Source organism: Mytilus edulis, chromosome 10 (genome assembly GCF_963676685.1).
Source record: "Mytilus edulis chromosome 10, xbMytEdul2.2, whole genome shotgun sequence".
Taxonomy (NCBI): domain Eukaryota; kingdom Metazoa; phylum Mollusca; class Bivalvia; order Mytilida; family Mytilidae; genus Mytilus; species Mytilus edulis.
In genome coordinates this window covers 4,802,207-5,045,685 of record NC_092353.1, presented here as the reverse complement: position 1 = coordinate 5,045,685, position 243,479 = coordinate 4,802,207, and the positions used below count along the sequence as shown (strand labels likewise).

General features: G+C 32.2%; 14 protein-coding genes and 1 long non-coding RNA gene across 19 annotated transcripts in view; 9 read left to right on the top strand and 6 right to left on the bottom strand.

Annotated features, from left to right (window-relative positions):
- Window positions 1–7,833: 7,833 nt before the first annotated feature.
- Window positions 7,834–18,989, bottom strand: LOC139493191 (IgGFc-binding protein-like). 3 transcript variants are annotated; one of them, XM_071281383.1, is made up of 10 exons: window positions 18,852–18,989; window positions 17,902–17,978; window positions 17,077–17,148; window positions 15,833–15,920; window positions 15,196–15,290; window positions 14,526–14,594; window positions 14,012–14,228; window positions 13,376–13,624; window positions 11,210–11,329; window positions 7,834–9,133 (listed from the first exon to the last, which is right to left on the bottom strand). In XM_071281383.1, the coding sequence occupies exons 5-10, from the start codon at window positions 15,235–15,237 to the stop codon at window positions 7,899–7,901; spliced, it is 1,932 nt and encodes a 643-aa protein (XP_071137484.1). In that variant the 5' UTR covers window positions 15,238–15,290; window positions 15,833–15,920; window positions 17,077–17,148; window positions 17,902–17,978; window positions 18,852–18,989; the 3' UTR covers window positions 7,834–7,898. The 3 variants fall into 3 exon arrangements, with proteins under 3 accessions (XP_071137484.1, XP_071137483.1, XP_071137485.1); XM_071281382.1 differs by having other exon boundaries at window positions 15,196–15,920; XM_071281384.1 differs by lacking the exons at window positions 15,196–15,290; window positions 15,833–15,920; window positions 17,077–17,148; window positions 17,902–17,978; window positions 18,852–18,989 and adding an exon at window positions 14,989–15,186.
- Window positions 18,990–27,213: 8,224 nt separating this feature from the next.
- On the bottom strand, window positions 27,214–33,720 carry LOC139493196 (uncharacterized). 2 transcript variants are annotated; one of them, XM_071281388.1, is made up of 8 exons: window positions 33,606–33,720; window positions 33,398–33,433; window positions 32,836–32,912; window positions 32,182–32,253; window positions 30,733–30,829; window positions 29,048–29,145; window positions 27,906–27,971; window positions 27,214–27,391 (listed from the first exon to the last, which is right to left on the bottom strand). In XM_071281388.1, the coding sequence occupies exons 1-8, from the start codon at window positions 33,625–33,627 to the stop codon at window positions 27,263–27,265; spliced, it is 597 nt and encodes a 198-aa protein (XP_071137489.1). In that variant the 5' UTR covers window positions 33,628–33,720; the 3' UTR covers window positions 27,214–27,262. The 2 variants fall into 2 exon arrangements, with proteins under 2 accessions (XP_071137489.1, XP_071137490.1); XM_071281389.1 differs by lacking the exon at window positions 33,398–33,433 and having other exon boundaries at window positions 33,606–33,692.
- A 1,737-nt stretch (window positions 33,721–35,457) lies between these two features.
- On the bottom strand, window positions 35,458–38,616 carry LOC139492324 (IgGFc-binding protein-like). Its single transcript, XM_071280537.1, has 3 exons — window positions 38,564–38,616; window positions 37,713–37,748; window positions 35,458–36,753 (listed from the first exon to the last, which is right to left on the bottom strand). The coding sequence occupies exons 1-3, from the start codon at window positions 38,580–38,582 to the stop codon at window positions 35,486–35,488; spliced, it is 1,323 nt and encodes a 440-aa protein (XP_071136638.1). The 5' UTR covers window positions 38,583–38,616; the 3' UTR covers window positions 35,458–35,485.
- Window positions 38,617–50,391: 11,775 nt separating this feature from the next.
- LOC139492214 (uncharacterized) lies at window positions 50,392–54,441 on the top strand. The gene is made up of 3 exons (XM_071280397.1): window positions 50,392–50,523; window positions 51,822–51,962; window positions 54,281–54,441. The coding sequence occupies exons 1-3, from the start codon at window positions 50,451–50,453 to the stop codon at window positions 54,439–54,441; spliced, it is 375 nt and encodes a 124-aa protein (XP_071136498.1). The 5' UTR covers window positions 50,392–50,450.
- An 8,912-nt stretch (window positions 54,442–63,353) lies between these two features.
- On the top strand, window positions 63,354–65,711 carry LOC139492323 (uncharacterized). Its single transcript, XM_071280536.1, has 2 exons — window positions 63,354–64,023; window positions 65,173–65,711. The coding sequence occupies exons 1-2, from the start codon at window positions 63,396–63,398 to the stop codon at window positions 65,550–65,552; spliced, it is 1,008 nt and encodes a 335-aa protein (XP_071136637.1). The 5' UTR covers window positions 63,354–63,395; the 3' UTR covers window positions 65,553–65,711.
- A 1,305-nt stretch (window positions 65,712–67,016) lies between these two features.
- On the bottom strand, window positions 67,017–79,297 carry LOC139492322 (uncharacterized). Its single transcript, XM_071280535.1, has 5 exons — window positions 79,242–79,297; window positions 76,495–76,583; window positions 73,124–73,306; window positions 70,042–70,132; window positions 67,017–67,295 (listed from the first exon to the last, which is right to left on the bottom strand). Exons 2-5 carry the CDS (start codon window positions 76,559–76,561, stop codon window positions 67,097–67,099), a joined length of 540 nt encoding a protein of 179 aa, XP_071136636.1. The 5' UTR covers window positions 76,562–76,583; window positions 79,242–79,297; the 3' UTR covers window positions 67,017–67,096.
- Window positions 79,298–93,845: 14,548 nt separating this feature from the next.
- Window positions 93,846–104,882, top strand: LOC139492213 (spondin-1-like). Its single transcript, XM_071280396.1, has 6 exons — window positions 93,846–93,981; window positions 96,591–96,731; window positions 98,525–98,662; window positions 99,780–99,917; window positions 101,084–101,230; window positions 103,954–104,882. The coding sequence occupies exons 1-6, from the start codon at window positions 93,846–93,848 to the stop codon at window positions 103,956–103,958; spliced, it is 705 nt and encodes a 234-aa protein (XP_071136497.1). The 3' UTR covers window positions 103,959–104,882.
- Window positions 104,883–108,629: 3,747 nt separating this feature from the next.
- On the top strand, window positions 108,630–109,076 carry LOC139492212 (myb/SANT-like DNA-binding domain-containing protein 3). Its single transcript, XM_071280395.1, has one exon. The coding sequence runs from the start codon at window positions 108,630–108,632 to the stop codon at window positions 109,074–109,076; it is 447 nt and encodes a 148-aa protein (XP_071136496.1).
- A 3,583-nt stretch (window positions 109,077–112,659) lies between these two features.
- Window positions 112,660–161,016, bottom strand: LOC139493195 (connector enhancer of kinase suppressor of ras 2-like). Of its 2 annotated transcripts, XM_071281385.1 has the most exons (21): window positions 160,881–161,016; window positions 157,797–157,960; window positions 157,004–157,227; window positions 156,664–156,793; window positions 155,982–156,098; window positions 155,333–155,392; window positions 154,765–154,833; window positions 152,534–152,802; window positions 139,575–139,858; window positions 134,157–135,127; window positions 128,318–128,385; window positions 126,690–126,756; window positions 125,952–125,990; window positions 123,648–123,696; window positions 122,017–122,171; window positions 121,072–121,148; window positions 117,130–117,198; window positions 116,295–116,395; window positions 115,559–115,780; window positions 114,776–114,993; window positions 112,660–114,207 (listed from the first exon to the last, which is right to left on the bottom strand). In XM_071281385.1, the coding sequence occupies exons 1-21, from the start codon at window positions 160,951–160,953 to the stop codon at window positions 114,058–114,060; spliced, it is 3,576 nt and encodes a 1,191-aa protein (XP_071137486.1). In that variant the 5' UTR covers window positions 160,954–161,016; the 3' UTR covers window positions 112,660–114,057. The 2 variants fall into 2 exon arrangements, with proteins under 2 accessions (XP_071137486.1, XP_071137487.1); XM_071281386.1 differs by lacking the exon at window positions 125,952–125,990.
- Window positions 161,017–178,073: 17,057 nt separating this feature from the next.
- LOC139492210 (uncharacterized) lies at window positions 178,074–179,252 on the top strand. Its single transcript, XM_071280394.1, has one exon. It carries the CDS (start codon window positions 178,074–178,076, stop codon window positions 179,250–179,252), a length of 1,179 nt encoding a protein of 392 aa, XP_071136495.1.
- An 834-nt stretch (window positions 179,253–180,086) lies between these two features.
- On the top strand, window positions 180,087–181,403 carry LOC139492209 (uncharacterized protein F54H12.2-like). Its single transcript, XM_071280393.1, has one exon. It carries the CDS (start codon window positions 180,087–180,089, stop codon window positions 181,401–181,403), a length of 1,317 nt encoding a protein of 438 aa, XP_071136494.1.
- A 21,476-nt stretch (window positions 181,404–202,879) lies between these two features.
- Window positions 202,880–209,913, top strand: LOC139493190 (uncharacterized). The gene is made up of 3 exons (XR_011656942.1): window positions 202,880–203,033; window positions 208,981–209,067; window positions 209,832–209,913. It is a non-coding gene; the product is annotated as an uncharacterized lncRNA (long non-coding RNA).
- Window positions 209,914–211,144: 1,231 nt separating this feature from the next.
- LOC139492208 (myb-related transcription factor, partner of profilin-like) lies at window positions 211,145–211,525 on the top strand. Its single transcript, XM_071280392.1, has one exon. It carries the CDS (start codon window positions 211,145–211,147, stop codon window positions 211,523–211,525), a length of 381 nt encoding a protein of 126 aa, XP_071136493.1.
- Window positions 211,526–214,930: 3,405 nt separating this feature from the next.
- Window positions 214,931–215,758, bottom strand: LOC139492207 (putative nuclease HARBI1). Its single transcript, XM_071280391.1, has one exon. The coding sequence runs from the start codon at window positions 215,756–215,758 to the stop codon at window positions 214,931–214,933; it is 828 nt and encodes a 275-aa protein (XP_071136492.1).
- A 20,071-nt stretch (window positions 215,759–235,829) lies between these two features.
- Window positions 235,830–243,479, top strand: part of LOC139493189 (perlucin-like protein) — a 16,333-nt gene continuing 8,683 nt past the window's right edge. Inside the window, exon 1 of the mRNA XM_071281381.1 lies at window positions 235,830–235,872. The gene's annotated coding sequence lies outside the window, so the exon portion shown is untranslated. The remainder of the gene's footprint in view (window positions 235,873–243,479) is intronic.

Here is a 243,479-nt window from a genome sequence, read left to right as displayed (position 1 = left end):
TTTAGAACATCTAGATTTAAAACAGTGAATTGAAACATATGAAGCAGAGAAAACGTTTGTTTATATTTGACTGATTTGTGTTTGTTTGTTTCAGTGTCAAATATTTCATGCATTTTTTTAGACGATTTAAAAAAAAATTCAATTGACATTTTGAATTTTCCACATATTTTCATGTTAGCTTATTTTGAATGTCTTATAGTTTTATTAAACGACGGTTCATAAACTTTTTATTGTTCATGTTATTCGAAACACTAATGATTTATTTCCTACGCATTGTCGGCCTAGGCAAGATTTTATACCTGACTTGTTGAACATTATTGTTTTCGATGCTCCTTATCTAGAATATTGATTTAAGCTCCTAATGTTTTGATTCTAGGGCCACTAATTACTTCTTAAACTGTCGAAACACTTGTCAGACGTATTAATTGTTTTTTAAATTTTACAATCTAGCATTCAAACAGGGGAATTGAACATCAAAATGTATGCAATAAACTCGTTAATCACAAACATTTCGATTTCTGTATATAAACCCTTGATTTATAGAAAACATAACAGAGAATCTTGTTGTCAGGACAATCAGGTATAAATCAGATTGTCATGACTACATACATTATTTTGACTAAATTCGTGTATTGTCTGTTATTGTTTTGTAACATTTTACTATACCAATAAACTGTATCTGATAACAACGGGTGTATATTTATCAGGTTTCATCAAACATAGACATGTTCAGCTGTTCTTTTCAGATACAATCGATTTTGATTCTTATTAGGATTTTGTGCGAAATCATAGTTACATTAATATATCAGATTACAAACCTTGTTCCCCACAACCAGCATCATTACATACATTATGCGTACAACATTTATGACATTCTTCATGTTCCAAAGATCTCCTCTTCGTACATGTCTGTTTACCAAAAATAATATAGATTACAGTTCTTTCACATGCATCAAATGTTTGTTATTTATCTGCCTATGTATGTTTACTTTTTGTTTATACTTTATCAAACATCTTCCAAATGCGGAGTATCATCACAGTTTTGCTGAGCATACTCCTATAATAATTTCCATTGAATACCTTGAACTTTTATGTAGCAACATTCCATCTAAATGCAAAGTGAAAGTGTTTACGAAAGAAATGATTAAGCCACCTTGACTAGGTTAACTGTTAAAACAACTTACTACCGCGGTCATCTTCAGGAATCCCGCCATCCATTTCATGTTTATGAGCATCACCAACGATATCTTTCTCTGGAAATAAACTTGGCGAGAACAACAAAACATTTTCTATAAGAACTAATGTTATCAACTGTTCATTGTTATATCATCGGCTTTTTGTACGGTACGTTTTTGTTTTGCCTTACGTTAATGTTAATATGGAAAATAATGATGATAGAATGAATTAAAAAAATATATTTCAACCAACAATTAATTTACATTTCAAAGATAAATTGAAGCTCACAGTATTAGAATCACATCCTAGATTGTAGATGGTCCCACCTGATGTCTTCGAGTATTTCATAAAGCTACAATACTGAAATAAAAAAAATGTAACTAAATTGTTAGAGTATATAAACAGACACCATATCAATTGAATGTTTTAATGATAAGTTAATCAATGAGAATTGCTATTTAATTTAATTCAACCACGTCAGTTAAACAATTATTTTTTTTTTCTAAAAGAAAAGCAGAGTTTATGTATTACTGAAAAATTATTACACCAGGGTTTTCGATATCACAAACTAGTCGAAACATTTACTAAATTTTATCATCGGTACAAGGACATCCTTCGTAAAGAAACGTCAACATGCAGACTTCTTATACGTTCAGGTATTTCACATCCAGTCTTTTATGGTAATATTCTTTACAAAGCACAAAAATGTCAGTATTCACCTCGAAAGCTAACAAAACCTGTACACAGACCTATAATGAAAGGATATAGTTACGATATTGTTGTCAGATCATTAAAGATTGCATATTTTGGCTTTAATATTGATTCACCAATAGGGTCTTTGCATCGGAATTAAACACATTTATTTAAAAACCAGTTGTTGGCATGACACGGGTTATGTTCTTCTCATTTATATTTTATGATGGTATAATACTAAACCCCTAACGGGAGGGATTATGCCTGATATTTATATGATAAAGACATAATCTTTCAGTCAGTTTAATTGTGGTCTGGAGTTGGCATGTCAGTAACTGCTAGTAGTCTGTTGTTATTTATGTATTAATGTCATTTTGTTTATTTTCTTTTGTTACCTCTTCTGACATCGGACTCGGACTTCTCTTGAACTGAATTTTTTACAGTGCGTATTGTTATGCGTTTACTTTTTTTCATTGGCTAGAGGTATAGGGGGAGGGTTGAGATATAAAAAAAACATGTTTAACCTCGCCGCATTTATGCGCCTGTCCGTTGTTAGTCTTTTATGATTTTCAATTTTAGTTTCTTGTGTATAATTCGGATTTTAGTATGGCGTCCATTATCACTGTACTATTATAGATATTTGTTTAGAGCCAGCTGAAGGTCGCCTCCGTGTGCGGGAGTTTCTTGCCGCATTGAAGACCTATTGGTGACCTCTGCTGTTGTCTGTTCTATGGTCGGGTTGTTGTCGTTTTGACACATTCCCCATTTTCATTCTTAATTTTATTGATGTGTAATTAGTGTTTCACAAGAAATTCAAGTGTCTTTTATTTGTCCGTTGGGGTGTACATAATTTACCTCTCCATCACCACAGGCTTCTACATAATCACAAAATCTCGGATGTGTAATACCTTCACAACTGAAGCATGTTAAACCTGCAAGTAATACAAATCTGTGTGTTTGTCTATGATTATCAAGTTCTTAAACAATGTATCACTGCGACACTATATAAGAAGAAATTTGAATTGGATAAACATTACATGTATTTAGAATTGAGAATAGAAATAGAGGGATTTGATTTCATTTGAATTATATCATCACAAACTATAAGATAATACTGCAGTCATTTAAAGGGCAATTGGCCGTCCATTTTACGAGAATCATTAATTGAATTCACACATTTCTTATCTAACATACTAAAACGTATAAACAAATTAATGAGAGCCAAAAAGACAAGTTGACAATGCATAAACTTGTTATAATTCATCAATAATTTATGCGTATTTTAGACCAGACGCTATTTAGAATGGAAAAGGGCATGTTATAATCTTTAAATATTCCACTTTTATAATTTTTTGTTTATTTCTTAGCTTATAGCCCTAAAATGAAATTGAACTAAGTATTTAATTCATTAGTTTAACATGCGTTCTCGTCATTTACATTCAAACGTACCTGCGACTCCTTTCAAATAAACTGCCACTGTGACAAAACAAACTACAAAAAAGCTAATTATAACTAATAAAGGTACACATACTGTATTTGTACATATTTGTTTTTGCCTGTACTGAATTCCAATATTGTCAAATGTACCAATATATATCATTTAACTGATATAAGAATAAGCAGGTGTGGTATGATTACCAACTATACACCAGAGGTCAAATGACTTAGATGTTAGACATTATTGGTCCACGTACGGGCTTCAACAATGAGCAAAACCCAACTTCATTTGGTAACTTGATTTAAATCGAATTTGAATTTAATTCAAATGTCTTTAAAACAATGTGGAGCAAGGGGATATTTGATAATTCGTAAGTGGGTAGATCGTCTTTAACCGTGAATGTCAAATTGACTTGATATCCACTGATATACTGATACACTCCAGCATGTATGTAAATGGACGTTTTTAGGGTTGTATGCTGTTTGTAATTATTAGCTGTTTTACGTCTTGTATTGTTTTATGTTTGATTACGTTCTGTACAAATATAAAAAATGAAGATGTGGTATGATTACCAATGAGACAACTCTCCACAACAGTCCAAAACGACACAGAAAGTAACAACTATATGTCACCGTACGGCCTTCAATAATGAGCAAAGCCCATACCGCATAGTCAGCTATAAAAAGCTTCAAAATGACAATGTAAAACAATTCAAACGAGAAAACTAACGGCCTTATTTATGTACAAAAAATGAAGTCAGGAATATAACAGTTGTTATCAAATAGTTCGTTTCTATGTATATTGCATGTATTTACTGCTACATATCATTTTTGAACCAAGTTTTCCTGTAACAAACGTGATATTTATTTTGTAGACCGCTATGAGCACCGTTTGCATCCAGCCAATATAATGTTTAAACAACCTTCTTAGCCGAGATTTTTTTTTAATAATAAACCATAGTCTAGCCGTCTTTCCAGTCTCCCTAAATTATCAGCACTTCGTATGATAATATAGATATATATATTCTTACGAAATTCTAATAATAAAATATATAAGAATTTGACAGAGGAAATCTACCTGAAGCTTTTGATTTTGGCGATTTTTAATTTTATCATCCCATAGTTATTGGACTTAATTCATGGACAATTGCATATGTTTTAATATATTGCGAAATATACTGTGGTATGTTTGCGAGAAAAATTTTCAAGGGTTAAGATTTGATCAAGGTAAGCTCCCTTTCTATTTTCTTGATATTTGCTTGTTTCAATCTAGAGTAATATGACTTTGTTAACATTTTCACATATTGTGCGCTAACTCTGGTATGCTTGTTTGATATCATAAATGTTTATACAATAATATAGGTTGATTAAAAAACATAAACAAACATGCCGAAATCCAAGGTACTTTCATAAAAGGGGGAAGTCCACAAAACCAGACAAAAAAAGCCCAACCTAGACTATATTTCCCAACGGAACGAACGGATAACAGCTGTCATATTCCTGACTTCAGAAGCCATTTTTCGGTCTGAAAAAATCAGAATTGTGACCACGATCAATGGTTATCTATGTCAAAAATATTTCATCAGTGTAAACATTATTGATGATGGCGTCTGTAACACTTTATCATTTCGAACCATTGGTTTTACATGTTACTTGTAAGCAGAACAAAACTATTCTGTGAAACTATACTTGAATTAAATGGTAGAAATGTATTCAATATTATTGTGCTATATATATTTTATTTGCTTTGGATTTCAAATATTTTGGCCACGAGCATCACTGAAGAGACATATATTGTCGAAATGCGCATCTGGTGCAAGAAAATTGGTACCGTTAATTTTATTACTACCACTGGGTCGATGCCTCTGCTGGTGGACTATTAGTCCCCGAGGGTATCACCACCCCAGTAGCCAGTACTTCGGTACTGGCATGAAAATACGGATTTTTTGTGTTATTAAAATTTACTGTTACAAAATGATAGAAATTATTATAAATTAAGGAATGTATCTCCCTCATGCAAAGCTCTGATTCCTTTCACGGATTTGGCTATACTTTTTGGACCTTTTGGATTATAGCTCTTCATCTTTTATATAAGCTTTGGATTTCAAATATTTTGGCCACGAGCATCACTGTAGAGACATATATTGTCGAAATGCGCATCTGGTGCAAGAAAATTGGTACCGTTAATTTTATTACTACCACTGGGTCGATGCCTCTGCTGGTGGACTATTAGTCCCCGAGGGTATCACCACCCCAGTAGCCAGTACTTCGGTACTGGCATGAAAATACGGATTTTTTGTGTTATTAAAATTTACTGTTACAAAATGATAGAAATTATTATAAATTAAGGAATGTATCTCCCTCATGCAAAGCTCTGATTCCTTTCACGGATTTGGCTATACTTTTTGGACCTTTTGGATTATAGCTCTTCATCTTTTATATAAGCTTTGGATTTCAAATATTTTGGCCACGAGCATCACTGAAGAGACATATATTGTCGAAATGCGCATCTGGTGCAAGAAAATTGATACCGTTAATTTTATTACTACCACTGGGTCGATGCCTCTGCTGGTGGACTATTAGTCCCCGAGGGTATCACCACCCCAGTAGCCAGTACTTCGGTACTGGCATGAAAATACGGATTTTTTGTGTTATTAAAATTTACTGTTACAAAATGATAGAAATTATTATAAATTAAGGAATGTATCTCCCTCATGCAAAGCTCTGATTCCTTTCACGGATTTGGCTATACTTTTTGGACCTTTTGGATTATAGCTCTTCATCTTTTATATAAGCTTTGGATTTCAAATATTTTGGCCACGAGCATCACTGAAGAGACATATATTGTCGAAATGCGCATCTGGTGCAAGAAAATTGGTACCGTTAATTTTATTATTCACACAGCTACTAAAAAAAGTACTTCAACAGCAACTCCAAAACCTTGTTTCGTATGCCTTTAAAATGCTGGTCCCCGAGGTTATCATCAGTACAGTAGTCCTTACTGCTGGACTGAAATTGTTGGCTACCACGTGTTCTTAAAAAAAATCTTTCTTCCAGTCTCGTTTGTCTTGAAACTTATCAGTATAGTCAAAATATAGGAAGGAGCAGAATAACAATTTAATTTTTCATAATTCTTTGATATGAAAAAAAGTTACCTGATGATAGCGTTTCATTGTTTACATTGAAAATGAAGTCATAACTTAAATAACGTCACAACTAAAATCCCTAACAACAGGTCCACAATCAGAAACGTTACGATATTTTCGTGGTATTTTTTTAACAGATTTTGATTTTTAAAGATGTTTGAATTAAAACAAATAATTCATACGGACTTCGTCCCGTTTCAAAGGTAATGCCTGTATCACATTATGTTTATACTATCATTGGGTCGATACCACTGCTGGATGGTTGTTAGTTCAAAATGGGGTTTTAACTCGGTAGTCAGCACTTTGGTGCTGACATATGTTTACAAAATGTTGTTCTTTTATTTTTGGTTAGGAAAGCAATTGTGATATCGGATCAATTTAAAATATGTACAACTTGTTTTCAAAACCTATTATTATGGTGTATTTTTGTATGATGATATATTTGTTATGATAACGAATACATATGTTTGAACATATATAAGGTGTGAAAATATTTCTCAGGATGCTAGATATATTGTCAGGTGGGCAGAATTCTCTAAGACTCAGTGTTTCAAATTCTGACAATGACATTGATGGTACAATTTACATTTAACCAGATAGCAAAGGACGAAAGAATGGGTCGTGATTGAGATATAGATTCTTACAATGAATCACAACATTCTTTTGTGAATACATTTTTTTGTGCAAATATCCGTTTTCAGAAAATGGCAGTAAAGGTATTCTAGATGATACGTTTTGTGATAGGCCAAACATAATTAGCCAAACAAATCTGAATGTGGTGTCTTTGTAGATCAGAGTCAAACGTGTCAGTTTATTTCGACTTGAAAATGTCCGCTTGAAATTTTCCGCTTTTTGTTTAAACTGTCACGATAATTTAGTTTTAGAAATATTGTGTATATTTTGCAGTTTTTAAAGGGAGGCTTGAATAGCTATCACTGCCGTACATAAAGCTAATTACCAGCAGCATCTAGACAACTTGAACCTGCTTTTGAAATGCAACTATTCATTTTAACAATAAGTTAAAATAATAAAACATTGTCAAACACTGTGCAGAAATGTTTATTGTTTTGACTAACACTACTTAATTTGAAACTGATTTGGTGAGGACGTAGTTTGAAGCGATTAAAGTATAACGAATTATAATTGCAGAGCGAATACAGTAGGGTTTTAGATTAATAGACATGCTTCATAGAGCATATTTATACAATATATTTCACCAAACAGTTCACATTTGAAGCATTGAGTATCGCAAATATAATGGAAAAGTCTTAAACTACCACTAGGTTACATATGGCTTATTACTTAGTAATTACACATATGGATTTGAAGGATGTAAAGATGTCGTTATACCGCAAACAGTTCAAATTCGTAAGTGAGGAAGTATTTAAAACAAGATTTAATAATAGTTCAGCACTGACTGGTCAACAAAAACGTTATGACTTGATGCTATGGAGCACCATTATTAAACTGGAAACCTGCTGGGTACGCATAGCCCTGGTGTGTTGTCTTTCCATTTATAATTAATCCGAATGTTACGTTATTCACTTGTGTGAGTGTGTGTAAACCACTCCTCGATATCTCCTTAATCAAGATGCTATACGTTTGTCCTGACATAACAATGGATGACTTTTGTATGAAAGACACCAACAAATATCCGTCATATTTAAGTCCGACGACAGCATTTGTTGGTATGATAACTGTCATGTAATAATTATTTGGTTGGTAACCTGGTGGAAAGTCGGAAACGACTACAAACTGGTATTCTGCTTTAAAATGCTGTACGGCAGGCAGAGTTACCATCACAGAGTCGTAGGATAGACCATTTGAGTCACAGTATAGCTGAACAAGGATACCAGTGGATGATCTGATGGTTGTTGGTTTGTAATTAGTAACCTCCAGATACTGCCCTGCTGTTAGATGTTTGATATCAGATTTAGTGTTATTACCCTGCTGGATCGTTATACTGGAGGGACTGTCCGCGAATATCCTATAATTGCATTGCGAATTATACAACACAGGAACTATAAAATTTCTGCCAAGATGTTTGTGGGGCAAAATCATTTCTGTCATATGGTTTGAGTATTCGTCGTTCATGAAACTTAATTTAACTCCGGACACAACAGCAACAGGTTTGGTTGATGAAATTATTGTACCACTCAGATCATTGGTGGATGATAAATAAAATGTTTCATCTTTGAACATTGTTATATTTAATAAATTACCTGGACGGTATGTGTGTCCATTATACTTTAAGTTACCAGACTTCAATCTTAAGTTAATCGAAATAACAGTATCATTACTAGGAGCAATAATTCCAAACTCGGACATATCGTGAGAGAAAGATGACACTATATATTTGCTGCCAAGTCCATTCTGGGGAATACCAAGATAGCCCTCTGTGACTACATTTGCATAATTCATTCCGTATATTGATACTGGAACGTCACAACTAACAATTATGGCTTTATGTTGTATTCCCTGAGTCGTCATAAGAATGCTGCTGTTTATGCGATATTCACTTATACTGTCGAATGTTACAGGCACTGATGTGTTTATATGTAGGTACGGAATACGTATCATGCATGTTCCATTTTGATTAGTAATGATATACAGCTGCGCATATGCAGGAGGAGTATGAAAGCTCGCCAGAAAAGCCAGGTGAAATATTGTTCCATATGAATCTATAATGTTAAAAGAAGATTAATTCAAATATTTTCTCTTCTATAAAGATTTACAAACAAAAAATGACAAATGCCACTGCTTACATTGATATATGTATTTGTATTATTGTTAATGTACTGATCATTTTTTGTATCAGTAATATTTCCTGATACCTATGTTGCAACAGTTGACTAACTGAATGCAAGACTTTAAAATCCATGTCCTTTCTAAGGTTACCCTTTTATTGATTAAACTGTTATAAATACGTAAAACGTTTTTTTTTTTTTTATAGACATGGTAAAGTTAAACGTTTATTCATAATTAAGTTTTGATATTGATATACAGTCGACTCTCGTTATCTCGAAGTCAGCCGGACCATTTCAGAAACTATATCTCGATAAAATACGTGTTGACTAATGCTGTTTACAATCTAATCATGATTCTTTATAGTTACAGCTATAGTTTTAGAGATATTTCAAGAAAAAAAAATTAACGTTAAATTGGTGAGATTCTGTCAATTTACGTGGTTTGGTATTGCATGTCCAACAGTATTTGATGTTTGCATTTTCCTATGATGGCAAAATATTATTTCAATTTTTTCTACAGGTTTATGAGTTGTATACCACAATTTTTATTAGGGCCCCGCCGACGGCGGGTCGCCCTATAGTGATCAGTCTGTCCGTCCGTCCGTCTGTCCGTCCGTCCGTCCGTCTGTCCGTCCGTAACACTTTCGTGTCCGCTCCATATCTAGAGAACCGTTATGATTTCATACTTAATACTTAACATGATTATTAACCAACACCAGAGGGTGTGTCATGTTGTATGTTCAACTTCCTAGGTCAAAGGTCAAGGTCAAAAACTTTGGTTTCAGTTGACAACCCCGTGTCCTGTGGTGAAGATCGTGTCCGCTCCATATCTAGATAACCATTATGATTTCAAAGTTTATACTTGACATCCATTTTAACAACCACCAGAGGGTGTGTCATGATGTATGTACAACTTCCTAGGTCAAAGGTCAAGGTCAAAAACTTTGGTTTCGAGTTGACAATCCTGTGTCCTGTGGTGAAGATCGTGTCCGCTCCATATCTAGATAATCATTATGATTTCAAAGTATATACTTGTCATACATTTTAACCACCACCAGAGGGCGTGTCATGATGTATGTACAACTTCCTAGGTCAAAGGTCAACGTCAAAAAAACTTTGGTTTCAGTTGACAACCCTGTGTCCTGTGGTGAAGATTGTGTCCGCTCTATATCTTGAAAACCGTTATGATTTCAAATATTATACTTGACATCTATTTTAACCAACACCAGAGGGTGTGTCATGATATATGTACCACTTCCTAGGTCAAAGGTCTGTCTGTCTGTTGGTCTGTCCATCGCTAACAAATTTGATCCACATTATATTTTGAGAGGACAGCTGTTATTATTTTATACTTTATACCTGACAAACATTTTCAACTTAACATATATATTAACCAACACAAGAGAATGTGTCATAATGTATGCATCCTAGGTCTAAGATCAGTCTGTCGGTCTGTCCATCTGTTCGTTGTTCTTAACAAATTGTGTCCGCTCTACCTCTCGAGAACCATTAATATTTCATACTTTATACTTGGTGGGTCATAATATATTGAAGGCATGATTCTAAAAATATGTGACAAATATCAATTGGGCAGCACCTTTAAACATATTGTTCAAACATCAATCCATATATCCAGAAGTCACCTTAGAGTAGTTATCAATGAGTTCACATCATGCAGTCATATCACTATTATACTATGAAAGTAAGATGAGAATATTTATCAGTTTTAACTTAAAATCTTAGATCAAAATCACACATGAGACTATGTAATAACTTCAAATAATGCTTCATATCAGATTATCCATACAACTTATTTACCCCACGTTATTGACAGCGGGGCCCACAGAGATGGCTCCCATCTCAATGATATCTAGTTATTCTTCATTTATTTCATTGTCATTTGAAATTTTATCTTTAACCACTTCTTTGACACCAACGACGTTAATGTCAATTTTCAAATCTAAAATTCTTTGAAAGATTAGAGTAAATGATAAAAAATCTAAATCATACCTGAATTCTGCTGTTCACAGTAACTTCCGTAATAACTATACAAACATTTACATTTGAACCAATCACCGTCTTTTATACATACACCATTATTATTACAGGGGTTCTTTGTATCACAAAGGTCTGAAAAATATAGATAAGTCTTCAGAAGAACAGCAAAAGATATAATAACATTAACGGTACCAATTTGCCTGCACCAGATGCGCATTTCGACAATACATGTCTCTTCAGTGATGCTCGTGGCCAAAATATTTAAAATCCAAAGCTTATATCAAAGATGAAGAGCTATAATCCAAAAGGTCCAAAAAGTATAGCCAAATCCGTGAAAGGAATCAGAGCTTTGCATGAGGGAGATACATTCCTTAAAAAGAAATAAGAGTGACATTCAATCTCATAGGTCAAACATACACGTCGGAAATATTTTAAGGTCTTAAACAATCTACAGTAACAGTTTCATACATCTTTTACAGTGATGTACAGAACTACGATAAAGTCCTCAGTTATCTATACACCGGTTTAGAGAACAAAATAAATCTCCACACTTATGTAGTGATTTTCAGATCATAGAACAAGTCATCAGATATCTGTACAGCGGTCCCGTTTACAATTATCCCTTACAACGGTCTACAAAGATAAAGTCACTAGACGTCTATGACAGGAGTTTTCAAAAACAAAGATAAGGTCTATGGGTAGCTATTACAGATGCAGATATAGTCTTTCGTGAAAAAAGCAGCCTTTCTATAAAAAAGAAGATGTGGTATGATTGCCAATGAGACAACTATCCACAAAAGACCAAAATGACACACACATAAACAACTATAGGTCACCGTACGGCCTTCAACAATGAGCAAAGCCCATACCGCATAGTCAGCTATAAAAGGCCCCGATAAGATAATGTAAAACAATTCAAACGAGAAAACTAACGGCCTTATTTATGTAAACAAATGAACGAAAAACAAATATGTAACACATAAATAAACGACAACCACTGAATAACAGGCTCCTGACTTGGGACAGGCACATACATAAATAATGTGGCGGGGTTAAACATGTTAGCGGGATCCCCCCTAACCTGGGACAGTGGTATAACAGTACAACATAAGAACGAACTATAAAAATCAGTTGAAAAAGGCTTAACTCATCAAATGGACAAAAATACAAGTGGACGTGGCCTGGTACTTATACATTCCGACACCAAAAGACACAATGATTAGATCTGAGAGTACTCGCAGTTATCTGACAGCTAGTTCAAAGCAACTAACAACTAATAAAAAAATCGTGCAACTAAGACTAAACTATCAATCCGTACACATCCAACATCCAATGGATTTAGTGTAAAGACGTCATAAACAGCAAGAGAAAAACATGACCTTGTGCAATGCCAAGTTACAGCAACACGAACCCAACCAAAAAACTGAAGGTGATACCATTTCCAAGGGTAATCAGATCCTGCCCCACATGTGACCTCCGCCGTGTTGTTTATGGCAAGTTTAAACATTAAATTCGTCGATAACTTTCACTTTATGTAGTCACAATCGAGTTAAAGACGATACTGCTCCGACAATTAGGACATTGTCACCTGTAATGCAGACATTTCTTAACGGTAAAATTGTAATGGCAATCGTATGATTACATTCAAAGGGATATATACAGCTCTTTACTGCAAACCATTGGTTTATATATAGCTTCTTTGTAAGGAGTGCCCTTCATAAGGAAATTATATTAGAAAACAAAGGCTTTGGAATGTTGTTATAATTTGACAATATATATATTCCATCTGCAGGCACTACTGGTTTGTTGCTTCATATAATTGAAAGTTTGCAATAGGAAATAGTGATTTTCTTTTTGTCGTAATGTTAAGTTCCCGACCGACCATCATTGTCAATTTATAGATATGAGTCAAGATAATAGGCAGACTAAACTGTTCCTATCTTTGAAGTACTTTACTATAGATGTGTACAGTATAGTCACCAAGCTTTCAATTATCAAGTGGTTAGGCATTATTGTTATAGCGGAAAGTGCGTTTCAGGAATATTGCTCTTTTTCCCAAGCTAGCTGATTATTGTTTTTTTCGTGAGAATAAGGCTAACATTCCCGCGCTATCAGATTATTGTTTTTACATAATAATAATGCCATCGACAATAATCTGATTGTTCATTTTAAACTCACCACAGTAATCACATGTCTTTTTACAACCGGAATTTTTCACTGTATCTGGATCCTGGCAAATGCTGAATGTCCTGTTTAGATAATCACATTCAGTGGATGTATCTGTACACTGTGACGTCATTGTCGTCGTGGGGATACATCTTCCGCAGGATACAGGACAAATATCGATACCATGCTGGTCATCACAAACACCAAGCTTACTCACCAGGTAACCACAGGTTGAATGATCCTCACAATTGAGACGTTTGACTAAAGAAATATACAAATAAAATAGGCATTCATATAATACATATGTTTCATGTTCCTTCTTTATCTAAAACTAGTTTAGTGCACAAAATATAAAGTTAGCTGCTTGTTTTGAAAAATTTACTAAACTGATGCATAAAACTAAACATGAAAAAATCTGAATAACATGAAACAATATCAATGTGCTTACTTTGTGTCCCGTCAATTACACGTTAATGATTGTTCCCTTGTTCTCTTGATGTCTTCGTCTCTTTTTAAAGTAGAATTACAAATAAAACTTTAAATACATTATATTGTTCCAATATCATTAGATGTCTTTTAGATTAGTGTCTCCTATGGTTTCTGGCAATGAAGTTAGCATGATATTCACCACCCCGAAATACATAATACCTGTTGTCTCTGGTGTTGTGACTTCTATGGATGTCTTTTTTGTTGTGACTGATGTTGTCGTCTTTGTTGTCGTGACTGATGATGTTGTCTTCAAATCTATACTAAATTCTGTATTACATAAATCTCCGGCACAACATCTTTTACCGTAGCCTGGTCTTAAGCCGTTTATCTCTCGTTTCCCAAAAATGTTACCCGTTCCTGCTACCATGTCACAGGCCTAATATTTATAAGTTAATTAAAGTAAACATAGTTTTGATAGAAAAGTGGCAATTTGAAAAAAATCGATGTTTTTGGCAAATGCAATTCTTTGCATTCTTAATCTTTACCTGGTGATTAAAACATGCATGTTTTAAAACATGCATGTTATTAGCACACTAAAGCTGTCCAAGCCATTATAACGATAATTAGAGATTTACTTTATGTAATTAGCTATTGAACTTTATATTCGTTCCTGATAAACAATGGTTCAACGTAAGTATATTTAATATTAAGTAAATTGTTCCCCATAACTTACATATTTTGTCTGACATCCACTATTGAAATATATTTCACCATTCCTGTCATTAGATTCAATGATACAAAGCTAAAATATAAATTGTAAATGACAAAAAAGGAAAATCAACATTATGTAAAAAGATAAAATGGATAGAAGCAAAACAAAGTTTTACAAAATAAGTTAAAAGAAAGATAACAGCTATGATTTTAAACTGTCAACACATTATACATTTTTATAAAAATATAGAATGCTCTTTTAGGCCATATCCTAAGAATTATCTTTTGGCAGTGTTGAACTTGAAGTGAAGTGTGACCATTTTTGTGTTGAAGACTTCCATTGTGACTCTTTGATAAAGAAACGTTGTTGAGTTACTGATCTTTTGCATTGGGTTTGTCAAGTGTTTTCCCATTGCGCAGCAGGTATAATCTATAAGAGGAATAAGTTATAATACATTGCATTTAGAAATTAAAAAAAACTACACCTTTGCTATGAAGCTAATCAAAATGATAAACGCTGAAATTGGTCAACATTTCCCTGTGCAGTTTCGTATTCGTCTGTTGATAGTTTAAAGTACTTTTTAAGTTTTGTATCTTTACAAGTTCATGTTTGTTTGACAGATTGTAGATAACCTTTATTTGGTTTATTTTATTGCTTAATAACTAACAAACAGTGCATGTATATATCTTACCTCATTTAATGGACACGTGGTAATTGTTTTACACTCAGTCATACTGGAAAATCCTGAACACTTATAACATATAGGGCCACTGTTGCGCGTAATTCCTAAATATGTTTACAATAATGGTGAAAAATTAGCTAATTAAGGCAGCGTATTTTCAGTTTTGTTTCATTCAATTCGTGGTCTACACTTTTTATGATTGTGAATTGTAGAATCGTAAATTTAGTTTTAAATTTTTCAAAAGTGAGATCATAAAAGTTAAATCTCTCGTGTCTACGAAACATCACGACAGTCATATATGATTTAAAAGTTGAACTTGCTTAAATGAAAATTGATATAAAACCAGGCCGTCCTTTAAAATGCATTCAACTGAAACTTTTCCTTTTTCGAACGACTTGTACAAATTCTGAATAGGGTATCTTTAAACTAGTTGCAACTCTTTCAGGTTTCTCTGAAACTTGAGGTTTTGGCTGTTTTCTTTTGAAAGTGCAATTGTTATTGACACTCACAAATTAAGATAACGATTTATATATTTGAACGTAATCTTTTTAATCTTTGGGTCTCGGACGCATCCGATAGATAAAATTCCAGGAACAGGTTTCGTGAGAACATAATACGTTATCATATGTTTATTTATTCTACTTGCCTGGTTCTCCACAACCAGCATCATTACATACATTGACTGAGCAACATGTATGGCACTCCTCATGTCCCAATGATCTTTTTGTACAAGTCTGTTGACGAAAATAACATGAAGAATAGAAGAACACAGTTTCTCTAAAATGAATATTTGTCAAGTAATAAAGTCTAGTAAGGTAAGTGACCTGTCGAGGTTTAAAAGTGTTCTTACAATGCTCTTCAAATGTTTACAGGACATTTGTTGGGTGTATACTTTTGATATTCCAATTGTGAGCCTTCCGTTTTATGTACAAACATTATAGTAACACCTCATTTGAAATATTTTATGAATTCGCAGAAGTTCTTATTCTATCCCATAAATAAGGGTCGCTGCTGACAAGGGAGCTATCAATTCGCAATTGAATTCATCTCATTAAACGTTTGTACAAATACAACTCTCAGTACTGATTAACAGTTACGTAAAAATCTGCAGCGGCGGATCACCAACTCGGTATTACATTATATTTATTAGTATAAACATATTATAATTATATTTTACTTGTCGAGATAAATACAACAAGTAACTCTAGTTCAGCAGCAACTATTTATCCTTTCAGAGCAGTTCATAAATTTTGGACGGCTAAATCCTGAGGATTCATAAATTTGTATATATGCCCTTTTTCTAAAAAATTTACATATTACTAGTACTTAATAACTAAATGTTTTTTTCTGATATAGTGAAATATGAAAATATAAATAAACATAAGATATTGTTAGCTTACAATCTTTAAACAGTTTAGAAACATGAAAAATGAAAACTACAACTATATGTCAAGCACAACTAAAACAGTAAGAGATAAAAACTTTGTCATGTATACTGGAGACAAACAAACGCCAAAGTAGGATGATCTATATGAAAATAACAATCAAAACCAAGGAGTAAACAAAGACTCACAAAATCAAAGGACATTTATTCAATATATAATACAGCCTTTGACAAATTATCAAATTATCAATATATGTATTTTGAAATTCTTGACTTCAAGTATAATATTGAAAACTCTTTGATATTATTATTACGCCTTGGAAGTTTTAGACTGCACTTGCAAATACACAATATAGATATACTTATATCACTTGCGCTATGAATAGCCTAATTGACCAGAATTATCTTCAATGGTTGATCTAATGAACCTGTCAATGATATTTGCCTGCTCATATATTTAAGGCTAACTCTACAAAATCTTAACAACTTAACTATTAAATGCTTACTGTATTAGAAGCGCAACCAAGATTGTAGGTGACCTCGCCCGGTGTTTTCAAGTATTTTGTTACGCTACAATACTAAAGAAAATATACTATTGAATTAAAACACAATATTACTACTTAAGGAAAAGGTCTCATCTATTTTTTAACACTGTAAAATAGCTTAACTAAAGTTTTCCTTTAAAGATGTATGTTCTATTTGTTATACAAATTCAATATCAGAAATACGTGGCCATTTGGTAATATCATACATTGATAGATTGAAGACATTCATATTAAATTGGAAACACAATGTTTGTACTATTTAAATAGACAGTGTGTAAACTTCTTTTTCGTTTCTGTTAGCAAAGCAATACAAAAAAAGACTGTCGTTTACTTGGCAATATAAAATTTTTAACAATAATTTGAGCAGAAAACAGGCTTTATAAATAACAGAGATAATTGTTTAATAAGACAAATTAATCGCACTGGAAATAAGTACACGGTAGACTAGCAGATGCAATTATTCTAAACTTAAGCTTTAACAACCCCCTTACCTTTTCACGAATGTGACCTTCGGAATTAGACTATTTACCGAGTTTGTAATAACAAGAGCAACAAGACGGGTCCCATATGTGGAGCAGGAATTGCGTATCCTTCCGGAGCACATGATATCCCCCCAGTTATTAGTGGGGTTCGTGTTGCTTAGTCTTTAGTTTTCGATGTTGTGTACTATTGTTGTCTGTTTGTCTTTTTCGTATATAGTAATAGTGTTGACAGTTTATTTTCGATTTATGGGTTTGACTGTCCCTGTGGTATCTTTCGTCCTCTTTTATGGGAGACATATTTTACCTCCCCATCTTCACAGGTCTCTACATAGTCACAAAATCTCGGATGTGTAATATCGTTACAACTGAAACATGTTAAACCTGCAAGTGAAAGGTATTTATTTGATTAATGATATTTGATATGGAAGTTTTTAATCATTGTAACATAGAATTAATCAATTTCAGAAAAAGGAAACAACTATTAATAAACATGATAAGCAGAGATTAACTTTTTTGGAAATAGCAATACATATATATGAATACCTTTAAGGATGTACTTAGGTGAGGTTTTGGAATTTGTGTCAAATGTTCGGACTCATTGGTGTTTTTCCATACCATACAATGTTAAATATTTTGCCCCATAACACCCATTTATTTTTTCGTATAAGACTTGATAGCTCATGAAAGGTCATTTACCAAAATTTTAGAAGATTCTTGATTTTCTTACTTTTGTTTTAAGACCCGAATAATACCAATGCAAATATAAGGTAAAAGTCCGAGTCAGCCTTTTCCCGCCATATTTTAAATCTCAAATATCTCGAAAAGGAGGTCTATGACCTATCAATATTTTTAGCTTATCTTTATCCTTAATTGATGCTCTACCAGCTTATAGTATCAATTTTTAATTTCTTAAATTCTTAATTTTTACCTAACCTCACCTAAGTACATCCTTAAGTTATAAAATAGTTATCAAAGGTAATAGGCTTATAATTCAATACAGACTAAGTTGGGAATCTGATGCACAGTAGTTGTCGTTTGTTTATGTAATCTCACACTAGTATTTTTGGAACCCTTAATAGCTTATTGCTCCGTGTTGAAGGGCCGTACATTGACGACCTATAATGGTTCACGTTTATAAATTGTTATTTCGATGGAGAGTTGTCTCATTGGCACTCACACCACATCTCCCTGTATCTATAAACGAAGCCCAACGGAAAGAAATACAACTTTGAATTTCATCTTAATTTTACGTACCAACTATTCCTTTAAAATAAATTATTAAAAAACACACTACAAAAAAAAAGAAGTACAGATTAAATTTAAAAACAAATGCGCTATCCAGCAATGAAAGATATTTTTGTATTCATAGACATTTATTTTTGGTATATAGTGATTTTTGTACTACAATAATGTAAGGTGCACACGCTATAACAAAGTAATTTGATGCATATTTTGGTCAAGTATAACCAACATCACAAATAGTTTTAAAGCTTTTGATTTTGTCTTTTGATTAGGGACTTCCCGTTTTGAATTTACCATTTTTTTGCATTTCTGTTGAACAGAATCCTATGTTTGAATCTATATCATTGATTTTTTAATTTTTTTTACGTCTGATAATTCAATACAGTGACTACTCTAACAAAAGGCTGATCATAATTCCGATATGATATCTATGTACCTTCGTTATATTGTGAACTAAATTGTTTGTCATGTTATGCATATTGCTCATTAATTCGATCATTTGTCTTTGTTAAGCATCTGTTGAATTCTTGAAGATGAAGATAAAACAATGATAACTAAACGTTACAAAATCCACAGAAGTTATGATCTACTTCTTATACTAACTACTCTTAAAGCGGTACGTCTGAGGAATAAGTTGAAGTCCGCAAGAAATATTAAAATGTACCGCTCAATATCACAATGACCTAGTGAGTTTAAAGACCATTTGAAGTCTTCGGTTACTGACATATTATTGCTTGCAATTCTAATTTTTGTTTGTTTGTTTATATTTATCTCTCTTAATTAGTCCTACAAACATTCGATATTTGACTTTTCTTGCATTTGGAACAATATTTTTTCATTTCCTGTAATATTCAATTCTATCATAGGCTATGATTTTCATTTAATTTCAGAAACGACAGTTAAAGGAAAATAAAGTCAACTTACATAACTGTATTGATATCATTCCACTAAGAGATTTTAATAGAAGTATTTATTATCGTATTTTTCTTTATCTATCTTGAATTAGACCTGTGAAATTTGTGTCACTTCTATAAATTGACGGAACAATGTACACAGCACTATACACAGTTATTCAAATAGTAGATAAGTCACATAACAATGCAATAGTTAAAGTAGTACTGAAGTTAATATTAGTAAAAAGATCCTTTGTAATTGAAAATATTTATTTTCACTTGATCTGTCACACAAAACTTGAAATCAATGCTACATTATCTATTGAATTCCTGACTCATCATATACCAGCGTTCATCTGAGGCGCTATACTAATTAATAAAGTTGTCTTGCTCTAAACTTTACAGTTATTGTTTTGTAATTTTAGAATCTACTTACATAAAGTCAGTAAATTGATTTAGTGATGATATACTTAGTAACCTGAATTTCCTTGCCATAAAAGCAGAATAATACGACCTATCAGCAACGCCTGTTAGACACATAATATAAAAACCATTATTTGAAGGCAAAGAAGGAAAAAACGATTAAAGCGTACATTTAGTTTTGAATCATATTGTGGGGTATATTTTGGATTCAGACTTTGCACAAATTGGTTTATACAAGTTCTGTAAAGCTTTTTGCACCGAGAGCAGAATGTCTACGTATTAAACATTTTGTTAAATGATTTGGCTGCAAAGAGTTTTCGCACATGATAAGTCATCATCTTTATAAGTAATCACCTTAATGAGTTTGACTGTCTCTCTGGTATCTTTCGTCCTCCTTTAATGTCAATCAGAGACTCTAACCTATTTTATACCATTTGAAGAACTACTTCCATATGTAAGTATTATGCTTATTACGCTTACATTTTTCAAAAGCATGTTAATTTTTTTTCATTAAATGATTCTTGAAGTTATTTCCTACATTGACACAATTGTAAAAAGAAAAAGGAGATAAAAATATTGTCAATTAAAACTTTGAAAGTTAAAGATAATGAAATTACAATACTTGACCCAGACACACGAGAACTCGGCTGCTCCGGAAGGGTAATCAGTGCCTGTTTCACTTAATGTATTCATTGTGTAATATCTTATTTGTTAAAGCATATAGACTAAAACATAACATAACAAACAACCAAACTCCAGGGAAAATTCAAAACAAAAAGTCCAGTCCATTGTTAAAATCGAAAGATCCAATACATCGAACGAATGGAAAAAGAGTAAAATCACAAAATACTGAACTCCGAGGAATATTAAAAAAGGAAAGGTATTCAAACGGTCCAACGATTTACAGAAAAGAGCGAAGATTTACAGAAAAGAACCGAAAAGAACCGAAAAGGGCCAAAAAGAACCGAAAAGGACCGAAACGAATCGAAAAGAGGATACATATATATTTATTAAATAAAGTTAAAACAATGTATATATATATACGGATTTTTTATATTATTAACAATTCTTCGTAATAATAAATTTGATTGCATAATTCAAAATTTAGATTGTGCATTTATAAGGATATGTGAATTTACAAAAAAGAAACAATATAATTTGGTTTTTTATTTATATTTTTTAATACATGTATGCTTAATTATCATTTATTTTTCATCAAGGATTTTAATCTTATCATTTAAATATTTGTTTTTATCAGAAGGTATGAAAACTCCCAATCAAAGTCATAATTTGTACAAGTAAACTATTATAAGTCAAAATACGGTCTTCAACAGGGAGCACACACCAAACAGCAAGTCATAAAGGGGCCCCCAAAAATGACTATTGAAAAAAACATTCAAACGGGAAAACCAACGGATTAATCAATATAAAAACGAGAAACAAGAAACACAAACCACATCAACAAACGACAACCATGCACTGAACATCAGGTTCTTAAATTAGGACAGGTGCAAATATAAATGCAGCGGGTTTAAACGTTTAAATAAGCATATTACATGTTTTTAATAATACGCAGTAAAAATAAATGAAAAGCAAATATTATCGTAAGCTAAAAGCTGTTGTATGTAGACAGGGTATTATATTTTGTACTGAAAAGCAAATAAACAAGAAGAAAGAATTCATTCCAGTAGATCCTCAGCCCGCCGATAAAAAAATCGCGGAAAATCAGTCGTAGCTACTCCACTCTTAAGCAACAGTCATACAGGAAAAGAGTAACATGGGTCGGAAAAGCATTTCCTTCATTTGATATCAACTTCAATGGACAAACTCTTTTGGGTTTCGACAAAACATTTAACATTTGTGACATTCATGTGACACCATCTGTTTTCAAACAACTTTCTGTCACAAAGGTTGAAACAGGAAAACCGCCTTTATTTGTCGGACCCATGTTTTTACACGACTGTTCGCATTTTGATACGTATAGTATTTTTTTCTCGCATCTCAAGACCAAACTCGAGGATGTGGACACCTCGGAATTGGTCATTGGTTCCGATCAAGAAGGATCTTTAGTTAAAGCCATTGTCAAAAGTTTTCCAGAGGCAACTCATGTATTATGTACATGGCATTTGAAACTAAAATTTCAGAAAAGATGAAAAATGGAGTTGAGATGCATAGAAAGGACAGATTAGATATCGAGCAACGCATTTTTGGAAGAAATGATATATCTAATGCAGACGATAGTGCCATTTTTGAAGAAAAGTGTGAAGAACTCGACGAATTCTGTATGGAGAAATTTCCATCATTGAAATGCTACTTTTCAACGGTTTTGAAGCCAGGGAAAATATATGAGCCGCAAATGATTTGCAATTTGCTTATTTCCTTCTATTACAAAAAAAAAATCGATATCCTTTTCGGTCCTTTTCGGTTCTTTTTGGTCCTTTTTGGTCCTTTTCGGTTCTTTTCTGTAAATCGTCGCTCTTTTCTGTAAGTCGTCGAACCCGTATTCAAATGGTACAATCAAAAGCAACTGTTATATTCCTGACTTTGACAATACTTTTTCTTATGTAGAAAATTGTGGATTTAAACCTGGTTTGATTTCTTACCAAGCTTCTCACTTGTATGAGAGTTGCATCAAATTCCATAAGATTGACAACGATGTGTAAACAAAAAAAAACATACATAACAGGTTAAAATGTAAAAAGTAAAAAAAAAAAAAAGCCTACAGCATACAACATTGTGTTATAAACTTAAACGCTATCAAAACAAACAATATGTAACAAAGATGCACAAAAATTCATATAGACAAAGCATATGTAAGAAAAATGTCATATTCCGGACTTGGTAAAGGCGGCATTTTCTCATGTACAAAACTGAGGAATGAACCTGGATTTATAGCTCGCTAAACCTCTAACCTGTATGACAACTTAAAATGACAACGACGCGTTAACAGAACAATCATACATAATAGGTAAATAAAAAAACATAAAACAAAAGGTTATATTGTTCATGAAATAACACATTTACAACCACTGGGTCGATGCCACTGCTGGTGGAGATTTATTTCCCCGAGGGTATCACCAGCCCAGTAGTCAGCACTTTTTGTGCTGACATGAATTATCATTGATATGATTATATTTATAAATTAACTGTTTACAAAATTTAGATTTCATGAAATACTAAGGCTTTTCTACCTCAGGCATAAATTACTTTAGGCCACACCAATTTAATTTCTTGTTCTACGGATTTTTGGACTCCAAAATTTGGGGCGAGCGAGCGATTTGAAAATTTTAATAAAAAAATATTTAATTTGCAAATTTTTGAGGCGAAGCTTGAAAAGTAAAGGCGAGCGATTATAATTTTTTTTTTGTAAACATAAAATAATAGGTTTTGACAATATTAAAACTTGATTTATCACTTGTACTTTGACATTTCTTTAATTTTTGAAGAATTTTTCCCTGTTCACAAAGAAATAATTAAATCTGGTCTATGTATGTGTGACTGACAATGAGACAATTCTCCATCCAAATCATAATCAGTTTGGGGGCAACCCCTTAGTGTTATAAATATCCCTTTTACATGTTTTATGAGGGATCACAATATAAGTTATAATATATTTGTTTGTACAAAAGGGCTCATATTTTCTCATAGAACTATATATCTATCTGGTATTAAATGGTCAAAACATGTCCAAGAATTTTGTAATATTCCTGGACTTTAACCATGTTAACACATTTACTTTTTAACAGTTTAATATTATTCAAAATAAGTGGACCCCTCTTTAAGAAAAATTTGTTTAAAATATGATGTAACTCTCCTCTTTTTGAGTACAAAATTCTAAGTGTTCAAAGGTTTTGTATAGAAGAACTACACAAATCCTTGGTATTTCTATTTTCTTTTCTACATCAGTAAAATGAACCCTTGTCTGAGGGAGGGTTGTTCTCAACCTGATAAAAACAAACACAGGTCAAAGTACGGCCTTTTACACAGGGCTTTGATACAGCAAGCTATAAAGGACCCCAAAATTATTAGCGTACACAATTCGAACAGGAAAACCAACGATCTAATTTATATATCCAAACGGGAAAATACCAATGAACAACATCAACAAACGATAACTGCTGAACGACATGCTCCTGAATCAATCAGGACAGGTGCATAAACATGCTGAGGCTATGGATAGTTTTGTTTCGCCAGCATACAATATAATTGCAGTTGAAGGCAAATCCTTCAGAAGTTCTTTGTACTTTATTCTAACAACGATAATTTTTTGATAGGGAATATAAGTAAGGGGGAAAGAAACCAATTTTTTGTTCTTCACGGAAATACCCGCTGTTATAACTTTTTATCGCAGCACTGCAGGTTTCATGCTGAAACAAATATTCCACAGATATTTACACAGTGTGGTGGGTGCTTTTATGTTTAAAATCGTTATATACAGGTTAGACTGTGATAAATTTAACAAATGTTGATATCTTTTTATAATATTTACAAAAAAAACGGTGCGGGAAATGGACATGATTACAATTCCGGATGCGGGAAGCGGGAATATAAAAAAAATAAAAAAATTCTGTTTTGAAAAAAATATGTGCGGGCAGGTCCGTCGAACAAGGGATCAAATTGGTGTGGCCTTAGCTTGATTTTGCAAAACTTTAAGGAATTTTGTTCCTCAATGCTCTTCAACTTCGTACTCAATTTGGCCTTTTTAACCTTTTTTGGATTCGAGCGTCATTGATGAGTCTGGCTTATATACCAAATTTAGTCCTGGTATTTATTATGAGTTTATTTACAACCACTAGGTCGATGCCACTGCTGGTGGAGATTTATTTCCCCGAGAGTATCACCAGCCCAGTAGTCAGCACTTTTTGTGCTGACATAAATTATCATTGATATGGTTATGTTTATAAATTAACTGTTTACAAAATTTAGAATTTTTGAAATACTAATGCTTTTCTACCTTAGGCATATATTACTTTAGCTTGATTTGGCAAAACTTTTAGGAATTTTGGTCCTCAATGCTCTTCAACTTCGTACTTTATTTGGCCTTTTTAACGTTTTTGAATTCGAGCGTCATTGATGAGTCTTTTGTAGACGAAACGCGCGTCTGGCGTATATACCAAATTTAGTCCTGGTATCTATGATGAGTTTATTTGTATGCATAAAAAGAAATGTTTAAGATAGAATATTGAAATAAATTTGAGAAGATAGGTTTTATAAAATGTTTTGAGAAAATGAAAAGGAAAAATGGTGTCACTAAAAGAATTATTTTCCCTTAAATGGAATGTGATTTTTGTTTAAATATTTTGTATAATACAATAAATCACCAAGTTTTCTTAACATAAATAAATGGTCTAACCAATAAATTGCAAATGTCTCCAAATTTGAAGGCAAATAACTAGACCGATTTTGTACTGTTAATGTACAATCCAAGATGGCGGTATACCAATCATCTACCTTAATCATTTTAACGAACCAATGTTTAGCAAGGAAGCACAAAAAGGCGTATATCAAATTTAACAATCTCATTCATTGCTTTTTTTATTATACGAAATTAAGCACTGTGACCGAATCCTTACCCTGACAGGCACATGGTTATGTAAACATTAACATGATGTAGCTCTTATCACGCGTTTGACGTACACCAGTTGATCAGCATATAAACGTCACACAGGTAGATATAAAATAATTTCTCGTTTAAAGTATTAACAAAATACAGTCTATTGTTCTTTTAGGCATATCCTCTGCAGAATTTAATTTAAAAGTTTACCTTGTTCTTCTTGCCACTTGTCTATATGTTTATTGTGAATTTCTTCTAAAACAGAGCATAAAAACACCATAGGGGCATACAAAACTCATTAGTAAAATGAAAGACAAGAACACAAAACCTATCATAGAAAAATAACACAATGGCGGGATGTATAAGTACAATGTCACGTCATTTGTATATATCTGAACACAAAAAGTCATAAAGACAAAAATAACTGTCATATTCTTGAATCGGTATATGAATTTCCTAATGTAAAAAATGGTGAATTGAAACTGGGTTTTATAGCTAGCTACAATTCTGACAGTCGCATAAAATTCCATTATATTGATAACAATATGTGAACAAAATAAGCAGACATAATAGGTAAACATGTCAAAAATTTGGGTACAACAAACGTCTTAGTAATCTACCTTGAAATCACCAAAAAGTTTCAACGACAAAAGGTTTTAATATTTATCATCGGAAAAGAAGTCTTTATTGCTAGTAAAATTGTAATAATGAAAGTTCATTGCTAAAAGAGTTTTTAAATCGTATTTTATTTTTGGAGGATTTATCATATGTTTACAGAAAGGAGTAGGTTCAGTAAGACCCCTTTTTGGCCCCAAAATATAGCAGTTTTAGAAAATTGTGAAAATGTAATCTTTAAGCTATATTTTGGAAAGTAAAATACTTCTGCTACATAAATATGAGCTGTTTTTGACAGTGCAATGGACAAATATCGCGTTCCAGCATCATTAAGTCATGCTAAATTACTGAAATCTTCAAACTTTTAGCATTTTGGTTAATTTTTAGACGGTTTCCGTCTAAAATGAAAGTGGCCGCATTCGTGTTCATTTATAATATTGAAATGTAAGTTGTATTTGATGATAATACAAAACATATATAAAGGTTGAGGATGAACACGGATGCGGCCACTTTCATTTTTGACAAAAACCATCTAAAAAGTGACGTTTTATGGCATATTTGATAGATTTTTTATATTTAATTTAAGCTTGAATCAGAGCTTTTTTAATGACTAAATTAGTTAAAATCTTTCACGTTAACTAATCGAATCAATTGAAATAGACACTTAAGTGTTTAAAAAATGTCCAAAAACTTCGATGAACCTGAAATTTGAGGCCAAAAAAAAACCACTCCTTTAGCTTCAGCTACATTACGTTTCGAACATTTTATGTTACAAACAATATGATGTAAATGCAATGTAGCTACTCCATCTATCGCTGAAAAAAAAACGAGACCCCCCCCCCCCTTTTCCCTTAACTTCCAAAAAAACAAAACAAACCAACACTCACACAATTAAAGTAAACAATTTAAAATAAACAAAACAAAAGCCGGAAGATTGTTTATTTGATATCTGTACAATTCGAATTGCACAGGTTGTTATCACAGCATTGGTTACATCCTTGCTCTCTTCGTGTCTCCTTACGCCTTCTCCCAATTATGTTGTTGAATCCGCTATACTTTTGACAAGACTGAAACATAATAATTGATACAAATCTACCATTTTCTACATCAGAAAATGCCTGTACTAAGTCAGAAATATGACAGTTGTTATTCATTCGTTTGACGTTTTTCAGCTTTTGATTTTGACATTTGATTAGGGACTTTCCGTTTTGAATTTTCCTCGGCTGCCAGTATTTTTGTCTTTAACTCTTTATATATATTTTCGTGAATGCATTTTGTGGTAATTGAAACATAGTTGGTTGTTATATCTCTCTTTTAATTGAAGGTGTTTGGTTAATATGTTAATTAATTTCAGTGTGATTTGTTTGGCTTTAATACATCACTATATTAATGAAAATGGTATCAAACGGTATCATATGTAAATCAAAAGAACCTTAGCTTTTTGGAACTGCAAATATTATATTTGTAAAATTACATGTCTTAATTGTTTTACAATTCAAGATCACAATTTTTTTTAAATGAAGTAACATACATACATAATTACAGAATTATAAGTTTGACATAAACTCATACCTAACTTACAAGTCGTGTTCTACAGCCACTCATGTACACCTTTATATATCCACCAAACGAATAAATAAAGCAAATCTATAAAACAAACATATTATGATTTAATGAAAATTTTGTATCATCGTACAGTATAAAAAAGAAGATGTGGAATGATTGTCAATTAGAAAATGACATAGAAATTTACAAATATAGGTCACCGTACGGCCTCCAAGAATGAACAAAGCCCATACCGCATAGTCAGCTATAACACTAATTTTAATCCTATATGTAATTTTTCTGAATACTATTAAAAATTATATATCGATTTCGCATTTAAATCGATGTGTCGGTTTTGTTCACGCATCGTTGACAATATAATGGAATTTGATGCTACTGTCATACAAGTAAGAGATCTATAAAACCAGGTTCAATCCACTATTTTCTACATAAGAAAATGCCTGTACCAAGACAGAAATATAACATTTTTTATCCATTCGTTTAATGTGTTTGGGCATTTGATTTTGCCATTTAATTCGGGACTTTCCGTTTTGAATTTTCCTCGGAGTTCAGTATTTTTGTGATCTTACTTTTGTCATACGCAGAGCAATCTAGACACAAAAATGTTCGCATTATATAAGATAGTATAGTATCGCTGTACATCACACCTGTCTGCAGTATTAGACTTTCAGATACAATTAACTTTAAAAGTATGCTTCTTTTTCTTAACCTTTATAACTGTCTGTTTTCGTATAACACACAACTGCATAAGACAACAACTTATATACTAACCTGCTCAGTTCCAAAATTGTCGACGAAATCATGAATGTTGCCAACTAACTACGCAAAATACGTCGGATTCAATTGAATGAAAATGTTTTATCTATTGTTTTGGGAATCATAAGGTGTATTGTCAGAAACTGTCTAGAAGGAAGCAACGCACATTTTCTTTTGTGTGCTCACTTTAATATATAAGTGTAATTGATATGTTTTGTCTCTTTCGTGTATTTTTAAGATAAATTTTGATAACAATTTTTATCTTAGATATGTATAAGCCCATGTCATGGAATATTTAAGCTAGATATGATAAATATCCTCCTCAATTATTTAACTTTTTACAACTGAATCTCTTGAGAATACTTGCTTGCCCATCAATAGAACCTGTGTTAAATCATTACCTCATTCGCCTGACACAATGTCACCGTTTTACAATCTGTATGGTTTGGTATAGCTGTACACTGGTAGCATATTGGACCAACTTGATTTATTTGTATCCCTAAACGATACAATTAACATTCTAAAATTTAATAAACGTTTACAGAATGACGATCCAAAGAAGCATAGATGAAGTTCTACACAAGTATGAACAATCACAGGTGATTATAATTCGTACATGACTATAACAGCGGTTTCATGGGTAAGAAAAATTAGTAAAGCTTAAATATAAATTTAACATGTGCTTGTCCCAAACGAGGAGTCTAAAATACATTAACTGTCGATGGTTTGCGCTGTGCAATATTTATTTTAAGTATTAATATGGCCATAAATATCAAAGGTACAAGGATTATAATTTAGTAATACAGCTAATGTGATCTATTCATGGGTCAGAAAATCCTTTTGTTTTTTGAAAATTTTTATAAGTTTTGTAAACAGTTGATTTATAATTATGACCATATCGTTGATATTTCATGTCGACACAGTACAGTAGTCAAAACATCGACAGGAAGCGCCGATATGATTACTTACATATCTTTCTAAACATCATAAAGAATCTTAGGTTCACCCTCTCTCATGCACAGTAGATAAAAGTGGATAATGTTATTCTGTGTATGTCCCTTTTAGCTCAATACGTACCCAAGCACGTCTATATATACATATGATGATTTCAAATTTCATTTATTTCCCATCCTATCTTATGACTATAAACCGAAAAGTTCGTTTGATGCTCCAACAGTATAAAATGTTAGATTAATATTATACTAGGAATATTATCACATTTTACCGATATTACTATTGTTAGGTCTAGACAAGTAAATTATATAACCTTTTCACTTAACACACTATGACAAATAAAAAAGACCTTAAACTAAGATTTACAATGCATACAATGACCCAAATTCACCTATAATATGAGACGAAAGACAAAGTAAAGAATAGTTACACTAAGGATTTGTTTGAAAAAAAATAAACCGTGACGCAAGTAAAAAAGACAATTTAAGGTAGATGGGGTGTCTAAATTAGAATCCATAGAATTTTTCAATAATTTGCCAAAATGTAGTTTATATCTTGCATGTTTAAAAACATAAATAAAAAGAATGGGTCACCGTACTTATTTTCACACTACAGGTTGTGCAAAATTGTCAGATTTTGTACAGATTATGCATGGAAAACCCAATTTTGCGCCATTAAACGAAAACTACACCATAGAATTTTGAGGTAAAATATGAGAAGATAGCTCCAATATTATGCTTTCAGATAAGAAAATGAAAAAATGGGGTCACCGGACTCGTTTTCTTGCTACATAGTAAAATTGGTAAATTCCTAACACATTCTATTGTAAAAGTAACACTATCTGAATTATCTGCTCTTGCATTTGAGTTGTCTCCCCTTATTTGGCAAAGTTGAAAAAAAATGATTCAAACAAAAGTATTCGTTTTTTTGAAAAATACAACCATAAATATAATAAAACATGGCATTTTCTATATCACAATGAAAATTCTTACACATGATTTACCTTCTAATCTCAAAATTTGCACATTTTATTAAAGTTCTAGACCTTGTTTTCTGGTTTTTCAAAATCCAAGATGGAAGAAGACACCCTATCTACCTTAAACATTTCTAATTGTTATACTCATTCACATACCATTATGGCCACATCCATTTTTATTGCAGACATCTGTAGTACAACAGCTGTGACAATACGAGTGGATATCAGATCTGCGTTGTCTGCTTTGACAATCCTGAATGGAAAACAAATGTTTACCTTCGTGTCAATTACTTATCGCAAATTGTATTAACTTTTAAAATAGTATGAGGAAGATGTTACCTGTAAAAGGGGACGAGTTCAGAACAATTTTGTTTTTGAATTCAGCATATTTTAACTTCAGAATCTGTTATTTTTTTCCATTTAATTAGTATATATATATATATATATATATATATATATCATTTTATTTTGGATGTAACGCGTCTTCTGATTGGCTGACGTCGTTTTGATTATCGTATCATAGATACAATTTTGTCATGAGATCATGACGTCATCAACGTTTTTTCATGGTTTACACCCTTTTTAGATGGACTTTAGAATTAAATGATAAGAAATAACTGTAATATTTTGTCTGTCTATTCGAAATAACATAATTATTCAGTGTGCACCACATTTTTTATGTTATTTCTTCAGACAGAAAAAATACTATAGTCATTTCTTAAATACTTTTTTTTATTCTATTGATTTTCATACTGTAATTGGGGAGCTCGTTCCCACATTTATAAATTCGGTACTGAAATGATTTACAACAAACCTTTCTAAAATTGTCCGTTTATAAATTTAGAAGTTATAAAATAATTAAAGTTTTGAGCTTTAAGCTTTCCTGATGAAGGTTAAGTCTATAAAAGCTCTTCGGATGCACGAACTCAATAACGTGTTGTTTTCATTTATTCCATTGGAACATCAAGAGGAAGGTTCGGATGTAACGTTGTCCCTTACCAAACGCATAATACGAAAAAATTATGTGAATCCGTATAACCCAAAAGAAGGAAAGATTGGCAGCATATTTGCCTATCTTTGAAATAAATGTGAGTGGCCAAACTCAATGTTAGACAAGATGTGCTTTACACATTTGTTTACTCTCTTGATCATGTTGATATAAGTTCTAAATGTATTTCAATGAAAGTAATACAGCGAATGTCACCAGTACAGCAGAAAATACTGAAAATATCGTGGCAGCTGCGTTTATCCATCAGTGTCTCAATCTTTTGTTGAAATATATTAGGTACTGGGTTTTTCGGTTCAATGACCAAACACTTGTTTTATTTCCATATAGAGAAATGATATTTATAATTAGATAGTACTATAAACAAATTTGAGGGAACTTTTCACTCATCTCCTATAATGTATAAACATGTAATAAGTCAGTCTGTACCGTGTATTGTCAGTTGTCGTTGCAGAGTAAACGGTGTTGATGTTAGTCTGTTTGGTTTTTCTGTTAACTTATTTTAATCTTTTTGCGTAATTGTAATGTAAAGATATTGTTATCGCTATTTCTAACTTATCTGTATTTTGTATTAATTTCATAAATTTATTAATGCTAACCGTGCTGTTAACACATCCAAGATAGAAGTTAGATTCTCCCGACTTGGTCACAACCTTTGTCATACCACACGTCTATAAAATAATAGAACTAAAACATATTTTTTTGGCAATAGAGTGCGAAGTTTCATTTGTATACTCGAACCAAGTGGCCATACTTATAAAATATTTTTCTAGGATCATTTATCGATATTAAATGCTCTTCAACTTTGTACTTTGATATAAGAATATGTGGTATGAGAACCAATGAGACAACTCCTAATCAAAGTAAAAATTTATAAAAGTAAACCATTATGGGTCAAGGAACAGCCTTCAACACATGTCTTTGGCTTAATAACTATTTTGATGTTAACGTCACTGATGAGTTTTATGTAGCAGAAACGAGCGTCTTGCGTATTAAATTATAATCCTTTGATAACTACATGTATCTAGGATCACATTATGATTTCTGCGTTTTTTGAACAAGCAATGTTCGATAGCTTTTCCTTTCTAGATTTGTTTTTACCTGAAGCGTTAGTTTAGAAAAACGTTGGACACACCGAGATCGACCAATATGTCCATTTGCTCTAACCTAAGTTAGCTAAAGTTATAGCTTATAATAAATATTCTAAATCAGAACTATGATATATTCTACTTCATCAAAAATATCTTTCTAACCTGTCCCTCCGAACACTGTTCAACTTTATCACAATACCACGGATCATGAAGTCCACTACATGTAAAACATGTCAACCCTATAAAAATTAAACTGTAATAAATTTATAAAGTTAAAGTATTCCTAAAGTTTTTTACGACCAAGATATCATGAAAAGGCTTTTACATCAACCTACAAAAATCGAATTTTAATCAAAATCATTGTACAGTACGTGTGTACTATGAAAGTTTAACATTACTATAACTATTGTCACGAATTCACAAACGACATTTCCTTGTTAAAGTTCAATCCGGATAGGTACTAGTATATATACACTAACTTATAAATACATGCGTAAAATAATGAACAATGTAATAATATCGATATAATTTGTTCATTTACTGTTCTGATTCAAATATTTATGAAAAATTGAAATAACGTTAGAAATTCCAATGATTTAAGCAACTTTAGAAAAGGTCATAATTAATCTACAATAATATATATTGATAAAAATTAGACCACATGATGTAGTCAATGTATCGTTTAATCATAGGAGTCTTATAAAAAAATATACATGTGACTTACCTAAAATTGTTTTGACTTGCATCACTGAAAGTAGATCTAAAAAAACAAAAAATCCCAAAACTATCAATGCATTTACCAAAAGTATATGCCATAATCAAAGATAATCCTAAAAATTGGCTCATACACCTATCGGCTCAAACCAACATTAGTAGCTCATTTAAAATTCACATGTATTTGAATTTGGTAAAAAATTATAACTATAAGTTACATGCAGTTAGTAGTAACATCATTGGCTGTTCTTGATTGACATGCAGGTACTTCTAATGTTAATGTTAAGTCTGATTATGTTCAAGAAAAGATTGTGTTTGACCTTCACATGTTTCCTTTGGTTCACCACAAGTTGTTGCGTAGTAAATAAACGCAGTTTTATCATATTTTTACTTTGTAAATAAATCATATTTTGTTATACAGATTAATTGTTTTTATAAATCACAAAGTAATAAGTTTATAGAAAATAAAAAGATGTGGCATGAGTGCCAATGAGACAACTCCTAATCCAAATCACAATATGTAAAAAGCAACATAACTATAGGTCAAAGTATGGCTTTCAACACGGAGCCTTGAATCACACCGCCAAGGAAACTAAAAATTGTTCCTAGAGAAAACAATTCAAACAGGAAAACCAACGGTTTTAACCTATATATAAAAAAAACGAGAACCTAGAAACACTGAAGAACCACATCAACGAACGACGACCACAGAAACAGGTTCATTTAGTGTTAATATGCAGACTTTATGCTTGACTAATAATTATTATCACTGGTAGGACTTAATAAACTTCCCAATGCATCTATACTTTATATACGCAATCTGAATTTGAGAAATATCTATTTCATCAATCTTAGATTTATTTAATAAAATCGATAAAAATAAATAAACATTTGTGATTAGATATTGCACTTTATTTTCCACTGTAAATATATACATAATATTTTAATTTCCATTATATGACGTCATTGAAAAATAGTATGTATGATATATTGACGTTCATAAATTGAAACCTATAACAAAATAAAAAAGCAACGAATTTTCATATACAACTTAGTCTTTACTCTATGGCTTGCGTCATTATTACTAAACTATATAAAAGAGGGACGAAAGATACCAAAGGGACAGTCAAACTCATAAATCTAAAACAAACTGACAACGCCATGGCTAAAAATGAAAAAGACAAACAGAAAAACAATAGACAACATGACACAACATAAAACACTAAAGAATAAACAACACGAACCCCACCAAAAAGTAGGGGTGATCTCAGGTGCTCCGGAAGGGTAAGCAGATCCTGCTCCACATGTGGCACCCGTCGTGTTGCTTATGTGATTACAAATCCGGTAAATAGACATATATGGGACGTAGCTTTGAATTGTATAAGTCATGCAAAGTCATTAGCCATATGGAAATTTTAAACTCAACCAATACACAGTGTCTCCACGTCATTTATCATGAATACAAGTAGATATGGGATTTATATCAATGATACAGCACCGTACCAACAAAAGAAATCTAGTAGATAACAATAGACAGGCGTTCATGCAAAATATGTCAAAATCTACAGTTGATGTCACAATCGATGAAAAGATGAACAGGATTGTGACGGTTCAGTCTTGTTACTGTGTTGTACATATACTGCTAGGTGTTACTTTATTATGATGGGTAATGCCTGGATAGTTATACTTATTCAGTCGTCGCATTCCGTTAGAATTATAACAAGTCTGATAATTTTGACACCGCAACGACATACATAACCCAATAAAGAAAAAAACATGTATAGGAAAAGCAATTATTTTTATTATGTAAATATAAGGTGATTGAGGCTTCTCAAGTTTATCTTACGAGTCAAAGAATAATAGTGATGGGGCTAATTAAACTTTTTGTCAATACTGAAAACTTTCTGTCCAATAAAGGCAACAGTAGTATACCGCTGTTCAAACTCATAAATCCATGGACAAAAAACAAAATCGGGGTAACAAACTAAAACTGAGGGAAACGCACCAAACATAAGAGGAGAACAACGACACAACGACACAACACTACAATGTAACACACACAGAAACGGACCAAGCATCAGACAAAATCCCACGACTTTTATTGTGGATTCATTTTAAGTCCTGCAGGGTAAGCATATCCATCTAATGGATTTCGTCCATACACGATAAGTCCGAATGGAACGCTATCGGCATGATGCATTTCATGAATTCCAACATCTAATTCATGCGAAAGGATAGAGTATTTTTTTCCAGCTAGTTTAATAGTTGATTTTTCATTAAACATAATTCCTTTTACTCCGTCTAAAATCAGATCATGTTTGTCGTCTGCTGTGATTATAATTGTGATAAAAAAGTTATCTGGCGGAAACCTGTCAAGTGGATAGTTCGAAACTACGGTAAATTGATAACTAGTTTTAAAATGTTGAATACTTGGGACTGTAGTCATGGCATAATTACACGTGCTGTAAAGTTTGGCACAATATAACTGTACAAGAACTCCTGTAGAAGATTCAACGGTTGATGTAGTAAAGTTTGAAATTTCCAGAAACTCCCCTTTCACAAGCGTTTTAGTATTTCTACTTGTTGAGTTTTGAATGGTTACAGTTGCGTCGTCATCGGCTAGTACTCTGTAAAGACAAAAAGAATCGTATAACAATGGGACAACAAAGTCTTTCCCAAGCTGTTCACTAGGGAGAATCATTTCCGTAGTGTAGTCTGTATATTGGGAAGATCTGTTTATGCTGATATCGCCTCCAGAAACGACCGCAACTGGTTTGGTTGATGTAATAATTGTACCACTGAGATCATGTGTATTTGAAAAATAAAATGTTTCATAGGCGTTAAGATTGACAGTTAGAGAATCATTCGATTGATATGCATGTCCACCAAAATACAGTACACCATTTTTAATTTTCAGAAACAACGTAACTGTGGTGTTGTTTTCTGTACATACCACCCCAACACTGACGTTATTAAGCATTATTATTGTGAAGTTAATATTACTATACGTGGCTGCGATGTATCTTCGTCCTAAACTTTTGTATGGTATCGCCAGGTACCCTTCAGAATATGCCATGTAGTAATTCATTGCATATATTGACACATCGATATCACAGCTAACTTTGACACCTTTCATTTCTATTCCAGTGATATTCATTTCAATATCTTTGCTGATATTGTAAATATTTTTACTACTGCCATTAATAGCTATTGTTTCGCTGATATTGAAGAATGGAATATTTATGATACACGATCCGGAATCGTTTGCGACTATATTTAATTGAACATAACCATTTGGACCGTTGTTGTCTAAAAATCCTAAATAAAAGTCCATCCATGGTGCTTGCTTATCATACACACGTTTATCTGAAATATACACAAGCAGTCACAAAACATGCTAATGTAATGACTTTAACTAAAGACAGTTGAATTCCAAAATTCATATTGTATACAACGTGCTATTCAAATTGCTATCATTAAGACAGAATAATATTACGGTTTGATTATTGCTTCGAAACAAAACATACAATACAAAACGTGACTTTATTGAATACTTATATTTGAATATTCAACATACATGTATACATTTACATGTTTATACACTTATAAAAGAAAACTGAAACTTGGAAGTATGTAAACCAATTGAGTTATCTGTAAATGTCAAGGAAAAACAATACAACTGCTAACATATGAAACTAATATTTAATTTGTTAGTTAGGTTCGTATGATATAAGTACACGAAGCACCAACATATCCCCTACTTCAACATTCAGCTTGTTTGCGGGGATAAATACCAACATTTTGTTTACTATTTCGTGCAAAAAAACCTTAAATCATTGGTGTAATTGTTCGACAATTTCACCAAAAAAAAATTTATACATGGAGGAAATATTTAAAAATGATAGATAACGTGCGTGTAATGATGTATTCACAGACCTTAACGTATGCCTTTTAGATAACAACATACCAAATGAAATGGTCCAACTCAGCGTAGTTGGAGATGATTCTGCGTGGGTCATTTAATTAAGACATTCTATTTTCAGTCGTCTGAGGTTTTACTTTCGCTACTTTCGGTAGTTTTATTCATCAAATTCTAACCATGAAGGCCAATATAGAAACATGTGTCGTGGAAACGGTTGTTCGTATCAAATGTTAATGTTTAGTTGTGCAATAATTCGGAATGAATGTTCTATAATAAAGACGAAAAAACATATATAAAATCATTTGTGTTCATAAAACAACTATACGGGAAGATTGGCTGTTTCAAGATGATAGCGACATCCGATGCACAGCACAACAGTTTTTGTCAGAATAAAGCAACTCACCATGGACTGTATCAACATAACATACGAAACATAGCACTGCAATAAAGAATCATAATCACTCAACATACAATATAAAGAATTTAAAAGAAAGAGTGTAGTTTTACACATCTGACACACAAATGGATACAGAGAATTAACAAGGATCAGAAAAAACAAATACCAAATAACATACAATCATAAAAGGGTGTCTATATGCCTGTAGTCTTTATAGAGATTCTGAACACACATGATAACAATAACACTAAATTAATCTTAATCTTTATTAATTTTGTTAAGCACTATTCAAGTATATAAAAACAACATTTATATATAATTGGTTTATTATATATATTGATAAATTGTAAATTTTTAAACGGCTGATTTTTGTGTTACGTCAATATAAGAGATGTTAAAACTATGCAAATACTGACATAAGTGCATTTGAATTTTTAACAAAAGTTCGGGTGATAAACAGTTAGCTTGGTTGTAGAGTAATACACCCAGGCGTATTATCTGATATCCAGTGTGTTCATACGGTAACGAATAGAAAGAAAGTTGAAAAAAGTAAGAAAATGATAAATCGGTGCGTCCCGTATGTTCATGTAGATATAATATATGATAAATGTTTTGTTGTACACAAGTGATTTATAAAAACAATCTGTCAATTCTTCCTACCCAATTGACCTTCAAATAAATGAATTCAGTGATTTTTACCGTTATTTAAATAATTATGATGGAACTATATTCATCAACTTGATTAGGATAGGGATACTTATCAATAAGTAATCTGAAATCCCTTTTACAACTTAAATTTAACCATGGTAAAGCATTAACCGCCTACTTCTTATTTTCATTTTTAAAAGATTACTTACAGTGTAAAACAAACATCATTTTCAACAATGGCTAAGGACATTCAATATTTGTGTGACAAACTTAAACTATTCTTATCAACAATTCGTATATATGTGTGTAAAGTTCAACAATTCATATAGAATAGATATGATAATAAGTATATGTCATATAAACACCTTGAAGATCTTTACACTGAATATCATCTTGAATAAAAATAGGTTTTATGAACCAAAAATGAAGAAAGAAACAAAACAAAACAAAACCCAAACTAGTTTTGAAATGAGACAATCGTTCAAGTTAAATTAAAAGATCGGAACCAAAATTAATGAATTTATCTTAACCGGCCTTAATCTATTAGGGTAATCTTCTAACAGAACTTTCCTATTATCAGTATAAAATACCATCTAAAATATAGGTGTTGTCTGCTTGAGATATATGCCAATGTCTTTAATCTTCTTTGTATTTCACGTGCGATGGTTAAACATCTTTATTTTTTTTAGGGAAAGTTTTGTATTGTATAGAACATAGTCCTCCTTATAAAGACTGTTAATACATATTTTTATTCATATCATCCTATTAAGTAACTTAGCAAGTTTGTGCAAACACAGGAATCTCCAAGACAATAAGAGAGTTCTTGGTCCAGCAAGGATGTTAGTTCTTGATTTGGTACTAAATCGACTAATTATAAGTTCTGAGTCTCTGAGTATTCATTACTGACGTAAAATTTTTTAACATATGCTCTTGGTGTGTTTTGTTGTAAACACTCCCTGTAAGTATTGTCATGTACCTTTTGTATATGTAAGCCTTACCCGCAGTTTTGGTGAGGTTCGTGTTGCTTAATCTTTAGTTTTCTATATTATGTCTTGTTTTTCTGATTGTTTTTTTTTTCTTTTTTAGTTATGGCGTTGTCAGTTTATTTTTTATCTATGAGTTTGAATGTCCCTCAAGTTTATTTCGCCCCTCTCTTGTATTATGTTTATACATAAGAAAATGGCTGTACCAAGTCAGGAATATGACAGCTTTTGTCCATTCGATTGATACCCGCTGTCTTACATCAAGACCAAATGTTTTCATAAAAAAGTATTGAAAAGAAAAGGTTTTACAATCACACCCTATAGTGATGAAATTTCTGAAGATAGTTTTTGGATATTTTAAGCATTTTTAGAAATGAATTTACCCAAAATCACATCCTATAGTGATGACATTTTTGATGATAGTTATTAGATATTTTAAGCATTTTTAGAAATGAATTTACCCAAGTGTAAGATTTTTAAATTGTTTTTATAAGAGGACTATCGAAGTGTTAAATAATAAATTAAATCTGCATAATTTAAAACAAAATTTCAACCACTGCCAAAATAGTGACAGATGTCAGCTTTACATACTGTCATTAAGAAATATAAGTTTTAAATTCATGTCTGTTGCTCTTTTCATGTAATTGAACTTCAGAACTTGGCGAAGGATGTAATAGAAGTCATTTTCATTTTTCTATTGTTTATAACCTTGAATGAAGCTTCTTGTGAGAGTTATTTTTTAAAAAGATATATTTTAATAACTCTAATTTTGATTTAGGGGACATTTACTTTTGATTTTGAAGAACATTGCTTTTACACAAATCCTGTTGACAGGAAACATATATTTGGTATAACACTGTTCCTTTTTATTATGAAATGATATAGTGGCATTATTGTATCTTTAATACTTTCTTGATGTCCTTAAAAAAAAGTGTCCAATGTTTTTGTGTAGTTTGCTGTTTGTCCGATAATTCTGCTTTCGGCCCATTTAAAAATGTGCATATTCAATTTGAACTTTAAAACTCCAAGAAGTCCGTGAATTTAGACAGGAACTCTATTTCACTCTCTAAATGATTGGTATACGACAAATCTGTTTGTATACAAGTCTGATCAATATTTTCTGAATTTCCTGTTGATTAAACCTAGCAAATATATTTTAACACTAATTTTCCAATAATTTCATTTTCAGATGTTTTGAATGTGTGTATCTTAAATGTCTAAACTGGGTGGTACATTTATGTTTTTAATGTTGAATAAATATTTTTTTTGTAGTTTGGAGACATTAACTTCTAGATTGGTATCACCACTGTTTAATTTCACAAAGAGGGTAGAAGCTATCGAAAAGTAAAATCACAAAAGTATCGAGCTCCGAAAAAATCGAAAACGGTTCCTTATCAAATGGCAAAATCAAAAGCTCAAACACATTAAACGAATGGATAACAACTGTTACAAATAGGGGTACAGCAACGCGAACCTCACCGAAAACTGGGGGTGATATTATGTGCCCCCGGAAGGTTAAACAGATCCACACCATAGCCTGGAACCTCGTTTGTTGCTCATGTAAGAAGACAAACCCGCTAATAAGTATAATTTGGTTTGTCACATTCAAGGACAGGGGAACGGGATTGCAGTTACGACAATTGTACCATTTCCGCAATTATCTTTGAAATGGGTATTCCATAACAGTCAACCAACGCGTAATGGCAATTCTCTATCCAGGAAATCAAAATAGGAAAGATACGCCCTAGACATTGCTAGAACATCAAAAAGTATGCGAAATGTACTCCATATGCAGACGCTGCTTTGACATATTACCTAAATATTTATAGTGAAAAAGTTTTTTTTTCTCCTCTTCTTTTCATGTTAATAAAGCACAATTTCCATTTGATAAGAACAAACTTAATTAGAAGTAAAAATAAAATGAAATTGATAACATTATGCATTTTTGAAATACAAAAAATGAGCACGGACGTACTGAATAATGCATTGATGTTTGCACTGTTAGGTATTACATAGTAATGTTATATGGAATGAAAATTATCATACTTTTCGCATATATTGTAATGGCCTATTTAATAATTATATATATGTTCCTTTTTGTCTTGCTGATATTGTAAATATATCATTCATAAAATTTGCATTTAAAATTACGGAGATGTAAAGTACAAAAAACAACAATTAAGTATTTGATAATTCATTGGTGTTTGCACAGTCAGGTGTTACATAGTAATTTTATCTAGAATGGAAATTAGCATACTTTTGCATATTCTTATTTCAATGGCCTGTTGAAAAATTATATGGTCCTTTCATTCTGCTGATATGATAAATTTATAACCTATAAAATGTGCATTTAAATTACGGAGTTTTAAATTACAAAAATAAATAACAAAATAAACAACAACATGTTAGATAATGCTTTGATGTTTGCACTTTTAGCTATTACATAGTCATTTTATCTGGAATTTGAATTAGCATAATTTTTGCATATTGTTTATCTAATGGCGTGTAAAAATAAATATAAGTTCGTTTTATCCTGCTGTTATAATAAATTCCTTGGTGATTTCAACCTTCACATATGCATTGCAACACATCGTCCGTTTGTTCAATTTGTCAGCAACAGACCTTTGTTTAAAAAAAACCTTATATTTATTGAAGTTAAATTTAAATTTACAGTTTCAACCATCTGATAAGTCCATCCAATTGTTTCCCTTTTTAACCTTTTCAGGACTGTTAATTATATTAAGGGGTATATGTAGTGTCAGGTAAATTAACATAATCTGGATTGAAACTTGAAACTTCAAATCATAAAAATCATCAGTTAAGGAACAAAGTAAGCTAAAATTATTGATGGAACTCTTTTTGTTTTTAAATATTCGATATTTTTAAAAATAGCTGGAAAAGGCTGACTCAGACTTTTACCTTATATTTACAAAACTACGACAAATTGATAAATATTCATACTATTGACATTTTCACCTGTTATGTTTAAAATTGAAAATGGAAATGAGGAATGTGTCAAAGAGACAACAACCCGACCATAGAACAGACAACATCAGAAGGTTACCAACAGATCTTCAATGCAGCGAGAAATTCCACCACCCTTAGGCGTCCTTCAGTTGGCCCCTGAACGAATATATATATATACTAGTTTGGTGATAATAAACACCATACTAAACTCCAAATTGTACACAGGGAACTAAAATTAAAAATAATACAAGACTAACAAAGGCCAGAGGCTCCTGACTTGGGACAGGCGCAAAAATGCGGCTTGTTTGTTTTTGTTCACACATCGTTATCAATATAATGGAATTTGATGTTACTGTAATACAAGTAAAAGGTTTAGCCAGCTATACCACCAGGTTTCATACACCTTTTTCTACGTAAGAAAATGCCCAATACATAATTCTACTCATACTGTTTTTGAATTTAGTTACTTTATCAGAAAAAAATATATGTTTCTCGCAGACAACGCAAATTATATACATTAACTCGACACTGAATCTAAACACCCCAAAATAAAATGGTATGTGAAACGACTAAACAGATTTCCTAATATAGATAAAGATGAAATACGAAGAATAGGAATTGTGCACACTGAAATAAGATCACTAGTGGTTAGTTCATTGGACTACTAACACAAAGGTTCCTGGATTTCAGGGACTGAATTTCCGGCTCTCCCTTGACACAATTTGCGAGTATGGTCTTGAGGAAACGATGATAGTCCGTCGGAAGAGGACGATAAATGGCTGACCCATGTTAAGAGATATCCATATCTCTTGCACGTTTAAGACATCATTGTAGATTTCGAAAAAGAGCAGGCTAATTCCGCTACAAGGCAGCACTCGCACCCGTAAAGTGGAAAGGGATTAATATAAGTTGCAAAATCTTGTTTCCCAATCCACTATCAATAAATATGTTTAAACTAAGATCAGAGATAAAGCCCTATGTAAAGTGTAATAAAAACAAAGTATAAAATAATTGTTTATTAAATTTGCTTGCATAATAACATTGAAGTTGAAACTAACAACGATGACGTGTATCCTTTCAACGCCGGAAATAAATAATACTTGACTACTTTCGCACGCCACGGACTGATAAAATAATATAAAAATTATATTGATAAAGTGTATGTTAATCATCCTTTTAAGTAACTTAGGAGTTTTGTGCTACTGAATAAAGTGCTTACAACGTCCTCTAAAATGCGGCAAACGGGAAATTCAGCAACTTATATCTCATTAGTGTCTCTTGCCGTTTATACTATATCTCCCTCAACACGACTTTCATTCATTGTACATCGTTTCAGGGCTATCATTCATTGTCCGCCTTAAATTGTCGTCACTTTTTGTACTTTTATTTTAGCAGTTCTTTAATGTTAGCAGTAAATGTATGATTTGCCGATCTGTTGCCTTCAAGCACTGCTTAATAGACATATGTAGAATGTTGAAATGAGCATCGTGTACAAAAAATGGTGCCATTAATATTATAAATATGATAATCTTAAATATAAATGCATCACCTGGAACAGTCAATTCATTAAGTAAAAAGTGTAAATATCTTTGTTTGAATAAGACACAACCCTAGTTTACCGATATTTGAATCTAGTAGCTTTTTGTTTTTGAATATACAATAAAGAGAAAATTACTGAGAGAATTAAAGCAGATGTGTTAACCCAGATAGACTCCACCTGCTTGGATTCACCACTTATAATACAAATTCCGACTCCAGTCAAAATATTCCGATATAGTTATATGACAGATAAAGTTCTCCGGTAGGTTATGCAGACTCTCAGGCATCCCGAAGTTGTTTTGTAGGAGGCATAAGATGTTTCCAGTTCGAATTCAGATGGCTCATATTCTTGTGTAGATCAACGCACAATTGCTATTTCGCTCAAATTTGGAGTCAAATCTTTTTCACATTAAGAGTATATAAATCAAAGTAAAACTGACCTTTTGTTTTTGTTTGGTGGGTAATTAACATGTGTTTTGCGTCGCACTGTATAAATTTAGGTGTGTAATTGATCAGGTGTTGATTTAAAACATCATTCGTGCTCAAAAGTTCTGTTGGTTTATTTATCGTTTTCAGTTTTTAGGTTTTTGATAGTTCTTTTATTCCGGGTTTCGTTCGTCTCTCATTGTACTACTCTTTTAAGTAGTGTTTGTACAGTTACTTTTTTTTTCGATGGTATTGCATTCTTTGCTCACAGTTTTACTTTGATGACAAATTGATTCATGATCATCTTTTCTGAAAACATTATCAGTGCTTGAATAATCACCATAAATGAACATATAAATTATGTAGCAATCATTTGCACATTTGTGTGCAGATACAATTTGTAAGTGATGTTTTGGTTTATTTTTTCCAAGTGGACACCCTCGAATGGATTGCGCTCTGCTTGCTCAGATACTACGATACAAAGTTATCGTATTTCAGAATCATGAGTTACACCAATTTGCTTTAAACACAGGAATCTCCGAAACGATAATAGAGTTCTTGGTCCAGCAGGGATATTAGTTCTTGATTCGGTAATTAATTGACTTATTTATGTTCCTCTGGTATCTTTCGCCCCTCATTTGTATACCATCGGTCTCATTTGATATTTTTGAAGTTTGATTTAAATCAGATTTTTCTCTGTTGAAATCACTAATCGATACAAAACAACCATAATCGTCTGCAGCGGCGATTATTTTAGTATATTAAAATTGATTTAAGAATGGATTGTGTTGATGATGTCTTTCTAATAACTACAGTCTAACCAGGACCAAATGGTTTCATAAAATTAAATGAAAAAAAAGTGTTACAATCACATCCTATAGTGATGACATTTCTAAAGATTGTTATCAAATTTTTATGTATTCAGAAATGGATTCACCAAAGTGTAGAATTGTTGAAATCCTAATATAAGGCATAGGAGATTATCAAGGTGTAAAATCAGAAAATAAAGCTAGATAATTTTATTAGATGTTAGATTTAGTTAGCGTCATTTAGAAATACACGTTTTAAAATGTGTGCTTCTCTTTTCATGTATTTGAACTTCAGTGCATGGTAAATGATTTAAAAGAATTCATTTTTCATTACTTTTATTTTTCTGTTTATAACATGTAATGAAGCTTCATGATAGAGTTCGTTATTTCAAAAATATATTTCAATTGCTGAAACTTTGATAGATAGGAATATTTAATTTGAATTTTGAAGATTATTGTTTTACACTAATCCTGTTGACAGTAATGATTGTCAATATGTTTGATATTACACTGTTCCTTTTTATTATGATATGATAACGTGGCATTTTTTTATCTTTTGAAATACTAACTTGAAATCTTTTAACAAAATTATCCGATGCTTTTCGTCTGATTTACTTTTTGTCCGATAACTCTGATTTATGTTTATTTATAAAAATAGGCATATTTTTGTAGGTTCCATTTGATTTTGTTTTTGCACTAGTCTGATCAATATTTTCTGAATATATCGTTGATAGAGCCAATTAAGCAAATATAATATAATACTAAAGAGGATTTGTTCCAATTGTTTCATTTTACAGATCTTTGAAATGGGTATTTCTGAAATGTCATACTGGGTGGCACAATTTTTTATGCTTAGACAAATTCCCTTTTAAATTTGTATAACCACTATATTAAATTTGACAAAAAGAGGGAGAAGATATAAAAAGGATATTAAAATGAATAAGTAAAAAAAGCTGATAATTCCATGACTAAAGAAAAAAAGACCAACACTAAAATACCTGTACACGAAACCACATCATAACAAAACTAAAAACGTAGCCAAACAAACCCGCCAAAAATGGGTATGATGGGAAGGTTAGCAGGTCCTTCTAAACATCTGGAACTTGACGTGTTGCTCATGTAAGATAACAAGCCCAATAATAAGTCTTATTCGGTTGGTGACATCTGAGGACATTGGCACGGGATTGAAGTTACGTCAATTGACACATCACCGCTATCATCCCTGAAAATAGCATTTCATAACAGTTTGCACTGTTAGGTATTACATAGTTATTTTATCTGGAATGTAAATTATCATAATTTTCGCATATGTTTTAATGCCCTATTTAAGAATTATTTATAAGTTCATTTTATCGTGCTGATATTGTAAATCTAGCATTCATAAAATGTGCAATTAAAATTTAGAAGTACAAATATCAACAATTAAGTATTAGATAACTATTTGGTTTTTGTAGTCGGGTATTACAGAGTCAATTTATCTAGGATGAAAGTTAGCATACTTTTGCATATTTTTATTGCAATGGCCTGTTGAAAAATTATATGGTCCTTTCATTCTACTGATATGATAAATTTATAACCTATAAAATGTGCATTTAAATTACGAAGTTTTAAATTACAAAAATTGACAAAAGAAGGAACAGCAAAAGTTAGATAATGCTTAGATGTTTGCACTTTTAACTAATACGTAGTCATTTTATCTGGAATTAGAATTAGCATAATTTGTGCATATTTTGTATTTAATGGCGTGTTACATAAACATCAGTTCGTTTTATCCTGCTGATATGATAATTTCCTTGGTGATTCCAACCTCCATATATGCATTGCAAAATATCGTTTGTTTATGCGTATTTATTCAATTTTTCAGCAACAGACCTTTTTTTAAAATGTAAACTTATAATCATTTAAGTTCAATTTTCATTACTAAGAATACAGTCATTTTTGTTTCGTTTCATTCATCTAAAAGTCGATGCAGTTGTTACCTTTTTTCACCTGTCCAGGACCGTACATTAAATTAACGGTTTATTCCTGATTGTCCCACGTTTAAAAATTTTAGAGTTCTGATTGTCCCACATGAAAAGTTCGGATTGTCCCACATTATTTTATGAAGTAAAATGTTCTTAGATAAAAAAAAAAAAAAAAAAGGTACATGTAGCTGGTTTTTGTTTTGTTTAGTAAACAAGAATCAATTATTGCACACTAAATATTAATTTTATAAAAGTATAAAATAATAATTTTACAAAAGTATGAAAAAATAATATTTTTTCAAAATATGAGATAAAAGCACTTTTAATTTAGAAAATAGGATATTTTTGATTTATGAAATATATCTACAATGTTACATTATTTATAAAACAAATTTCAATACTGTAATTTTAATAACTTACATTTTCTCCATAAAGGTTGTAAATAAATATGGAAATAATGCTTACAATTTTAAAAGGTATAAACTCATTTACATTCTACCCTCTACACGAACTTGATGATGGAGAGATTTTTTCACTAGTATTTGAAATTTGGTAGGGAAGTCAAAGGAAACTAATACAACATTCTCTGCACTATTGAAGACTGCTAACACCCAATGTCAGATATACATGAACTTAACAACTTTCTTTATTGATAATGAAGCTGCTGTCTACGTTTTTACCAGATCTGCCTTTCTAAGAATCACTATTGCTTTACCATATTCCTATTGTCTTTGTCATAAAGTGCAGTCATTAAGACTGGTCTCAAACTATAAAGAGTACCAGACATCCATAAAAAAAATAAGATGATGTTTTATGATTGCCAATGAGACAACGATCCACTTGAGACCTAATGACAATGAAATTAAAAATTATAGGTCCATTATGAGTAAAGCCCATACCGCATTTTCAGGTTTAAAAGTCAGCGATATGAAAAATGTAAAACAATTCAAACGAGAAAAAACTAACGACCTAACTTCTGTACCAAATAATAAATGTAAAACAAATGAGTTACACAGCAACAAACTACAACCACTGAATTAGTCTCCTGACTAAGGACAGGCACATATAGAATGTGGCGGAGTTTAACTTATTTGAAGGCGCCAACCCAACAAAATAACCCGGGGCAGTGTTATTATAGTTTAACAGAAGAATTAGCTATACAAATTAGTTGAAAAAGGCATATCTTATCATCAGATGGATACAAACAGAAATGCATCTAACCAAAATACAGAGTGGACGTGGACGGCTACTAATACATCGCCAGACACTAAGAACTGATCTGAGAGTACTCGCTGTTACTGACAGCTAGTTCAAAGCCAATAATATCTATTTAAAAAAATTATGCATTTAAGACTAAAATTGTAAATATCATTATTTGTTCATTTTTTAAATATAATATTTTATAAGTAATATTGATTAGTAACCTCTAATTAACTGCTACACAATATACTATTAAAAACAAATGTAATCACTATAAAAAAGAAATCCCAATTGTCCCACAAAATTTCATTACATTTTTACCTGTAATTTCAAAAAATGGGACACTCGGGAAGACACAAAATTAACAAATGTATGTAGTGTCTGGTAAATTAAACAAAAATCTGGAGTTAAAATTGAAACAATAAATCAGAAAGAATTAGTTGAGGAATAAAGTAAGCTATAATGATTGATCGAACTGTTTTTAATTTTTAAGATATTTGATTTAAAACAAAATAGCTAGTAAATTCAGGTTTTTACCTTATATTGAGAACACTACGACAAATTGAACAAATATGTATACTAGTAAGGGATTTAGCCAGTCAGGTTTAAAACACCATTCCTAAGTTAGAAAATTCCTGTACCAAGACAGGAATGTGACAGTTGTTATACATTCATTTGATATATTTGAGCTTTTGATTTTGCCATTTGATTGGGGACTTTCCTTTTTAAATTTTCCGCGGAGTTCGGTATTTTTAATATTAACCTTATATTTAGCATTGATAAAATTCTCATTTTTACATATTTATGTATGCTTGAGTAAAACAATATCATCAAATATCTTCCTGTTTTACTGGTGTTCATACGATTCATCTATTTACCACCTATATTTACCATAACTCACTATAACACAGTAGTTGTAGATATCATTACAGTGTATATGGCAGATACATACTGACATGCATGTTATAATTATCACTGGACAATAAACACACATCTATTATCATAGTCTTCATCTCATTATAACTATGTTCTTGCTAGAACTGTAGGAACTATTCTTTTGAAAAAAATTTGGTTTCATGCCGACATTTTGAATTTTTCAACATATTTTTGACTCAACAAAACAAAAAACAGAGGCATGAAAAAAAGACAGATATCGTATAATCTTCCATACACACACAACAATTCATATACTAACCTACTTAGTCTATGTAGCTGTAAAATGACCTTATTAATTGATTAAAACAGCAACTTGAATTGCCAGCTTTCGGAGCCCCTTTCTTGATTAAACTTCGCCAGGGCAAAGCAAACCAATACATGTAAAGAAAAAAATTTAAATTATGTGTGAAATAAATTAGCTACATGAACAAAAGAGACATTAAAATATAGTTAAATTTATCTTAGGTTAAATTTACCTGAGTGATTTGGAATCTTATAGTTTGCTTAGTATTGTCTTAATTGATCAGTTGGGAAATTTGGAAAGAAATTTTATAAATCATATAAGTATCAAACTGCTAACTAATGAGCTGAAGAAACCCTAAGGGTCTAACAGAGGACCATGATTTATAAAAATTAAAATAACAAAAATACCGAATTTCTTGGAAAATTCAAAAGGAAAAATCTTTTATCTAATGCAAAATCAAAAGCTCAAACATTTCAATAACTGTCATATTCATTACGTAGCACAGGCATTTTCTATAGTGGAAAATGGTGGTGTTATAGCAAGCTAAACCGCTAACTTGTTTGACAGTTATATAGAATTTCATTATATTGACAAAGATGTGTTAGCAAAACAATAGTCATAATAGGCAAAAAAAGACCATGTCTTGTAAATAAACTGGAATAATAAATGAATAAATAACAAAACTAGATATCTATCTTCATTTATTTCTTTGGATGCATGATTTTCTTGCAATAATTTTAAAAAAGTCATCTACTTATTATCTAGTCTGTATCGTGTGTATTTTTATTTCATTTTACGGGTACCTTCTTTACTTCACTTTAACCCCATATTTGTACGGTTCACTGTATCTGTCTATCATATCATCAACAAAATATTTTTAAATTTAAGAAGACAAGTTACTGAAAACCAAATGAAAACTCCAATGATGATTTCTCGGGTAGCGTAAATCACTGAGAGCAACGCCCCTAACTTTTATATAAATATTAGCGGGAAACGAATGAGACATTTACGGCCAAAGAGAAATCAAGATGCAGCAATCCTTGTATGTTCAGTGGATTTTATATGCGATATGTTTTATGGTTCTCTTATTCAAAGTTGTAGGTAAGGTGGTTTAAGTTACAGCAGATGTAGATTGCAGTTGTAGTTAATTTTGCTAAACAAAGTATGATTTTTTTTTAGGAAAATTAATCTTAAATTAAAAAAAAACAAAAACAAAAAAACTTGGTTGTCGTGTGTTTATGCGTTACATATTTGTTTTTCGTTTATTTTTTGTACATAAATAAGGCCGTTAGTTTTCTCGTTTCAATTGTTTTACATTGCCATTTTGGGGCCTTTTGTAGCTGACTATACGGTATGGTCTTTGCTCATTGTTAAAGGCCGTACGCTGACTTATAGTTGTAAATTTCTGTGTCATTTTGGTCTCTTGTGGGGAGTTGTCTCATAGGCAATCATACCACATCTTTTTTTATATATATTGTTAAAGTTTTGCTTGCATTTTATTTCTCCTCGGGCAAACCTGAACAAGTGTTAAATATGATAATTACTTGTATTCCCTTCCTTTGCAACCAATCAAATGTTCCGTTCTAATATGATTTATAAATCATTTAAAATATTCATATCTTTCTAACTAAGTGTATTATTGTCATTTAAGGAAATTGCAATTTTGAGAAGAGAAAATAGAAATAGTTTTTATCAATATCGTTTATGCATATTGACAACATCCAACCCAAAGCCATAATAAGTATAAAAAGATTAAATGCTTTCATACTATACACACAGCAAGTTTAAACGTTTGAATGCTTTAATTATTAATACTACAACACTTCAAGTTAATACTCTTTCACACTATCAACAAAACAAGCTTGAACGTTTTGTTTATTTTAATGGAGTATTCTTGCATTTATTTGTACTGTATCCCTGTCAAGTGATGTTGTCATTTAAGTAGTATTTTTAAATAGTTTTTTTGCTAACCATAAAACCAGGTTCATTCATTTTTTCTTTGAATGTCGAATAGTTCGTTTCTATGGTTATTGCATTGGCGTGTTTTTGCACTTCAGTGTTTATGTTGTTTCCGTTGGTATCCTCTTATAGTTGATATGTATCTCAAAGATTAAGTTTATAACCCGGATTTGTTTTCTCTAAATCGATTGGTGACTTTTGAGCAGCGGTATACTACTTTTGCCTTTATTTATACTATGCTTATTACAAAAAAGTATCGAACTTAAAGAAGGGAAGTAATAAAAACAAAATCAAACAATATCAACTATCAGATCGATTCTTCTCGGTATACACCGCTAGTGCATGTATGTTTATGGTAGAGTTTATGTTATTATATCTGTGGAGTATTGGCTGCACAAAAGAGCAATAGTGGTTATAAGTTATATGTTTTTTTCCTCAAGAGCCACTACCATGTGTTCTGAGTGAATGGAGTAACTGGAGTGCACCAGATGACCTTGGAACTGTTTCCAGACGCAGAAATGTTATAACTCTTGCTACTGGTAATGACGAGGAATGTGGTGATCTTCGGCAATTAAGGAAAGGTTTGTTCGATTATGAATATATCAATATGATTTGTTCTGACATTGGCAAAGTATTTGAACATCTTCTCCAACGTTAACGTAATAAAGGTGTATATGTATCTTTTTAGTATTCTGTGGTAGAACAAATAGCGTGAAATATCATATTTAAATTAAAAAAAGAGTTAAGATTTTCAGTCTTAAAGGACGTTTTCTTCAGGTGTAGTTCGTAAATTATTACAACATAAGTTAATCCATGACCAAATATCATATATCGATATTTAAGAGACAAATCAATAGAACAAAGAAATGTTGAAGTAAATTTACTTCAAAAGAAGCAAGACCAGGTGCTTCCACAGGGTATGTAACTCCTGATAGGAACTCTTCATATGTATTCCGAATCAACACTGAATCAAATAAATATTATGTAAACTGCCAACCTATATATAAAGTAAATTCGAAAATGAAGAAGTCCACGAAGCCGGACAAAACTAAAAGCTCTATGTTATCAACCAACAGAAGGAATTGAAAGCAGCAGTCATTTTTTTTTTACTTTTTACATGTACATGCTTTTACTGAAGAAACAGGGGAGTTAAACATAGTTTTGTAGTCAGTCCCACTTCCTATGTGCATGCCGTTATTGTTTTTTTTATAGTTTCGTTATAATGAAACATTGAGTAGGTTCGGTAAGGGCCATATTTATTTGGTTTAAAAATGTGTCAGTATAAAAAAATGTTTTTAGTTGATGAAAACACATTCGAGAAAATGAAATAGAATTATTTTTGTCAAAGTTTTATTCGGATTTTAACTACCCAATTTGGTCCAAAATAATATTTTTGATATTGTCATTGTATTTACTATGATTCATTTTTATATTTTTTGGACCTTATCGAACCTACTCCTTTGGTAAGCAACTTAAACACGAATGTGACCTACTGAATCATACTATTTACCGGATATGTAATGACTTAAGCAACACGACGGGTGCCACATGGATCTGCTTACCTTTCCAGGGCACAAGAGATCACCACTAGATTTTAGTGGGGTTTGTGTTGCTTAGTCTTTAGTTTTCTATGTTGTCTATTGTGTACTATTATTTGTCTGTTTGTCATTTTCATTTATAGCCATGGCGTTGTCAGTTTATTTTCAATCTATGAGTTTGAATGTCTGTTTGGTATCTTTCGCCCCTCCTTTAAACAGATTTATTTGATTAAATTAGCCGTGAGTGGGATCATGCAGCCAATATTATGTTATAAAAAAGATGATGTGGTATGATTGCCAATGAGACAACCGTCCACAAGAGACCAAAATGACACAGAAATCAACAGCTATAGGTCACCGTACGGCCTTCAACAATGAGCAATGTCCATACCGCATAGTCAGCTATAAAAGTCCCCGAAATGACAATGTAAAACAATTCAAAGGAGAAAACCAACGGCCTTATTTATATAAAAAATGAACGAAAAACAAATATGTAACACATAAACAAATGACAACCACTGAATTACAGGCTCCTCACTTGGGACAGGCACATACATACATAATTTTGCGGGGTTAAAAATGTTATTGGGATCTCAACCCTCCCCTAACATGGGACAGTGGTATAACAGTACAACATATGAACGAACTATAAAAATCAGTTGAAAAAGGCTTAACTCATCAGCTGGACAAAAATACAAGTGGATGTGCCGGATACTTGTACAACCCGGCAATAAAAAGACACTAGGAACATATCTGAGAGTATTCGCAGTTATCACAGCTAGTTCAAAGCCACTAACAACTAATAAAAAAATCATGCATCTAAGACCAGTATTCTTCATAGATGTCACAACATAAATAATAGAACAACATAACTGACTGAAAAGTTCAAACAAACATACAAAAGTATGTGTTTCAACAATGAGACTAACATATAATATAAAGGTTCAAAATCTCGGCATTACAAGTTGTGAAAAAACCAAAAGGGATACGCAAGAGACAGATTAATGAAAAAACAAAACGAACGCAAAATATGTCGCATAACAACATACGAAATCCATTATTTAACAAGTTCCTGGCTTTGGACAAGCACATAAAGAATTTTACAGCTAAATCTAACAATAAACTAAAACTGTAATTTAAAAAAAACACTGACTCATTAAAACGGCATTACGCACATGACAACCTAGATCAAAGGACATTACACATTTACTGACCTATCCTTTTTAAATGGGATAAAAATCTGGTTGAAATGCACATGTAAGGCATTTATAATAGATCCGTTTATGGAGTTATATCTGGAGAGTATTGATTGTACTGACGGTAACCAGTAGTAATGAATTATATATATTTATATCACTAAGAACCACTACCGTGTGTCCTGAGTGATTGGACAAGCTGGAGTGCACCAGATGCATCTGGAATAGCTTCCAGATATAGAAAAGTGATTAGAGCTGCTCTTAATAATGGAGAAGAATGTGGGGACCTTTTGCAGTTTAGGAAAGGTTTGTTTAATTATGAATAAGTCAATAAATATCTAGTACTTTCACTTTGGTAAAGTATTCGGAGATATTTTCTTAATGAATAAAATGTTTTGTATTTTTATAGTACTTCAATCATCAAATAAAAGAACCATTAGCACGGTACTACATATCTGTATAAAATAAAACCTTAATTGGTCCTGTATAAAAGGGAGTTATATCAATCAGATTTGTGATTTGTTGATTAGGACAATAGTTCGATAAACACGATGAAGAAGCGACAAATCAATATAACAATGGAAGGAGGAGTTAATTGACTCCAAAAAGAACGAGACCGGATGCGTCATAAGGGGATGTATCTCCTGATAGGTACTAATCACTGTTGTTTATAGTTTCGTTATAATGACAACAGTTATCATGCAGCCAAAATTGTGTATACCAAATCATGTATTAAAGACATACAATAAAACTACCGGAAAAATCAAACATGCATACAACAGTACAGACAATGAGACCATCCTATACCATATAGTAAGGACCAAAATCCCAGGAATACAAAATGTCATGCAAATGGATACCAAATAACAACCAAAGACAACCACAGTGTCTTTGGACAAGTACATAAAGAATAAACAGCTAACTTTTACAGTCATTGAAAAAATGGTGCTCAACACATAACAACTGCAATTAAAAAAAGTCATTATACATTTTGAAATTTTCTTGTATTTCCATGAAAAATTTATAGAACATCGGCTAAATATTTCAAATCTGAAAATAGAATCTGCAGATGTGAAAATTCACGTCCGAAGCAATTTTCTGGATTACCTTCTGTAGATGTTTCTGCATAAAAAGGTATTTTATCCAATATATCTAAGATTTGTAAAATAAGGCAAGAGAAGCTTATCGATGATCAAATCCGATCAATATATCAAGAAAAAAGCGCGACCCGGGGGCGTCAACAGATACTCGTCTCCTGATATGCATGCATCACCAGCAGTGCAAATAAACAAATATTTTTAAAATACAAAACTCCAAAATAAAGTAAAGACGGGGACATTTGTAGAAAATGAAAACGATATACTTGAATTGATAGAGTGAATCTCAATCGTTAAACAAAAACAAAGATTTTTTTAAAAAGTCATGTATAAATAGTAACAGACTAAAAAATATCAAATCACACAAATAGTAAACATGTTATAATTTTTATTCAATATCTAGACAATAAATGAAAGACAACACAAGACCATCTTGAATGATGACATCACCATAAGGAGTTGATTGAAGAAAAGATGTACAGAAGAAACATATATAATCAGAATATTTTATGAGATCCTATTAAAGGACAGACTTCTGTGTATATATATATACATATATACAGTTTTAATTTTACGGCATTTTTATATATATATATATGTCACTGACTCAGACGTACTTATGAATATAATTATTTTCTGTGACTGTATCTTACATTAATTTGTAGGATCCTTTACTATAGATAATTTAGCTGATCTGTAACAATAACATCTTCATGCCTTATATATCATGTACTGTAGTACGCCGCTAGATTAAAACTGACGTGGAAAGGTAACACATGGCCAGCGAAAGCTCTTTTTTTGAGAGCCCAGGTGGTCGTGTGGTCTAGCGGGACGGCTGCAGTGCAGGCGATTTGGTGTCACGATATCACAGTAGCATGGGTTCGAATCCCGGCGAGGGAAGAACCAAAAATTTGCGAAAGCAAATTTACAGATCTAACATTGTTGGGTTGATGTTTAGACGAGTTGTATATATATATATATATATAACTTGTACATTGAAAATAAATGAATAAATAATTATACCAGATTGTGTTTTAAATTAAAATAAAATATAATATTAAACTTCTAAACATAAACGACATCACTACTACACAGATATAAGAAGATGTGGTATGAGTACATACATATTTAGTTTTGGAATGCAGATTTTGTTCTATTTAAAATCAAGTAATAATCAATCTTGAAACTTTCATATTAACATTTTCAAACTAAATGGACATAAAACAAATATACTGTTCGGACTTTTGCAATCAATACATGCATTATTTAGAATGGAATTCCTTTTCTTTTTGTATGCAGTGCATTCAATAAAAAAATATTTGTATCGATTCTTTAACATTGGCCTTTCGAAACACAGTCAGGATTCTACTTCGTCAAAATTATCTCCCCATTACGCCAGTTCATTTTCACAATCGTAGAAATGGAATCCAATGTAGGGATCACGCGCTGCCAATTTTGCTCTTGAAAACCGATAAATTTATCCACAAAAAATATAAAATATAAAAATGATAGAATCTGAAGCGAGATGATATATCAAATACTCTTGCTTTGTACGTTTTAAGGTTCATCATAACCTTTTGGCTAAAATGGCCGTTTTTACACCCCAAATTTTACTCTAAATACAGACTAACCTATACACTTGCAACAGTTTTAAGGGATGGCAGGAACTAGATATATAAATTTTAAATGCATTTTATGTTTCAGAAAATTATAAACTTTTCTAGATTTTGCTATCCATTTTTTTTTCGTTCCTGCAGAAGATGCTAAAATTAACTAAGTAGTGAAAACGATTGAGAAGCTCCCCTCATTTAATCAATGTTGTGAGTAGTATTGATTTAAATGGACAATAGATCGACAATAGACACCTGTAAACAATAGGTGATTTAACAGGTTTAAACGGTGTAACTGATTGGACCGTATCAAATGAAACTCGGGTGTTTGTTTATTTTGCTATCTTCTGCAGACTGGAAAAAAATGAACATCAAAATCCAGGTAAGTTTTTAATTTTCTGAAACGTAGACTTCATATAACTTTTATATATCTAGTTCCTGCCATGCCTTAAAACTTTCCTGGATGTACCAGTTTGTCTGTACTCATAGTAATTTTGGAGGTGTAAACACGGCCATATTTTTCAATTCCTTATGATGAACCTTAAAGACAATATATATACACCTCAAACACGCCCTAACATAAAAAGGTGCACTCGGTTTTCTTTTTGCAATACAATCGTTACCCATTTTTTTGGATTTTTTCTTGAGACACATAATGGAAGGGCAGGCACGAAAATTACTGAACTAATAGATTGATATGTTCTCCGTCCGTGGTAAAAAAAAATTGAATCAGAGGTTATGCATTTTCTACATCTGACTTGATATATACCCATGTTGTCGACTTGATATTAAATTGTTCCGCATTACTATGTAATAGATACATTGAAAATTTATGCAAATGGTGTTTTTAAAAGTAAACACTTCGTAATTGAAAAGAAAATTGTCGTTTTATTTGTTTCTGTTAACTTTTAAAACTTTTGTTACTATAGTAAACATTACAGTTAGCATTTATCGCCTTCTCTAACAAAGAACTTCGATTCTTTTGTTCTATTTCAACTGGGTTTCCGCCTGAAACAGCTAACTGATCAACACTTATTCTAAATTAATTTAAACGATTTTGCTTCTGAAATTTATTAACTGCATAGGAATATGAAAAACGGCCGTCGATGGGTTTTGTTTTATTCTCTTTGTTTTGTAAATTGTATGTACAGCATGTGTTTGTGATATACGGCTCGTTTTGGTCCACTATTCTTGCATGACAATGGTTGTTTCCTTGGTTGTCTTATTTTAATCGGTGCATGTTTGTTCAGGATATTTGTAAACGTATCTTCAAATTCTTAGTATGAGTGGTTTAACTGTTCAGAAGTAGTGTCATTTTCTGTGAGTTGAACTTTAATTCGGTTAAGATCTGTATTAAATTTATCCACATCAACATTGCACCTTCTATATGATATATACTAGTATTTGCTATTTTGGGGCATAAATTTTACCCTTTATTGTAACTGATATAAGATTATGACAATCACTCATACCTGTAGATTAATTGTTGGTGTTAAAACACATAGTTTCCTTGTTTGTGAGTATAAGATCAATAACAAATTGTGGGTTTGGATCTTTTCTTTAAACAATTTTGTTTTCATTATTATTTATTGTGATAAGTTGAAAATATCACATAGAATATTTCTAGTTTGAAATTTTTTTTTACTATGTAACATGTCACAGTTACATGTTAGGTCACCAAGTACTGAAAAAATATTGTCAATATCATAATATATTTGTCTTCGTAAACTTATCTAAAAAGTAATTGCCAGATACTGATGGGTGTTTATAAATACCCGCCATTAGCCATTGAGTGTTATTAAAGTTTATATCTAAACTAATGTTCTATAAACTATCAGATTCTTTGTCCGCTTTACGACTAGATGTAAAGTCAGAAACATGATGCCACTACCTTGTTTGTTTCTATCTCGCCGATGAAGTTTCTAGTCATCTACCTTGAACAATTAAACGATAGTTCAAGTTTTGTTTTCTACAACTATAAGGATATAAACGATTTATCATAATTATATACAGTAGTTCATCAATATCATTGAGCTTTATACCTTGTGCTATTTATATAAAAGTCATAAGCAACCGTTAAACTGCCCGATGTTAATAATGTATATAATGTTTTTTGTTGTTCTGATTTTTAATTTTCATATGGTTGTACATTTTTGAGTAGCACAACTGTTTAACATACGAAAAAAAGTAAAATCACAAAAACTCCGAGGAAAATTAAAAACGGAAAGTCCCTAATCAATTGGCACAGTTAAAAGATAAAACACATCAATCGAATGGATAACAACTGTCATATTCCTGACTTGGTACATGCATTTTCGTATGTAAAAAATGGTGGATTGAACCTGGTTTTATAGCTAGCTAAACTTCTCACTTGTATGACAGTCGCATCAAATTTCATTATATTGACAACGGTATGGCAATTCTATTAGAAAAATGGCCTATGAAAGCCCAAGAGTATTTGAAATATATGCAAAGCATTCGATTAGCGTCGTCTAGGGAAATTAATAATGGTTGGGCGTGTATGATGATCAGTACCGACTAAAAAAAGAGCGCTTCCCATCATCTTCCTGGGGCGTCATTTATCAGGAATTAGGGGTTTTGTGCGTGGTGACAGGGAATATCAATCAGTCATCGTCTGTAGTCATGAGCAATGATTCTCATCCCTCCTCGAATTATCAATCAGCAAGGAATATGACTTAAATATATCATGGCCTATACACATTGATGTGTTCACATGTTTTATAGCTTACTTATCGTATTCTGGATTAACATCATCTACAATCAATACATATGATACTTATCCGGGATTAGCCATAAATCATAAATGTTTAGGTATAACTGACATAACATGTACTTTTATAGTTTCTAAATGTCAGAGGGAGTTCGAAGGAAGAGTCCCAAATTATCAGGTATTCGCGCTCCTGTTACTTTAGAAATTTTGCACAAAATTATACGATCACTCCCATCTGTTTGCTCCTCTCATAAATCTTGTCTGTTCGCTTTTGCATTTAGTCTTGCATTTTTTGCTTTATTTAGAATAGGTGAGATCACGGCCGATACGAGTACACATATCGGAGCCCACCAATTTTCTTTAACAATCTGTCATTGAAATTTTCAAATAATAAATATGAATTGCATTTGAAGATTTTGCAGTTCGAAAGCTGACCAGAGAGGTACTTCAACAACTTTGATTATTCCTCAAAGGGAAGCAAATATTTGTCCTGTGAGCTGTTGCGTGCCTTATGGAAATAAGATACCCTGTTTCTGACAAACCCTTGTTTTAACATTTTAATTGGTCTCCATTGACTCGTTTTCAGTTTATTTCTATACTTAAGAAATCCCCTTTATTTTGTGGCGTTAAAAACCACATTAGATCACAATTGTTTAGAATAGGCGGAGCATCCCAGTATAGCAGAATGGGGGCTTCGGAATCTGAAATTAAGAAGTGGGGGACGGGACGTTTGGTTTTCTGATGCATTCACTAGTTACATTCGGATTTGATAGATTTATAGATACGAAGATCTTCGAAGCTGTATTTTAATATGTTTTGTAAAGGTTTAAACAGAACAGTAAGCATTTTGTCATTGTAAAACCCCGTCAAGTTTTGGTCATGGGATCATCTTTTGTATATTGGGCGGTCAGAAGCGTTAAGAGCAGACCAGGGGGTCAAAACTAAGGATTACAGTCAAAAGGTTATAATTTTCATTGGGTTGGTCAGCGAGGGATGAAATGGAAGGGAAAAAAATGTTTCCTTCAGTTGAAGAGAATCTCAGATGTTATCCACCTCCACAAATTTTGATCATCCATTTGAGTTCTAAGTTTTGGGTTTAATCAAAGGAAAAGAGCTTATTGACCAGATCAAGTTGGACATTATGCGATTACATGTGTTATTGCAAAATCTCTTCTTAGTGTGGAGTGAAATTTTGCCTCGTAGATACTGGCACTTGTCAGACAATCAGGTGGCTATCAATTCGACTCGTAAACGAGTTAATGCAATTGTTCAATATATTCAAGAAGAATTAAATCATGGCCTTGTAATTTGCCATCCAAATATAAAAGCTCAAGATAGAGGTTTATTCCGGGCTTGACGAATTGCACTTGTCAGATGAAGGTAATGATTTTTTTCTTAAATAATGTTCAGGGAGCTTAAGAGTATTTCCTAATTGATGAGTCTATAAATTATATTTCAGTACGGTGTAGTAAACTCGTTTCGTTGGGGATGAGAGTGTATAGACCTTCTCATTTGGCGGGATCTGGCAAGATGACAGGGGGTTCATGACCCTATAATTCTACGTTAGACCATATGTTAAAATATTCTACTGTGGTACCACAGGGAAGTTGTGTTTTTTTTATAAACGGCTTTTTCTTGTTTACCAGAGCGGCCGGTTCATCACTGTTACCAGTTTTCAATTTTATCCTCCGAGTACCGAGGAAGCGTTATTCAAGTTATGGCCTAGCGTCAGTGTGGGTGGTGCTCCTCGTTCACTCTAATTTTCCTTATAGGAACTTTTCTGACTTCTGTTACCAGAAGAACACCTACTTGCCAATATTAAAAATGCCGGCGGTTTGTATAGTTTTGCCAGGCCTTGTTTACTGTTTTTCCCCTGCGGCCGATTTGATTCCACATAAGATTTCTTGATTTCTTTAGTATAAGGAGTTGCGGAATGATTGCCTATGAGACAACTCAACTGTAAAACAACGTTGGTATTATCATCTATAGGTAACCGTACAACCTTCAACAATGAGCAAAACCGTTACCATATGCGGCCTGTTTTATTCCACACAATATTTCTTGAATTATTTTAATCTTTTACTAATAGGTAAAAATATCAATAATATAGCAGTGAACATTGTGCCATAATCAAAAATACGAAAGAACAGTTACCATATAATTACATTAGATGTATGTTTCATTATAATAGTTATTCTAATTGGCTAACTGCACATCACGTGTTTTTCCTTAAGCAATTGCATTACACAATTACACTTATCATTCATGATAACATGTGGTCCCACAATAGTGCACAGGTAAATTAAATAAAAAAATGATAAAATTCGTGTTTTCATGATCCTAGCTAAAAATGTATTTATAAGTATTGAATGCTTCTTTTTGTAACTTCATATAGGTGTAGAAGCGATGACCGTGCGCACATTTGTAGAATGAAACACTTCCGCGCTTCATTCAAAATGTATTTCGGTCAACGCTTTTACACCCCAATAAAGTTACAAAAGAAGCATTCAATTCTGAAATAAAAGGTGTAATGATGCAGAGGAGAAGAAGTTTTTGAGTGCGTTTGACGTTTTATTTAATTCATTAAAATATGATCCATTGAAATGCGATAACAATGGTTTTTACAGTAGTTCTCCTTCTTATATTTGATGCGTTTCTCTCAGTTTTAGTTTGTAACCCGGATTTGGTTTTTTTTCTCTATCGATTTATGAATTTCGAACAGCGGTAAACTACAGTTGCCTTTATTTACAGAACCAACTGTCGGTTCTGATAGTTTGAAGTACTCTACTTCTGGCAAATTCAAACATTTCTAATGAAACCAATATGAAGAAAAATTCAAAACGAAAAGTCCCTAATCAAATGGCAAAATCAAAGGTGAGACCTCGTTTTTTTTTTAGTAAAATACATATGGTATTCTTGCAAGGTCAACATTTTTGACAAAAGGGTTTGACTTCCTTTCATGGTCTAATCTGTATTTCAGATACTATAGGCAGTACGTCAACTATTTTGTTGCAAATAATAATTGCCCGATTAACATTTCTGAATGGCAGTTTCATCTGACCATAGCATAATTTTCATAGTTCATTAGTATTTGTTAAGGTGAATTTCGTTATCACAGATACAATAAGCAATATGTCAACTATATATGGTGTATGGAATTATTGCAAGACGTCCATTTCTGTATGAAAGAGCTCATCGAACCGTAACCTCATCCTCATGGTTCATTGGTTAGGTTTGTTACAATATACAATAGATAACCTATATTTGGCATATGGACTGATTGTTAAGCGTACATATCCTTCAGAGACAGGGTTTATCTGACCTTTATCTTATTCATTTGGATTATCAGATGAAATACTTGTTGTATAATCTTTTTCTTACACGCTTTCAACATAAATTCAATTACGAATAGTAAAGCATGCAAAACATTTTAGCGAATGCACGCTTATTTATATATTTGAAGATAAATAATTATGTTGTTATTGAAGATAGTATGAGAAAGGTGAATAATGTAATTGGGAATGCATCCACTGGTGGTTTCAACTAGGAAGTTAAAATGGGCCAAGGACTGTCGTGTGACTGAAAAATGTGATTACATCAACTATCATTAAACAAATATAGATAAGTTATAACTTTAGCAGTGCAAAATTTAAACACAGATACTGCATGTTGTCAATAGACAGGTCTTAATTAATGATACAGGAGCAAACAAATAACCATTCGTTAAAATGCTGAAGTTTTTTCTATTAATAGTGTTTCCATTTAGTAATGGATTCCTTTTGGATACTAATAGCATACAGTCATCGGGAGCATTAACATCTGGGAATAAACAATACCTGACAATGTCTGACTTATACGACACAAAAACCGAACTTCAAAATGGCATAGACCAAGTAGGCCGTGAAACGAAAAGTCTTCGGCATGATGTTGACAATAAATTTACTATCTTCACATCGCAGGTTCAACAGATTCTCGCATCATATAAACAAGAAGTAGACAAACCGAAAAACACAACGGATCTACACTCTGAGTTTAATGAACTTATGCAAAATCATACAAAACTTCAACATGAATTTGAAACTTTGAAAAGTGAAAATGCAATTCAACAGCAAATTTTATTAACAAACCAAAATAAAACGATCGAACTTGCAAAACAAATTGTGGAACTGAAAGGTTTAAAGAATATTCAACAACTTGGTGATTTACACGGCATCCAGCAGGAGATAAAGCAACTTCATTCGCAAACACAATCGTTGAGTGTTAATGAACGCGCTAGAAGTCAGGATTTTCAAGCTTTATATAAGATGACCTTGCAAACGGAAGCTAGCGTCAAAGAGCTAAACAATGTTACCGCATATCTTAATAACAAAGTAAAGGACTCAAACATAACGCTGCTGTCAGCTCTAAGAAAGAATGTAACAGATTCACTATCTAGTCTTAAAAGAACAGTTTTGCACAACGATGAAAAAGGTATCAGTACATTTAAATACGACTGATTGACGCATAAGTATAGAATAGAAAAGAGCAAACACACACATTCAGTACTATAGAGTTTAGGCCTATATGTATTTGAATTAACTATCATCTCATTTGACTTGATCTTTGATGAAAAACGCAAAAATCGGAACTTCTTTGTATAAGTCCGTGCAATTGTGTGTATATTAAAATTAAATTACACCACGAGTAAAAAAGTACGCGTCGAACACAGGATTCTGATTAGAGAATATCGTTGTAAGCTTTAGATATGAATTTGTAGCAAAATATGCTAAAATAGTAAGTAAACCCTAGCGTTTCAATTGCACGAGAAAAAACAAACAGAATATTCATTTGCAATATCATCGTTCTTCAAATAAGTTTATAAGTCAATAAACATTTACAGCCATGAACGTAAATAAAAAAAACAGAACAATAAGTTTCTACTGTTGATTCATTTATTTTCGTGAGTACCCATTTTCGTGGATTGAGAAATGTCGTTAATCTTTGATTTCGTGGTTTTGCAAAAGTATGCATACAAACATATAGAAAATTGGCAATGTGTTGATCATTTAAATTCGTGGTTCACCTGTACGCACGTTATCCACGAAAATTGCTATCCAACGAATAACAATGAATCCACAGTATGCTTTTAACATGGTCTTGATAAGATTGGAAATATGCATGGGTTTTAATTCATTGATTCTGAAATAAAACTACGACTCTACCACAAAAAAATACGAAATTAATTTGAACGGAATTGAAAAGATTCGAACGAAGCTTTTATCATTTAAACGCAGAAAATTGCATTATAAGCTGGAACAGTCATACCTTAACGCCTTACAGGCATTATAATTATGTTCAATATTTTACAACTCTCGTGTATAACATAAACGCTTGATTGTATAGCTGTTTACTGCGAACAATTATGATCATAGTTTTGATTTACTCGAAGACACATATCAAGATAGAAAATCTTACATTACGTAAACGCTCTATACCCACCATGAGATATGTTTCACTAAACCGTAACAAAATGTAAATAACAATATCATGTGTATACAAAGTGATCTTTCTCAATTTCGATCTTAATCTAGAATTAAAGCATTGAGCAAATGAATTCTTTTTTCTCTTTTTTTTTTATAGTTGCAATGACGGCATGTGTAAAACGAGATACCACTGATAAGCCATCTAGACATGTAGTCAAATTTGATGATATATCAACTTCGTACAATATCAAGAATATATCAGCTATAAGAAATATTGGAAAGTTTGAAATCGAAATTGATGGACTGTACTTAATTTCAGCCAGTATTTTTTCCCGTGATCAAAGCAATTTTTCAATTCGCAAAAACGGAGAGATGATTGCAACTGGATATATAAGTTCATCTGGTAGTGTAGTTGCAACGGCTGTTGTTGCCATAGATCTTAAATGGAATGATGAAATATGGGTGCAGACGGAAGCGAATTCTTTTATATACAGTAATTCCCGAACTTCTTGCCTTACTTTAATAAAGGTGAAGTGATTAGACACTAATTTCGAGAATGTTACTGTTCTTAACATAATACATCAATTGTGAATAAATAACATCGATTGGATATTTGTCTTTATTGATTAAACATTGATACTCGTATAATGCTAATGAAAAATATCGTTGTGTTTTTTGTTATCGAACATTTATTTAATGTAGTTAAAATATTGCTATCTGAATAATTTAAGTACACTTTCGTTTTACAGTTTGAATTAGCCTCTAAAAAGTTATTTCAGTCGGTATTTATAGTTTTGGACATCTAGTTTGTCTTTCGTTGACGTGAAGGTTTTCATTGCCAGTAGTAGTCAACATTTCTGTGTTGACTTGAGTTACCATTGATATGTTCATAATTATAAATTAACTGTTAATAAAACTTAAATTTAAATTTGTGAAAAACTAAGGCTTTTCTACCTCAGGAATAGATTATCTTAGCTGTATTTGGCAAAACTTTATAGGAATTTTTGGTCCTTAATGCTCTGAAACTTCGTACTTTATTTGGCTTAAGCCGCTTTTAAAACATTTTTTGAATCAAGCGTTACTGATATGAGTCTTTTGTAGACGAAACGCGCGTCTGGCGTAAATATAAAATTTTAATCGTGGTATCTCTGATGCGTTTATTGGCAACCACTGTGTCGATACCACTGCTGGTGGAGATTTATTTCCCCGAGGGTATCACCAGCCCAGTAGTCAGCACTTCTGTGTTGACTTGAGCTATCATTGATATGTTCATAATTATAAATTGACTGTTAATAAAACTTTAAATTTAAATTTGTGAAAAACTAAGGCTTTTCTACCTCAGAAATAGATTACCTTAGCTGTAATTTGCAAAACTTTTAGGAATTTATGGTCCTCAATGCTCTTCAACTTCGTACTTTATTTGGCTTTTAAAACATGTTTTGATTCGAGCGTCACTGATGAGTCTTTTGTAGACAAAACGCGCGTCTGGCGTAAATATAAAATTTTAGTCCTGGTATCTATGATGCATTTATTTGATATGTTCACCTCTTTCCAGGAATCAAATTCTTGGTTGTACTTTGTGATTTTTATAAGTCTTTTTTCCAATAGGATAATTTTGTGTTTGCGGTAGAATATTGATAATCTGGAGTACAATTATTTCCAACTTTTTCAAAACGGAACGATTAAGAGCTTAACACGTTGTATGGAAACCTATCAGATGTTAAGGACCGTATTTCTAGAGGTCTTTAGGAATTTGATATTACCGAAAAGTATGTGTGTGGTCGAACCTACTTATATCATTATGGTCAATTCACCACTTATAATGTTCCCATAGTGGAAAAAAATAGTATTATATTCATTAATAAAAACAATTAACACATTTTTTTAAAGTATAAAGCAAGGGCATTATGTTGTGAGTAGATAACACCAACAAAAAAATATTCAAAACTCTATAACCGGTTCCCATAAGATTATTTTGTAAGAAAACAATACAACAAATGCAATGTTTACAATGCACATTAAGTTGAACCTTTTATGATACATGTTTACAGCCACTGATAAAGGTATAAGTCAATCAACGTTCAGTAATAAGTGTTCTTTGAGTGAGGATAACCTGAGTAATTATCTTGAAGTGAGCTAAGTTTATGTTTCCCTATATCAGTTACTGGTGTTATTGGTTTATTCTTCCTCCATACTCCTGGATGTTCACCTCCTTTACCATGGTAACCACCTTTGTCCTTTGTCAGAGGTTTACGGTCTTCAGCTTTGCTCTTTCTTTTACTGCAATGAATGAATGGTAATTGATAACATTCCTACTGAGCCTCGTTTGGGATATTTACAGACAAAAAACTCGAATGCTTCTTCAGAAGTTCTTTTTAAGGGAAATGTATTATTGTTTGCTCAATTTAATTATATTTTGTTCGCTCAATAAAAATATGTTGTGCGCACACATTATCATTTTGTGTGCTTAATATAAAAAAAATAATAGTATGTTGTCAATTTGATATTTTGTGCGGTCAATAATATTCAGCAAACAAATTGATAATTGAGCGCATAATTTAATACATTGTCCTTTATCGGTACTTACAAAATTTTCTATGTTTGAAAACATCATTGTGTTTTGCATTTTCGTTTCAAACCTTCTTTAGTTTTAACAATACCATTCAATCATTGCCAATCAAATAAAATTAATGAAGCAATGTTTATTTATATGTAATAGAATGATAATGCCTATCTTTGGGATTAAGTACGAGGTCTGGCAAGTAACGGTACCAATGTTAATACACCTGTAAACGTCAACATCGATGGTAAGTCAACACAAAAGGCACTCTCTTGTTGACCTTTTTGTCTTTCTATTGTAAAAAAAATTATGTGGTATGATTGCCAATGAGACAACTCTCTACAAGAGACCAAAATGACACAGAAACTAACAACTATAGGTCACCGTACGGCCTTCAACAATGCGCTAAGCCCATACAGCATAGTCAGCTATAAAAGGCCCTGAAATGACAATGTAAAACAATTCAAACGAGAAAACTAACGGCCTTATTTATGTAAAAAAAATGAACGAAAAACAAATATGTAACACATAAAAAAACGACAACCACTAAATTACAGGCTCCTGGCTTGGGACAGGCACATACATACATAATGTGACGGGGTTAAACATGTTAGCAAGACCACTACCCTCCCCAAGCATGGCACAGTGGTATAACAGTACAACATAAGAACGAACTATAAAAATCAGTTGAAAAAGGCTTAAATCATCAGATGGACAAAAATACAAGTGGACGTGGCCGGGTACTTGTACATCCCAACAACAAAAAGACACTAGGTACAGATCTTAGAGTACTCGCAGTTAAATGACAGCAAGTTCTAAGCCACTAACAACTAATAAAAAAATCATGCATCTAAGACTAAATTATCAATCCGTACACATCCAACTTCAAATGGATTTAGTGTAAAGACGTCATAAACAGTCAGAGAAAAACAGACCTTGTGCAATGCCACGATACAGGTATCAACAGATGTTTGTTCCATGAATGTGTATATGTATATATCATACTGGTAATATTTAATTTGCTTTTAAATTACTGATAACAAAGTCAATATTTATCCCAATGAAAACAATATTCAATCATGATCGTATTACAGTGTTGAATTGGTAACCTTTAAAAATAAGTTTATTTAAAGGAGTGATAAGTTAACCAGGATCATTTCTAAATTTCCGGGCACGTTTAACATCATTTCTGTAAAGATGAGGATGTGCTTTTCCGTTTGAAATAAATTTTTAGGTACAACCAAACGACAAAACCAAATCTTTATATTTATGGAACATTTTAGTAAAGGTTTTAAGTAATTTATGGTAACGATATCCCTGGCTTAATAATTTACCAGTAATACGCAGATTAGTAATACGTTCGTTGAAATCAAAAACATCACAACAGCCACGGGCACAGCGAACGAGTGGTGAAATATAAACACCGTAAGATGGTGCAAAAGGAACATCACCATCTTAAAATGGAAAATTAACAATAGGGAACGAAAAATCGTCCTTTTTGTCATAAATTTTAGTGTGGAGTTTCTTGTTTAAAACCGAAATATCTAAATTTAGGAAAAGACAGTCAATACCGTTTATGTTTGATTTATCTAAAGTAAGTTCCTTCGGGTAACTATCAGCAGTATATTGAGAAAATTCTTGATTATTTAACGAAAAAATATAATCACGATAACGGTAAGTGTTGTTGAATTTATCAATTACATGCAATTTCGACGAGTTGTTACGGAGTTTAGTCATAAACTGTTATTCATAACAGTACAAAAACAAGTCTGCTATTAAAGGGGCGCAATTAGTGCCCATAGGGATACCTACAACCTTTCGATAAACTGTGTTGCCGAAACGAAAAATTCATCTCGGCTGATATTGTTAACACGAGATAATACATACATATACATGTACCCTTGGTAGGTTGTATGGATTCAGTATGTACATTTTTACGTACCATATACAAGCAATAACATTTTGGAGAATACATGGAATTACAATGTATAAACGTACCATAAACAATAATTAAACCTTGGTAGGATACAGGGAATCAGTATGTTCGTTCTTCAAATAATTAACCCTTGGTAGGATACATGGAATCAGTATAAACGTACCATATACAAGCATATATCCTTGGTAGGATACAGGAAATCAGTATGTACGTACCATATACAAGCATACACCCTTATACGATATAGAGAATCTGTATATACTTACCATATACAAATAAACACCCTTGGTAGGATACAGAGAATAAGTATATACGTACCATATAAAAGCATTAACCCCTTTGTAGGATACAGATAATCAGTATATACGTACCATATACACGCATTAACCCCTTTGTAGGATACAGATAATCAGTATATACGTACCATATACACGCATTCACCCCTTTGTAGGATACAGATAATCAGTATATACGTACCATATACACGCATTAACCCCTTTGTAGGATACAGATAATCAGTATATACGTACCATATACACGCATATATCCTTGGTAGGATACAGGGAAGCAGAATAATTGCGGCAACAACACAAACAAGGTATACCCACCACTTTAATATCTCTGTAATAAAATATAAAATTTAAATATTAACCTTAGGGACCGGTCAAAATTTATCGTCACATAGGACCGGTGCAAAAAATAAAAACATTTAATAAAAGTTACAACCCTATCGCTTTCTGACTGAACAAAAAATGATGTCCTATGCCAACTTAGTAATAAAAAAGTTGGTGTCCTATCCTACTTTTCCAATGTATTGTAAATAAAAGTATACTTAATAGAGGCATTTAACATATGTTGTCTTTATAATATGATCAAAAGCAACAGTTTCATGTTTTATTTTGTTGATTCACATACAATTACAGGCATGGCATTATCATAAATTATACTATGAATATAGCATTGAAAAAAACAAAGACATTGCATAATGCAATCAAACCACAAATAGGTGTTTGTTAAACTGAAAAATTAATGAAGCTGCATGTATCTTATATAGAATTTTATGAATACCTTTAAATATTAATTATAAAAACAAGCTCCAGGAGAAACATGAAATTCAATAGCATTTGGTTGAACTCTCTATATATATTTTAACCTGAAGACCCATAGGTTGCCTTGGAATGTGTTTTTTATTAGGAATGGTAATAATTGCTTTAACATTTTCCCACTTGCAGAAAATGTACCTGATGTGACCCCCGAATTTTTGCTACTTTGTTGGATGATGTAATGTACATGATGTACATGACGTATGTTCAAATGTTGCACTTCACCATATAAGTGAAATTAAATTTTACAGCAAAACAACAAAAAACTAAATGACATTGGATTCAGTAAGCTTGATATATATCTAAGATAGCTGCATAGTTTGATGAAAATCCAAGTTGAATTTAAAAAGTTATAAAAAAAATTAAAGTGTACTATCTCTATTTTGTTCGAACTGCAAATTCTAGCTTTTTTGACCTAGATTAATTTAATTCTTGAATTTGACAGCAATACAACAAAAAACTAAATGAAATGGGATTCAGTAAGCTTGATATATATCTAAGATAGCTGCATAGTTTGATGAAAATCCAAGTTGATTTGAAAAAGTTATAAAAAAAAAAATAAAGATGCCTATCTGAATTTTTATAATAATAATTTTTATTTTTACATATTGTATATTATACTTGTTATTTTAAGTTTTGTTATAAATGTATTAAAAATTATTTCAAGGTAATCGTTTGAAAAAAAACTTGTGTCCTATGGATATTATCTGTGAAAAACGTGATGTCCCAACAAAAACGATTCCGGAAAAAAAGTATCTGTCCTACTGCACTTTGCACCGGTCCTATGTGTAGATAAATTTTGACCGGTCCCTTACTACATGAAAGTTTATATTGTCAACTTGTTAGTGCTGATGTTAGTGTTGAATGAGCATACTACACGTTACACGCGTTTAAAATATACTTAATAAGATTGATTGAATGTTTAATTAGTGTTTAACGACAATTTAAGCACTAGTGGCGGCACGTTTTTTTATATGTGGAGGGAGCGTGACACGTGTGGGTATTGCATATTTAGATAAGCATAATGTTTTTTAAAAGCAAATGCCAATAGTTATCAAAGGTACCAGGATTATAATTTAGTACGCCAGACGCGCATTTCGTCTACATAAGACTCATCAGTGACGCTCATATCAAAATATTTGTAAATCCAAAAAAGTACAAGGTTGAAGAGCATTGAGGATCCAAAATTCCAAAAAGTTGTACCAAATACGGCTAAGGTAATCTATACCTGGGATAAGAAAATCCTTAGTTTTTCGAACAATTCAAAGTTTTGTAAACATGAAATTTATAGAAATGACCACATTATTGATATTCATGTCAGCACAGAAGTGTTGACTACTGGGCTGGTGATACCCTCGAGGACGAAACGTCCACCAGCAGTGGCAACGACCCAGTGGTGTAAATAGTTATCAAAGGTACAAGACAGAGATCACTCAAGAATCTTGCTAGAATCAAATATTCTCTATCTAATGTTCTTAATCGCTTTTGAATGGTTATCATTAACAGAATCATTAGAATGTATTCGAATTGTGATTTCGTGAAAACAAAACATTACACGTATACATTGTACTGCTCGCATTTATTGCAGTATACCATACAATGATCACAGAAGACTTTACAATTGATAATGTTCCTTTTTTGCTAAGTTAGCACCATCGAGAATTAATAGGAAATACTTGTCGGCTCGGGGGCAAAAAATGTGTTCGAATATGCTGACATTAACATTATACCAGTACCACGCACATACGTTGTGCCATTCCCGTACATTTTATGATTCATAAATGTACGTCCATACATTGTACCACACCCATATATTATACCACGTGCATGCATTTTATCACATACATACATTGTACCAGACCCATGCATTGTACATACGTCCATACGTTATACCACGCCCATACATTGTACCACACCAATACATTGTACCATACCTACACATTGTACACCACACAAATTGTCCTAAAGATACGACCGCAAATTCATTTTGAAGTCGATTAAAACTGAACACTACAAAACATTCTGTTATATAGGTTACAAGAGCGCAATTATTTGTTAACATTTTACCGGCAAGTTTGAGATAGTACTCAGAATATAATCCTGTATGGCTTCTGATAAGATGATACAGGGTTGAAATTACTTTTAATCTAAAGCTTGTCTAATCAGGTTTAAAAAATGCAGAAAGTCATATTCACATTTTACAAAGTATAGAAAATATCTTCCATTTATGCACGTCGAAGTCATTAAAAATATGCCTTTTCATTAAGCGAAAAAATAGACGAGCTTTTTCAACTGTATTTTTGTCAATTTTCCCGCATGACCATTTACATTTTTTTGGGTAGTAATGCAACACTGGTATTTCGAGTAACAAGAACTGCTATCCGTTTTTCCATAGATTGTGAAGTCTTCGAGAAAAAAATACGGAAAACCACTGGAACCCTATGGAAAATGCATTACGAATAATTGCGCTCTTGTAACCAATACATACATGATGAAGTGATTACAATACCTGCTGAAATACATGATGGTAGACCTGGAACCCAACTGGTACCAGAACATGTCAGGTTACCGCTCCCATCTAACTTATAACCGGGTATACATAGAAACTCGTAGATCTCTCCTGGTGTGTACGAGACTTGCGAGACTGTTAACGTGTAGGCATGTTCAGGTGGCGAGGGTTCACTACATTGACCTTAAACAATATAGATAGCATCAGCATAGTCATTACATACATGTACATGTACAATTGCAAATTTAATTCACATCAATTTCACGTGAATTTAAATTTATGTGAATCTCATTTGAAATTCTCATGAATTTCACCTCAAACGAGCTTATATGTGAAACTCTCGTAAAATCAGTTTATGTGAGTTTCACATGAATCTCATATGAAACGCGTCAATTTCAATTTTGTTCACGTGTACTTCACATAATTTTTTTAAATAAAGTAATTCAAACAACAACTTAATTTTCAAATTTAATTAAAATGATGAAAAATACCAATTTTTTGTTGAAAATTTAACGTGAAATTCATGTGAAATATTTCACGTGAGAACTATGTGGATCTCAATTCACGTAAAATTCACATGAAAATTTTAGCTTAAGTACATGTATACATGAGCTCGTTTGAGGTGAATCGCACGTGGAAAAATTTTCACGTGAATCTCATGCGAGACTTATGTGAAACTCACGTGAGCACATTTTGCCTGTGTAGTACGAAAACATGTAGACATATGAATACTTAGTCATCTGAACCAAAATAAATAAATAAAATAAATAAATAAATAATCTTTATTTCAAGAGGATGATCCCATTAGTTAAAACTAATCTTCCTGAGAGTCCTCAAAATAATAATAACATATTTATAAGTACATAGAGTATTATAAAGTTATATTATACACAATATACAATTGTATTTAAATAAGAGATTTCTTCAAATAGAGCTACTGCACCAAATAATCAGACTTGAGGGGAAAGTGGGAAATGGTTAAAAAGAACGAAAAAGTTTTGTTTTGTATTAGTTCCACTGAAAGTGTCAAACTATAATATATGATTTTTTATTATATACTTAGTAGTAAATACAGATAAATTGTATGTGTAATACAATCAATGGCAAGCGTGCTGTATCAGCCACCCGTGATGATATCGATATCAGCACGGTTGTAAAAGCTTTATCACACTTTTAATCTGTATGACATCACATCATCGATTGCAGTCACTGTTGCAAAGGCTTTATCAAAATCATAATCTGTATGACGTCATGTCAAACCTATAATCTGTATGACGTCATGTCACATAAAAAACATCTACTTGAGATATATGTATATATAATAAAGTGTATATGATATGGCTTTTTCAATATCACACACCGTATTAACCCTTAACCAATATAATCCCTCGAGCAGAGCTCTAGGGATTATATTGGTGTCTCGGGTTGATACGGTTGCGATATTGAAAAAGCCATATGATATTCTCTATAAATCCTACTGGCATGATACTATGAATTATAAAAATCAAAACACTATTTAACACTTATGGTGGTATGGGAGTCTAAACTAAAAATGATAGAATTTGTTCATACGTTGCAAAAACGTAGTGAATATTGATATATGTTCAAAAATATAATAAAAATTATAGTTCACCGCGCATTTTCTCAAGCTACAGGTTGTGACAAAACACATTTTATATGGATTATACAGGAACAGAAATCTTTATGTGATTAGAAGTTAAATTAAATGATAAAATTGTTAAACAAAACAACTAAAGATAGCTTTTAGAAAATGCTTTGAGAATATCAAATGAAAAGATAGGATCACCGTTCGTTTTTTCCGGCTAAAATACAAAACAGCAAAATTCCAATTAGATTCCTTCAGAAAATGCACTCATTCAGAGTTACCTCCCCTTAAAATGCCAATTTAAAAAGCAAAAATATCAAGCAGTAACAATCTAAACTTGTAAAAATATTAATATTCATAAGTTATCTTATAAATTTGTTCTTTTAAATGGAAATTCACATTTAGTGATCTGCATTCCTGCATCAAATTTTGCTAACTTGATTGAATCTGGACCTAAGAGTCTCTGTTTTTTTACAATCCAAGATTGCGAAAGACACCTTATGTCCTTAAAACTTAAGTTTAAAATGTTAATGAAACAGTAACCCAACGTCAAAACTTAACCCCTGGACATCTAGAGGACAAGACAAGTCTTTATCAATAAACGTTTTTTTTTACAATATAGGTGAACATACACGTGTAATGCCACCAAAATATTTAAGTCACATCCGGTTCCATACGAAAAAGGTTCGAACAAATATTCCCTTGAATTTGACAGTTTTAGGAAATCAACCTAGTATTTTATAGCTGTAAAAATTTCCTGACTCATAAACGTATGTCTTGGTTGTTCCAAAGCACCATTATTTTTTTATTTGGTGTTTCTATATAAATATAAGATATAAAAAAAACTTTGAATCCGCTGCATTTGTGTGCGCCTGTCCTACCGGGTTTGTAATAACATGAACAACACGACAGGTGCTATAGACTATTTTGGAAACTTGAACTTACATAGTTACTCATTAGACAAGCTTGTACACAGAAAAAGGGGGTGAAAGTTTGATTGGTTAACTACCAGTGATGGTTATTTTCTTATATGCAATGACATGTTTTGTGATATGTTGTCTTTAGTACTTGAAAGGATAAAACTTCACTCATTCCAAGTATTTCTTTATCTCAAGATAAATTCTGCACAGATGTTAAACTATAGTTTCAGGTCGGGTGAAGGTTTGCGCCTATCAAAAACTTTAAATCCGCTGAATTTGTTTGCGCCTATCCTACCGGGTTTGTAATAACATGAACAACACGACAGATGCCATATGTGGAGCATGAGCACCTGAGATCACCCCTAGTTTTTGGTGGGGTTAGTGTTGCTTAGTCTTTAGTTTTCTATGTTGTGCCTTTTGTACTATTATTTGTCGGTTTGTCCTTTTTTTTTTAGCCAAGGCGTTGTCTGTTTATATTTTGATCTATGAGTTTGATTGTCCCTCTGGTATCTTCCGCCCCTCTTTTAGGAATCTGATGTTCAGTGGTTGTCGTTTTGATGTGGTTCATAAGTGTTTCTCGTTTCTCGTTTTTTATATAGATTAGACCATTGCATTATCTGTTTGAATGGTTTTGTACATTTGTGTGTTCCTTTATAGCTTGCTGTTCGGTGTGAGCCAAATACGTACTTTGACCTCAAATGATTTACTTTTACAAATTTCGACTTGGATACAGAGTTGACTCATTGGCACTCATACCACATCTTCTTATATCTATATACCTCTATAAATTGGAAACCCTATAGATAGGCGTATAGTTCCGGTGAATAAAACCTACAGTTACTTACCAGAGGTCGCTGTGATACTGGCACTAAGAACAGCAGAAAGCAATACTATTTTCAAATAATCTAACATTTTGTTTAATCATCTATAAATCCTGAAAAAGGAAAATCCTTTTAATTAGTTAAAAATGTGGAATACCTTGATACTCCGAGATGTCGTAATAATTCAACTAATTACATTAAGATAAAGAAAGAAAAAACAAAAACTATGCAGTGAGTTGTTATTTATGGTCAACTCTTTTCCTTAAATAAAAGTTATATGTAGCTTAGCTGATATATGGCAAAACCAATATGCGTTAAATCGAAACCTTTGATTAAAAGTCCATTCATGATATGATCGTTAAGTATCACGTAGTCTTTGAACACATCATAGATATACCAGGTTTCCTCAAAAGTATTTTTACTCAAGGTATATACTGCAATAATTATTATTAATGAGATGCATCGTTTGAGTTATCAATTAACAAAGTCTTAAACAATCGTCAGGCCGGGACGGAGGAGGGGGTTCACTACACTTAAAAAGGTGATTTTACATGGACGCGGTTATCAGATTGAAATGTTGTTTATCAATGCTTTTTAAATATGTTTAAAGTCTAAATCGCCATTTTGTATAGCTAACCCTTCTTTGAATAAACAGTAATTAAAAAAAATATTTAAGTGACAAAGAAGGCACTCTTTCTTAAATTACTCTTCTGTCAGACTATGTATAATTGATTTTTTATCAACCCATAATCAGCTATCGTTTTATTCAGGTAAAAAATTGAAATTTCCCTGTAAGCAGAATAACTGGCAAACATGTCTTGTCGTCATTCAACTACAAAGACGAAATGGGAGATAACTCTGTCATTGGGAAACTTCCCGGTTGATCAAGATACGTTCATTACAACGATACACCCTAACATATTGAACTTAAACAAAGATAAATTAATGCCAGCGTTAAATACGTTAATAATAAAGTGAAAATAGACAGAAGTACAAAACAATGCCAACATTAACTACGTTAACAATAGAATACAACTAGACAGGAAGTACTAAACAATGAAAACACATTGATTTACAGCATATTAATCTCAGTGCAAACCTTGTGTGTACATTCAAACCCATTCTTTTTGTCGTTTAATTTGTAGTGAGTTAATTGAAAAAATAGATTGCGTGAAAATACTCTTGAAAATCGACTTGTCGATTTGGTTTTGTGCTGTTCAATTTCAAATATTACGACAAGAACATTTAAAATGAAATAAATATAAATTCCGCTTTTTAGTTCGGTGAGCTATTGCCATCACTTGGCGTCCGTCGTCGTCTGTCGTCGTCCGTCTGGTGTAAACTATTTTAAACTTTTTTCTACTCTGAAACTGCTGATCTAATTCCTACTAAACTTTAGCTGAATGATCCTTAGGGTATCTAGAATAAAGGTTGCGTTTTATTTTCTATTTCGTCTAAAATCATGGCCACCATGGCTAAACATAGAACATATGGATAAAATGTAGTGTTTGGCTTATATCTCAAAAACCAAAGCATTTAGAGCAAATCTTACATGGGTAAAAGAGTTCATTAGGCCCCGAAATTTTCAAATGAATCTGATAACCCATTGTTGGGTTGCTGCCAATAAATTGGCAATTTTAAGGAAATTTTGCAGTTTTTGGTTATTATTTTGAATACTATTAATGATATAGATAAACTGTAAACAGCGAAAAATGTTCAACAAATTTCAATTGACCCCTTAAGGAGTTGTTGCATTTTTAGGACAATTTTTCACAATGTGTTTATCATGTTATCTAACTTTAAAAAATCTTCTCCTCTGAAACTACTAAACCAACTCCAAACAAAAGTTCACCTGGATGCTCCTTAATGTATCTAGAACAAAATTTGTGTTTTATTTTCTGTTTCGTCAAAAAACATGGCTTAAATAGAACATAGGGATTAAATGCAGGCTTATATCTCAAACACTGAAGCATTTAGATGAAATCTGATTGAGGTAAAATTGTTCATTAGGTAAAGTTCTATCAGCCCTGAAATTTTCAGATGAATATAACAACCCATTGTTGGGTTGCTGCCACTAAAGTGGTAATTTTAATGTAAATTTGAAGTTTTTAGTTATTGTCTTGAATATTAATAATGACAAAGATAAACTGTAAACAGCAATAATGTTCAGCAAAGTCGGATCTACAAAAAAGTTGATATGATCAAAATCGTCAATCGACCCGTTAAGGAGTTACCGCCCTTTAAAGACAATTATTCTGAATTTGTTCATCTAGTTTGTTTGCTTTAAAACTGCTGAATCAATTTCAGCAAAACTTAGGCTGAATTAGTTTCAGAATATCTAGTATAAATTTTGTATTTCTTTCCCTTATACGTCAAGAAACATAGCCACTATGACTAAAATTGAACACTGGCCGGGGGGGGGGGGGGGGGGGGGAATGCAAAATGTAAGACACTCATTAAATTTAATATATATTGAAAAGCAAAATTATCATTGTGGTAAGAAGTTGCATAGAATATAACAGACGAGCGAATCAGACTCTTGAGGGCCTCTTGTTTATATGCTAGACAATACGGATATTTAATATGCTACATGTATATGTAGTTAAGAAAGTAACAGATCATAAGAAAACATGTTTAACTCTAAACTGACTTACAGTCTTTCCTCTAACTCCTAAATTTCGCATGCTAGCAATTATAATATCTATGAGCAAGTCTTTGGACTGAAGTATTATTATGAATATTATATTTATGATAAAATGTAAAACACTTACCATATTTCTGTTTAATGGAGTTGGTATATTTTAAACGTTATTTCTTTAGATATTAGTTGTGTTTACATAATTTAAAATTAATCCCTTATAAGCTGGTCATTACAATTTAAAGTCGACACGGTAAAAAGACTTAAGTAAATTCATTTAAAAATTAGTAATTTGACCACTTGCTGTTCAATATCTAACATAAACATTTGTAAACATACTAAATACGTATCAGGCATACAGTCTAGTATTCTAAACAAAAAAAGGAAATAGCATTATCATAGGCGGATACAGATTTTTTTTCACAGGTTGTCCCTATAAATACAAACTTCTAAAACGTTTCATTTTTTAAAACTGATTTTTTAAGTCAGGAAGTTAGTTGCAAAGAAACTATGTCAACAAGTGGTGTAAATCATAATTACACGTGCAAACCAAATGGATTAACTGTGTTATACATCAAAATATATTCCCTTGGTCTTCTTCCGACCGTCAATAAAATGCTTATCAGAGTCAGCCTGTGCGCGAGGTATAAAATCTTTTCAAGTTTATTTCCGTTTTGTAAATTCCATAAGTAAGCTTTAAAAACGGTTTCCCGCTTAACCTTTGTAAAACTAAAATATGTGGGTTTTTTTTAGTTTTAGATTTTTTTTAAATTTTGCAAAAAATACGATTTTTTTGTAAATTTTTTTCGAGGAGGGGGATGTTATTGACGATATTGTTTTCAGAAGTGATGGAAATTGTGTTTGTAGTGACGCAGGTGTTGTCTGTATTGATGAACGTGTTTTCTGTTCTGACAAAAGTGTTGTATGTACTAATGAAAGTGTATTATGTATTAATGAAAGTGTTTTATCTACTGACGATGTGTATTATATACTAATAAAAGTGTTGTATCTACGAATGAAAGTGTTGTCTGAACTAATTAAAGTGTTTTCTGTACTAATGAAAGTGTTTTCTGTACTAACGAAAGTTTTTTCTGTACTATTGAAAGTGTTTTCTGTACTAATGAAAGTGTTTTCTGTACTAATGAAAGTGTTTTCTGTACTATTGAAAGTGTTTTCTGTACTAACGAAAGTGTTTTCTGCACTGATGAAAGTGTTTTCTGTACTGACGAAAGTGTTTTCTGTACTAACGAAAGTGTTTGTCTGCACTGACGAAAGTATTATCTGTATGTTTAAAGTGTTGTCTGCACTGACGAAAGTGTTTTCTGTATGTTTAAAGTGTTGTCTGTACTGACGAAAGTATTTTCTGTATGTTTAAAGTGTTGTCTGTACTGACGAAAGTATTTTCTGTATGTTTAAAGTGTTGTCTGTACAGACGAAAGTATTTTCTGTATGTTTAAAGTGTTGTCTGTACTGACGAAAGTATTTTCTGTATGTTTAAAGTGTTGTCTGTACAGAGAGAAAGCCTAAGTAGGGTTGGCACTGTAGATACAACGACAATTTCAGGTTATGAGTTATCAACAAAAGTTGACTTGTAATTTCTTATGGTGACTCAAGTTTAATGGTTATTCTAAAACGATGTTAAGTCACCTATGTAGCTAGTTGTCGGATAAAATCACGAACATATCTATTTTAGGAAACTTTCGTTAAGTAACATTCTGTAAGATTTAAACAGGTTCTAGGACAGCTTAGCTGATATTGACCCTGGTTTAGAACCATGCACATAGAGTTCATCTTCATCATTAATTAGTGTAAAATTTAAAACGCCCCTCTGGCTACAAAATTTAAATCCTTGTATTTATGATTAGTATATTCTACCTATTTGTAACATCATTGTAAGCAAATCAACTTTAGTTGAAAGGCCACCTGCTACTAGACATTTCTATTAAGTATTGGTTTTTGTTTTATTGTACTACATTTTTTTCTTTAAACTTAAATAAAATAATAAAAAAGATACATTTTTGTTTAGCCAATGAACTTGGAATGATCTTTTAGCTATAACATTTCATATATAAATGATTTAATTTCTTTAGAGTTATAAGTTTATTCCGTTTCGGCGTTTGTGTCAGCTGAAGCCGTTTCATATGTAAGTAACATAACATAAATTAAATGATAAGTAATAAACTTCGCATCACCGTACATTATTCCTTGGAAAATAGCAGTTTGTCGTTGTCTTTTTTTTATTTTTTTCATGTAATTAACTGAAGGTTTTTAGATTTGTTCTCATCTTAGTTTTCAGAATATGGTTTGCTTTGTTAGACGCAGGATTTTGATCACTCACGTTTATCTTCTCCCATTTCATAGATAGCTGAATTGTCGGGTCATACGGTATTCGGAACCTATTGTCATTGCTGACGAGTCGTTCAATGTCCTCCGTGTTCCCTCTTTATATATAGCTGACTTGGTCATACGGGCTACATGAGCTATTTTCATTGCTGACCAGTCGTTCGTCGTCCTCTGTGTTACCTCTTTAAAGATAGCTGACTTGGTCATACGGGCTTCTTGATCTATTATCATTGCTGACCAGTCGTTCGTCCTCCTCCGTGTGTCTTCTTTATAAATAGCTGATTTGGTAAATAAAGGCAACAGTACGTACGTAGCACATGTATACCGCTTTTCGAAAGTCATAAATCGATTTTTTTTTAATCCAGGTTACAAACGTAAACTAAGGTAAACACATCAACTTTAAGAGGAAAACAAATAAACAACTGAAACACTGAAGTGCAACTAAAAACCAAAACGACAGTATTTTTAATACGGGCTTTGTGAGCCATCGTCATTGCTGTCCAGCCGTTCGTCGTCCTCCGAGTGCCCTCTTTACTGATAGCTGACTTGGTCATACGGACTGTCTAGTAGATATAAAAAGACTAATTGGAGGACGATGTTCTCAGTGCCAGAATTTATGATAGAAGAGACTATTTTAATTTTGAAATGATCAATTTTCCCCACCAAGTAGCAATAAACAAACGTCACCTTCACCTGCATATGGAATATACATTTCCTAACTTATTCGGTAATCAAGAGCTTGCAGCTCCTACTCAGACTTTTTAAAACGTCATTAATGTCTGAATAGAAAGTTGATTAACCAGGGGTATATCAAAGAACGTCTCGTCCTTTTTCTCTAAAAGTTCATCGGAAGGTACCAAGACCCTGTTGATAAACATTCTGTATCAACTTCACAAATAATACACGATGGTCTTGAAGTATAGATTTTGGGTACTGACGATGTTAATCATCTAAACAAAGTGTTATAATATTCTTTTATTTGTCTTTATGTATATTCCTTTTACTTTTTAGTCTGTATTTGATGATATCTATTTGGCGTGACTCTGTACTTATACATCCCTCATTGTGTTATTGTTCTATGTTAATTTTTGTATTCGTGTCTTTCAATTTAGCTTATGTACTTTGTCTGTATTTCTTTTTGTGTTTCTTTTAAACGTATAAATATAACGTGGCTCTGTACTTATACATCCCGTCATTGTGTTATAGATATATGGTAAGTTTTGATTTTTTGTCTTTCATTTTTTGATAATGTTCTTTGTCTATATGCTTTTTTTGTGTTTCTTTGATACATATACCGTGGCTCTGTAATTATACATCCCGTCATTATGTTTTATCTTATTGTAAATTTTGTATTCTTGTCCTTCATCTTAGCTAATGTGCTTTGTCTATATGTCAAACTGGCGTCTTTGTTACATATTTGTTTGTTTTTATAGTGATAGAGATTTTAACACAATGTTGGCTGCCGTTCCCCTATTTGTGACATTTTTACCTATTATTATACTGTTTGTTTTGTTCACACATCCGTTGTCAATATAATGGAATTTGATGCAACTTGTTTGTTTTTATAGTGAATAAGATTATAACACCCTGCTGACTGCTGTTCCCCTATTTGTGACATTTTTACCTTAATTATACTGTTTGTTTTGTTCACACATCCGTTGATTATATAATGGATTTTGATACAACGGTCATACAAGTGAGAGGTGTTGCTAGTTTTAAAACAAGGTTTAAAATGAATCCACCATTTTCTACATAAGAAAATACCTGTACCAATTCAGGAATATGACAGTAGTTATCCATTCGTTTAATGTGTTTGATTTTGCCATTTGATTAAGGACTTTCCGTTTAGAATTTTCGTCGGAGTTCAGTATTTTTGTGATGTTACTTTTTGCAGAACATTGAGGACCTAAATTTCCGAAATGTTTTGTAAAATACAGCTGACGCAGTCTTTTTCTTGGGTAAAAAATCATTTCAGAAAGTATTTCAGAAAAATTCAAGGAGTGTCATTCTTTTGTTAAAGGCAGAATCAGGCCTTTGTTTTTCTCATTCAACATTGTAACAGTTATAATTGATTCAAATGTCATATTTGCCTGTTTTTCAGTGGACTATGATGCATTTGATTTGCTAATTATTAAAAATTATCTTAGTAAACTAAAGCTGCTAATATCCACATCATTTATAAATAGTGGATAAATGTTTGATCAAAACACATACAGATTTTGATAATAATTGAAGAAGTTTCATGAGTTTTCATGAATTAAACTTTTAACCTGATATTCACTTATGACCTGAACATGAACCAAAAAAAAATGAATAAACTTGATTTAAAAAAAATGCGATATTAATTTTTCATATAACAAGTATCCATAATCAACATGGGAAAAAGTCACAAACTTGATTATAATTTCAATTTTCTCTTTGTATTTTTTTTCTCCGTCTTTTTATCTGTGACTTAAGATTTTATATTGAGATTCCATACCATTGTATGTATTATTTATGTAAACATATAATGTATCTATGTTTTGAACTCCATCTTAGCTTCGAATATGCAGACTTGCTTGAGAAATAAAATCTGTACATCGACTGGTATTAATTTTGGTCGTTTTCTAAAAAAGCTATTGGTGTGTTTGGACTAATTTTCTTGAGGAAGCAGCTTAAAAGAGCTATTCTATATTCAGTTGCAGTCATATTTGAGTAGGAAAAGAAACTGATATTATTTCTTTTAAGGATCTTTGAAAGAAAAATAATAACCTTTTATAATAAGGTTTATTTTTACTATACTTATAGTAAAAATCAGAGGAACCGGCTCAAGCGAGAAGAGTAATTTCGTTTGGATGACTAACGATAATCTATAAATATCTAAACAAAAATATGATGCCAACTTTTGCCCGCGAGCAATGTCAAACTTGCCCTGAAGGGTGTTTAGAGTTTGATAGCATAACAAACATATTAATAAGTTGCAGGGCAAAATTTTTCAAAATATTGAATATGAAGATCTATTCCTCCTCCCCCCCACAAAAAAAACAACAAAAAATTGATAAAATTACTACTTCAGGAGTAACTGCCCCTAAGTTCTTTTTCCCTGTTTGCATTTGTTTTGTCGTAACCTTGCAAATTATAAAAGACACAGAGAAAAAAAGTAAGATCTAATAATAAAGCTAACATAATCAAAATTATCAGTAAACTCCACCAATGAGTTATTGCTGTCGAATTACACGTTAGCCAATAACGAAGATTTATTACCATTAAATGGAGTTAATACTTCATTGGGGATTAAAAATAACAGTAGTGTTTGCTCAATAATTGTCATCCCTCTTCTTCTCTTTTACAAATACAAAGTTGAAGACCAAAGAGTGACCTGTGATTCACATCTTTGACTCTATTTTTGTCTTAGGTAGAAAGTTTACTCATTTGCAACATACCACATCTCCTTAAATATAACCACAGACAAGTGGTACCAACATGTGTGATACAGATATTTCATATTAATATTACCTGTATCATTTAACTGCACCAATTGGCACATTTTAATTAATGTCACTTCAGTGATGTTCGAGACCAAATAATTGGAAAATCGAAAACTAAAACATACTTTGAAAAGATATATCTAAAATAGACACAGGACTCACCAGTGACACTCGAGTCCAAAAATTTGAAAAGGCTAACGTTAGTTTTCTCGTTTTAATAGTTTTACATTTGTCTTTTAGCCGACTATGTAGTATTGGTTTTGCTCATTGTTAAAGGCCGTACGGTGACCCATAGTTGATAATTTATGTCTCACTTGGACTCTTGTAGAGAGTTGTGTCATAGGCAATCATACCACATCTTCTTACTTTTACAAAGTAAAAGAACATTGAGGACCCGACATTCCAAAACGTTTTGCTAACTACAAGTAAGGTAGTCCATTCTTGTGATAGAAAATCGTAAGTACCCAAACACGCTCAAGGAATCGGAGAAGTGCTTTAGAAAGATAATTTAATACGTCTATCACTCATTTTTTTTTAGAGTAGACTATTGGTAACTATTTATATGAAAAGTTAGATAAAATGAGACGGTGGTCATGAAGTTTATGTAATGAAGACCTTTCGTTAAAAGAAAAAATTGTTTCGTAATCTAATGCTACTGTTGAAACCAGATCTTATTATATGTAGCATATTGTAACATGTCTTCTAAGAATACCGGTTTGTTTATATAACGGTTTTTTGGTATATTGTCTGACAATTCTCTCAAAGGTATCGGGTTCCATTTAGGTGTGAAATAATCCAAGGTATAACGACCTTTTAAATTACTACTAACCCCAATAAAGTAGGGTTTACCAAAGAAAGTAAATACTTTGTAGTCAGTTAGAGTCCCCTTATAACTTAGATACTCTTCGAACATACACATAGGCATTATATCCTTGTAGTAATATTCATACTTTGGCCTGTATACAATGTTTAACCAATATGCTACAGTTTTATCAAAACGTTTTAGTATGATGAGGACAGACTGCTTCGGTTTTGACGATTATTTATTTTTCGCAGAATTTTCACCAACACATCTTAGCTGTAATGGCTATTTTTGTACCATCAGTAATAGACAGATTTTACGATCTTGTGATGGAAAATCCTTCACAATATTCCGATCCAGAAGATGTATTAAAATTGATAAACGTTGAAGAGAGTGTAGACATTGAAAAAGCTTTGTAAAAGAATGACTAAATACGTCTCATTTATTCGATGGACGTTAACATTTTCTTCTTCATTTAAATACATTGAAATTAACGGAAATCAGAGTTATTTTATATGGGTTATATAGAGAAAACTGAATTTGTTAAAATTTACTGGGAAACTTGCTTTGTAATGTTTATTTGTTATTTAATGTTCAACTATTTAGGATTATATTTCGTCCTTCTATTTTCAATATATATCAGCTTTGATAAATGTTTGGTTATGACTATAAACTTTCATTTCTCCGTACTATTTGATGGGTCTTAGACCTTTTGCATTTCAACGATGTAGATGTAGACTTTTTGTAAAAAAATATTGCTGTTTTCAATTTAAACTGTATACCTTACAACAATATTATTTTAATTTAACTGTGTATATTATTCTATTTGGCGGCATATATTCCAGATTATTGATGTTTTTTTTTCTGAAATTGTTTAACATCTCACAGCGGTATACTGTTGCCTTTTATTTTTGCATCCATTAATGTATTGATTTTGTTTTAAAATTGTGACATAGATCAAATTTATTAGCTAAGTGTATGCTATATGTCTTTTGATTGAGTTAAGCCATTTCAATTGCTATGTTAAAGTGTTTCTTTCTATGTTGAGACCATTGTTTCAGATAAAGGTGAAGGTTGGTACCTATTAAAATGTTTAAACCCGCTGCATTCGTTTTCGCGCGTCTGGCGTATATACTAAATTTAATCCTGGTATCTATGATGAGTTTATTTACAACCACTGGGTCGATGCCACTGCTGGTGGAGATTTATTTCCCCGAGGGTATCACAAGCCCAGTAGTCAGCACTTTTTGTGCTGACAAGAATTGTCATTGATATGGTTATATTTATAAATTAACTGTTTACAAATTTTTGAATTTTTTGAAATACTAAGGCTTTTCTACCTCAGGCATAGATTACCTTAGCTGTATTTGGCAAAACTTTTAGGAATTTTGGTTCTCAATGCTCTTCAACTTTGTACTTTATTTTGCCTTTTTAACTTTTTTGGATTCGAGCGTCACTGATGAGTCTTTTGTAGACGAAACGCGCGTCTGGCGTATATACTAAATTTAGTCCTGGTATCTATGATGAGTTTATTTGCATCTGTCCTAAGACAGGAATTTGATGTTAAGTAGTTGTTTTTGTTGATATGGTTCATTAGCGTTTCTCTTTTCTCGTTTTTTTTTATATAGATTAGACAATTGTTTTTTATAGCTTGCTGTTCGGTGTGAGCCGAGGCTCCGTGTTGAAGACCGTACTTTGACTTATAATGGTTTACTTTAATAAATTGTGACTTGGATGGAGAGGTGTCTTATTGGTACTCATGCCACATCTTCTTATTTCTATTTTTTATTAATTTCATAAATATCAAATGCAAAAAGGGGAAAACGGGCCTTATTTTCTTGAAAAATCCTTAAGAACGCAAATTATCAAATTCAGAATAATTATTCTCGCTTGATGTTACAATGATATTTTTACAAAGTTTTAGATACATTTAGAGATCACCCCTAGTTTTTGGTGAGGTTCGTATTGCTTATTCTTTAGTTTTCTATGTTGTGTCATGTGTACAATTATTTAACACAAAAATCGCCATTCTCATGACGAGGATGATCAGGAACCTGTTATAGTAGCTTAATATTTTATACACAGCACAAAAACGTCGACATTCACCTCAAAAGTTAACCAAACATTTAAACAGACTTAATCAGTAGGTATATAGTTACGATATTGCTGTCATATCATCAAAGATGAAAGATGGCATGTTTAGGAAAAACACATTTAATATAAAAATCAATTGTTGGGATGGTATGAGCTATGTTCTTCTCGTATATTGTACAGTCATAGGACAAAAGTCAGTTCTCACTCAAAAATTGTCCTATCATTTCAACTAAAATAAACTAAAAAAAAAATCAATAAAACTTCAGACATTTCTGCATCTTATGGTATCTATTTCATAAAAATCGCCCAAAGAGCTACTTCGTAATAATTTTTCGAAAAATACCGATTTTAGTTGAAATGATAGGACATTTTTTAAGTGTGAACTCACTTCTGTCCAACGACTGATATGATGATATGAAACTAGACTCCTAATGGGAGGAATTGTGCTTGATATTCATATATGATGAAGACATAATCTTAAATCAGTTTAATGTCTGGAACTGGCATTTCAGTAACTGCTAGTAGTGTTAATTTTTGTATCATTGCCATTTTGCTAAGTTTCTTTTGTTACTTATTCTGACATCGGACACGGACTTCTTATGAACTTAGTTTTACGTCTTGCTTTATGTTTGTTTATTATACGTTATTGTTCTCTTCGGGTCCTTTTACAGTCGAATAAACAGTATAGGATTTTCTAATTGTTTGAAAGTTGTACGGTTGCATATAATTGCTTACATCCACTTCATTTGAACTCTGGTTGACAGTTGTCACATTGTCAACCATACTACATCTCCTCATTTATATACGTCTCGGTTAAGAATAATTCTATTAGTTGTTCAAATGTTACCACTTTAGGTGTCTATTGATGGCTGAGAGATGGTCATAATCTTGATAAAGATTTTTACTCTTTTCACCTACGTAGCTCTACAAAATTCAAATTGAATGAATCTGCTTAAATTCACGCGTACAGTAATACGTTATTTTCTAAAATGTTATTTTCAAAAGTTTGATACAGAGATTATTTTAAAAATCGCTTATGGTTTTGTAAATACTGTTTTTGGTCAGCGAAATAATGAAACGAATATACAGAGACATACCGGTCGCCATATTTTGTTCGTCAATTCTCATGTCATAACTGTTTTTAAAAAACAGTGTTATATTATTTTCCAGCATTTAAAGACACAAGACAAACTAAGCTGGCACTATGTTCTGTATGTTGATTATAATTTTGACCGCCGGCTTTTTACAAGAAGTTTATGCTAGTAGGTGTACTGCAGAAGAACTATCTATGTGTTCTTGTGAAGGAACAAAAGTGTTTTGTGAATTTGCTGGTTTGACAGAAATACCTATCAATATACCCAAATCAACAACCAAATTGTAAGTCTTTTAAATATGTACATCGTAATGCAGGTAGTTTCATCAAAATGATAACAATTTAAAAAAATAATACTTAGATTGATGACGTCACAATCGACGAAAAGAGGACGGGATTATGAACAGTTCTATCGTTTAGTAAGCATTTTAAAATATTTACACATACCCTAATCGTATATTAGTATGTGTGTAAAAAAATAAAAAAAAAAATAAAAAAAATGTAATTGTTCAACGGAAGTTTAAAATGGAATTATTATTTTACCCTAGCCTGGTGATAGAACAACCAACATTTTACTACTGTTTGTTTCATGATATAGTTGTTATTTATTTTGTAGATACCTAAAAGGAAATTCTATTACTGCAATAACATCCGCCTCGTTATCCAGATTGACATCGCTTAATAAGTTGTAAGTACAGTGTTAGAATATGAAAATTATGAATATTTGAAATCACTTTGAAATATATCTATAAAACTATAGATATTAAAGTCATTCACATTTGACCTAAAATAGTATCGTTTCCTTCATGCATATTTGATATTATGTATAATTTGAGTTACTTTCTTTTATATATAGTAAATATAGTTACTTTTTCAAATAATGATTTCTAATTGCTAATGTATGGTTTTTTTTCTGTTGGAAAGACACTTATTGTATAGTCGAACATTACTACTGTGAGGGCAGAAGTTATTAAAATGTTGACTTTTTTAAAATTTAGAATTTTGAATATTGATTGGTTTTTTTTAACAAACATAGTATACATGTTAAATACATGTGTTACACGTAGCTTGTATAATCTTGAAATTATGCAGACAGTTCACAAATATCATTTAGTCTAAAATCGAGTACTACACATATTTGGAAACAGTTATCTCACTGATTATCAATTGGATGATGCATGTTAACATTAAATGTGGTGTGACTTAGATCTAATTAAAAGATACAATGTTGTAACAATTAAATAATTCACAAATTTTTTAAATGAACGAGGACTATTTGTTCTTTGAACTGATACTGAGTTTTGTGAATGTATGTTTAAAAAGAAGATGACTTAATATTTATTTGAATACATGTATATATTTTAATGGAGATGACTTGATATATAAATACCTTACAGAGATTTATCGAATAATGACATTTCAAGTGTAGAAAGCGGTGCATTTAACAGTCTTCATTCGTTGAAAAGTGTGTAAGTACTATCAACAAATATGCAATTTTGTTTTATTTATATATATGCAGATAAATATTTCAGAACATTTAGTCTGTAGTTCATTACAGTTAATATGTATTGTGATAAACATCAACTGAGATGGATATATAAAGACAACATATGTATTTGTTTCTTTTGTCGTTTTGTTTCTTTAGTTGCATCTAGGCTTTATGATTGCCTTTAACCACAAGTTAACAAGGATTGCGTTCACCATCGTAGCAGATAAATAATGCTACGTAGTGCTACATAGATTTATGACTATTGAACGTGTAGCTAGACAGCTGCTATCAATATATACGTAGCAGCTAGGCTAGCTACACGTTCAATAGTCATAAATCTACGAATCCCTAAGTAGCCGGTACGATCTTGAACGAGACCCTGATGATAAGTATGATCAGTATCTCGGTCCAAGAGGTGCACCCGTTATAACATGTATTGTTCGCATAAAACATGGATACAATTTAATGTTACGGTGTGAATATCTTTCCAATGTTGTAACAGGGCTATACCAAATAGAGGCAACAATAGTATACTGCTGTTTAAAATTCATAAACCGATTGAGAAAAAAAAATAATCCGGTAAGAAACAAAAACAGAGGGAAACAAATCAACTGTGAGAGGAAAACAACAAAACGACTGAAACACTGAAAAAAGGGAAATCACAAAAGGACTGAACTCCGAGAAAAACTCAAAACGGAAAGTCTTTAAGAGTGCAACAAAAAAAACAAACGCCAATGCAACATACATAGATAAGGGAGATAACAATTCTCAAGCATAACTTGTAAACCAACAGTAAAACATTACGGTTAAGTATCGGGTCACACATCCGCAAAGATTCTCACTGAAGAGAACTGGTGATATAAATACTAGTCGTCGAAATCTCTTTAAATTATAATCATCTACAACTTTTCGGCAATAATACAGGTCTTTTATATTACTGTGTTTTCATTATGGAATACCTCAATAAAACATTGTCAAGTATTCACAATCTGAATTCCTCTTATCATGCAATAAACATAGCATTTCGTCTCATACTGAATGAAAAAGTTGAAAAAAAATTCAAATTTGACTAAAATTGCCATACATGATTTATACTGATTAAAAAGTATATCCAATTTACAAAAAGTAAAAAAGAAACGAATGTAAATACCTGAATAAAATGCATCGGCGTTGCGGCAATTACACATTCTTGATTTGCAAAATTTTTACTTTTAACGTTTCTGATGAAGGTACATCCAAATAACAGCTTCCGAAATCTTGAAATGCGATTATTTTTCTATTTTCTCGAAAGTTTTAAGGTCATTTTTGTTTTATTCAATGTTATGAAAACTGTTGTTTCAATATTACATATTAACGTAATTGTTTCAATGTAGTTCCTTAAAAAGAAACCCATTGGTATGCTGCAAGATGACCAATTTGATTAGATGGGCATACACTAAAAAATTGTGTATGTTCCTTGGCACATGCACTTATTATAACATGATCACCGACATCCGCAAGTTTGACACAACACGCTGTTCTTATCTAGGTAGGTTTATTAACTTTTATAAGGGATTAGGCAATGACATTCACGGTTCTGATATAATGACTTGTTAAGACTGTGTATTGCAAATGCAGGTAGGTTTAGAACAAAATATAATGTCAAAATATATTATTTAAGCTTCCCAATAGTGAACTATACATTTCCTATTAACAATATTCGAGTATTGCTTGCATCCGTACTTATTACTCAGTTCATACGATACTGTAGAATTTACATTTCGTATCAAGATTGTTTCAATGACTTGTTGATTGATTGGTGATTGATTTTCGCCTCATCAGGACAAAAAGATGCAATATCTTTTTCACAACGACAGATATTTTCATTTTTTTAAAAAAACCACAACTCGTTCTCTCGTCCTCAAATGTGAACTACTAAATTAAACTTTTCATCACATTTGTACTTTTATGAGTAACTCGATGGGTGCCTCATATGGAGCAGGTGTACTTTCCTTTTTGGAGCACCTGAGCTTTTACACGATTGTTATGGGCCTTGTTGCTAACTTTTCTGTTTCCAGTGTTGTTTTTTTGCAAACTGTTGTTTCTCGTTTTGTCGCTTTCTTTTTTGTTGGAATTGCGCCATTTTGTTTGAGATTGATGAGTTTTATTATCGCTTTTGTATTTTCCGTTTCTCTTGCGTATATTCCATCGGTTGGCCAAGTGACTTGAATGAAACAGAATGATAAACCAGCTTCACACACTGCATTATGAAATCAGTGGATATATGCTAGTTGATTATTTCTAATATAAAAGTTGATTAATTATGGTCTCTATTCGAACAATAGCGCAATCAACAAATTACTACTTAAACCAACAGTTTATATTTGCAGTCTGTTTTAGCTCTAAAATAGTTTGATTAAATGAATTTACTTGAAATTTGCCAGTGTTTTATTTTGTGTATATAATAGTATTTTAACCGTCAGACTACATATAGAATAAGGAGACGTAGTATGATTGGCAACTAGTATAGTTTCCGTTTGAGAACAAATGACGTTGAATGGAAGACACTAAAGGATATCGTAGTACCTTTGGACATGAGTAGAATACATACCGTGAAGTCAGCTATAAACTGTGAAACAAATCAAGTTTAAAAGCTAACGATAAAACAAATATGTCAGATAGCAAACGTCGACAACGACTGTATTACGGACTCCTGACTTCATAGAACAGACACAATATATAATGTAGTGAGGTTATACGCCCAACTCATTCCTAAACATAATGATCAAGTTAGTGTTTTAGATTTATCAATTAAACGAGTTTGTTCAAAATGTGTAATTCATAAAAAACAAAGGAAAATCTCTGCATTAAAGAAATGATTTGGTGCGTATAAGCATAGCTACATCCTGTCGATAAACTTGATTACTGAAACGTACAAAATCTTGGTCAAAGAGAAAAATTACATCTTTAATAATATCATTACTATGCCAGTCGGTTTATTTATATACTAGACTTCAGATAGGTTTAGGCATACCCATCTTTCATTCGTTCATTGAATAAGTCTTTCTTACTTTACTTGAATTTTGTTTTAATGGAGAGTTACACACTCGCAAATATGTTAATATCTCCACATTATTATATGTCTGTCCCAAGTAAGACGCCTGTTACTCAGTGGTCTATTTTTCGTAATTCATTTAGTATTTATGCGGTTGTTGCTTTTCTCGTTTACATTATTTCATATTTTTTATTTTTCCATGGCCTTTCATAGCTTACTTTAGCTTACAATGTACTGCTAATATATAGTATGTCAATTGCTTATTTATAAAGGTTGTACGGATACTTCTTATTGTTTCTTAAACATGTTAAATTTACATCAATTGATATCTGATGGATAGTTGTCTCATTATTTTTATATTCATTGAATCCATTTCAACGTTTTACTGCTGTGATGTTAATATTTTCCAGAAGCAATGCCTTGTATAATGAGTGCATGGACTAACTGGCAAGCACCAGATGCCACGGGAACTATATACAGATATAGAACTGTAGTCAGACCTCCCTTAAATGGTGGCAATAAATGTGAAGAACTTTTCGAACTTAAGAAAGGTAATTTTTGATACCTTCACCAGACAGAATAATAAATCTTCATCATCATTTTTCAAACCTGGATAATACTTTGTCCGTACTTTTATTAAAAGTATAGGTTTAACAAGGCCACTGCAGGCTATCTCCTTAAAATTGAAGCTACACAGATATTAGTTGTTTGTCAGGTTCATGTGACGATGAGATAACTATATTAGATTTATATACTTTGAATTGTAAAGGCTTCAAAATATACCAAACACTACACTGCAAATTAAATGAAAAAAAACAAGATGTATTTTCTATAACACAAAAGACTATTTTGCTACATGAATTCTTCACATACAAAAATAATAACATCATGACAAAAACGAAAAAGGTCGAAAAGAATAAGTCCTCAAAACTTAAACTGAGCAAAGCCGGGTTAATTTCAGACGCTACAGAAGGGTATCAAAAGTACCAGGAATATTATTTAATACATAAGACACGCGTTTCGTCTACATAAGACTCATCAGTGACGCTCAGATCAAAATTGGTAAGAAGCCAAACAAGAACATAGTTGAAGAGGATTGAAAACACAAATTTCCAAAACGTTGTGCAAAATACGGCCAAGGTAATCAATTCCGGGGATAAGAAAATAAATCCTTAGTTTTTCGAAAAAAATCAAAGTTTTGTAACAGGAAATTTATAAAAATAGACCTTATAATTGAAATTCATGTCAACACTAAATTGTGACTACTGGGTTGGTGATAACCTCGGGGACGAAACGTCCACCAGCAGTGGCATGGTCTGCTCCATTAGTTGCATTTGTCACACTAGTAAGCATAACGTCTGTGATAAATCTCATTTGACGTTGTCACAATCGATGAAACAAGGACGGAGTTGTGGTTATGACAATTGGAACATATCTGTAATTATGTGTTATACAGATAATCTTACTTTTAGATTAAGAATTCCTATCTAGATATGAACCAAGGGTTTACACAAAAAATGTCATTTGTCACTGGTTGTCTTTTGCAATGAAGGAGGGAAAATATCTATATCTGAATATAGAATCGTGAAGTGTTTCTATATAAAAGGAATTTTTATGAATATTTCTATGATTTGTAAATTTACACAAAAGAAGTGTATCGATAACATTTCATATATAACAAGATACACATCAATATAACAAGGACAAGGAGTGATTTGACCCCAAGAAACAGCAAGACCGGGTACGTCATCGGGGAAGGCGTCTTATCATATGCATTCATCACACGGAAGGCGAATCAACGCTCAGCAAAAACAGGGTGATTGAAAATATCAAATTCCATAGTAAATTCGAAAATGGAGACGTCAATAAAACCTGACAAAATCAAATGCTCGACTATATCAAATAGCAGAACGAATAGAAGGCAAGTGTCATATTTCGTTAGTGGTACACAAATATTCCGAAAAAAAATGGTGAGTTGAGCTCGGTTTTATAGCTAGCTATACTTCCGTCTTGTATAATGATTGTTGATAGTTCAGCAATTTAACAATTGAGATGCGCATCATGAGAAAACATAATCGAGTAACGTGAGAATAAGCGTAATATTGCAGTAGGATTTGTTTGATTATACCTCATAGATGCTTAAACATGCATAATTGTACCAGAAAAAAGACGGAGTAATTCAAACAAACTAACAAAAATATATGCTTCAACAATGAGACCAATCCATCACGTAGTGTGCGGCACACAATATTTAATCTAGACTACAATCTGTCGATACCTGTATCTTAGCATTGCACAAGGTCATGTTTTTCTCTGACTGTTTATAATGTCTATACACTAAGTCCAAAAGATGTTTGATGTGTACTAATTGATAATAGATGCATATTTTTTTATTAGTTGTTATTGGCTTTGAACTAGCTATCAGTAACTGCGAGGTCTGCACTTATTGTCTATTTAGTGTTGGGATGTACGAGACCACCTTTTTTATTAGATATATCCCATTTGTATCCATCTAATGAGTTAAGCTTTTATTCAAACAATTTGTATAGTTCGTTTTTATGTTGTACTGTTACACAACTGTTCTATGTTAGGGAAGTGTTGGGACCCCACTAACATGTATCCCCCCGCCTGCAATTATGTGGTTGTCGTTTATTGTTGTGAAACATATTTGTTTTTCGCTCATTTTTTGACATTGATAAGGTCGTTAGTTTTCTCGTTTGAATTGTTTTACATTTGAAAGTTCTGGATCTTTTCAAGTTGACTATATGGTATTGACTTTGATCATTGTTGAAGGCTGTACAGTGAGCAATAGCTATTAATTTCTGTGTCATTTAGTCACTTGTCAAAGAGTTGTCTTATTGGAAACTAACTTATTGGGGCCTTTTATAGCTGACTATACGGTATGGGCTTTACTCATTGTACTCACCGTACGGTGACTTATAGTTGTTAATGTCTGTGTCATGTTGGTCTCTTGTGGACAGTTGTCTCATTGGCAATCATACCACATCTCCTTTTTTATGTTATCTTTTATAATGGGTAAATGTTTAGTCGAAATGAACTTCTAGTGCAATAATACTAGTACCGTTAATGTTATCCTACATGTTCAGAATTGTTGGTTCTACAAATAAACAGTGGTTATGAGTTAAATTGTATAATTTAGAACAAATGCCTTGTATGCTGAGCGAATGGACAATTTGGAGTTCAGCAGATGCAACTGGAACAGCTTCCAGATACAGGACAGTCATTAGACCTACTCTTAATAATGGCACAGAATGTGGAGACCTTCTGGAATCAAGGAAAGGTTTGTTTAATAATGAATATATCAATGAATAGATAGTATTCAGTAAAAACAAACCTGTATTCTAACATACTGAACTCCATGGTCAATTTAAACAGGAGAAGTCCATAAAACCTTACAGAATCAAACGATAGACTAAATTACTCCAAAGAAGGTATTAAAATAACTGCCATATTCCTGACTTTGTACAGGCATGTTCCGAAGAAAGTGGTTAGTTAAACCTGGTTTTATACCCTTCCACTTGTATAACACTTAGTATATAGTTCCGATTTAGTTACATAATTTAACCGTAAGAATTTACCTTACAACAGTAACGCGCGTCTGGCGTACTAAATTATAATCCTGGTACCTTTGATAACTATATGCTATAAAAAGGCAAAGTCAGGAATCGGATGTTCAGTAGTTGCCGTTTTTTTATGTTAGTTTCTCGTTTCTCTATATTTTTTTTTATATAAATGGGACCATTGGTTTTCCCGTTTGAATGGTTTTACACTAGTAAGTTTTGGGGCCCTTTATAGCTTGCTGTTCGGTGTGAGCCAAGGCTCCGTGTTGAAGACCGTACTTAGACAGACATATAATGGTTTACTTTTATAAATTGTTACTTTGATGCAGAGTTGCATCTTATATATTAATATCAATATCTATTGACTCAACAAATTGACAACCTTTGTCAAATATAAAAACAAAGAGATGTGGTATGAATGCCAATGAGACAACAATCCACCCACGTTTGCTTAAAATGGATGTAAGCAATAACATGAATAATATGCAACCTTACGGCCTTCGGCAATGAGAATACCCAATACTGTAGAGTCGGTTTTTTTTTTAAATAACTATTACGTATTTTCTTACAAATCCTATTTAAAGCTGAGTTTATTTTCGTACTGAATCTGTGATGCAGTAACATTGGTACTGTTAATTTTATCATATCTTTGGAGTATTAGTTACATTAAATAAGGTTGTGGCTGTGTTTTATTTTTTTATTTTATCATATAGCACAACTTCCATGTATCCCGAGTTTTTTTTAACATATATTAATCATGAAGATGTACCTGATTACAGATTAGCTAAATATCTATCGTAAATGATCGTATGCTAGTCACAGAAATAAGTATTAATAATACGTCTAAACAATTGACAACTCTGCAACAGAACCGTCTATTACAGTACAAGTGAATGTGATACACGGCTAAAATCACATTCTTTGTTCATTCTATATTCATAACTACTCAAAATATCAACACAACAATGTTAAATCTGCAAATTTGCGGATGCCAATTTTTATTCTTCCTTGGTTACACTTAACGAACCGTATCAAAAAGAACTGTCATATTTCTGACTAAGGACAGTTATGCTCATGCTCCGAAGATGTTGTGAGTTAAACCTGGTTCCGTAAGCCTCCCACTTATGTGATACTTGTATATATTTCCGTTATAGGGACAAAATATTACCGTACAATTAACCATAATAGAATTTAAAAACGGTTGATTTATCTGATTTCCACCAAGCACATAACCATTATGAAATATCAAAACAAGGAGACGTGGTATGATTGCCAAGAGACAACTATCATCCCAAGTTTTAAAAAAACTGGATGAAAGCAATTGTGGTCAATCATACGGCTATGAGATACCCAATACCGTATAATCGACTAGAAATAAGCATTACATAAATTATTTATGGGTCATACTGAACATAATGTGCAGTAAGATTGGTATCGTTAATGTTACTGCATCTGTTGAATACTAATTGCACTAAAGAAAACCAGTGGATATGTGTTATATTTTATCATTTAGTACCACTGCCATGTATCAGGAGTGATTGGTTTCCATGGAGTCAAGACGCCACAGGAACGCGTACTAGATACAGACTTGTACTTAGACCTGCTATTAGTGGGGGCAAGGGATGTGAAGACCTTCTGCAAGGATTGAGAGGTTTGTTCAATTTTGAATTTACCTATAAAGAAAATATTATCGTCACTTTGGAAAAGTATTTAAAGATTTTTTCCGACTCAAGAAAGCTATTTTCATAACTCTATAGTAGTGTAAGGGTCAAATAATGCAATATAACCATTGGATTTCAAATATGAATCTCCAAGTATTTGTGTATCAATTTAGATATGTATGATTTATAAAGTTAGACAACATAAGTGCAATGTTCAAATCTCATTTATCAATTCAGAAGACAAAAATAAATATAAAAAAGGGAAAGAAAATCGTTAACTCAAAAAGAAGCCAGGTACGTCAATATGGTACTTGTACACTCAATGCAAATCAACACTGTAATATAAACCATTGAACCGAATGGTCAATTTTCAATGGAGAGGTCCATAAAACCTGACAGAATCGAACATTAGACTATATATCCTTTAATGAAACGTCTTGAAAACAACTGTCATCACCTACTTTGGACAGACATGTTTCGAAGATGTTGTGAGTTAAACCTGGTTTCGTAAACCTTTCACTTGACACTTGTATATAGTTCAAGTAAAGTGACTATTTTTAACCGTAATGTTTAACCATAATATCAAATGAGAAAGCTGGACTCAACACAATTGCCACTAAACACATAACATCCGTTATTGAATTTAAAAACAAGGGGATGTGGTATGATGGTCAATGAGACAAATATCAACCAAAATTCAAATGAAGTGGATGTAAGCAATTATAGTCAACTGCATGGCCTTCAACATTACGAAATAAAACATACCATTTAGTCGGCTATACATAACCATTTCATATTTAATCTTTTAATAGCTAATTCTATATGATGTATACAATGGGATGTCGTATGATAACCGATGAGACTCAAGTTTAAATGAAGTTGATGTAAGCAATTATTAATAGACACGCGTTGGGCCTTCAACAATAGGTAAACCCCGAACCGTATAGTCGGCTATAAATAACCTTTATATTATATACTTATGTATATGTGTATTGTCATCCTGAACCTGTAGTGCAGTATCATTGGTACCGTTCATGTTACTACATCTGTTGAGTACTAGTTGCACTAAAGAAAAACAGCGGTTATATGTAATATTTTATCATTTAGTACCACTACCATGTATCACGAGTGATTGGTTTCCATGGAGTCAAGACGCCACAGGAACGCGTACTAGATACAGACTTGTACTTAGACCTGCTATTAATGGGGGCAAGGGATGTGAAGACCTTCTGCAAGGAGAGAGAGGTTTGTTCAATTTTGAATTTACCTATAAAGAAAATATTATCGTCACTTTGGAAAAGTATTTAAAGATTTTTTCCGACTCAAGAAAGCTATTTTCATAACTCTATAGTAGTGTAAGGGTCAAATAATGCAATATAACCATTGGATTTCAAATATGAATCTCCAAGTATTTGTGTATCAATTTAGATATGTATGATTTATAAAGTTAGACAACATAAGTGCAATGTTCAAATCTCATTTATCAATTCAGAAGACAAAGATAAATATAAAAAAGGTAAAGAAAATCGTTAACTCGTAATTTGTTCTGTTCAAAACATTGTGCAAAATATATCTTTCAAAACATTGTGCAAAATAGATCTTTCAAAACATTGTGCAAAATAAAGAAATACGTGGCACGAGTTTTTACATGTTCAGTGCTATAGAATTTTTTTCAAATAATGTTTCATTGCATACAATGAAATAACCATCACTGGAATCATAATTATTGATTATAACCACTATTGCATTAAAAAAATCATGATTTTTTAAAATAAAATCCATTGGAGATTCACTAACCCTCTATGGGTACATAGAGGGTCAGTAGCGAACCATATAACTTATAATATCTTCAATGAGAAAATCCTATACCGTACAGTCGGCTATAAATAACTATCACACATTAACTAATCTTATATCATGGATACGTTAATAATATCATATATGTATAGTTTTAGTTGCATTTATGAAAACCATTTGATATATAAAGGCAACAGTAGTATATCGGTGTTTAAAAGTCATAAATTGATAGAGAGAAAACATATCCGTGTCAAAAACTAAAAGCAAGGGAAACACATCAACAGTTACTATAAGAGGAAAACAAAGAAACAAAGGGAACATCGAAGATCATCGAAGTGCAGCAAATATAAACGCTAGCACAAATAGAAACGAACTATTTGATAACAACTGCCCTATTTCGGACTTGGTACAGGACATTTTATGAAAAAATGGTCAGTTGAACCTGGTTTAATGGCTAGCAAAACCTCCCGCTTTATGACAATGTTAAAAAATATCACTAAAATACTACGTGACAGAAGCACAGCACAAATACACGCAAGAACATTCATAACAGAGAAACGCGAAACACATAATATAATAGAACATGTTATATTTTATTATATTTTATTATCAAGTTCCACTGCCATGTATCCTCAGTCCCTGGTCACCGTGGGGTACACCAGATGCAAATTCAGTAGGTTTCAGATCCAGAACTGTAATCAGACCTGCTCTTAATAATGGCACGGAATGTAATGGGAATCTTCTGGAAAGTAAACAATTTAGTAAGTTTATTTTGAATATTTCAAAAATTCATCCAAAAAAAACCAGTTTACAAGCTGTAAATGCACGCGATTTCGCGGGTGTGTTCTAGTAACTTTTGAAACGTAATAAAGACGTTCTCCATCCTAATAACTGTCTAGCAGTTAAAATAGCAAATGATAAATAGCATGATATGTCATATCTGAATATTATGTGTGTGTTCCTGTCTTCTATTATATCTAGGATCTATAAATAAAGGCAACAGAAGTTTACCGGTGATCAAATCTCATAAATAGATTAAGATAATTTATAAATTAAAATAACAAAGGAAAGAATTGTATAACCTCCAATAGGAGCGAGACCAGGGGTGTCACAAGTTACTGGTCTATCTATATACATGCATCACCAGCTTAAGATATATCAATACAAATTTTATACAGTAACCTACACAAGCAAACGCTACTTATAAAATACTTTCAAAATTCTTTTAACTGATTAAATAGATGAATATAACTTGTTCACATTAATTCATAAATAATTGATTAACATAATTCATTTTGATTTACAAAGGTACTATATGCAAGTGTATAACTAAAATAAAAGAGTTGTTCGATCAATCTTGTCTTAATTCAAGGGCAAAAAAAATGTCGGAAATTGGCAGTTGATGATTAAAATAGGGTATCAAGTTTCTTCAACTCATAGACACACACAATATTTTTCATGTTATCTCTAAAACTTAAAATTTTGCACAATCTCCAAATCCGGAGTGATCGCATAGATCCAGTTATTTTGACCTTAAAGAGAATGAGTTAACAAACGGCAGAGGCCTCTTGAAGTTTAATTACTCTCCTGTATATGTAAAACTAATAAAACTAAAAAACCCTAACACATTTGTGCATTATGTATTGCCAGTGGATAGAGGGGATGCTTTACATGGTATTGATATTTTAGATATTCAATTTGCAATTAATGACCAATAATATTTTTGGAAACCCTTCTCCTGGAGGTTAGAGGTAGGACTATTTTTTATTCAACATTTATAAAAAGAGAAAGGATAAAATTAGAAAATCCAACTGACTGAGGAAATACAAAATTTTTAAAATAAGGTACAAAGGACAATCTTGATGAAATAGAAGCCAAAAAATATCAACTTAGAATTTTGAGACAGAACAAAGTTAAAGGTCAATATGTTATGTCAAGAATCAAATGGACTGAAGAAGGGGAGAGGACAACTAATTTTCTAATTGGATTTTAGATATAGTTCATATCGAAATTCCACTTAATTTGAATATTGCCATTTTTTGCCCCTATGAATTTTGTAAATTGAATTTTATCAAAAAATGAAGTTATTATACTGACAAAGTACTTCGTTTACAGACCTAAGATGCAAGATATCAAAACCTTATATCAAAGGTCTTCGAAATTACATAAAAGAAAACTTGATTTTAGAGAAACATATTTCCTCAAAATATTTAAGTGTGGAAGAACACAATTTTTACTGGAACCCCTGAGCTAGGCTCACTGATTAAATTTAAAGGCGGTAAGTGCATATACATATGTGTATATCAGTATTTGAAAGCATTTGTATAAAAAGTAAAATCACTAAAATATGGAACTCCGAGGAAAATTCAAAACGGAAAGTCCATAATTTTCTATACTATTAATCCATATGCATGTACATATATTTCTTGCACTACTATTACCACTATTTTTAAATAAATGAACATGTTTTTACGATACGTAATCCATAGGTCTCATACTGTTATTACATAGAATGCTTATTATGATTATTTATTTCACTTGCTTAAGTATTGTGCCACAAGATAAATATATGCTGTTAATTCATGAAGAAAAAGATAATTATAAAAAATAGAAAATGGTGGACTAAAACCTGCTTTTAAAACTAAATTAACCACTCATTTGTATGACAGTCGTACCAAATTCCATTATAATGGCAACAACGGGTTAGCAAAACAAACACAATATTATAGGTAAAAACGTCAACAAGTGGGATGCAGCAGTCAATATTGTAATATATTCTTAATCACTATAAAAACAAATAACTGCTTGAACAAATGAAAATAAAAGATATTTAGACCAAGAGCATAAGCAAAAACGAAGGATATAATTTCAAAATTGACCATAGCACAATGGCAGGATGTATGCGAGAAATATCTGTTTGGGTGCTCCGTATGAAATTTTCTTATGATTTATAATTTTTAAAATTTAAGCAGATACTGAAATGAAATTTTGTACACTTAATCAGTAAATCATGAAATTAGTTCTATACTTGTTTTATTTATTTCCGGCGGGTAAATAATATTATATTGAGACAGTCCTCAAACTTTACGGACAACACTCGTAAGTACTGAGCTACGTCATAAATATATAATCAACAATTGACTAACCAGTAAAGGTTGAACAAAGGAAAAAATGAGCATTTTACACGAAATTAAGATGATAAACAAATGCCAGTACCAAGAAGTAATACTTCAAAGCAATCTTGTATTATTTGGAAGCATCATACGGAATACTTATTCCTAAGGATTAAGTAAGAGTGTTTCTGTTTAATTATTTGGGAAAATTTAGAAAATTACAAACTTCAATGTATATAATAATCGCATGAGTGAATCTCAATTTTTTAATAACAAAAATAAAACAATGACTTTAGTAATATATAAATTGTAACAAGTGCAAAAAATATAAAATCGCACAAAAAGTAAACATGTTGTAATTCTACTTTCAGCATAAAGTAGAGCCATGAAGAATGGAAGAACTATACACAAAGAATATTGGCTAATGACATCACTAACCTACAAATAGATGGATTGCGGAAAACTGTATAAAAATTATCTTCAAGTTGTTTCATGAATTGGCGGGATTTTACATTACAAATGTTTGTGTACATTTATATTACAAGTTTTTTTTTAATTGTTTCTATGTGTCTCTTCTTATTCTTAATTAATATGTATTTTGTGTTTTCTATCTCCGTTTAAACATGTTTTATTTTTCGTGTTGATCTTTGCTCCTTATAGGGTTATACCTCTAATAAATATATACTAGTCAACAAAAGAAACGATACACGACTTTTTTTTCAAATTAAAGATGAAGTTTTACGTTTATAGGACTAATATTGAAGGTAGTAATATTTAATGACCATGGAAATATAAATCCGTTCTCATGACGTCATTTGGCGATTATTTTTTTTTGACAAAAATTTACATAAAACGACAATTTTAAAAACAGAGGTTCTAACTGATGATGCCAACCTCTCATTTAAAGAGAAAGACAATGTTTGCCATCAATTCTTTTTTAAAAATCGTACAGTTTCTTTGTTTATTTTTAAAGCAAAGTTCGGCCCCACAAGAAATCGTTAAAATGTAAACATTATCAATTGATTTACCATTGACAGTATGTGTACAGTGAATTTAAAAAAAAAAACGTTAATAATTTTAAAACTAATCCGAAAGGTTCCAAATTTACAGTGTGTTCTAAAACTTTGATTTGAGACGAAAACATTTTTTTCTTTTTTGGCATTTTTGAGAAATTAAAAAAAAAACACACTATTTTTACCAAAATTTAAAAAAAAAATAATATTTCAACCCATTAGTGACAATATGAACATTACTTAATAAGCATATTGAATATTTTTAAACAAATTTAAAATTTATTTAGTAATTATGTGTCGATTTTGTGTCCAACTTTCCGCAAAAATAATTTGCACCCTGTGATCGTTTACATGGAATTTAGTTACTTCCCGACAGGTTTTGATTTTCATTATCATATGTGCATACATTGTAAATGGAAGCTTTTTAAAATAGTGTATCTCATTTTGTTTTAGTTTTAGTACTATTTGATGAATTTTATTCTAAAGTCGTGTATCGTTTCTTTTGTTGACTAGTATATGTAAGTACCTGAAATGTGTAACGGGTTTTGTACTAATGTATGTTAATCTATTATGATGGATTGAGGGTTAAACCATGGGTAACTGTTGAAATGGATTTTAAAATGTCTTATTTGTTTTTTGTCAATAAAAATCGGAATCAATTTCATGCTTTATATCTTTTATAAACGGCAATACAAGGAAGAACATTATATGTGTACAACCATCAGCTATACGCAGGCATCATTTTCTCAAAAAGGTTTTAAATGCCGGAAAGGAAAAGTCTAGCATACCATATTTTTATACCTCAGTCAATCCTTTGGTCAGGTTTATTCGAGTAATGCAACTTATCACTACTTGTCTTCAGCTATATATCTACCATTTTTTTTTTATAAATATATATAGGTATCGATATAATACTGATCTATTTAACAAACACAACTGTCCTACATTTAGTGGAAAGGCCAATTGACAAGTACAAATCTGTCAAATTAAGAAAAAGAAAAAGAAGATTTATCGATAATTAAAATTAAAAAAATAAATTCACAAGGATAATAATCTTGAAACCTGTTGTGTGTTTTCATCTTACAATTCAACGAGATGAAAATAAAAAAGGTGAATCCTAAAAAATGTTATAACTGTGACGTTAGTTAAGTGAGGGTACCCATCAGGCAAAAACAATATCAATCAGACAAACACAACCCTTCATTAACTGATTATTCTTTTGTTTGATTGATGTTGTGCTGTTGCACAATCGTCAATGATCAGGGATTGGTTTTTGAGAACATTTTAATATTTCAATGCCTGTCATTTTCTGTCCAAATGAATTGTTTATGCTTGACCAATGTCAGTTGCTGTAGATCAAATTTGATTTTCATCTTTTATTATCTCAAAAACAAATATGTCTGAACGAAATCAGGAACCAGTTATTCGTTGCTGTCAATCATACATGTTTTTCTTCTACTATTTTCGTGGTACCAAACAAAAATACCATTCTTCTAAATTCATTTCAAATGTGTCGTCTCTGAAGTCTTTTTTGATTTACATTGATCAGGAACGTTCATAAAAAAACCACATATGGGCTAACACTCAAAATTGTCATCCAAAATACAAACCAATCAGTCTAATCCTAGTTTTCTTTTACCTTTTTTTAAACCATTTTTTAATTCCTTGAAACTTTATAACATAAGACAAAGTAATCATTGAAGATATTCCGACTATGACTGACATGAAAAAGTATAATCGATATGGATTCCGTGAACTGACGTTAGTTCGTACATTGATAGTTCTTCTTCTTTTTCTTCGAATGTCCTTCCAATAATAGTTTTGGTAGTAGATAAGGTTGATGGTGTTGATGGCTCTGAAATTGCATCATTAATTGTTGATATTGAGCTTGCATAGTATGCATATGTTTTAAGCGTTTACAGTTCTAAATGTCTAATTCTGTGCTCGTTTAATTTTTGTTCAATAAGTTGGCTACAGAAGTTGTGAAGATGCTGGTTTTGATAAGCACTATTTATTGGAGACTGACATTTATGTTTGAAGGCTCAGTCCAATGGTTATTTTGTTGTCTGCCTAAATTTTGCGATTTTTGTAGAATCTCTACCGTAGAGGTAAGCCTTTCAATTTGTGTCTCTAAATACGAGATGTATGCCTTATCTAGACTGATTTCTACTTTGGCCTTAGATTTTGTCCGTTGTTTTTACCTTCAATTTTGGGAAGATCATTTGCTTCTTGTTGAATTCCACTTTGATCGACATTTTTAAATATTTTTATTTAATGTATTTATTTCATTGATCTCATGATTTTCTGTAAGATGAACCTGTTGTTCTGGAGTTTGTTTCCTGATTGGTGGATCTATTACAATATTATCAGGCTTATCAGTCTCAGTATTGATAGACTTAATTTCCCTGTTATTATGCAGTGTTTTCACTATAGTGAGGCTATCATTATGTTTTTCAGGTTTTCACTACATATGTGGCATAAAAAATCATTTTGTCTAAATATTAACAGATTTTTGTCTGAGATTCCAGCACATGTAAAGTGTAGCCATAGAGTACTTTCACTACATTCTATTGTATCATCATGCGAGGGTTGTTGGCACATTGGACAAAGATCTATAATTTGAAGAGATGTTTCTTGTATAGTTTCAATGCTTACTAGATGGTAGTTTCTAGAAGTTTTCTGCTTTATTTGTAATGTTTCCAACTCTAGAGATGTGTTGGTTGCATTTTGTTACAAAGTATGTACATTTAAAGATGACTTTTGTTTTAATTCCAAATTTGCCAAAGTTTGAAATATATTGTTATTTATATCATTTAAATCATGATGTTTCTGTTTTATTTCATTACATAGCTGAGAGTAAATTTCTTTCACAAAGATCCCATTTATAAGTAACTGTGAGGATGTATGGTAGAAATTAATAGTAAATTTCTTTTGTTTTCCTTTGGAGCCATCTTAACAACACTGTCCCCTTTGTTATCCACAGCATTACGTTCTTCAGTTGAGAAGGTTTCCATATGGCTTGTGAGAATTAAAGGTATAATTTGTTTTGCAGGCTCATATTTCTGTTAACTGACAGTGCATCGTTTGAAGTGTAAAGCGCAGATGTACGTCATTTCTAAAACCGGATGTTTGCTTAATGGCGATAAAGATCACAAATCCGCATAACTTTTTTTTTATTGAAGCGGTGTGCTGACAATGTATGAACTAAAGAATTGCTCAAATCTCAGTCCAATAAACAAGGTTGTTAATTTAATTTGACCTTTGATCAATTGAACTCCAAATCAAAAGTTATCTTTTCACTCCAACGTGCTTTATACAACAAATACTGGTAAAATACTCAATTATTGCACAAAAGATATTGTCTGGCAACGAAACTTTTCCTTAAATCTTAAATTTTTTCTATTTATACATGTACATTGACAAAAAAAATCAGATGGGTCTTGTTCTTCTAAGGAACATCCAAGGAACATTCTCAAGAAAAGTTAGGTGAAATTAAGACTACCCAAATTTTACAATAATGATCACAACCAACAACATATGTGTCCTTCATTCGAATCTCAAGAAACAACCATTTTCTGGGTTCAATGATCTTTTCCAAAAAATGTTGTAAAATCAGGAAAAATGTACCAAGACTAACTTTTGAACATAATGAATAATTGAGGAATCTAAACTTCCTAATTAATTTATAATGTGAATGTGATGTGAAAATAAAGAAGTTACTTTGTATTAAGTTATACATTTTCTATTCAAAATTTGTAGTCACATATGAGTCTTTTGTAGACGAAATGCTCTTCTAGTGTACAACATTTTTATAATCCTGGACCCGGTTGCACGAACGTCAGTTAGTTTAACTAACTGTTAAGCCTTTAACTGTTAGTTTAAATTTTAACTGCAAGTTACGTAACTATTGATTAAAAATCCGTTGCACAACAGTTAGTTACGTTTGAGTTTACTAATTTATGTTTAACTAGTAGTTTGGTTTTTAACAATCAGTTATGTTCGACCTCGCGCAATTTCGCGTACTTTTGGCAGACATGGCGTCTAAGAGAGAAAGGCAACCAAACTGGAGCATCTCAGAAATAACTCTATTACAAGAACTTGTAGAAAAGGATGAGTTCGTGTTAAAATCAAAGCAAACAAACACCATAACAAATAACAAAAAAAATAAAAAGTGGGCAGAAATATGTTCTAAAATTAACGCAATGGGACTTCAAAAAAGAACGATGAAGCAAGTAATATATAAATGGGGAAACTTACAACAGAATGCAAAAAAAATATATAGTGAAGTAAAAAAACAGAGGAAATTGACTGGAGGAGGGCCGGCACCAAAGCCACCATCAGCCGTGGAAGAAAAAATCATTGAAATGATGAAGGACAGGCCAAATTTTAGTGGAATATCCTGTGGTTTTGAGTCCACTATGATTCCACTATGCCTCCAGTGTTTGAGAGTACGATTATTTTATTATGCATATGCTAAATAACTTAATATGAAATATACAGATACACGTATTAGCTAGCCAATCTTTCTTTATTGTCATGTATCTATTTGTTTTGTTCAAAAACGCTGGGGTTACAGTAATTTTAATGACGTCACAAAATGCAAAATTACCACATTTTTTACGATTTCGAAATAAAAAAGAACTTACCTTTCAAATACTGGTTATTCCTTCTCTTTATATGTACTCAATCTAACCAGAGCAAGCGATTATTGAACACACTAAATCCTTTTTTTTTTCCTTTAGATTGCATGATTACAAGTTTGACGTTTTCTAAAATCATACATATGAACATGTTTATAGTCATTCTGACTTTTAACTGAATGTCTATCGATTAAAAAATCTGAATTTCCAGTAAAACTCGAGTGTATAATCCAACTCCAATGTTGACATTCCAATCATGCACACTTATATCAAGAACATGACGTGACGTCATCTTTTAAAACGTGTGTACACAGAAGAGGCCACCCAAATTAATTAATAGCCGAGTCGAAAGTAAAAAAAAGTTAGCCCTTCGTGACTACTTCTTATACAAACATAATGTATATATAAATAAGAATACATGTATGTGGTATGAGTGCCAATGAGACAACTCTCCATCCAAGTCACAATGTTTTGAAAAAATAACAATTATAAGTCAAAGTACGGCCTTCAACACGAGCATTATAGTCTAGATGTTTTATGACAATAAAATTGACTGATTGATTGCTTATATAAAAATCTGTTAAGTTTTAAGATCAGATGCATCTTTTTCTTTTTTATTGTTTTCACGTTGTATGAGACAATAAATAAATACAAATAAAGCTTTCGTCACAACACAAATTTCTTTTGCATCGCCTCGGAACAGGGGCAACCGTGGGACGACCCAAGGGTAACTATGACCATAAGGGTGTGGATGGGGGTTTACAGAAAAGAGAATAATTGGCAAGAATGAATCACAGAAAGAATACGGAGAGAAATGGGCAAAATATTTAAAACAGAGAATAATGGGGAATAAGAAATAAAGAATAACTGCAAAAAAAATGGGGTAACTTAATATGGAGGATATATATATATATATATATAGAGAGAGAGAGACGGGGATGGGGGCGTTGGTGGTGGTGGGGGGGGGGGGGGGAGGATATGCGAGTGTTCGAGTTGGGATGGGATGGGAAGGGTGGGGTGGGTTGATTTTTTTGAAAACAAAATAGTTTGCTTCTACAATTTTGGAAAATTTCCGAAATTTATAAAAAAAATGTTTTTCCATCATAGTTTACTTGCTTCAACGGTATAATTGAAATAAAAAAAATGTTTTTGCCTTGTTGCGAAAGAAAATACTTGTTTTTCGCCAAGTGTGTCGCGGGGGTAAAATCCATGCCCCTCCTCTAGAAAATCAAATGGTTGCTCCCAAAGGAACCACAACTCAGACATCGTTACTTGTGCTACCTATCTCTTATAATTGTTAAGATAATAGCCAAATAAACTCGGGGGGGGGGGGGGGGGAGGGGGGGCTAAACGGTGCCTGACTCAATTAATTTATCATATATACAACATAGCATACCATCTTTCTTTTAATATACCACTTTTTACATTCGCTTGACTGTTTTTGCAGTTGGTGTGGTAGAGAAAGCTAAAAATATGCATGCAGAGATTCAGAGCTACTTAGAAAATTATACTGAAAGGTACAATTTACCCAGAGCAAATGATGTTCACCTTATACCTTTCTTGGAACCCTCAGTTGAGTCTAGTTACTCTGAAAACCAGATAGATGAGCTTGTGAACTTTCTTTGCTCAAAATATCCAAGCCTGCAAGATATGTCGTCAAGGGATATTTCATCTCTAATACATAACATTGTACAGTTCATAGTTAATTACAGACAAGGAGGTAATATCCTTGTTAATGCGATCAATATTATAGACTCGTAAAAACCGCGGTTTGCTTGTTGTTGAAATTAAAGCTTTTGGTGTATACAAAGAAGAAAAACTCTTGCTGAAGTATACGTAGATTGGGTTAAAGCATTAACTTTTACTTCTTGTCGTTATTCACCGGCTGGTGAACGCTTAAATTTGAACACCCCCCTAATAATATTGCTCGAGACCAAAAATCCGATCCATTCATGTATTTTTGCATATAAATTATGACCCGTTTATATAATTGGGGGCTATAATTAAGATAAGTTAAAATATTAGAAAGGTTTATTCCAATTATGGTCTCACAAGAAGCAAATTACAATTTTCAATCATAATTTAATATACATTTACAAGTTACACAGAACATTCACTGTGTTGGTGTGTGTGGAATTATATACTAGGATAGATTGTGGTGGGAGAGATGATTAAATCCATGTTTGTAGTCATTTTTCAATTATTTTTTGTAATGTTTACGTTTGAATGGAGACTTTTCTTACCCTCAAACTGAACAGTACACATATATAGAGAGAGATTTTCTTTGTTACTAAGAAAAATGAATCTTTGTCTAACTCTTACAAAAAGATAATATTCTAAAGAGTATACCTGCATTTCAACTGAAATTGGCTGACTCCTTCTTGAGGTGTGGGACAAATCATTCCGTAGCAAATCTGATATAAATTGGATTGATTTTCTTTTGAATCGAAACTTTGATCGTATCTGTATATCACTAAGGGTGGCAAGCTCTATCCTATCGCGATATACTCGCTGTTTTCGAAGTGCAAAAACATTACCAAACAATAACTGGTTTTCCATCTTTGATTTAAACTGACTGTTAAATATTTAATGTTACCCCTCGGGCTTAGTTAAATCTGTAACTTAACTGGGGGAACTAACTGTCAGTTTACTGCTTGTTAACTTTTGTGCAACGCTTTTAATCCCTCGTTAAATTAAACGTCCCGTTAAAGCCGAGATAACGGTTAGTTAAATTTAACTAACGTTCGTGCAACCGGGTCCAGGTATCTATAAATGATGAGTTAAATTCTAACCCTTCATGAATCTCCTCCTTTGATGTTTGCTGATAATTGGGCTCATCAACCACAGTTCTTATTACTGGTGATCTAAATGTTAGGTAGCAATAAGCCCTTTAACAGGTTGATATGTATTTGGTTTTATTTATTGCCTGTCTCAATTTCACTATGTTCCATATAAGTGCTGTTGCTTTGCTGGATGTATTGGTTGTTCAGCAGTGTGATTAGCTATCATTTTTGTTTAACTAATTACCTTTAAGTCATGTGAGTAAAAAAAATAAAAGATGTGGGATAAGACATGTGTGAACAGGTAGGGTTGAGCGCTGACAAACAGATGTAACCCCACCACATTCTTTCTGTGCCTGTCCTAATTCAGGAGCATTTAGTACAGTGGTTGGTTGTAGTTGGTTCATTTCTATCAGATTTCTTTTCCCGTAAATTATTTCGTTATAAATTAGGCAGTTTGTTTTCACATTTGATTGATTGATATTTTTCATATCTGACTATTTGGTATGGAGTTTTTCTCAATGTTGAAGGCCATACTGTCACCTGTAATTGCATACAACCACTTCATTTTAACTCTGGTGGATAGTTGTCATATTGTCATTCATACCATATCTCCCTATTTTATATAAAATATCAAAAACACCAATCTAACAACATTTATTGGTATTCAGCTCCCTGTCAAAGGGATGACAAAATATATATTAAATAATTAATCCTTAAACAGATAACAATATATAAAACACATAACACTTTTACACTGCTATATTTGGTTTTAGTTTAAATACAACATTTTAACTTAATTTTCCCTAAAAATGTATTTGTATCAAAACAGACTTAGTATTGATATTCACAGACACCTATAAAATTAAAATCAACATTGGAAAGGTCAATGGAAGTAACTGATATAATATTGTACATAAAAGCTGGAACATTTGTGAAATATTTTATTCCTAATTTAATATACACCATTAAAAAAAAATACCAAGCTAAAAAACTTAGGAAAGGTTTAGCATTCTCTTTTTCAACAGATTTATTTGTTCCAAATACAAGAAGTTGCTATTTCCAAAATCTATCTAATATATTTTTTATACTGTAGCTAAACATAGCTACAATTGTAACAACTCAAATGCTAACACAAAATCCAAAACAAAAAATCCAATCCCAAAATGAGCCCCATAGTATGAATAAAAAGTTACACACAATGACATTGACCATTATATCAATTTGTTACTATATTTGGTATAAAGACAACAAGAAGCCTTCAAGTTTCAGTTTGAAATAATTTAGCAGTACAGCTCACTATATAAACTTCCCTAAATTAGAAATGAACATTATTCAATTTATTGTATCAAGTCTTCAATTTTTATTATGCATTATTTAATATCAGATGAAAATTTGGCAGCACACTTAATTGATAACAACTTCATGATTACGTAAATAAAACGATAAAAAAGTCAGACAGTAATTTGGTCAAAATTTATATAAACATTTTTAAGATAGAATAATGGCACTCTTCTATTTCATTACAGATGCCATAAAAATTGTAGTTGTAAATAGAACTATAATTGCAAATTCAGGGGTCACCACACTTTAGAGTTAAAGGAAAGGAATGCTCCCAGGCAGCCGAACAGGATAAGTGAAGACCCAAGAGGGAGACTTCAGCATCAGGGAGAAGTTAAGCCTCAACACGTACATATAGTCGCTCACTTTGCCTGGTATATTGACCCCTGCATAATGTAATATTAAAGTAAGTTTTATTATCCCCCCTGAGGAACAGATTACAACATCTAACACGACACATGGAGGAAGAGAACGTAAACATTATATGAAATTCATTACTTTATTCAATTTTCACACAATTTTGCTTTCTAACAAATCAAAAGACCACTTATTTGTTGAAGAAATTTCCAACCCATGTACCCATAATAATTTTTCTATAATCTGATCTGTGTCTATGTGAGTTTAGGCTAGTGGTTTGGCAAATACTCAAGTACATGAATTTCATGAAATGGACATCCCTAGTAATAACATAATAAAGTCTTTTATGAGCTTTCTTCATCCGAATCTGACTGTGTAGGTAAAGATCTCATTGAAGCAGACAACAGAAAATGGTCTTGATATCTTTTTAATGTATCTGCTCCCATTCCATCTACTAAAAGTTTATCAATGGCTTCTAGTTCTTGTTCTTTGGCCTATAATAGAAAATTCCAACACTTGACATGCAAAATCATAATATATTCCAGCTGCAGCATGTTCAATTAATTGTTGGATCTGTAAAACAATCTTAGCAGATAAGGACTATATCATCTGTGATAAGGAATATATCAGAAATTGATGCGACTGTCATACAAGTGATAGATTTAGAGCTATAAAACCAGGTTCAATCCACTGTTTTCTACATTTGAAAATGCCTGTACCAAGTCAGGAATTTTCCTTTGAGTTCAGTATTTTTGTGATTTTACTTTTCATTGTGTACTTATCTAAGATAAGGACTATATCATGATGCACTGATTTAAGATAAGGACTATATTATGAAATATTTATATTGATTTAAGATAAGGACTGTGTAATGATTTAAGATGTAAAGTGGCATGAAAATAATGTTGACATATCAGTCATCATTAGGACTATACAAATAAATCTTCCATTTTTGTTTTGATTTGTTTTCTTAAAAGTCTGAAGCTCTAACTTTAATGTACTTATTAATCTAGTTTTCTTTGTTCATCTAACTTTTCAAAATGAAAAATGCAATAAACTAACCTTTAATGTTCTTTCTAAAGAGTGAAGTTTCTTGACCTTTTCCACCTGTACACCAGAAGGTAACCCATCTCCAGAACTCTCAGATTTTATTGCACTTCTTCTTTGTTTTTGTTTATCTTTGCCATCAAATGTCAAATTTTCACTTTCAATTGTACGATAAATATGTGTCAGATCGTCAGTACTTTGTGAAAACCCCGTTATTGTTGATGATTCTGAATCTGAAATAACAACATTAAGATTAAACTTGTTATAACCTTATAAATGTGTGATGTGGACAAAATATTTAAGCAATCCCTCAAAAATTGCTTTGGAACAGTAGCATAAAACTCAAGGCAACAAACTTATAACACAATGTGCTCTGCCATAAAACTTGCCGGTATTTAGGAAAAGTCTGAAAAATTATAAAACTCTACCAGGTTAGCAAGTTCCAAATAAGTTGATTTAAACAAACAATATTTCTTTATATATAGTGTTATAAGAACTCTTTAACTGATGAATCTGAAAAAAATATGCCTATTTAAAGTATCAGACAATATTTGACTATGAAATAAAAATATCACTTTTTATAATGTAACAACAAGTATTCTGCAATCAGAATCTATAACTTAAACCAGAAAAAAATCAAAGAATGAAAAATTATCTTAAAAATAATTAATGATTCTTACTATCAGAGAATTCTGTTGGTACACAACTGTATAGATACTTATTATCAGAGAATTCTGTTGGCACACAACTGTAAAGATACTTAGAATTCTGTTGGTACACAACTATAAAGATACTTACTATCAGAGAATTCTGTTGGTACACAACTGTAAAGACTGCCTGTTGTGAAAGATGAACAGCCACTTCCACGGTTCCTAAACACAACCTCGTCTTCTTCACTAACGGGTAACCTTGACCTTATATCAGGCGACCCATGACCACTAGAGTCTGTATCTTTACTAGTATTGCTAGTGTTGGCTGAGTCTAGCGTTTCATCATCACTCTCACTAAACTCGGCAATATCTGAAAAAACAACAAGAACTTTCAGCGGTCACTAATGCTACCTCTGCTGTTAATACAGATGTAGTCGGCTCACAGAAAGTTTTTAAGTGCTATATGTCAAAATGCATCAATTCAATCACTAGAATGGTTGTTTCTGACTTTTAGAAAGCATTGATAAGTAGTTCCTGAGAAAAATGCAAAAAGGAATTTGAATAAGAATATACAAATTTTTTTTTCTTGAAAGGTAAGGGCCATAATCCCCAATAACAATCCAAACCTTTGTTGGTATGAAACCTTGTGGTACTGTACAAATACATAGAGATCTATAGAGACTAATACTGAAGTTATTGTCCTGAATGCAGCTGAAAATAAATCCTAAATTTTTTTGGATCCTTTTTTGCCCTTAAATCTTAACCAGTTGTCTTCAGGACAATAACTTGAGTATTAGTCAATAGATCTTTGTGTATTTGAGGAAATATTGAATACTCTGTGAGGTTCTTCTTTTTATAGACAACAGCTACTAAAAAAGACCTACCATTATTGTCATTAGGCCGTCTAACATGAGGAAATATAGCATGCTCTGTGACTTTCTTCTCATCATAAGCAATAGCTGCCAGGCCCATTTTGTTCATCCATCTGTAGAAATAAACAGATATTATATTATTCATATTACTAACATTGTAATAAACATTTTGTTCAAGCAGACAAGAACCAATACTGTGGATTTATCTTTCTAATTTGTCGGATACCAATTATCATGAATTTTTTTAATTCAGCTGGTCTTTTTTAATTCAGCTGGACCAGTAAACTAAATGTTTCACATATTTTATCAACTTTCTATAGGCTTCTTGTATGCTAACCATGAAATCAGATTTCCACAAAAAAGCAAGATTTTCTCAATTTATTAAAAATATTACCAATGAAAATAATTGAATTCACAGTATTTGTAATTGATGGAAAAGAAATATAGTTTTTAAAACATTTATTAGATTCATAAACCATTCTTGCTTTTTACAGAACTTGGACAGAAGCTTCTTACAATAAAAAGATAGTAACTAGAGAAAAATTTTGAATATTTTTTTTCCCTTTTTTGTTGAGCCTGCTACTACATGTAACAGCAAAAGAAGGAAAGACACTGTGTTCCGCAGAATCCTTACAATTTTTTACAAATTAAAACTGCAAATACAAAGTATATCTGAAGAAAAACAAGGACTATGTTATTCTCCAACTATATTGACTTTTTTTGTCCTGGCTTTTTGTGTCACTGGCTTGATATATAATGTGTGAATATCCCCACTTCTATTTTTATTCATATATCATATATAAGAAAATAGATACCCTTTCCTCAAAATAAATCTTCCACAACTTACTTTTTCATATCCTCTTGTCTGTCTGATGAAAATAGAAATGATGTTCCTAGGTTGTGGATTTTAAATGCACTGAAAAAGAATAGTGAATTTGTTCATAAAAGAGTTAGAAGCAGTCTTCTTTTATTAAGACATGCATATGATGTATAAGAAACCAGCTGTCAGACAAAAGAGGGATTGAGGGGTCAATTAATGTTATGGCTGGTCGACATTTTCTCTCTATAAACTAATTCAACTACAGAGCCCTTTACACATCCCAGCAGAGTATCAACACAGCAGAGGATAGTTCTGCCTGAGGCATCAATTCAATATGAGTACATTTCAAACACTTTGATATTTACCAGAATTAAAGCATACATGTTTGGCGATATAGAAAGTAAAATGTTTTCCCTTAAACTCTAGATTAGGAAATATTTGATATTGCAGATAATCTCTTTTGTTATATTCATCATGTAAATTAGCCGTACTCTAAGTTACTCTAACCGCCTGCAATCAGCTTGACTTTAATTTGTTTGTTTCATATGATATAAAAAATTATTAACATTTACATTGTATTTAATCATTTTTTACAAGGGAACATGTAAGTCATGTAACATCTTAGTCAGGTGATCTGGGGCCTTGTGACAACTATATTTCTTGGGTGCATCCAAGTGAAAAGTTTTGTATATGAAAAAGCTGCAATTATTTGAATACAAAAAACAAACAAGTAAAGCAAAATATGAACTAGGTATAATCTGACAAAAAAAACAATACTTCTTTTGAAGATAGTTCATATGAGGACAAAAACTAACAGGAAATAATGTTTAAATGCTACACTAGATAGTGTATAAACTAATTACTTAAAATAATACTGATTGTTTTATATGATCTTCTACTACTGTAGCCCATATCCTCATGCATTGGTTTCATTAAATAAAATAAATGGAGAATGTGGAGAAGGTGTCCATGGGATATAAATGATCCCCCCCTTTTTTTTTTTTTACATATAACATTATAAAGGGACATAACTAGAAAACTGTTAAACTGGTACATCCAAATTTCAACTTGATCTGTGTTTTATGGTAATATATATACAAGTTCCTCAACATTAGGTTGAGACAATCTAAAGTTAAAGAACAGAAATAAGTTTTGGGACATAGTGAAACTTAATTCCACCTAAATAGTGGCAGGGGTAAAAAATTGGTTTAACATATATATATGTGCAGGAAGACATCATGTCTGTCCTGATCATTTTAGCAAGAATCCAAAAAATCTTTGATCTTGATCCTATTTTTAAGACTCAAATATATAACCCTAGTCAAAAATCAAGCCCATTACCTAACAACCCTAACAACATTGTTACAAGCACAACAAAAATAAAAAAATATCCAAATAAAGAAGTGACATGCTAAACTTCTACAAATATAAAAAACATCTTTCTCTGCTTATATATAGTTCCTGAATTCAATGACAAAATAGCATTCATGATCTTCTCATTCTTTATGTCTAATTTTTTAAATGTCCAAATTTTCTCTATACTTATGTTTTTTTATCATAACCAACTTTAAACTTAAGACAAGAGTGCACACGCTGAAATGTCTCGCCTTCTATACTAATCATTGATATTATGTTGATAGTCCTAAGTATAAAGCTAAGCTTTATTACAACTGTCACATAAACTTAACATTAACCAAGATAACTAAACAAAGACCAATGAACCTTGAAAAAGAGGTCCAGGTCAGATGAACCATGCCAGGCAGACAGGTACAGCTAACAATGCTTCTATACAACATATATAGTTGACACATTACTTATAGTTTAAGAAAAATAGACCAAAACACAAAAACTTAACACTGTGCAATGAACTGTGAAAATGAGGTCACGGTTAAATAAAACCTGCTCAACTGACATAAAGATCATAAAATATTTCCATACACCAAATATAGTTGACCTATGGCATATAGCATTAGATAAACTCAAAAACTTAACTTTGACCACTGAACCATGAAAATGAGGTCAAGGTCACATGACATCTGCCCGCTAGACATGTACACCTTACCATCATTCCATACAACAAATATAGTAGACCTATTGCATATGGTATGAGAAAAACAGACCAAAACACAAAAATTTAACTATAACCACTGAACCATGAAAATGAGGTCAAGGTCAGATGACACCTGCCAGTTGGACATGTACACCTTACAGTCCTTCCATACACCGAATATACTAGCCCTATTGCTTATAGTATCTGAGATATGGACTTGACCACCAAAACTTAACCTTGTTCACTGATCCATGAAATGAGGTCGAGGTCAAGTGAAAACTGTCTGACAGACACGAGGACCTTGCAAGGTACGCACATATCAAATATAGTTATCCTATTACTTATAATAAGAGAGAATTCAACATTACAAAAAATTTGAACTTTTTTTTCAAGTGGTCACTGAACCATGAAAATGAGGTCAAGGACATTGGACATGTGACTGACGGAAACTTCGTAACATGAGCAGATGAGGCATCTATATACAAAGTATGAAGCATCCAGGTCTTCCACCTTCTAAAATATAAAGCTTTTAAGAAGTGAGCTAACGCCGCCGCTGTAGCCGCGGCCGCCGCCGTAGCCGCGGCCGCCGCCGGATCACTATCCCTATGTCGAGCTTTCTGCAACAAAGGTTGCAGGCTCGACAAAAAAATGACAAGCTAAAGATCTTGTATGGGTATGTACAGAAGTATATATAAAGAGGTAACAACATATGAGTTTTATCTGCTTGTGTTGTTAAGATGCTGTATCAAGTCAAGTTTATCTTACAGTGTGATACATTTCCTTCAATTCATATACAACAAATACAAAATGTCATTTTTTTTTCACCAAAGATCATTCATGTATGAAAAAAAACTTTAAAAATATTTTATATAATAAACTACTAAAAATTATGCTTATCTAAATACTGTTAACAAACTTATTTTTGCGACCTATATGGGAGTAGAAAAAAATAAAGCAAATATTAATTGTTGCGAACATTTTCTTATTAACTTCACTAAACTACATGAAGTAAACAAGAAAATTGAGAAAAAAAATCACCACAGATAGACTTGAAAGGGATAAAGGGGAAATAAAGTATCCATAAAAAATGTTGGTTTACAGTAGGAAAACTGATTATCAGTATTTTTGTACATAGTATTACAACATACATATACGTGATCTATTGTAATAAGAAATAACTTTTAAATCATTTGTTTTTAACAAAATCAAAATACCGTAAGTGAAACTACATCTACCTCTGTTGATTGGCACATGCTAAGCAAACAATAAACATATAAATACAAAGTACGAGCAAACAACTATCTATAAACAAGATCTAGTACTTACGTACTAACAAAGGAAGCAGAAAATAAATTGATCAACAATTACACAATCAGTTACTATAGGTATCTATTCTATTGTAAGTTTGGAATGTCAGTATGAGTTAATGGGAGGAAACTAATAAGCAGACATTATTATTAAATATATTTAAACTCTTGAAAGGAGAATGAACTATTTGGTCCCGAAAATTTAACAAGATTAAAAAAAATCATTTTAAAATACAGCTATAAAGCTTAATTGTCAAACTATAAAATGAAAACTTTCTATAAAAAATAAAATAAACACATCTCAACTGTGATGTCATTTTATGTGACATAACATGGCAATTCATCAGATTTTCATGAATAGGTTGAATCAACATATCACACCTAAGATGAGATTTATTCATATTTTATCTTATTAGAACTCACAAATAGATTTCTTTTATTATGAATGCTATTGAATGATATTCAACAATATACAAGCCAATCACAAAAGGCACTTAAATTATCAGTCATCATAAGGCTAATGAACAAATCAAAAAGAAAAGGCACTTATCTGATCATCGATGCTAAGAATTATGCATGTCAAACAGAATACAGGGGAGATGAACCACTTACTATTTACTGGTTTTGACCTCTGGAGCTGGGGAAACTTGGAAAGCAGGTAGATGTATAACACCCTCAGCCTTCTGATCCTGAAAAACACAGATTTTATGTTGATTAACAAGCAAGTAAATACTATATCTTGTTTGGTAAGAGTTTACAATTGTAATGGTCTAGCTACATACAATGGATGATGTCACAGACTTTAGAAGAGTTATACATAACTTAACACACTGTCCTGTACCAAGTCAGGAGTATGGCACTTGTTATCATATAGTTCCTTTGTATGTATGTGATGTTTGTTTTTGTTACACTTCAGGTGTTTCTGTTGTTCCATTCTTCTTACTAATATTTGATGTGTTTCCTTCATTTTAAGTTGTAACCAGGGTTTTTTTTTTTTTTTAATCAATTTATGACTTATAACCATTTTATTTCCATGTATCTGTAGAAGAATATTCTAATTGTAGTAGGATTGCTTTGCCACATTGGCTTTGTCTTGTTTCCTTGCCTGTTCACACTACTGATAATTCTTTATTATTCGTTGGATACCAATTTTTTTGGGTTTTGTGGGTACAGGTGAACAACAAATTCAAATGTTCAATAACTACAATATTTTCAAAAAGCTTTGTAAACAGATATTTGCAAACTCACAAAATCAAATATCCATGAATTGCAAGCTTTCAGAAATCCACGAAAATTAATACCCACGAAAATAAATTAATCCACAGTCATTTACCTTAGCTGTATTTGGCAAAACTTTTAGGAATTTTGGTTCGCTATGCTCTTCAACTTCGTACTTTATTTGGCCTTTTTAACTTTTTTGGATTCGAGCGACACTGATGAGTCTTTTGTAGATGAAATGCGTGTCTGGCGTATATACTAAATTTAGTTCTGGTATCTATGATGAGTTTATTGAATGGTGTATCTAAACATCAAAAGTAACGCCCTGATTCATCTTACCATTTTGTTTTTATAGTAGAAGAGATTATAATTTTTCATCACACACCATCTTTTGACCCACTTAGAACTGAAGGCTCCTCCTCTATCACTACGTTTCTTATACAACCAACCCTCACAGTCACCCTGACCTAAATCTTTACACGAAACTCGACGATCTGAAAATAGACAACATTTAGCAATACTCCACTATTTTCAATTTAAAAAAATACACCAAACACATTTGTTATTAATGCTTTACACAGGGTTGATCCTAGTCAACCAGCATTAACAATGCATCCATTAATTATTTCATATTGTAAGTTAATTACATTAGCAATGTGACAAACGAAATTTATGGGAAATTGCACAAAACTCAAAGTTATCTGTTCTGATATCATGCACATCCTTTTTTTCCCTTCAGCCATGATTTTTTAAAGTAAGTTTTATTGAATATTTCAGTTTCTAAAAGCAGATAATACATTAAGCATGAAAACAAAGGCCAGCTATATATCTTTATAAGTTTATATTAGAAGTTTGAAAATGAATAAAAAAACATAAATAATCAATTGTTGACTACTGATATCAGTTGATAGTATGCTATATTAACCCCACAGCTATTATATTCCACAGAGACTTTATCCTTTGGAGATATCTAACTCTGGTGTGGATAAATTGTTGTACCAACTTCATCAAAAGTCCACAAATATTCAGTTATATGATTTTTTTTAATTCATTTTCAAATGAATGTCCATACACTCCTGAGATGATGGCTACCCAGTCCAAATTAAGCTAACTTGCAGCCATATGAACATCAATGCAATGATCTATTTGTTAAATGTCAATAATATAATGTCTTTATATAATATATATATTGAATTTCTGACTTTTTATAGAAAAATACAGTCTGAGTGGTACAAATATAATAAAGTGTTCTATGAGTTTGATTTTCTATAACAATGATTTTATGTTTTATAACAACAGTTTCAATGTTCCACATATTCCCAATCTAACATAAAAAACAGCATTCTATAGAATCTTGCATTTCAAATAAATTATTTATCTATATATCTTTGTTGAACTTACCTTTACATAGGAATGCTTCATAATTTACCAAAAACAGAACAAGTTACTATAGTAATGAAAGGCTATGCAACATTCAAAAAAAATATTTTTAATTAAATACAAGGAGCTGTTGGCACACACCAATTAGAGAGCAAAAAAACAAAACAAACCCAAAATCAGATTAAAAGATCAGAGGCAACATACTCTCTTCAAAAAGAGATTAGGGTCTAAACAAAATCTGAAGTTTAAATAAATGTGAGTAAAATATCTTTTAGAATTATACAGGTAACACATGTGGAGCAGGGTCTGCCAGCTGTTCCTGAGCACCTGAGGTCACTTTGTTTTTTATGGGGTTTGTGTTGTTCATTAGTCTTTGATTTTCAATGTTATTAGATATAAGAAGATGTGGTATGGGTGCCAACGAGACAACTCTCCATCCAAATCACAATAAATAAAAGTAAGCAATTATAGGTCAAAGTAACGTCTTCAACATGGAGCCTTAGTAATTTTCATTTTTTTGACTAGGCATCATTGGTTTGTTTTTGACACATGAGTTTGCAATTTTCTCTGTTTAACAGGACTTTACTTACTTAAATCTGTTCCTCCCCTTCTTGTTTTCCTCCTCATTGTCACATTATGCTGTAAATCAATACAAAACATTGTATGAATAAAGTTAAGTTAATTCAAGTAAATATAATTTGTTCATTAGACTCAATCAAATCTTTCATATAGAGCCTCAGCTCAGTTAAGTCAGTGTATCAGTATTGACATAATTTACCACAAAACTTTGCTTGAATTAACCATTGATAAATCAATATATCATGACGAACTACAAGGTTCCAACTCCTTCAGGAAAAGTTGACTTTGATGGCTTCTGACAGTTTTTCAGGGAAAATTTTGGTCATCAAGCCTTTCAGTTGCTATTCAAGCTTCTCATTTGGTGTTAAAACCACTTGCATTTGTTAACAACTTATATATAAAATAGAAGATGTGGTATGATTGCCAATGCGACAACTCTCCTCAAGAGACCAAAATAGAGTAGAAATTAACAACTATTGGTCACTGTATGGCCTTTAACAATGATCAAAGTCCACACCGCATAGTAGATGCCTTTTCTGATTTTAAGCTGCTGGCTAACTGCATGTTTCAATGACATATACCCACATGTGCTTTTCATGATTTTTCAACAAAATAGATGTAGGCTTATAAATAATCAGAATAATGGGCAAGGAAAAGCAGTCATCAAACAAAATCTTTAAATCTATGTCATCATAATATTTATTTTTACAGGCCGAAAATTTATTTTCAACAATGAACATGATGAACAAGAATGTGTCCCCAGTTCATGAATGCCCCACTCGCACTATAATTTTGTATGTTTAGTGGACCATGAAATTAGAGTAATAACTCTAAATTGGCATTAAAATTAGAAAAATCATATCATAAGGAACATGTGCACTAACTTTCAAGTTGATTGGACTTCAACTTCATCAAAAACTACCTTGACCAAAAACTTTGACCTGAAGTGGGACGAACTGACAAACGTACAGACCAGAAAACATAATGCCCCTCTACTATCGTAGGTGGGGCATAATAAATTATATTTCTTTTCTACATTGGCTAGATGTATAGGGGGAGGGTTGAGATCTCACAAACATGTTTAACCCCGCCGCATTTTTGCGCCTGTCCCAAGTCAGGAGCCTCTGGCCTTTGTTAGTCTTGTATTATTTTAATTTTAGTTTCTTGTGTACAATTTGGAAATTAGTATGGCGTTCATTATCACTGAACTAGTATATAATTGTTTAGGGGCCAGCTGAAGGACGCTTCCGGGTGGGGAAATTTCTCGCTACATTGAAGACCTTTTGGTGATCTTCTGCTGTTGTTTTTTTTTGTTTTTTTTGTTTTTTTGTTGGGTTGTTGTCTCTTTGGCACATTCCCCATTTCCATTCTTAATTTTATTTGTATTTTGGATGATTCAGTTGTTTTTCATATTCTGATGTCTGTATAAATGACATATTATGTCTATTGAAGTGACCTTAGCATGCTTAGTGACCTTAACAAAACAGGAAATCAAACAGGATGTTGTATCTATAATCCTACATATACAGATTTTATCAATGACTTAAGTATTTTCATAGTATCTATACTACATATAATACATTATAATCAAGCTGTTAAGATTGAAAGTTTCAAAGGAAATCATAATCACTTCAATACATTATATTCAGATCAATTAACATGCTATAAAGCAGAATATTTATCCTTTTTTAGGAAAAATTCATTATGCATTTTTATTTGGTCAACTAGCCTTCAGATACTCAGATACTACTAGTATAATGGTAAACTTTTATAATAATTAAATGAATTAAAAAGAATATTGGACTTGGTTTACTGCCAGTCAGTCTACACAAAGCTGCATTTAAAAATATATTTTTTGTCAGATATTGGCTTACACTTCATGGAAAACTGAAAATGTATAAGTCTAGGGCCAGTGTATCATCTGCTAAAAGGTAATTTATCTTAAAATAAAACACAAAAAAACATTATTAAATTATTCAATTTTATTTATTATTTCTAATGAATTTTAAGATAAATCTGTCCTGTTGCCTTTTTTTTTATCTGTTGTTAAATTTAAAACATGAATCCAATAGTTCTACCAGCTGTTAAAAATGTAAAACCAAATTCATTATTGTAATTCACTAATAAATAAACTAATATTCTGATGCTAAGATAATAGAAAAAACAAAAATCAATTTCAACAGCTATTCAGAATTAAAAGCAGAGCATTTTAAAACGTTTTTCTATGCCATTAAGCCTAGTGTGAAAGTCAGTCTTGGAAATTAATTTATAAGCCTGCAGTTACGACTTTATTTTCACTGTAAGCACAATCTCACCAAGGATCTTATCATTGTGTACTTCTTTGTAGTTCTGATCTAGTAAAGTGTACTAATAGTGTTAGATACAAATCTATTTACAAATCAACTATAAAAATTCCATGTTTCAGGGATATATAATATCAAATTGTTTTATTAGCCTCTCACAACAATAGTAATTTACTTTAAAATTGAACTTTGGATCTTGATTGAAAAGTGAACAACATGAGATTGAAGCAGAATCAATTTCAACTCAACTAAACGTCCCATGCTTTTCCCTTCCCAACTTTTACATGACTACTTATTGATATGTTTATGTTAAATTTCTGTCCAGAAGTTTGTATTAATTGTTTTGTATGATGTTTGTTGAGTCTTGTTTTTGTTTTTTTACGCCCCTTTAAGCACTATTTTTGTGTCCGTCAGTTTTAATTGGTGGAGTTCTGGGAAAGAACCATCGACCTTCCTAACTGACAATCCTAGTCAATTAAGATTGTAGTTGAGAGGCCACGTGTTGGATACAAACTCACAACCTCAGTGTTGAAAGGCTAGTGATACAGAAGTTCAACTGCTTTAAAGACTTCTCAGCAACTTAGGCTGGGTTAATTGGGTGCATTTAATATTGAGATTTTTTTTAAATGGAAAAAAATGCGAGATTTTAGGAAATATACAGATATATGTATCAGATATCAAAATGCAAGTTCTACACCAAGTTGCATTAATAAAAACCTCTAAAATATTTGTGAATTTCCAGTAGCTTACCTCCATCTGTGGTGCTTTGTTGATAGGTATTTTCTGAGGAACACCTCCCACTATTATTGTTGTATAACTGTAATTATAAAAATACCACTGATTATTTATCTATACCATCGAAGAAGACATAAATCAGGATGTTATTTTTTTCTTTATCATTATTTCACATAGGTGTTCTATATATATAGCAAAGGTATTGGTTTTACACATTGGTGACCCATACTTGCTTACTTCCATATCATTTGGTTTCTGAGGTCTTATTAGCCATCATATCACATCTTCTTAATTAATCTCAGTAACTGTGGGTCTAGGATTTTCCTACAACCTGCTGAAGTTCAATTGATGTTAAATGAAATGCTGTTAAACATCCAAAAAACACAAACACCTCTCTGTACATAATGATATGATAATGAAATGCTAATGATACGTTGAAATGCCATTACTGACTCCCCTTTAGCTGACCTAATCACAAACCTGAACATCTACACTAAGCAAAAGTGAATTAAGTCAGTAGACCATGACTGAGGATAATCTCAATGGGAATGAAATGTGCCAATGCTTATACAAATACAAACCAAATATACATGACTTATCATAGGTTCCCCTTAAACTAACCATGAATCTCAACCTTCCTAACAAACTGCTGACACTGCAGTTAACCTGATAAGCTCTTCAATATTTGATGCTATAAAGAACTTAGCAATAATATACTAGATTAGCTGTGATACACTAAATAACAGGAGAATATTCACATAGATGGATAAAAAATTAACTTCCTTCAAAAAATTGAAGTGCAAATTCTAAACCTAGGTCCAAAGTATTTATATTCCATAAAAGTTCTCAAGAGCTTATATTTGTATTGTTATATGTGAATCAAATGAAAATAGTACCCATATTCAATCAGAACAAAACTCAGCATGATATGTAACTAATTGTTATACAATAATACGAAAAAACACAGCGCAGTTTATCTGCATAGAAGGATCACAAGAGAGGAGAGCACAGCTTTTACTTGAAGTTTTGTCCAATAACAAAATGATGTAAAATATATGCCATCAGATACCTATACTAACTCTAGATTTTTAGAGTGTAACTTTATCATTATACTCACCAGTGCAGTAGCCTATATATAAAAAAGAAGATGTGGTATGATTGCCAATGAGACAACTCTCCACAAATGACCAAAATGACACAGAAATTAACAACTATAGGTCATCGTACGGCTTTCAACAATGAGGAAAGCCCATACTGCATAGTCAGCTATAAAAGGCCCCGAAATGACAATGTAAAACATTTCAAGTGAGGAAACTAACGGCCTTATTTATATAAAAAAATGAACGAAAAAAACAAAAATGTACTACATAAACTTAAACAACAACCACTGAATTACAGGTTTCAGACTTGGGACAGGCACATACATACATAAAGTGGCGGGGTTCAGTGGTGGATTCAGAAATTTTTGGGGGGCCCACTGACTGCCTAATAGGGAGCTGTTCCAGTCATGCTTCAGTGATTCCCTATATAATCAACCAACATTTTCCCCCTCTAAATTTGCCTCTGTTCTTGATTCTTGTTTGCAGGGAACATGTTTGATAATAATAGGAAGAGTACACATTTCTTTATATTTATAACCATACCTGACTTGACTTTGGTCATCACTGTTAGGGTCTTTATGCGTAGAATTTCCTTCACCTTTTTTATTCTCCTACAATTAAAATAGTTTTCCTGTAATATGTGTAATATAACTATAACTTAAAATCACTTATTCTGTTGTAATTAACACCTAATTGTTAAATATGTGTAATAATCCGTTGAATCAAGATGATATGATGTATCTGGTTTCCTGGATGATGTTAACTTTGTCTGGTATATAAGTATCTGCAGTGTCACACTCCTTTAATAGGTCAATGGCCTTACTACTTAGATTGTATATTTCAGGAAATTATTGGACAACTCAGGTAGATATCACTTGTAATATATTCAATAGAGAACAGTTTACAACTAATTAATGAAGATATTTGGTTTCTATTGGTCTCCCTGGTCGTTTTTTTTTCCAGACATTTTCCTTTAAGTATAAAGATAAATAATGACATTTGAAGTGCTGTGATGGCAATATTTAACTCTTTCCCTTGTATAGGGTCAGCTTCTAAAGAGATCACATCCAGAATAGTTCAAGTGAATTTCTCTGTTGTAATTTTCTAGTAGAAAGTATAATTTTACTCAATATTCCTAGAAAAGACATACCTGAGTTAAAAGGTCTTAACAATTTATAAATAGAATTAATAAATATTCCCTCAGTGTATTTTCAGCTTACATTTAAAGACATACTATACTGAAAATATCTCTTGTTGATCTTAACTTATGAAATAAAGCAAATTTTTATAGGCACCAACTATAAGAATGATTGAGTTATCTTTCTTGAAACAATTTTTATTTTTGAGGTGCTCTTTTATTTAAAGGCTTATGTAGACACAGTAATGGCAAACCTATTTAGAAAGATAATTTGTTGGCACAAAACACATTTGAAATTAATTGTTTTTACAGATTTGACGTAAAGCAGTGTTTTTGAATGAGTTCATTGCAATTTATTTTTGGGTAAATTTATTTTTCCAGACATCAGTTTCAAAAGGTAAAAAAAATACAAATTGTGTTTGTATGAGAAATCTATTAAAATCTTACACTGACTGACCCATTCTGTTTCAATGAATAAATTCTAAGGATCATTAACATCCCATAGCATACAACCTCTCACAAATACTTCAGTTTGTCATTTGGTCTTAAACTTCTCTAGAACAACATGCACAGTACTAGTGTCACCAGGTATAAATGAAGATTTTGTAAGAATTTATTTTCTTTAAAAGCTTTAGGTGATAAATGAAAATTATATCAGAAATGTTCTCTATATTTAAATAAATACAAACTTAGAATTGAGAATAGAAATGAGGAATGTGTCAAAGAGACAACAACCCGACCATAGAACAGACAACAGTCGAAGGTCACCAATAGGTCTTCAATGCAGTGAGAAATTCCTGCACCATGAGGCTTCCTTCAGCTGGCCTCTTAACAAATATATATATACTAGTTCAGTGATAATGAATGCCATACTAAACTCCAAATTATACACAGAAACTAAAATTAAAAACAAGAGGCTCTCAAGATCCTGAATCGCTCACCTTGATTTATTGGCATTTATCTTTTGTTTAAGAGTTTAAGTGTCCAATTTCACCATAGTTTGCTAGGTTGGTTGGAATCGGTTCAGTAGTTTCAAAAGGTGAAGATTTTTTAAAGTTTGAAAACATGATAAACAAATTGTTTAAATTGTCCTTAAAGGACAATAATTCTTTAAGGGGTCAATTGACAATTTTGGTCTAATTTACTTATTTGTAGATCTTACTTTGCTGAACATATTTGCTGTTTACAGCTTATCTTTATCATTAAGACTATTCAAGATAATAAAACACAAACTTTATTTAAGATACCCTAAGGATCATTCAGCTTTAGTTTGGTTGGAATTGGTTCAGTAGTTTAAGAGGAGAAGATATTTGAAAATTACAGGACTGATATAACGTTACCTTATGAACACTTTAACCCCATGTCAGATTTACTTGACTGCTTTGGTTTTTGAGATACAAGCCAAAAACTGCATTTTACTCCTATGTTCTATTTTTAGCCATGGTGGCCATGTTTTTTGACGAAACAGAAAATAAAACACAAACTTTATTTAAGATACCCTAAGGATCATTCAGCTTTAGTTTGGTTGGAATTAGTTCAGTAGTTTAAGAGGAGAAGATGTTTGAAATAGTTTACACCAGACGGACGACGACAGACGACGATGGACGCCAAGTGATGGCTAAAGCTCACTGTTCCTTTGGAACGGTGAGCTAATAATACAAGACTATAAAGGCCAGAGACTACTGACTTGGGACAGGCGCAAAAATATTGCGGGATCAAACATGTTTATGAGATCTCAACCCTCCCCCTATACCTCTAGCCAATGTAGAAAAGTAAACACATAAAGATTGTGGCTAAGTTTGGATAAATTTGGCTCAGTAGTTTCAGAGGAGAAGATTTTTGTACAAGGTTACAAAAATTTACGAAAAATTGGTAAAAAATGACTATATAGGGCAATAATTACTCCTGACATATTTGTAGATCTTACTTTGCTGAACATTATTGCTGTTTACAGTTTATCTCTATCTATAATAATATTCAAGATAATAACCAAAAACGGCAAAATTTCATTAAAATTACCAATTCAGGGGCAGCAACCCAACAATGGGTTAAATTGTCAGATTCATCTGAAAATTTCAGAGCAGATGGATCTTGACTTGATAAACAAGTTTACCCCATGTCAGATTTGCTCTAAATGCTTTGGTTTCGGAGTTATAAGCCAAAATCTACATTTTACCCCTATGTTCTATTTTTAGCCATGGCGACCATCTTGGTTGGTTGGCCAGGTCACCAGCACATTTTTTGAACTAGATACCCCAATGATGATTGTGGCTAAGTTTGGTTAAATTTGGCCCAATAGTTTCATAGGAGAAGATTTTTGTAAAAGTAAACGACTACGGACGACGACACCAGACGTCGGACGCCAATGCAAGTGATGAGAAAAGCTCACTTGGCCCTATGGGCCAGGTGAGCTAAAAAGCAGCCTAACTGTTTCATTCAATCCGACAGCCAACACAAGAACTGGCTGCATACTATGACTTACAGAGCATCTATACTGTTATAATTTCATCTAATTATTTCCTTTTTTGTTGGACGTGTTGGAAGTTTGAAATGAATTAGATAATTGACAATGTTCAAAGACAACTTATATACTTACTTAAAATATTTATAATTCTGTCTTAGTATGCCTCACATATATCCAATGAAATTTGAACTCCACAAAAATCATGTAAAAATATTCACAGGCTTCAATTTCACAATAAAATTAGCTGTTTGAAGTCACATTTTATCCATTTATCAAATAAATTTATTTTAACACTAAGAATTAAAATAGTATTGAATATATCCAGAGACATATAATACATGAGAAGATTTCATCCCCAATGTTTAAGGATCTACGGTATTATCTCAGTAATTAACAGACACAAACTTCCTGTTGTGATGAGATTAACTTGTACTTGTAAATATACATATTATTGACAAATGCATTGTTCAAAAATAAAATTTTAAACCATAAATTTCCCTATAAGTTTTGACAACTTGCTCAACTTTCAATTATAGTTATATATTTTTGACATATATAATTTTATTACTTTTAAATAGAAAATTTCCAATGGGTTTAATCAAAGTACAAAGTGACAACTTTACTTTTTACATATTCAATAAGGATATAAATAACTGCACTTGAATGCTGGTTACGAATAAAGGCATATCAATGATGCTTCAAGTTAAACGAGGAAGTAAATTGTAATGTTAATAATCATGCTGATGGTCTCAACTTACCATAGTTACTTTACACAGGTATATTTATTCCTCTCTCATTAAATTATAAGGAAGATGAAAGTTTAAAAAAGCTTAAAAAGTGAAGGTCACTAGTTTTTAATCGTGAAGCTTTCTGATTAATCATCCCCTATAAATAATTATACTTTAATAGTTTTCTGTCTAGATTATCTTTAAAATATAACAATACCGGGATGTACATATGTACATGTTCAAGTAGGGGAAATAAAAGAGAAATAAACTAGCTCACTGTTTCATCAAACTGCGGAAACTTGCACTATAGCGAAGGAGAATTTAACTCCTCCCCCTTTTACAGTGGGTGTGAGAGTATTTTAACATGTCAGATTGTTCACGTTGTCCATGCTGCTTTATAAATTCCTTTTTCCCATATAAAATGTAAGTGTAATCCCCATTGATTTTTAAAGGGAAAAAAATGTTTCTTCAAAATCTTTATATAAATCAAAGTTTTTTTTACATTTTAAAGCGAAATTGTTTTCTCTGGACATGCTGGTATCAATCCCTACTGGTTTAGATCTAACAGATATTCCTTTAAACTTAACATTTGACACATTTATCACAAAAAAACCCACTTTTAAATGTTATAAATGGATACTGATTTTTTAATTTTTTTTTTATATCAATGATAAAAATATTTCCCTAACTTGATCTGCTTTTTAATCAAACAACTAAAGAATGAAAGGCCAGGCATGTAATCAGTGTATTCTAATTATTGTAAGAAATGTTTCCCTTTTGTATTGATTTTATTACCAAAACTTAACATTTAAATGTTTCACTAGTTTACTACTGTGTCTTTATAATACCCATATAAAGCAGTTCAAATCAATGTTAATTTCCTTAATTTCTTTTATGACTTTTTTTTAAAGGAAATTACTTAATCTAACCTTAAAAAGTAACCAATAAGTCCATTCACAAAGATACCGGTATATTATTATAGTTGTTAAAAAAATAGAGGTAATTCTTCGAAACATATGTCACATATATACAATGCAACCAGAATCAACTATTTAATTAACACTACCATTAGATATTTAATGTTGCTCACCAACCAATGTTATAAAGGGTCTATTTTCTTTTATAGTTCTCAGGGTTATACATTTGTAGGTTAAAAAAAAACATTGGTGAAGATTGTCATTAAGGAAAGTGCAATAACTCCAATAAAGGGTCGACTGTTAATTATTGCAGATCTTGTCTTTCTTATAATATTTACTATTTAAAGTATCTATATATTTATATTTTTTCAATATCATAGGTACAAAGCCAAAAAAATAGATATAAATCATTGACTTGTAATATTTTATAGAGCAAAAAGGACATGAAGTTACCCATGAATAATGTCTTTGGTCAAAAGTGTTTCACCGAGATACCAAAGTCCCCTACTACATTGAACTTCCTATAAAAACAACCTGAACTATGAAATTTTTTTCAAAAACTAACTTGATGTTCAATTTTCAATGTTAAACTCACAAATGTGTACAGTTTTTATTATATGTCATTACTGGGAAATCATTATTTGTATACAAATATTGAAATTAAGTGTCTTTTTTTTCTTACATATGATATCCATATGATCTTTTCCTACGGAAAAAAATAATAGTCTTTTAAAAATGACCGCCATAAAAATGTAAATAATAAACATATTTCAAAATTATCGAAAGACTCTAACATGTCTAATAAAGAAATTCTATAATTGGACAAGAAATATTTTCAGTACAATTTTTATTAAAAATGTGTTTTTATATCAAATAAAGAAATTTTAGATAGATGAAACACATATGACCAAAGACTGTTTTTGCTTCTTAAAGTTTCTCTATGAAGATATTATGCAAAAAAGCAAAAAAAGGGTAAAAGTTGAAATTTAAGGACAATAACTCCAAAAATGAGTAAATGACAATTTCAACCATTACATTTACATGACCTAATAGGTGTTGGTCTTGCTGCTCCTTTTGCTATATTCATTCAAAGATTCATCCTTTGAACCCTGTCACAACTTTATCCATTACTTACCCGATCTACAGCAGTGACCGAGTCTAACTTCCTGATCTTGACCAGTTGTGGTTCATTTTTATGTTTATGTTCATGAGCCAATGTTGTTCTAGTATTCCAATGTCGATCGTAATCAACAAATGTAGCATCTAAATCTTTAGGAGCTGAGTTTGGCAATGATGATTGTTGTTTTTTTAAACTGCCACTCAGATGGTTGATGTCTTCATTGTTCTGTTTTCTGGCATTCCTTTCTTCATCAATATCATGGACACCTGCAATATTTTTGTCTCTTTCAGAATTTTCTTTCCTAACATGTTCTGTTTGAAAATTATCCCTACCAGAAATCTCTTTTTTGTCATGTTCTTTACGTGACTGAGATATTTTTTTGACTTCCTCCTGAATTTTTCGCTCTAACTCATTGTGCTGAGTTTGTTTTTTATTGTCTGATAAGCTTTTTTCTTCACAGATTTTCTCTTCTTTTTCTTCATTATCACAATGTTTTAAAATGCCCTTTATCGTTTGAGTTACTTCCTCCCCTCCCTTATCCTCTGAATGTGTATCAGAGCTGACTTCCTTATCACAACCATCATCTTTTACCAAATTATCAAAGTCAGCCTCATTATCATTCTCATCATCAATTGTATCATTTTCATTTGCTGATGTTGTCAAAGTTGAGATTTTAGCTGTTAGTTCTGTCAAAGTTTCTTGTGACGATGTCATTGAGAAATCGTTATTCCATTGTTCGTCCAGACTATCCATGGAGTCGCTGACAACACACCTGGGAGGAGTTTGAAAATGAGATGGTACCTCAAGTAATGCTACCGTCTTTTTCAAGTTTTGAAGTGTCCTAGTGTTATCAGCTTTAGAGGTGTCAGACTTGACACCATACTCCATGGACTGAGGAACAGATTTGGTCTGCTTGTAATCCTGTCTTTTCTGTTGAGCAGAAACCTTGTTCTTGTCACCAAACTTTGAAAAGCCGTTTTCATCACCTAAAATTGTAAGATATTTTTATTTACTATCAATATATTCTGGGAATTTATTGACAAGGCATCTGTTAACTAAAAAACCTGTTAATTTATTTGAGATGTTAAAAAGTATGTCTATTAATGTGGCAAAAACTAAGATTTTATCATAAAATCTATGAAACTAGAGGCTCTCAAGAGCCTGTGTCGCTCACCTGTTACTGTATTTACTGATGTTGGCCATCTTGGTTGGCAGGCAGGGTCATTAGACACTTTTTTTAAATAGATACCCTAGTAATGATTGTGGCCAAGTTTGGTTAAATTTGGCCCATAGTTTTAGAAAAGAAGATTTTTGTACAAGTTACAAAAATGATGAAAAGTTGTTCAATATTGACTATAAAAGACAATAACTCCTTAAGGAGTTCTCAGACAATTTTGGTCATGTTGACTTATTTGTAGATCTTACTTTGCTGAACATTATTGCTGTTTACAGTTTATCTCTATCTATAATAGTATTCAAGATAATAACCAAAAACTGCAAAATTTCCTTAAAACTACCAATTCAGGGACAGCAACCCAAAACAGGTTGTCTGATTCATCTGAAAATTTCAGGGCAGATAGATCTTGACCTGATCAACAATTAAATCCCGTCAGATTTGCTCTAAATGCTTTGGTTTTTGAGTTATAAGCCAAAAACTGCATTTTACCCCTATGTTCTATTTTTAGCCGTGGCAGCCATCTTGGTTGGATGGCCGGGTCACCAGACATATTTTTTTAACTAGATACCCCAAAAATGATTGTTGCCAAGTTTGGTTAAATTTGGCCCAGTAGTTTCAGAGGAGAAGATTTTTGTAAAAGATTACTAAGATTTACGAAAAATGGTTAAAAATTGACTATAAAGGGCAATAACTCCTAAAGGGGTCAACTGACCATTTCAGTCATGTTGACTTATTTGTAAATCTTACTTTGCTGAACATTATTGCTGTTTACAGTTTATCTCTATATATAATAATATTCAAGATAATAACCAAAAACAGCAAAATTTCCTTAAAATTACCAATTCAGGGGCAGCAACCCAACAAAAGGTTGTCCGATTCATCTGAAAATTTCAGGGCAGATAGATCTTGACCTGATAATCAAGTTGACCCCCATGTCAGATTTGTTCTAAATGCTTTGGTTTCAGAGATATAAGCCAAAATCTACATTTTACCCCTATGTTCTATTTTTAGCCATGGCGACCATCTTGGATGGTTGGACGGGTCACCGGACACATTTTTTAAACTAGATACCCCAAGGATGATTGTGGCCAAGTTTGGTTAAATTTGGCTTAGTAGTTTCAGAGGAGAAGATTTTTGTAAAAGTTTACGGGCGACGGACGACAGACAACGGACGCCAAGTGATGAGAAAAGCTCACTTGACCTTTCAGGAAACAGGAAAATTTGCCAAATGAATCTCTGTTTTAAAGATAACATGATTCTAACATGGAAACTGACAAAATTTTATGACCAAAATATAAAACAATTGTGGGTAAAAACAAATTGATTATTATCATTTCTCTCAAATCAGGATCCAGGAAAATGTAATATGAAAATTTAGTTATTTGTCAATATTATCCAAAATATACTGAATTAGTTTAGTAAATAAAAAATCTCTTATGACAAACAATGTCAATATTTATTATATCTTAGTCTTTTTCTTCAAATCGTTTGAATATTGAAAAGTAAATAAAATATGTAACTATTATGATACTGTTGAAACTTCTACTAATAAATGTATGGATGAAACTTAAATTTGCACAGCAACGATAGCTACTGGTATAAATAAATTGTTCCATAGCCTGAAAAGAAGCACAAGTAAATTAAGGATTGTTGATAAAAATTAAGCCAAGTATTTGAGACGGTATAAGTTTTGATATTACAATGTATGTAGATTATAGTTGGTAGATTAGGATACAAGCTAAGTGGTGGCATAATCTGGTCAAAGTCAGATCATGAATATGTGTGAAAAAAATTACCAAACTTTTAAGGCTCCTGAATATAAAGGCTAGACATATTTAGCATGTGCTGGGGTTTAACATGTTTGTGAGAGCTTAACTTTCCCACCGTGTATCATCAGTACACCGGATATAGGTACTAACCAAGCGGGCATGATCGATTTTGACCTTACAAGGTAACGAAGATCTTTGTTTTGCTTTATCAATATTCAATGTACATTTCTCAACATTTGAAATTCCTGCCCCCAAATAATTTTTGCATCGATTTTTTCCTATTCATAAAACAACTTTGATGTTCAAATAAGAACAATAAACTTGTTCATGTGCAAATAGTTGTGAAAGTCAACACCCACTTTCAATTTCCATACAGTTGTTGAGACATTTACATGTTTTATCTGAAAGAAACCTAATACAGGGTAACAGTAATGGTTACCAATCATAAACTTACCTGTGATTACTCATTCCTTGAAACTTTTTGGGTAATAAACGAGTATGAAAATAAAGTTTTTGTGTACGGTGTACAACAACTTAACTATGCACCGTACATAAGGCTTTATGTGGTCAACTAAACACCGTACACAACGCTTCTTTAGGGATAAAATATAGAAAAATAACATGTGTATGAAAGATTTCAATGCCAATTATTGAAATAGCTATACTTATTACACACACATATTGACCTTCTATCAGAAAAAGAGTTGCAATGAATATAGAATTATATCAGATGAGACGAGGGCCAACTTCTTTTACAAGTATTTGCACATGCTTTTAGTAGTCCCTCTTGTTTTGGGAAAATAATGAGACATCTCTAATCATCAACCTACGACCAAATCATTTCTTAAAACAGCAATTATGTTTAGATTGAAGTACACATTGATATTATGTGACCAAAACAAAGATTTTCGTTACCGTGTAACATCAAATTCGCTAACGCCCGCTTGGTTAGTACCTATATCCGCTGTACGATGATACACGGTGTTTCCTCAAATCAAGAATCAGTGCTGTAATAGCACAACATCAGAACAAAACATAATAAAACACAACATATTATCAAAATTGAAAAGGAGCTTTCTTCCATCAATACTTATGTTGTGTTCATATTTAAGTTGTCATACCATAATCAAGTATTCACAGATGGAGGAAAAACTTCAGTTGCTGGGATTTTATAGAGGGTAGGTTTGAGAAGGGAAAAAATATTTTTTAAATTTAAGATGATTACAACCTTATTTTGTCATCAATGGTTTTACCTACAGAGATGCAAAAAATTATCATACCAAATAATCTATGTTCAAATACCACCTTGACCCTTCCCTAAGGTTTCTGTATACCAGGGTCGGGTTCAATATCGTAGCAGCTACGTAGCGGCTACGTAGCTGCTAACAATATTTATGTTATAACTAGCTAGTCTATAGCTACATGTTCAATAGTCAAAATCTACGTAGCACTACGTAGCTGCTACGATATTGAACGCAGCCCTGGTAATGGAGCTTATAATTTGTTCAGAGGGATGTGTACAACCCCAACCATTTTTATTCCCTTAGATTTCTGCATACCTGCAACTAAATCCAATTCTATCTGTGGGATATGTACTATCTTAACCCTTTCCCTCTGATGTTTGCATACTAAAAGCTGGTTCTACGGTAGTTCTTTTTGAAGTGTAAGTTTGAATTCCTTCAGCCCCTGATCTACCCCCTCATAATACTGCATACCTGGAAATAATTTCACTTCTATGTAAGGTATATGTTCTCCCTTAGACCCTTTCCTTATAATTTACCCCAGGATGTCTGCAAACCTGGCCCTAATTTCAATTCTATCTGAGCGACTTGTACCACCTAATAAGCACCTTTCCCCTGATATCTGCATACCAGGCACTTCTACTTCTTTTTGAGGAGTAAGCATGCACCCCCTCAACCCCTTTCCTATCCCAATATTCCTGCATACCTGGCACTAGATCCAATTCTATCTGAAGAATGTGTACTACCTCTGCCCCTATTCCCCCTATCTCTGAACACCCGCCACTGATTTTATTTACTGAGGGGTCAACTAATAATGCACCACAAAAACCCATCACTATATTCATAGATTACTGCATACCTAATACCAGTCACTGGTTCTTTAATATATCTGAGGGATATGCACACCTTCATCCCCTCTTTTACCCCAGATTAATTTACTGCATACCTGGTACTGTTTCTAGTTCTATCTGAGGGATGTGTACCAATTTTACCCCTTCCCTACCCCCAGATTACTGCATACCTGGTACTGTTTCTAGTTCTATCTGAGGGATGTGTACCAATTTTACCCCTTCCCTACCCCCAGATTACTGCATACCTGGTACTGTTTCTAGTTCTATCTGAGGGATGTGTACCAATTTTACCCCTTCCCTACCCCCAGATTACTGCATACTTGGTACTGTTTCTAGTTCTATCTGTGGGATATGCCCCTCTTTAACCCTTCCTTACCACCCATATTACTGCATACCTGGTACTGTTTCTAGTTCTATCTGAGGGATATCAGATGCAGTAATAGTAAATGACTTTGGTCTGGTTGGTGTATCTGGGTCCTCTATGATCAGGAGAGTTCTACTAAGTGTTGGAGAACCACCGCTGACCGTGGCACGACGATGTTGTGTGTTAGTTACGACAGGAAGTGTGTATTGTGGAGATTCTGAGCCACTACGGAATACGTCGTTATCTGTATCGTTACCATCATCAGTTATATCGTTGATATCCTCTTTGTCATCTGAAGCATTCTCATTCTCATCTCTAAAATAAAACACATATCTTTAAAAGTATACTCATCAAAACATACCAATTGTTATTTTCAGTGATAACAAAATTTACACATGTGGCATACAGCTATAGACTACTACTACATAAAAAATCAGTGTAAAGTCAAATCAGACAACATTGTATATTGTATCATAATAAGATTCAGATTTGTTTATTATTTTTATGGCTAACTTAATTTAAAAAGGTTTTAATTTTCAGACTTTGAATCTACTATGACAGCTGACAATAGAGTTGGTCCCACTGAAGATCAAGACAGTCCAAGGGTCTAGAATCCTTGTTTCTTTGAATTATTTGAAATCATGTAGACTTAAATCCCTTATTACAAGTAAAACTCCTTGTTTTTAATAACTTGATCTATGCCTGTGTCTTAAGTACCGGTATCTACAATATGTACATGATGTACAAACTTTCTTTTTCTTTTAATTTTTTTGACATTTTTTTGTACCCTTTTTTCACCACAGTTTTCTATAAATGTACACTTCATATTTCACCCCTCCCCTGATTTTGTCTGTTTATTCTTTCCATTAAATTAGGTAAAGGGAAAATAACATGAATTGATAAAAGTATCAGCTGTAGAAATGATCTGAATGAGAACATTGACACTCTATAACTTACCGTACAACTATTAACACCTGAGTAAAGATCTTCGTAAAGATTAAATAAAACAATATTATACTTTTCAATATAACAAACCTACCTGATGTAGAAAGATAAAGGTGGCAATTATATCTCTGATCAAAAATATTTCCCCTATACACCAGATATCAATAAAATCACTTGTATAATCTATATAACTTATCTCATATATAGGTGATACAGGTACAAAACATGTACTTCTCTGTTTATCACTAAAAATATTACTTACAAAAAAGATAATGTGTTCACCTGGAAAAAAATTAAATTTTACCTCAAAAGATACATTAAATTTGTCACCTTTTCCACACCTATGATCAGTAACTATTTCATCAATATTATCAATGGGGCAGGTACTGAATTGACAACAAAAGATGTGTATCAATTATTAAAACAGAGTTTACCTTTAGTAACCTTTAAATCTTCTAATCTAAGTGTTGATACCTTACAACATATTAGGAGCATTACACACACACATCGTAAACAAAAACACAGATACATGGATGGATGGACATCAAATGTTGCTATCAATCAAAATCAATTGATCATTGAATACACATCAGCTATAACTTTGCACATTCCAATTCTAATGTGAAAACTGTTAGTGCACAGCCTCAAACAACTTTAAACAACTTAGTATCTATTTGTATTAGTAAAAGGACATGTAGGGTATACATACACAATCAATGCTTCAGTTTGTAACCTACTTTTAACAAAAACTTTGACCTGATGAGGGATGGACACATTGACCTTAAACATACTGACCCCTATAATCCTAAGCTAATACCAATATGTTAATGATTGTTACGCATCATCATGATGATAATTCATTTTGCAAAATAAGAATCAAACAGAACTTAAAGAACCAACATTTGGTCTTGAAAAGTGGGTCGACAGGGAGGTAGCTGATTTCTGTGTACATGTATATATATACATGCCCTTTCATGTTTTTTTAGTTTTTGTAATTAGTGCAACATGCTTTCTATCACCTAGCTAACACTATTAAATTGTCTTTCTATCTTAATTCACTGACACCCTTACCCTTTATTTCCCCTCCAACACCCTCACCCTTTTTTCCCCCTCCAATAAAAGGATACCCCTATTTGTACATGAAAGACATCCTCACTAGAACTGTAAGTTGCAGAGTCTCCAATTTAACAAATACAATGTGTAATATTTTAATCGAAATAAAATAAATATTAGTTTACCAATGAATTGAATGCGACAAATACTTAATCTTTTTGTCAAGTGTCAAATTACTAGTGTAAGACAAATATTCTTAACTAGGAAGTGTTCCATCTCTACAAAAACTTTATCCCTCACATATATATCATATGACTTGCAACTAAACTTCCCTAACTCTTAAATATGTAATGCTATATTTGCACAGCTATTTGGATATTAATAGTATAACAGTATAAATATTCAATTTACATAATATCTTTCATATTGGGGACGACATAAAAAAATCAATGAAGGATAAAAAACTTAATTCAAATAGTTTGGGGGTGGGGGTCTTAATTGACATCGATTTTATATATATCCTTATTCAATGGTCAATCAATTATTCCCAAATTAGGTTAAGAGGGGGGTAGGGGGGTCAGTGAAAAAAATATATGAATTAAGTTTTTTATCCTACATTGAACTTTTGATGTCATCCCTTACCAACATACTTCAAAAAGGTAAAAAAAACAATATTACAGTTTTGTACTACATCAGTATCAGATTTGATCAAAATATACATTTAGTATAGTATGCTGTTCTTTTGCATGTCAGAGCATCAAATTGATTTAACACTGTCAATTTACATTGATTTTTTTTTCATTAATTCAGTTATATTTGATAAGGGGCATTTATTAAATTTACTTATCTAAGGGAAGTAACTCATGATTTAAAGCTAAAACTTTGATATATATCTACAATGCAACTTTGCAAATAATTTATATTTTCAAAGGGATATAATTCCTTAAAAAAAGTTGGTTATCACGGATCTTACAATTTGTTTGAGAAATTGTTGAAATAAACCTTTGATATGAATTTTATAAAAGTTGGGCAGAAATTGTATGAGTGAAACCCAATAATACCACTTGGATGGCCTAAGGGACAATCATGCTAAGATATTCCAAGCGACATATTTCCTTCAAAACTAGTACAGTAGTATTAGATTGGCACTGATTTACTAAAATATCCATGACACAAGTGATATGTATACACATTAAACCTTGGACATAAATTTCTTTGTTATGTTTTAAAATCAGGCAATATCTGATAGATTGATACACAGATAGATACCACATTTTATATTTTACAGTTTAGACAAAAAACATTTACCATATTTGTTTACCCATTCTGAAAAATATGAGAGATTTAGAAATTGACAATTTGAACTGCCTATCTGTTCAAAGGAGATGAAATATTTTGGTGCTCATTAGTTGTGCATGGTGTAGACCAGTTTCTTTAGTCTGCAGACTTTAATCAGTTTATTCCATTTTCACTACTGTGGATTCATGTATGTTAGAGGGTGCCAAATAATGCATGAGGAAAACTTGGAATGTCATGGGTATTTGATTTTGTTGTTTTGCCAAAATTTCCATACAAGCCTTTAGAAAATTTGTAATTTGTTGAAGACTTAAATTCTCTTTTCATCTTTACCCACAAAAGTTGGTATCTCACGAATAATAATGAATCCACAGTTACGTTCAATTAACTCAACACATGTACATCAACTAACATAACCAATTAACTCAACACATGTACATCAACTAAGATAACCAATTAACTCAACACATGTCCATCAACAAACATAACCAATTAACCCAACACATGTCCATCAACTAACATAACCAATTAACTCAACACATGTCCATCAACTAACATAACCAATTAACCCAACACATGTCCATCAACTAACATAACCAATTAACTCAACACATGTCCATCAACTAACATAACCAATTAACTCAACACATGTCCATCAACTAACATAACCAATTAACTCAACACATGTCCATCAACTAACATAACCAATTGACCCAACACATGTCCATCAACTAACATAACCAATTGACTCAACACATGTATATCAACTAACATAACCAATTAACTCAACACATGTCCATCAACTAACATAACCAATTGACTCAACACATGTCCATCAACTAACATAACCAATTGACTCAACACATGTCCATCAACTAACATAACCAATTGACTCAACACATGTCCATCAACTAACATAACCAATTAACTCAACACATGTCCATCAACTAACATAACCAATTAACTCAATACATGTCCATCAACTAACATAACCAATTAACTCAACACATGTCCATCAACTAACATAACCAATTGACCCAACACATGTCCATCAACTAACATAACCAATTGACCCAACACATGTATATCAACTAACATAACCAATTAACTCAACACATGTACATCAACTAACATAACCAATTGACTCAACACATGTCCATCAACTAACATAACCAATTGACTCAACACATGTACATCAACTAACATAACCAATTGACTCAACACATGTCCATCAACTAACATAACCAATTGACTCAACACATGTCCATCAACTAACATAACCAATTGACTCAACACATGTCCATCAACTAACATAACCAATTAACCCAACACATGTCCATCAACTAACATAACCAATTGACCCAACACATGTCCATCAACAAACATAACCAATTGACTCAACACATGTATATCAACTAACATAACCAATTAACTCAACACATGTATATCAACTAACATAACCAATTGACTCAACACATGTCCATCAACTAACATAACCAATTGACTCAACACATGTCCATCAACTAACATAACCAATTGACTCAACACATGTCCATCAACTAACATAACCAATTGACTCAACACATGTCCATCAACTAACATAACCAATTGACTCAACACATGTCCATCAACTAACATAACCAATTGACTCAACACATGTCCATCAACAAACATAACCAATTGACCCAACACATGTCCATCAACTAACATAACCAATTGACTCAACACATGTATATCAACTAACATAACCAATTGACTCAACACATGTCCATCAACTAACATAACCAATTGACTCAACACATGTCCATCAACTCCATCAACAAACATAACCATTTAACTCAACACATGTCCATCAACTAACATAACCAATTAACCCAACACATGTCCATCAACTAACATAACCAATTAACTCAACACATGTCCATCAACAAACATAACCAATTAACTCAACACATGTCCATCAACAAACATAACCAATTAACCCAACACATGTCCGTCAACTAACATAACCAATTAACCCAACACATGTCCATCAACTAACATAACCAATTAACCCAACACATGTACATCAACTAACATAACCAATTAACCCAACACATGTACATCAACAAACATAACCAATTAACCCAACACATGTCCATCAACTAACATAACCAATTGACCCAACACATGTCCATCAACTAACATAACCAATTGACCCAACACATGTCCATCAACAAACATAACCAATTGACTAAATACATGTCCATCAACAAACATAACCAATTGACTCAACACATGTCCATCAACAAACATAACCAATTAACCCAACACATGTATATCAACTAACATAACCAATTAACCCAACACATGTACATCAACAAACATAACCAATTAACCCAACACTTGTCCATCAACAAACATAACCAATTGACTCAACACATGTATATCAACTAACATAACCAATTAACCCAACACATGTCCATCAACTAACATAACCAATTAACCCAACACATGTCCATCAACTAACATAACCAATTAACCCAACACATGTCCATCAACTAACATAACCAATTAACCCAACACATGTCCATCAACAAACATAACCAATTAACTCAACACATGTCCATCAACTAACATAACCAATTAACTCAACACATGTCCATCAACTAACATAACCAATTAACCCAACACATGTCCATCAACTAACATAACCAATTGACTCAACACATGTATATCAACTAACATAACCAATTAACTCAACACATGTCCATCAACTAACATAACCAATTAACTCAACACATGTCCATCAACTAACATAACCAATTGACTCAACACATGTCCATCAACTAACATAACCAATTGACTCAACACATGTCCATCAACTAACATAACCAACAAACATAACCAATTGACTCAACACATGTCCATCAACAAACATAACCAATTAACCCAACACATGTATATCAACTAACATAACCAATTAACCCAACACATGTACATCAACAAACATAACCAATTAACTCAACACATGTCTATCAACAAACATAACCAATTGACTCAACACATGTATATCAACTAACATAACCAATTAACTCAACACATGTACATCAACTAACATAACCAATTAACTCAACACATGTACATCAACTTACATAACCAATTAACTCAACACATGTCCATCAACTAACATAACCAATTAACCCAACACATGTATATCAACTAACATAACCAATTAACCCAACACATGTCCATCAACTAACATAACCAATTGACTCAACACATGTCCATCAACTAACATAACCAATTGACTCAACACATGTCCATCAACTAACATAACCAATTGACTCAACACATGTATATCAACTAACATAACCAATTAACTCAACACATGTCCATCAACTAACATAACCAATTGACTCAACACATGTCCATCAACTAACATAACCAATTGACTCAACACATGTCCATCAACTAACATAACCAATTGACTCAACACATGTCCATCAACTAACATAACCAATTGACTCAACACATGTCCATCAACTAACATAACCAATTGACTCAACACATGTCCATCAACTAACATAACCAATTGACTCAACACATAACCAATTGACTCAACACATGTCCATCAACAAACATAACCAATTAACCCAACACATGTATATCAACTAACATAACCAATTAACCCAACACATGTCCATCAACAAACATAACCAATTGACTCAACACATGTATATCAACTAACATAACCAATTAACTCAACACATGTACATCAACTAACATAACCAATTAACTCAACACATGTACATCAACTTACATAACCAATTAACTCAACACATGTCCATCAACTAACATAACCAATTAACCCAACACATGTATATCAACTAACATAACCAATTAACCCAACACATGTACATCAACAAACATAACCAATTAACTCAACACATGTCCATCAACAAACATAACCAATTAACTCAACACATGTCCATCAACTAACATAACCAATTAACTCAACACATGTCCATCAACTAACATAACCAATTAACCCAACACATGTCCATCAACAAACATAACCAATTAACTCAACACATGTCCATCAACTAACATAACCAATTAACCCAACACATGTATATCAACAAACATAAGCAATTAACCCAACACATTTACATCAACAAACATAACCAATTAACTCAACACATGTCCATCAACAAACATAACCAATTAAATCAACTAACATAACCAATTAACCCAACACATGTATATCAACTAAAATGTACATCAACAAACATAACCAATTAACTCAACACATGTCCATCAACAAACATAACCAATTGACTCAACACATGTATATCAACTAATATAACCAATTAACTCAACACATGTACATCAACTAACATAACCAATTAACTCAACACATGTACATCAACTAACATAACCAATTAACTCAACACATGTCCATCAAGTAACATAACCAATTAACTCAACACATGTACATCAACTAACATAACCAATTGACTCAACACATGTACATCAACTAACATAACCAATTAATTCAACACATGTACATCAACTTACATAACCAATTAACTCAACACATGTCCATCAACTAACATAACCAATTAACCCAACACATGTACATCAACAAACATAACCAATTAACTCAACACATGTCCATCAACAAACATAACCAATTGACTCAACACATGTATATCAACTAACATAACCAATTAACTCAACACATGTACATCAACTAACATAACCAATTAACTCAACACATGTCCATCAACTAACATAACCAATTAACTCAACACATGTCCATCAACTAACATAACCAATTAACCCAACACATGTATATCAACTAACATAACAAATTAACCCAACACATGTACATCAACTAACATAACCAATTAACTCAACACATGTCCATCAACTAACATAACCAATCAACCCAACACATGTATATCAACTAACATAACCAATTAACCCAACACATGTACATCAACTAACATAACCAATTAACTCAACACATGTACATCAACTAACATAACCAATTGACTCAACACATGTACATCAACTAACATAACCAATTAATTCAACACATGTACATCAACTTACATAACCAATTAACTCAACACATGTACATCAACTAACATAACCAATTAACTCAACACATGTACATCAACTAACATAACCAATTAACTCAACACATGTACATCAACTAACATAACCAATTAAACCAACACATGTATATCAACTAACATAACCAATTAACCCAACACATGTACATCAACTAACATAACCAATTAACCCAACACATGTCCATCAACTAACATAACCAATTAACCCAACACATGTACATCGACAAACATAACCAATTAACCCAACACATGTACATCAACAAACATAACCAATTAACTCAACACATGTCCATCAACAAACATAACCAATTGACTCAACACATGTATATCAACTAACATAACCAATTAACTCAACACATGTACATCAACTAACATAACCAATTAACTCAACACATGTCCATCAACTAACATAACCAATTAACTCAACACATGTCCATCAACTAACATAACCAATTAACCCAACACATGTATATCAACTAACATAACAAATTAACCCAACACATGTACATCAACTAACATAACCAATTAACTCAACACATGTCCATCAACTAACATAACCAATCAACCCAACACATGTATATCAACTAACATAACCAATTAACCCAACACATGTACATCAACTAACATAACCAATTAACTCAACACATGTACATCAACTAACATAACCAATTGACTCAACACATGTACATCAACTAACATAACCAATTAATTCAACACATGTACATCAACTTACATAACCAATTAACTCAACACATGTACATCAACTAACATAACCAATTAACTCAACACATGTACATCAACTAACATAACCAATTAACTCAACACATGTACATCAACTAACATAACCAATTAACTCAACACATGTACATCAACTAACATAACGCTTTTTATCCAGCTATCAGTTGTACAACAGGAAGATCTATCAAAAAGATTTTTTTACAAAATACCTGCATCAAATAAAACACTGACACTTTTAAATAACAGCCAAGAACAATTTGGTATATTATTGTATAAAGCAAACAGCCTGATCTTTTTTTTTCAATTATAATATATTTACTTGCTAGAAAAGTATAATATGTAAACAAATAAACAATATAAAAGAGTTCAAATGTCCCTTGTGTTGCACATACATGGGATATATGTCATCTGTCCAAAGTTCTTTAATTTTTTTTCTGAATTTTTTAAAAGATATTTTGAGCTGCAGATCAAATATGAAGAACTTTTAAAGTATTGGTATTGCATACTCATACGTATACAGAACAAATGGATACAGATAACGACAACATTTCATGATCATTGTTGTACACAGAATGAGATTGATAAATGTATTTAGGGAAGGAGTGATGAGTAACACTTCAACATCCTTTAAATGATTGTTAATAAAAGACAGAGTAGAAAACACTTTTTTCTCCTTCAAACTCATGATGTGAGAATCTAAAGCAGGGCTTCCAAAAAATATTTGAGCCAGCCAGACATTTCATATCTGATCCCGATTTTAATCCCTTAAGACTTAGTCACAAAAGGCAATTATGGTAATCAGATGGCCATTCCAATGATTGACATTACATTATAAGATTTTATTAACTTTACTTTGATATGATATGATTTTAATGTTCGGATGCAACTGTTAAATTGGCAGTGCATCATTCAAAGTGTGCACATCAGCGTGCTCATATCTGCCTTAGACTTTTTATTTGTGCAAAATGACATTGTCAAAAACTTTCATTGTTCTAACCGATTGTTGACTTGACAATGGTAGAACAAGGACCATCAACGGATACGTAAAATCCGTGTACGTTTACAAAGCATGAAGAAGCTGTTTCCACGTTATTTCTTCAACAAAATACTTGAAATGAACGTTAGATACAGTTGTCAATGATAATTTTAGCATTTTTGAAGAAATGTAGGATGCATAATTAAATTTCCCACCTGTGCACATGCACACACGTGTTCTAGTTCATACGACGTAGTTCAGATCTGTTCTGACGATTTTTCAATTAAAACCTTTTTAAATTTTTCATCTAATCATGTTGATAAACTAATTTCTAATAATTTTAATCTTTTGGACTAAATCAATTAGATACAAACCGCTGAAATGTAAGAAAATAATTGTGAATAAACCGATCAAATAATATGATGTCCAATACTGAACATAGTTCACCTGTCACCTGAACAGGTAGATTTCAGCTGTCCAACTACTAATTAGCCTTGATTAAAATTAGAAAGTATTGAAGTAGGTGTTGTTTTGATAGTAATTAATCACCATGTCACATTTATGACCGGAACTGTGTTGATGTTAAAGGCAAAAGGTTGGGTCAAAAAGATCGTGAATTATGTAATCAAAGCCTTAAAGGCTGTAAAAGCAATTGCTGCCATGTTAATGTTTGGGGACTTTTATTTTTCATCCACATATATACAAGAATTAAACCTGACATGAGTGTTGTCTAGTTAAAAGTAAGAAGGTTTTAACTTTATATAAATAAAAGACTTTAGCAGAAAGTCATTTTTAATATGTTTTATATTTCACAAGGAGACAACACGTTTACCAGGCTAAAGTTGGGGTCAAATATACATGTGCTGAAACATATAACTCAAAAAGAAATCATCATGGATTATCCCCTGGTAGTGTTTGTAACTTCCTTGGCAATAATTTCCTTTATTGATTTAATTTTAACAATTTTCATTATTAATTTATATTTAACCATTAACACAAATGATTAAGTTAAAACATTTCAACTTTCCACTAATCCAGACGCAAATGTTAAAAAACGGGAAAGAAATAAAATATCTTACAAGACATAAACATGTAAAGAATAAATGTATATTTCAGCTTAATAAAAATATTTTCATAATGTTACTTTGTCATCATTTTTAAAACTAAGTTCCAAACATTATTGCTCAGTTGATATGTGTCCTTCTGATGCGGTACGAGCACAGGCACTTGTTTCTATCCATAGGAAGGTCGATTATCCATATAAATAGTTTTATATGGATAGTCGACCTTCCTATGGATAGAAACAAGTGCATGTGGGTACGAGATAACTACAATTCTCATGCAATCCCGAAAAGGGGGGGGGGGGTCATCACAGACAAACATGACATTAAATCGTTATCACTGAACTAGTATATATATTGTATAGGGGCCAGCTGAAGGACGCCTCTGGGTGCGGGAATTTTTCGCTGCATTGAAGACCTGTTGGTGACCTTAATTCTGCTGTTGTATGTTTTTCTATGGTCGGGTTGTTGTCTCTTTGACAAATTCCCCATTTCCATTCTCAATTTTATTATACGAACAAGAACAAACAGCTCTACGTTGCTTTGATATTTATCAATTTTCAGGAAACATTGCGAAAAATGATCTTCAATATTTCGAAAACATGTGAAATAAAATTGCTAACACGGTGGACCGTCGAGTGTCAACAAACGTAGTAGACTTGTTCACTGAAAAGACGAGGATAATGGTTTCATCTGACATTTGTTATGCAAACCCAGTTTAATTTGATCATGATATTTAAAAAGACGTACTTTTTTTCAATCTATGTATTAATAAACTAGAAAATTCCAAATTGTAAATATCTCTTCATCTGGACCGACTTGGCATCTACTACGTTTGGACGGGTCCATTTCATTAGTAAGGTGATCGATAAATATTACGGAGTTTTGACAGAAAAGGAAAACGAACTTATTGTTATGTGTTTTCAACAAGGGTTTCGTTCCGCTAAATTATTTGCGCAAATAAAGTTTGTCTATTTTTAGATTACAGGTAATAATTTGACACTACGCATTAACCTGTGTAGTGATTTTGATTTTACGATAAATGTATGAATGAACGATAATTTTATGAATGAACAAGAGCACCTGACCTCTTAAAGAAACACAAATTTAACATAAAAAACCGTATTTATTAGGAGATAATTCAGTTAAATTTTCAATACTAAATCAACAACTGAAATGAATCCATATTTTGTTGAAACATCGTACGAACGGCGGAAAACGGAATCGCATTTATAAAAATGTACTTTATTTCTCTCGGACTTCTATGTTATTTGATAGTCAAACGGTTGACCCTTTAAATACAAAAATACATCTACAAGAACATATTCTGAAACTTCTTAAATCCACTAACTTTTTTTTAAAGTTTCAAGCTATGTATTGCATTAGAAAACATACATAGGTGTTAAAGAATGACAGACCAGGAGCCTGTTTAACAAAATACTATGGCTTGATCTGGGCGGAGTCTCTGATCTGGGTCACAAAGATGGCCATACGCGACGGCATAAAAGCAATTGCTTTAAAAATGACTGAAAAAGCCTTGAAAACTAAAAAGTATATGACCGTTTCATGCTTTGCCCAGTCAGAATTTTACCGGACATTATACAAATGACCGGAATATATGACCGTTTTGGAAGCCCTGATCTAAAGCAATGAACATTTAAAGCTTCTTGCTATATGCAAAGCAAGAAAAAGAAATGACATGTAATGCTCCTTGCATAGTGATCATGCTCAGTGTCAGGAAAAATTAAGTGCTGAAAATTGCGAACATATAAAAGTGATGATAAAACTTTGAACTCACCCTACAACAGACAACAGGTTACTACCAGGATTGACAAATTCCTGTAGAGATGGCCGTGCGTTCTTTGGTTCTCCTTCACGAGATCTACGTTTCTTCAGAGATTTAGGCAGAGTAGAGATCTGTTGGGCATGGTGTTTGTTCATCTGTTTACGTTTGTTGGGAACTTGACCATATGGGTTTATATGGTGAGGGCGTTTCTTTAGTAACAAGTTTACCTCTTTTGGTTTTTCCTTCAGAATATTGACAAGTGACTTCAACTGCCATCCAACCTGAAGAGGTATCAAAGCGTAATATTATTTCAATTAAAGTCTTTAAATAATATTGTTTAAAGATATGAACAGAGAACAAGAAAATCATTATAAACACTGTTCCTTTGCATTGAGTTTGCGAACAGTGATTACAGATTTTCCATCAGAAATGTACAATTATTACCACCAAAATGATTCTTTTCCTTTTTATATGATTTTGCATTTTAACATACAAATAATTCAATGGAATATTGTACATTGTTTTATCCACACTCCTTTTATTTATAACAGGATCCACCTTTTACAGTTAATTTTTGCATTTTTAATACATTGTATTTGTAATATATTGCCATAACTATACAAGTTTTACTAGTTACTTATCACTAAATGCTTTTTGTCGATGTGCCATGGAGACCCCAAATAACAAAATGTTTAGTTTCAATAATAATGTAACTAAAATAATCACCACATATCTACATGTATATAGTTGTTTAACACATCTAAAAGAGCAAGGGATTATCTCCCTTTGTACTAAATTAGATTAGGACAAGTATGTCATTGTGTCCCTAGTACATGGATGCCCCATCCACATATTCATTTCTATGTTCAGTGGACCATGAAAATGGAGTAAAATCTCAAATTTGGCATTTTTAAAATCAGAAAGATCATATCATAGGGAACATGTAAACTAAGTTTCAAGTTGATTGGACACTTCATCAAAAACTACCTCTACCAAAAAATTTAACCTGAAGTGGGACAGACGAACAAACGAAAGGACAGACAAATGGACGCACAGACCAGAAAACATAATGCCCATAAATGGAGCATAAAAATGAAAGCCTACAAATCCAAAGTTGACTTTCTTACTTATGTTTTAGGAAAGGAGTAGGTCCGGTAAGGCCCATTTTTGGCCCAAAAATATAACAGTTTTACAAAATTGTTAAAATATAAACTTTTAGTTATTTATTGGACAGTTGAATGCTTCTGCTACATAAAAATGGGCTGTTTTTGACAATACAATGCACATATATCGGGTTGTAGCACCATTAAGTCATGCTAAATTACTGAAATCTTCCAAATTCTATCATTTTAGTTAAATTTTAGACGGTTTCCGTGTAAAACGAAAGTGGCCGCATTCGTGTTCATCCTTAATATTGCAATGTTAGTTGTATTTTATGATAATACATAACATATATAAAGGTTGTGGATGAACACGGATGCGGCCACTTTCATTTTTAACAAAAACAATCTGAAAAGTGACGTTTTTTGGCATATATGAGAGATTTTTCATATTTGAGCTTCAATCGGATCATTTTTAATGACTTAATCAGTTAAAATCTTTCACATAAACTAATTGAATCAAGTGAAATAGACACTTAAGTGTTTAAAAAGTGGTCAAAATCTTAAAGATGAAACTGAAATTTGAGGCCAAAATGAGTCCTTACCGGACCTACTCCTTTAATCATATAAGTGATGACATTGGTTTATTGTCTACCTTTTGTCATTTACATGCATGTAAAATTACTACTAAATCATTCCTTCTTGTTATCTTTACAATGAATGGTCTTGAAATTATCTTCCCTTACAAAATAATAAACTAAGTGAACTTGATTGATGACAATGTAGTCCATTGTTGAAACTATGTTATAAAATTATCTCCCCTTACAAAACAATAAACTTAGTGAAAACAATTGATCAATGATGACATTGTAGTCATTTATTGAAACTTTGTTATACAATTATCTCCCCTTACACAATAATAAACTATGTTATAAAATCATCAATATCTCCCCTTATAAAACCATAAACTATGTTGAAACTATATTATAAAATTATCTCCCCTTATACAATAACATAAACTATGTGAAATGATTGATTAAATCGTAGTCCATTGAAACTATGTTATAAAATTATTTCCCCTTACAAAACAAATAAACTAAGAAAAAATAACTTTTGGCAAAGTAGTCCTTTGTTGAAACTTACAACAGTTCTGTTATTGACTTGTATAACTTCATCCCCTTTTTCTATCTTCCCACACAGATCTGCTGGAGACTACAAACAGTAAACAGTAAATTAACAACTTTATAGTATAAGTTCTTATAGAATCTTTGTTTTCCATAATTTTGCAACATAAAATAATTATTCTTCTATGCCTTTGCCTTTTTTATGACAGTATGAACTGATCGGATGCTAGTTCAGTTAAATTCTACTTGGCAAATAACAGCCCAAATAAGAATGTTGATTAGATTCAATAAATAATGTGCAAAACAATTACATACAGGAGGATTACCCAAGTTGTCTATAGAAATAGCTCATGAATTGTTATTTTGATATTTCTATAAAATTGATTGCGTGTTTTTGTAATTGATTATATAAGTGTTGTTTGTGAAACTAACTAATACCATCAGGAAATGTTACATATCGATCATTATTCAATACAATGTTAAAATAATTGTCATATTATCTTGTCTCATTTACACAAAAATAAAACATTAAAAAAAAATTATCTAAATTTAGAGTAGATTGAGGAAATATAAATGTGATGACCTACCATTTCCTTAATTCCACCAACTACATGAACACCATAATACACTGACTGTATAGTTATTCCCTGAAATATAATATACTTATAGCAACACCAAATCATCAGAAGGCTTTTAAGGAAACACACATGATCATGATGATTAAATATTATATAAATTTAACTGATACTTTGGTTCCTCAATTTGTAAATATTCAAAAAACTGTTTTTCAATATGTTACAAATATATAGATACCAAATACATGGTTGCAGTTTTCGAGCATACAGAAATTTATCTTATCAGTATTAGTTTAGAATAGTGTGTACCATCTGATATAAACAACTTTCAAATTTGTGCATTTCTCGTAAATATCATATGTACAAAATGTAACAATACTTGTTTTATTACATCAAAATTAAAACCAATTGTTAGATGGTATCATTTAAGATGATCGACCTCAGGTCAACCTAGTATGTAACTCATATAAAATAGTACATCTTAATTCACAAAAAAAAAATTGTCTAAATGTTGAATAAAGGTATAATCAACTGAAATAATCTGAATACAGTAATAAATTTCAGTAACAAAATGCAGACCAGTTCATATAACATACCATTCAACATATTTGAACACTTTTTCTCTATTTCAAAAATATATATTTGCTAAAAAAAATCATACCAGTTCTTCTCCTGGTTTCTTCCTAATGATGGCTATCTCTAATGATGTTGGCTGTATCACCAATGGGTCTCTGTTCTTAATCACTAACTCATCACACACCTTAGACAAGTTGTCACACTGTTAAATACAAATCATAAAGTCAATAGAAGTTAACAAAATGACTAAACATGTTCAAAGTACCCTGTGATTTTTCTGCCATCACTGCTGTCAGTGATAAGGTGTGATACTGAATCCCCAAAATTATATCAGTAAAATACAGATATTTAAAATGAAGAAAAACAATTTTTCATTTTCCTCAGACATTATTTTTTGATCATAAAAAGCATTTTCTATGAAGGTTTGACAAAGTTATAAATGTTGAAGAAACATGACTACAAACTGTAACGGTATGTTCTTATTAAGCGTTTCTTGTTTCTCATTTTTTTTTATATAGATTAGACAATTTTTTTATTTGAATGGTTTTACACTTTCCATTTTGGGGTCCTTTATAGCTTGCTGTTACGTGTCAGCAAAGGCTCTGTGTTAAAGACCTTACTTTGACCTATAATGGTTTACTTTCACAAATTGTAAATTAGGTGAAGAGTTCTCTCATTGACATCCATACCACATCTTCTTATAACTATTAACTGCCGAGGATATTTTTGTCTTTTTCTATATTGGTAGAGGTAACATTTATACTTACTGATTTGATGATATTATTTTCTATATCAGTAAGCTGTGTCTCACGCTGAGAGTTAGACACTAGTTCTATACCAATCTTCACAATACTGTTCCTAACTAGACATAGTTCATAAATTGCCTCAAATGGTGTTCTGAAAATATACAACACATAACTATTTAAAAAAAACATTATCCATTTACTTTCCATTCCATTAATTAAAGTGATAAATTAAGCTTGAGTTTATTAAGTGGAAATAACTCTAGCAGAATTACACTCAAGATTTATAGGAAATCAACAAATCTATGAGAAAAGCAGTTCATACCTGCAATGTATTATTTCACATTCAAATACCAAAACTCACCTGTCAAGCCAGTTGACAATACTTTTGAGACTGGTGATAAGATCCGACACAGAGGACAGAATATTGACAGACAGTTTATCATGTGATGTGGAATGTTTAGATACATTGGCAGCATTAGGATTGTTTTCTGATGAGCTAGCCTGGACCTCTCGCTGTAAACTCTTGGCTTTACACCCAAGCTGTAGAGCAAGGTACTGTAGGTTCTCTGTGTCATAACCATACCTCTGAAATAAAATGTCTGAGTGTTAGATCATCTGAAGATGATGTTCATCTAGTAATAGAAAATATTCAGCCTTGCATAACATGCATAAGTAGAATGTTTGAAAGGCATCATGATTTTTTGTTCATGACCTCTTATAATTATTTACAAGTATTGGTTTTGTTCATAGTTGAAGGTCGTAAGATACCTATAATTACTTTGTTCCATGTTTTTGGTCTCTGCAGGTGGACATATAGTTGTCTCATTGACCATTGTACTACATCTCATTATTTTTATATAAAGTATATTGAAGGAGCACTAATCATCTACATTTTTATACCTCTCTCTCTGTTCAAATTACTGTAAATGTCACATTTGATTATGTACATGTATTATGTCCTTAGTGCAAGTTAGATGTTAACCCACAAACAAATGAACAAGAACACACATTAAGAGATTAGTGGTTTTATACCCAAACAGCAGGCTGCATTTTTTAATACTATACACTGCATACAATGTATATTCTGTGAGTGATGCTCATAAGTAGCACTAAGACTAATTACAACAAAGAATAATCTACGTTATAAACTTTACCAATGTTTTAAGGAGATCAACAGCTTCAAGAATAAGTTCCTGATGACCTAGTTTGTTTATTCCTATTTTTTCTAGATCATAGTGAGTCAACATTAACAGTTTCCGTCCCCCTATGCCATGCTCTAGTATCAGATCAGCATACTGGGGTGTGGCTTCATCCAAACCTACAAAATAAAATAATTATAATGATATCAACATAGAGGAAAGAATGAGTTGAGAAAAATACTCCTAAAAATTAAAATGTATTTGTTCCGTAAGTACTTAATCACAATTCCCTAATGATGGCAGGTCTGATTATCAACTTCAGACATGACAATATATATGTTTTTTTCTTCTGTTCTTATACTATCTGTCTGACAGCTGTTCTCTACTTCTATCATATCATTTAAATTTATGAATTATGAATTGTAAGAAAGTCGTCTTAAATTCCAACAGATTCCCAACTTTTGACTAAATAGTAAATTTGGGCATACTAAATGAAAATATCAAAACTCAGTTGAGTAATTACATTACATGACATCGTAAAATTAGATATCAAACAATCATCTGGTTCCCTTTTATAAAGTTGCTGTTACCTTTATCATGTTAATTGCATTCAATTATTGACAGTTATGACAGTATTTGTATTTTAAAAAACTTTTAAATAGTAAAATATTTAATCATTCACTTTTCATTTTTAGACGGAATCGCACCTCCCTGGTCAAATAATATCATGAAGTATGGAGTTTCATGAACTGCTTATGATCAATTTATATATAAAAAAAACTTGTCTCATAGTCATAGACACTTTAAAATTTCTGTACAAAAATTGAATCTAATACCACACTGAAAATTCCTCAATAATTCTTTAAATAAAAAAATTCAAAAAAATAATAATTGAATGATTTGTCATGTACATGTATGTCAGAAACTTTGGATGTTTCTTTAATAAATGTCACATTCATTCATATTTATTGAAAATTATTTTATTTTTGTAAAAGTTGATACAACCATGCATTTTAATTTGGCTTTTCAAAATATAAGAAAAGTAAGTTTAAGAACAGTGATCATGGTGATAGATTTTAAGAGTGGACAACAGATGTTTATCATTTGATACATGTATCATGTGTATGTAAGTGTTAAATAACATGTATTTACGTGTACATGTAGGTTACAGTTTTATATTACATTTATTTACGTGTACACATGTATGTAACAGTTTTATATTACATTGATTTACATTACATGTAGTTGTTTTTTCCATTTGACAAATGAAGTACATGTATTTACCAGTACCCTATTCATTGTCATCAGTTTGTCAAAAAACAAATGACATGTAAATGTTTCCCCCTTCATGTTATGGAATTTGCTTGATTCCTTGTTATTGAAATTTTTAATAAATTCCATGTTTATTCTGTACTGAAATGTTCTGTGCTGCGCACAACACTTTCTATTATTAATTACATGTACAAAGAAAATAGTATATTTTCAATAGAATGGACTGTGCCGGGCACAACACTATCTAACCAAAATACATTGTATGGAAAGTGTTATTAACCGCTCAAAAGATTATTTTTTTTTATAATACCAAATAAACATGGAATTTATTAAAAATTTTAGACACAAGATTGAAGAAATTATGCATTAAAATTATTCCAAGTTCAAATAATAGCCTGTTTTAACATGATTAAGTCAATCTTCTTTAGTTACACATTATTTGCTTCCTTTAAAAATTCAGATATATGTTTTCTCTGTTCCATTTGGTACTGGAAACAGGAAAATAATTCCTTCATCAGTAAACATTTATAATCTATGTCTTGTTGTAAGTTTCCTCCTGTGACATAATCTTCAATTTGTTGAAAGGCGGTCACTATGTGGTAGAATAGAAATATAGAATAAATTTACTTCAGGTAATGTCAGTTATACCAGATATTGGGCTGAAAGTTTTCATTCATGAATTATTTCATACATGGGATTTTTTTCTCTTCAATGGGAGGACGGGAGGAGATCCCTGAAAACGGGATTATTGTAGTCCCGTCAGGATGGTTCACATGTATGTAGTGGACCAAAACAACCAATGCCAAAGTAGTGTAAGGTAAAAAAGACATGGGTTTATGACTGAACTGTTTCAAAAGCAACTGATACCTTTAGAACTGGCAAGTTGCATCTCTGGATTATGGTGTTAATCTAATGATTATTCATCATGCACATAGCATGGATTATGGTGTTAATCTAATGATTATTCAGCATGCACATAGCATGGATTATGGTGTTAATCTAATGATTATACATCATGCACATAGCATGGATTATGGTGTTAATGATTATACATCATGCACATAGCAGGGTTTATATTCTTATTAGGAACATTGTTATCTTCCAGTACTTAGTTAATATGCATTCAATTTGCAATGGAAAGTTTATCAAATTATGTCTTGGAAAGCTATTATATTTTTTTTTCCTTTGACGCCTTACAGCAGGTCATAACACCACTCATATTTCAGTTGGACTTAGAGTGGGAGGAAGGCATCAAAGTAAAAATTTAAAATAGCCTTCCGAGACATCATAATTATTTGGACTACCATGAGGGGGGATAGGACCTTTATCGGGACTCCGGGATCGGGTGTTTTTAAGCTCGGGATTTCGGGATTGACCCTTTCGGGATCCGGGAATCTTTTTTTTCGGATTTCGGGATGGCGGATTTGCTTTATCTAAATTCAGGACCTCAGGATTTCGTTTTTTTAATTCCGGGATTTCGGGATCAAGACCCCTCCTATCCCCCCTCTACCATGTAGCCATCACACCAACCTGTGAAATATTTGCTGCTGGGCATGAAACATCAGATCATCATTCAATCAAATCACACATGACCGGCAGTTAAGGGATAGATAGTAAAAAAAAATAGAGTTATTAAAAAAAAATATCATCCTGATTGAATGAGAGTGTTGTATTGGCCGATTTATAATTTAAAATTCCCACTGTCACTAAGAGTGCAGGGAAATCCAGGTGTGTGATTTCAAGTCTTTCAGAATGCACCAGTTGGTCGTACGTAACTATCAAATATAAATGGAATCCTACTTCACAGACATGACATATATTCTATACCTTTGATCCAATCAGAAACTAATGCTGGACTCCAGTTTTCGTACAAAATATGATTGACGAATGTCATCGCCATTTCGACAGCTGCATTAGCATAGTCTTTTCGGACTTTTTCGCTGTGCGAAGGTAAAAACAATGTACACCCGAACGATTGATGTAAATAAAAAGGGACATAACTCATTTCCCGCGTTTAATCAATAACAACTTTCTTTTGCCAAGAGCTGACTCAAGAGCTTCAACACAACTTCTTGGTTCTCATTTGTTACATGTACTAAATTATTAAATGTTTTTGAAATTAAACAAGAAGTAAAACACTTTGATAATATGTAATCCATTTTTCAAATTCATTTGAAAAACAAACTCTAATTTAAAAAGACTTTGTTTGCCATAATTAAATTACAAAACTTTACTGCTTTGCTGGTCCTCAATGCTCTTCAACTTCGTACTTTATTTGGACTTTTTAACTTTTTTTGATTCGAGCGTCACTGATGAGTCTTTTGAAGACGAAAAGCGCGTCTGGCGTATATATAAAGTTTAGTCTGGTATCTATGATGAGGTTATTTAATGGAAAATCAACAAAAAATCATATATTCAAATTATTAAGATGTGAAGACAATCAGGTTCTTAATGCTGTTAGAAAATGTGTTCAAGTCAATATGAGTTATCGGATGTAATAAATTTCTAGGAAAAAACATAATATTATTTAGGCAGACAGGACCCCTTGATCTAGATTATAGAATTTTTTATTTTTGTATACTATGATAAACCAAGGGCTTTTTTTTACAGTCTAACTGTACTATAATTTTGTATTAGTATTTAAGTTCTATGGAGCTGCCAATTAATTTTCCTTTTCCTTATACATGTATTCTCCATGATATGCCCCTAGTGAGCCCACACTTTTTTTAAACCACCAATCTTTCATATATGGGGGTCTGCAAGCATCTAATCACTGATTTTTCAAAATATGTAATCGGATAAAAAAAAAAAGTAAGAATAATGTCAAAGTGTTACTTGGCCACGGTTGCCCTTGCAACATAGTAACCCAGGCAGCACAAAAACATTTTATTGATATTTTTAAAATATATTGCAAAATATCACCAAAATATCATTCAAAAACATGTTTTTGACGTGATATGTCTGGCTGTACTCATGTGAATAGCATATTTTCTGGAAATATTTGTTCTGAATGTTTAAAGAGCATTATTTTTAAATATCTTGATTTTATATTGAAATAACATAATTTTGATATAATTCAGTTTCAATTGAAAATATCCAGACAACATCTTTCAAACATCTGGACAAAATATTCTTCTAATGTCTAGGATATGTTTTATTGATGTCTACCTAATGTTTTTTTTAAAATACAGTCTGTCAACCTTATTCTCATTTTAATATAAAGTTGAGGCATTGATTTGAATGATTATAAGTCAATTCATAAATTCTACTGGTTGATATTATAATATATATATTCAGTAGATTAACAACTTTCAATTGGAGAGAAAGACAATTCACTAGTGTCAATGATGTGTTGATATACAAGAAAATGAAAAAAATGAAAGTATATTCAAATTGTATTTGTTGTTTTGGGCTGGTTTTAAATATTTTTTGTTTGTGGATAAAATTATTCAATTATTTAGGTAAATACATTTAAATGACTACACAGATTTGAAAATGTTAGATAAAGAGAAGAAAGAGCACATTTCTTGTTAGAACATTGGAATAATATAATTTTCAGGTATGTGGTATAAAGGGGGAGATAAGTACCTAATACGTTAGCATATTGTTGGCACAATGTTGGCTTATATATTTCTTTATTGGCATGAAATATCAATGATATTTTTTTATAAACACTGTTTAAAAAACTTTGAATTAGGTAAAATACAAAGAATTTTCTAGTTCTAGGCACAGATTATCGTAGTCCTATTTGGTATGACTTTATCATTTTGACTTTTTACTGGGTCCTCAATGCTCTTAGAACACAATCGTTATTCGCTAGATAATTTTTCATTTAAGTTAGATTAGAATTGTTAAGACTTTTCTATCAAAAATGAGGAGACATTCATGTTAATCTGATTAAAAAATTATATAAAAAATATTTTCTTTTTTATATCAAACATCATTTACTTCACACAAATATCACTATCAAACATAAGAGAAACATTTGTTGTACATCTTACAAATATCAATTAAAAATATTATGTAAAAATGTTTATAAAATATTTCTTTTTTCATATCAAACATGTGCTTCACTCAAATATCACTGACAAACATTTGGAGAATATTTCTAGCATACATCTTACAAATATCTATTAAACATATTATCTTAAAACTATTATGAAACAGTCTTTAACTAATATTTTCTAAATAAAATCGAAAAAATATATTGTTATGATGTTATTGAAATATTCATTAGATATTACCATTTTTATATTTTTGATTAGGACAAGAAAAGTATATTGATGTTACATCAAAAAGATATTTTATTTTACATCAAACCTATGCTTTACATAGATGTAAATCAAAAATGTTTTATAAATATTTCTTTTACACATCTAAAATATATATATATTAAATGTTATATAAAAATGTCCATCAGATATTGATTGAATATTGCAAAGAAATATCTCCTGACATACAATTGTTCTTATTTATAAAACTGTCTATTTAACGTTTTAAAAACATCAGGAAAGAATATTTATTATTCATTATAAAAAAATATTTACAAAAAATGTGTTTATATTAGCAATCAAAACATTGGGACGAAATATTATTGTTAAAATATCATTAATGCATAATTTGTGATGTAAAAAAAATGTCTTTAAAATATTTTTTGGTAAATATTTTTGAAAAACATATATATAACCAGTCAATAATATCATGAAAATATTATGTGTTAGCTTGGAAATGAGTTTTCCGTACATTTTAAGGAATTTAGCATCGAAAGAATAACTACTTTGCAGTCATTTGGAGACAAAACCAGATTTATTTAATGCAAAACAAAACAGTAATTTTTTGCTGAATATTGTCACAACCGCAGAGGTCATTTTCATAGGATTTAAGAGACAAGTTCTACACATTTTGCATAAACAAAATATACATTTTGTATCCACCTCCATTTAAGCTGTGGTTATAAATAAAAAGTATAAAGGCTTCTTTTCAATTAATTATATCATTTTATTGGGGTATTGCTTTCTTGTAAGCAGCAAAACTCTTATAAGAACTGCAAGTTCCAAAAAATCGTATCACCTGGGAGATATATATTCCATGCGTAGGAGCTGCTAAAAATATTGGAAGGTTCGCAACTGGGAAGATAAAATCATCTCTTTTGTCGTATATTCCATGCGTAGGAGCTGCTAAAAATATTGGAAGTTTCGCAACCGGGAAGCTAAAATCATCTCTTTTGTCGTATATTCCATGCGTAGGAGCTGCTAAAAGTATTGGAAGGTTCGCAACTGGGAAGCTAAAATCATTTCTTTCGTCGAAAAGTTTTGTTTTTCATTGTCAATTTATAAATGTTAGTCAAGATAGGAAGCAGATTTGACTGTACCTGTTGTATCCTTTATATTTCAAGTTTGGAGAGATCGATTAACAAATTAACAAGAAAGTACGATTTGAGAGTACTCGCAGTTACTGACAGTTAGTTAAAAGACAAAAAACAGTTAATAATAAAAAATCATGCTTCAGAGACTAACATCAACTAAACACATCCCAGGGATTTAGTGTTTTAACGTCATGGACAGTCAAAGGAAAAATGACATGTGCAATGGTCTTTTCTTTCCTCTTAAGTATGAAGTAGCAGTATGCCATTTACGCAACACATTATTTGTTGCATAGAATGCAAGGTGACAATGAATGGTAACTTACGATAGTAAACTGGTCCTAGATCAGTGTTGACGGTGAATTATAACTGACGGTAGTAAACTGGTCCTAAATTAGTGTTGACAGTGAATTGTAACTGACGATAGTTAACTGGTCCTAGATCAGTATTGACGGTGACGTGTAGCTGACGGTAGTAAACTGGTCCTTGATCAGTGTTGACGGTGATGTTTAACTGACGGTAGTAAACTGGTCCTAAATCAGTGTTGACGGTGATGTGTAATTGACCATGCTGACGGTAGTAAACTGGCCCTAGATCTGTGTTGACGATGACGTGTAACTGACGGTAGTAACTTGTCCTAGATCAGTGTTGACGGTGACGTGTAACTGACGGTAGACAATTTGTCCTAGATCAGAGTTGATAATAAAGGGCTGCGCTTTAGCGCATGATACGCCCGTTACTCTTTTAACTTGTCTTTTATGCTTTAAATGAATTTATATGATCAACTAGAAATATATATACAAATCAAAAGGGATGTTACATTAATAATATTCACCAAAGTTTCATAAAATCCCCCTTTTTTAAGTATAAAAATTCATTACTTAAGAAAACGTAAAATCTAAAATTTATAAAAATTGAAAGGGAGCTTATGTCAATAGATATAAACAATTTATTAAAGTTGCATAAAATTTTGTGAAAGTGTTAGTTATTGTCCCAAAATTGGAAAATCCCCCCTTTTTTAAGCATAAAAATTCATAACACCGAAATGTAAAATCTGAAATTTATAAAAATTGAAAGGGAGCTTACATCAATAGATATAAACAATTCACCAAAGTTTGATGGACATTGGTGAAAGCCTTTTTGAGTTATTGTCCGAAGTGTTGAAAATCCCCCTTTTTTTTATGAATAAAGCCCCATAAATCCAAAACTTAAAATCTGAAATTTATAAAAATTGAAAGGGAGCTTACATCAATAGATATAAACAATTCACCAAAGTTTCATGGACATTGGTGAAAGCCTTTTTGAGTGATTGTCCGAAGTGTTGAAAATCACCCTTTTTTTTATGAATAAAGCCCCATAAATCCAAAACTTATAATCTGAAATTTATAAAAATTGAAAGGGAGCTTACATCAATAGATATAAACAATTCACCAAAGTTTCATGGACATTGGTGAAAGCCTTTTTGAGTTATTGTCCGAAGTGTTGAAAATCCCCCTTTTTTTATGAATAAAGCCCCATAAATCCAAAACTTAAAATCTGAAATTTATAAAAATTGAAAGGGAGCTTACATCAATAGATATAAACAATTCACCAAAGTTTCATGGACATTGGTGAAAGCCTTTTTGAGTTATTGTCCGAAGTGTTGAAAATCCCCCCTTTTTTATGAATAAAGCCCCATAAATCCAAAACTTAAAATCTGAAATTAAAAAAAAAACGAAAGGGAGCTTACGTCAATAGATATAAACAATTCACTTAAGTTTCATGGAAATTGCTGAAAGCGTTTTTGAGTTATTGTCCGAAGTGTGGACGACGGACGGACGGACGGACAACGGTATACCATAATACGTCCCGTCTAAAAGACGACGGGCGTATAAAAACACTGGACATTTTAAATTTGCAAAACACTCATTTGCAAATCCGCCGCCGCCTCAAATAAGAGCTACAATGTCATGTATATAACCAAAATGTGCGGAATTACATGGGATTCAATAATTTCATTGGTTTTCTACTGTTATTATTATATTTATTTTGCTATTTGATTTATAAAAACATGGGATTTTCAATATCCCATGGGACAGGGCAAAATCCCATGGGATCGACCATTATCCCATGGGATTTTTTTGGGTCCCATGGGATAATTGTTGTCCCATGGGACAAAAAAAATCCCATGGGACTATAATTATCCCATGGGATTTTTAATATCCCATGGGACAAATTAAAATCCCATGGGATTCAAATTATAAATATATAGATATAAATATACAGTAATGTGTATGTTACAATGTATTCTATTTGGTAGTAAATTGTTATAAGATGAATCTTTTTAATTGAATATCTTTTTTCTTTGGAAATGTTAATTCAACATAATGTTCTATAACTGTTCAAAACTAAACCTTTAAACAACAAAGTAGATAATGTGAGTATCAATATATGTTTATTTATGAATTATAGAATACTTTCTTGAAACACTATTATTTACCATTTGAAATCAATGAAAAACTCTAATATAAGGCTGAACATACTAGTGCTGTAAATTCAGAAATTATTGCGTGCATTTATTATTGGATTTTTGTCATTTAAGACTAAAATGAGATTTTAATTTTTTACGATTTTGAAATCAGTTTAATTCATATAAAATATTTCTAAATGGGAGTTTAAATTATTGCGTTTACAACTGTGTTGCAATTTTTGCAAATATAAACCCTCACAATAATTCTTGAATTTACAGTAGCTATTTAAGTAAATCTATTTTTTTCACAATATCCCACCACACAAAACATTAATAGTTTCTTATCATCCAGCATTGTGTGATCTTATAGTCCACTTTTTGGTCATTCAGCACAGAACATTGACATTATTGTGGTTTCAATATCTTTTGGTATTTAAAAGAACTTTAAATCATTGACTGAGTGATGAAAATAATAGCTGATCCAACTTTTGTCTTTGAATTTTATTCTGGTCTTGTTTCTATGTTTCTTCCATTTATTCTAGGTGATGAATTTCAATCCTTCTGAAAAAGAACCAATAAAATCTGAAGTATTATATAAAAATTTTTGCATACATGTAGCAATAATATGATTTTTAATAAAAATAGCTATGCGGCATGGATTTCACTGATTGTTAAAGGTTGTCCAGTGTCATCAGTTGCTAACCTCTTACATCCTTTGGTCTCTGATGGAGAGTTGTCAAATTAGCAATATACCACATCTTCCTATTTTAATTACTACCGGTATATAACAATCAATTAATTTATTCTTCTTTATAACATTTGGGTATTTTCCCAAGTTATATATATATCATATATATAAAGATCAATGTTAAAACTTTAGGCAATTATAATAACATATTCCATTATTCACTAGAATTTTCAATATATTATACAAAATGCAGACAACAGAAACAATATATCTTTAAGCTTTTGAAGATCTGACAGAGTTCAATTTGTGTTTTATTTCAATGTAAAAATACCTTGAAATCTTCGGACATATTGGAAATTATAACATTGATACAAAAAAAATATATATATTGTTTTATCCTTATTTTTTGTGTTGTTGGCTTGCTGTCTCATTTTACAGTTATACATACATCAATAATCTTCTTCTTTATTAAAAGTAAATATGGGATATTTTTTATTTTTATAATCTGAAAACATTATATTTTTATCGAATAACTTATTACCAAGTTCACAAACACCAATGTGTTTGTCAGATACTAATTTTAAGACATGTATAAATGTTCCAGACCATATAAGTATTTGGACCATAGGTTTTCGGGTAATATAGTATACTCTTACAGTCCGACCATATTCATACAATCAGACCATTTGAGTATACCCGGTACTTGTACTGTCTAATACCAGAGCTCAACCAAACATGTATTTTTATTTCTACTGCAATTTAACTTTTTGTATTAATCTATTAAAGATTTCAGTTATGTTGATCTGTAATGTATATTTGTTTCTAATAAACTTGACCAACTTCTTAAAATTGGGCAGACTGTACGCGTAGTCTAAATACTCATATGTTCTGGAACATAAACATGATTAACAAGCATTCAACAGGATGTCATGCTAAAATCCCTTAATATTCGTACTAAATTTTGAGTATATATACAGAGGCGGATTTAGGGGGGGGGCAGGGGGTCCGGCCCCCCCCCTTTTTGGGAAAAAATTTGGTTGCTTATATAGGGAATCACTGAAGCATGACTGGAGCGGGCCCCCTCTTAGGTCAGTCAGTGGGCCCCCACTTATGAAAATTTCTGGATCCGCCACTGATATATGTAAATCCACAGGCTACTTACTGAAATTCATGGCAAACACTCACCAAAAAATTAAAGAGGATACAATTTAGAGGAAGGACTGGACAGATGAATGCACAAACACTATTAAAACAGAGCATAAAACTTACCAAAAACAAGATGTTTTACATTTATTCTTCAGAAGCAGGAAAATTGAAAAGTTTTTTTTTCTTTCTCTGTGGTCCATGGTATAAACTTTAAATTCATTCATGCAAAATATGAAAATCCGCAAAAGTAGACCTTGAACCTCAGCTTATCCACATTTTGACTTTTGAGCTGCATATTTTTTTTTCTTTTCATCTTGCTGACAATCTACATGATCTAAACATAAAAAAATGATAAAAACATAATTCTAGATTAACTTTGTGTTTTTATTTTTGTTGATACAAACAATTTTTCCAAGCTTAAAAGGAAAACATCATCACAAAAAAGGAGGTCATACTAACCTCCGAAATATTTAAACAAACCAAAAATATTACTTGATTAAGATCTTGTCATAAATTAATAGCATTGATACTCTTATTTTTGAAGACCATATATATATATGTCTTTTGCATACTTATATTCCTTTGTACAACAGTTACATATAATGCATATTAAGATTGATTCCGAGGACTTAAATGTTAAATTAGCATGATTAATTTTACAGTTTCTCAGCTCAATGTGTACAATATGAGAGTATCTTGCAATACTGTATTCTGATATTCAGAACATATTGTGAGGTTTTTATTAATGCAAATGAGAGCTGTATATCATTCTCATTTCTGAGACATATTTATGAGCTGAAGACCAGTGCCAAAATTTCCTCACTGCATTGAAGACCCATAGGTGACCTTCGTCCGTTGTCTGCTCTTTGGTTGTGTTGTTGTCTCTTTGACAAATTCCCAGTTTCTACTTCCCATTTTATAACATGTATGCAGATTTTTCGTAAATTACAATAATCAATCACGCAATTCTGTCCATTATTTATTTGTTATTGAAAATAAGCAAAAATAAATGCACACAAAATTTAACATTGTTAATAAAGGCTTTTTAAAAAAAATCCAAAACAGTTGCTTACACCGTTAATTTCCTTGTTTGATTTATTTCATATTTTTAAAGCCTTAATAGCTAACTAGATGGTATGCCTGGATGGATCCAGCCATTTTATAAAGGGGGTTCCCTGTTCCCAACCCAAGATTTAGGAGGGGTGGTTCCAACTATATGTTCCCTTTTAAATGCATTGATTGTCCAAAAAAAAGGGGGGGTTCCAAGTTGAACTTGCAACCCCTAGAATCCTCCCCCTGTGATCCAGAATTTTTTTTTACTTAACCACTGGGGATCTCAACCATTTAAAAGTTTTTCAAACATGTGAGGGTGGGGGTGACCCCCCATAGACTCTCCCTATATTTCATTTGATGTGTTTTATTGTTCCATACAAGAACATATATGGTTTAGGGGTGGGGATCTTGACCGCCCCTTCACAAGATAATAGCACATTCTCAAATTGAACGGGGTGGGGTGACCCCCCGGGACTTCCTTTTAATTTTAATTGATTTGTTTTATCGTCCCATTCAATAATATATATATGGTTTAGGGGTGGGGATCTGGACCGTTTACAAGATAATAGCACATTCTCAAATTGAACGGGGATGGGTGACCCCCAGGGACTAACCTTTAATTAAGTCTTTCCACTTTTCTGTGGAAAGACTTATTGTTTTTCTTCTGATTATTATTTTTTTTTTTTCCGCCAAATTTTGTTCTTGCGATAAATGTTTGTATCGCAATATGTCGCTTAGATATTTCTCATATGGTATCGTATAGTTTATGCGCTTTTAAATTTCACCCTGCTAAGGCGAACCATTTTCTTTGTAAGAGTTATCCCCCTATTCACTGTTTATCATCTGTGTGCATCTCCTCCGTAACAAAAAAAGATAGCGACAAAATTCCTTTTACAAATTGTTTGTTACATCCTCAGTTATTTTTGGCCCATTTGGATCGAAGCGATTCGATGAAATTTTATAGGAGTTATCTACCTTTACAAAATAAATTTTCGATATGTTATTTTAACTCATAAACAGTTAACCGTATAACCCTGGAATGTTTTAATTTGAGGCCCCTAGGTCCTAACTAAAAAAATTAGGTCAAGGTCAAAGGTCAAGGTCAAGTTCTCAATTGTGACTTTTGCTTGTTTTTGCATTTTCTCCGACACTTTGAGAGATACATATAAAAGAACAAGTGCAAAATATCTGCTCTATTGTAATGAAGATATGCTAGATTTAGTCTTATACAATTGAAAGGCATCTTAAAGGAGTTGGTGCCCCTGAAATGTCTTGATATGAGGTTATTTGATTATAACTTCAATTAAGTTCATTATAAAGACATTTGACCTAGTACAAAAGGTTAAGTGACAAATGACCTTGAAAAATGGCTACCGGAAGTGACCTTGAAAAAACCGGAAGTAGTTTTTTTTGCAATTTTTTCACATAAAAGTACTCAGAATCCATATATTTTGTCATATGGATACATTAACTGATTACTGAAGACTAAAAATGACTTCCAACAAACCGGAAGTGGCCAATTATCTCCCACTCTACATACAAAAGTATATAGAACTATATATTTTTGGAATCAGTGTGAAAGAAGCTATCATATGAGACCGGAAGTGACATTCATTTCACCGGAAGTAGCATATTATCTCCCTTATATCACTCATTAATATAATTAAACCATTATACATCGCATCAGAATGAAGAAACTACCTTATTAAAATTTCTTTGATGTGGAAAGACTTTCAATTGTTCTTTGAACAATTGTTTTTTAATTTTAATTGATTTGTTTTATAGTCCCATTCAAGAATATATATGGTTTAGGGGTGGGGATCTAAACCGTTTACAAGATAAAAGCACATTCTCAAATTGATCGAGGTGGGGTGACCCCCAGGGACTTCCCTTTAATTTTAATTGATTCGTTTTATTGTCCCATTCAAGAATATATATGGTTTAGGGGTGGGGATCTAAACCGTTTACAAGATAATAGCATATTCTCAAATTGAAGGGGGTGGGAATTACCCCCAAGGGACTCACCCTCATTTCAATCACCCTGATATGATCTGATATAAATTTTAATGGTTTTATCAGAGACATATAATACATTGTATTATATGTCTCTGGTTTTATCACTTACAATAGGAATTGGTTTAAATTCCCCAATTAATTCTAGTCGGTCAAATATATGAATAAATTGATTTAACCTTTATACCATTAATATCAACATATTTCATTTTTGATAAAAAAAAAAAAAGGACAAAAGTTTTCTATGTGTAGAAATTGATAGTTACTAATTTGTGTGCTGTCAAATTCATAGCATGCCGGTGGCTGTTTTCAAAGTGCTGGTTTTTTTTTATCACCCTCGTTGTTTGCGGACTAACGATTTAGGCCTGTGGTGGATACGTGTTCGTGCATTAATTTTTTATACCTTCTCAATTAATATTTTCAAATACTGACGGCAAGACATTAGTGTTGTAATGTATCAGTGTCTTACTTGAGACCAACGTGCTATTTACATGTGCGATCGAAAATGCAGGGGAAGGAAACTTGTCAATTGTGTTTATTTTTAATCCAAAATAAAATAAGCCGCCGTAAAATTAATTTTGGGTAAATTCCTCAAATTGATGCAAGAGGGGGTTACACTAATGACTGGACCGAATGACAGGACCGAATGACAGGACCAAATGAAAAATGCTAATAACTTTTTCATTTCTCAAAGGATTGATCTGAAATTTGAAATATAATAAGATTTCATCATTTGATAAATAGATTTAAGAAAAAAATTAAAAAGTTTTGTAAGAAACTTTAGAAAATGTGACATGACCAACTTTGATAATGACAGGACTAACATCGAGAATAGTAGTGTGTTATGAGACTGCCCTCCGTAATCTCTCCCACAATTTTAATTACGGAGATTACGGAGCCCGTAATCCCCTCTAATCTTCTTAAGCCAGCTTATAATCCCCTCTAATCTTCTTAAGCCAGCTTATGGTACGATTTAAAGCAGCTTATGATGCAACTTTAAGCAGCTTATTATGCAATCAATCGGATAAAGATAATCCTTATCTTTTAATCTAGATTAGTGCTCCTCAATGTTTTTGTTCCTTTAAGCACATCATTGTGCAATCAATCGGATTAAGATAATCCTTATCTTTTAATCTAGATTAGTGCTCCTCAATGTTTTGTTCCTTTTTTTATCCCGATAAGAGTTAACAATTGCTAATTATAATCTATTTGTTTTCGGATTAGAGAACCGAGTATTAACCCTTTTAATCCTGATTAGGATAAACAAATGCTAATTATAATATATTTGTTTTCGGATTAGAGAAACGACTCTTAATTTATATCCTAGATTAGAGGAATCCCTTTTGATAATTAACCAGTTGTTTCCAGACAATCAAAATCCAATTGTTTTCGAACTTAATTAGCGGATCCTTTGTTTGAATAAAGGGAATTAATTGTAACGGAAGGAGAGACAGGCTATTTTTTATTTTTACAGGAAATACTCTACACAACAGATTGTAAGAGAGAAGAAATATTAACAAACCGCTAACTGTATTTTCTAACAAACTAGTTGAGATAAGGATATTTAAAAAAATGAAAAAAGTTTTTCTTTCTTTCTCTTTGTAAATTCTTGATATTATTTTCTTTCTTTTCTCAATTAGTTTGTTTAAAAATAAACACCTCGTTGTCTCATCTATATATAGTTTCTTTTAACACAAAATAATAACACATTTCATGTATTAATCATTTATTTAAAATATTCTAGATTGTATTTGGTTTTTTTTTAGTTAAAACATTTAAATTGTAACCATTTTTTTCTCTTCTTTTTTATTGTGAATATACTGTTTATGTCTCGTTGCACATACATTTTCTTTTGGGTTTCCAAATTAGTTTCTGTCTTTTTTGTCTTTTTATTTTGTTGGATGTATTCATTGTCACTATCTTCACTGTATTCATCTGTTTCTTCTTTCTCCTTATTTTCTTCTTCTGTTTTCTTTTCTTTATAAGAGGTAGACTCGAATCGTACTTTGTTTGTTTTTCTACGTTCCTAAACAAACGAAGTGGAATGTTAGTAGACTTCAGAAATTGGTAGAATTGATGTATACCAGCTGTTAGTTTTCTACGACCAATTGGAACTGTTGAATCACGTATCAAGTCAACGATATGAGTGTTTGAAATAACTTTTCCGTCAATGCAAACTTCACCTTGTTCGTCCCACTTAATAGATGGTTGTTTTTGTAAGTAAAGCAAAAGTCGCAAGGCTTTGTCTTTATATCTAGATGGAAAAGTGATATTGATTAACGATTGTAAATCATCATGTAACGGTTTCTGGTCATAAGACAGATTGTGTTGGTCATTGTCTCGAGGTGGAGTGTCATTTAACACAACTTCCGCTTTCGATTGATCTTCGTTTTGTTTTTGTAAGACAGCCTCGAATTTATGTTTAGGAATAAGAATCATTTCCTTCGTCATTTTAAGTGAGCAAGCACAATCTTCACTACTATAGGAATGAGATTTGATCGATACTTTAAAAGAAGTCTCTTTCGATGTAAACGTTGGGTGTCCTCGGCAGTGATTTTACGAATAACCGTTTTGTACTCAAACAGTTTCTTTTTATTTAGCGGAGATAGTGTAACGACTCCATGTAAAATGTTGTATATACATTCTAGTAGGATCTTAAATTGTTCGTTATTCATCGTTTTTATCATTGCGAGTCTTTGCTGATCCTCAGCGGAAGCCAATAAGGATAAAAAATTAACGTGTCTAATCACTTGCTTACTCATAGCTTTTTAAGTATTATTTCGGAAGAAAAACCACACAGTTCTCTCCAATGAATATATTTGTTCTAAGTAAATAAAGTTTGTCTGTGTGAGCGCTCACATCAATCGTCAGGTATCCGTATTTTGTTTTGGTGGCGAGTTCGTAGGCCGACATGAAATATTTCACCTGACCTGGTAAAATTTGTTTAGCAAGTACGGTTAACTGGTGTTGATCACGATGATTTTTTAGACAAATAATGTAAGATGCATTTAGGGAAATGGTGCGCATGAATTTACCCGGAGAATGATATAAATTCTGAGTAAGCATTAAAAGACTTATGTTTTGATGATGAGATTTTACCGTAAATAAATTTAAAACTTCCACATCGTTCACTGCTGTTGCGAGCAAATCGTCTAAAACCAGAAGCATATGTTCCCTTTTTTCTGACCATGCATCCACTTGATCACTGCTTGGTAAACCTTCATGAAAATTTATATTGTTTATTTCTTTTTCCATACTTGTGAATAATTCTTGATAAACAGAATAGCAATATACAATTTTTACAGGAGGGGTTGAAAACATACCTCCAGCTTGTTTAATTATGCGAAAAGTCAACATAGTTTTTCCACTTTGTGTCGGTCCCACAATTAAAATAGAACATGGTGCTTGGAAAGGTAAAAGCGTACGATCTCCACTTGCCATGGTCTGAGTTTTTTCAGTTTTTATTTTCCCACAAATGACTGAAATAAAGTTTAAGTTCGAGTTTTATATGTTTGATACATAAGTATTTTTTGTTGATTTTTCTTTTTACATGTATTTAGTTTCTTTTTTTATATTTTGGTATGGTTTTTTTTACGTTTTGGCATCCGTGTTCCTTTTTGACGTGTTAAGCTTCCGTTCTCAACCAACAATGCAAAAACTGTTAAAAATCATTTGACCACAGAATATTGAAAACCAACATTGTAAAACCAAATCGTGAAAGAAAAGCCTCAGTTCTACCAACAAATTTCAAAAAGAAAACAAGCTAAGTAATATTTATTGAACGCACAAAATTTCAAACATGAATACAAGAATATAAATAATAAATAAAATTACATACAATGTACAATATATGAAGAAATTAAAAAAAAAATAAAAATGTCATATTAAGTGTTCACGTGATTTGATTCTTTTTTCCATTAAACGGTAAACATTGTCTTTTATTGTTTGACTACGTAGTCTGTCCAATACGATCACATTAAGTATGAAGTAATTGCACACAAATTCTGAAGACATGTTCAGTTTTTTTACGTCTTCTCTGAATTTAATCAACACATCTAAAAGTATAAACGAACGACATGCTGTTTCAAAATGTCTTTACAAGTGCTCCTGCTCGCTTTTCATCAAACATTCGTGGTTATGTTGACTGGGGTGTTCAACTTGGCAACCAGAACACGTTTCTTTCGTTTTCTTTGTAATCAATTCCTGTAACACCTCGGCAAAAGAATAGATCAAGACTGTAGTTAGAAGCTTCTTCTCCATGCCCGACATGGCGATTGTTCTCAAAACAAATGAAGTTTAGTGATCTTCAATAAAAGAATGTAGAAACACTATACTCTCTTTCAGATTACACAATTTTAGCCACACGTCTCTGTTGATTTTGATTTTTTTACCCTTTACAACGATATGAATGAATGTCTTTTGCTGTAGTCGTCTTCCTGTTTTCTTAATAATTACTCTAGTCTCGTCGTCAATGGTAAACACAGCTTCTCTCTTCAATAAATTTGTGTCGAGGTGTTCGTAATCACATTTGGTTGCTTCTCTCACCAAATCAATTTGACACTGAGTCATGATGACTGTGGTGTTTTTATATACGGTGATTTAAATACAGGTATATTCATGCGTAGGGTCATACCATATTCGTGCATGCATAGCCATGTTTTTTTAATTAAACTTTTCGGATGGATGGATTTGGTAAAATATATCCAATACACCCACTCAATAAACTAATCCATAATTCAGTGTTTCCATTTTGCATTGTTATATTAACAAGTGATGCTATAACAATTGTTATTACAATAATTATTTGACAGAAATACACGATTTCTGCTTTGGGAATATTTTCTCCCATGAAGCGCCAAGTCGTTTGTGTGCTCTCCGTATTGCTTCTTGTCTCTTCCATGTTGCTAAGTATAATAAAGGAACCACGTCGCTTATCACTCATACCTTTAAATACGTTTTAAAAAAAGTCAATTTTTTTTTCTCTTTCAATTAATTATAGGTAAAGAACACATTGGAAAGAAGATCCTTCTTCCACTGTTCAATTTGCTTCTTTTCCTCACATAAATGATATAGTTTAATAAATGTTTGTTTTTTTAACTTACAAAGATATATATACATTCTCCCTTTTCGCTCCTCGAACACGAAAGCGTTATAAATCATCTCTATCTCATTCATTATTTGTATTAAATGGAAATTATGAAAAAAGTCTTAAAAAAGGGACTAAAGATACAAGAATGACAATCAAATTCATAAATTGAAAAAAAAAATATCTGACAACATCGAGGATAAAAAAGACGAAAAGACATCGTTTGTTAAGCGTACAGTGACGAATATTACATACATATTCACTGGCACATGATTTACTAGAATACAGTTTCGCACCTCACGTGTATAAAACGTACAGTGACAAATATATCATATAGCACATACATATTCATCGGAATCATTAACGTTTGTTAAAATTACAGTGACAAATATTACATATTGAACATACATATTCATTGGTAAATGATTAACTAGTATGAACTAAAAAAAAAACCTTATTATTTAAAAACACCCAATCATTTTAATTAAAATCAAACAACAACAAGCATACCAACAAATTATACACTCTTTTTTTTTTAATAAATTGAGTGGTCTTTAATTTAAATGGACCTTACGCAGTTGTGTAAATCTTTTCTTCATTTCTAAGCGGTGTGTAAATATAAGTGCATTAAAATCACGACTGTAAAAAAATATTAGATATAAATTATTCGTGGTCTTCATAGAAGAATAAAACAATTGTGCTATGTTACCCAATCTCCATGTTCCAACTGGACAATTTGCTTGATGGTCTTAAATATCTTTTCATACTTTTTTCGCTAGACAAAGTCAGAAAATGTTTTTTTACTTTCTTTTCTTGTTTCTATTTTGTTTACTATTTTTTTTTATTTAGTGTGTGTCTGCATTTAATATATTTTTTTTATCTTGTTTTATATTTGTTTTGAAAATAAAAAATGTACATATTCTCAACTTGTTATAGTTTAAAAGAAGAAAATTAATACAAGCATTAAAAAACTCTCCAACTCTAACTAGTAGTTTGTTTTTTTGTTAAATATTAATAACAAGTGTTTATTGGTGATACTTTGGTGGAATAAAGACATTGAGACGTAAACACACGTGCATAGTGATCAAAGGTACACACTTATTTATTATGGTAAAATGAGGACGGTAAATAGAATTTTATTGTACATTTTCACTGGTTTTAAAATCCTCATTTTTATGTATATTTCTCAAGAGTTTGTTTGGATATAAGTTCAGTATAACACGATGGATGAAGAAGTGAACAATCTTTTGACACCAATTTATTACAATATAGAAAATCCGAGTTCTTTTTCCTCAGCTAGCAAACTTTATCACATTGTTAATGCGGATGGGAAAAAAATTGGTTACCACAAAATAAAGAGATGGTTAAATGCACAAGACAATTATTCCTTACAAAAAACTCCCAGGCGTTCTTTTAGAAGATTACGTGTGTATACAACAGGAATTGGTAACTTAATGGACGTCGACCTAATGCAAGTAAGTAATTTATCACAATGGAACTCTGGATATAATTTTATACTAGTTGCCATCGATTGCTTTAGTCGACGTCTTTGGATGCAACCATCAAAGAGTAAAAAAGGTGTTGACATAGCCAAAGCTTTTGAAAAAATTCTGCAAACAGCAAAGGTAGACAAGATCCGCTCGGACGTTGATGGATGTTTCAAGTCAAAGGTTGTTCAAAAACTTTTCAAGGAAAGAGGAGTGCGACATTTTGTAACTAAGAACGAGATAAAAGCAAACTATGCAGAGCGTGTGATACAAACCATAAAAAATAAATTTTATCGTTACTTTACTAAAAAGAGAACGTATCGGTACATTGACAATTTACAAAAATTTGTAAAGAGCTACAATGCAACACCACACAGGTCCCTAAACAATATTGCACCCAACGACGTTACACCGGAAAACGAAGCGGATGTATGGGTTCAACAATACTTGAATAAAAAGAAATCTCCTGATAAGACGAGTCGGCCAAATACCAAAAACCCACAAAAACTTAAAACCGAAGCAGATTTGAAGAGAAAAAGAAGATTGCAACAGCGGAAGAGTTACAAATTTAAAATCGGTTCTCTTGTTAGAATTGCTTATACGCGACACATCTTTGACAGAAGTTATAGTCAAAAATGGACGGATGAGATCTTCAAAGTTGTACGGAGATTTAAAAAACAGAACATCAAGATTTATAAATTGAGCTCTTTTTATAACGATGAGGAAATTTCTGGTGAATATTATTCTGCTGAACTTCAGGCTGTTGATAAATCAGATGAATCACTCTGGGTTGTAGAGAAAGTTCTGAAAAAGCGTAAAAGGCGAGGAAAGACCGAGTTTTTATGTAAGTTTCAAGGTTGGCCTGATAAGTATAACCAATACATTCCCGAGGAAGACATTCAAACATTATCATGACAAACGACGATATTGACGAGGATCACATTATTTTCTTATTCAACGATCAATCAAATAAGTATTATCCTGAAAATATACCTTCAAATTTCAAGGTTCACCTAAGTGACACGTTGTATTTAGAAGGAAAGTGGGAAATAGCTGTTATGGATTTTTATTCCAAGGAGAAAATTTCAACTGTTAAAAAAACCAAACACGAACTATACATTTTTTGTGACGTATGTATGGGTGTAAGTCTGTTTCACAATGAGTTTTCACTTTTACGACGTGTATTTCCTACACCAAACAATACTTGGAATTACGTTTTTTCTAACCCTATTTTCGTACCTGTGAAAAAAACTGAAATCCGCGACTTAGAAATACATATTTTCGACGAAAGTGGAGAACAAGCGTCATTTTTAAATCAACGTTTGTCCTGTACACTACATATTAGAAAAAGAAAGGGGAAGTGTCAACGATGAATGCAGACAAAATGTACATTCCAAGCATGGAGAAGTGGTCGAAATATTATGAAAATGTTGTGCAGGGGAATAACAAAACGTATATAACGCACATTAAAAATACCGGACGTAATGGGTCTTTTATGATACCTATTGAAAATCAAAAATCGCCGTCAACCTCGTCGAAATCTAATGAAAAGTACAATATTCATCTAGTTAGTCCAAGTGCGCAAATGGTCGAAATGGCTAAAGAGTCTTTAGAAGATGAGGGTTTGCATATAAAAGGAAAAAAACGTAAACGAAAGACCAGTCATAAGGCAACCAGCAGTGGAGTTGGTGTATGCAAAAAGAAAAGAGAACCAAAACGAGACGTTTTTTCAGAGTACATGAATTAAAAATGGCTTTACTAACATCACAGAACAACTTCACAGAAGCTATTCCGTCACAATTAGAAGTTTTCGAGATACCTCCATACCAGTTAGGAGTTGAGTCAATTTCGTATGAAGAATGTCGGCCTACATCACAAGTAACAGCCTACAACCCAATAGAATTTAATTTGTGTGCCCAGAACGGACTAGAATACATCGATCTCAGACGGTCGAAACTGTATGTTAAGTTGCGTGTAAAACATAGCAATGGAGACAATATTGCTATAGATTCAAAGGTGGCACCAGTAAATGGATTTTTCTATGCACTTTTTTCTCAGGTCGACTGTTACCTACAAGGTTCACTGGTATCATCAAGTAATACCAACTACGCGTACAAATGCATGATGAAAACGCTACTCGATTATGGACAAGATGCAAAAGCATCACAACTAACGAGTGTGTTGTTTTATAAGGACAGAAGTGGACACATGGACTCATTTGATACTAACACGGGTCTTTACGAAAGGAAAAAACTGATAGGTAATTCTAAGAGCCTTGATATGGAAGGAATGTTGTTTCACGATCTTTTTGAAATGGATCGTTACTTATTAAATATGGTTGAAGTAAAATTGAAACTTTTCAGAAGTAGACCGAGTTTTTGTCTAATGTCAAGCGAAGACGATGCGGACTATGATGTTGTCATTGAAGATATTGTCGTTAAAGTGTGTAAAATTAAGGTCAATCCAGCTATCATTTTTGCTCATTCGGAAGCATTGAAATCAACGAATGCTAAATATCCCTATACAAAAACAGTAATGAAACATATTACTCTCATGATGGGTAGTACGAATGCAGTGTTGGAGAACATTTTCCAAGACGTGAAACCAAAACGAATCATCATGGGTCTAACTTCGACAAACGCCGTGAACGGTGATTATCAACTTAATCCGTGGAATTTTCAACATTTTGACTTGCAACAAATAACTTTGTACTGTGATGGAGTTCCTGTAGATGGAATTCCTTTGAAACTACAATTCAACGAAGACAAGGGTGCAACAAATGTTGCAGCATACGTTAAAATGTTTGAAAACTGTGGAAAGTGGGGCGGAGATGCGGGGAATGAAATAACTAGATCGGACTTCAACAATGGATATGCTTTATTCTGTTTTGATTTACAACCTCACTTTTCAGATGCCAACTATCTGTCACTGGTAAAGCAAGGAAAAGTAAGACTTGAATGTCATTTTGCATCACCCTTACCAGAAACTGTCTCTTTACTCATTGTAGCCGAAAACTCTGGCTATTTTGAAATAACGGAAAATCGTCAGATCAAAGTAGAACACTAAATTCATATAGTCCATCAGCTGGTAAGGCAAAATTTCAGTTCTGTGTTACACCCCCGGGTACCGCAATTTTTTAGTATAAGTCTAAAGAGTAATGTCTGAAGAATATTTTAAGAGGTGTTAGACTTTTGAAAAAGTGTCCAAAAGGGGTTAAAAGGGGTCTTATTTAAGAGTATATCAAAAATTTTGTTTCACACATATATACAGAAAAAAGAAAAAATAACCAAGTATTCGGTACAATTACCCTTATTAAGTTGAACAAATCATATCTTATTGATACGGAGGCTAATTTGTATTTAATTTTTAAATCGTATAGGACCAAGACAAAAAGGGGGAGGGTTATATCCAAAATGCATGATGTTGAATGAACCAAAGCATACATACTAGTTTTCTTGATAAAAAAGGTAAAATTTTTACATTGAAACATAGAGCATCAAGTAACTAAATGCAGTTGAACAAACTTCAAAGGTAAGAAAGGGAAAAAAACATGGAATCAATGGCAAACACAAACATAAACAATGTATATCACAGTCATTATTGAAAAACACACATAGTACTAAAAAAATAAAAGAACTGTCAGGGTTTCAAGATCTATATTAAAGATCTTTTAACAACAGAATCACCACTTTTTAAGGTCATGAAGAAGGTCAATCCATAGAATCATCTTCATTTTCGTCAACGCCATCTACCGAATCATCATCACCATCATCTTTATCATCTTCGTCGTCATCGTCAGCCATATCAACGATTTGATTATTCTTGTTGCTACAATCACTTGTATATTTGCAGCCATCTGTACAGGATAAACCGTGTGGAATACATGAACATCTTTTGGTGGCACAACCAACGCAGCTATACATGAACAGCTTATCAGTATCAATAAAGCATCTAACGCTGGCGGTTGGTCTATCCAATTGATGCTGATCAAATCGTTCTTAACAATCCAATCAGGGTTGTTTGGCGATGGAACAGTGTTGTGTTATAGAGTAGATTTCCAAATCTTTGCCTGAATGTTGAATCGTTTGATGTGCTTTAACATTGCATCTTTTGTTGGGTCAGTAGATGACAATGAATGTTTTTTGCATAGCAAAACAAATCTGAATTCATTGATGTTATTATAATCGTATCCATATATAGCACACAAAAACCTCTCGAGTGTTTTGACAGTTCTTCACCTACCTCTTTAAAATATTCACCAAAACGGGATAGACCTTCTGAAAACTCCACTGAACGATTCAAAACGCCAAATGCTTTGCTTTTTCCCTTACCAGACAAAGCACTAACTGAATCACAACCACTAAAGGCGGGAAATCCTGTCAGTGCTCTACAAACATTCTCCCCCATTTTTGCGCACATTGATTGCACATTTAATAATCTGCATTTGGAAGACGTACCTATCAGAAGAATAATATTTGAACTGATGCGATTCCGAAAATAGCAGGCCAAAACTTCCACATCTGATTGATTTTATTACAATGGGATCGTAACCTTTGTCAGCTGCGTGTTTTGCACGAAGAAACATTTTTGTGTCGGCTTCTTCCTGTTTGCTTAGAAGCTCAGTGCATTTTACACTTGTCATTATTTCATTTTCAACAGTGATACAAATAAATCTATTCCTTCAAGTGTATAAAATCTATAGGATTGTTTACTCCATTTCGACACAAGGATTAAACAAGAGCAACTTTGTTTCTACCAACTGACAACAATTTCTTCCATTGCCCAGGACACGATTGTGATGGTCTCGAAATTATTGTTATGATTTGCCCTCCCAAGGACCTGTGATCCCGTTCTAATTTTTTTTATGGATATTGTGGGATACTGATCAGTGACAAAATCAATGCGGGGAGCTCTATTTGAAACTGAAAGGATGGTTTTAAAAACAACATTTGCCAAACAGAAAAAGTACTTGGTATCCTTGTGATTGATTGAATGACTGCCATGCCATCAAATATCCACATGCTTGCTTTCATCAGGAATAGCTTGCATTTGTTCAACGCCCTTTTCTAAAAGACCAGCAAGGACAGATTTATTTGTCTTTACTAGTGTACCATCAACGTTTGCGAGGTTTGGCATGCCACAAAACCAGGTTCAACCCACCACTTTTATTCCCCTTTAAAAGTGTCCTGTACCAAATCAGGAAGATGGCCATTGTTATATTATTGTTCGTTTCTGTGTGTGTTGCATTTTAACGTTGAGTCGTTTGTGTTTTCTCTTATTTTTGAGATATTGGTATCAGACGTGGCACGGTACTTGTCTATCCCAAATTCATGTATTTGGTTTTCTTGTTATATTTGTTATTCTCGTGGTGTTTTGTCTGATGATTGGTCCGTTTCTGTGTGTGTTACGTTTCGGTGTTATGTCGTTGTTCTATTATATTTAATGCGTTTCCCTCGGTTTTAGTTTGTTACCCCGATTTTGTTTTTTGTCCCTGGATTTATGAGTTTTGAACAGCGGTATACTACTGTTGCCTTTATTTGCAAGAGACTATGGAAGAGGACCTTATTCAAACTTGAGGACCTCTCGCATATCCAACTGTCTTGTCTGTGCTATTACTCTATATCTACTTTCAATGTGTTGTTGTTCATATATCAGTTATTAACTGCTTACCTTTTATTTCCTTTGTTGAAAATGTAAGCAATGATTGTCTTTTAATTGGTTTGAAAATGCCGATAGACTTTTGAACAAGCCGTTCACTGATGAAATTGTCTGATGCAAAACTTTCCCTTTTTATAGGCGTCGCACATTAATTCAGAGGAAGAAACAGTGCCCGATGACAAGCCTGATAGCTGCTCAGATGTCTCAAATGGGTTTGTCCACCTTTTCAGTGTTTGAACCAATTTCAAAACGTCAGTTTCATCTCATTTCATTCGAGTTTTGTCAAGTTCTGTTTGTGTGGATGTTTCAGGATTAACTATTCATGCCAAATCTCGACATTTTGATGATATTGAAGCTCTTTCATGTGCATTTAGCAACCAACGTTTAACAGAACCTTTATTCAAACTGAAACCAACAACGCCATCTCTTGTTTTGGTATCTCTGTTCAACGTTTGCTCGATTGTTTGGTCAACTGGAGATCTAGAAAATCCATGAGAGCTTCTCTGAACACAAAAACCACCAGATGAAAGATATACATGGGCATCAGGATATGTATTTGGCAGATTTTGCATATGAAGCAAATAGACTGACATGTATCGGGAATAGTTTTGACGTAATATGCGAAAAACCATGGTAACATTTTTTCAACACATGCCAAATGAAGTTTCTAATTACCTTCCCTTGTTGCTCTTATAAATACCAATAAAAGTTCGACCATTTCTATGTAAGAATTCCAGAACTTTTTCATTAGTTCCTCACTTAGATTGCAATAAACACTAAAGGCCTCAAATAGTTTACCAACATAAGGTGAAATTAGCAAGGTTTTTAAGTTGTTTTCTGTTAAATTTTGTCTGATTTGAGCTTAGATTGACAGAACAGATGCTGAAAATTAGGATCGAGAAATTCATTCTCATCATTTGAATTGAGCCAAGAACCAAATGCTTCCCAACGTAATCGTTCAAAAGCTTCAAAAACAATTTTGAGCAATCGCAGCGCTCGATTATAATGTTTACCTTCAAATACACCAGTCAAAGAACCTGACCCAATAACTCCAGACTCCAACAGGAGAGCGCCCAGCCCTGCATCGCCAAACCGTTTCCAAATGACTGTTATAAAAGCACATGTAGTGTGACAATATGTACAAAATTTATAAAACAATAGTGAACCAATATATCCAATCAAGAAGGAAAGAAAAATGATAAAAAGCACTATCAAATGAGGAACAATGTATATATTACGAAAAGAAAATAAATAATAACCAGATGGTATGTCAAATCGACATAATTGTGTGCCAACGAAAGTAAAAAGTCTTAACAAATTCCCCAACTGACTATTTGACCTACGTTCAAAGCAATGTTTATCGATCGAATGACTAACAATCTTAACTCAATCACCACATAGCTAAAACACAAAATGTAAAAAAGCACACCTTTATTGAGTTCGATAGAGTGCACCTTTTCAAAACGCTAAAAATTAACTTTAATTTGTAATTTTTTCATAAATATTTTGTTACACATTTACTTTATAAAATAATTTGACTCACAAAAACAATATAATCGATAATTAAATGTTTGTTTTCAGTTGCAAATTGATAAGCTTAAAGTGCGTATATGTGCACTCAGGTATGAATATATTGTCGACTGAATCGAAGACGGTAATTTGATGATTTCCGGTATTTTACGAGTATTTGCACGTACATTATGTTTTATTGAATAATTCATATTTTAGACCATATATACATACTGTAAATAGTTTAAACATTGCATACTGGTCAATTTTAAAGTTTTATTCACAAAAACGGATAATTGTATTACGAATTTCTTCATGAAATGAGAAAATATGCCTTAATTTTAACCCAAAAAATCGGATTGTTTGTAATGTAAATACACACTTTTTTAAAACAAAAAATCTTTAGTTTTACATTAAATATGATAGTTTTATATCTGTTTTAGTTGTTTTAACCTATACTTTATTTTTTTTCAATCGCTTAATATTAAAAATTTTAATTACAAATTACTTAGTCTCGATAGCTAAATAAGGGGACCATTGTAAGGGACGTTTTTAAACCTCTTTTGGACACTTTATTTTTGGTCTAACACCTTGTATTTTATTAATAAGATACTGAAGTTGAACTCTATCAAAAAAAATCGCGGTACCCTGGGGTGTAACACAAACTCCTTAACTAGAGCGCTTTTGAAAACTAGCTGATGGACTAATACCTAATACTGTTTGTTGTATTTTGTCCTATTTAGATTATGTTATGACACAACCACATTATATGACATTTCTTTTTCTGTGTTTAATATTTCTATTTGTCTAATAAACATTCAAATATAATTCTTTTACTTGTTGTTTTTTTTTTCTTCCTGTTCGTCTTTTAAAATTTCTTCGTTATAGAACTGGTGCATTTTTTTAAGTTTTTTTTTTACATTGTTGCTGGTCATTTACCTGCTTTCATGTAATTTATTAAGTTTGAAAACCAACTTGGAAATTTTGTGCAAGAGTGGTAAACATTCATTTAATTAAATGTTTTTCATCAAAACTTAAACACAACCAAAAACAAACCAAATAAAAAAATATACGTTTGTATCAAACATATAAAACTCGAACTAAAACTTTGATTTCAACGATATGCGAAAAAAGAAGAACTCAAACCATGTCAAAGGGAGATCATTCACTTTTACCTTTCCAAACACCTTGATTAGAGCGCTCACACACACAAACTTTATTTACTTAGAACAAATATATTCATTGGAGAGAACTGTGTGGTTTTTCTTCCGAAATAATACTTAAAAAGCTATGAGTAAGCAAGTGATTAGACACGTTAATTTTTTATCCTTATTGGCTTCCGCTGAGGATCAGCAAAGACTCGCAATGATAAAAACGATGAATAACGAACAATTTAAGATCCTACTAGAATGTATATACAACATTTTACATGGAGTCGTTACACTATCTCCGCTAGATAAAAAGAAACTGTTTGAGTACAAAACGGTTATTCGTAAAATCACTGCCGAGGACACCCAACGTTTACATCGAAAGAGACTTCTTTTAAAGTATCGATCAAATCTCATTCCTATAGTAGTGAAGATTGTGCTTGCTCACTTAAAATGACGAAGGAAATGATTCTTATTCCTAAACATAAATTCGAGGCTGTCTTACAAAAACAAAACGAAGATCAATCGAAAGCGGAAGTTGTGTTAAATGACACTCCACCTCGAGACAATGACCAACACAATCTGTCTTATGACCAGAAACCGTTACATGATGATTTACAATCGTTAATCAATATCACTTTTCCATCTAGATATAAAGACAAAGCCTTGCGACTTTTGCTTTACTTACAAAAACAACCATCTATTAAGTGGGACGAACAAGGTGAAGTTTGCATTGACGGAAAAGTTATTTCAAACACTCATATCGTTGACTTGATACGTGATTCAACAGTTCCAATTGGTCGTAGAAAACTAACAGCTGGTATACATCAATTCTACCAATTTCTGAAGTCTACTAACATTCCACTTCGTTTGTTTAGGAACGTAGAAAAAACAAACAAAGTACGATTCGAGTCTACCTCTTATAAAGAAAAGAAAACAGAAGAAGAAAATAAGGAGAAAGAAGAAACAGATGAATACAGTGAAGATAGTGACAATGAATACATCCAACAAAATAAAAAGACAAAAAAGACAGAAACTAATTTGGAAACCCAAAAGAAAATGTATGTGCAACGAGACATAAACAGTATATTCACAATAAAAAAGAAGAGAAAAAAATGGTTACAATTTAAATGTTTTAACTAAAAAAAAAACAAATACAATCTAGAATATTTTAAATAAATGATTAATACATGAAATGTGTTATTATTTTGTGTTAAAAGAAACTATATATAGATGAGACAACGAGGTGTTTATTTTTAAACAAACTAATTGAGAAAAGAAAGAAAATAATATCAAGAATTTACAAAGAGAAAGAAAGAAAAACTTTTTTCATTTTTTTAAATATCCTTATCTCAACTAGTTTGTTAGAAAATACAGTTAGCGGTTTGTTAATATTTCTTCTCTCTTACAATCTGTTGTGTAGAGTATTTCCTGTAAAAATAAAAAATAGCCTGTCTCTCCTTCCGTTACAATTAATTCCCTTTATTCAAACAAAGGATCCGCTAATTAAGTTCGAAAACAATTGGATTTTGATTGTCTGGAAACAACTGGTTAATTATCAAAAGGGATTCCTCTAATCTAGGATATAAATTAAGAGTCGTTTCTCTAATCCGAAAACAAATATATTATAATTAGCATTTGTTTATCCTAATCAGGATTAAAAGGGTTAATACTCGGTTCTCTAATCCGAAAACAAAAAGATTATAATTAGCAATTGTTAACTCTTATCGGGATAAAAAAAAAGGAACAAAACATTGAGGAGCACTAATCTAGATTAAAAGATAAGGATTATCTTAATCCGATTGATTGCACAATGATGTGCTTAAAGGAACAAAAACATTGAGGAGCACTAATCTAGATTAAAAGATAAGGATTATCTTTATCCGATTGATTGCATAATAAGCTGCTTAAAGTTGCATCATAAGCTGCTTTAAATCGTACCATAAGCTGGCTTAAGAAGATTAGAGGGGATTATAAGCTGGCTTAAGAAGATTAGAGGGGATTACGGGCTCCGTAATCTCCGTAATTAAAATTGTGGGAGAGATTACGGAGGGCAGTCTCATAACACACTACTGACAGGACCAAATAAAAATGCTAATAACTTTTTTGTTTTTCAAAGGAATTATTTCAGATTTGAAATATAAAATGGTATGTCATATTTTGAAACCAAAATGTTATAAAAAATATAGATTTATTTTCAAAACTTTCGAAAACGTGACATGACCATCGCTGCTTGACAGGACCAACCTCGACAATGACTGGACCAGATGAAATTGCTAATTTCTCTTTTATTTCTCAAAATATTTTTCTGAAATTTGATATATAATAAGATTTCATCATTTGATAAATAGATTTAAGAAAAAAAATTAAAAAAAATTGTAAGAAACTTTAGAAAACGTGACATGACCAACTCTGATAATGACATGACCAACACCGACAATGACAGGACCAAAGTAAAATGCTTATAACTTTTTTAATTTTTTAAAGGAATTCTCTCAGATTTGAAATATAAAATAATATGTCATATTTTGAAAAATAAATGTTATAAAAAATATAGAAAGTTTAAACGTGACTTGACCATCGCTGACTGGCAGGACCAACCTCGACAATGACAGGACCAGATGAAATTGCTAATTCCTTTTTATTTCTAAAAAATATTTTTCTGAAATTTGAGATATAGTCAGATTTAACTATTTTATACATAAAAATAGGAATAATTTAGGAAAAAAATATTAAAAGCTTGCTGTAATGTGACCTGACCAACACTGACAACGACAGGACAAACCTTGACAAGGACAGGACCAAATAAAAATGCTATTCACTTTTTAATTTTGAAAAGGAATTATGTCAGATTTAAAATAAAATGTGATCTCATCTTTTAAAACATCAATTAAAGAAAAAAAATCTAGATTTTTTTTTTTTGCGAAAACGTGAAATGACCATAGTTCCTACTATAGAAATCCTGGTTGAAATTAATAATAATTATTAAAAAACACACATTAAGATTGAATGATTTATAAGTTTTTAGAAAATAAGGGAAAAAGCTAACTTTATTTATCTTTGGTGTAAATATTTATCATATTAATTGATATTTCACACATGCTATATCTTAACTCTTTAACTATGTATTTGGGTTGAGAATAAAGATAATTCATTCATTCATTCATTCAAATTATTTTGTATATTAATTACCGGACATAATCCGAGAATGTAGGACAGAAAGTCACAATTCATTTTTTCTGATTATTTTCTTTGAATAAAAATTGCTTATTTCTAGAAAAATATTTTTGTATTTTTCTTGAATTATTGTATATAAACCAACTTTGTTAACAAAATTTATCCAAAAAATATCAAAGATGATCAAATAATTGTTAAAAAAACAAAATGTCAAAATGGCTTGGCACTTAAATGGCTTCATGGTGCCAAGAAATATATCTTTTGCATGATTAAAATTAAATAAATCTTCATTTTTCAAGTATAATGACACATTTCCTAAACTTTAATATGAATATATGTATTAAAAAGTAAATATTTCAAGATATTTCTCTTATATATTCAAACAATTGTCAACAAATTATTGTGACTTTTTGTCCTACCAAATTTGTGACTTTATGTCCTGTGACTTTTTGTCCTGTGACTTTCTGTCCGTTTGAAAACAATTATAAGGTAACAAACAAAAGGTGTGACATAAGCCATAAATAAGTTGATAAACCCAATAAAGATTGTGATGACAGTAATTAAAATCACATAATAGTTCATGTCGTTGTTTTATTAAATATTTTCAGAACATTAAATAATTATTTCCATGTATGCTTGAGTATATGCAGGGTATATATAAATAAACAAATAAACATTTCTTGAAGTATGCCCGACCCTTGCATGCATGATTTCTTGGTAGTTTCAAATATTTTCATAAAATATACTGAATCAAACATTTTCACGGACTACTTTAAAAGGTTTGATACCTTTTCAAAGTGGCTTAAATTGGGCTTCATGATGTCAAGAAATATTATGATGACAATTCAATAAATCTGAATTTATCTATAGTTTAATGAACAATCTCTTAAACTATAAAATGATTATATGTAATTACATATAAATATTTCAAGATCTCTTTCTTAAATATAGTGATCATTCGTGTCTTTTTGTCCTGTGACTCTGCATGTCCTGTGACTCTCTGCCAACATACGTTTAGCATGTTTAGTAGCTAGGTCAAGAATTTTAACCACCATAGAATATATTTTCCTGAATTTATAAAATATATCCAGAGACATATATATGTCTCTGATATATCTTACTAATTATGGATCAGAATTAAACAATTTCAGTAAAATCATTGGCCAGATCATAGCCGATGTTGGTCAGGTTTCACAACCGCAAGCTTTCAATACGTTTTTTTTTCTATATTTTTCTTATATATATGATGTGCAAAATGGTCTTAATTGTCATTATTTCAAATTTGAGAGGAATTTTCTGACAAATGTTATGCATAATTAGCATTTTTATTTGGTCCTGTCATTAATTGTCGAGGATTGTCCTGTTATTGACAACGTTAACCAGATCACATTTCAGCAAGCTTTTTATACCTTTTTCTTATATTTATGTATAAAATGGTATAATCTTCACATATTTTAATTTCAGAGAAATATTCTGCGAAATAAAAGAATAATTAGCAATTTCATTTGTTCAGGTCATTGTCGAGCTTGGTCATGTCAGTCAGCGATGGGATCATGTCACGATTTTGAAAGTTTTTGAAAATAAATCTTTATTTTTTATAACATAAATGTTTCAAAATGTGACATATAATTTTATGTTTCAAATCTGAGATAATGCTTTTGTAAAATAAAAAAGTTATTAGCATTTTTATTTGGTCCTGTTATTGTCGAAGTTGGTCCTGTCATTATCAAAGTTGGTCATGTCACGTTTTCTAAAGTTTCTTACATATTTTTTGTGTATTTTTTTTAAAATTTATTTGATAAATGATAAAATCTTATTATATTTTAAATTTCAGAAAAATATTTTGAGAAATAAAAGAGAAATTAGCAATTTCATCTGGTCCGGTCATTGTCGATGTTGGTCCTGTCAATCAGCGATGGTCATGTCACGTTTTCGAAAGTTTTTGAAAATAAATCTATAATTTTTATAACATTTTGGTTTCAAAATATGACATACCATTTTATATTTCAAATCTGAAATAATTCCTTTGAAAAACAAAAAAGTTATTAGCAATTTGATTTGGTCCTGTCATTCTCGATGTTGGTCCTGTCATTATCAGAGTTGGTCATGTCACGTTTCTTACAAAACTTTTTAATATTTTTCTTAAATCTATTTATCAAATGATAAAATCTTATTATATTTCAAATTTCAGATCAATCCTTTGCGAAATAAAAAAGTTATTAGCATTTTTCATTTGGTCCTGTCATTCGGTCCTGTCATTCGGTCCAGTCATTAGTGTAACCCTGCAAGAGGCTTCTTTTTTTTAAGCTATAATTTTAATGACTTACACTTTTTACCATTATTCTCTTTCTTTCACTATTCTTTATTCCTTTTTTTTCTTTGCCCGTTATTCTCTATTCTGTTAATTCACATCCACCATATCCTCTTATGTGGACTTTCGGTGGTTTATTTTTTTAGTTCTGTGATAAGTCAATATTTCATGCAGGTTCATGAAATAATGGTTTTATGCATATCAGCCAAGATTGTGCGTGGAATTTTAATAAACAATTCAACACCACACGTTATGTGAATTTGATTAAAATCGATGAACATGAATTTGACAGCTAGTAACCCTTTTACAGGTAAAATTCAATTAACAAATTCTGACCTACTGGCATTCAACACCAAATTACCTACTTGCTGTATATTGATAAATGTGATTGTATGTCAATACCTCAACATCGCGAATACGCCATGTGAGGTGTTGGTTATGTGTGCTACGGGGTCACTGGTGGCGCCTTCAAAACAGAAAAAAAATCCAAGTAAAAAAGTGTGGAATTTTGTTGCTGAAAATTTAAGTTGTAAATTCCGTTCAACTGCTAACATGTAAGTTCGATACGAAAATAGGATAAAAAGCATTCGAAAAATTTGTGATCAGTAATTATTTTTCGAATAAATGAAGAGCAATGGGTTAAAAAAAAAACTGAAGAAGAAAAGTAAAAGGTAAAAGAAAGTCGTTGAATTAATTATTTTACAATTGTTTAAATATATGAGAGAATGTTTTAAGCAAATTGTCTTTATTTACAGATAAATGTATTTAAGTTCAGGAAATGATTTATTCTTCTGGCGGCTTCAAACATTTTTTTATCACTAACTTATACACAAGGAGACAGTTTTGACTTTTGGCAGCATGAACCGCAGTTAATTAGCAAACACAAATTTTAAAAGACACAAAATCGTTTACAAATAAATTGTATAGAAGGAAAAAAAGGGGGGGGGGGGGTAATACGCTCACATACTTCTAAAAAGATATTTGCATATGAAAGCTGTCTAAAGATAATTTTAAATTATTTCAGGAATTTTGAAAAAAGAATACATATATATATATATTATATTATATATATATATGGTTCGAATCCCGGCGAGGGAAGAACCAAAAATTTGCGAAAGCAAATTTACAGATCTAACATTGTTGGGTTGATGTTTAGACGAGTTGTATATATATATATATATATGATCCTATATGATATATAAAAATTGTTGAGTTAGATTGCTGACAAATGATAAATACATTGTGTATGAAAATAATAATATAACATCTACACACGCTTGAAAAACACGTGTCTCATGTCTATCTCTAGATTCACCTTCCGTGACAAGGTAACACTACGACTATTGAAGTTATATTTTAATATAGCGGATGTGGTCGAGTGGTCTAGAGCGCTGGACATGAGGCTAAGCGATTGGTGCTGTAGTGTATCAAAGGTGTGAGTTCGAATCCCGCTGAGGGACGGACAAAAATTTGTCAGTATAAAATCTAACTCTAACACTGTTTGGTGTAATTTTCAGACTTATATAAATATTTGCATTAACCTTGTATCTATATCACTCTTAGATCCAGTGGACATGTATATTGTATGGTTTGTCACTTGTTTAGACTTGTTTGTAAAATATACTTATTTCTGGTGACTGTATAATGAAATGAATCATGATCCTATATGATATATAAAAATTGTTGAGTTAGATTGCTGACAAATGATAAATACATTGTGTATGAAAATAATAATATAACATCTACACACGCTTAAAAAACACGTGTCTCATGTCTATCTCTAGATTCACCTTCCGTGACAAGGTAACACTACGACTATTGAAGTTATATTTTAATATAGCGGATGTGGTCGAGTGGTCTAGAGCGCTGGACATGAGGCTAAGCGATTGGTGCTGTAGTGTATCAAAGGTGTGAGTTCGAATCCCGCTGAGGGACGGACAAAAATTTGTCAGTATAAAATCTAACTCTAACACTGTTTGGTGTAATTTTCAGACTTATACTCATGATCCGTCATTACCAAATACCTTCAAGTTTATAAAATCGAATTTTCCGATTTTACATCAAAGTGAAACAATGAAAAATTTGGTAACAGAAGAATCGATCATTTATAGTAGAAGACAACCGAAAAATTTGAAACGCCAACTTACAAAAGCGCGATTTGATATAGTTAAGAAGATATCATCCGTACAAATTTGTGGCGATTCACGCTGTGGAGTATGTTCCAGAGACAATTATATTTACTTAGAAATAGGCAGTACGAAATATTTCAAAAACGGTAAGAAATTTACAGTAAACGCAAATATGACTTGCAAATCAGAAAATGTAATCTATTGTATAACATGTGTCAACTGTAAAGAAAACTACATCGGTCAAACAGGAAATAGTGTGTGTGAACGGGTCAGGATCCATAAACAGCAAATACGGCAACCCGAGTACAGACAAATTCCGTTGAGCGAACATTTAGATATTTGTGCGGGAGGAAAATTCAAATTTTTCCCGTTCTTCAAATGTACAGAACCAACAGAAGAATACCGTAAAGAACTAGAAAGAAAATTTATAAAAGTGTTTGACGCCAAGCTTAATGCTTAGTAATTACATGAACAATAACGTTGCGTCATACTACTAATATTTTACGAACAATGACGTTACGTCATAATACTAATGTGTTCCCCATAACGACGTTCATAACGACGTTCATAGTCTTGAAAAGTCCCAAGATGGATGAAAGCGCTAGACAATGCTGCTTTTAAAACTCTTTTTGTGTATTTAATTTTTAATATATAATTCTGTACACCGCTTGAAAAGAAACTTTTTTTGTATATATATATATATATACAGTTTAATTTTCGACGTCTATACTGTTACAAAAAAAGGTGATTCATTTTAAAGATTTGGTACTTCAGTTTCGACTCAAAATTTCTTTTTGAATTGTTAGATGGCAAACTATTTAGGATAAGATTGTATCTGTTCTTTAAGTAATTATGGTGATATTGGCGACGAGATTCATTATATTATAGCAAGGGCTTGTACAAATCCTTGATTAAAGAATTTCAGCAATATAAATAGACGAAAGTAGACAAACAATTATAAAGATCTCCAAGCGGGCCAAATTGTACATCGAAAAAGATCTATATTTCTAAACGTTTTTAAATGATATATAAACTTGAATAGAAAATTTCCCAACTATGTGAAGATTTTTTATATTTCTAAACGTCTTCAATTATTACATACCAAAGAAAAAATTATTTAGCATATTCATATAATTTTATATTTTTTTCCAAGTAAACTTTTTTTGTAAAGTTTACTTCTATGTGTTTATAACCATCAACAGAGACACATTCTCTGCCATCACCAATCAGTCCTAATCATTAAAGATCAATTGACAAAATTCAAATGATGATTGGTTTTGAATATGATCATCGGTCATCCGTGACGTATTCTAAAATCCCAAATAACGGCGCATGTCGATACGTTTTGCATTTGCGCCGATTTGCACTTCATTTGCGCCGATTTTTTCTTTCATTTGCGCCGATTTTTTTTTTCATTTGCGCCGATTTTTTTACAGGTAAATACAGGTAAAATACAGGTAAACTACAGAAAATATATAAGAATATGTCAAAAAAAAGGATTTCCACTTGTGTTCATGTCTCTGGAGGTAACAATGTGTAATTAGAGATGAAAAGACCCTATTAGCGTGCATCTCGTTTTGTTTATATAGATTAGACCGTTGGTTTTCCCGTTTGAATAGTTATATACTAGTAATTTTGGGGCCCTTTATAGCTTGTTGTTCGGTGTGAGCCAAGGCTCCGTGTTGAAGGCCGTACTTTAACCTATAATGGTTTACTTTTTTAAATTGTTATTTGGATGGAGAGTTGTCTCATTGGCACTCACACCACATCTGCCTTTATCTATGTACCCGTTCCAGCGCTCGGATAATACCCTGTTACTTATTCGTTCCTTATTCGCTTTTAATGCGCGGGGTAAGTATACGTTACACCTTGAAATAAATCGTTTTTTAATTGTGTTCATGTCTCTGGTGGTAACAATGTGTTCTTAGAGACGAAATGACCCTATTAGAGTGCATGTACCCGTTCCAGCGCACGGTTAATACCCTGTTACCTATTCGTTACCTATTCGTTACTTATTCGCTTAAAATACGTTTGTTGTACGTTGCACCTTTTAGAAAAGGATTTTCACTTGTGTTCATGTCTCTGGTGGTAACAATGTGTAATTAGAGATGAAATGACCCTATTAGCGTGCATTTACCCGTTCGAGCGTACGGTTATTACCCTGTTACCTATTCGTTACCTATTCACTTATAATACGTTTGTTGTACGTTGCACCTTTTAGAAAAGGATTTTTAATTGTATCCATGTCTCTGGTGGTAACAATGTGTTCTAAGAGATGAAATGACCCTATTAGCGCATATGTACCCGTTCCAGCGCTAGGTTAATACCCTGTTACCTATTCGTTACTTATTCGCTTTAAATACGTTTGTTGTACGTTGCACCTTTTAGAAAAGGATTTTCACTTGTGTTCATGTCTCTGGTGGTAACAATGTGTAATAAGAGATGAAATGACCCTATTTGCGTGCATGTACCCGTTCCAGCGCTCGGTTATTACCCTGTTACCTATTCGTTACCTATTCACTTATAATACGTTTGTTGTACGTTGCACCTTTTAGAAAAGGATTTTCAATTAAGTCCATGTCTCTGGTGGTAACAATGTCTTTTTAGAGATGAAATGACTCTATTAGCGTGCATGTACCCGTTCCAGCGCTCGATTAATACTCTGTTACCTATTCGTTACCTATTCGTTACTTATTCGCTTAAAATACGTTTGTTGTACGTTGCACCTTTTAGAAAAGGATTTTCACTTGTGTTCATGTCTCTGGTGGTAACAATGTGTAATTAGAGATGAAATGACCCTATTAGCGTGCATTTACCCGTTCGAGCGTACGGTTATTACCCTGTTACCTATTCGTTACCTATTCACTTATAATACGTTTGTTGTACGTTGCACCTTTTAGAAAAGGATTTTTAATTGTATCCATGTCTCTGGTGGTAACAATGTGTTCTAAGAGATGAAATGACCCTATTAGCGCATATGTACCCGTTCCAGCGCTAGGTTAATACCCTGTTACCTATTCGTTACTTATTCGCTTTAAATACGTTTGTTGTACGTTGCACCTTTTAGAAAAGGATTTTTACTTGTGTTCATGTCTCTGGTGGTAACAATGTGTAATAAGAGATGAAATGACCCTATTAGCGTGCATGTACCCGTTCCAGCGCTCGGTTATTACCCTGTTACCTATTCGTTACCTATTCACTTATAATACGTTTGTTGTACGTTGCACCTTTTAGAAAAGGATTTTCAATTAAGTCCATGTCTCTGGTGGTAACAATGTCTTTTTAGAGATGAAATGACTCTATTAGCGTGCATGTACCCGTTCCAGCGCTCGATTAATACTCTGTTACCTATTCGTTACCTATTCGTTACTTATTCGCTTAAAATACGTTTGTTGTACGTTGCACCTTTTAGAAAAGGATTTTCACTTGTGTTCATGTCTCTGGTGGTAACAATGTGTTCTAAGAGATGAAATGACCCTATTAGCGCATATGTACCCGTTCCAGCGCTCGGTTAATACCCTGTTACCTATTCGTTACTTATTCGCTTTAAATACGTTTGTTGTACGTTGCACCTTTTAGAAAAGGATTTTCACTTGTGTTCATGTCTCTGGTGGTAACAATGTGTAATAAGAGATGAAATGACCCTATTTGCGTGCATGTACCCGTTCCAGCGCTCGGTTATTACCCTGTTACCTATTCGTTACATATTCGTTACTTATTCGCTTAAAATACGTTTGTTGTACGTTGCACCTTTTAGAAAAGGATTTTCACTTGTGTTCATGTCTCTGGTGGTAACAATGTGTAATTAGAGATGAAATGACCCTATTAGCGTGCATTTACCCGTTCCAGTGTACGGTTATTACCCTGTTACCTATTCGTTACCTATTCACTTATAATACGTTTGTTGTACGTTGCACCTTTTAGAAAAGGATTTTTAATTGTGTCCATGTCTCTGGTGGTAACAATGTGTTCTAAGAGATGAAATGACCCTATTAGCGTGCATTTACCCGTTCCAGCGTACGGTTATTACCCTGTTACCTATTCGTTACCTATTCACTTATAATACGTTTGTTGTACGTTGCACCTTTTAGAAAAGGATTTTTAATTGTGTCCATGTCTCTGGTGGTAACAATGTGTTCTAAGAGATGAAATGACCCTATTAGCGCATATGTACCCGTTCCAGCGCTCGGTTAATACCCTGTTACCTATTCGTTACTTATTCGCTTTAAATACGTTTGTTTGGGGAAGGATATTAAAAATCGAATAAGTAACGCATAGGTAACGATAGGGAATAGGGAATAAGTAACGAATAGGTAACGAATATGGAATAGGGAATAGGTAACGAATAGGTAACGAATAGGGAATAGGGAATAGGTAACGAATAGGTAACGAATAGGGAATAGGGAATAGGTAACGAATAGGTAACGAATAGGGAATAGGGAATAGGTAACGAATAGGGAATAGGGAATAGGTAACGAATAGGGAATAGGGAATAGGTAACGAATAGGGAATAGGGAATAGGTAACGAATAGGGAATAGGGAATAGGTAACCAACTTGACGTCCATTAAGTACTTAGGACAACACTTGAAAGTTCCATCTATAAAAATTGACGAAATATCGTTGCAGAGACAAACAAGATTCAGGTGTGAAGAAAAAAGAAGTATACCTTTCTCGCGGTCATTGGCTAGCAGGAACTTTTCCGACTTATTTGTCTCAATTACCATGAAACCAGTAGCGGTATGGACGTCATCTCTAGTTTTTGGTAAAACAGGTGTATCTTTACGACGCTCTCTGTAAACAGCTAGTGATGCATTCTTCAAATCTTTAGGTACAAGATGGCTTTCATTCATTCCCTTCAAAAGAAATATTAAATCAATGATAAGTCGATATGAATTATAGTTTTACTGTTTTACAATTTAACGACATTACAAGCAAGTTAGTCAGCTAGTCAACTTCATTTTAATTCAACATCTTATATAACAGTAAAAAATAGGGTCAAAATACTGAAATGCTTACCTGTAACTCAGTCCTGACTATCTTTGAAGGTCTACTGGATACATCTACAGACTTTTTCCTAGAACGTACACGCAATTCTCTAGCTTCTGTCTTTCTGTCATCTGCTACATGATTATGCTCGTTTAGTGTTTTGACAATACTCATACCATCAGAATCCGTGGTGACTCTGGCTTTACATGAATTGATGGTACATCGGTAAGATATGTTACCGTTTTTCAGGACACTGACCTTCCGATATGTATGGCTATCAATAATTAACGAATTTACTCCTCGGCTCGTTTCGGTGTGCAAAATGTCCATCGTGTTACAACGATGTCCAAGAACAATATGAAATAAAACTAACTTAAAACCAGATTTTACCAATATACCTTCAAGGTAAAGTAGATGTAAAAGTATAAACTTACCTGTAACTTACCTGTAAATCCAATTAGTAGAAAATATAAAATCGGCGCAAATGTCAATATGAAATCGGCGCAAATGAAAGAATGCAAATTTTCAAAATCGGCGCAAATGTCATACGCCCAGATAGATAGATAGTTTATTAATTATCGTCTCGCCATTTAAATTTCACCAAGGGGTTGAAGCAATGAAGGACTTTATAAAACCAAGGATGTGTATAGTTACTATACAAATCCTTGATAAAACTATGTACATGTACTTATTAATATTTCTATAACAAATTACAAAAGCGTTTAGTGTAAAAATCATCGATTTATAATTTAAATGTCTCTTTTTGCCTAAGATATATTTGCAGGTTTTGGCATTTTTGTAAATACCATTAATGTATTGGCATCCCAATGCAAAACACAGGTGACAGCCGATTCAAACTTAAATAACTTCTTTAAAGTTGGTTTTATTTTATCAGAGACATATAATACATGTAATATATGTCTCAATACATGTATTTATGTCTAAAATTTTATCAAAACAAAAATTACAAGATTATGAAATAAGTTATGAATCGAATGAATACCCTCAACACTAAAATACATGTCCTAAGTGACTTTTTATGTCTTGTGTGCACCGAGGAGACCCTTGACGGTTTTTAGACGTACCATTATTATTTATGCATATATTTGAAGCATTTTGTTCATAATAGGTATTTATATGTGTGTATCAGACAAAATGACTTCCCAATTAGCAGAGGCGGATTTAGTTTTTTTTCCAGCCCCCCACCCCCCACACACTAATCTTGGAAAATGGGAGATTATATAGGGAATCACTGAAGCATGACTGGCAGGGACCCCTCTTAGGCCGAGTCAATGAGGGTACGTCTAAACACCGCTCAGGACCTCCTGAGTGCACTCAGGACATACAAAGTGCACTCAGGACCCTTTTTAGTCATCGCATTTGCACACAGGATGGATGTATATATGCGTTACATGCTGCTTATCGAAGAATTAAATTTTGGTAGAATTTGAAATCGAACTTAGATAGATATGTTAATTTTTTTTAAATAATGAGGGCACGTGTCACTGATTACACAACTACTGAGCCGTGAATTATCCAATCAACAAAATTAATTGGATTATCTTTATTGATGTTTATGAATTGTGAACAGATATATCATGTTAAGGAGGGGTATTTGCGAAAAATATCAGTCGAGAGAATGTTAAATTTCGCGAGCCGTAAGGCGAGGGAAATTCATTCTCAAGACTGGTATTTTTCGCAAATACCCCTCAAGAACATGCTATATCTGTTTAATTACACCGTATGTCTAAAACGCATTGATGATCGTGACGTTACAAGCGTCCAGTCGGATAGAGTATTTTTTGGCAAATACCATCACTGGGGTAAAGCTGATGACCGTAACTGCATTCACGGTCATCCCAAGATGTCGGATGAAAAACTCAGTGAATTAATTGTATGTAATATGGAGAGAAAAAATAAGATAACCCATTCGATGTTCTTTGTATTTTTCATTTTTACGGCTAAATTATTTATTTTGTGTTCTGGGTCCCCACTTATGAAAATTTCTGGATCAACCACTGCTTAGTTCTAGTTATCTAAGGTCCTAGTGTGAAATATAACCAATAGGAATTGGTCTTTTTAAACACTTCTACATAGGCCTAGTACATGTATACGTTTTGTCAAGGGTTGGACGGTTCATTACCGACTGTGCAAGGGCTGTATAGCCAGTCAAGGTCGTTAAAAACTTCCATTTGTTGGTTCATGCAATATTGAAATTATGTTTACTCAATGCGCAGTTAATAGTTATACTGAAGTTGATATTTGCTACTTTTCTTCTTTATTTCATATAATTGATTTTTTGATTTTTTTTCTTCGAAAAATTTGTGGTGTTGAAATAGGGAATAGACACAGATACCTAAGCACATTTAACAAAAGAAATTTTGTGTAATGTCATCAATCTGTATTACACGTAGACAGGATGTTCTCTAGAAAACTTTACGTTATACACACCGAGTACACGCACTGTAATCAGCTTTGCAACAAATCAGTTGACTGACCATGGCATTACAGTTCAAACAGATTTTCCGCAAATCAAAATGGAATATATATACATATATACATATTCATTTTTATATCTTTAAAATTTAAAACTTTAAAAAGTACACTTTAACAAAATTATGAAATATAACGAATTAAACAATTTAAGATAGTATTTTAACAAAGTTGAAGATATATAATTTTACAACGATCCTAAAAATATCCAAACAAACGATAAATCTAACGATATGAACTTACGCAGTTTTATATTATAAGACTGACACACACCAGTTTGCTAACTCAGTGTGCTGGGCCAGGGTGCTGGATGAGGTGTTGGAACTTGATATACAACATGTATCATTAAGTTACAGTTCTGTTAAAATTTGACTGCCTTTTTACAGGGAATTTCTATTCTTACTGTTAACAGTTAGTATATACTGTTCCTGGCTTAGAATGATTCTCTGCTCAGCAACTGGTGCGTAATTAGCATTTTATTCAAATATCTTGTAGCAGTAAAAAACACAAATTAATGTATTTTTCAAATAGCTTTATTCAGCTTAATAATTATAGCGAAAAACAGCGAACATGGGGAAATAAAATGTTTTTAGTAGCCTTATTATTAAATCTTCAGGCCGGCGAGTGTGATCAAATAAAGAGGTTCTCCGTAATACTTGGAAAATCTTATCTGATTCAGGATCAATTCATCGGATTGGGTGCATTTTACAAGACAAATATAATCGTATAATATAATCAAAATGAGGATGTTAATTTGATGTATGCCTTTTTGTGCTTCTTCGTTACATTTGTTGTTTTTATAGTGATTAAGATGATAACACAATGTTGACTGCTGTACCCCTATTTTTGACATTTTTACCTATTATGTCTGTTTGTTTTGTTCACGCATCGGTGACAATATAATGGAATTTGATGCGACTGTCATACAAGTGAGAGGTTTAGCTAGCTATAAAACCAGGTTCAATCCACCATTTTCTACATTTGAAAATGCCTGTACCAAGTCAGGAATATGACAGTTCTTGTCCATTCGTTTTTGATGCGTTTTGTTATATGATTTTGCCATGTGATTATGGACTTTCCGAATTGATTTTCCTCTGAGTTCAGTATTTTTGTGATTTTACTTTTTACACTCCCCTATCACCAGTGGTTCTTTGTTTTTAGCTGACATTCTGAAAAAAAGGTGTGTAAGTGTTGACTCGCAATTTGCATGATTAATAACAGATATCGACTCGTTACCCGGACTACTGCAAAAACAATAATTCAGTTCACTGATTTAGATTGAAGGTAAACGGACAGAAAGTCGCAGGACAAAAAGTCACAGGACATAAAGTCGCAAATTTGATAGGACAAAAAGTCACAGGACAAAAAGTCACAAACAAATTGTTGACAATTGGCCCATGGTTTGAATATATATGAAAAAGATCTTGAAATATTTTCTTTTTATTACATATATTTATTTTTATGCAGTTTAGCTGCATTATGCGAGCACCCTAGATTTGTGTTCTACCCAATAAATCCTGAAATACTTGCCATTGTTATTATCTAGCTTGCTACTATGTTATATATAACTAATTGAACACTTTTTTAATACTTTTTATTCTGGATTACAAAAAAAATGACCAGAAAAACCTTAAATGATCGTCGATTTATCCAAAAGTTTTAAAGTTACACATAGGAAGTAGTGCTTATTAAGAATCCTTGTGTAGTTCATTATGACTTGTGCTTTTAGCTAAGATGTCAAAGAACAATTGTATGAAATATTTAATCGCCGAAAATCTCTTAAGACAAGTAGTTTAGATTTCCCAAATGACAAAAGTCGTAGGAATATTGTTTGTCATCAATACGTAGTACAACTACGTCAGTAGTCTATTATATAATAATTTCAACTGTTCATGCTGTTGGCGGCAATTTCAAATTAGAAAAAGAAATTTTCGTAGCTTTTCAATTTGGAGGCAGGTGTGCAAATTAGCGGTGGTCCGAGGTCCGCGACCTTCCACTTTTGCAAGCGGAATTTCGACTAGGATAGTTGGTTTCTAGCTACGCCCGACGTAGTCACCTTACATTTGAAAGAAAATAAGAAATTACTTTGCAAACCTTTTCACCATGTTCACCAAAGTCTCCAATTAAACGAGCTAAAAACTTATTTTTATCATTATTATTCATGACGGCGATGTTCATTTTGTTCAACCGCTAGCTTTATACAGAAAATCGCCGACAAATATTGTATAAATTCGAGTAAAATCGTATCTGATTGACAAAAACAACATTGTAAACACATAACAATGGCGGCCGTGAAGACAAAATTTTACAAAATCGGATCCGATTCCGGAAGCGGATAAGGGTAATTCCGGGTTTGGCGATCATTTACAAAATAAATCCAAGCAGGTGAAAAAATACATCTATGCATGGTAAATGAATATAAACACTAGTATTGTAAACCAAAAGATATATGTAAAAGAAAGAAAAAGCAGAAAAATATTTTATTCAGAAACTCAAAATTACTTTTTGACAAATTTTAATTTAAAAATCCAATACAACGTGACAGCTGGGAACAGTATATCTAACAATATACATGTTCATGGTCACAGTCTAAATTTTCTTTATAAATGATAAATGATGATAACGCATGTGAGATGCTTTTAAAGTGTAAAGTTTACTGCAATTTCGAGGGGTTATTTGTTTTTTCTCAATTTTGAAGGGTCAATTAAAGTAGCTGAAAGTTTCATTCTTTTTTTTTCACTAATAATGCAACTATATTATATATACCTTAATGTAAGTAAATCATATGATATATAGGTGGCATTCTTTGGGCCACTCTACCCCCTCCTGTTTGATAACTTGGAAACGGTCGAGCTCCCCACCCCTAAACCATATGAGGGGGCAGATCCAGGATTTTAGGTTAGGAGGGGTGCAAACTTAAATTTTCGCTGAGCAGAGCGAGGCTAAAAAAATATTGAGGTAAAATTCTCGGAATATTCTTTATTAAGCTGAGAACAACCCATGCTTTGCAAATTTAAGGGGGGTGCAAGCCCGCAACCCTCCCCCGTCTGAGTCCGCCCCTGCATATATTCAAGTATAGGACAATATAATAAATAAAAAATGAAATATAGGGGGAGTCCCTGGAGTTACCCCACCCCCTCCTGTTTGAGATCTTGGAAACGGTCGAGATCCACACCCCTTAACCATATATATTCATGTTTGTGACAATATGAAAAATCAAATGAAATATAGGAAGAGTTGCTAGGGGTCACCCCACCCCTCCTGTTTTAGAATTTAAAAATGGTCGAGATCCCCATCCCTAAACCATATATATTCATGTATGGGACAATATAATAAATCAGATGTAAGATAGGGGGAGTCCCTGAGGTCACTGTTCACCCTCCTGTTTGAGAACTTGGAAATGGTCAAGATCCTTACCCCTAAACCATATATACTCATGTTTGGGACAATATAACAAATTAAATGATATATAGGGGAAGTCCCTGTGGTCATCCCAACCCTCCTGTTTGAGAACTTGGAAACGGTCGAGATCCCCACACCAAAACAATATATATTCATGTATGGATCAATATAACTAATTAAATGAAATATAGGGGGAGTCCCTTGGGTCACCCTACCCCTTCTGTTTGAGAACTTGGAAACCAATGAGATCCCCACCCCTAAACCATATATATTCATGTATGGGACAATATAACAAATAAAATGAAATGTAGGGGAAGTCCCTAGGGTCACCCTACCCCCAGTGGCGGATCCAGAAATTTTTATAAGTGGGGCCCACTAACTGACCTAAGAGGGGCCCGCTCCAGTCACGCTTCAGTGATTCCCTATATAAGCAACCAAATTTTTTCCAAAAAAGGGGGGGCCGGGCCCCCTGCCCCCCTAAATCCTCTGCCTACCCCTACCTGTTTGAGAACTTGAAAACCGTTGAGATCCCCACCCCTAAATTATATATATTCATATGTATGGGACAAAATAACAAATCATTTACATTTACTATGGGCAGGTCAGTCAGACCTCACCTTTGATCCCTGTTGTAGTGAACATTTGTCTGATTCGTGTCTCATAACTTTTGTACTATAGAACACAAACTCAGTTTTCTTTCCAGGGAAACCAGTCCATTCATACTATTACATGTTCATACTAAGTCAAATTGAACTTCTAGCAGTCAAATAAAACCAAGGTTAACTACCAAGTAGAACAACTGCAATCATTGGGAACTTGTACCACTGCAGATTCACCATAAAAAATATACATTGATACCGTATATGCATTGCTTTTGAAACCTTGATAACATATAAATTATTTGCCTTAATAAATAAATCATTAGATAAACATGAATGTACTATATATGAATGTTTAATGTTGAGGCAACATTGCCACAGTTTTCATAATTACGGTTGTCTTGGTTTTTGGTGATACGGTAATAACTCGAGTATTTTAATAAAAATCAATATTTTTTTTCGTGAGAAATGCCTTTCCCCCCATTTAATAAACAATTTCAGGTCCTTTGTGCTCTTATGAAGCTCCTTTGTGGTCCTTTGTGCTCCTTTGTGCACAAAGGAGGTCCTTTGCGGTGTTTTTAGAGACCGATATTTATGGGGCCATATTTATTGGCAAATTGAAGCCTTTTAAGTACCAAGCCACTTTGACATTTTGTTTTCATAACAATTATTTGATTATTATTGATATTTATTGAATAAATTTTAATTACTAAGTTGCTTCTTATATAAAACTTCAAGAAAAATACAAAAAAAAGTGTTTTCTTGTTCAAAGAAAAATAATCTCTAAACTGAATTGTGACTTTTTGTCTGTGACTTGTTGACCGTGACTTTTTGTCCTGTGACTTTCTGTCCTACATTCAGATTGAATAGGGGTTTGGTTGACCCCGTCTCCCTCTATCTGAGACTACTATCTCAGTGATGAACTTATGTTTTATGTATTGTGCTTGTCATATATGTATGTTGGATAAAAGCTCTTGAGTTTATGTTGTATTGTATGTATAACCAACTTTAAATAAATCTTTTTTGTTAGCCCGTAACAACTAACAAGTAAGATTTAGTTTTCTTCTTTTTTAATACAAACAATTATTACGCCTTGAAAGGATTTTTTTTACTATGACGGCGTCCAAGAAAAAAGTTGAAATAGCTAGACACTAACTTTATATTGGACCCTAGTAGCTTTATATGTGCTTGTGGTTGCAAATGTAAATGCATGGATGCCTGCTACACTGTAGAATTCATGTAGAATACATGACAAGGAAGCTTTGCTTTGCTCTTCATGGACTACGAACTCGTATTCATAATTAAAAACCTTCCGCCAAGCAAGCGTAAGGGTCTTTGACAGTAACCAACACTCATCTCACGAGGCGTACCTAGTATGTCTTTTTAGGTATATATATATATAAACATTTATTCGTCATTGTGCGAAGTGCTCCTTTGAAGCCAGAAGGAAGGATTTTCTAAACCAGAACAGAACAGAATAGCCTAGCAAGACTTCATTATCATTTGGACTAATATATTATCATGATTATGGCACATTTTGTCTTACCACAGGGATTTGTGTCAATTTATCTGGTTTTCTATCCTCTGACCTTATTTTTATGGTTCAGTGGTTATTGTTAAGTTTTTGTGTTTTGGTCGGGTTTTCTAATATTGTTTGCAACATGTCAAGTATATTTTTTGTATAATTTTTTTTAGGGATGTACATGTTAGACTGGCATGTTTTATTCAATCTTGACCTCATTTTTATGGTTCATTGCTTAATGTTACCTTTTTGGTTTTTTTGGCCAGTTTCTCTATTTTCTTGTTTCCAAATTAGCAAAAGGTCAACTAGGTGCATATGTCTGACTGAGAAGTTTCATCTTACTTTATTTTCATAGTACATAGGACAATATAAAAAAAGAAGATGGGGTATGATTGGACAACTCCCCATGAGAGACCAAATGAAACAGAAATTAACAACTCAAGGTCACCCTACAGCCTTAACAATGAACAAATATAAAAAAGAAGATGTGGTATGATTATGATTGCCAATGAGACAACTGTCCACAAGAGACCAAAATGACTCAGACATTAACAACTAAACGTCACCGTACGGCCTTCAACAAAGAGCAAAGCCCATACCGCATAGTCAGCTATAAAAGGTCCCGCTAAGACAATGTAAAACAATTCAAACGAGAAAACTAACGGCCTTATTTATATAAAGAAATGAACGAAAAACAAATATGTAACACATAAACAAACGACAACCACTGATTTACAGGCTCCTGACTTGGGACAGGCACATACATAAATAATGTGGCGGGGTTAAACATGTTAGCGGGATCCCAACCCTCCCCCTAACCTGTGCCAGTGGTATAACAGTACAACATAAGAATAAACTATAAAAATCAGTTGAAAAAGGCTTAACTCATCAGATGGACAAAAATACAAGTGGACGTGGTCGGGTATTTATACATCCCTACACAAAAAGACACAATTAACAGATATGAGAGTACTCCCAGTTATACTGCATAGTCAGCTATAAAAGGTCCAGAAATGACAACAAAAACAATTCAAACCAGAAAACTAACAACATAATTTATGTACAAAAAATGGAAAACAGTTAAATGTTATACATAAACAAAGGACAATCACTGAATTATAGGCTCCTGACTTGGAACAGGCACATACATTACGAATGTGGCAGGGTATAAGGAACTATGAAAATGTTTCATTTTTGTGGTTTGGTTTATTTTCCGGATACTGTAAGCAATAAGGCCACTTTATTTAGTGAACGGAATGATTGTAAGATGCACATGTCTGTCTGTCATATTTTATATGACCTTGACCTCATTTTCATTGGTCAATGAAACACTGCATTGTTTATCATAATTATGCTTAAAGTTACAGGTAGATTATATTTGTAGGATATGTAACAATTGTAAGGTGTGCATGTCTCTCTGGCAGATTCATAAAACCATGACCGCATTTTATGGTTCTTTGAATAAGCATAAGTCTACTTGTTGTACAGAATGAATGCAAGGTGTCATATAAAAAAAGAAGATGTCTGTTTGCCAAGGTTAATTTTTACTAAGACCTCATTTTCATAAAACAATGATAATATTAAACAGCAAGAATGAGGATCAAGTCGAAGTTATATAAAAATGAGGCAAAATTTTCAGTTGCCTACTTTTTATGTATTAGTAGTTATTTTTGTCATTAAATGATATTGTTTACCCTTTTATGTGTAGGGAAAGAATATTAAAGATAAAGGGAAACTATAAACAGAAGAAATTAACAACAAAAATAGATTTACAAAGGTCAACAAAGCCTAAATGGTAAGTCCACTGTTAAAAAAAGTAATTGCCCTTGAGTAATGATTAAATATTTATTAAATTAAGATGTGGTACGATAAATGAGAAAACTATCCATCAGAGTTCAATTAAGTGGATGTAACCATTGTAATTACTTATTAGAGGCCAATCATGACCTGTTAGTAATTAAAAAACTCATACCCTATACATGATATAGTAATCTATAAAAGACAACGCTAACAAAATTACCTCTATTTCTCCTATTAGTTCAACAGAAAAAAAAAGTACCTTTACAAAAATGTATATATGCTTCTTTCAAAGGCGGATTGTGAGTGTGAATGAATGGTGTCCCCATTTTTTTAATTTAATTTTTCTATTTTTCTATAAAGTATAAGATAAAAGTTCATTTATAGAAAAATATAGCGTAACCCTATATTAAGAAAAAAAAATTGATTGAAACCTGCGAGCCCCCTTAATTTAACAAAAATAGTTCACTGTACAGCCTTTGACAATGAGCAAACGCTATACCCGACAGTGGTTTTAATAACAGCACAACATTTGAACAAATTGTAAAAATTTGTTGCAATGGGCTTAACTCAAAAGACTGCAACAAGGAACCAAACAATAACCAGTAATATGTAAATCATAGACGCAAAGCACTGAAATAAGAGTACTAACAATAGATATTTAAATGATAGTTTATTAAAATGTTCATAAACATGATAAAATAGCCATTTTATTGCTGTATTTCTCTTCACTGATAATTTTTGAGTTTTGTGTATTTGTAGGTCAGACATCTCGGTTTTCATGGTCATCATTCAACAGATCAATAATGAACAGAAAACTGAAAGTTGATATTTTTCTCCATAGTGCGATTTTTGTTTAATAATTCGAAATGGAACATGTTTTTTCCTACATTTATTAGAAAGAGGAAATTTCAACATAACGACATTTCAGTTGCGGAAAGTTTACGGATGGTCTACGGAAGAAATCCGCATCTAATTCGCAACGTTTACGCCGTATTCACAAAACGTCCGTAAAGGTACCGTAGTTTACGGAAAGTTTGCGCAGTACTTATGACGTCTAAACCTAATTAAATTAAGTTTTACTGAAATGTCTCTTAAAACTTTTATTTGATTATCATAGTCTACGCTGTTGTTTTCTTTGATTTTTTTTCTAAGAAATAAAATGTTCTTCATAATGAACCTCGTTTTCAGTCGTCGTTACTTTTTTCTATGTTGACTTTAAACATCACTTCGAAAGTCATTAGCTTAATTAATTCTTTTTAAAATAAATAATACTATGTTTTTTTAGAGTAAGGTATACATGTATCCAACAATACAATATATAAACATATAACCATTTTTAAAAGAGTCATGTGTTGTCTGTACATTTCGTTTTCCAAAAAATTCTTCCTCATGTTAATTTAAAACATGTAAGTCAATGAACAATATGGATGGATGGATGGATGACGGTTGAGCGTCCAGCGGCAAATTAATATTTATATTCCGAACGATAACATATTAATGTTAAATGATTATATACCCTGCTTTGTACTAGACCGACAAGCCCAGCAGAATTTTTTTATTTCACAAGGTAATAACCAGCCTAAAGGCATGTCGGTCTTCTGGACACATAAGTTTTACTTTATGCCGACGAGTCTTTGCTCTACTCCTTAGTGTGGCATGTTTAGCGGAGAAGCTGCAACTGTCAATCTTAACCGTGGCGTGTTTGATTTGACTCTGCTTGGATTTAATGTAAGAACTTCCCATACTCGAGGTAAAGACGGTGCCACAAGAACAGCGAGGCGGTGTACACACGTCAATTAGAAGTCAGTTTTTAGCTGTTAAACTGAACCCCAGAAACCCGTACTTTGAATCTATTAGTCTATTACTTACACAATTTATACATTTTAACACTCAATCATATCGTAATTTCATCAATTAATTCAAAATTCAATCAATCAATCAATCAATCAATCAATCAATCAATCAATCAATCAATCAATCAATCAATCAATCAATCCATTAATCAATAATCTATTTTCTAATGGAACTGATGACGTCATTAATATGACGTCATTTTTAAAGAAACGTCAGCCATGGAGGAACAGAAGAAAACAAAGAAGCCAAGATTTACAGAAAAAGAAATAGATGCCATCGTGGACAATGTCAAAGAAAATTCTGTCATGTTGTTTAGCAAGTTTTCTGATATTGTTTCTAATACAAGGAAGAAAGAAGCATGGAAAAAAGTACAAAACGCGGTAAACGCAGTATCCTTTACCAGCAGAACCACAGAGGAAATAAAAAAGAAATGGGATGACATCAAGAGAGGGACCAAAAAGAAGGCTACATCTATTACAAATGAGCGGAAGAAAACAGGAGGCGGAGTTCCTAGTTTTATAGCCTTAAGTAAAATGGAAGAAGACGTTGTAGCAGTTGTTGGGGGAAGAAAGAGTATTTGGTATCTCAACTGGTTGTGATACCATGAAGGTATGTTTTTTTTTTCGGATTGAATATTTACTATCAACAGCCTAAGAGAGCGTATTAGCGCCACACAATTGTTTTATATATATTTTTTCTATGCTTCCGTTATAATGCAAACCTTTTTGAAATAACGCAAAGTTTTGAATTTTATTCATTATAGTATAATAATTATAATCATGATTATAAAATATCTTTTTTACAGAGAGAGTGAGTCGTTTATCATTCATTAAGCTTTTAATACGTTGCAGTCCGGTGTATCCGCACACCTAAGACTTTTAACTTCACTTCATTCAACTGACAAAACCAATCATTGGATAATATTGTGTGAATAAATTCATAACAAACTTTTATTTCATAAAATTATCAGCTTGTACGGTTTCACCCTCAAGATTTTGTGTAATGTGTGTCCAAAATTGGGGAAACCCTTGTTCTGAGAGTTCCTCCAATGTCCGTTGATTTCGCGCATGCTTTCCAAAAATAACTTACTCTCCAATCATTCACTCATATCATTGCAGTTACTTCTACGAAAGGTAGCTAAATTCAAACCAAGCACACTGCCAATGATACAGAGCAAAAATTATTGCAATCTGATAGAAATTTGACTTACGTAAAACAAATTTTATCTGATGCTGTATTTTTTTAATGGACATTGGCCCAATATTGTAAATCACGTGATTGCAGTTATTATTTCAATCTGGAACTTATCAATTTTGTTCTTTTTTATCTCGTCGGAATGCTAAAACAATAACAAGAACAATTTCATTTGCGTTACGTTGTTGATATAACGAAATCTGAACTTCAAATTAGCTAATGCGCGGTATCACCGACCGCGCGGACACCGAAAACTCCACTGTACATCATTATCAAACACTGTATTGAATGGACATTTTATGTTTAAATGAAATAATTTGAAAGCAGTGTTTTGAATATACATTTTTGTATCTGAATTTACTGTCCATCTGCCAGTAAAATCCGGTTGCAATATATACATAAATCACAAATCAAAAATATTATAATTGATACTTATATATAAAAGAATAAAGGAATACTTGTATCTCAATTTAATGCAAATAAAGATATTATGCGTGTTTTTATTTCATCGGATCAATATAATATTTTTCTTTTATACACCAATAAAAGCGTCATGTGCTGAGACTGTTGTATCTGCCGTTATGCCTCCATTTGAAAATACTACTGGGAATATCACACAGGTGCTACACGTAGATCATACAAGACAAACTCCCAAAAGGCCAACAGAATCAGAAAACTACCTACCAGTAAAGCAGAAGAAAACGGATAGTGAAAGGTAAATAACACTTGAACTGAACATTATCATGAAACTATCACAACAAAAAAGACTGTTTATGTTGAAATTTAATGATTTCTGAAATAACTATGTCTTTTCAAAGCATGCACGGTCAGCGTCTTTGTTTTGATGAAGGCTAAATTAATCTTTTTCCTTTACAGCAAGGCTATTTCAAATCTGAAAAGATACAATAAAAATATTATAGAATAACACAGCACTACACATATGTATATTTTTGATTTAGAAATATTAATTTGAAAAAGTTATTACTAATAATATATGTAAAATCGATGTAAAAAAGAAGATTTTGTATATAATAAATCATCAGACAGCAATCCTTCAACAAAAGAGTAATAAAACATATAGATATCATCATACGACCTTCACACTTGCATATAATACAATTATTGTTGTATTGACATTCGATTGCATTATATGTCTCCGGTCTCAAAGAAACACACGGCCTTCATTTCTTTTAGTACTTTATTCATTAAAATGAAACTGAACACCAGTGTGGCCAAAAGTATATTCATTAACCTTTAATCAGTATTTACCTAACCAACTGTTATAATTATAAAGTCTTTCGATTTTCAGTTTAATCTTGCAAAGACAACTTGTCGAAATAGAGGGACAACGTTTACTTATTGTATTGAGAGGGAACGGTTAGCAGTCGAAAAAAGACGCCTTTTGATTGAGGAAAAGAGATTCGAATCAGCAAAAAGACAAGAGACAGATAATGACGGAATACATGAGCCAACGTCGTTTGAGGTTTTTCGTGGGGCGTTTATGTCTCTTGATTCGAATTCACGAAACTAACATTATTTGTGTCTGTGTGTCTGTCTAAAATTCAGAATATTATTATTTGTGAAATTAATTGTGAAATTAAATATTAGATTTTAGAGTCAATTTATTAAACGTTACCTTAAAATCTCTCAGCTATTAGCCTGTTTCTTAAATGACGCCCATCAATGTCTTGGATGTCATCGTTCTCGTCCTCATTTTCCTGTTCCTCCGGATCCAGAAGGTCTACTGGTAATCCTAGATCTTCACATATATTGTGCAGAATGCCAGTTGACACAATAACATCTATTGCTGTTTCAAGTTGAACTGTTAATGGTCCACCTACAGGGAAATCAAAACTATTAATCAAAACAAATGTTTATATTAAGAAAATATGACATAGAATTTTGAAATAAAATATGAGAAGTTTCATAAAAAGAGTTGAGAAAATAAAAAAAAAAGTAATGGTGATCTCGCTACAAGGAAGAAATCAAAAGTTGAAATACTGATTAGAAAAAAAAGCAGAATATTTGGTTTTTGTTACAATGGCTTATTTTTTTTACATAGAGAAACTGCTATATCGTTCTTTGTAAATCGATAAATCTATAAATGATTGGTTAATTTGAAAAAGAGTTGTTAACTCTGATAAATAATACTTTTTTTTAAATTTTTGAACCTACCATACTTATGTAACGTGACGGTACCCAAATTGCACCTATTTTGACAGTTTTTTCACCTACGTTTTTTTATGATCAAGAAAAAAATGTCCATACTGTGTTTATTTTGTAGCCCTATCCTTCTTTATTGTATAGGTACACCGATTTAATTTTGAATCCATATTGAGTCATACAAAAATGGGTTTAAATCAACCTCCAAACTATCCATGATTCTGTAATGAGGAGTACCCAAATTGCATCCATGCTTAAATTCACATCGTCAAAAGTCTAATAACCGAGCTTTTGTTTAATTTCTTCAAATATTTTGAACAATTGGATATTATTCCATGCTTACTCTTCATATTTTACGAAATGGATACTTATAATATATTGTATTTGCTAATTTTAAAAAGATGACGTTTTGATGACGTCGCATGGTGACGTTTTCGTACATTTTGCTTTTTCAGTAAACAGTCCATCTGTTGATAAATACTGTGCACGTTTTGTGTATATCTAAATATGTTTACCTATGTTGAAAGACGTGCATAGTATCAAATCATAAAAATACAATTGTTTAGTCTCTAGGAATCTTGTAAGATTTCCGTTGCTATTTTTTCTAAATAGGTGCAATTTGGGTACTCTGTGCAATTTGGGTACCCTTACGTTATACACATCCATCTGCTCTTCCATCGACCAAATGTGTCTTCAATTCTTTGTCTTGCTCTTTTATGGGCTGAATTGAAAGCTCTTTCACCAGGTGTAATGGGATTCCTTAGTGGTGTCAATAGGTATTGGCGAAGAGGATATGCTGAATCTCCAAGAAGATGACCCATGTTTTGATGATTTTCCATATAGTTCATTAGTTCACAATTGTTCCAAATGTACGCATCATGCGTGCATCCAGGCCATTTGACAACAAGATTTGTCAGTCTTTTTTTATTATCACATACACCTTGCACATTTAATGCATGGAACATTTTCCGGCAAACATACGCATCTTCTCTTTCAGAAGGTCTCTTGATGGCTATTAGTGTACCATCGACACAACCAACTGTATTTGGCATATTACATTCATTTGAAAAGCCTTGCTTGACAGCAAGCTGTTCCCGTGGAGATAACGGGAATTTAATGAAATCAGCGACTTTAGCTGCTAATGCTCTTGAAGTTTTGGTTACAATTCTTGATATTGTGGGTTGACTTAGACCAACCAAATCACCTACAACCTGCTGGAATGATCCAGTAGCGTAATATCTTAGGGCAGTCAAAACCTGGAGACTTGCAGGAACACTATGTGAACGCATAGTCTTTGGCTCTAAATCATCTGTTAACATGTCAACAATATTGAGAATAGCTTCTCTTGGCATTCGGTACCTTCTAATTAAATCAAAATCGTCATATACATCTAAGGGATGCGTTCTGTCACGAAATATTCTTTCTCTTCTCATTGCGTTATTGTTTTGTTGTTGGAACATCAGTTGGAACGCCATTTTAGATATATGAGGTCATACATATTCAATGACGTCATACCTTTCCTACGTCAGGTGTTCCCGCCACAATGCTGAGGGGAAACTAGTCGTTCGTTCGTCCGTTCTTTGCAGCGCTCAACACGTACAATTAGATCTTACAGCTGACTATGCGGTATGGGCTTTGCTCATTGTTGAAGGCCGCACGGTAACCCATAGTTGTTAATAATGTCCAACCTACGATAGTAGAGGGATATTTAGCTGTCTGGTCTGTGCGTCCGTTCGTTTGTCCGTGCGTTCGTTCGTTCGTTCTTTCGTTCGTTCGCTAGTCTGTCCCGCTTCAGGTTAAAGTTTTTGGTCAAGGTAGTTTTTGTTGAAGTTGAAGTCCAATCAAATTGAAACTTAGTACACATGTTCCTTATAATATAATCTTTATGATTTTAATGCCAAATTAGATTTTCACGGTTCACTGAACAAAGAAAATGATAGTGCGAGTAGGGCATCCTTATACTATGGCAACATTCTTGTTACTGTGTTAATTTTATAAAAACTATAACTTAAATGACCATTATTTGAATTTACACCAATAATTCAAAAGACAATGTCCATGTCATACAGTTTCGTTATCAGACTTTTATCATAGACTTTTAACTTTAGAAACCATCTTGCTTCCCTTTTTGTTTTTGTAATAACACTGCTGACAATGTTATCTCGTGGTAACAATATGCTTTGACAACCTTCAAATATGCGTAATTTATGTAATAATGAACTACAAAGTACAGGAATATCCCCTGACAGAACGCATAATCTGTAAAATAGAGCTAATTTAGAGCCACAGGTTAAGCGTTCTGATAGTGTTCCCGCAACTAAAATTCTTAAAAAAACCTTTTTTCTTGTTTCAGAAGGGAAGTGACAAATATAGTTCCACATTTAATTTGAATAAATATTGGTACCTGTAGGGCTCTATATCATAAAATGATAAAAGTGTTTTTTAATGATACAAAACACATCATTGTTCAGGAACGTAAAAAAGCGGGTTCAAAATGAATTGCAACATTGGAATGGTGAATACTATCTATCAAACAATCAGCAAACGTACTAAAGTATAATTTTATTTTATTTTCTATTGTACAATTTTTATTCGTTATATTTATGTAATTTTGATTTATTTTATTGACTTCCTCAATTGGTTTCTGTAATAGAGACTTACTAGAGAATATCACAAAGTATTCACTTCCATACCATTGATTGCAAAGAAATATACTAAAGTAAAGTAAAACTTGTTTAAAATTGTAATGATTTTTTTTTTGAAGTAAAACTAATATAAAATGATTTAAAATAAACACAAGTGCCCGATTCCGCAATGTTTACGGATAGTCAGGACGTCCCGTAAATATTTTCAGGTATTCCCGGACATATTCCGCAACGTTTACGGATGCGAAATCTCCGCAACTTTTGTGAATACGAAAATTCAAATTTCGCAGCCATTCCGCAACGTTTACGGGTGCGATAACTTTACGGATGCTTTGTGAATAAGGTCCCTGAACAGAAAACTTAGAAGATGATATTTTTCTCAATAGTGCGACTTTTTTAATTAATTTGAAATGGAACGTTTTTTTCCTACATTTAATAGAAAAAGGAAATTTCAACATAATGACTATAAACAAAAAGGAGTCATATCATCACGATCATAGATGCTCAAGAACTTGATCATGTAAATGCAACAATGTAATTATCAATTGAAAGAAGGAACGAATGAAAAAAATATTAGTATGTTGTTGTCCAAATAAACCTGCTTTGTCTTCTCATTTGAATCGCTCCATCCAATAAAGATGTACGGAGGAAGATCTTTGAAGAACAGATTGAAAAATGTTTTGTCTAAGAATTGCGGGAATATTCTAGTGAATGAAATAATTTATTGACTTGACTCTTATATAGTGCACGTGGACTGAATAATTGTACGTAGCAAGCAGCGAAAAACATGAAAAAGAAAACTAAAACTTTAACACAAAAAGTGTTTAATTTATAAATTTGCAAATATAAGCATAATATTATGTACACCACAAAGGTATATAATTCAAATTGTTTGCATATTCATGTATTACAATGAAACTATAACAAAGAAAACCTTACCTCATGAAAAGAGTAAACTATTTAGTCAGAATATTTTTTTTCAGTTCTATTTTTCATTATAAAATAAACAAGACAAAGATTTCAAAACAATATTTTTTCATTTATTTAAACATGTCATCATTTTGTTTCAGTGAAAGAACTTTACTCTTTGACCTTAAATTTTATAATACATTCCAAAATCAGAATTATAATCTTTATTGTCATATTAACAAACAAAAAACATGTTTGTGACAAAATGAAAAAAAATTATATATATATATATATATATATATATAAAATATAAAAAAATTTGTATACATTTAAAACTTTTTACTATAAAACAGCATTCATTGCAACATTAACATACTGTATATTTATATCTATATATTTATAATTTGAATCCCATAGGATTTTATTTTGTCCCATGGGATATTAAAAATCCCATGGGATAATAATAATCCCATGGGATTATTTTTGTCCCATGGGACAACAAATATCCCATGGGACTACAATTTATCCCATGGGACCAAAAAAAATCCCATGGGATTTAACCAAAATCCCATGGGATATTGAAAATCCCATGTTTTTATAAATCAAATAGCAAAATAAATATAATAGTAACAGTAGAAAACTAATGAAATTATTGAATCCCATGTAATTCCGCACATTTTGGTTATATACATGACACTGTAGCTCTTATTTGAGGCGGCGGCGGATTTGCAAATGAGTGTTTTGCAAATTTAAAGTGTCCAGTGTTTAATGATTTGTAATTGACGGCAGTAAACTGGTCCTACATCGGACCAGCAGACATTATAGCGGTTAAGAACAGATATGTTTAATACTTAAATAGAAACATTGTTGATATTCTATTTCTATCAGAAACAAAACTTGACGACTCCTTTCCTGACGCAATGTTTACGGTTGACAACTTTTCGTTTTATAGATCAGACCGAAACAAATATGGGGGAGGTGTCCTAGCCTACATGATATCTGACCTAGCAGGAGATAGAAACAAACAAGCTGAATTTCAGGACATTGAATCCATTGCACTTGAGGTAACAACAGAAGACAATAAGTGGTTATTTATTGGCGTCTATAAACAACCTAGCATGCCAGACAGTAAATTTAGTACTGACTTTAACTTAACAACAGACAAAGTCATTAAAAAGTATGATAATGTTTTGATAATGGGTGATTTAAACTTCAATATGCTTGATGACAATAAAAGCTCAACTTTAAATGATTCTTGTGATATTTTCTGTATGAAGAACATTATCAATATAGCAACATGTTATAATAGAAATTCGAAACCAACTCTTCTTGATGTAATTTTAACTAATCAAGAAAGTAAATGTGGTAAAAGATGTAATTTTGGATGTGGCTTAAGTGATGTTCACAACCTGATTGGGGTTCAAATAAAATGTGAACGACCTAATATTAAACCAAAATACAGAAAATGTAGAAGTTTTAAAAATTTTGATGTAAATGATTTTTGGAAAATGACGCGTCAGCGGCATTGTTCCAATACCATTGACCAGACCAACAGGAAGTCGATTATTGCCTCCGCCTACCGCACTCGGTTTCATATTTACTATTTTACAAACTAACTGGTATCTGCTTGTATTCCGCTACCCTCTAACAAAGTGTTGTAGTCGGACGGGAACCAGTTTACATACTTTATTTACTTTACAACAAAAATGTTGACCTGTCCATAGAAAGGCTTATTGCGGACCTGTTTTTGTATTGTTATGAGTTACAATTTATGACAAAAATAAGCAAAGACCCATCGAAACAACATCTGATAAACAAATTTAATAATACTTTTAGATATTTGGATGATATTTTGGCTCTCAATAATGACGACTTCAGTATGTATATTAATGAAATTTATCCTGTTGAACTTACTTTAAATAAAGCTAATACTAACAATGGCCACTGCCCTTTTCTCGATCATGATATCTATATCACTAATGGAAAGCTGAATACTAAAATTTATGATAAAAGGGATGATTTTTCATTTCCTATCGTTAATTATCCGTTTTTAGATGGTGACGTTCCCTTGTCACCATCTTACGGTGTTTATATATCTCAACTTGTACGATTCGCTCGTGTATGTAACAATGTTTTAGATTTTAACGAGAGAAATTTATGTATTACTGAAAAATTATTACACCAGGGTTTTCGATATCACAAACTAGTCAAAACATTTACTAAATTTTATCATCGGTATAAAGACATCATTCGTAAATATAGCTCAACATGCAGACTTCTAATACGTTCAGGTATTTCACATCCAATTTTTTATGGAAATATTCTTTATAAAGCACAAAGGTGTCAGTATTCACCTCAGAAACTTACAAAACCTTTGAATAGACTTATTAAGAAGGGATATAATTACGATACTGTTGTCAAGTCATTAAAGATTGCATATTTTGGCGTTAATATTGAGTCACTGATAAGGTCTTTGCATCGGAACTAAACACATTTATTCTAAAATCAGTTATTGGCATGACACGGGTTATGTTCTTCTCATATATGTTATGATGGTATGATACTAAACCCCTTACGGGAAGGATTGTGCCTGATGTTCATATGATGAAATCATAATCTTTCAGTCAGTTTAATTGAAGTCTGGAGCTGGCATGTCAGTTAACTGCTAGTAGTCTGTTGTTATTAATGTATTATTGTCATTTTGTTTATTTTCTTTGGTTACATCTTCTGACATCAGACTCGGTCTTCTCTTGAACTGAATTTTAATGTGCGTATTGTTATGCGTTTACTTTTCTACATTGGTTAGAGGTATAGGGGGAGGGTTGAGATCTCACAAACATGTTTAACCCCGCCGCATTTTTGCGCCTGTCCCAAGTCAGGAGCCTCTGGCCTTTGTTAGTCTTGTATTATTTTAATTTTAGTTTCTTGTGTACAATTTGGAAATTAGTATGGCGTTCATTATCACTGGACTAGTATATATTTGTTTAGGGGCCAGCTGAAGGACGCCTCCGGGTGCGGGAATTTCTCGCTACATTGAAGACCTGTTGGTGACCCTCTGCTGTTGTTTTTTATTTGGTCGGGTTGTTGTCTCTTTGACACATTCCCCATTTCCATTCTCAATTTTATTTTTTACAGAGTTTGTCTTTAGTGCCGTGTGGAGGCAGTAGAGTGCCTCCCCGTGCTTCAGGTTTATGCTCTTATAATATACTAGATTATGGAGTGTGTGTCCGAGCGAGAACTGCTCTAGTTCATTACTTTAGGAATATTTATCAAAAAGCAGTATTTCAATATTCAGCCCCATTCTACTCTTTAGTCAGCCATCAGTCCTACCCTGATATACCCTATCTTTTTCGGGTAATTAATACTGATAGCGTTTGACATTTTTAGCCGAACAAATTTATCCATTTTATATAACTTAAATTATTGTATGCTGGTTCATATTCTGGACGCCAATCTTTGCTCCTTTATTATATAATTCACTAACAAAACAATTATGAAGCTTAGAAATGGAAAATTACTAAATACTAAACTTGTTCAAAGGGTATCTACACGTCTCAATCTTCAAAATCGGTTATCTAAAAATACTACCATCGCTAGCATTTTTAACAATAAAAATCGTGGTTACCCTTCTATCGATAAGTGTCATGCCAAAAAATGACTTACATGTCCCCGTCTTTCCACCAACAATACGGTAAGGTCCACGTTTAATGGTCGCACATTTTCTTTAAATTTTGAAACTGATACAACTTGAAAAACAAACAGTATTATTTATTTACTCACATGAAACAAACCGGGGTGTGGTATTCAGTACGTAGGAGAAACTGGACGATATTTATCTAAACGCACTCAAGAACATCTGTATCGTTTTAAAAGACACAATAAATTCAAAAGTATCATTTACTAACACCTTAAGAAGCACAACCATCCTTTTAAATATTTAGCAGTTCAACCTTTAGAAGTAGTAAATAAGCAGCCTGGTGAATCGCATTCAAAGTTTGTACGTTCACGGAAAATAATTGAATTAAATTGGATTAAAAAATTACAGACAGTTTACCCTCTCGGTCTAAATGATAATATCATGGGAATTGGTAATATATCTAGAACCAATTCCGTTAACATTTTGGATATAGTTTCTAAAACTGTTCGTAAAAAACGTTCTCACGGTCGTAGAACAAATCGCAATCAAAGAAAATTTCGGGCCAATCATACCAATATTTCGGACCTAATTTCTATTTCAAAAAACAACGGCAGACATTATCTGTTAACAAAACTCTGTTCGTTACCGCACGGCCGACACTCGGCTAACCGAGAGATTGGTCGGTTAATCTATATTGAGTATGCGGCTATATGGGCGATTGGTCTGTTAATCGGGTTGGTTATACGTCTGTTAAGAGTAAAACGCACAATTTAATGTTAAACTCAATCAAATATACAGATTTTTGGCATATTATAAGAACCAAATCAAAAAAAGAAAAGTGTCTGACAAAATGATATTTATCGTAGAACATTTTCAACCTGTAAAAATATTTCATAGTCTGCGCAGTTTTCAGTAAAACTAAAAGGCGTCGCGCAAGTATGTAGTATTTATGCTTATACGCATAGCAATTTTTTTAATAAAAGGCGAAACAAACAATTTTAGATATCATTTAAAGTACAAAAAATAGTACTTTGGTTCTAAAAAACAAATTGAAATGATAAAATATTTCATAATTGTAATATAACGTGAATAATACCACGTTTTAGTGAAAATTATGGGAATAAGGTCTGTTAATGGGTTGGACAATTGAAATTGTGTCAGTTAAGAGTTATTTAGCCGCGACAAAATATAGTTTTGCTACCTTTATATTTTCCCATTGAAAAAGTTAAGAATGAGATGTTCTTCAGAGAAAAAAAATGACAATACAGTATCCTTCTAGTAACAGTATTTTTATTTTTACTTTCTTTTCATTTAATTGAAAGGTGTGTCACTTCAATATAGCATGATATGGATTGGCCGCTTGAATATGCAAGAGTTTATTATTAACGTTTTCAATCAGCCTTAATTTTTGTGTCTGTTCAAAGTAGCTTGTTCTCAAATCCGACTGAAAGTGTCCCTCTGTTACAACACAGGGTATATATAACCTTTTGTCGCTCTCATATGCACTTGATATTTGTCACTGGACGTTAAACCCTTATTCGTCAGCATTATCCAATTGGTTCTTTTCTTCTATTACTTAATCATATGTTGTTTACAAATCATTCTAAAGAAATAAATGGAAAGGGGAGAATGCAGTTACTTTTGGTTATCTTGAGTTTTCATTCATTTTGTTCCGTTTAGTTCCTTTCTACATTAGTGCAGAGGAGAACTGCAGTTGTCCGTATGTAAACTTCTAGCATTTGTCACCAATATGAGTACATCGCACAGGGCCGTTTTATGTCTGTATTCTTAAACAATTATTATTTTTTCTCTCTTTTTGAACAATGCATCACTCTCTTCTGTCCTTATCTATTATTCTATATTCTGCGTCTCCATCCAGATTCTCGTGTAGGGTCCGGATTAGGGGTATTGTTTATTTCTGTATTCTTTAAATTGTTATGTCATTTTTCTCTACATTTTATTTATCTTACTTATTAATCTTTCTCTATTCTTTATACTTTAGCATCCCAATATATTTTACTTACTGATGTTTAGTTACATTGTACATTACGACGCGTATCTCTGATTTATATACCGGTTACCAATGTAGATGACAAATTGGCGTCATTCATGGCAATTAAACAGTAAACATAATCCACATGATATACTAGTATGCGACAATTCTTGGATGAAATTAACATTACTTTAATATTAAACTTTTTGAAACCATTTTTATCAATTTTCAATTTCCATTGTCTAAATTGGTCATTGTTCACGTGTTGTTTAAGAAATAATTGATGCAAGCTATAATACTTTATTGTAGTTTTAACATTGGTAGGCATTATATTCGTGATTATTTTTGCCCGAACGATAGTGAGGTCTAAAGAATGATAATTTGATACAATTCATTATTCTGAACAAGTCAATATACGCATGTGCAAACAATTTTTATTGGATTTAGTGCATGTGTTTGTTCACAAGGCGAAAGAAACACGTCATATTAGAATTCCGTATATTTTATGTTTCATTATTCATGTGTTGTTATCGTATATTTTAGCTGCTCGCCTTGAGCCTACCCATTTGATCCGATAACAGTCACCCCATATAGCAATAAAATTATACTTATGTTGCCATTCATAACTCTTAACAGACCAATTAACAGACCGGGTTTTATATATCCGACCCATTAACAGACCAGGTTTTAAATAAAGATTGATTAATGTCACCAAAATACAGATTTTCGTGTAGATTTTTCACACAATGATATCAATATGGTTGACAAACATAATGCCTGTCTTTTGTCGATATTCAAAATATTGCATGCAAGTAAATTCAACCAACGTGTCATTTGTGTACATTTTGTGTGTGTAAAATGTGTATAAATTTATTGATGAGTAACCCGCCTTTTCATTTTATAGATCGTACATCGAAGCTAGAAAAAAAATAATTACACCACTGGATTCAGTACATTGAATTGTTTTGTTAGACATGACTAACTTTTATGATAAAAATATATCTAAAAAGCTATACAATGAAACATGCTGAACTTTCAATGATTTTCTCGAAAACACCTGATTAACAGACTTTAGCCAACCCGATTAACAGACCAACCGCCGATATAGCCACATACTCAATATAGATTAACCGACCAATCTCTCGGTTAGCCGAGTGTCGGCCGTGTACCGGTTAATAAGTTAAATAAAATTTTGGAGGACTGCAACACAATTTCATATAGCAGTCCTAAGTATGAAATTGTTCAAATTATTATGGCATATTGTTATTCTAAATTATTTCCCAAAATTGATCGCCCTGAAGATCATAAAAAACATTTTATTAAAATTAAGTATGTCAATAAAGGCTTTGATTTTGTAAATATTGCCGGTATATTTAACGACCATTCTGTTAAAGAACAAATTCCTGGATATTTTGACAATACTGAGCTACCTCTTATTTGTTATATTAACAAGAAATCTACCCGGAAATTTGTCTTTAATTATAGTCAATTGTGTAAAGATGTTAATATCAGTGAAAATACACCTACTTCATGTAATTGCAGTAATTCCGAATATATTTATGGACCCATTTCCCATGTTATAACAGGAGATCTTAACATCGTTCAAGACCGAGAGTTAAAATCATTCCTCAGTAAAGGACCTAAATATCGTCCCCCGTCAATTATTAATTGGAATGAGTGTCGTAATATCATCCACGACTCACTCCATACTTACTGTATGAAATGGATAAAACGGGAAAAAGCTGACAAAAAATCTTTGGACTCTTTTTTAAATTCAGTAATGAAGATAGTTGATATACGTATTCAACATTTTAAAGAACATTTTACTATAAACAATAACCACAATAAACCTATTTCTCGTTTTATATTTAATGCGTTTCCCTCGGTTTTAGTTTGTTATCCCGATTTTGTTTTTTGTCCATGGATTTATGAGTTTTGAACAGCGGTATACTACTGTTGCCTTTCTTTATCAAACATAAACTTAAAGAACTAGCCAAGGAATTTGTTTTTGTCCCGGCCGATAAAGCTGCTAATAATATTATAATTGTTTGACGTAAATTTTGCATTGAGGTTCTGAAAAAGGAAATCACCAATTCACCAACATTCCAACTGACTCCATTTTCAGAAAACGAAATCTGTAACAAACATAAATTTTTAGCCACCGCTTTACAAGCAGAGCCAAATACAATGAAAGTCCCAACTATGTATTGGCTTCCGAAGCTACACAAAACCCCTTACAAATATAGATTTATTTCGTCTTCAAGCCATTGTTCAACTACTAAATTGTCTATTCTTCTTACCAGCACACTTGGTACAATTAAAAACCTGATAATAAATTGTTCAAATAAGGCCTTCGAAAATAGTGGAATAAATTACTTTTGGAGTGTCAAGAACTCGTTGGAAGTACTTGATAAATTGCATGCTTATATTGGTGATTTTGAATCTGTTCAAAGTTTTGATTTTTCTACCCTGTATACCACATTGCCTCACATTCTCATTAAGAAAAAATTCACACACCTAATTAAATGGGCATTCAAAAAATCAGAATGTGAATATATATGTTCAAACTCTTTTAGGTCATTTTTTAGTAGCAATAAACAAAAAAACTATGTTAATTGGACATGCTTTGATACTATATATGCCCTTGAATTTTTACTAGATAACATTTTTGTTCGCTTTGGGGATTCCGTATATCGTCAGATTATCGGAATTCCAATGGGGACTAACTGTGCACCACTTATTGCGGACCTGTTTTTGTATTGTTATGAGTTACAATTTATAACAAAAATAAGCAAAGACCCATCGAAACAACATCTGATAAACAAATTTAATAATACTTTTAGATATTTGGATGATATTTTGGCTCTCAATAATGACGACTTCAGTATGTATATTAATGAAATTTATCCTGTTGAACTTACTTTAAATAAAGCTAATACTAACAATGGCCACTGCCCTTTTCTCGATCTTGATATCTATATCACTAATGGAAAGCTGAATACTAAAATTTATGATAAAAGGGATGATTTTTCATTTCCTATCGTTAATTATCCGTTTTTAGATGGTGACGTTCCCTTGTCACCATCTTACGGTGTTTATATATCTCAACTTGTACGATTCGCTCGTGTATGTAACAATGTTTTAGATTTTAACGAGAGAAATTTATGTATTACTGAAAAATTATTACACCAGGGTTTTCGATATCACAAACTAGTCAAAACATTTACTAAATTTTATCATCGGTATAAAGACATCATTCGTAAATATAGCTCAACATGCAGACTTCTAATACGTTCAGGTATTTCACATCCAATTTTTTATGGAAATATTCTTTATAAAGCACAAAGGTGTCAGTATTCACCTCAGAAACTTACAAAACCTTTGAATAGACTTATTAAGAAGGGATATAATTACGATACTGTTGTCAAGTCATTAAAGATTGCATATTTTGGCGTTAATATTGAGTCACTGATAAGGTCTTTGCATCGGAACTAAACACATTTATTCTAAAATCAGTTATTGGCATGACACGGGTTATGTTCTTCTCATATATGTTATGATGGTATGATACTAAACCCCTTACGGGAAGGATTGTGCCTGATGTTCATATGATGAAATCATAATCTTTCAGTCAGTTTAATTGAAGTCTGGAGCTGGCATGTCAGTTAACTGCTAGTAGTCTGTTGTTATTAATGTATTATTGTCATTTTGTTTATTTTCTTTGGTTACATCTTCTGACATCAGACTCGGACTTCTCTTGAACTGAATTTTAATGTGCGTATTGTTATGCGTTTACTTTTCTACATTGGTTAGAGATATAGGGGGAGGGTTGAGATCTCACAAACATGTTTAACCCCGCCGCATTTTTGCGCCTGTCCCAAGTCAGGAGCCTCTGGCCTTTGTTAGTCTTGTATTATTTAAATTTTAGTTTCTTGTGTACAATTTGGAAATTAGTATGGCGTTCATTATCACTGGACTAGTATATATTTGTTTAGGGGCCAGCTGAAGGACGCCTCCGGGTGCGGGAATTTCTCGCTACATTGAAGACCTGTTGGTGACCCTCTGCTGTTGTTTTTTTATTTGGTCGGGTTGTTGTCTCTTTGACACATTCCCCATTTCCATTCTCAATTTTATTGTATAGTCCGCGGTTTTATTCTCCAAAATTGGACCTTCCAGAGGTGGTGCGGACTATTGAGTACGATAAGCAAGAAATAAGAGAACAAGTTCAATTTCGCGGCGAGGTGGTTTGTTTACGTTCCGCCATCTTTGTTATTGATATTGTAGAGGGCGCTCTCATCATTTTTCAAACTAACAATTTTAACTCATCCATAGTAATAAGTTATTTCGATTTAATATCAAATTAAAACTGATAAATATAAAAACTAAACCTTTCATTACAAATTTCTCGCTTCTTTTCAATGGATTGAAATAAACTGGTATCTGCTAGATTGAAACGATTCTACCATATAGTAAAAAAGACAACCGTAAACCAGCTTAGAATTTGTAAACTACAAAACGTAATCGGTTATTGTTCATTCCGTTTTGGTGTTTCATACCGACATATATGGTTTGTATAAGCTTAAGACCCTTTAAACATTAATGTGATAGGTATATTGAAGACTGTATTATAGTGATATCTGTCATGTACGGATTTCGACTCTCACCGGTTAATTTCTTCTTTTACACGTGCTTTTTAAACTTCCTGTTTAAACGTCGCAAGTTTGAAATTTGTTTTTTAAGTGAATTTAACTTATTTTAACAATCATGAAGCGTTCTAGAATCATTTTCAAGCAGTTTCTACTTCTGTTTGATAATGGAAAACAGGTTTTCTCAAGAAAGTACCGCAAACGATCACAGAGGATTTGAAATGTACAAGTCAAGTCGGCACCTGAATAAATCGGCATCTAGTCAAATCGGCACCTATTTGAAGTCAATTCGGCATCCAATAATATTTGTTATTATATTTTCTAATCAATAAATTGATAACTTTTACCAAGTACATAGTTAATATGTTGTTGTGTTACTGTGTGTATAAAAGTAAACAACGAAGCCCTTACCAAAGCTGTTGTTTTAACAATGAGACAATTAGAAAAATTAAATGGAAAACTATGAGTCCTTTTCAATAAATCAAACTTTCATGCCAAAAAATTAGCAAATTTAAAGGTTTTTTTTCAGGAAAGTTTAAACAGCATTAAACCAACAATCCTGTAAAATGCTCAACTGGTTAAAAAAATGCATAAAAAAATATCGAATACCTCATATATGTTCCAGACCGTATGAGTATTTGGACAGTACACGTACGGTCTGGACCGTATGCATACTTTTTCAAAATACTCATACGGTCGGACCGTGCACGTACGGTCTGACTAATATTAAAAAAGATGGTCAGGTTTATTAGATACAAATGCATATAGCAGATCAACATAACTTAACTATCAAATTAATGTAAAAAAGTTCAAATGTAATTGAAACAAAAACTTTATATTTTAACTTTTTTTTAAATTCAAGCTAATTAAATATGTTAATCTCTTGTATCTATCATGTCGATCAGTAATACATTAATTGAATTATGATCACTGAAATTGAAGGTGTCGGAAGTAAATATCATGTGGGAGGTCAATTGTTTTGGAATATTAAGCCACTTTACCACACAATGCAAATGCAAAGAACATGCATGAACTGCATACATGAAAATGTAAAAAATATTACGTTACTTGAATTGTGTCATCTTTGGCGATAGTACCAACATAGGATTCAGATATACAATTAAGCAAATTTATATACTTAATTTCAATTGTTTTTTTGTTTTTTTTTAATCTAATTGTAATAAATTATCAATAACTATTTGTAAAACTTAAAATCACTAGTAAAATAAAGATTGTGATAAATGCTTGTTTCAATTTAATATATTACCCATATGATCAAATAACATGTATGGTCAGCTCGTTCCGGACCGTACGCGTATGGTCTGACCTAACGAGTATATGTACATGTATACGGTCTGGACCGTACGCGTACAGTCCAAATACTCATATGGTCTGGAACATATATATGATTAAAAATACACATTTGGTTGAGAAAAATAAATATATACAAAATGTACATGAACCCCCAAAAATGTGAAAGTTCATATTTTTGGACAATCCCTTCCTTAGGTATTTAACTCTTTATGCTTAAATACTGAAAAAAATTCTGGCAACCCCTTTCTTATTTTTACTCTATTTGCTTAAAATACTGTTAAAATATATATATTTAACACGGGTGACGAATTGACTATATCAGGTGTCGATTTAACCAGGTGCCGATTTGACTATACCGGGTGCCGATTTGTCCAGTTCCAATTTAACCAGGTGCCGGTTTGACTAGAATTCTTAGAAATTACCTGAGTTTCATCAGTCGGAAAGCAAGCCCTTAGAAACGACCGTTGTTGCTACTTTCTTAAGACAACAATGGGACTGATATCAAAACCCGCCATTCTGAAATTGCGTTAATTTCGCGGATTTTTTTTTGGCGCCAATTTGGAAGTTTATCTTTTTTTCAGTTTCCTACTTGCCATTAGGGTCTGAAATAGATTTATTTCGATTTGTTGAGCATGGATTTTATTATCAAAAGGAAACAAAAATCTCAAACATGTCAAATTGGCCGTGTTTTAACGATCCCGTAATGCCGTTGATCGTCGTTTAAAATTATTTTCTTCTATTTTTCACACGGGGGGTCAACTTCCTATTATTGGGTATACGGGGATGTGCCAAAAATATGGGTCATAATTTTGCGAGATTTTATATAAAAATGACCCTCCTTTTTAATGACATCCTATATTAAAATGCATTTACGTTTGATAACTATAAATTGATTCGGGGTATGATCTACATATCATATATAAATATGCTATTGAGAATCATACATTATTAATGGTCATTTATTATATTAAATTAAATCAATTCATTTGAAAGTTCACCTTTCAAACAAAGTGCTTTCAAATAAGTTCCCAAATGAACCCCGGTGAGTTAGTGCTTATATAAGCATGGATCATATTTTAAATATTGTATATAAGTATAGGTCATTCTTTCTTAAATATTTATATAACTATAGGTACTGAATTTAGTGAATGTTATATTAAAATGGGTACGTTTTTTGAGGCAAAAATGGCACACCCCTACCAAGAAAATATCGAAGTTACCCCCCCCCCCCCCCCCCCCCCCCCCCGTGATTTTTCACAGATTAACAAAGACTATATGACTTTGTACTATACAAACAATTAATAATACGTATCTCAAAATTTAAAAAAAATCATAAAGTATAACGTTCTATTACCCCTTGGGAAACCCCGTTTGAACTAAATTCCTAAAGAAAGACATTTTTTGACATTGTAGTTTTTCGGTCTTACACATCGATGTCACCTGGCATCTGAACACAGTCAATGTACACACATTTAGTATGTTTGTTTGAAAAAGTAATGGCGAGATCAGCTGTGAATATTTGACTGGATTAAATAATTATTCTCTTTAAGTCAGTGAAATGTATGACTTAACTGAACCAAGGTAAGGAATTCTTATACTGTCTTTGCACAACCTTAACTGCTTTAGATGCACTGACATAAAACACATTCGTTGTTTAAAATAATACTTTTTTTTTGTGATAAAGGAATCCTGCAAAAGTAAATGAGAAAGTATTGTCCTAAATTTCAACTTAGGCAGCCAACAACTATTTGATTTTCTGTAGGGGGTAGGGGGTGGTGGCTTTTGATTGTTTTGAAGAAAAAAAGTTTGTTTCCAATTTTTGGATAAAAAATTTGTTTTTGACCCTGAGAAAAAAAAATGTTTGTTTTACCCTCAGCTGCCATTAAATCTATTGTGTTCTTATTTATTTTCAAGGTCATCACCAGCACCATTTATTTATTGGTTTAGTGTGTTATTTTTATAATTTGAGTCCATTCATTAGAACTATTACTTGCATGAAATCAATGAGACAACATAGGGCCTATTTCACAGGGACTGAGTTCTGAAAAGTGATAAAATGTGTTTCTCTATTTTTTGGCACATGTTTACAGTATCAAAATATATTTAATAAGATAATTTTTAATAATATCCACATGTAAATAACAGCATATTGCTTGATATAACATTAGTTTGTTAATGATAGTGTCAAACAAAGGGACGTAACTCGTGAATTACCGTCGGCCCCGCTTCGTCAGAAATATCGACACATCTAACTGGCACATTTGCGTATCTTAGCATATCAACTGGCACAAATTTAACACATCATAGTCCAAGTTATGTTACATAACATAATTTAAATTCAGCATAGCTTCCCGAGAAGTTAAGAAAGAAAATTACGATTTTAATTTTCTGTGACCAATTTTTTTCGTCAACACCTTGACTTTGAAGACACATTTTGAGAGAGAAAAATGACTTTAATCCATAATTGAGTTGAGTAATATATTTCTTATATACTCAAGAATGTTCACTAAAAAGGAAATTAGTTTTAATTCATGCAAAAAACTACAAATTTCAAAAAACGAGCTTCACTTTTTTTAGTAAAAAAATGCCCATATATGGTAATCACATGACGTCCATTGTTGCTTTAAGAAATGGGGTCAAACCGGGGTCAGCTTTCCGACTGTCATTAGACCTTTGATAACAGTAACAAAAAGATTATTTAACTAAAGTGTTGTTGGAGAAGGGGGTTGGGACTATGTACCAGTGAGAAATATACAAGCCTTCCTACGGTTTTTATTTTTACAATTCAGGTAGTCTTGACCTATTCATTTGTCTTAAAAAAAACAGCCAGTTGTCATCTTCACTTCACACACACACATATACGAATATCAATTATATGCTTACGAGACATGTTGCATTGTTAAACTAATTACGGTATGTGAAAATCAAGACTTGCATAAAAAATATCCCAATATTAGAGACAGTGGCGTCATTTTTCCTCAGAGCTTTCAGCTCTTTGATTTATCTGATTTGAATGAGTTGAATTGGGATGTTGACCCACATAAAAACATAAATACTGAGTATGAAAACTTCAATGAGAAGTTTATTGAAACAGCAAATAAACATGCACCCTTTAAAGAAAGAAAAATACTATCTAAACAGATACCATACATGAACAAACAGTTAAAATCTGCAATTTATAAAAAGAAAATGCTGTACAACAAATTTAAAAAATGAATAACAGCAAGACATGGGATGCATACAAAACACAAAGAAATTTTGTCACTAAACTTAAAAAACAATCCATAAATAGATACTTCATAGAACGTTGCACAGGTGGTCCTAAGTCGAAAGATTTCTGGCCAACAGTAAAGCCATTCCTTACAAACAAAGGATGCACCAGCCAAAAAGAAACCATACTGCAGGAAAACAATAAAATCATCACGAACCAACAAGAAATATCTGAAATTTTTAATGACTTTTTTGTTAATGTTGCAAAAAACATTGGTGATAACAACATACAGGTGAATAACAAACACCCAAGTATAGAAGCTATAAGTAATAAATACTCAAACAGGTCAACATCAAATAAACTTATTTTTCAGCCTATAAATGAGGAATTTGTTTCTAAAAGAATTGGTTAAATAAATGTTAAAAAGGCTACTGGTATAGATGGTATATTACCAAAAATTTTACACGCTGTTAAACCTGTATTGATTAAACCTATCACACAGCTTGTAAATTTTTCGTTATCCACTTCCATTTTTCCAGACTCATTAAAAATTGCCCAAGTGGCACCTGTTCACAAAAAAAAACAACAGTGTTCTTGAAAAGGGTAATTATAGACCAGTTAGTGTTTTACCTGCTATATCTAAAATTTTTGAAACAGCCATAGAAAATCAACTAAATACTTTGATGATACTTTCGACCATTTTCTTGCGGCTTTTCGAGCTGGTTATGACTGCCAGTCAACATTACTCAAAATTTTGGAAGATTGGAAAAAGGCACTGGATAACAATAAATATTTAGCGGCTATATTAATGGACCTAAGTAAAGCCTTTGGCTGTCTCCCACATGATTTGCTTCTTTTGAAATTGGCCTTAGTCCATCTGCTCTGGAATTACTCAAAAGCTATCTGACTGCAAGAAAACAGTGTGCAAAAATAGGCCAGAGTATCAGTCAAATGCAAGATATATACATGTATAAAGGTGTTCCTCAGGGATCTATACTAGGCCCTGCATTATTTAATGTTTTCATAAATGATATTTTTCTTTTTGTCAAACACTGTGATTTATACAACTATGCTGATGATAACACCCTCTCAAAAACAGGTACTACTTTGGAATCAGTAATTAAACCCTTAGAGGAAGATAGTAATTCCCTTATCTCATGGTTCTCTTTCAACAAAATGCAGGCAAACCCTGAAAAATTCCAGGCAATTTCCATAGGTAAAAAAACACACACTCAAAATATTATTTTCAATCTAAATGGATTCAACATAAAATGTGACGACGAAGTGAAACTTCTCGGTGTAACAATAGACTTAAAACTGGATTTCAACACTCACATCTCAAATTTTTGCAAAAAAGTAGCACGACAACTAAACGTTCTAAAATAAATAAAAGCAGCATATGTAGACTGTTTACGTAGTTTTCTAGACTCTATTATACTAGTTATAGACAAAAGGTGATCAATGGTGTTACGATCTTTTCGGAAACCATTCTGCTCATCATGGATATTATCCGATGCATCAAACTTTTCCCGCAACCGACAGTCAAGAACACCACAGTACAACTTGTAAGTAGCTGGAGCTAAAGTTATTCCACGATATGAAAGAGGATCTATGGGGTCAGACGACGAACATTTCGGTACAGGTACAATTACACCTTTGGCCCATAGAACAGGGACCTTTCCCGTATTGTAACACACATTAAACAAACGAACTAAAAATGATAAAGCAGTTTGGTTTTTCAACACTTCTACTGGTAGCTCATCAAGACCGGGCGCCTTCCCATTTTTAGCCTTTTTTATTACATTAAATATTTCCTCACTTGTAATTTCGCAATCCAATAAATAATCACATTTATCTTGATCTTTAGAATCGACATTTTCAGAAGGCTGTATACAATTTTCTACATTTAGTATCAATAATGTAAAAGACTTGTTTTATAAATATTTTGATATGAGCGTCACTGATGAGTCTTGTGAAGACTGGCGTACTAAATTATAATCCTGGTACCCTTGATAACTGTTTACATATCTACACTGTTTTACAAATCACTGGTATGTGGCAGTTGTACTTTATCTGGAGTTGGAACCCAACTACTAGTAATTGAAAGATTTAAATACAGTGCCAAATAGTTTTGATATTTCCTTTTACGGGTTCATAGAACACAGAATCATTCACGGTAAAAAAAATAAATGGAAAAAGTGTTAACAATTCATTCCTCAATATAAATATTGACTTACAATGTCCTTTAATCTGTTAAGATACTTTGGTGTTGATAGTAGATGTTTTCTTTTCTCTTTAATTTGTTCATAGCTTTGTTAGGCACGACGATTTTGAGATTAACATATTGTTTTTTGTTGATGTCTTTATATAAAATAATCATAGATGCCATGATTTAATTTTGTATTTTTTGTCAGACGCGCGTTTCGTTTACAAAAAACTCATCAGTGACGCTCGAATCCAAAAAAAAAAAAACAACAAAAAGTCTTAAAAATGTACGAAATTGAAGAGAATGAGGACCAAATTCCTAAATGTTTTGCAAAATACAGCTACGGTAATCTATTCCTGAGGTAGAAAAGCCTTAGTATTTAAAAAAATCAAAAGTTTTGTAAACAGTTAAATAAATATGACGATATCAATGATAATTCATGTCAGCACAGAAGACATACTTGGCCCCGGTGATATCTTAGGGGAATTTCAACTCCACCAGCAGTGGCATCTACCCAGTGGTTGTACATAAACTCATCATAGATACCTGCAGGATTAAATTTTGTATTTACGCCAAACGCGCGTTTCGACTACAAAAGACTCATCAGTGACGGTCGAATTCCAAAAAATAAAAGGTTGAATAAAGTACGAAGTTGAAGAGCATTGAGGACCAAAATTCCTAATAGTTATGCCAAATACAGCTAAGGTAATCTATTCCTGAGGTAGAAAAGCCTTAGTATTTCAAAAATTCAAAAGTTTTGTAAACAGTTAATTTATAAATTGTTGATGTCTGTATAACTCATGATGTATGTCCTATTTCCTTTTATTCACAACAGTACACAAGGTAAGTACCAAATTAATATTATGATATTTAAAACGAAAACAAATATCTTCCTCCTTTGTAAAGGTCAGCAATAGCGTGTCGCAGCTGTCGTACATATTTTGAAATACGCAGATTACTTTTATGCAAATATATGGTTCACATTTCAAAAACATTCTGCAATCAGAGGATTTAATCCAAATCAAACGGTAAGAGTTTTGCAATACAACTCTCTTAAAAAGTGAAATGTAAAAGTTACAAATTGTGACATGGATAAGAGAGTTGTCTCATTGTCACTCATACCATAATTTTTATATCTTTGTATATTATATTTTGAGATTTAAATACTTTGTTGACTTCTGTATCCCAATATAAATTACACACCATTTACTACATAAAGAATTGCCTTACCAAATAAACTCATCATAGATACCAGGATTAAAGTTTTATATATATGTTCCAGACCGTATGAGTATTTGGACCGTATACGTATACTCGTACGGTCCGACCATGCGCGTACGGTCGGACCGTATGAGTATACGCGTACGGTCCAACTGACAATACATGTTTTGGGATTATATGGGTTAAATTCAAACAAATATTTATCAAAATCCTTATTATTAGTTGTACAAATTGTTATTATTACAATAAGATGGATAAAGTGAATAAGCGAACAATTGAAATTGAATATTTGTTTGATTTTATATCCGTGAATCCTTTTTTGTTACTCTGGCCCAAGGTGACACTTGCTTCCACAAGGAACGTCATATTTTTTTTACATTTTCATGCATGTTTTTTTCATGCATGTTCCTTTGCATATGCATTATTTTGTAAAGTTCCTAAATATTCTTCAACAATTGTCCTCCCACATTATGTTTACTTCCGATAATTTCAATGAGCATACTTGGCTGAAATTAATGAATTACTGACATGCTTAATACAGGAGATTAACAGATTAAATAAGCGTGATTTTTTTAAAATTTAAAATATTAAGTTTTTATTTCAATTACTATAATTGAAATTTTTATATTAATTTGAGACGTTAATTTGAGATAGAAGTTATTTTGATACTTGTTATATATACATTTGTATGTAATAAACCTGACCAACTTCGAATATTAGTCAGACCGTACGCGTACGGTCCGACCGTATGCATATTTTGAAAAAGTACGCATACGGTCCAGACCGTACGCATACGGTCCAAATACTCATACGATCTGGAACATATACGTCAGACGCGCGTTTCGTCTATAAAAGACTCATCAGTGACGCTCGAATCCAAAAATGTTTAAAAGGCCAAATTAAAGTACGACTGAGTTGAAGAGCATTGAGGACAAAAAATTCCTAAACGTTTTGCTAAGGTAATGTATTCCTGAGGTATGATATAAATCAGGATGCAGCCTTCTAATGAAGCCTTTGTAGTTACCCACCAAAAAACACCATCTGCATATAAGGATCATTTTGCTTTTTATGGCTTGATAATATTGTCAATATCGGCAAAAAAATGATTAACCATATTTAAAAAAGGGTAATGAAATACTTTCAGAAGAAAAACAAGGCGTATTTAGTAAACATTACTTTTACGATGTCGAAAGACCTGTCAAGATGGGTTTTTTTTTGTTCAATTTTCGAAGGAATTCTATTTTTACCATGCGCTTTTCAATAACTAATCTGGCAAATTGCTTTTAATATCAACCCATTACTATAAACTTTATTAGTTGTTTTATCAAATATAACTGAAAATTAATATTGTGGAATATTGAAAACCCTTCACGAGTAACTGCAATCACCATCGGAATTAGGTATTGTTCGAACATTGTTTGTCTGTCCTATTTTTTGCCTTGGTCACGCTGTCATCTATTTGTCTTTGACTATGGTTTGAGACTGCCTCGGATTTTTTTCAACCAAAGAAAAGAAAAGGCGATGGTCAAAAGCTGAGCGAATAAAAGTCAACAGAACTTAAAACTTAGATATAGATACAAAATATAAAAAATGTAAAACATCAAAAATACCGACCTTATTTTAGTCTTTAGTTTTCTATGTTGTGTCTTGTGTACTATTATTTGTCTGTTTGTCTTTTTCTTTTTTAGCATTGTAAATTCATTTGCAATCTATGAGTCTGGCTGTCCCTCTGGTATCCTTCGTCCCTCTTTTGCATGAAAATTCACAACGTAAAGTTCCTTATCAAATGAAAAAAATTAAAGCTCTCTCTCTCTGTCTCTCTCGTCTTTTCTTTTGCTGTTTCCATTCATTTATCCATCTGTTAGTTTTAAGCAACTTTGAAGTGAACAATATTCCTTTTACATTGATTGGTAGATTTTAGTAAACTTATATCATTAATCATTGTTGTGAGATCTTTGCACCATTCGAAAAAGGTGAGAAAATCACCAAAAGTCATTGTCGGATCAACACTTGAGGACTCCTTATAACATTACATGCAAGCTGTGGCATTATCTGCGTCCAATGGCCACGTTCCCCGTTTATTTGTTTAGATTCAGTAGTTCACAGAAGGTCTGAGTAAAATTATGCATTCAAATATCTACATGGAAATAAAGCAGTTGGATTGTTTGGCAAGGTGCTTAGAGCTCAGATAGACAAGTTAATAGCTGTGACGGTGCTTGAAGAGAGCGTAGAAAACAAACAAAAGAGTAGACAGCAAATGGTGCCGAAAAATCTTTTATGATGCAGTGCCTGAAAAGGCGACCACTGTGTGAGCAGTATAAAAAGTAATCACAAAAATACTGAACTCCGAGGAAAATTAAAAACGGAAAGTCCCTAATGAAATGGCAAAATCAAAAGTATGAGAGACTTGCAGGAGCTGAACTAAGAGGACCCCAATGGTTATAAAAACTTCTAGAAAGTAAAGTAGGACGCTGATTTGTTGTTGGATTTTTATTGCTTTTTTCTTCAAAATGAGATTTGTCACTGGATTAGTACTGATGTTAGATAGCAATATATATAAATATAATCATTACCATCCCCTTTTCTTGCTTTCTTACAAAGTAAGCTTACTGTGTCATATATGTGCATATGTATGTGATCAGAAGTTTCCATAGATCTGATACCCAGTAGTTGAATGGTTAAAGTTATTTCTTTTTGATGTATCCATGGCAACAACCTGCCATTTTTAATAATAATATTGTAAAAAGGGGGTAAAGATGTCACATATTTTCCCAAAATTTGTCCAAAAATAGAATTTAAATCCCCTTGAGGATACCTTTTCTGAAACATTTTTCATATATCTATCACGAATTCAAAAAAAAAATCATTTGTCTTTTGTCTCATTTCTTTTTTATAAAATTGTATCAAAAAGCGTATGAAAATAACGGGTAAACATTAGACCGTACGGGGACTTATAGTTGTTAATTTCTGTGTCATTTGGTGTCCTGAGGAGAATTGTCTCATTGGCAATATAACCGCATTTTCTTATTTTTATACTACAAAAATTTCTGGATATACGGAAAATACGGACAGCCAAACAATAAAATATAATAGTGGTGTTCTTAAAAACTATCTTTGAAGGCCAAACAAGTCATCAGCTGTCAAATAATGAATTTTAATGCAGAATTACTTTCATATCTAAAAAATACTCTGGGTCCAAAATGCAGAATTTACTTCCCTTCCGAAACACCTGAGATCATTCAAGGTTTCATTCGGTTTCGTGTTGCTAAGTTTTTAGTTTTTTATGTTGTGTTATGTATACTTCTGTTTGTCTTTCGTCGGCTTTCGTTTTTCGCTATGGCTGTGTCGGGTTGACCTTTGAGTTTGATTGTTCCTTTGGTATCTGTGTTCTCTCTTTGAAAATTTTACACCTTCTTACAAAAATACAGACGCGTACTGTACATTGAGGAATTTGTGTACAATTCAAAATAAATAGTGACAATATAATTTTGCAAAAGTTATGAGAGTTTATTAGAGCAGCACATATTTTTAGAGAATCGTGTAGAAGTCATGTATACTCGTGTATTGCCGAGTAGAGATCGAAGAGTGATCGAATGTGGTCGCGTAGAGATCGGGATTTGGTCGAGTTGGTCTGGGATGAAAAAAATATATTAGTCGTAGTGATCATGAAGCGATCGGTTATTGGTCGAGTTAATCTTGACCACATATCGTAAAGGTTGTCGTTGATCGGGAAATGATCGGATATTAGTCAAGCAAAGATCGAAATGATCGAGTACTGATCAGGAAACTATTTGTATTCCGAATAAACTCGATCTCTACACGATCCTTTCCCCATCAATTCGATCGCTACTCGACGAATTCTCGATCTCTTCTCGAGTGACTGGCTTCTCAATCCTTATTCGAATGTTTTTTACATGTAAAAAACTCTCGGGTAGAAAGTAAGATCGATGACGACCAAGGTAGACCACCCCGAACATTTTTGTCGATTGAGACAGACCCGTCTCCCGATCGCTTATTTTGTCTTGATCGAGATTGATCGAGTTGGTCTGATCGGCAGTGTGAACCTAGCTTATCATGTATCTGGAGAAAGAATCAATTACAAAACGGCTTTGTTTGGTAAAAGTCTGGCTACGTTTACAAAAGACCATTGATGCCAATTTTAAGATTTTTTGTTGTGACACCTGCATCGTAAAATCGCTCTTGATACTAATTCATACATATAACATATTGTCTACGGGGATTTCCAGTTGTCCATAATCACATGGCAAAATCACAATAACAAAACGCATCAAAAACGAATGGACAAGAACTGTCATATTCCTGACTTGGTATACAGGCATTTTCAAATGTAGAAAATGGTGGATTAAACCTGGTTTTATAGCGCTAACCCTCTCACTTTGATGACAGTCTCATCAAATTCCATTATATTTACATTGATGCGTTAAGGGACGGTGCAATATTTATCAAGCAGGGGGGACCGGTGCAAATCGCAAAACCTGCTTGGAAAAAAGTATTGTCCCATGCTGATGTGATAGGAATAAAGTTATGTCCCATGACCTCTATTCATTAAAAAAGTATGTGTCCCATGAATATCATGAATATATTGAGTGAATAAAAACACAATCTGTACCTTAAATAACATTAAGCAACAATATTTATGTTGATATAAATGTTTTTGACAATCATTTTAACATTCTCGACTAGTCTTGACCTTCAAATTTAGTTTTAACTGGTGTAAATCAGCCCATCTAACTAAATTAAATATTGATCTTACAAAATTCAAGCTTATTAGGTAGTTTGATTTATTTGCTGTGAAATGAAAGAATTTGATTTTACAATAGGTAAAAATAAAAATTATTTATATATAAATTCAGATAGGCATCTTTAATTTTTTTTTTAACTTTTTCAAATCAACTTGGATTTTATCAAACTATGCAGCTATCTTAGATATATGGGCGTTTTTCAATAAAAACGTACTTTCTTGTCCCAGCCACTTTAAAAAAAATGTGTTTGATCTTTGCAAGTAATTTTTTGTGCAGACAGACATTGAATTAGATATAACATTTTTAAGCAAAGAAACAGTTTATTTTTTAGAGGGATTGATAACATATTGATCCCTGAATGGTCCAAAATAACCAAAATGGCATGTCCCTAGACCGCCTGTTCAACATTCATACTCTCAAATATCGTAAAAAATGTAGAAATAAATATTAATTTTACTTATATAAGTTCTTTATTAATTCAAAAGTATGTTTAGAGCCAACATATTTTAATAAACAGCTTTTAACATAGGATTTTTTATTTTAGAAGGTGTGTCCCTAACACAATGTCCACTACGAAACGAAGTCATTAAACTTGCTTATAAACAGTTTTATAAAATCAATGTAATTTTTGTTTGCAAGAGATATAAACATTAGGGTCTTACAAAAGAAGTGATGCTTTTATAACGGCAATTAAACTGTTGTAAGAAAAATTGAGCACATCAAATGGACCAGAGTGATACCGTATTTTTGTAAATGTCCACTACGAAACGGGTCAAATCCTTCAGTAACTGGTTTTAAAATTATGAAAAAAATATCAGTGTACAGCTTTTTAAATAACGCTTTGATGAATACAGTCAGTCTTGTTACTATTGCAATATTGGGGTTGTGAAAAAAAAATAAAACATGTGAATACGTCCCCTACGAAACGGTCCCCTACGAAACAAGTTTGGAGAAAAACGTTTCGTAGTGGACACTACCACTACCATGCAGTCTTTTTTTACTCTTTTTTCAATTATATTCGTGCAAAAGCAAATAACAAAGTTAGTTTCATGTAATTTTTATTATGTTTTTATTAACATAGAATAGGGTTGATGTCCACTACGAAACGGTTTTGTCAACTACGAAACGCATCAAAGTGTCCACTACGTAACATGAGTTGTACCTTCATATGTGAAGTACTGTCTAATCTTTATCGATAAAAAATGGTTCTCCAATTCAGAAAAAAAAAGAGATTTTTCTAGTATATAAAGTAAACAAACTGGAATGTCTATAGGAAACATTTAAAATTGCAAAAATATGTGTGTTTAGAAGCAGTTTCGTAGTACACAAATTATGAAAATAATATAATTTAAAGAGTATTTAAGATTGCACTTTTTGTTTACAAACAGGTCTATAATAGAGGTATTCAAAATAACTCTTGAAAATAAATTTTAGACTAGTTGATTTTCCATTTTTTTTAGGTCTGAAAGGAACGCTTTTATTGAAAAACGCCCATATATTAAGCTTACTGAATCCCATGTCATTTAGTTTTTTGTTGTATGCTGTAAAATTTAAGAATTAAAGTAATCTTGTAAAAAAAGCTAGGATTTGCAATTAAGTTAGGCATCTTTAACTTTTTTAATAACTTTTCAAATCAACTTGGATTTGCATCAAAATATGCAGCTATCTTAGAGATTATTAAGCTTACTGAATCTTAGGTCATTTTGTTTTTTTGTTGTATTGCTGTCAAATTTAAGAATTAGATAAATCTAGGTCAAAAAAGCTAGAATTTGCAGTTCGACCAAAATAGAGATAGTACACTTTACAATTTAATTGTTAAATTTGACAGCAATACAACAAAAAACAAAAATGACCTGGGATTCAGTAACCTTAATATATATCTAGATAGCTGCTTAGTTTGATGATAATCCAAGTTGATTTGAAAAGTTATTAAAAAAATTAAAGTGTACTATCTCTATTTGTTCGAACTGCAAATTCTACTTTTTTTACCTATATTAATTTAATTGTTAAATTTGACAGCAATACAACAAAAAACTAAATGACATGGATTCAGTAAGCTTAATATATATCTAAGATAGCTGCATAGTTTGATGAAAATCCAAGTTGATTGAAAAAGTTATTAAAATAATTAAAGTGTATCTATCTCTATTTTGTCGAAATGCAATTCTAGCTTTTTTACCTATATTATTTAATTCTTGAATTTGACAGCTATACAACAAAACAAAATTGACCTGGGATTCAGTAAGCTTATATATATCTAAGATAGCTGCATAGTTTGATGAAATCCAAGTTGATTTGAAAAAGGTAATAAAAAAAATAAAGATGCCTATCTGAATTTATATAATAATTTTTATTTTTACCTATTGTAAAATAAATTCTTTCATTTCACAGCAATAAATCAAACTACCTAATAAGCTTGAATTTTGTAAGATCAATATTTAATTTTGTTAGATGGGCTGATTTACACCAGTCAAAACTAAAATTGTTTATCATATATTCCGTTTCTGTTTGAATGTTTCTTGTGTGTATTTTTGGGCTAATTAAAATAAAATGTTTACTACTTAAGCATTTGAAAAAAGTGTATGTCCCATGCATTAAGATAATGAAAAATCATCAGGTCCCACTACTTTGCTCGTTGAAAAAAGTACATG

Coding starts and splice junctions, on each gene's coding strand:
- LOC139492322 (XM_071280535.1), bottom strand. CDS start 76,561: ATGTTAGATTATTTGAAAATAGTATTGCTTTCTGCTGTTCTTAGTGCC. Junction 70,133..73,123: donor ACCATCATGTATTTCAGCAG/GTATTGTAATCA, acceptor ATTTTATTACAG/AGATATTAAAGTGGTGGGTA. Junction 67,296..70,041: donor AGGATATATGCGTGTATATG/GTACGTATATAC, acceptor CATTCATTGCAG/TAAAAGAAAGAGCAAAGCTG.
- LOC139493195 (XM_071281385.1), bottom strand. CDS start 160,953: ATGGCGATGACATTCGTCAATCATATTTTGTACGAAAACTGGAGTCCA. Junction 135,128..139,574: donor AGAACTAGAAACAGTACCAG/GTATGCAGTAAT, acceptor TTACAATTTTAG/GTGATGAAAACGGCTTTTCA. Junction 128,386..134,156: donor CGGTCACTGCTGTAGATCGG/GTAAGTAATGGA, acceptor TTTTAATTGTAG/GAGAATAAAAAAGGTGAAGG.
- LOC139492208 (XM_071280392.1), top strand. CDS start 211,145: ATGGAGGAACAGAAGAAAACAAAGAAGCCAAGATTTACAGAAAAAGAA.
- LOC139492207 (XM_071280391.1), bottom strand. CDS start 215,758: ATGGCGTTCCAACTGATGTTCCAACAACAAAACAATAACGCAATGAGA.
- LOC139492324 (XM_071280537.1), bottom strand. Junction 36,754..37,712: donor TTATGTTGATACAGTCCATG/GTGAGTTGCTTT, acceptor TGTATATTTCAG/ATAAACGTGTGTATGATAAG.
- LOC139492213 (XM_071280396.1), top strand. CDS start 93,846: ATGCCTTGTATAATGAGTGCATGGACTAACTGGCAAGCACCAGATGCC. Junction 96,732..98,524: donor CCTTCTGGAATCAAGGAAAG/GTTTGTTTAATA, acceptor TTTATCATTTAG/TACCACTGCCATGTATCAGG. Junction 98,663..99,779: donor CCTTCTGCAAGGATTGAGAG/GTTTGTTCAATT, acceptor TTTATCATTTAG/TACCACTACCATGTATCACG.
- LOC139492214 (XM_071280397.1), top strand. CDS start 50,451: ATGCAGCAATCCTTGTATGTTCAGTGGATTTTATATGCGATATGTTTT. Junction 50,524..51,821: donor TCTCTTATTCAAAGTTGTAG/GTAAGGTGGTTT, acceptor TTTTTCCTCAAG/AGCCACTACCATGTGTTCTG. Junction 51,963..54,280: donor TCTTCGGCAATTAAGGAAAG/GTTTGTTCGATT, acceptor TATATCACTAAG/AACCACTACCGTGTGTCCTG.
- LOC139492209 (XM_071280393.1), top strand. CDS start 180,087: ATGGCTTTACTAACATCACAGAACAACTTCACAGAAGCTATTCCGTCA.
- LOC139492323 (XM_071280536.1), top strand. CDS start 63,396: ATGTCTGACTTATACGACACAAAAACCGAACTTCAAAATGGCATAGAC. Junction 64,024..65,172: donor TTTGCACAACGATGAAAAAG/GTATCAGTACAT, acceptor TTTTTTTTATAG/TTGCAATGACGGCATGTGTA.
- LOC139493196 (XM_071281388.1), bottom strand. CDS start 33,627: ATGATGTTACTACTAACTGCAT. Junction 32,254..32,835: donor AACAGTGTTCGGAGGGACAG/GTTAGAAAGATA, acceptor ATTATTTTATAG/ACGTGTGGTATGACAAAGGT. Junction 29,146..30,732: donor AAATGGATGTGGCCATAATG/GTATGTGAATGA, acceptor TGTATCGTTTAG/GGATACAAATAAATCAAGTT.
- LOC139492212 (XM_071280395.1), top strand. CDS start 108,630: ATGGCGTCTAAGAGAGAAAGGCAACCAAACTGGAGCATCTCAGAAATA.
- LOC139493191 (XM_071281382.1), bottom strand. CDS start 15,237: ATGACTGAGTGTAAAACAATTACCACGTGTCCATTAAATGAG. Junction 13,625..14,011: donor CACAACACCAGAGACAACAG/GTATTATGTATT, acceptor ATATTTCTTTAG/TCAAACGTCTCAATTGTGAG. Junction 9,134..11,209: donor CTGTGAACAGCAGAATTCAG/GTATGATTTAGA, acceptor TTAACATTATAG/ATTCATATGGAACAATATTT.
- LOC139492210 (XM_071280394.1), top strand. CDS start 178,074: ATGGATGAAGAAGTGAACAATCTTTTGACACCAATTTATTACAATATA.